Source organism: Carcharhinus amblyrhynchos, chromosome 29, assembly GCF_965287045.1.
Source record: "Carcharhinus amblyrhynchos chromosome 29, sCarAmb.v2.hapA, whole genome shotgun sequence".
NCBI lineage: Eukaryota > Metazoa > Chordata > Chondrichthyes > Carcharhiniformes > Carcharhinidae > Carcharhinus > Carcharhinus amblyrhynchos.
The window spans coordinates 29,735,168-29,967,667 of record NC_137352.1 but is presented as its reverse complement, the minus strand read 5'-3'; the positions used below and the strand labels follow the sequence as shown (position 1 = coordinate 29,967,667).

General features: G+C 46.4%; 3 protein-coding genes across 4 annotated transcripts in view; all 3 read right to left on the bottom strand.

Annotated features, from left to right (window-relative positions):
* Positions 1-5,820: 5,820 nt before the first annotated feature.
* LOC145359800 (CMP-N-acetylneuraminate-beta-galactosamide-alpha-2,3-sialyltransferase 4-like) lies at positions 5,821-132,286 on the bottom strand. Its single transcript, XM_080214576.1, has 14 exons — positions 132,122-132,286; positions 128,875-129,006; positions 125,841-125,972; positions 87,280-87,420; positions 85,196-85,344; positions 66,502-66,549; positions 60,853-60,912; positions 60,342-60,442; positions 51,521-51,581; positions 43,326-43,421; positions 41,408-41,597; positions 13,632-13,763; positions 10,778-10,927; positions 5,821-5,910 (listed from the first exon to the last, which is right to left on the bottom strand). The coding sequence occupies exons 1-14, from the start codon at positions 132,284-132,286 to the stop codon at positions 5,821-5,823; spliced, it is 1,647 nt and encodes a 548-aa protein (XP_080070702.1).
* Positions 132,287-143,461: 11,175 nt separating this feature from the next.
* On the bottom strand, positions 143,462-231,029 carry LOC145359969 (CMP-N-acetylneuraminate-beta-galactosamide-alpha-2,3-sialyltransferase 4-like). Of its 2 annotated transcripts, none has more exons than XM_080214873.1 (11): positions 230,955-231,029; positions 179,304-179,386; positions 175,106-175,199; positions 167,789-167,860; positions 167,589-167,689; positions 160,744-160,804; positions 158,167-158,262; positions 156,861-157,050; positions 152,218-152,361; positions 147,195-147,344; positions 143,462-144,695 (listed from the first exon to the last, which is right to left on the bottom strand). In XM_080214873.1, the coding sequence occupies exons 2-11, from the start codon at positions 179,311-179,313 to the stop codon at positions 144,606-144,608; spliced, it is 1,008 nt and encodes a 335-aa protein (XP_080070999.1). In that variant the 5' UTR covers positions 179,314-179,386; positions 230,955-231,029; the 3' UTR covers positions 143,462-144,605. The 2 variants fall into 2 exon arrangements, with proteins under 2 accessions (XP_080070999.1, XP_080071000.1); XM_080214874.1 differs by having other exon boundaries at positions 167,789-167,854.
* LOC145359799 (uncharacterized) overlaps positions 230,679-232,500 on the bottom strand; it is a 29,259-nt gene continuing 27,437 nt past the window's right edge. Inside the window, exons 6-7 of the mRNA XM_080214575.1 lie at positions 230,955-231,033; positions 230,679-230,741 (exon numbers count right to left, since the gene is read on the bottom strand). Coding sequence (XP_080070701.1) covers positions 230,679-230,741; positions 230,955-231,033 — 142 coding nt within the window. The remainder of the gene's footprint in view (positions 230,742-230,954; positions 231,034-232,500) is intronic.

The window sequence follows — 232,500 nt, the reverse complement described above, 5'->3', positions numbered from 1 at the left end:
GTGGATTGTAAGTAGTTTCTGATTAGAGGACCAATTTATACCTACTCTCTAGTTGGTTTACCCAATCCTCTATCCATCCAAATTCTCTCCCTGTGTCTAGTGATGCAGTAAGACAGGCTATCTTCCATTTCTATAGCTAGTTCTTGGGTTCTAGGGGCAGCATGGTGGCACAGCTGGTTAGCATTGCTGCCTCACAACACCAGGGACTCAGGTTCAATTTCGGCCTCAGGCCACTGTCTGTGCGGAGTTTGCCGTGTCTTCATGGGTTTCCTCCGGGTGCTCTGATTTCCTCCCACAATCCAAAGATGTGCGGGTTAGGTTGATTGGCCATGCTAAGTTGATCCTAGTGTTAGGGGGATTTTCAGGGTACATATGAGGGTTTATGGGGATACGGCCCGGGTGGGATTGTGGTCGGTGGGCCTCCTTCTGCACTGTAGGGGTTCTGTGGATCTTTAGTCTCTCACCAGGGTCTTATAGCTTGAGGAACATCACTTCACATCAAGCATGGCTGACTAGGAGTCTTTCCCACTCTTACTGCCAGCCATTGGCATGTTTGGAAGGGTTTTGCAGGTTGACAGTCAACCTGTTTGGCCGCATTATGGACACGGCTCCCTTGGCCATCAAGTCCTGAGGTGGAGTTCAAAACTGGAGCTTCCTGCTGCGTCACAAGGTCATCTTCCACCCATGAAAATACATTACGCCCTATACCATGAGCCCTTACTTTGTATGTCTTAACGTTGTGCTGAGGTTTAAATGACAGAAAGGAATAAACTCAGTAGTTACTGGCCAGTAAACCTAACCTCAGCAGTGGTAAATTATTGGATTAAAGTCTGAGCGACAGCATAAATCTTCAACTAGAAAGGAACCAATTAACCAAAAGTCAGTACGGATTCATTAAGAGAAGATCGTTTCTGCCAAATTGATAGAATTATTTGAGAAGATAATAAGACTCAGTGACTGGTGTATATATGTGTATGTACAAAGAACAACACAGCACGGGAAACAGGCCCTTCAGCCCAACGAACCCACGCCGCCATTTTAACATTAAGAGCACCCTCCTCTACCTATGACCTTTGTCTGCGCCTATTGGGGAAGATTGAGGGAAGACTAATTTAGGGACAATTTGTTAACACCGATCAGCCTAACAGCACGTTTTTTTGGGGTGTGGGAGGAAACCGGAGCACCCGGAGAAAACCCACGCAATCACAGGGAGAATGTGCAAACTCCCGCAGACACCGGCCCGAAGCCATGTGTTTGCACAGCAAACAGTGATAGTCACTGAGCTGTCACGTTGCCCTGTATGTGTATGTATGTATGTAATTAAATGTTTACACATTGAATATATAAATAAGAGGCAGAAGTATCCAACTCCCAGCCACATGTTTTCCGCCAGCGAGAGGTGGTGTGTGGTTTGCTAGCGGTGGGATTCTCCAGTCCCGCCGCTGTCAATGGAATTCTCATTTATTTCACCCCACGCCGATGGGATGTGCTGCCGGCGGGACTGGAGAATCCCACCAGCGTGAACGGCCAGGGAATTCCGGCCAAGATGCTTTTGTTAATTTATTACAAATAAATTTCCCATGCTCCAAATTACGAAATGGAAGTTCTAATTTCTTGACACAAGGCTAGCTTTTTGGAAGAGGCATTCACATCTGCAGCCTGGTTCAATTAGCATTCTATAGGACATAGAAACCTAGAACAGTACAGCACAGTACAGGCCCTTCAGCTCTTAATGTTGTGCCGAACTATGTCAAAACCCAAGATCAAGCTATCCCACTCCCTATCATTCTGGTGTGCTCCACGTGCCTATCCAATAACCGCTTGAAAGTTCCTAAAGTGTCCGACTCCACTATCACAGCAGGCAGTCTATTCCACACCCCAACCACTCTCTGAGTGAAGAATCTACCTCGGACGTCCCTCCTATATCTCCCACCGTGAACCTTATAGTCTTGCCAACAGTTTTGCTCTGCCATTTTCAGGTTTCGTCACATTGGAACGGTCCTGATTCCCAACGCAGCGGTTTCTTGGACGGACGTATAGCAATTGTAAGATCTGAACGATGTTAAGTGTTATTCAAAAGGAACCAAAGACTCAGAGCAAGTGTTTATTCATCGACATTTTAAGGCTACATTCAAGTTGTATTAAAGATCCCAGATTTAGCTCTTGTAGCAGATATGTGCTGTGGGCTCAAAAAGAATAAAACTTAAATCTATACAGTGTCCGTAATATAGATCATTCCAAGACCCTTCACAAATATTAGAACATGGAACATAGAACATTACAGCGCAGTACAGGCCCTTCGGCCCTCGATGTTGCACTGACCACTGGAACCAATCTAATGACCCTAACGAGTTATTGACTTATTGACAAGTAAGAAAACCTTATAATCAGCAGTTGAAAAGTTTGTCAAAGAGGTTAAGTTTTAAAGAGGGTCTTAATGAAAGAGAAGGCAGATTATTGAGGGAATTGGCCGGTTTAGGAGTGAGAAGGTTTGAGACATGGTCACCAATAGTGAGGAGAAGGGAGTGGGAGATTCCCACAATGGAGTGACGCAGAGTTCTCTCGGGGTTGTAGGGCTGGACAAGGTTACAGGTGGACCTTCCGACGCTTCTCCCAAATGTATTCCTCATCCTAATGTTAGAAGAATGCCCTCTAATGCACCATATTCCTCACTTCCCACATCTGTACCCTCTGCTCTGCCTGAGAAACTGGCAGTTGGTGTAAAGATGGGTGTGAACATCTCCACGTCATGACTACCATCGACACCGCAAGCTGCCGGATCCAAGTAGAGAGGATCTCCAAGAAGATTACGCATATCGACACAGACATCAAGTTTAGTCAGTGTAAAGGGCAGCTTTTGTGCTCTGACCATGTCACTGGACAGTGAGTAACATTCTAGAGAGCAGGTTGGGACTAGCTACATTCAATTCCTATTGCACTCCAGGGTCAGGAAACCCACTGCTCTGTCTGCCAACGCACCCACTTTAAAAAATACCTGAAGATATCACAATATATTACACTTAATATTTACATATCTTAATCCCTGAGTGACAGCCGTTAACCGAAACGTTAGTGCAATCTACGATACCCGTATAGTGTCACTGGCATAGTCAAGCTGTTTCTTCAAACTGTGCAAGTTCGATTCTCTCTAAATCCAGCTGCCCTCCCCGTGCCCATTTCAAACAGGGAATCAGAAAACAATGATCAACGTCCACTGGCTCCAGACAAAAGGGGGGCAGGTGGATGGGAACATTTTGGGGGCTGGGTGATAAGGTCTCTGGCAGTGAACGAGCTAGAGAAAGCCCCTCTGAAAAAGACTCCGAGACACCTCCTTGCAATCGGTCAGATTTATGAGTGGAGCAGTAATCCTAGCAATGGGGGCCACGTTGGAGAAATAAAATGGATAAAAGCAAAATGCTACAGATGCTGGAATCTGAAACAAAAACAGAGAATGCTGGAAAACCTCAGCAGGTCTGACAGTGTCTGTGGGGAGAGGACAGAGCCAACGTTTTGAGTCTGGGTGACCCTTCGTCAGAGCTCAAAATGGATCTCTCCCTTTCCACAAGTCACTCGGAGAACAGTCTCCTTGCAAAGAAAAAGTTCACATTTTTACCCCAAACACAAGTTATTTCTTTTGTTTGAGGCTGGGGAGATAAGCAGCAGTCTCGCATAAGACTGTCAATCTTCAGTTCCAGCAATTCCTTCACTTGTTAATCCATCAGCAACTGAATCTTCAGAGTAAAAATTGCACTGATACTGCACCAAATCTCAAATTACTGAGTTTAAAGAAATACCTGCATCTGAGAAGGAGACTTGGCGCAAAGCTTTGATCCACTGGAGTAAATTTATGTTCGTCTATGAGTTATAAAGTGCTTTTAATGTTAGTGTGGACCATTTAGCCAGTTCAGAACTCATGTATGTAGGCCAGTAATCCGGGGAGGCAGTGGTGTAATGGTATTATTACTGGACTAGTAACCCAAAGACCCAGGGTAATGTTCTGGTTCAAATCCGCCATGACAGATGGTAAAATTTGAATGCAACAAAAATCTGGAATTAAAAAGTCTAACCATGACCGTGAAACCATTGTCAGAAAAAACCCCTCTGGTTCACTAATGTCCTTGAGGGACAACATCCTGCCATCCTTACCCGGTTTGGCCTACATGGAACTCCAGAGCCACAGCAATGTGGTTGAAATGGAGGATGCTTAGGGATGGGCCCAAACAGTGATGCCAACATCCCATGAATGAATAAGAAAATGTCTGATCCAGGAGGAGGCGTCATCTGAGTATCGATCAGCTGAAGTTCCACTACCATTGTAGAAAACTACTTTGATAACCTATCACTTCATCCAAGGTCTGCACATCAAGGTGCTTTATTCCTGGGAATGTTTTTGAACACTGCTGGCCATTTATCAATATTCTGTTAATGAGCAATTTGACAAAACCATATCCCTACATATTTTACCCATTAATCCCTCTAACCTATGCATCCCAGGATACTAAGGGACAATTTTTTAGCATGGCCAATCAACCTAACCCACACATCTTTGGACTGTGGGAGGAAACCGGAGTACCTGGAGGAAACCGACGCAGACACGAGGAGAATGTGCAAACTCCACACAGACAGTGACCCGAGCCAGGAATCGAACCCAGGTCCCTGGAGCTGTGAAGCAGCAGTGCTAACCACTGTGCTACCGTGCCCCGTATCTGCATGGGTTTCCTCCGGGTGCTCCAGTTTCCTCCCACAGTTTGAAGGGCCTGCTGGTTAGGTACACTGGCCATGCTAAATTTTCGCTCAGTGTGCCCGAACAGGCGACAGAGAGTGGCAGCTAGAGGGTTTGCACAGTAACTTCATTGCAGCGTTAATGTAAGCCGACTTGTGACACTAATAAATTAACTTGAACTATTCTATGATTCTCTCACTGCTGGCTTGTTCAATGGCATTTGGATTCCGACCATTTTGTTTCGAATGCAAGTCACTAATTTTCCAATTTTAATGAACACATTTCTTTGGATACCTGAGAGACAGGAAACATTCCTTCATATCGCTTCCTTCTGAAAGTTAAAGAAACAATTGGATGGAATCCCCGGTATGATTTCATTTGTTTAACTCGTTAAGTTGCATTTTCCATGATTACCGTGTAACGTTATTATTAATCTGCACTTCAGCAGTGAGTGTGTTGTGTTCCTCCATGAATGATCTTTACCCTCCCTTCCAACACAGTCAGAACCTCACCATCTCCTCCTGTTGCAAAAAAAAAGTTTATTACTGCACATATGTTGCTACCACGTATTTACAGGGAGACGTTGCTTGTGGCAACATCGTAGGCCCGAAGCCTAAGCTAACGCTGAGGAGGCACGCGTTCAGATTCCACCAGACCAGCCGCTATATTTTAAATTTAATTAATAAATCTTGTAAATCATAAAGCTTGCCTCAGTGATATTGAGAGTTGGAACTCTTCAGTGAGATCCCTGAGGGAAGAAAATCCTTACCTGCTCTGGCCTACGTATGATTGGAGAACCAAATAGAAGTGGCGAATTTTGAACCGCCTACAAACCTCAGAATTCAGACACCCGCCACCAGAGTGAGACGTAAACAGCACCCGGAGGAAACCCACGCGCAGAGACGGGGAGAATGTGCAGACAGTCACCCAAGCAGGAAATCGAACCCAGGTCTCCAGCGCTGTGAGACAGCAGTGGGAATATTTCACTCAGAGTGGGGAGATTCTGAGTGTGTTGGAGGGGAGGGTATAGGTACAAGTAAATTCTAAATTCTCAGCAGGCCTGTTAAAAGAAAATCATCTCATTAATGTAAAGATGGTCACTGTACTACGGTGAGGTACTTGATAATGCCAACATTCCGGAGCTTCTTCAAGATCAACTCTTCATGGGTGACATTGTGCACAGTTTTCTGAAAAACAAAGGTGATCAGGATGACTATGTTGGTCACAACTACAAGTGACTAATAACAAATGTACAAAGGCTGAAGGGAAAGCAAGATCTTTGTCAGTTCAGTGAGAAGTCTCACAACGCTAGGTTAAAGTCCAACGGGTTAATTTGGCATCACAAGCTTTCAGAGTGCTGCTCAGGCGAGCCACCTGATGAAGGAGCAGTGCTTTGAAAGCTTGTGATACCAAATAAACCTGTTGGACTTTAACCTGCTGTTAGGAGACATCTTTCTGAGCCCACCCCAATCCAACGCTGGCATCTCCACACCTTCATCAGCTCTGATGAAGAGGCATCTAGCCTTGAAATGTTGGCTCTCCTCTCTCCCCACAGATCCTGTCAGACCTGCTGGGATTTTCCAGCATTTTTCTGTTTTGGCTTCACATTCCAGCATCTGCAATATTTTGCTAGGATCTACATACTTTAGGGAGTCAGAGCAATAAACTTTAATGTCTGTGGCTGAGAGAAAAAAAAGCTGTTGCGATGCTCTAAAACTTTACAATTATTCCCCACTGGCAATATTGTCATTTTAGCATCCACATTTTCAGATGTATGTGAAGGCCTTAAAGAGTCTGAAGAGGAGGTTAACCAGAGAAAGACGGTGAATGAGGAACTTCAGTCATGTGTGGAGAGACAAGCAGAATCGTAGAATCATAGAACCCTACAGTGCAGAAAGAAGCCCTTCGGCCCATCGAGTCTGCACTGAATACAATCCCACCCAGGCCCTACCCCCATATCGTACCCACTAATCCCTTTAAACTACGCATCCCTGGACACTAAGGGGCAATTTCTTAGCATGGCCAATCAACCTAACCCACACATCTTTGGACTATGGGAGGAAACTGGAGTACCCGGAGGAAACCCACGCAGACACGAGGAGAATGTGCAAACTCCACGCAGACAGTGACCCGAGCCGGGAATCGAACCCAGGACCCTGGAGCTGTGAAGCAGCAGTGCTAACCACTGTGCTACTGTGCCGGATGCCAGTGCTACCAGATGTTCTACGTTGGACCAGAGATCATCACTTCAAGGGTTGTGGTAATGAGATGGTGATGTGTCTCGTGATGTAACAGGGATACCCGCCGTCATGTGCCAGAGACTCTGTTCGAAAGACGGAGCATGGTGCACACAAGAGTGGTGTACTTACTGAATAGCTTATCATATCAAATAAAAGAAACCTACCTTGTCGCTCCTGAGTCAAGGGAAAAGCTTTCCAGTACAGATAAGGCCATGAGTTAAACTACACAACAAAGGGGACATTGAATAGAGATGTTCCAGTTTACCAGGGGTGTTAATAGTCGAGTTGGAGAAACTGTTCCCGGTATGCTGGCATGGTGGCACGATGGTTAACACGGCTGCCTCACGGCACCAGGAACCAAGGTTCGATTCCTTGAAGGGGTCACTGTCTGTGTGGAGTCTGCATGTTCTCCCCATGTCTGAGTGGGTTTCTCTGGGTGATCCAGTTTCCTTTTTTTTAATTTATTAGTGTCACAAGTAGGCTTACATTAACACTGCAATAGTTTCTGTGACTCGCCACACTCTGGCGCCTGTTTGGGTAACACTGAGGGAGAATTTAGCATGGCCAATGCACCCTAACCAGCACGTCTTTGAGACTGTGTGAGGAAACTGGGGCACCCACCCCCCTCCCACATTCTGAAAGCAGCGCTGGTTAGGTGCACTGGCCGTGCTAAATGCCCCCTCAATGTATCCAAACAGAGTGTAGCAACTGGGGGATTATCACAGAAACTTCAATGCAGTGTAAATATAAAATTGTGACACTAATAAATAAACTTTAATAACCAGACGGCACTGATTGTACTGAATTGCCAAAAATATTCAACGTAGAGATGAGGGGGATTTTTCTAACACGGGGAGTTATTCCGATCGGGATTGAACTGGTTGGAAATGTGTGGAAGCAAATTCAAAAGTGAACAATTCAACATTTCAAAGGAAATGGGACAGATAATAGAAATGGAAACCTTTACAGAGACACGGCAGACTCAGTTATTCCCATTGGGAAGCTCTTTAGCAGAGATGCTATAAGCACGATGGGCTGAATGGTCTCATCCAGTGCTAGAAGATTCGATAAAATTGAGTAGGAGTGAAGCCGCTCTCCTGTTAAGAGATTGTCCTGTTTACTGCCCGTCCCTGAGAACCTGACGCAAACCTCTATCTGCTTTTAATCAAACTGGACCCGACAACAGGACATTCTAGAACTGCTGTTAAATCGAGCACTGAGGACGTAGGCACTAAAATGAATAGTGTTATGTGGGACTGTACAGTGGGCAGATCAGGTCTCCTGCGATAGAAACAGTTAAATGGCAGCATTGGAAAGGCACCATCAAATCTAACAAACTATTTGTTCCAAAAATTAGTGTCGTTACAGTCAGGTGTACAGAGCAGACTGTGCACATAGAAAGATCCAAGATCAATATCTAAATGGATTTTAAAAGAGGAAGTAAATAAGACCTGGGAGATTAAAGTGAGTTAGGAATCACTATTTTCTTTTATGATGATGACTGCCAGAGTTTTACTGTTAAATGATTTATTTTTATTCTAGGCCAGCATTTGTTGCCCAATCCTGAATGCCCATGAGAAGGTGATGATGAGTCGCCTTCTGGAACACTGCAGTCAATGCTGAGTAAGTGAACACACACAGGGCTGCGAGAGTGAGATCCAGGATTTTGACCCAGCGACAGTGATGGACAGCGATATAAACGCAGCTCAGGATGGTACATGAACTAGAGAGCAACTTGTGGGTGGTGATGTTTCCGTGTATCTGCTGCCCTTGTCCTCCTGGACGGTAGAGGCTGCAAGTTTGTGAGGTGTTGTCGAATGATCTTGGTGAGTTGTTGCAGTGCATCTTGTATATGGAGCACACTGCTGCCACTGTCACTGTGTACTTTGCGGCAATGCTGCCAAGCTGGGAACAAACAGAAACAGTCGCTTCTTTTCAAACCCGCATCACTGTCTCTGAAGTGGAACCATCCTTGTTTGCTTTCCTTGATCTAAATCAATAGCTTCTGGCAACAGCATGAGTTCAGTTTCTCTATATCCCCTGATAGGCACCATCTCCCTTTCTGTGTTACAGTAGGCTATCCAATCTCTGGTTTTGGGTGAACAATGGACAGACCAACGTCACACTCTTCTGCCTCCGTCACTAAGACCACACAGCCCGTCACCAACTCCATCGCCCACTGTCTCAGGCTGGGATGGGGGATCGCAGCCTCAGCATTCTGCCTGACCCTGACCTGAGTTTTAGCCCCGGTACTCATTTCACCAGAAAAGTCAGCAACCTCCATTTCTGCTCTTAGCTCAGCCCAAGGGCCACAGAAACCCTCATCAAAGCTCTTCTTAGCTCCATAGCCAACCAAGACAGGGAGAGCCTTTCTCCTCAAATGGTGATGGCTAACACGAGGGGACATAGTTTTAAAATGAGGGGTGATAATTATAGGACGGATGTCAGAGGTAGGTTCTTTACTCAGAGGGTAGTAAGGGCGTGGAATGCCCTGCCTGCAGCAGCTGTGGACTCGCCAACTTTAAGGGCATTCAAATGGTCATTGGATAGGCATATGGATAATATTGGAATAGTTTAGGTTAGAGGGTCATTAGATTGGTTCCACTGGTCGGCGCAACATCGAGGGCCGAAGGGCCTGTACTGTGCTGTAATGTTCTATGTTCTATAACTATTACTGTCACATCTGCTGGCCAGCCACTCATTAGAAACCTGTAAAGCGTGTGCACTTTTGGGTTATTAGTATTGATTTTTTATGTCCTTGACTCTTTTAAAAAAAAGCCAAAGTCCAGAAATTTCAGGTGTGTCTGCGTGACTTTCCATGCAAGAAAGCTCCTTCATGCACACATTTCAGACTTATTACCCAGTTTACTTTATAATTGTAAACATTAAAATCCATTTTGGTGAAGTAGGTGCTGTATTTTTGCTCCATTCATTATGTTTAGATTGTATCTTTAATTAGTTCCAACACTGAGTTCACTTCATGTTCAATAGCTGCCCATTATACTATTTTACTGCCAATCAGAGCATCAGGAACTAATAAATGTATCTGAAAGCCGCTTTGAATAAAAAAGGTATAAGTAACACTCACTAAATTTCAATTTATAATCTTCTCTCCAGCTATAGCTAAAATATAGGATAAAACAGCAGGGTTGGATGGTCTTATCACCGGGCTAGCACAGACACAATGGGCCAAAAGGCTTCCTTGTTCTATGATGCTCTGTCAAGATTTTAGCCATTTGATTAGAGTTGAAAAGCTACAGAGATGTCTTCAGGAGGACAAATTGGAAGGCCACAGGAAAAGGGATCGAGCTTGGTATAGTTGGATGATGGACATGGGAACTTGCTAGGGTAAATGCATGGAGTTATGAGGATAGAACTTGGGTAGGATTGTGGTGGGTGCCGATCAGTTGGGCTGAATGGCCTCCTTCTGTACTGTAGGATTCTATCTCGATGATCATAGACAATCACCCACCCGACACATGGGAATGCAAGCAGACACACGGTCCCAAGGAAGAGATAAATATTGTCACAGACGTAGCAAAATTAGCGTCAACCTATAGGAAGAATCATTGTGGAAGGGAGCCTCAAGCTTTTGGCTTGAAAACGGGTGCGGGATCCTCGTTGATGTCTGGGCAGATAAAATTCATCGGATGTAAGACAGATGAGTGTGGTTGCCACGACAGCAGATGGCCTACTCCTGCTCCTATTTCTTATGTTCTTATGTTCTTATATCCCAGTTGGAACAGCTATAAACAACAACAGTAACATAGAACGTAAAACCATCGTGCCGGGATCTTTTCCATCTGGTACTTACAGACATGTGCCTCATGTACAGCCGCTCAAAGTAGTGAATCAGTCCATCTGTTTGATTCAGCGGGTAACCAAATCCAGCAACATGAACCTCATCGCAATAATTCAGACCCAGCGTGATGGCTAAAAACCCAGTGGTTGGATGGGATCTTCTCTGTGGGTGTAGAAAAAAAAGTTGTGTGGGAATATGTAGCAAAGCTAAAGGGATCAGCAATGTCTCCCAGTGCTGCTGGGATTTCAGCCAAGTATAAGAAAGGCAAAAAGGCTGATGGGAAATGTGACTGAGTTACAGGGACACAGCCATAGAGTCATGGAGGTTTACAGCATGGAAACTGACCCTTCGGCCCAACTTGTCCAAGCGTCATTTTATTTTAAATCCCTAAGCTAGTCCCAAATGCCCACATTTGGCCCATATCCCTCTACACTCACTGTCTAAACATTTAAAAGACAAAATTGTACCCGCCTTTACTACTACCTCTGGCAGCTTGTTCCAGACACTCACCACTCTCTGTGTGAAAAAGTTGCCCCTCTGGACACTTTTGTATCTCTCCCTTCTCACCTTAAACCTATGCCCTCTAGTTTTAGACTCCCCTACCTTTGGGAAAAGATATTGACTATCCAGCTGATCTGCGCCCCTCAGAAACTACAAGGAATCACAAATGAATGTTCTGCCGTAAGAAACGAGACAAGACGAGGTCTCTGGACTTCAAAAGGTGATCATTATCACTCTGAGTTGGGGTAGTCGGGCACAGCAGGGTGGCACAGCGGTTAGCACTGCTGCCTCACAGCGCCAGGGACCCGGGCTCAATTCCCAGCTTGGGTCACTGTTGGTGTGGAGTTTGCACACTCTCCCCGTGTCCGCGTGGGTTTCCTTTGGGTCATCGGCTTCCTTCCACAGTCCTAAAGATGTGCAGGTCGGGTAAGTATTTACTACTTTTATCTCTTGTTCAATTTTTTTCATTCATGGGACAGAACCATCACTAGCTGGCCAGCATTTATTGCCCATCCCTAATTGCCCTTGATTTATATCACTGAGTGGCTCCCTTGGCCATTTCAGAGGGCAGTTGAGAGTCAGCAACATTGCTGTGGCTCTGGAGTCATATGTAGGCCAGACCGGGTAAGGACAGCGGATTTCCTTCCCTAAAGGACATTAATGAACTCGGTGAGCTTTTCCACAATTGACAATGGTTTCATGGTCATCAGTAGATTCTTAATTCCAGATTTTTTTTATTGAATTCAAATGTCACCATCTGCCGTGTCGGGATTCGAACCCTGATCCCCCAGAACATTAGCTGAGTATCCAGATTAATAGTCTAACCAAAATACCACTAGGCCACCACGTCCCCTAATTATAGTTTGTAAGGTCTTTTTTGCAGTTTATAGTTGGCAAGGACTTCTTCATTGACTATTTGTTTATGAGTGTGATTGTCCACCCAAGAAACTCTGGTCGTGGGTTCTGTGTGGTCTGATCAGCCCAATCCCAGAACCACATATTCGACCGCACACGTGGCAGGTGTTTCTGGGAAGTTGGCCCTTGGTCTAAGGATCGCTGGGATTCCTTTCTCAGGTTTCTTTTCCAGACCTTCTCTGGATGTCTTTGAAGAATTGTAATCCTTCAGTCAGGAGGTTCCTCCAAAGTTGATCGAAGTCAAATGCTTTGTCCATGTCTGCACGCCTGATCACCTCTTCGAAAAATTCAATCAATTTGATTAGACATGACTTTCCCCTTAAAGCCATGTTATTGATGAATCCCTGCCTCTCCAAATGCAGATTAATTCTGTTTCTCAGAATTACTTCCAATAGTTTCCCCACCACTGAAGTTAGACTGATTGGCATAAGAACATAAGAAATAGGAGCAGGAGTAGGCCATCTAGCCCCTCGAGCCTGCCCCGCCATTCAATAATATCATAGCTGATCTGAAAGTGGTTCAGTTCCACTTACCCGCCTGCTCCCCATAACCCTTAATTCCCTTATCGATCAGAAATCTATCTACCCGTGACTTAAATATATTCAACAAGGTAGCCTCCACCACTTCAATGGGCAGAGAATTCCAGAGGCTCACTACCCTTTGAGAGAAGAAGTTCCTCCTCAACTTTGTTCTAAACTGACTCCCCCCTTATTTTGAGGCTGTGTCCTCTAGTTCTTGTTTCCTAAGTGGAAAGGATCTCTCTGCCTCTACCCTGTCTAGCCCCTTCATTATCTTATACGTCTCTGTAAGATCACCCTTCAGCCTTCTAAACTCCAACGAGTACAGGCCCAATCTACTCAATCTCTCCTCATGAACATTGGCCTGAAGCTTCCTGGTGTATTCCTTCCTCCCTTCTTGAATAAAGTATTAAAGTTTATTTATTAGTGTCCCAAGTAGGCTTACATTAACACTGCAATGAAGCTACTGTGAAAATCCCCTAAGCACCACAGTCCAGCGCCTGTTCGGGTACACCGAGGGAGAATTTAGCATGGCTACTGCACCTAACCACACTGCCTGTCCTCCAGTCCCTCTGCAGTGGCCAGAAAAGATTTGGCAGCACCCTGTGGTACATGTTATAAAGCGTTCCAATATTAAAGCAATGTATAATAAACAATTACTTTCACTGAAGTAAGATGTAAATGTGTTGGGTTCCTGGATCACTGGCAGTAAGAGGCTGCCTCAATACTTGGGCTCAGCCTTGCACCCAAGGATAATTCTCACCCTTACGTAGCAGCGCCATCCATTCCTCACATGACCACTCGGACTTTAGTGGGTTAAAAAATTTACAACCTTTCCTGTGTTGTTACTAACATTTCCAAACTTTTGGAGGTTCAGATTTCTCTGGCAATAAACACTACGGTTACAGATCAGGACAGAAACGCACCCTTACCTGTCTAATCATGTCCATTTTCTCCAGTAAGTTTGCCGCAGCTTGATACATATAATAGGGGTTCAGCATTCGCACATTAGCAGGATCCAAATTCTTCACAAAGGCTGGCTTCCTCCAGAATCCTGACGTTACCTAGTGTGAAAAATATTACTGCATCAGTCTTAAAAAAGAAACGCTAAAATGTGAATGCATGGGCAGACGGGTCCACCTCTCACCCAAATATGTGAAGAGAGGGTTCAACCAGAGCTCTGGACGGTCCTTGTCTCAGGCGCTCTCACACTGTCTATGTGCCAACATCTTACAAGAAGCTTCAGTCTTCTAACTGTAATGAAGTGTGCATCCCTCCGGATATTAATGTGTATTGAGACCAGGGCATCTGGACGAAGCCCGCTACAGTCGTACGCCCTGTGACTGAGACCCTATTTCACAGCACGCTGCAGAAATGGTCAAGCTGGTATATTAGCTTCAGATCATGCCAGGAACTGCCTCACTGGAATTGCTGAGCAGAGTTGCAAAGTCAGGCCGTTAATGGGATGGAAAAGAGGCGACTGTCGCAAGACAAGGTCACGTCTCACAACTAATAAAGCAAGAGATAATCACAAAATGAGATGATGGGTGCAAACTTACTGGTCATTCATGTCCCTCTCCCGCTGCGGCAAAGTGGGAGAAATCTCCATTCGCTGCAACGGATGGGAAGATCCAGCCATTGTGAACGGTGGTAACATTCCAGCCAATGTCCTATGAAGGAAGAACTGGTGCTTCAACTGGCTGCCGGCAATAACGGGACAGCAATGCTCGTGACGAGAGGGCCTCCAGAGAATACAACCAAGAGAAGAACCCTAATGCGGAAGTGACCTGGCCAGCTGCCTTAGTACAGATAATACCAGTTAACTCCGGATGACGAACCAGGGATTAATGTGAGCATTTCGACCACTGTAAATGGCATCCACTTTGGTACCTTTAATGCTTAATGTTTACAATAGTGCAGTAGAGTCAATGGACAGGACCTTACAGCCTCGCTCATCTTGAAACCATGAAATCCCATCAACGTCAACTGATATTATTTATGTTCCGCCCCTCGCCCACTCCGAACCCTGTGGTGGGCAAGCTGGAAAAGGTCTGGCCATTATTCGTGCGCTGTTGTATACTTGCCTACTTGGTGCTCATCTTGGGTGGCACGGTGGTTAGCACTACTGCCTCTCAGCGCCAGGGACCCAGGTTCAGTTCCCGGTTTGTGTTACTGTTGGTGTGAGTTTGCATGTTCTCCCCGTGTCTGCATGGGTTTCCTCTGGGTGTACCGGTTTCCTCCCACTATCCAAAGATGTTCTGGTCAGGTTGACTGGCCATGCTAAATTGACCCGAGTGTCAGGGAATAAGCGGGGTAAATACGTGCAGTAAACAGGATGGAGCCTGGGTGGGATTGTGGCCAGCGCAGACTCGATAGTCCTAGTGGCATCTTCTGTACTGGAGGATTCTATCTGTGATAGAAACAGTTGTAATTTAAGACCGAAATTAAATCAGGTCTTGGACTCATTTATCCGGTAAACAAGGAATGTTATGGCATCAGTGAGATAGAAAGGTCTGTCTGAGCTTGCGACGGAAATGCCTGTGTGAGATTATAATGGGAATGCTGCCTGACTTTCTAATGGAAACGGGCATGTATGAGTTTATGATGGAAATCTCTGAGTGAGTTTCAATGGAAATTCCTGTGTGAGGGTGTGAATGAAATGTCTGTGTGAGTTTATGATGGAAATGACTGTGTGAGTCTGTGGTGGAAATCTGTGTGTCTATGCCTGTGTGAAGGAAGTGTTTCTGTGAGTCTGTAGTGCAAGTGTGTGTATGTGTGTGCGTGTGTGTGATTGAAATGTCTGTGTGAGTTTACGATGGAAAATTCTGGGCGAGTTTATGATATAAATGTCTGTGCGTGTGTGCGACGCAAATGAGTGCGTGATTGAAATGTCTGTGTGAGTTTATGAGGGAAACGCCTGTGTGAATTGGTGAAGGAAATTTCTGTGTGAGTGTGTGATGAAATGTGTGTGAGTTTATGATGGAAGTGCCTGTGTGAGTGTGTGGTGGAAATGCTGCGTGAGTTTCAATTGAAATTTCTGCGTGGGAGTGAGATGGAGACGTCTCCATGAGGGCATGATGGAAATATCAGTAAGCGTTTGTGATGGAAATGTCTGTGTGAGGATGAGAATGAAATGTCTTTGTGAGTTTATGATGGAAATGTCTACAAGTTTCAAAGGAAATTTCTGTGTGAGGGTGAGAATGAATTGTCTGATTGAGTTCATGATGGAACTGTCTGTGTGAGTATATAATGGAATTGTTTGTGTGAGAGTGTGACTAGCTGTGTTGACTGGGGAGAGCCGGTGGATAAAGTTTATTTCACCTTTCAGAATGTTTCTGATATTGTATCACGTAGCAGATTACTATGAGAAGTTGATTGTAGGTAAGATGGATAGAAAGCTGGTTAGCAGGCCAGAAACAAAGTTTTGGGTCAAAAGGTCTTTTTTTCAATGGACAGACAATGAATAGAGGGGGTTCCCCAGAGATCTGTGCTATGACCACAACTATTCATGTTGTTTGTTAATGATTTGAACGAGGAAAGGAACTGTACTAACTCCAAATTGGCAGATGATACAAAGTTGGGTGGGAGGGTGAGCTGTGAGGAGGATGCAGAGTTGTTTCTGTGTGATACGGACAGGCTAAGTGTGTGGCAGATGCAGTATAATGTGGATAAATGTGAAGTTACCAACTTCAGTAGCAATAATAGGAAAACAAATCATAAATTGAATGTGTGTAAATTGAGAGAGATGGATACGTACCTTGGTGTCCTTGTGCATCAAATGCTTTATGCCCGTACGCAAGTACAGCAGGCAACAAAGTAGGCAAGTAGTCTTCATAGCGACAGAATTTGAGTGTCGGGATAGAAATGTTTTACTGCAATTGTAAAAGGCATTGGTGAGGCAGCACCTGGAGTATTGTGTGCAGCTTTGGTGTCCTTATCTGAGGACTGATGTCCTTGCTATCGAGAGATTACAGCGAGGCTGATTCTTGGGATGGCAGGTCTGTCATATGAGGAGAGACTAAGTCGGTTAGGATTATATTCACTGGAGTTTAGAAGAGTGAGGAGGGGATCTCATAGAAACTTATAAAATCCTAATAGAGTTAGACAGGGTAGATTTAGAAAGAGTGTTCCTGTTGGTGAGGGGGTCCAAAATGAGGGGTCACAGTTTGAAGACAAGAGGTAAACTGAGGTGAGGAGAAATTTCTTCATCCAGAGTTGAATGGGGGGGGGGGTTGCCCTGTAATCAAATAACCAACAGGAGAGTTTGGTGTCCAAGAAGCTGCTGGTTACCTGTTTAACCTCACTTTTGAAATCTGGACCGCTGTCTCTGCCAGGCAGTTCGATGGTGGATGGGAAGGTGCCATCCTGATATGTCAAATCCCATTCGACTTCTTGAATCAGGTGACCTCCTGGCTGGTGAATGCTGGTCCAATGACCATTTTCTCCTTCTTAAGCACACAACGGCTCTTGAAAAATAACTAAGGATTTCCTCCATATTTTCGAGGTGCTTTTGTTTTACCCTTAATGAGTACATCATCCAGGTAAATGGCCACCTGAGGTAAATCTTGTAACACTTCTCTCCATTGTTCTCTGGAACAGGGCGACAATACCCCAAAGGGAGTCATGTATATTGATAGAGGTCCTTTGATGTATTGACCACGGCATATAGCTGCAAATCTTCATCTAGCTGCAAATGTGCATGACACATATCTAATTACAAGAACAAGAATCCAACTGCCAATTTTGCATATAAAGCCTCGATCAGGGGAATTGGGTGTTTGTCCAGCTGTCAATAACAGTATATTGTTTGTTTAAAGTCCCCGCAAAGACGGACTGGACCATCTGGCTTCAAAATGGGCACCACCAATGCCACCCTTTCCGCAAACTGGACCTCCTCATTCCAGTCTTCGAACTTCTGCTTCCACTTTTTCCCTCAAAGCAAATGGTAGCAGGCAGGCCTTGCGAAATGACGGGACTGTGTCCTGCTTGACATGAAATGTCACTTTGGCTCCTTTTATGGTTCCTAGCCCTTCTCGGGAAACCTCCAGAAATTTAATTAGGACTTCAGTCAAGCGACCGTTTCCTAACTGGAAGATGCTTACTCATTCCAGGTGGCCTCGTGATATTATCGCTGGACCATTAATCCAGAAACTCAGCTAATGTTCTGGGACCTGGGCTCAAGTCTCAGTATGGCAGGTGATGGAATTTGACACCGATAAAAAAAAATCTGGATTTAAGAATCTACCGAGCAAGAAACCATTGTCGCTTGTCAGAAAAACCCATCCGGTTCACTGATGTCCTTTAGGAAAGGAAATCGGCCATCCTTACCCAGCCTGGTCTACATCTGATACAGCAATGTGGTTGACTCGATACTACAGATGGACAATAAATGCTGGCCAGCCAGTGACGCCCATCTCCCACAAATTAATTTTAAAAAAGTCGCTGTTTAATTCCCAATCAACAAGAACACAGACTCGCTCATAATGTGCTCTCTCCCACGGCTTGTGCGCAGAGCACACTGATTATGCACTTTCAGTAAGTGAGCTTTACACACAAGCAGTGGGACGGAGGACATTATGAGCGAGACGCAACCAAAGTTTTTTTTGAGATTTGGGAGCACGGTGGGAATTCAGAACTGAGGGGAAAGAGTTGCTATTTTGGCGTTTGAAATTTTTAGTTTTAGTTTAGCACTGCTGCAGGTTAGGGTTAGGGTTAGGATTAAAAGGGAAAGAGAGCTGATTGGCAAGTATTGGCCGGGTGAGTGGGCCAGGTAAGTTTTTTTGTGCTTTACAGTTTGTGCTTTTAAGTTTATAAAACTGAGGGACACAGATAGACCTTTCCCCTTAGCAGAGGAGTCAATAACCAGGGGGCATAGATTTGTGTTAAGGGGCAGGAGGAGATTTGAGGAAAGCATTTTCACCCAGGGAGTGGTGGAAATCTGGAACTCGCTGCCTGAAAGGGTGGTAGAGGCAGGAACCCTCACAACATTTAAGAAACATTTAGATGAGCATTTAAAATGCCACAGCATACAAGAATATGGATCAAGCGCTAAAAAATAGGATTAGAATAGATAGGTGCTTGATGGCCAGCACAGACACGATGGGCCGAAGGACCTCTCTCTATGCTGTAAATTTCTAACTCTATTACTCTAAGGGCTTTATTCGGTAGTAATGAGGACAAGGGAAGTATGATCCTAAAATAATAGATATTATTTGAATCTAAGCATCTTCCAACAGGTTTAATTGAAAGGAGTAATTCATAGCAGGGGAGCTCAAAGCCATGGTATGCTCCTCATGCTCCATGTGGGATAACTGCATCATTTCCAGTGTTCTGGGCTAGTACGTGTTCAGGGATTGTCTCCAACTGCAGCTCCTGGAAGCCTGAGTTTCGAAGCTGGAGCGGCACCTGGGGAGACTTTGGAGCATCTGCAAGATGGAGAGTATAGTGGGTAGCACATGTAGCAAAGTGGTTAAACCTCAGGCTCAAACTCTGCAAGTAGAAAGGAAATGGATGACCACCAGGCAGAGCAAGGGGACTATGCAGGCAGTGAAGGAATCCCCTACAGCTCTTCCCCTGCAAGACAGATATGCCTCTTTGGATACTGCTGAGGGGAATGGCCTCTCAGCAGAAAGCAGCAATGCCAAATGTGTCGCACTATGACTGACTCTGCTGCACAGTAGAGGAGCAAAAAGTGTGAGACGGTAATAGTTATAAGAGATTTGATTGTAAGGGGAATAGATAGGCATTTCTGAGGCAGCAAAGGAGCCTCCAGGATGGAATATTCGGCTACAGGACATTCTGGAGGGGAAGAGTGAACAGCCAGTTGTTGTGGTACACATTGGTATAAACAGCTTAGGTAAAATAAAAGGGACGAGATCCTCAAAGCAGAATATAAGGAGTTAAGAAGTAAATTGAAAAGTGGATCCTGATTTCAGGACTACTGCCAATGTCATCTACTAGTCAGAGTAGAAACAGTTAGATGTATCAGATGAATACATGCTGAAGCGATGGTGTGAGGGGAGGATTTCATATTTGGGGAACGTCAGGTCTGGCTCTGGGGGAGACAAGACCTTCTACAAACTGGACAGGTTACACCTGGGCAGGATTGGGACTGATGTCCGAGGGGGAGTATTGACTAGTATGGTTGGGGAGGGTTTAAAATAAAATGGTAAGGGGATGGGAACCTGTGCAAGGAGTCAGAGGAGGGGGGAATAAGGAGAAGAACAAAAAACAGAAAGGGAAATAGGAAAAGTGGTCAGCAGAGAAATCAACGGCCAGAATCAATCAGTAACACAGTTAAAAGCGGTAGGAATGGAACAATTAATGTTACAAGGGTAAGCCCGACGACTTAACACATGAAGTATCCGCAATAAAGTAGATGAAATAATCGTGCAAATGGGTGTAAACAGGAATGATACAGTCGGGATTACGGAATCATGGCTGCAAGTTGACCAGGGACGGGATCTGAACAACCCAAGGATATTCAATACTTAGGAAGGACAGCCAAAAAGGAAAAAGTGGAGTTGCATAGCTGGTTAAAGAGGTTGTTAATGCAATAATGAGGAAAGATATTAGCTCAGACAATGTGGAACCTGTGTGGTTAGAGCTGAGAAATGTTAAGGAGCACAAAACATTAGAATACGAACCACGAAACTGTAGTGATGAGTTGGGAATGGCATTAAACAGGAAATTAGAGGTGGATGTGATGAAGAAACATCTGTAATTATGGAAGAACTTAATCTGCTATAGGTTGAGCAAATCAAATTGGTAACAATACATAGAGGAGGAATTCCTGGAGTGTATCTGGGATGCTTTTCAAAACCAACATGTTGAGGAACTAACTAGTGAGCACGCCATTCTAGACTGGGTGTAGTGTAATGAGGAAAGAATAATTGGCAATCGAGTTGTGCGAGATTCCTTGAGGACTAGTGACCGTAGACATGATAGAATTCTTCATCGAGCTGGAGAGTGAAAGAGTTGATTTGGAAACAATTGGCCGTGAATCTAAATAAAGGAAATGATGACGGGATGAGGCTTGAGTTGGATGGATGATGAGCATGTTGGGTTGGGAAACATTACTCAAAGGAATGATAGTGAATGGGCAACAAACATTCAAAACAGCACAAAAGTAAAACAAGAAAGGTGACATGGATTGCAACGAAACTTAGAAATAGTAATAGATCCAGCTAAGAGACAAACAAATTGGCCAGAAAAGGACAGCAAAGCTGAGAATTGGGAGCTGTTAAAAATTCAACAAAGGAGGACCAAGGGATTGATTAAGAATTGGAAAGTAGAGAATGAGTAAGCTTGCTAGGGAACATAGAAAGTGGCCAGGATACTACCAGATCACCCCATCCATCGATGGGCAGAGCAAGCTGGTAAAGTTGTGCGAAAATCGAGGAATCAGAATCACGCCCGATTTCTCACCTCTCGCCATCTTACAAGAGCCAGATTTTTGGTGAGATCAGCCTCGCGTCAGAAATGGGCAAGGGGCTGAATAAATTATTCAAATTCATTATAATGTGCATTTCCAGGTGTTTAGTGAGTCTGGACTCGCTTGTCATTATGTTCTCTCCGGGAGATGTTCTCTCCGGTGAGGAAAACACCTGCTCCCAAGAATTGAGAGCAGTCATATTGACCTCTCCAATGAAATCAGAGGCTATTGAGGCTCCCCAGGAAGGCCGAGGGCAAGCGTGGTGTTGCTTGGGCAGCGCCAGCCTGGCAGTGCCAGCCTGATACTTTGGCACCTTCAGCCTGGCACCCCAGTAATGCCCACTGGGCAATGCGGGGGTGTGGCCTATTGTAGTGGGACCTATGAGGCAGGCATATAAGGACAGGATCCATGGGGGTAGGGTTTATAGGGGTGGGGCTTATAGGGGGCAGGGCTGGAAGGAGTGGCCCAATTAGCGGGGGGAAGGGGGCCGCTGCGCACTCTGCCTTTGATCGGATCAGGGAAGTGGAAGGGCCTGATCTGCATTGCGATCATTGCAGGGGGACATGATCAATCTGGGCAGCGGTGAAGCAGCAGGAGTTAAATTTCAGGCAGCGTGGGGCTCGCAATCAGCTGCAGGCCCACGCAATTGCAAGGGGTGAGTTTGTAGAGACTGTTATCAACAGCAGGGGCCTGATGGATCTCTCTCTGTCTGTAAGACCTCCGTTGTTACTTGCACATGCACAGAATCAGAGGTCTGCACATGCGCAATAGCTCCCTCTGCAGGCTGGCTGGTGAATTAAGCCCCAACCATTGGCTGCAGCAGCCAAAAACAGTCTAGACCATTTTTCCAAGTACTATGTGCACAAGATTGGGTGTGAAAAGTCACCAAAAAATGGTATATAAGTATGTGAGGAGAAAGAAATTGGTGAAGACATATATAGGCTCCTGTCAGTCAGAAACAGGGAAAGTTATAATGGCGTGCAAAAAAAAGGCTGTCCAATTTAATACATACTTCTTCACAAAGGAGGGATCAAATAACATATCAGAAATGTTGAGGTACACAGGGTTTAGAGAGGGACAAGAACGGAAGGACTAGTAGAGAAATGATGTTGGGATTGAAGGCTGATAAATCCCCAGTGCCTGATAATCTACATCCTAGAGCACTTAAGGAATTGGCCCTAGAAGTAATGCTTGCATTGTTGGTCATCTTCCAAGATTCTATATATGCTCTGATATGATTACAGATTGAAAGGTAGTCAATATAACCCCGCTATTCAAAAGAGGAGGTAGCAAGTAAAGGTAGAATTATCGACCAGTCAAACTGACAGTGGTCGCAAGGAAAATTCTAGAGTCCATTATCAAAGAGCACTTGGTAAACATTTGTAGGATCAGACAGGCAGGTCCAATTTTGTCTTTTCAAAAGCGTTTAGTTCCATGAGTCAGATGGCTATCGAGGGATATGGACCAAACACAGGCAATTGAGACGAGTTAGCCATTTAAAAAAAGGGTAGCACGGACAAGTTGGGCCGAAGGGTCTGTTTCCATGCTGCAAACCTCTATGAGAGTCAGCATGGATTTATGGAAGAGAAATCATGTTTGGCAAATCTACTGGAATTCTTTGAGGATGTAACTAGTTGAGTTGATAAGGGAGAGCCAGTGGATGTAGATTATTCAGAAGGCTTTTAACACGCGAGTCCCACATAAGAGATTAGCATGTAAAATCAAATCACATGGGATTGGGGTTAGTGTATTGTGATGGATAGAAAACTGGTTAGCAGACAGGAAATGAAGAGTGGTAATAAACCAGCCTTTTTCTGAATGGCAATCAGTGACTAGTGGGTTGAGACAGGGATCAGTGCTGGGACCCCAATTATTCACAATATGTATTAATGAGTTAGATGAGGGAACTAAATGTGATATCTCCAAATTGGCAGATGATACAAAGCTAGGTGGGAGGGTGAGCTGTGAGGACAATGCAGTGTGATTTGGACAAGTTCAGTGAGTGGGTTAATGCATGGAGGTGCAGTATTATGTGGATAAATGTGAGGTTATCCACTTTGGTAGCAAAAACAAGAAGGCAGATTACTATCTGTGCGGCTACAGATTGAGAGAGGGGAATATGCAATGAGACCTGGATGTCCTCGTACACCAGTCACTGTAGCTAAGCATGCAGTTGCAGTAGGCAGTAAAGAAGGCTAATGGCATGCTTGCATTCACAGTGAGAGGTCTTGAGTACAGGAGCAGAGCTTTGTTAAGGCCACGTCTGGAATATTGTGTGCAATTTTGGTACTCTTATCTGTGGAAGGATGTTCTTGCTATAGAGGGAGTGCAGAGAAGGATCACCAGACTGAATCCTGGGATGGCAAAACTGACGTATGAGGAGAGATTGAGTGGGTAAGGATTATATTTGCTGGGGTTTGGAAGAATGAGGGGAGGTTCTCACAGAAACCTTTAAAATTCTAACTGGATTAGACAGAGTAGATGCAGGAAGACTATTCGCTATGGTGGGAGGGGCCAGAACCAGGGTTTCGTAGATAAGGACACGGGCTAAACCATTTAGGACTGAGATGAGGAGAAACTTGCTCCCAGAGAATGGTAAGCCTCTGGAATTCATACCAAAAAATGCAACTGAGGCCAAGATAGTTTACATTTTCAAAAGCAGTTAGATATAATTCTTGGAGTGAAGGGGATCAAAGGATATGGGGGAAGCAGAATCAGGGCATTGAGTGATCAGCCATGACCAGAATGAGTGGCAAAGCAGGCTCAGAGAGCTGAGTGGCCTTTGCTGGCTCCAATTTTCTGGGTTTATGTGTGAATGGGTGATGGATTTTTTTTTAACTCTTTCACAGGATGTGGGCGTTTCAGGCGAGGCCAGCATTTATTGCCAATCCTCAATTGCCCTTGAGGGGGCATTTAAGGGTCAACTATATTACTGTTACTCCGGAGTCACATGTAGGCCAGACTAGGTAAGGATCGGAGATTTTCTTACCTAAAGGACAACAGTGAACCAGATGACTTTTTATGACAATCGATAATGATTTCACGGTCATCATTAATTTAATTGCAGATTTTTTGTTGAATTTGAATTTCATTACCTGCCATGGTGGGAATTGAACCTCGGTCCCCAGATCTTACTCTGGGTCTCTGGTTACTTGCCTAGTGACGATACCACTACACTGCCACCTCCCCATATGCAGGGTGGCATAGTAGCACACGGGGTTAGCACTGCTGCCTCACAGCACTAGGACCCGGGTCCGATTCCCGGCTTGGGTCACTGGCTGTGCAGAGTCTGCACCTTTCCCCCCATTGTTCGCATAGGTTTCCTCCGGGTGCTCCGGTTGCTTCACACTGTCCAAAAGGCGTGCTGTTTGGGTGCATTGGCCATGCTAAATTCTCCCTCAGTGTACTGGAACAGACACCAGACTGTGGCAACTAGGGGATTTCCATAGTAACTTCATTGCAGTGTTAATGTAAGCCTACTTGTGACACTAGTAAATAAACTTAAATGGTGTGTGTGCATGCACAATGTCTGCCTTGAAATTTTGTTTCCTTGTTGTGAATACAGAATCACAGAAAATCCAAACTCAACAAAACCAATTTGGGTGAAAGTTCACCAGATGGTCACTTGGGGCGGTGTGGATAAGTCCTATTGGGAGCTGGGCCTACTGCTTTCAGAAACCATACAGAGGGCTGTGCAGAAGATCAGCCCCCCAGGTCTCGTATTTCATCCCAGTTTATTGAGATTTAATTTTAAAAACACTATCAATAAAAACCCATTCAATACAGTTAAATCCCTTCAACTATTTAATCCCTTATCAAAACAAGCCTTCCATTCTATGCTTAATCCCTAATAAAACAAACATTTGTATTATTAGCCTCACATCCATGTTTTATAACTAGTCATCAGATTGAAATGACAGGTTTCCAAATGACAATGATAGGTTGTAAAATCAGTCATGCAGAACAAATCCTACAATGGCTCAGGCTTACGTCAACTGATGCAATAAAATAGCAAGTAAACACTTTTAAAATAAGGTACAGTACACTATTTTAAAATTAAAGGATAGATTTAAATGCCTTGACAGCTTCAAAGTTCCAACTGAGTTTATCCACAACGAATGCACATTCATGTCTATTTTAACAATCCTAAAGGTAAACCTAACCATCCCAAATGGCGATTTACCTCTTAGAACGAACACCTTACCTCTTCCAAAAGGGTCCTTGGACCTATCCAAATTAGATTTCAAATGACTAAGCTGAGTTCTATGCAGCCCACTAACACAAAAGTATGAAGGCAGCTATAACTTCCAATGTAAAGTTTATTTAATAGTCAAAAGTAAGGCTTATATTAACACTGCAATGAAGTTACTGTGCAATTCCCCTAGTCGCCACAATCCGGGTCAACGTACCTAACCAGCACATCTTTCAGAATGTGGGAAGAAACCCACGCAGCTACAGGGAGAACGTGAAAACTCCACACAGACAGTGACCCAAACCAGGAATCGAATCCAGGTCCCTGGCACTGTGAGGCAGCAGTGCTAACCACGGTGCCACTGTGCCACCCCAGCACGTTCCATGCTGGTTCAGCTGGTTCTGGGAAGCATACATGTACAAACTACACCCCTCCCGCCCCAATAAAAACGGTGCGTGCTGTATTCAATTAAAGAGCCTCTGAACAAGGGCTATGATGCCATTTAGGCAAAGCTGGAGACCATCTTTGTCCACACGAGAATTCCCGCATCTGAGTGAATGTACAATAGAAATGTGTGTACAATGGAAGTGTGTGTACAAATGTAATTCCTGGATTCTAACTCAGTCAGAAGAACTCAGCACCTTAACCAATATGATGCCAGAGTCCCAATTCCAGAAAACCTGCCCCCAAACCTGACACCCACCGATTCTGGTGGGGAGTGGGTGGCGAACTGGGGAGGGGGGGTTTTTTAAAAGTTTGCAGCACATTTAAAAGTACAGCTGCGTTGACCTGATTTCTGAAACATGACTCATTTCCTTTCAGCATTTGTGGGGAAAGATGATACCCTTTTGGGATTCTTAATAGTAGATACTAATTTTTGTAGAAGGTTGATGATCTCTGTGGAGCTGTGAAACCATTAAATCATTCAATTCCCATGTCCTTTAAATCTAGAGAAAGAAAGCCGGTTACTGTGTCTCTCAGTTGAAAGAATTTGGTGTTTGCAATTTTAATAGTTGATTGTTGACATAAACCTGATGGTTATCATTAAAGGATTAGTGCTGCTTGACCACCCCCCTCCCCCCAAATTGGGGGAGTGGTGGGGTGGCTATAAGTTCACAGTTTTATTGACAGCTCTAAGTGGTTATAAAGGGATTAGATGTGAATCTATGATTTGTTTTTATATGGAATTAAATATTTAAAGAAATTGAAACGTATTGAATCAGCTTTCATCAATCAGAGTTATGTACATGTAGTGAAGGTTGTAATTGATATTCAGTATTGTACTTTATTTCATTTCTGCATGGCTCCTGATGTCTGCCCATGGTAGGTGGATGAGTTGGCATGAAGAGCGTAAGGGAAAAGGATGGTGGGTGTGGGGGCAGCCGTTGGTAAGAGTCACCAAGAAGTTTTGTAATAGCTCTAAAAAGCCATGGGGATCAATGGTGAGGGCATGGGTTGCCACCCGTTGGTATTAAGTTGATTGGGTAATAAGTGGGTATAAGGATGAGTGTGAATCATAAATTTGGCATTAAGTTGGCATGGAAATTGTGAGGGATCATGGGGCATGATTAGAGGACATTGGCTGGCAAGAGGGAATGGGAGTTAGGTGGGAAGAATGAAGTACCATCAGTTGGTATGGATGGGCCATGGGGATTGTGTAGGTAATGAGGGAGTGTGAGGGGAGAGGGTTAGGGGGACGTTTTTTTGTTTCATAGTTCTTATTACCACTGAGTGCTAATGCGTCCCTTTTACACAGCCTGCCTCAGCACCCTGTAACTTCTCTGGCTGCCTTCACATTGTTCCCCAGGACCCAGAGACCATTCCACAACCCGCTGCCCTCCCCTCCCCTGTCCTCAACCCCACCTGAACAAGAGCCTGACCGGCTGTTTAACGGAGATTTCAGTGTGGCGTGGAGTGGAATTGGAAAAGCCCAATGCCTTCACTAACCTTCACCAATCGTTAAATGGTATTAAACCTCTTGCTGCACTGCATCCGCACCTTCGAGCTCCACCCCGCCGGTGTCATTGACTGCAACGGCCATCTGACCTCGCCGTGCCTTGAACCCTCGTCTGGCTGGTCACGCTGGGCCTCCTGAGGAAAGAGAATCCGTATCTCTCGTCCGGTCCACCTCCTGTAACTCCCGAGCAGCCCGGGGTGCGCTCTCTGTCCTGTTGCACAGCATCCGATCTTTCCTCAATGTTGCCCAAGTAGGTTCAGCTCCTTAGAATTCATCCCCACTTTGAGAGGGTGCAGACTGCTTGTCAATGATGCATATTAACACCAGTGCTGCTGATCAGTGTTGTTCCCCTGGCAAGGTTGCAGCTACTCAACAATGTGCCACAGTTATGAAAATCAGCAAACAGTGTGGGGTTTACATGGTGCCTGGATCACTTGCAAAGCACAATCCTAGTCCTGAGTTCAAGAGCCCAATTTAGCACTCATAAGAACATAAGAAATAGGAGCAGGAGTAGGCCATCTAGCCCCTCGAGCCTGCCCCGCCATTCAATAAGATCATGGCTGATCTGAAGTGGATCAGTTCCACTTTCCCGCTTTCTCCCCATAATCCTTAATTCCCTTGCCTACCAAAAACCAATCTACCCACGTCTTAAATATATTTAGCGAGGTAGCCTCCACCACTTCAACGGGCAGAGAATTCCAGAGATTCACCACCCTTTGAGTGAAAAAGTTCCCCCTCAACTCCGTTCTAAACTGCCCCCCCCCCCACCTTATCTTGAGGCTGTGCCCTCTAGTCATGCTGTCCTTTCTGAGCAGGAAGAACCTCTCCACCTCTACCCTATCCATCCCCTTCATCATCTTATACGTCTCAATAAGATCCCCCCTCATCCTTCTAAACTCTAACGAGTACAATCCCAGTCTATTCTATGAGTGGCTCAGGGATTGGTGTGGGAGGAATGGGTTTGAATTTACGGGGCATTGGCACCAGTATTGGGGTAGGTGGGACCTGTTCGGGCGGGATGGGGTTGGTCTGAACCGTGCTGGGACCAGAGTGCTGGCAAATCGAGTAAAGAGGACTGTAGACAGGGCTTTAAACTAATTAGGGGGGGGGGGAGGGTGCGAGGGTAGGTGATGGTACGAGGTCTAAAGTTAAGGAGAGTGTACATGTAAGGGAAGAGGCCGAGGATGTCCCAATAATAGAGGGAGTAGGGGGCGTGAGTATAGTTGGTGGCGTTGCGGCAAATAGGGTCCAGGTGAAGGCTGGGATGAAAGCACTTTATCTGAATGCACGAAGCATTCGCAATAAAGTGGATGAGCTGGTGGCGCAGATCGACACAAATGGATACGATCTGGTGGCCATTACAGAGACGTGGCTGCAGGGTGACAGGGACTGGGAGCTGAATGTACAGGGCTATCAAGTGTTTAGGAAGGATAGGCAGGAGGGAAAAGGGGGGGGGCGTAGCTCTGCTGATTAAGGATAGCATCACGGTGGTAGCAAGGGATGATATTGGAGCCAAGGAGCAGAGGGTGGAATCGTTGTGGGTGGAGATTAGGAACAGCAAAGGGAGGAAGACGCTGGTGGGTGTCGTCTATAGGCCTCCGAATAATGATCTGGAGGTGGGGCGGGCTGTTAACGCGCAAATAAGTGCGGCGTGCAGGAATGGGACGGCCGTAGTTATGGGGGATTTCAATCTGCATATTGATTGGTCGACCCATGTTGGACGTGGGGGGCTTGAGGAAGAGTTCTTGGAATGCTGCCGGGATAGTTTCCTCGAACAGTGTGTGTTGGAGCCGACGAGGGAGCGAGCTATCTTGGATCTGGTGCTATGTAATGAAGCGGGTAGAATTAGGGACCTTGTGGTGAAGGATCCTCTTGGGGAGAGTGATCATTGTATGGTGGAGTTTCTGGTGCAGATGGAGGAGGAGAAAGTGGGTTCCCGGACACGCGTCCTTTGTTTGAATAGAGGGGAGTACGGTAGGATGAGAGAAGAATTGGCGAATGTGGACTGGGGGAGCGTGTTGGAGGGAGGATATGTTGAGGAGCAGTGGAGGATCTTTAAGGAGATCTTTCTTGGTGCTCAGCAGAAATTTATTCCGATGGTCAAAAAGGATAGTAGGAGGAGAGGTAATAAGCCGTGGATAACGAAGGAGGTGAAGGAAAGTGTTAAACTAAAAGCGGAGGAATTTAGAGTAGCTAAGAGTAGTGGGCGAGAAGAGGATTGGGAGAGGTTTAAATGTCAACAAAGATTGACAAAGAAGTTGATAAAGAAGGGTAGGAGAAACTATGAAGCTGGGCTAGCGCTTAATATAAAAAAGGATAGCAAGAGTTTTTATAAATATATAAAAAGGAAGAGGCTGGCTAGGGTGAATGTTGGTCCTTTAGAGGATGAGAAAGGGGACCTAGTGGTAGGGGATGGGGATATGGCTAAGGTATTGAATAACTTTTTTGTTTCTGTCTTCACGGAGGAGGACGTGAATAATTTGCCGGGTGTTAGCGATGGAAAGGTGGTAGGACTGGAGGGTCTTAATGACATTACTGTTACTAGAAAGGCGGTGCTCGACAGACTGGAGGGGCTGATTGTGGACAAGTCCCCAGGACCGGATGGAATGCATCCGAGGGTTCTGAAAGAAATGGTGGAGGTGATAGTGGATGCCTTGGTGGTTATTTTCCAAACGTCGCTGGATTCCGGGGAAGTGCCGGATGATTGGAAAACGGCTAATGTTACGCCGTTGTTTAAGAAGGGTGCCAGGCAAAAGGCGGGGAATTATAGGCCGGTTAGTTTAACATCTGTGGTAGGTAAAATGTTAGAATCTGTCATTAAGGAGGAAATTGCGAGGCATCTTGAAGGGAATTGCTTGATAGAGCAGACGCAGCACGGTTTCATTAAAGGGAAGTCGTGTCTGACAAATTTACTGGAGTTCTATGAGGATGTGTCTAGGGCGGTGGATAGAGGAGAGCCGGTGGATGTGGTCTTTCTAGATTTTCAGAAGGCGTTTGACAAAGTGCCTCACAAGAGGTTATTGCAGAAGGTCGAGAGACATGGAGTTGGGGGTAGGGTGTTAGCGTGGATAGAGGATTGGTTGTCAAATAGGAGGCAGAGAGTGGGAGTCAACGGGTGCTATTCGGATTGGCGGATGGTGACTAGTGGAGTGCCCCAGGGGTCGGTGCTGGGGCCTCAGCTTTTTACCATTTATATAGATGATCTGGAGGAGGGAACCGAGTGTAGAGTGTCGAAATTTGCTGATGACACCAAGATTGGGGGAACGGCAAATTGTGCGGAGGGTGTGGAGAGTCTGCAGAAGGATCTAGATAGGCTGGGCGAATGGGCCACGAAATGGCAAATGGAATTTAATGTTGGCAAGTGTGAGGTGGTCCACTTTGGTAGGAAGAATGGTAGGAAGGACTATTACTTACGGGGCGAAAAACTGCAGCAGGCGACGGTGCAGAGGGACCTCGGGGTCCTTGTGCATGAGTCGCAAAAACCCAGCTTGCAGGTGCAGCAGGTGGTCAGGAAGGCGAATGGGATGCTGGCCTTCATAGCGAGGGGGATTGAATATAAAAGTAGGGAGGTCTTGCTGCAGCTGTATAGGGCATTGGTGAGGCCGCAACTGGAGTACTGTGTGCAGTTTTGGGCGCCGCACCTGCGCAAAGATATTTTGGCCTTGGAGGGAGTGCAGAGGAGGTTTACTAGGCTGATACTGGAGTTGAGGGGGTTGAGCTATGAGGAGAGGCTGAATAAACTGGGCTTGTACTCGTTAGAGTTTAGAAGAATGAGGGGAGATCTCATTGAGACTTATAAGATGATGAATGGGATGGATAGGATAGAGGTGGAAAGACTCTTCCCACTCAAAAAAGACAGTAGGACTAGGGGGCACAGCCTCAAGATAAAAGGGGGGCGGTTTAGAACGGAGTTGAGGAGGAACTTCTTCACTCAAAGGGTGGTGACTCTCTGGAATTCTCTGCCCGTTGAAGTGGTGGAGGCTGCCTCGCTAAATATTTTTAAGACGCGGGTTGATGGGTTTTTGATAGGAGAGGGGATTAAGGGTTATGGGGAGAGGGCGGGAAAGTGGAACTGAGCAGCGACAGATCAGCCATGATCTTATTGAATGGCGGGGCAGGCTCGAAGGGCTGGATGGCCTACTCCTGCTCCTATTTCTTATGTTCTTATGTTCTTATTCAGCCTCCCTTCATAGTTCAACCCCCTCAACTCCAGTAGCAGTTTCGTGAACCTCCTCTGCACTCCCTCCAAGGCCAAAATATCCTTGCGTAAGTGCGGCGACCAAAACTGCACACAGTACTCCAGCTGCGGCCTCACCAGTGCCCTGTACAGTCACAGCAAGACCTCCCTGCTTTTATATTCAATCCCCCTCGCTATGAAGGCCAGCATCCCATTTAATGATCCCACTCCTGTTTAATGATTATTCCTCATGTCGATTATGAGATAACAACCAGGTCTGAAAGGTGCACCATGTTGGTGATTGAATTCTAATGGGTAAAGTAAACCGCAGAACCATCAGGTGTACAAACACACACACACAGATCTGAGAGTAAGGGTCCACAGATGCTTCAAGGTGGCAGAACAGATGGTAAAGGTGGTGAAGAAAGCATATGGCATCAGCCAGGGCATCGAGCATAAAAGTTGGCATTGGCAAAGCCACATTTGGAATACTACGTCCAATTCTGGTCGCCACACTACCAGAAGGGCGGGGAAGCTTTGGAGGGAGTACAGAAAAGGTTTGCCAGGATGATCAGCAATGAGGAGAGATTGAATAAACTGGGATTGTTCTCTATGGAAAGATGAAAGCTGAGGGGGCGACCTGATAGAAGTTTATAGACTTATGACAGGCATAGATAACATAGATAATAGGTGAAGGGTTGGAAGCTTTTTCCCAGAACAGAAATGATCATTACAAGGGAGCACAAGTTCAAGGCAAAGGGGGAAATGTTCAGTGGAGATGTACAGGGGAAGTTTTTTATAGAGAGGGTGATGAGAGCCTGCAGTGCACTGTCACGTGAGGTGGTTAAGGTAGACAATTAGCGACATTTAAGACTTATCTGGATAGGCACATGAACAAGCAGGAGATGGAGGGATACAGGCGGGTGATCTGGATAGGACAATGTGATCGGCACAGGCTTGATGGGCCGAAGGACCTGTTCCTGTGCAATACTGTTCTTTGTTCATTCTTGTACATCAATACTGAGAAAGGGTGTCACAGTTTTCACTGGGGGTGGGCAGTTCTGTCCCGGCCTTTCACAGTGCTGTGATAAGGTTCCTTGACCAGAATTTCCCGGTCATTCACGCTCCCCCGCTGTTGCCGGCCAGGATGGAGAATTTGGCACTCCGATTACTGCAGCGGGATCGGAGAGAACCAGCGTGAACGGCTGGAGAATTCCAGTCTAGTGTTTGCAGATGCGAATGTAGGGGTGAAGCAAGGTGAAAGTTGCCCTTTAGTTCGGTGACGTTGTGAAGCAGGAAGCCATCAGCTCCTGGAACAATACCTTCCCCTAGTTTCTAAATATCGTGACGACCAGAGTGCACTGTTGGCTGGGGTTGAGCAAATGTTCACTGCAACATCCTGGGAATATTCCTGGGGGAACGTATTTGAAATGATACAGGGGAGAAACAGATCTGGGGCGCAGATGGTGACATGTGTCACCGTCATCTCTCTCTCTCCCAAACAGTTAGACATGCAAATAAAAGCAAAATACTGCAGACACTGGACATCATTGTCCAAAAACATTGGATAAATTCAGCAGGCCTGACAACGTCTCAAAGAATCCCTACAGTGCAGAAAGAGGCCATTTGGCCCACTGAGTGTATACTGACCACAATCCCACCCAAGCCCTATTCCCAGAACTCCACACACTTACCATGGAGACACAGGGGGAAAGTGCAAACTGGGACAACAAGCCAAGCCCGGAATTAGACCTGGGACCCTAGCACTGTGAGGCAGCAGTGCTAACTACTGCGCCACCCTCACACAGTGGAGAGAGAAACACAGTTATCATTTCAGATCTAAATCCGTGTGGGATTCCTCTGGGTGCTTTGGTTTCCTCCCACAGTCCAAAGGTGTGCTGCTTAGCTCGATTGGCCAAGTTAAATTGACCCTAGTGTCAGGGGGATTAGCAGGATAAATGTGTGGGGTTACGGGAATGGGATTGTGGTGGGTTTAATCCAGCATTTTCCATTTTCAGTAATTGGATAGCGAATTACAGGGGAGGGAAGATTACCGATCGGAACAGAAAATACTCACCGCCATTTTCCTCTCCAAATTTTGCACAGCTGATTCTGTACAACAAGACAATTAAAGAGATTTTCCCCAGAATTGGATACTCAAGTTACTGAGATTGGAGGAGGCCCTGAAGTAAACTCCTTAATGAAGAGAGATGAAAAATTGGAGACAAGGAGAAGGGGGGGGGTAAGGGGTAGAGATTCTCCAGTTCCCCCTTCCCCCACAGTACCCCCCCAACCCCGCCCCTCCCCGAGAATTGCAATGACACGGAGGATCAGGAGTTGTACAGGTCGCGACACTTTAGTCCTGCCCTGATGGTCCCGCCCACAGTGGGAGGCAACCTGTTAATTATGCAAGCCTGCTAACCATAATACAGTTAATGGGATTGACAGCCCATTTCCTGAAACCCCCACCCCCAACTGTCCCCCTGCCCAACATTCACCCAACCCCCCCAGCGGGAACTGCAGTGGCAGCAGGTTTTTGAAATATATTTCCATTGACAGGTCAATGGATTTCCATTCAGCTTCCAGTCAGTTGTGTTTATTTACATTTCACTTCACACTTGAATGCATCTCAAGTACTTCTGTTGTTCCTAACCACAATGTTTACACGCACTCTAAGCCTGATTGACAGCAACAGTGATTAGTCATCACCCAATGTGGTCATGGTGTGTTGGATCTCCAGGGACTGTCACCAACCCCTCATTAAAGAGGGGCAACCCCCCCCACCATTCAAATAATGGGTCACCCTCCCCCATGCCATACGGGCATGAGGGTGACCCGACCTAGGCCTCCCTCTACCCCCCAAACCCCTGGTCAGGCCCCCTATACTGTCAGACTCCCATTCAGGCACCCCTTTAGGCCACATACCTTGCCAGTGCTAATGGTGCACAGGTCCCTGATACCTTGGGCCCTGGCTGAGGGGTGGGGGGTTGGGTGGTCATGAAGGTAGTCCCAGTGGCCGTTTGCCGCTCTGCCACTGCCAGACTGCAAACACAGGGGCCCTCAAGTGTACAAGGGTTTGGGTGTGGCTCAGACTGGGGGGCAAAAGTTTGACCTCGCCCCTCTCCCCCAGGGTGGCTCGACTAGGTCCCTGCCCATAGTGGAAGCCAACATGCTAATTGTGGTAAACCTCCTAACTGCAACTTCACTGCCCATTCACCACCACCCAACATTCAGCTCATAGAAATCATAGAAACCCTACAGTACAGAAAGAGGCCATTCAGACCATCGAGTCTGTTCCGACCACAATCCCACCCAGGCCCTAACCCTTTATCCCTTCTCAATTTTATATATTTTGTATCTCTACATATTTCACACACTCATCCCTCTAACCTACACATCTCAGGACACGGCAAACTATCTCTCAGATGGCAAACTACCACATTCCTCTTCTAACTTCAGATAATTATCCGCCGTCAGGTTTTTGCTACCAAAGTGGATAACCTCACATTTATCCACATTGTACTGCATCTGCCATTCATTTTCCCACCCACTCAACTTGTCCAAATCATACTCAAGCATCTCCGCATCCTCCTCACAGCTCACCCTCCAATTGGTACAGACCCAGTGGACCAAATGGCCTCCTTTCATACTGTTGGGATTCCACTCTATGAAGTGCTCACAGGGGTAGAATGGACCAGGTGTCCTACCTCTTCTTTGATTCACGTGGCTGGACTCTCCCTTCTAGCCCTGGCAAGCATGAAGGTCACCCCCTGGCGTGGTGATTTCAGGCAATCAACATCTGCAATCCTGCTTGGCTACTGTGAAAATGTTGAGGACTTCAAAGGGGTCTGCTCACACCCGCAGCATCTGATAGGAAGAAAGGAAAATCCCTGCTCCAGGATGGAGTGCTGCAGTGATTTAAAATCCTGCCAGGTGACCAGAGGGGGGGTAGTAGTGCTGAAAGAGGGCATAAAGATTAAAGTGACCACTTTAGAATTTTCCGAGTTGACGGGGATGCAGGAATAAGAAATAGGAGCAGGAGTAGGCCATCCAGCCCTTCGAGCCTGCCCCGCCATTCAATAAGATCATGGCTGATCTGTCGCTGCTCAGTTCCACTTTCCCGCCCTCTCCCCATAACCCTTAATCCCCTCTCCTATCAAAAACCCATCAACCCGCGTCTTAAAAATATTTAGCGAGGTAGCCTCCACCACTTCAACGGGCAGAGAATTCCAGAGATTCACCACCCTTTGAGTGAAGAAGTTCCTCCTCAACTCCGTTCTAAACCGCCCCCCATTTATCTTGAGACTGTGCCCCCTAGTCCTATTGTCTTTTTCTGAGCGGGAAGAGTCTTTCCACCTCTATCCTATCCATCCCATTCATCATCTTATACGTCTCAATGAGATCTCCTCTCATTCTTCTAAACTCTAACGAGTACAAGCCCAGTTTATTCAGCCTCTCCTCATAGCTCAACCCCCTCAACTCCGGTATCAGCCTAGGAATGCAGATGTCCATCACAGGGATGCCCGAAACGACCATGCCAGGGGTGATCTGCAGGTCTATCAGGGCCAAAAGGGATAGTTCAGCCACGAGATCACCATCCAAGGGTCACTGGACCTAGATTCTTGACGATGCTCAGGGGGGCCAAAGTGCCAGCTCAGTGTATCAGTGCCAGGACACGCCAGGGAGGAGTGCACCATTGGCACTACCAAGCTGCGATAGGGGGTCTGGCTGGCGGCGGTGGGGTGCTGAATGTTGGTCTGAATGGGGATCTGAGTGGGGAGGGAACTGAGTAGGGAGGAATGATGAGTAGGAGGCCGAGGGGTGGTCAGACCAGCCTCATGCATGCATTGTTTGAGGGGAAAACTTATTATTTGTGGGTTGGAGGCGGGGGTTAGGGTTAAGGATGCCTCTTTGATGAGGTGCTGTAGTGCTCCCCTGATCAGGAGGGCTGGGGAGGGTGGTCACCATTTCATATCTAGGGGAGGGGACCTGTCTCTGAGCGCAGAGATTGGGGTTTGCCCTTTAAACAGGAGGCCTGATCTCTGACCAGCCCAGCTGAGTGGCAGCTTTGTCAGAGTGCGTGAATTTGCATTCATCAGGTGGGTGAATCCCATCCAGCGTTCACTGCCTGTGCCAGAAGCACACTAACATAGGAACTTAGTCCCAACCCAGGAGAATCATAGCCAGGACCTGCCACAACTGAGAAATCTTTTGAATAAGAATCTGTTCCTTACAAATCTACGTGACGAGAAAACCTGACAGGGTTAACCTGGTTAGAATACGATAAAGAGGGTTAGCTCCATGTCCCTGGATACTGTTACCTACCGAAAATCAATGGAATTCAGTTTTGGTTAGACCACATTTGGAATATTACGTCCAGTTCTGGTAGCCTCACTACCAGAAGGACGTGGAGGCTTTGGAGAGAGTGCAGAAAAGGTTTACCAGGATGTTGCCTGGTACGGAGGGTATTAGCCATGAGGAGAGATTGGGTAAACTAGGGTTCTTCTCCCTGGAAAGACGGAGGTTGAGGGGCGAAGTTTATAAGATTATGAAGGTCACAGATAGAGTGAACAGTTGGAAGCTTTTTCCCAGGTCAGAAATGACACACTCAAGGGGTCACAAGTTCAAGGTAAAGGGGGGCAAGGTTCAATAGATATGGGGGGGACATCTTTTACACGGAGGGTGGTGGGGGCCTGGAATGCACTACCAAACAAGGTGGTTGAGGCAGATACGTTAGGATCATTTAAGACTTTTTTAGATAGCCACATGAACAGACTGGGAATAGAGGGATACAAACGGGTGGTCTAGATAGGAACACATGATTGATGCAGGCTTGGAGGGCCGAAGGGCCTGTTCCTGTGCTGTATTGTTCTTTGAACATTTCAATCGATGCAGAATTCACAGTCCTCCAGGGAGAGAGGTCCCTTCTTGTGTGAAAGAACTCTTCCTGACGTCACACCTAAATGGTTTGCCTTTAATTTTAATATTGCTGTCCTTGTTCTGGGTTCCTCACCACAAGACATAATTCTTCCACATTTTCCCTACTGAATGATACAAAATTTCGCAAGATGTACGGAACAGAAATAGGACATTCAGTTCACTAGAATGCACTGGTGATTGTGTAGCCAGCAGAGAGGATGTGACAATAGGGTTGATGAGGGGGAGCCAGTTGTTGTGATTTATTGCAACTTTCAGAAGTCTTTCAACAAAGTCCTGCATAAGAGATTAGCGTGTAAAATTAAAGCGCGTGGGGTTGAGGTGGTGAATTGAGATGGATAGAAAACTGGTAGGCAAACAGGAAACAAGGAGTAATAATAAACAGGTCACTTTCCAAGTGGTAGGTAGTGACTAGTGGGGTATCGCAGTGATCTGTGCTGGGACCCCAGCTGTTCACTTTTTATACTAAGGATTTGGAAGAGGGAAATAAATGTATTGTCTTCAAATTTGCCAATGACACCGAGTAACGCCCAGAGGAAGTAGAAAGGGCAAATCAAAGAAGAGGTAGGACACCAGGACCCTACCCCTGTGAGCACTTCATAGAATGGAATCCCAACAGCATGAAAGGAGGCCATTTGGTCCATTGGGTCTGTACCAATTGGAGGGTGAGCTGTGAGGAGGATGCGGAGTGTGATTTGGACAAGTTGAGTGGGTGGGCAAATGAATGGCAGATGCAGTACAATGTGGATAAATGTGAGCTTATCCACTTTGGTAGCAAAAAACAGGAGGGCAGATAATCATCTGAAGTTAGAAGGGGAATGTGCATCGAGACCTGGGTGCCCTCGTATACCAGTCGCTGAAGGTAAGCGGGCAGTAAAGTGAAAAATGGTACATTGGCCTTCATAGCGAGAGGAGTACAGGAGCAGGGATGTCTTGATGCAGTTATACAGTGCCTGGTGAGGCAACACCTGGAATATTGTGTGCAGCTTTGGTCTCCTTATCTGAGGAAGGATGTTCTTGCTCCAGAGAGAGTGCAAAGAAGGTTTGCCAGACTGATTCCTGGGGTATCAGAACTTGTGTCTGAGGAGAGACTAAATTAGTTAGGATTATATTTGTTGGAGTTCAGAAGAATGAGTGAGGATCTCAAAGAAGCCCATAAAATTCTAACAGGACTAGACAGGATAAATGCAAGGAGGATGGTGGGGATGACCAGAACCAAGGGTCACAGTCTGAGGATACAAAATAGACCATTTAGGACAGAAATGAGATCATCCATGATCATAAAGAATGGCGGAGTAGGCTCGAAGGGCAAAATGGCTTCCTCCTGCTCCTATTTTCTATGTTCCTATGTGCTCTATGAGTTTCCACCCATTCCTTCCTGATGTCAAAGATTTGTATACAAACACTGGGTGCCCTCAGTTGCTGCACTCTTCTTAGAACTGTCCGACTTCCATGGTCTCTATCTGTTCCTTGAGTGCACTGTTCCTTCAGTATCTTACCCAGCCCCTCTCCCCCACCCTACTCCCTCTAGTCCCAGACAAATACCATGGCTAATCCCCCTATACTACACACCATGGGACAATTTAGCATGGCCAATCCACCTAGCCCGACCCCAGCCTTTCAGCAGATCTTTCTACTCCCCTTTCTTCCATATACTCTTCTTTCAAAAGCATCTAAGCTTTTTGACTCAACCACCACCTGTGATTGTGCTCCCCGTATTCTCACCACTCTTTGTATAAAGAAATTTCTCTGAATTCCTAGATGTGTTTATTGGTAACTTTCCTGTTTATCTTGCTTCTAGGTTTGGATGTTTCTATAAGCAGGGATGTCCCCTCAACATCTCCCCTGTCTAACCCATTCAGAATTGTGGAGACCTCCATTAGTCTTCTCTCCTCTAAAGAAAAATAATCAGTCAAAATTTGAGCCCACAATGGTGACACGCTGGAATTAAAGCTGAACCTAGCATTACAACAGAAGCTGAGGTGGGGACTGTCTGAGGAGAAGCTGTCACTGCAAGGATCTTGGCTCACTGGAATCATAGAACCCTACAGTGCAGAAAGAGGCCCTTCAGCCCATCGAGTCTGCACCGACCACAATCCCACCCAGGCCCTACCCCCATATCACTACATATTATACCCACTAATCCCTCTAACCTACACATCCCTGGACACTAAGGGGCAATTTCTTAGCATGGCCAATCAACCTAACCCACACATCTTTGGACTGTGGGAGGAAACCCACACAGACACGAGGAGAATGTGCAAACTCCACACAGACAGTGACCCGAGCCGGGAATCGAACCCAGGACCCTGGCGCTGTGAAGCAGCAGTGCTGACCCACTGTGCTACCGTGCCTACTGGGACCAACAGCTGAAGACAACCCAGAGTGCAGAGGGTCAAATGCAGAGCATGTGATTGGGTGGAGGTTTTAGCGGGAATTCTAGCTGTAAAAAGTGAACAGCTTTAGCTTTGATGTGACGTTAAACTTTTAAAATAAAATCTGAATCTGCGGCCCTAACCTGCCCACCTCCTGTATTGATGCGTAGATGCTGACGTTGGACTAGGGTAAACTCAATAAGAAATCTCACATTGCCAGGTTAAAGTCCAACCAGTTTACTTGATAATAAACTCACAAGCTTTCGGACACACTGTTCCTTTGTCAGAACTTTCCACACATCTGACGAAGGAACAACGTTTCCGAAAGCTTGTTGTTTTACTATAAACTGGTTGGATTTTAACCTGGTGTTGTGAGACTTCTTACTGTGTTCACCCCCAGCATTAACAGAGAATTTGAGTGATTAATTGGTAGAAAATGGTTACAACTGCTCAACGGTCCGTTCACAAGGTGCAAAGATTCAGGATGGGTCCTGATATCAGGTGGTGGAGGTTAGAAAGAAATTTTACTCTCAGGGCACTTGGGTCAATGAATTACCACACGTGGCTTTGTTGAAACACAAGTAGTCATGACATGTTGGAGGGAGTTAGAGAAGGACAGTAGAGAAGCAATGGAAGGGACAGATAGAGACATGGAACTAGGACAGTTCCAACAAGAGAGCAGCAACCGAGGGGTTCCAATGTTCGTATACAAATCTTTGACGTGGAAAGGAAAGTTGAGAATAAGTTTGGGAGACTCACGAGTGTCACATCCTTGATCAAAAGAACCAGACAAAGATAAGGTGAAAATATCTTACACTGCGTGCTGTTATAATCCAAAATACATTTACTAAAAGGGTGAGGGAAGAGGAATCAATATTCACAAGAGAATTGGATGAATATTTGAAGGTAACATATCGACAGGGCTATAGGGGAAGAGTAGGGGATTGGGGTTAAGTAGATCAAAGCACCTAAGCGGGGTGGCACGGTGGCACAGTGGTTAGCACTGCTGCCTCACAGTGCCATGGACCCAGGTTCAATTCTGCCCTCGGGTGACTGTCTGTGCTGGGTTTGCACATTCTCCTCATGTCTGCGTGGGTTTCCTCTGAGTGCTCCGGTTTCCTCCACACTCCAAAAGTGTGCAGGTTAGATTGATTGGCCATGCAAAATTGACCCTGGTGTCAGGGGGATTAGCAGGGTAAAGATGAGGGTTGCAGGAATAGGGCCTGGGTGGGATTGTGATCACTATGGACCAAATGGCCTCCTTTCATGCTGTTGGGATTCCATTCTATGAAGTGCTAACAGAGGTAGAATGGACCAAGTGTCCTACCTCTTCTTTGATTTGCCCTTCCTACTTCCTTTGGGCATTACTTCGTTTACCAGTGTGACTGGGTCACCATTTCACTGCATAACTGGGCGTAAATTCACCGCCTCCATGTCATGAGGCAGCAACTAAGGCACTTAGCCAATTTGGTGAGGGTTTTAGCACACCAATGGTTGGATGCAACTTTTAGTCACTCCATGAACAGGGCAGAATCTGGGCCCCTGGCGCTGTGGGGCAGCAGTGCTAACCACGGTGCCACCGTGCCACCACTGTGGCTGGCGGGACTCATTAGCGTTCCAGTCCCAGGATACCTACTTTTGTTTCATTGTACACGATCGCCTTTAACCAGTTGACGTCAGCTGTCTTAAACGGAACGAGCACAAAGAGGGTATCAGGATTGTTTTCAGCTCTGGGATCTGCAGCCACTGATTCCGGGTAAAATATCCTCAGAGTTGTTTTGTTGCCAACATCATTTTCATAGCCTCTCACTGGAGCATTGTTTAACCTGGCAACACAGAGCATTTTAGTCAAATTTAGGTGCCATTAGAATGAGTGTAGGAGGGAAGATCAGAATGACATTCTTTGCAGGAATTTTCTCACAAAATAGAAGGTACTTGTTTGAACCCCTATTATATCCATCCTGTGAGTGATGCTCCCTGCTGGAATTCAGAGTTGTAAAGCCACCCAAGTAAAGCCTAAATATCGCTGTGTTCTTAGTAAATAGCACGTATCATAAAATTGATTGGTTTATTGGACACAATGACTGAAACGTACTGAAAAAGAGGCAGTGGCGTAGTGGTATACTCATTGGAGTCTAAACCAAAGACTTAAGGCAATACTCTGTGACCTCAGTTTCCTGCTTCACCACAGCAGATGGTGATTGTGAATTCAATAAAAATCTGGAAGTAAAAGTCTATTGGTGACCATGAAACCATTGTGGATTGTCATAAAAACCCATCTGGTTCATTAATGTCTTTTATGGAAGGAAATCTGCTGTCCTCGCCTCGTCTGGCCTACATATGACTCCAGGCCCACAGCATTGTGGCTCACTCTCAACCGTTCTCTCAAATGGTCCAGCCAGCCAAGGAACGGACAACAAATGCCAATGATGCCCGCACCTCAGGAACAAAGGGAGAACATGATAAACTTCTGAGAGTCTAAATTCCTCACAAACTCAAAAGTGAAATTCCAAAAGGAAGTTAAGGTCAAAAAGAAACTGAAAGTTGGTCAGTATCGGAGAAGAGCAAAGTGAGTCAGGGTCATCGATTAAGATAAATCATTCAATGTCACAGTTCCGACCATTAAATAGAGTTGGTAGTCAAAGACAGGATTCACAAAGTCAGAAATCTTGGGTGAATTTTCCCATCCCACCCGCCATGGCAACTGTGGGAGGCGCGGACGGACCATACAGAGGTCCTTTGACCTAATCTTGAGACGAGAGTGGCCAGAAAATCCCGCCTGTTGAGAGAATGGCACTAAACTATGGGAATGAATAGAGATATCCAGACAGAAAGGGAAAGAAGTCAGGTCAGTCAATGGACAGAATGTAGATCGGCAGAAGAGAAAAGATATTCTTTTTCATTATTTTGTATCAGATTTTCTGATGTGGATATCCCAGTGTTGGTCTGGAGTGGGCACAGTAAGAAGTCTCACAATATCAGGTTGAAGTCCAACAGGTTTATTTGGAATCACGAGCTTTCGGAGCACTACTCCTCCATCAGTTGAAGCACTCCAAAAGCTCGTGATTCCAAATAAACCTGCTGGACTTTAACCTGGTGTTGTGAGACTTCTTACTATGATTTTTTTTTTGTTAAAGGCATACTGGTCTTCAGAAAAATAATTTTTAGCAAATGGTAAAGTAAATGACTGAGATATTCATCAGATATATTTTGGTTGCAATTACACACAGTCACAACACATTTGGAGCCCAATTTGTTCAGTTTGTTTTATTAATCATGGCTGGGTTGGTAGCAACCTTGCCCTTAAAGGTTCAAGTCCCACTGCAGTGCCTGGCTTATAAGTTCAGGTTTGAACTATTGTCCAGAACGGAGAGGATGCTGCACTGTGGGAGTTATTTCTTCACTACTGAACTGAAGCATCAGCTTAAATGATTACCCAACAGCAAATACGCAGCCACTGAGACACATAGAACATTACTGCGCAGTACAGGCCCTTTGGCCCTGTTCACACTGAAATGATACCGTTGTGATTAAAGCATCTGCACGTCACTCACCGAATAACAACGTCATATTTGTTGATTGTGTCTCCCAGGGAGCTGTTCGTCAGGGTGTTCCCGTTGCCAACAATCACACATCGTTTACAACTTAACCTGACAAAACAAACATCTTCATTGAAGAAGCACAAGTAAATGCTGTAGTATTCTTTTCATTTCGGAATAATGAAAAGAATACTTTAAAATGACAAAGCGACGTTCATGAGAAATTCAAACCCATTTAAGTGGCAAATTATCTCCATGGAATGTGCTCTGGCCAACAGAGAGTGTCAGGTAAATAATGGTACAGGACTTGGGATAGATTCCAACAGAACACGCCAACTATTTTAATCAATAATTTAAAATATTTCCACACCTCTCTCTGTGGTTGTTCCTACTAAATTGGTCTATACACTCCCAATTAATTCAAGTTCTCACGCAAGGTACATTAGGCACTAATCTCCTGTGATTAATTGGGATTTCAGATATGGGTAATTAGATTTTTAATGACAACATTAAAATGAGTAACAGTCATTGGGTAAGTATTCAAAAATGCACATCCAAACGTTTTGCCTGGTTCAAATTTGCAGCGTGTTCAAGTGAAAAGCAGGTTGAGCAAATGTTCTTTTGGTTGTGTGCGCGATTTACCTCCTTGGTTACTTCTTACGAGTTGTCTGCTGCAACAGTGCACAACACAACGATAACTACAACAACAATCTATTTCGATAGTGTTTTCAGCGTAACGAAACATTGCAAGGCACTTCACCGAAACATTTAAAACTAAATATGGCACTGAGCTGCATAAGAACGTTTTAGATCAGATGACGGGCGCTTGGTCAGAGAAGGTTTTAAGAGTGTCTTAAAGGAAGACGTGAGATAAAGAGGTGAGAGGTGTTGGGAGAGAATTTCAGAGCTTAAGGTCTTAGCAGCTGTGCCGTCAGTGAATGGTGAAGAAATTTCAACTGAGAAAGAATAAGAGGCTAGAATTAGAGGAGTGCAAGGGCAGCAGGGTGGCACAGTGGGTTAGCACTGCTACTTCACAGCACCAGGGGCCCTGGTTCGATTCCCAGCTTGGGTCACTGTCTGTGTGGCATCTGTACATTCTCCCCATGTCTCTGTGGGTTTCCTCCGGGTACTCCGGTTTCCTCCCACACTCTGAAAGATGTGCTGGTGAGACGCATTGACCCGAACAGGCATCGAGACTGTGGTGACTGGGGGAATTTCACAGTAACTTCAATGCAGTGTTTATGTAAGTCTTACTTGTGACTAATAAATAACTTTACCTCAGATTTCCGTGGAGACGGAGCAGTTTATGACGATGGGCAAGGATGGGATCACGGAGGGTTATGAAAACAAAGATGAGAATTTTAAAATCACCACTTTGTCCAGGCGCCAGTGTAGATCAGCAAAGACAGGGGTAATAGGACAGGGGTAATAGGAGAATCAATCCTGCTGCAAGTTAAGACGTGGGGAGCAGAGCACTGACCTCATTTATTGGAGGGTCAGGACTGATAATGTTCTGCAGTGTCGGAGGGTCAGCACTGAGGGAGCGCTGCACCTTTGGTGCTGTTGTCTTTAAGATTAAATCATATATGTTAGAGAAGAGCAGGAGGCTTTCTCTCCCAATGCAGTGGTAAATTCTCAACCACCTGCGTTAATAAATGCCCAGGTATCCATCCTGTTCTTTGTTCTCTTTGTTGTTGTTGTGTTGCTGGTGTTGGAAGCTTCCTGAACACTAATTGGGTGTTATGTTTCCAATACTGCAGCAGTGACAGTAAATTGAGCAAAGCATCACAAGCTATTTCACAGCACTGTGATCAGGCAGAAAACATCGATTCCAAATTATAGGCATGATGTGGAGATGCCGGCGTTGGACTGGGGTGGGCACAGTGAGAAGTCTCACAACACCAGGTTAAAGTCCAACAGGTTTAATTGGTAGAACAAGTGTGTCGCTCCTTCTTCAGGAGAGTCTCACTTGAAGAAGGAGTGAGACTCTGAAAGCTCGTGTTACCAGATAAACCTGTTGGACTTTAACCTGGTGTTGTGAGACTTCTCACTGCCCCAATTATAGAATCAGACGTTAGGACGGGCGGCCAGTAGCCTGGTGAAAGAGCAGGGGTTTAAGGAATGTCTTAAGTGGAGAGAGAGAATGGGGCATGAAGGGGCACTCTGAACCATAGAATCCCTACAGTGTAGAAGGAGGCCATTCAGCCCATTGAACCTGCACTGACTCTCATAAAGGGCATCTTACTCAGGCTCATCCCATGCCCTATTCATCTGTAACCTCACGCATTTACCCTGGCTAATCCCCTTAACCTAATTTAGTGTGGCCAATTTTCACCTAACTTGTAACTCGTAGTGAACCTTAGCAGACTGACCAGACCCAGAAGGCCACCTTGGTGAGACAAACCGGAGATCAGAACCAGTGCTAAAAGACAGTGAATGTCCAAATCAATGGCTGCAGACCCTGAAACATCAACCAACCCTCAAGGACTAAGGAACAGCCTATCCCAGCCTTACTGAATGGGTATTACCAGTCTTTTCAACAACAGCTCAAATATAATGACAAGGTGCGGATAGGGTGTGGGGAATCCTCATTGTGGGATTCTTTGTACAGTCTGCTTCAGTTCATGCAGAAGACTTCACTTTAAGATATTTCTGCCTATGTAACTAACTATGCTAAGCTTTAAAGCTAATTTGGCCACATTTTAACACGCAGCAGGCATGCTGGGATGAGCTTAGAGACTGACCGCATTTTTGAAAGGTAAACAGACTTTTCATAAGCTAAAACAAAGCTTTCCGTAGCACAGCTGCAAATTGTCTGGGAAAGTTAGAGACATAATTTGTACAAAAATTTCAATAACATAGATATGAATGAACTTAGATGGTAGAGACTGTTCTATATTTAGTCAGTTCAATACAGTAAGAAGTCTGACAACACCAGGTTTAAGTCCAACCGATTTATTTGATAGTAAACTCGCGAGCATTCGGGGTTTGTCCCTGTGTCAGGTGAATGGAGAGATCTGGCGTCAGACAGAGCATATAACAGCACACACAGTTTACAGATTACTGATTAGAATGTGAGTCTTTTCAACTAACCTGCTATTCAAGTCTTAAAGATGCTGACAGTGTGAGTGTATGTGTACTGTCTGGAGACAATACATATCTCTTTAACCTGTGCTTAATGCTCCTTCCACTCACACTGTCGGCATCTTTAAGACTTGAATAGCAGGTTAGTTGTAAAGACTCACATTCTAATCAGTAATCTATAAACCGTGTGTGCTTTATATGCTCTGTCCGAGGTCAGAACTCTCCATTCACCTGACACAGGGAGAAACCCCGAAAGCTTGTGAGTTTACAATCAAATAAATCCGTTGGACTTAAACCTGGTGTTGTCAGACTTCTTACTGTGTTTACCCCAGTCCAACGACGGCATCTCCACATCATGGTCAGTTCAATCCAGAGTATGCTTTGAGTTATTTGATCAGCACAATATTGGCTTTTGGAGGTCTCTCTCTCTTCTCTCTCACTCTCTCTTTCAAGTAAATCTTTTTCGCTTTCTGCAATGATGATATTAAGTTTTATTCAATAAACGAAGTTCAACTTTGTGTCAGTTCTGAGGAATGAATAGGTCCTGCACCCGTGTTAGTAGACAGCTAGTTTAGATTTGAGGCTATTAGAGATTTAAGACTGTTTTCTGAAGAATCCTGCAAAGAGATTGTCCTGCGTTGATAAAGTGATCAATAAAGTTGTGTTTGACCTTCACCTGACTGTTGTCCCCTTTGTCTATCTCACTGTGTAAGCACCTGAGTTAAAAATGGTTACTGCAAACCAGTCGAGGTTAAATCAGGGTTTACCCATATTTTCTCACTCTACAACACTTGAAAACAAACACTAGTTAAAGCTTGAAAACCAACAATATTCCGCATTTGTATAGCTCCCCTAATTGAGCAACGCATCACAAGCTATTTCACAGCAGTTGATCAGACAGAAAACATTGATTCCAAATTATAGACATGATGTGGAGATGCTGGCGTTGGACTGGGGTGGGCAGAGTAAGAAATCTCACAACACCAGGTTAAAGTCCAACAGGTTTAATTGGTAGAACAAGTGTGTCACTCCTTCTTCAGGAGAGTCTCACTTGAAGGAGTGAGACTCTGAAAGCTCGTGCTACCAAATAAACCTGTTGGACTTTAACATGGTGTTGCGAGACTTCTCACTGCCCAAATTATAGAATTAGACAATTGGGACAGGCAGTCAGAAGCCTTGTCAAAGAGCACAGGTTTAAGGAATGTGGAAGTGGAGAGAGAGAATGGGGCATGAAGAGGTTTTGGGAATGAGTCCCAGAGTTTAGAGCCCAGGCAGATTTTTACACAAAGCCCCCAGTGGTGGAGAATAAGAAGTGGGGGGAGAAAGCCAACCTGAAGGGAGGGAGGTTCTGGAATGTTCTAGGGCTGTTTCATTTATACTATGAAAGGCTGATGTTCTGCATGGATCTACTAAACAGTGCTCAGTGTCAAACAGGTGGTGAGGGAGTCTGGGCTTCATATGCTGGGGGATCTTACCGAAACATATACGATTATAAAGGGAATAGATAAGATAGAAGCAGGGAGGTTGTTTCCACAGGCGGGAGAAACCAGAACGAGGGGGCATGGCCTCGAAATAAGAGGAAGCAGACTTAGGACTAAGTTGAGGTGGAAGTTCTCCACCCAAAGAGTTGTGAATCTGTGGAATTCCCTGCCCAGTGAAGCAGTTGAGGCTACCTCATTGAACGTTTTTAAGGCAAGGACAGATAGATTTTTGAACAGTAAAGGGATTAAGGGTTATGGTGAGCCGGAGGGTAAGTGGAGCTGAGTCCACGAAAAGATTAGCCATGATCTTATTGAATGGCAGAGCAGGCTCGAGGAGCCAGACGGCCAACTCCTGCTCCTAGTTCTTGTGTTGGAGCTGGTGATGTGATTTTGAATGATGCCGTTGAATCCCGTCAGAGACCACAAACAAAAAATTGGAGCCACGCTTCCAACATTTGTTACAGACAATATAAAAGCTCCATTGTCCGAGGAGGTTAGTTGACCACAGAATTTGCCACGAGAATGAATTAAATTGAATTGAGTTATTATTGTTACACGTATCGGGATACAGGAAAAGTATTGTTTTTACGAGCTGAAAGATCAGTGTTTGAGCAAAGGATTAACAGCAGCAACAAGGTGCTGGGAACAGCAAGGAAACAGAACAACAAAGCCTGGACACAAGGTATGAACAATCCAGTTGTTAACCTGTGCAGGGGACGGTAATTTGGAAACTTCTGGAATATTGAGACACGTCTACTGCGTTGATAATGGCGACATTGGCCGCAGCTCAATATTCCTTCCCAGATGTGAGTTTGGAGGTGTGTGTGTGTATTGGGGTGGAGGGTTGTTGGGGGAAGAGGAGGGCGGGGATCCTGCTGCCTCCCCGTCTCTTCCCGATTGAGTCTGGGATGAGAAGCCTCATGGATTCAAAGAGAACAAAGGACAACACAGCACGGGAAACAGGCCCTTCGGCCCAACGAGCCCGTGCTGCCATTTTAACATGGTGCTTTTCCTGTGCAGATGCAAACTGACTTCCTTAATTGGGCAATTAGTGCCCACTTAAGGGCCTTATTTTGCCACCACTGGTATTTAACCAGTCAGCCAGGCGGTTACCCAGACAGCAGTACAGAGGGGAAGAACTACCGTTGGCCAAACCAGGATGTTTACATATGTTAATTAACTTAATTATGTTTATTACTTCATGATCTCAACCTAGTAACAACTCCTGTGACACAGCACATTGTTATCAGTCCAGTGCACACATCATATCTAAATAATTATAACCTTATGGACCAGAGATAAGATTTATTTATAATCAACTGAACCATGTTCATTATATTTCTCTAGAAATTACGAGGTAACAGCCTCATAAATGATCCATAACATAAATAAAGTTAAAGTTGACATTAAATATAGAGATTGCTGGCTAGATTTATCTTCAACAGATTTTATTCTCCTGTGGTCCACATCTCAGTGTTCTTTGGAATTAAATTGCGGGGGGTGCAATATCTTAGTGGTATTATCACTAGAATATTAATTCACTAACTCAGTTCATGTTCTGGGGACCTGGGTCCAAATCCCATCACAGCAGATGGTAGAATTTGAATTCAGTAAAAAATATATGGAGTTAAAAGTCCATCGAAGACAATGAAACCATCATCGCTTGTTAGAAAACCCCTATCTGTTTCACTGATGCCCTTTAGGGAAGGAAATCTGCCTCCTTACCCGGTCTGGCCTACATGTGACTCCAGAGCCACAGCAATGTGGTTGACTCTTAACTGCCCTCTGAAATGGCCGAGGATGCCATTCAGTTCAAGGGCAACTAAGGATGGGCAATAAATGCTGGCCAGCCAGCGATGACCTTATCCGTTAAATGAATTTTTAAAATTGCGTAATGAAGTAATATAGCATTTCATTCCTTTCAAAATACCTGGTCCATTTTTATTCTAATTTTTCTGAGAATTTTTTATGAATATGGTTTATTCCCTCATTCTCTCTCTCTCTCATTCATCCCATCATATTAGAGGCACTGTGATTACCTCCTGGATGTTTAGTTGTTCTGACCATTGAAAATTTCCCTGGGCCTGGGAAGGGAATGGACAACCCTGCTTTGTAACCACTCTGGAAAGTATTTTGCCCCAGAGTTTCTGCGGAACTCTTAGTGAAGTCTAGAAGCCATGGAGTGGCACAGTGGTTAGCACGACTGCTTCACAGCGCCAGGGAGCCAGGTTCAATTTTGGCTGCGGGTTACTGTCTGTGTGGAGTTTGCACGTTCTCCCCATGTCTGCGTGGGTTTCCCCTGGGTGCAACCTTCAATCCCAATTAAGGTCAGTAAATAGCCACTGGTTCTGAAGAAGTCATATGAATTTGGAATGTTTCTCTCATCACTGACGCCACCAGGTCTGGTGGTCAAAATTTTCCAGCCATTCCCACCAGCAGGCTGGCGAATAACAGGAAAACGCCAGTGACAGTGGAGGGACAGGAGGATCCCGCTCCTGCCACTGGCAGCCCAGCTCCACCACCACAAAACGTACCACCATGGGGGTAGTGGGGAGGGGCGGGGCGGGGAGGGGCAGAGGGGGCAGAGAGCCAATCCTGCCCACTGAGTTTTTACAGCATTTTTATCCCCGATTTCTAACATTTGCACTATTTTCACAGAATCCCGACAATGCAGAAAAAGGCCATTCTGCCCATTGAGCCTGCATCGACAACAATCCCACTCTAGGTCCTATCCCTGTAACCCCAGGTATTTACCCTAGCTAGTCCCCTTGACACTAAGGGGTAATTTAGCATGGCCAATCAACCTAATCCGCACATCTTTGGAGGAAACCGGAGCACCCGGAGGAAACCCACGTAGACACGGGGAGAACATGCAAACTCCACACAGACAGTGACCCGCGGCCAAAATTGAACCTGGCTCCCTGGCGCTGTGAAGCATTAGTGCTAACCACTGTGCCACCATGCCGCCCCATGGCTTCTAGACTTCACTAAGAGTTCCACAGAAACTCTGGGGCAAAATACTTTCCAGAGTGGTTACAAAGCAGGGTTGTCCATTCCCTTCCCAGGCCCAGGGAAATTTTCAATGGTCAGAACAACTAATCACCCAGGGGGTAACCACAGTGCCTCTAATATGATGGGATGAATGAGAAAGAGAAGCAGTTCGTAGAGCCTCTACCTCTCAGCCCTGACAATGGGGCAGCGGATCGATTCTGTGCGTATGCTGTCACTCCCAGTCAGCATGACAAAGCTGCAAGAGACCCAGGAACCTGACATCCACCTACCATTGCTGACTGCAAAAAGCAGAGATGAGCACAACACGAAACATTATTTTCGCCACAGGAACACTCTTCCTCTGCCACACAGGACATTGGGATGACCCACAGATCATAACACGAGTTGATAAGGCCAGACAGACTTTCCCAGGAGCCATTGTCCGGATTATTTCCTCCGTCACAGAACAAGAATAAATATGGACAACTGCCACTCTATCACACAATTAACCTCATTCACTGTCCAAAGATGCTACGTCAAGGTGGTCTCGTCTCCACACAGGGTCATGTTCACTGACAAGTTCAGCTCTGCATTGTGAGGCCCAAAGTAATAAAACGCATTGGGAACATTGCCCGTAAAGTAGGATTCTTTTACCTGTCTATCTCGTCTGGCATGTTGGATTGAGTTCGGATCAATATCTTTTTGACAACTGCTTCTGGAAGGTAAAGGAAAGGATTACCCTTATTAGCAATGAATGTTTCGGATGTGTGTTAACTCCTCTAATTGCTCCTTCTCATCTTGGTAGTTTTACACAAACCGCTGTTTACGTCATAGTTCTGAAAGTATCCACCACATTTCAAACACGGCGCAGGAGTCAATACCTTCAGGGTATCACACTCCAAACTTCACATCCCAGGTTTTGCACTGACAGCGATACTAACGTGATGTCCGGTTGGAGTTTACCCAAACCCCCGTTTGCTATTTCTCCAATCGGAGGGAATTTTGCCTTTGATCAAAAGAACGCTGCCTGGTACATCTGTCCCGATTTTCAATTCCACTGACTCCAGTCAGGCAGAGTGTCCGCCTCCACCACCCTACTTGGCAGTGCATTCCAGGCCCCCACCACCCTCTGCGTAAAAAAGTTCCTCTAATATCGGAGTTATACCTCACCCCTCTCACCCTCAGCCCGTGACCCCTCCTGATCGTCACCTCTGACCTGGGAAAAAGATTCCCACTGTTCACCCTATCTATACCCTTCATAATTCTATACACCTCTATTAGGTCTCCCCTCATTCTCCGTCTTTCCAGGGAGAACAGCCCCAGTCTGTCCAATCTCTCCTCATAGCTAAAACCCTCCATACCAGGAAACATCCTGATAAACCTTCTCTGCACTCTCTCTCTAAAGCCTCCACGTCCTTCTGGTAGTGCGGCAACCAGAATTGGACACAATTCTGAGTTGTATTAATTTCCAGATTTGCATGTAGAATTCAAAGCATATCCTTTATCTTTCTTACAGGTAGAACAGCCAGCTGATTCTGAGATACCAGAGGGAATGCGGAATGAGGCACACAGCCAAAGGATGAATTCAATATTAAGTCCTTGGCTGTTGGCAGCATGGATGACAGGAGGTCGGCTTAGAATCGACCTGTCACAGGTTCTGGAAGTTATCCAATTTTTAATTTCAAACTTAAACATTTCCTCTTATTTTACAGCGTGTCTCACCAGCCACCTGTTTGTGAATAGAGCTCCCACTCACCTGACGAAGGGGCAGTGCTGTGAAAGCTAGTGGCTTTTGCTACCAAATAAATGACTTTAACCTGATGTTGTGAGACTGCTTACTGTGCAACACCTCCAGAACCAAGGGCTGAATGAGAAGACTTTCAAGAAAGAACTGAGAAAACTGAACAATATCCATCATAATTCAAGATGTGATAGGGTCGTAAAGAGTACACTGGCCTTTATAAATCAAAGTATTGAGTATAAGAGTTGGAATGTTCTGGTGAGGTTGTATAAGACATTGGTGAGGCTGAATTTAGAGTATTGTGTGCAGTTTTGGTCACCTAATTACAGAAAGGATATTTATAAGATTGAAAGAGTACAGAGAAGGATGTTGCCGGGACTTGAGAAGCTGAGTTACAGAGAAAGGTTGAATAGGTTAGGACTTTATTCCCTGGAGCGTAGAAGAATGAGGGGAGATTTGATTGAGGTGTATAAGATTTTGATGGGTATAGATGGAGTGAATGCAAGCAGGCTTTTTCCACTGAGGCTAGGGGAGAAAAAAACCAGAGGACATGGGTTAAGGGTGAAAGGAGAAAAGCTTAAAGGGAATATTAGGGGGGCTTCTTCACACAGAGAGTGGTGGGAGTGTGGAATGAGCTGCCAGATGAAGTGGTGAATGCGGGCTCACTTTTAACATTTAAGAAAAACTTGGACGGGTACATGGATGAGAGGGGTGTGGAGGGATATGGTCCAAGTGCAGGTCACTGGGACTAGGCAGAAAAATGGTTCGGCACAGACAAGAAGGGCCAAAAGGCCTGTTTCTGTGCTGTAGTGTTCTATGGTTCAATGTGGAGATGCCGCTGTTGGACTAACACAGTAAAAAGTCTCACAACACCAGGTTAAAGTCCAACAGGTTTATTTGGTAGCACGAGCTTTTGGAGCACTGCTCCATCATCAAGTGAGTGTAGAGTTGGGTTCATAAACAAGATATATATACATAAGACTCAATCACAAGATAATGGTTGGAATGCAAGTCTCAATAGGTAATCAAGTAGTTGAGACTTCTTATTGTGCCTAGGATAATTCAGGACCTCAAAAATCAGACAAACCATCCGAGCTTGAGGGTAGAATTTTCCAGTCCCGTCCGCCACGGGACACGGACCATGCAAAGGTCCATTGACCTCAGGTAGGATTTTCCAGCCTTGGGGCGAACGTGCTCGGAAAATCCTGCTCAACATTTCTGGGTTTTAACTATGTTTTTTCTCTGCACTTTAACCGTGTCGTTTAAATGTTTCATTTTAGGTGTTCAACCATTTATTTCTTACACTGCAGGAGTGTTGGCACCTTAGATAAAATCGGGATGTCAAAAAGCAGGTGAACTATCCCGTATCAGCAACGTAACTAGTGTTCACGTTTCCTTTATGAGAGCTGGGATTTTTGCACTACAACAGTAAGTATTTTATTTTTATTTGGGTTTTATTTCATGTATTTTGTGTTTTATACCTCACACAGTATAGGCTTAAATCTTCCAGTCCCATCCACCGGGGCAAGTGTCACGGGTCGGACAGAGAATTTGATGGACAAGTAAATATCCGTTAACCTCAGGTGGAAATATCCGATCCTGGGGCAAGTGAGACTGGAAAATCCTGCCTTCGGATAATGTTTTATTACTGAGTGGCACTCTCGCAATCGATTGAAGAGGCATTCTCCCAAATGGCTTTGACAGTCGCTCAGGGAACTATACAACAGAATCTATCAACACTTTTCATGTGGGGCCTCTCCCCAGTAACGTCTGATCAAAGGGGTGTCTCTCTGCATAACTTTTCCTGCGAGGGATTGATGGCGTGGCACAGGACAGATGGCACGGCACAGCACGGCACACTGGTTACAAAAGCAGGTCAAAGGCTAGGAATCATGCAGTGAGCAACTCACCTCTAGACTCCCCCGATGCTGTCCACCATCTGTAAGGTACAAGTCAGGAATGTGATAGAATATCCTTCACTTGCCTGGATGGGTTCAGCTCCAACAATACTCAAGAAGCTTACAACATCCAGGACAAAGGAGCTCAGTTGGCACCACATCTACAAACATTCAATCTCTTCATCACTGACACACAGCAGTAGTAGTGTGTACCACCTACAAGATGCATCAGGTCACAATACATCTTCCTTATGCCTTTCTCAACTCCTGGTTCACCGTTAAATAACTATCTGGCACAATGAGCATAACTGATCAACCATGGACCTTTCCTCCCCATGTCACTCACACTGATTCTTCCCACAGATTGGCTGTTTCCTGCCTCCTGTCCAACCACAAAGACCCAAAGACAAAAAGAGAGAGCGTCTGCTACTGTTACTCCCAACCATGCTTTACCTAACGTCACACCAGACTATTAAATGCTCCTCTGCTGTACCTCCCATTATCCATCCTCAATGAAGCGGAACTCATTGAAAAGCCCACTGCTAAATCTTAACTCCACACCCACCAGCCTTGTACATAAGAACATAAGAAATAGGAGCAGGAGTAGGCCATCTAGCCCTTCGAGCCTGCCCCGCCATTCAATAAGATCATGGCTGATCTGTCGTGGCTCAGTTCCACTTTCCCGCCCTCTCCCCATAACCCTTAATCCCCTCGCTAATCAAAAACCCATCAACCCGCGTCTTAAAAATATTTAGCGAGGCAGCCTCCACCACTTCAACGGGCAGAGAATTCCAGAGATTCACCACCCTTTGAGTGAAGAAGTTCCTCCTCAACTCCGTTCTAAACTGCCCCCCTTTTATCTTGAGGCTGTGGCCTCTAGTCCTACTGTCTTTTCTGAGCGGGAAGAGTCTCTCCACCTCTATCCTATCCATCCCATTCATCATCTTATACGTCTCAATGAGATCTCCCCTCATTCTTCTAAACTCTAACGAGTACAAGCCTAGTTTATTCAGCCTCTCCTCATAGCTCAACCCCCTCAACTCCAGCATCAGCCTAGTAAACCTCCTCTGCACTCCCTCCAAAGCCAAAATATCCTTGCGTAAGTGCGGCGACCAAAACTGCACACAGTACTCCAGCTGCGGCCTCACCAATGCCCTATACAGCTGCAGCAAGACCTCCCTACTTTTATATTCAATCCCCCTCGCTATGAAGGCCAGCATCCCATTCGCCTTCCTGACCACCTGCTGCACCTGCAGGCTGGGTTTTTGCGACTCATGCACAAGGACCCCGAGGCCCCTCTGCACCGTCGCCTGCTGCAGTTTTTCGCCCCGTAAGTAATAGTCCTTCCTACCATTATTCCTACCAAAGTGGACCACCTCACACTTGCCAACATTAAATTCCATTTGCCATTTCCTGGCCCATTCGCCCAGCCTATCTAGATCCTTCTGCAGACTCTCCACACCCTCCGCACAATTTGCCGTTCCACCAATCTTGGTGTCATCAGCAAATTTCAACACCCTACACTCGGTTCCCTCCTCCAGATCATCTATATAAATGGTAAATAGCTGAGGCCCCAGCACTGACCCCTGGGGCACTCCACTAGAGATGGACCAAATATCTTTTAGATATTGGCTGCGGGATTACTATCAACCTGGACCAGGGAGGATTTCAGTGTTCTTCATGGAATAGTGCCTTTACATCCACCCGGGGGGGGGGGGGGGGGGTCTTCCTCTAACATCTAACATGTTGTCCAACAAGGGGCATACACACGGTGGGTCGTACGAGGGCTGCTGTTGGATGATTCGAGAGTAGCCTAGTGCTTCACGTCGTTAGTGTACACTTAAACTGGACCAGTAGATGGGCACCACGACAGCTCAGTGACTATCACTGTTTGCTGTGCAGACACATGGATTTGGGTCGGTGTCTGTGGGAGTTTGCGCATTCTCCCCGTGCTTGCCTGGGTTTTCTCCGGGTGCTCCGGTTTCCTCCCACACCCCAAAGATGTGCTCTTAGGTTGATTGGTGTAACAAATTGTTCCTAAATTAGTCTCCCCTCAATCTGGTTTCCAATGTGGAGTGCCATAAGCGTAGACAAGGGTCATGGGTGGATAGGAGACTCACAATGTTGAGATGGCGGCACGGGCTCGTTGGGCCGAAGGGCCTGTTTCCCGTGCTGTGTTGCTCTTTGTATCTCATATAGAAGAGGGTGCCTCTGACAGTTCAGCAGTCCCACAGGGCTGGAAATATACCGTCTGGATTTGTGCTAACACCTCTGGCAAACATCCACCTCTACAATTTATTGCTCTGAAAGCTTTTCCCTTGTAGCAAGATGGTGGAATCCTTTAATCTGTCAGATTATATCCACTGACCCAATGCCATTATCCCTTTAGAGCCAACTTGATTGTTTGAAAGAAGCTGTGGGGTGAGGGGCTGGGATGGGTGGGGTGGGGGTGGGGGACGGGTGGAGAGAGGAGGCGTAGTGTGGGGGGGGGGCGTTGCCGGTCTCGAATGCGTGTAGAGTTTTGTCCTGGATTGTCCAAAGCTTTTCACTGGCGAGAAATCCTTTTGCGACTTCCAACGTGTGAGATGAACGTAAAGTTTTTCTTTTTGACCTGTGTCTGTTTACTTTTTGTTAATGTCCACATTTCCTAATCTTCCCAATTGGAATGACAAAATTGTCATCCAATACTTTGATTGCAATGTGTGATTTGATAAAGCTATGTCAAACAAGTTCGGACAAGACAATGTTAACAGTGCTGCTTACAGGAAACCAACAGCAATAAAACTATTGTCTTTTTCTGCCTGTTTGCCTACACCTTGTCATGAGTCAGCATCACTCGTGATTGGGAGGTGGAGATGGTGAGTGAGGTCAGTACTGAGGAGCCTCAAAGCCTTTCTTTCACCTCCCTTTTCAGATTTTCAAAACTGAACTCAATTTTCAGCTAACATCCTGGAACACACTCCACGTTCTTCCTGCTAGACTGAGACAAGATGTGGAGATGCCGGCGTTGGACTGGGGTAAACACAGTAAGAAGTCTGACAACACCAGGTTTAAGCCCAACCGATTTATTTGATAGCAAACTCACAAGCTTTCAGTGTTTGCCCCTTCGTCAGGTGAATGGAGAGTTCAGGCCTCGAACAGAGCATATAACAGCACACACAGTTTACAGATTACTGATTAGAATGCGAGTCTTTACAACTAACCTGACTTTCAAGTCCTAAAGGTGCTAACAATGTGAGTGGAAAGAGCATAATGCATAGGTTAAAGAGATGTGAATTGTCTCCAGACAGACGTTATCTAATACGCTGCAGGAAAGGATGTCCTGAAGCATGGTACATTGGGGAGACCATGCAGACACTACAACAACGGATGAACGAACATCGCTCGACAATCACCAGGCAAGACTGTTCCCTTCCTGTTGAGAACTCTTCAGCGGTCACGGACATTCGGCCTCTGACCTTTGGGTAAGCGTTCTCCAAGGTGGCCTTCACGACACACGACAGCGCAGAGTCGCTGAGCAGAGACTGATAGCCAAGTTCCGCACACATGAGGACAGCCTCAACCAGGATCTTGGATTCATGTCACACTATCTGTAACCCCCATGACTTGCCTAGGTTTGCAAAACCTCACTTACAGTACTGTCCGGAGACAATACACATCTCTGTAACCTGTGCTTAATACTCTCTCTACTCACACTGTCAGCATCTTTAAGGTCTGGAGACAATACACATCTCCTAAACCTGGGTTTAATGCTCCTTCCACTCACATTGTCAGCATCTTTAAGACTTAAATAGCAGGTTAGTTGTAAAGACTCACATTCTAATCAGGAATCTGTAAACTGTGTGTGCTGTTATATGCTCTGTCTGAGGCCAGAACTCTCCATTCACCTGACGAAGGGCAAACCCTGAAAGCTTGTGAGTTTACTATCAAATAAATTGGTTGGACTTAAACCTGGGGTTGTCAGACTTCAGGCTGAGACAAAGCAGCATAGGTTTACCTGGTGTTAGCCGTACCCTACCCAGATCAGCTTATACTTTCTGTAACTGCATTGTCCCAATCTCTCTGTTCATCCAATTCTCAGCTGTAACCCTCGTCACCCTCCCTTTACTTGTAATTATTGATCTGTCTCTCTCGAATTCTGTTTCATAAATGCCAACCAGACCTCAATTGGGCGGCACAGTAGCACAGTGGTTAGCACTGCTGCTTCACAGCTCCAGGGTCCTGGGTTCGATTCCCAGCTCAGGTCACTGTCTGTGTGGAGTTTGCACATTCTCCTCGTGTCTGCGTGGGTTTCCTCCGGGTGCTCCGGTTTCCTCCCACAGTCCAAAGATGTGTGGGTTAGGTTGATTGGCCATGCTAAGAAATTGCCCCTTAGTGTCCAGGGATGCGTAGGTTAGAGGGATTAGTGGGTATAATATGTAGGGATATGGGGGGTAGGGCCTGGGTGGGATTGTGTTCGATGCAGACTCGATGGGCCGAAGGGCCTCTTTCTGCATTCTATTGATTCTACGATCATTCTAACTATTGGACTCCACATCTAGTCAAGCCCAGTCAATTTGTGTAGGAATCACTTTGATGATGGTCAGGTGCATTGGTTCTTCTTACCCCAGGGATCCTGAAGCCAAATGTACAACCTGTACCACCCACCCCACCCCTCAATCAACTATTTCAAACCATGAACTAAATCAGAGTTATCTGAATTCAACCCTTACAACGTGGGGGAGGCAGTGGCTTAGTAGTATTGTCACTGAGCTAATAATCCAGAGACCCAGGGTAATGCTCTGGGGACTTGGGATCAAATCCCACCACAGAAGTTAGTGAAGTCCAAACTCAATAGAAATCTGGAATTAAAAGTCTAAAAATGACCATGAAACCATTGTTAGTTGTTGTAAAAACCGATCTGGTTCACTAATATCCTACAGGGAAGGAAATCTGCCACCCTTACCTGGTCTGGCCTACGTGTGACTCCACAGCCATGTGATTAACTCTTAAATGCCCTCAGAGATGTGCAATGAATGCTGACCCAGCCAGCGATGCCCATATCCCAAGGACGAATATTTTAAATAAACTCAAAAGGAGTCCATTTAGGTAGTCACGTCTGTACTGGTTCTTTCCAAAACAGAACTAATCCCACTCTCATGACATTTCGTAGAATCATAGAACACTACAGTGCAGAAAGAGGCCTTTCGGCCCATCGAGTCTGCACCAAACACAACCCCACCCAGGCCCTACCCCCCCATATCCCTACATATTATACCCACTAATCCCTCTAACCTCTGCTACCCTGTACACTAAGGGGCAATTTCTTAGCATGGCCAATCAACCTAACCCGCACATCTTTGGACTGTGGAAGGAAACCAGAGTACCTGGAGGAAACCCACGCAGACACAAGGAGAATGTGCAAACTCCACACAGACAGTGACCCGAGCCGGGAATCGAACCCAGAACCCCGGAGCTATGAAGCAGCAGTGCTAACCCACTGTGCTACCGTTCACTCCAGTCCTGCATCCTGAATTCTGAACATTCTCAGGTTTTTCCTTTAAAAGATGAAAAGGTTTCTGTTTGGCCTTCCCTGTGACAAAGGCTCCAGTGTCTGTGCGGAAAAGCACCTTGGAGCCTCACTCCTCTTAGGGGTAATATTAAATTGAGAATGAGCTCCCATCCCACCCCCCGTCTCACTGAGATTCACCCTATCAAAACCCTGCCTTGTTTTTTTAAAGAAAGCCTTTATTATTTGATTGGTGAGGTTTGATTTATGATTCAGTCAGCAGAGGAATTCTATCATTCTTCCTTCCATCAGAAAGACTAAACAACAGGGCATCGAAAGGTTCCTCACCGTTTCCCTTAATCCCATACGGCAAAGTGAAAGACAGGTAGTTTGGTTTTTGCCACCAGTCACCACCAATGGATAAAAATAAATTGGTATTTCGAATAAATCTGAAAAAGAAAACACAAGATCAGGAGGTGAGAGATTAGAACTCCTACTGTGCAGAAGGAGGCCATTCAGCCCATCAAGTCTGCATCGACAACAATCCCTCCTCCCCAGGCCCTGTCCCCACACATTCATCCTGCTAATCTCTCTAACAAAGACGCTAGGAGGCAACTTAGCATGGCCAATCAACCTAACCTGCACATCTTTCAGAATGTGGGAAGAAACGGGAGCACCCAGAGGAAACCCACGCAGATACGGGGAGAATGTGCAAACTTCAACAGAGAGTGACCTAAGGGCTGGAATTGAACCCAGGTCCCTGGCTGTGTGAGGCAGTGGTGCTAACCCCTGTGCCACCGTTGGGCAAGCCAAAATGGAGAACAGATTTAAATCCCGAGGGAGTGAATAGGCAGCTTACTTTGGGAGGGTTTGTTCACTGCGATTGTTCAAGTCCCAGGATGGACATTGCGTGGCTTGGCTATAATGAAACAAAGACAGGTTAATGCATAAAGAGTATTTGCTTTCTATCTGCTATCATAAATTTGGATGTTTTAACCACATTCACTCATTGTAGAACAAATGGCCTCTCATTTATAAGCAGCAGGGTGATTATTCCACCCAGTTTTGTCCGGCTGAACTCGGAAATAAATGGGCAGAATCTTGCCATTTTTTGGCAAAGTGTCACCGTGGATGGGAAAAGCAGAGGGGTAGCCCACTTGAGGTGCCGCCGGCTTTTCCTGCTGACCTTCCGACTGTGCTCGCCCCAATGCCGGAAAATCCCACTCGAGGTCAACGGACTTTTGCACGGTCTGTGTCACGCTACGATTCCCGTGGTGTGTGGGAAAGGAAAATCCTTCCCCTTGTCAAAAAAAAAAGCGAAGGGGTGGATCTCACGCCAGCAAGAAGAGTGGGGGCATGGGGGGGTCTTTTAAAAAGATCAAAATGCTGCTTTTTTTTTAAAAGGGGTCCCTGTTTTAAAAAGGTAAAAAATAGAAACCACCCCCCACCACCATGTGGCCTTACGCCAATATGAGTGGACAATTTATGGTGGGGGTGTGGGGGTAACTATCAGACATAAAATCCTGATGGACATAGTTTAGTTTATGCAAATGGGAATCCCAACTTGTAAAGATGGAGGAGGGGCAATAAATCAGGGAAATCCCAACGGTGTGAAAGCTATTTTGGAACTCCCACTCAATTCACCGCCTCCTCCACCATCCCTGCCCCAAAACTACATCCCAACACATTTCAATTTCCACCCCGTACTCCATCATTCTCTCGCTGCTTCAGGGCGGTTACGGAAAGTAAAGAAAAGGGACCTCACTCTGACCTACGGACAAAGGAATCAGGAAAGAGGATTTCTAATTGTTAACAACCTTGTGATGACCCAGAGCATTCGCCTGAGAACGTCCATCCGACCCCAAGGTCGCACTGCGAACACTGCAACATTCGCAGCGGCGGCTGGTTTTGCATTTTAATGAATCGTAGAATGGTTCCAGCACAGAATGATGCCATCATGCCCTCGGGAGTAACAATTCACCCAGTGACCCTCCCCTGCTTTCTCCCCATAGCCCTGCAACTTTATCCCTTCCAGATAATGATCAGATTTCCTTGTGAAGGATTCAATGGAATCTGCCCCCACCACACCCCCAAACCGTACATGCCAGATCCTAACCATTCACTGCATGGAAAGATTTTGCCTCATTGCATCTTCTGACACTCACCTTAAATCTGTACCTTCTCAACCCTTCCATCAATGGGAATGATTCCTCCCAATATACCCTGACCCAGGCCCCTCTTGATTTTTGAACACCTCTATCAAATCTTCTCTCCGCCTTCTTTCCTCCAAGAAAAACAATTCCAACTTTTGTTTTACCTGTGTAGCAAGAGATCCTCATTTCTGGAGCCATTCACATGAAACCTTTCTGCGCTCTCTCTAACGCCTTCACATACATCCTGAAATGCAGTGCCCAGAACTGGATGTAGTACTCCAGCAGGGGTGGGGGGCGCGAGATGCTGAACCAGATTTAACATAACTTACTTTTGTTGGAAGGAATGGGGCAGAGGTCGTTAAAGAAATTATCGCTGGGCAGTTTGAAGAACTCAAGGTAATCAGGAAGAGTCAATATGGTTTTGTGAAAAGGAAATGATGTTTGACCAATGTATTGGAGTTCTTTGCAGGAGTGACATGGATTCACAGAGGCTATTTCCCCAGGGCTGAAATGGTCGCTACGAGAGGACACAGGTTTAAGGTGCTGGGGAGTAGGTACAGAGGAGATGTCAGGGGTAAGTTTTTCACTCAGAGGGTGGTGAGTGAGTGGAATCGGTGGCGGTGGAGGCGAACTCGTTGGGGTCTTTTAAGAGACTTCTGGATGAGTGCACGGGATTTGATAGGATTGGGAGTTATAGGTAGGCCTAGTAGGTAGGGATATGATCAGCGCAACTTGTGGGCTGAAGGGCCTGCTTGTGCTGTAGTTTTTCTATGTTCTATGTGTTGTAGATAAAGGGGAGCCTATAGATGTACTGTACTTGGATTTCCAGAAGGTATTTGATAAGATGCCGCATCAAAGTTCATTGCAGAAAATAAAAGCTCATGGCGTAGAGGGTAACACATTAGCCTCGTTCAATATTGGCTGGCTGGCAGAAAACAGAGAGTATGCACAAATGGGACTTTTTCTCATTGGCAGGATGTGAGGAGTGAATGCCCACGTGGGACTGTGCTGAGGAAGTGAAGCATGGCAACTCAATATACAGATAACACAAAGATAGTTAGCTTAATTATCTTGTGAAGAGGTCATAAGGGAGTTTCAGGTGGTTACAGATAGGCTGAGTCTGTGGGTAAAAATCTGGCAGTAATGTGGGAAAAAATGAAGTTATTCACTTTGACAGGAAGCAGAGTGTTACTTGAACAGGAAATGGCTGCAGAATGCTCAGACGTAGAGGGATTTACTGTTCTAGTGCTTGAGTCACAAAAAGTTAGTATGAAGGGTTATAACACGTTATCAAGAAGGCTAATGGAATGCTAATGTCATCCCGACTGTCTAAACTGCCTTACAGAGGCTGAGCACTGACTCTCAGATTCTTCTTCCTACCTCCTCCAGGGCCATATCCCCAAGCCACTTTTTCTAGGTCTCTCGAAACAAACTATCAAAATTCTCCCCTGATCCCCTTTTAGAATCCTATTTATTTTCTCCCATACTGTCCCCCCAACTATCATCTAACAACCTCTTTATAACCCAACAACCCCCCAACCCCCACAGCTCACCTCCACAGGGCCATCTATTTGTCTCTTGTTCTTAAGTTTTACTCTCATAAAATACTGACCCTTGAATATTAACACATTCTGTGACCTTACCCTTATTCAGCTATCAGCACCTTCTTTAGACTTTAAAACCATCATTAACACTCCCTTTCTCTTGTGCCTATGACAGCTTTGTCAAATCTCTCCTGGCTTCCTACCTATCATTGATCCTCTATTTTGTTTCACAGACTCTAGGCCAGACCCCCGCGATGTTGGCAGGATCTGGTCAGGGATCAATGAGGGAGACAGAGTTTGAAATTTAAGACACATGCTCAGTTAATAAAGATTCCAAGCAAAAATAAACTTCACTGTACAAGGTCAGAAAAGATAACACTATTTATAATGTAATCAATGATAGCACTGGAATCGCTTATAATGGTAAAATGATGTGCTGGTCAGCTGACCTGGTATAATTAGAACTTGTGGGGAACTTGTGTGGCCCAGGGCATGGTCTGAGTGTTGGTGTAGTGAAGTTTTTTTTATTACATCTTTTTCTTGGGTTTACTTTGTGAAGTTAGTTCTATTATTGCTTGCAACCAAAGTATCCTTGTTGTCAGATGAACATCTATCTTTGCTCTAATATTCAGGGTTAATATGAATTACACGTGAAATAGTAGGCAAACTGTGGTCAAATACATTGTTCTCCATATTATGTACCAAATGCAACCAAAATAGAGTCCGTGGATTTATCAACAATCCACCCAAATGTCAGTAAGACTGCGATTTAACCAATCTCACTGAAAGTCTCTCTCTCTCACAAGGTTTCCAATCTTTGCCTTCAAAGATCTCGCCTAAGAATTCTCTCCACAGGTCCTCCAAATTGGATACCTTCACCAGTGGCAGCATTTCATTCTTGTCTCCCACAACTTTTGTTGCAGTATTCTGATAAAATTGTAGCTGAATTGTTTCTTTTATGAGCATCGTGACAGCAAGAAGACACTCAGGGAGACTTCCTAAGGCTTAGTGTTGCCAGGACAGGATTTTCCAGCAGTTTCTGCCCGCAGTATCTTTCAGGCCCATGAATTGCGAACCTCGCCGTGGGTTCCCCCAACGGTGAAGAGTGCAACCAATAAGAAACCCCACTGACAGAAGCAAGAGGAAAAGGTCCCCCCCCCCCCACATCCCCCCCCCACCCACCATCAGTCAATGGCGGGCTGCCTCCACCATCACAAAACATGCCACAAGTGGGTAGAAAATAGTCAGTGAACAGGATTTTCCAGTCGTCGTCAAACACACCGCACTGCATAAGAAGTGCCAAATGCAACCAAAAGGGAGTCCATGGATTTTTTTCACAACACTGTGGCAGGCATTGTCGTGGGCAGAACTGAAAGATTTGCAGAGCGACCAGGCTTTTGGCACCCTCCAAAATCTTCACGTGCCATCCATGGTGATGCCCACTGCTGGCAGTTGGGCAGTGTGCCCTTCTTTGGGCATGAGAAATCAGGAGGTAAGTCTCTGATCTACCCTTGCAGCCACAATACTTGGAAGGCTGGTACAATTAACTTTCTGGTCAATAGTAGCACCAGCCTTACCCGACTCTGCCTTGCCACCCCAGGAGGTTAATGCTGATGAATTCAGCAACGGTAATGCCATTGTACGTCTCAGAGGAATGGTTAGATTCACTTATTGGAGATGGCTCTTGCCAAGCATTTACGTGACATGAATAATATCTCCCATTTATTGGCCCAAATCAGAATGTTTTCCAGATCTTGCTGCACCTGTATACGAACCAGTTCTGATTGGAAAAGTTACAAATGGTACTGAACATTGTGCCACTGTCAATGAATATCCAACCTTACAATTGAAGGAAGGTCATTGATGAAACAGATGAACATGTTCGAGCCTACGACACTACCCTGAGGAACTCCTGCATGTTGAGATAGTTAACTTCCAACAACAAAAACCTTCTCCCTTTGTGCTAGTTACAACTCCAACCAGTTTTACCCCCCGATTCCCACTGTCTTCAACTTTGCAAGGGTTTCTCGTTGCTACACTGCCTTGATGCGACTGTCTGTCCACACGTTTCCCAGGAGGCCAAATCTTGGCGGCTCATCCCCAGTAAATTACTTTGTGCAAAGGAAAAGTAATAAGATACAAACATGTCAAAATATCCTGAGTAAGTTTGACCAACTGTTTGAAGGAGTACAGAAACCTGCAAGCTTAATTTCCAAAGTATAAGGAAATACTCAGTCAGCTAGAAGTTTTACGAGATACGGGGGTTCATGGAAAAGCAATGTTTGGATACATGGGCCGGAATTTTACCGTCCTGCCCACCACAGGAATCGGAGTGGGCGATGGGCAGACAATGGAAAGGTCTGTTGACTTTGGGCAGGGATTTTGCAGTTTTGGGATGAGAGAGGCCGTAAAATTCCACTCATAATTCTTTAACGAGGAAGTGGGCTAGAGGTTAGGTAGAAAATCCTCTCGTTTCCTTCAATCTGAGGAGTAAACTTAGCCCAGGGGAAGAAGAGACTGCGAAATTCTATCCCCCAGCGTGTTTCTCGGCAGTGGGACGTGGCCTGCCGGTGGTCGGTGGCGAGATCTTCTAGTTCCACCATTATCGGTGGGATTTCCCATCGAATCTGCCCCCACCATCAGGAGGCCCACCCACCAGGCACATCACCAGCTGGAGCAGAAGCTCCTGCCAACATGAACAGCTGGAAGGTCTCACCCAAGGCATCTGCTGCACTGGATGGTTTAACTGTACAAAGTTTACAAACAGCAAAAGGGAAGCAACTGAGAATGACCAAACTTGTTTGTACTCACAATGGGAACCTGATCTTCATGTAGAATTTGTTCAACTGAAGAGGAGACCTAAAAGAATATCATCAGTCAGGCACAAGTTACAAAATTGAGGCAAGGGCAAATTTTTTATTTTGTATTAAATAAAGAGTCCAAAACACATCTCATTGGTACATCCAGAATTCCCCCTCAGAATTACAGATTCTTTTAACCACCCATCATACTGACCCAAAGAATTCTTCTAAATATTGTTTTTCAAACTAAGATGTGTCCCAGGGTCATTCTTATCCAACAGTGGAAAATTGAGACTAGGGCGGACCCTCCCCATATCCCCCGCATATTTACCCTGCTAATTCTCCCGAAACTAGGGTCAATTTATCATGGCCAATCAACCTAACTGACACAACTTTGGACTGTGGGAGGAAACTGGGGCACCCGGAGGAAACCCACGTGGCGAGAATGTGCAAACTCCACACAGAAAATGACCCGAGCCAGGAATTGAACGCGGGTCCCTGGTGCTGTGAGGCAGCAGTGCTAACCATTGTGTCACCGTGCCAGCTCAACCTTGAATCACCACTCACTGTCATTCAAAATAATTGCATCATTCCCAAGTCAACTTCCTGAAGAAGATCTTCCTAATTTGGAATCATCAATAAATAACAGAACTATTGCTTAAAGGTAGACTTAACCATCGCTGTATCTGCCCAGCACCAGAAAGGGAAGTGTTTACGGATGAAGAAACATTTGAAAGTTCTTACCCGAGGAAGTCGGTCTGATGTAAGGCCAAAATGAATAGGATCAGCATGACGTAGACAAAGCAAAAGAGACATTTATTCATTTTGCAATCTATAAACGAGAGAAAAAAAAACACTTTGTACTTTGGCACACACCCTTCCACATCATATTCACAACAACACACAAGGGATAGAAGCAGGGGTGGCCCACCATGCCCTTCAAGCCTGCCCTGCCATGGCTGATCTATGATGTGGAACATAGAACATTACAGCGCAGTACAGGCCCTTCGGCCCTCGATGTTGCGCCGACCAGTGGAACCAATCTAATGACCCTCGAACCTAACCTATTCCAATGTGATCCATATGCCTATCCACTGACCATTTGAACACCCTTAAAGTTGGCGAGTCCACAACTGCTGCAGGCAGGGCATTCCACGCCCTTACTACCCTCTGAGTAAAGAACCTACCTCTGACATCCGTCCTATAATTACCACCCCTTAATTTAAAGCTATGCCCCCTCGTGTTAGCCATGTGGAGATGTCGGTGTTGGACTGGGGTAAACACAGTAGGAAGTCTCACAACACCAGCTTAAAGTCCAACCGGTTTATTTGATAGTAAATGCCACAAGCTTTCGGAACGCTGTTCCTTCTTCAGGTGAGTGGAGAGTTCTCACCTGATGTAGGAACAGTGTTCCAAAAGCCTGTGGCATTTACTATCAAATAAACCGGTTGGAGTTTAACCTGGTGTTGTGAGACTTCTTACATGGCTGATCCATTCCAGCCTCAACCCCTTTTCTGTGCCATTTCCCCATAGCTCCATATAAAGGGCAAGATTCTCCAGTCTTTTGGCCGCGTGTTTCCCATCATTGGGAGGTGGCGCGTTGTTTCCCGCCACCTCAGTGGGAATTCCCACTGATATTCCCCCACACTGGCTGGAAGCCCACGGGAAGAAGTCCCACAACACCAGCTTAAAGTCCAACAGGTTTATTTGTAGCAAACACCACAAGAAGAGGCCATCCGTTCGTCTGGTGGGTGAGAGTTCGGATCACAAACAGAGCACAAAGACACAAACTCAATTTACACGAATAATGATTGGAATGTGAGTCTTTACAGCTAATCAAGTCTTAAAGGTACAAACAATGTGAATCTCACTTACTGTCTGGAAACAATACACATCTCTTTAACCTGTGCTGAATGCTCTCTCCACTCACATTGTCTGTACCTTTAAGACTTGATTAGCTGTAAAGACTCACATTCCAATCGTTATGCATGTAAATTGAGTTTATGTCTTTGTGCCCTGTTTGTGAACAGAACTCCCACCCACCTGATGAAGGGAGAGCCTGCTCTCAAAGCCTGTGGCTTTTGCTACAAATAAGCCTGTTGGACTTTAAGCTGGTGTTGTGAGACTTCTTTCTGTTTCTACCTCAGTCCAACGCTGGCATCTCCACATCAGGGAAACCCGCATTGCCGGTGGAACCAGAGAATCCCATCAGCATAGACGGCTGGAGAATTCCAATCAAAATGTTCCAGAGTACTTCACACAGTATAGAACAGAACTTGACAACAAAGCACACACAGAGATAATCGGCCAAATGAGCTGAAGTTTGGTCAAAGAGGTAGGCTTTAAAGAGAGAGGGAAGAGACTTAGAGAAGTGGAGAGGTTTCAGGAGGGAATTGAAAAGCTGACAGTTTCTGTAACTGAAGGTATGGATGCAAGTGTTGGAGTGATTCTGATAAAGAATACGCCCAAAACTGGCAAGATGCAGATTTCTCATAGGTTGTTGTGGGGCGAGTGGAGATTACTGAGAAATGAGGGTGACGTCAAGGAGAGTCTTGCAAACAAAAATTAGACTTTTAAATTTGAGGCATTGCTTCACTGGAAGTCAATGATGGTCAGTGAGTACACGCAAGGTAGATAAAAGGGGCTCACTGCAAGTTTTTTTTTTATTCATTCACAGGATGTGACAGTCGCTGGTTGGACCAGCATTTATTGCCCATCCCTAACTGCCCTCCATTTCAGAGCATTTGAGAGTCAACCACATTGCTGTAAATCACACTAGGCCAGACCAGGTAAGGATGGCAGATTTCCTTCCCTTAAGGACATTAGCGAGCCAGATGGGTTTTCACAACAATCATAGCATCGTAGAAACTCTACAGTGCAGAAGGAGGTCATTTGGCCCATCGAGTCTGCACCGACGACAATCCCACTAGTCCCTAAGCCCATAACTCCGTAGATTTATCCTGCTAATCCCTCTAACCTACGCATCCCGGGACAATTTAGCATGGCCAACACACCTAACCCACACTGTGGATTTGGACTGTGGGAGGAAACCGGAGTACACGGAGAAAACCAACGCAGACATGGAGAAAATGTGCAACTCCACACCGACGGTGATCCAAGGCAGGAATCGACAATGATTTCATGGTCACCATTAGACTTGTCATTCCAGATTTCTATTGAATTCAAATTTCACCATCTGCCATGGTGGGATTCGAACCCGGGTTCCCAGAGCATTACTCTGGATTTCTGGATTATCTAGTCCACTTCCCCGTGAGAAGTTAAGGTAGAGGCATTCTATGGGAGGTAGAAGGTGAGAGGCCAGTCAGGGTATGTAGTGGAATGCCCATGGAGGATTCAATAGCAGATGAACTGAAGCAGGGAGAGACTTGGGCAATGCTACAGAGGTAGTCTTAGATGTGTGGCTAAAAGCTCATCTCAGGATCCAATGTTTGCAGACAGCCTTGTTTAGACTGAGGCGATTGCCATGGAGAGGGATGGAGCTGATAGCCAGGGAATGAAATTTGTGGCTGAGACTACAATTATTTTTGAATCATAGAACCCTACAGTACAGAAGGAGGCCCTTTGGCCCATTGAGTCTGCACTGAACACAATCCCACCCAGGCCCTACCCCCCATATCCCTACATATTATACCCACTAATCCCTCTAACCTACACATCCCTGGACACTAAGGGGCAACTTCTTAGCATGGCCAATCAACCTAACCCGCACATCTTTGGACTGTGGGAGGAAACCGGAGCGCCCGGAGGAAACCCACGCAGACACGAGGAGAATGTGCAAACTCCACACAGACAGTGACCCGAGCTGGGAATCGAACCCAGGTCCCTGGAGCTGTGAAGCATCAGTGCTAACCACTGTGCTACCGTGCCGCCCAATTCCTGGTCTTCCCTATATTTAATTGGAGGAGATTTCTGCTCGCCCAGCATTGGGTGTGGGACGGGAAGTTTGATAATTTAGCAACAGTGTAGGAGTCGAGAGAGATAGTGATGGAATAGAGCTGGGTGTCTCCAGGTCAAAATGAAAATGGTTGAGTGGGGGTCTCTCCAATCCTCATGATAGTGGAGAGGCATTGGAACAAAATTTCATAATCAACCAGAGCAAAGGCTGTGGACAGATCAAAAAATAAAAGTCTTGCAATAACCATGGGCAATTTTAATGTTCAGATAGATTGGGCCCATCAAATTTGCAAAGATAATCTATGACCTCATCCTCCAGGTTATGTTCAGGTCAGAGACTGAGAGTAACACCTCATGAGGAAGTGTTGAATAGGTCAGGTCTATAGTCATTAGAATTCAGAAAAATTAGATGTGATCTCTAATGCAAAGCGATCTTTCACATTGCTAAGCAAATATATATATATATATATCACTGATAAGGAAGGACTGTAGAAAGAGAGATAATCAGCCACAGATATCTAAGGAAATAATAGGGGGTATCAAATTGAAAGAAAATGCATACAACGTGGCAAAGATTAGTGGGAACCGAGAGGATTGGGAAATCTTTAAAGGTCAGCAGAAAGCCACGAGAAAAGAGTAAACTAGATCAGAATATAAAAACAGACAGCCAAGGTTTCTACAAATATATAAAACAAGAAAGAGTGGTGAAAGTAAACATTGGCCCTTTAGAGGATGAGAAGGGGGATGTAATAACTGGAAATGAGAAAATGGCTGAGGCATTGAACAGGTATTTTGTATCGGTCTTCACAGTGGAAGACACAAATAATTGATGACAGGAAGGCTAAGGCAGGTGAGAACCTAGAAACTATCATTATCATGAAAGAGGTAGTGTTGGGCAAGTTAATGAGGCTAAAGGCAGACAAGTCTCCTGGTCCTGATGGAATGTATCCCAGGGTACTAAAAGAGATGGTGGGAGAAATAGCAAATGCATTAGTAGTAATTTCCCAAAATTCGCTGGACTCTGGGATAGTTCCCACAGACTGGAAAACAGCAAATGTGACACCACTGTTCAAAAAAGGCACAAGGCAGGTAAATATAGGACGGTTAGTTTAACTTCTGTAGTAGGGAAAATGCTTGAATCTATCATCAAGGAAGATATAGAGAGACATCTGGATATAAATTATCCCATTGGTAAGACGCAGAATGGGTTCATGAAGGGCAGGTCATGTTTGACTAATTTGATGGAATTCTTTGAGAACATTACATGTGCAGTGGACAATGGGGAACCTATGGATGTATCTGGATTTCCAGAAGGTATTTGACAAGGTGCCGCACCAAAGACTGCTACATAAGATAAAGGTGCACGATGTTACGGATAATGTATTAGCATGGATAGAGGATTGGTTAACGAACAGAAAGCGAAGAGTGGGGGTGAATGGGTATTTTTCTGGTTGGCAATCAGTGAGTAGTGGTGTGCCTCAGGGATCAGTGTTGGGATCGCAATTGTTTACGATTTACAGTGATGATTTGGAGTTGAGGACCAAGTGTAGTGTATCAAAATTCGCAGATGACACTAAGATGGGTGGAAGAGCAAAGTGTGCAGGGGGCGCTGAAAGTCTGCAAAGGGATATAGATAATCTAAGTGAGTGGGCGAGGGTCTGGGAGATGGAGTACAATGTTGGTAAATGCGAGGTCATCCATTTTGGTGGGAATAACAGCAAAATGGGCTATTATTTAAATAGTAAAAAATTACAGCATGCTGCTGTGCAGAGGGATCTGGGTGTCCTTGAGCAGGAATCTCAAGGAGTTGGTTTGCAGGTGGAGCAGGTAATTAAGAAGGCAGATGGAATTTTGTCCTTCATTGCTGGAGAGATGGAGTTTAAAAACAGCGAGGTTATGTTGCAGCTGTATAAGGTGCTGGTGAGGCCACACCTGGAGTACTGTGTACAGTTTTGGTCTCCTTGAGAAAGGATATACTGGCACTGGAGGGGGTGCAGAGGAGATTCACTAGGTTGATTCCAGAGTTGAGAGGGTTGGCTTATGAGGAGAAACTGAGTAGACTGGGACTATACTCGTTGGAATTCAGAAGAATGAGGGGAGATCTTATAGAAACACATAAGATTATGAAGGAAATAAATGAGATAGAAGCAGAAAAGATGTTTCCACTAGCAGGTGAAACTAGAACTAGGGGGCATAGCCTCAAAATAAGGGGAAGGAGATTTAGGACTGAGTTGAGGAGAACCTTCTTCACATAAAGAGTTCTGAATCTGTGGAATTCCCTGCCCAGTGAAGCAGTTGAGGCTACCTCATTGAATGTTTTTAATACAAGGATAGATAAATTTTTGAACAGTAAAGGAATTAAGGGTTACGGTGAGCGGACGGGTTAGTGGAGCTGAGTCCACAAAAAGATCAGCCGTGATCTTATTGAATGGTGGAGCAGGGGCCTGATGACCTACTCCTGCTCCTAGTTCTTATGTACTTATCTTATCAATCAAGATTCTGAGATATTTGAGAGCATTGCTGCTGAGAAGAATATAGAACAATGGTGCATTATTTAAAACGGGTTTGTCATGTTGATATAATAATATAAAAGTGTTAACCACCCATAAGGGATTGCGTAAGCAAGTCATTGATTCATTTACTTAACTAAGGCACGTTAGAACTCAACAGATACACACCCTCCAAATGCTATTTTCAGTTTAACAGTTATGCTTAATGTGTTGTGTAATTATCGAATAATGGAGTATTTCATGTACCATAGACACTAGATGCAACTTTGGACCAAGGATGGGCTGGAGCTTCATGTGGAATCAATGGTTCTTTGTGCTGATTTGGTGTGTACTCTTCTCATGCCTCACATTCCTGATGGCCATTTCAATGTCATTGTTCATACTCGGCTTCCACGCGAGGCTTCTTCTCTGATCTGCCCACGTGTCTTGTCAAAGAATGTCAGGTCACAAAGACCCTGAACTATTGCGTGCCGAATGTCTCGCAGCAGAAGGTTTCCAGCGGCCTTCCATGTCTTATAGAGACTGGCCAATATTTTACCACCACACCCATCCCAGAATAGGGATTCGCAGAATGGAATTCTCATTGGCCTCTGGGGAGGTTGTATGAGCCTCAACCAAGTGAGGTCATAAAATATTGGCCAATATGTTGATACTAACCCCTGTGTTAATCTTGGCCAATAATAAATAGTAACAACTTTCTTAGGACAAATAATGTTAATTGTGGCCAACACTTTGGATGGTGTGGCAGCATCTATGGTTCCCTCAAGATAGAAGGTATGAAACATGTGTTGCATTGCTCCTCAAAAACCTCATCATCAGTTTCTGGTTTGTCAATCACCTTTTGTACACATTTTTGACAGCCGGTTATTCTTGTTGTTTGAAGGTATCCATGGTGTTTGGTCTGTTTGGATCAGTGCACATCGCTTTGTATCTGCAACAGTCTTTGCTGTAGTGCACTGATCCTTTCCACACATGCCGTTAAGGATTGATGGGAAGCTGGGAGTGTCCTTGGTGCATGCAGAAGACACCGCCTTCCACATGTCTTGCTAGTGTCGTTGTGAATGCGTCAACAATTAGGATCGTACCAAGGATTGTAAGCTGTGTCGATCTGTGAGGATAGCTTCGTACTTACGTCCAACCTTAAGTGGCTTCGGTGCTGTTCGCTTTGGATGGGTATCACAGATCTTTCTAAAATGCTTCCCTGGGAGTGCATGCGATCACCAACTCGACAATTCTGTCTGCTCAGTTCTGCATTTAAAAAGTCATGATAGGTGTCCTTTACTCTGCCTCTGCTGATGAAGTGGTCTATGGATTCACATGAATTCGGGGTCAATGAATATAGAGATTAAACCTGATTCTGAATGCGCTTTCCAATTTCTTTTGGGAACCCTTCTGCTGTTAGTCCTCACATGTTCAGCTTGTGTAGGTCTTCATTGCTCCTTGGCGAATTTTATGGTTTGCTGCCTGGTTCAGACAGACTTGAATCAAGGGTTATAGCTCTGTACGCTGTTTAAACATTGCATAGTTAGTCAGCAGCATCCCAGTTCAAACTGGAGAACTTTGTGGACATTTTGACAACATCTCTTTGATCTTTCTTCTTCTGTAGTTCTGAGTGTCACTGTTTTTCTGTGCTCTGCCCATTATACACACAATCTTGTCTGGCCCAATTCTTACAGTGGTTTTGCATTGTTTGCCTTTCCATTGTTAGCTATCTAACTGGCCCACACCCGGTTTACTCAGTTTACCTGACTGAGCTAACCCAGTACTAGCCCTCTCAATGCACTGTCCCACTCACTGAACTGGGAGGCTACACACTGCAATCTCACCACAAGGGATCCTGCTTCCCACCTCCTTTCGTGAGTGCGATTTCACTGTGTCTTCAAAGCATTTCTGACCTGTTTTCTGCATTTGCAAAGCTCTCCAACAGTGTGACAATCTGACCAAAACATTGAGGATTGCCTCATGTTATGTGGCATGATCTCTAGACTGGAATTTTACCTCCACAGGAATGGGAGCAGGCAAGGGATGGACCATGGAATGGTCTGTTGACCTCAGGCAGGAATTTATGTTTGTGTGTGGGTCCGCACATTTGTGCATGTGTGTGTGTGTGTGTGCGTGCACACATGCTCTGCTGAAAAGCAAAGGTAAAACTGAGACTGGATCACACGACACACTTACCTTCTGGTGATGTTCCGCTGCTATCCCTTAAAGGTAAACTACAACCCAGTGCCTCTTTACTAACTGAAATGAACAGGAATTTCTTCTCCCAGAGGCTATTAATCTTTGAAATTCTCTTCCCAAAGGGGCAGTAGAGACTGGGTCAATGGAGGCTGATCTGGAGAGATTTTTGATCTACTAGGGAGTCAAATTTTGTGTGGGGGCGAGCATTAAATGGGGTTAAGGTCAAAATCAGATCAGCTATAATCTTACTGAATGGTTGAGCAGGCTTGAAATTGAGGGGCTAAATGGCCTATTTGCTACTCCTCTTCCTTATGAGTGTGAGGAGGGCAGCTGACAATAATGATGATGTTATTTAGGAATCACGGAATGGATTCAGCACAGAAGGAGGTCGTTCAGCCCATCTTGTCCAGGCTGACCCAAAGACACCCAGGTGTCCCTTCTAATCCCATCTTCCTGCACTCGGCCTGTAGCCCTGCAGTTTATAGTACTTGAGGTGAAGATTCAGGTGCATTTTAATGAGTTTGGAATCTCTGCCTCCACCACCAGCTCAGGCAGACAATTCCAAGCACCCTCCAGTCTCTACATAAAAAAGCTTTTCCTCATGTGCCCTCTAATACTGGGCCATTTCAGAGGGCAGTTAAGAGTCAATCACATTCTTGTGGCTCTGGAGCCACATGTTAGCCAGATCAGGTCAGGACAGCAGATTTCCTTCCCTAAAGGATATTAGTGAACATTAGTGAATTAGTGTATTATATAGCTTCATCATTCTAACCCTACTTCTATACCTCTGCCAATGAAGGAGAGCATTCCATATGCCTTCTTTACAACCTTATCTACCTGCTAACTTAACGAACCTGCACACTGACACACTTCATCTACCCTTCTCTTTATATTCTCATTTATTATGTATTTCCTTTCACTGTTTGATCTCCCTAATGCATTCCCACTCACTGATCAGAGTTGAACTCCATCTACCCCTTTCCTGCCCACTCCACCAAACCATCTATATCATTTTGGAGCTCACAGCTATCTTCTACACTACCCACTACATGACCAATTTTTGCGTCTCTGCAAATTTCCCAATCGTGTCCTCCAGGTTCAAGTTCAAATCATTGATTTGTGACTGGATATTAGATTTACTCACGTTTAAATGCATTCTTCATTCTTGAGCAGGCTACATGACCGTATTTTCCACAGCCCACGGAGAATGTTACTGGGTCGGTGCTGGGGCCTCAGCTATTTACCATTTATATAGATGATCTGGAGGAGGGAACCGAGTGTAGGGTGTCGAAATTTGCTGATGACACCAAGATTGGGGGAAAGGCAAATTGTGCGGAGGGTGTGGAGAGTCTGCAGAAGGATCTAGATAGGCTGGGCGAATGGGCCAGGAACTGGCAAATGGAATTTAATGTTGGCAAGTGCGAGGTGGTCCACTTTGGTAGGAATAATGGTAGGAAGGACTATTACTTATGTGGCAAAAAACTGCAGCAGGCGACGGTGCAGAGGGACCTCGGGGTCCTTGTGTATGAGTCGCAAAAACCCAGCCTGCAGGTGTAGCAGGTGGTCAGGAAGGCAAATGGGATGCTGGCCTTCATAGCGAGGGGGATAGAATATAAAAGTAGGGAGGTCTTGCTGCAACTGTATAGGGCACTGGTGAGGCCGCAGCTGGAGTACTGTGTGCTGTTTTGGTCACTGCACTTACGCAAGGATATTTTGGCCTTGGAGGGAGTGCAGAGGAGGTTTACTAGGCTGATGCTGGAGTTGAGGGGGTTGAGCTATGAGGAGAGGCTGAATAAACTAGGCTTGTACTCGTTAGAGTTTAGAAGAATGAGGGGAGATCTCATTGAGACGTATAAGATGATGAATGGGATGGATAGGATAGAGGTGGAGAGGTTCTTCCCGCTCAGAAAGAACAGTAGGACTAGGGGGCACAGCCTCAAGATAAAAGGGGGGCGGTTTAGAACAGAGTTGAGGAGGAACTTCTTCACTCAAAGGGTGGAGAGTCTCTGGAATTCTCTGCCCGTTGAAGTGGTGGAGGCTGCCTCGCTAAATATTTTTAAGACGCGGGTTGATGGGTTTTTGATTAGCGAGGGGATTAAGGGTTATGGGGAGAGGGCAGGAATGTGGAACTGAGCCACGACAGATCAGCCATGATCTTATTGAATGGCGGGGCAGGCTCGAAGGGCTAGATGGCCTACTCCTGCTCCTATTTCTTATGTTCTTATGACTCAGAAGCCAAGGACGTTAGTCAGGGAGACTTCTCAAGTTTAAACAAATAATCAATTCCAAGAATGCAAGAAATCGCATCAACAGTAGACCATATGGCCCATCGAGCCTGTTCTGTCTTCCAATACAATCATGGCTGATCTCGGGCTTCAACTCCTGTCTCTCCACGTATCTCTTGATGTCCCCAAGTGACCATACATCTTCAACTCAGCCTTAAATGTCTTCAACAATGGAACAAGCACAATTTCTCCTCAAGACAGTCCCAAACAATGGGCCTCTTACCTGGAAGCTGTGTCCTGCACCACACTACCCTTACCCTTCAACCATGTCCTGTGTTCTAGGTTAGTCATGATGTGGAGATGCCGGCGTTGGACTGGGGTGTTGGACAGCTATTAAATAGCCGGTTAGCTGTAAAGACTTGCATTCTAATCAGTATTCTGTAAACTGTGTGTATCTTTCTATGCCCTTCTCTGATCAGAAGTTTCCACACACCTGACAAAGGAACACCATTTCCAAAAGCTTGTGGGATTACTATCAAATAAATTGGTTGGACTTAAACCTGGTGTTGTGAGACTTCTTACTAGATTACTCAGCCAGTGGAAGCAACCTCTCAGTGTAAACCTTGATAGCCCCATCAGAATCTCATATGCTTCAATAAAATCTCATCGTTCTAAATTCCAAACACTATACAGCAGTTGGCCCAGGCTTTTAAGTTTATTTATTAATGTCACAAGTAGGCTGACATTAACATTGCAATGAAGTTACTGTGAAAATCCCCCAGTCGTCCAGCACTTGTTTGCGTCCACTGAGAGAGAATTTAGCATGTCCAATGCACCCAACCAGCACGCCTTTCAGACTGTGGGAGGAAACCAGAGCACCCGGAGGAAACCCACGCAGACACAGGGAGAACGTGCAAATGCAACACAGTCAGTGACCCGAGTCAGGAATCAAACCTCGGTCCCTGGTGCTGTGAGACAGTAGTGCCACAGTGCTGACCCTAGGAAAGCCCCTCAGCCCAGGGATCAATTTAATGAACTTTCATTGTGCTGCCTCAAATGCAAATATATCCTTCCTTAAATATCACAAAGCTGCACATATTAAATATAAAATTTTCTGACACTTAGTGAATGACAGGGGAGTAAATGATGAAACACGTTTCATCGACACATCTGAACATTGTTGTTGGGATCTACTCTGATGCTATTTTGACAATCAATACATATATTTATTTCCATTTTTGTGATACCTCCCTGGGACCCAGGAGCAATATAAAGATTATTGCCTCAAATATCTCCTCTTTTGTACTTTCTGAGACAATGATCACCTTCCTCTGGTTTTAATGGCTTTGAGTCGCTTTGGAATGTCCATCCCCTATATTGACATCAGTTCTATTTTGGTAAACATTAAATGGCAGTGATACCACTGAAGATGAACCTCCAGGTCACTGCCTGTAAACCTGGAGGAAAATAATGGGATCAAATAAACTCGAGTATGGGGTTTATCATTTTCCTTTTAACATCCATGTTAAATAGTTAAAAAAATATTGAAGTTGGGTCTTTATAACTGCTGCACTAATGATCATCATGACATCAATCTGGTCCATTTCCAGATGGTGTGGGGGAGAGGGGAAAGGTGGAAGGGGGTCATGGCAGAGGGGTGTGGGAAGGGGGTGAGGGAAGGGGGGGGAGGGGGAAAGAGGTCATGGCATGCGGCTGAGGCCATGGGCTGTGCGAAAGGGTTAAGGAAGGAGGTGAGGGGAGATGGTGAGAAGAGAGTGAGGGCAGGTTGCGTGGGGACAGGTTGTGAGGAAGGGGTGAGGTGAGGTGAGTCAGTGTGTGGATGGGTGTGTAAAAGCAGAAACAATTAATAATTTCCAATGGAAATTGAATGGGTACTTAGAGGAAAAAAAGATAACTTTCCAGGGTTGTGAAGATGCAGTGGCAGAGTGCGACTCACTGGATTCCTCTGTGGGGAGCTGGTATGGATTCAATAGGCCAAGTTGTCTTGTTCAGTGCTGTAAATAACAAGGGGAGTGTTGGATGGTCAAAGATGCTGCTTTTGGTGTGAGGTATTAGACTCTGTTTATTCTGTCAGCTTCAGCTAAAGGATTAGTCAGCAGTTAATTTGAACAAGCACAGCTGAGTTCACCATTGTGTCCTGGCCAACATTCACCCCTCAACCAAAATCAGTCAAATGGATTACCTGACCATTATCACATTGTTGTGTCGGAACTAGTGATCAAATAAACTATGGTATTTATATTTCAACAGTGGGTTTAATTCAGAAAGTACTTGATTGGCTGCGAAGCACTTTGGGAGGTCATGAGAGACACTTTATAACCGCAAGTTCTACCATTGGTTCTCCACGAGAATCCTGCATTGGTCACCCCGCACCATCTCATAGCTGTACGGTAGCAACAAGCTCCACGTGTCACCATGGTTATCCATTAAAGTACAAAGTTTCAATAACCAAACTAAAGAAAGACAAAATCAGAGGCTGTGTTACAAAAAAACTTCCTACTTCTTATGCACTTCATCTTGATTGGCTAGTCAAGCAACAGCAGAATTCTCACTCTCCGGGATTTACGGGAGATTTCACCTGGAATAGAGAAAAGGGATTTTTATTTTTAAAAAGTTGCCAAAGCAACACAACTTTAGGAAGCATTGTTATTGAGCAATAGAGTCATTAATAGCAAAGGAGGCCATTCAGCCCATTCACTGAATGCTGGCTCTTCACAGAGCAGTTCAGTCAGATCCACTCAATCCCCCCTGGTTTATTTCTTTCAAGTGTCCATTCAATTTCTTTCTGAAATCATTAATTACTTCTGCTTTCAGCATCCTTGTGGGCACTGAATTCCAGGTCATTACCATTCATTGTGTAAGAAAGTTCCTCCTCAAATTCCCATAAGACCATCAGATATAGGAGCAAAATTAAGCCACTTGGCCCATCGAGTCTGCTCCATCATTCGATCATGGCTGATACATTTCTCAAACCCATTCTCCTGCCTTTAACCTGTAACCTTTGATCCCCTTACCACTCAACAACATATCTATCTCCGTCTTAAATACCTTAAATCTGTGTCCCCTAGGCCATGTACTGTCAGATGATGGGATCAGTATTTCCTTGTCCATCTCATCCAAACCTGTCATAACCTTATACAGTTCCATCAAATCTCCCCTCAATCTCCTTTGCTCCAAGGAGGACAACCCCAGCTTCTCCAAGCTAAAGCTAATCTTGTTCCTAAATTCTGTCAACTTTTGAACCTTTCAGGTACATCCTTTTTGCGCACTCACATGCTTTTTAAAAATTTATGCATAGACCATGGTGTGGCTGGCTGGGCCAGCATTTCTTGCCCATCCCTAGTTGCCCTTGAGAAGGTGATGGTGAGTTGCTTTCTTGAATCGCTGCAGTCCATGTTCATTGACCATGAGGTAGGGAATTCCAGGATTTTGACCCAGCGACTGAAAAGTAACAGCGATATATTCCCAAATCAGGATGGTGAGTAGCTTGGAGGGGAAATTGCAGGTGCTGTTCCCATATATCTGCTGCCCTTGTCCTTTTACACAGCAATGGTCTTAGGTTTGGAAGGTGCTAAGGACCCTCAGCTAGTTTTTGCAGTACATCTTGGAGATAGTACAGGCTGCTGCTACTGAGCATCAGTGGTGGAGGGAATGGGTATTTGTGGATGTGGTGCCAATCGAGTGGGCTGCTTTGTCCTGGGGTGGTGTCAAGCTTCTTGAGTATTGTTGAAGCTGTACCCATCCAGGCAAGTGGGGGGCATTCCATCACACTCCTGACTCTTGTGCCTTGTAGATGGTGGGAAGTCAGGAGGTGAGTTACTCTCCACAGTATTCCTAGCCTCTGAACAGCTCTTGTGGTGAATCCAGTTGAGTTTCTGGTCAGTTGTAACTCCAAGGGTGTTAACAGTGGGGGATTCAGTGATGCTAACACCATTGAATGTTAAGGGGTGGTGGTTAGATTACCTCTTATCGGTGATGGTCATTGCCTGGCATTTGTGATACTTGCTACTTGTCAGCTGGATATTGTGTTGCATTTGAACGTGGATTGCTTCAGTGCCTGAGAAGTCAGGAACATTTGCTGAATATTACGCTATCATTGGGGAATATCTCCGCTTCTGATCTTATGATGGAAGGGAGGTCATTGATGAAGCAGCTGAAGATTGTTGGGCTTAGGACACTATCCTGAGGGACTCCTACAGAGACATCCAGGAGCTGAGATGACTGACTCTCCACAACCACAACCTTCTTCCAATGTACCAGGTATGACTCCAACTAGCAGAGAGTTTACTCCCTGATATCCATTGATTCCAGTTTCACAATCCCACCCAGGCCCTACCCCCATGTCTCTACATATTTTACCCGCTAATCCCTCTAACCTACGCATCCCAGGATACTAAGGGGCAATTTTAGCATGGCCAATCATCCTAACCCACACATCTTTGGACTTGGGAGGAAACCAGAGCAAACCCACGCAGACACGAGGAGAATGTGCAAACTCCACACAGGCAGTAACCCGAGCCGGGAATCGAACTCAGGTCCCTGGAGCTGCGAAGCAGCAGTGCTAACCACTGTGCTACTGTGCCACCCGTGGTGGGACTTTGTCTCCACAAGGACAGTGTGGTGGTCACTCATACTATCATGGGCAGTATGGCAACTGAAACCGGATGCAATATTCTAGTTACAGCCTAAGCAGGACTTTATAGAAGTTCGGTATAACTTTCTTGCTTTTGTATTCAGTACCTGGATGTGTGAATTGCAAGATGCTAACTGCTTTACTAATCACTCTCTTGATATGTACAGATAGCTTAAAAAAAGCATCAATGCACTTGAGCATTCTTTAGAAATGTGTTATCAAGTCTATTCTGCCTTTCCTATTCATTCTGCCAAGGTGCATCATCTCCCACGTACTGTATAAAATTCCATTTGCCACTCCTTTGCCCATTCTGCTAACCTATGTCACACTGCAGGTGATTCATATCCCTCCCCCACTCCTCCAAGTTTGGCATCATCAGGAGATTTTGAAACTTTGCTTCTGCAAAGACTTGAGTTATTTACATGGAGCAAAATAGAAAGCAGCTGTCCTCCCACTGAACCCTTGGGGAATTCCATTGTCTCCCATCCTCCATCCTCAAACAACCATTTACCTCCACCTTCTCTTTTCTGTCAAAGAATACAGCGCAGGAACGGGCCCACCAACCCTGCGCCGATATGTGCTTTCTATCCCTCTGTTCACCTCCCGTTCATGTATCAATTAAGATACACCTTGACTGTTGCTAATGTGTCTGTTTCCTCCACCTCCACTTGAAGTGTAATCCAGGCACCCACCACTTACCGTGTGAAAAACTTTCCCCACACGTCTCCCCAAAACCTTCCACCTCTCACCTTAAACGTGTGCCCTCTTCAACCCTGGAAAAAAAACCTCTGACTATCCACCTTGTCTCTGCCTCTCATAAATTTGTAGATTCCTATCAGGTCACCCCCTCAGCCTCTATCTCTTCTGTAAAAAGAATTTGTCTTTTACCCAACCTCGCCTCATACCACATACCCTCCAAAGACCTGTAAACCTTTGCACCCTCTCCAATGCATCCCCATCCTTCTGGTAGCGTGGCAACCATATAGCGTTAAGACCAAATGTAGTGTGTTAAAATTCGCAAGATGACACTAAGATGAGCGGCAAAATGTGCAGAGGATGCTGAAAGTTTACAAAGGGATATGGCTAGTCTAAGTGAGCGGGCGAGGGTCTGGCAGATGGAGTAGAATGTTGGTAAATGTGAGGTCATCCATTTTGATAGGAATAACAGCAAAATGAACTATTATTTAAATGATAAAAAATTGCAGCATGCTGCTGTGCAGAGGGACCTGGGTGTCCTTGTGCATGAGTCATAAAAAGTTGGTTTGCAGATGCAGCAGGTAATTAAGAGGCAAATGGAATTTTGTCCTTCATTGCTAGAGGGATGGAGTTCAAAAACAACAATGTTATGTTGCAGCTGTATAAGGTGCTGGTGAGGCCACACCTGGAGTATTGTGTACAGTTTTGATCTCCTTACTTGAGGAAGGATATACTGGCACTGGAGGGGGTGCAGAGAAGATTTGCTAGGTTGATTCTGGAATTGAAAGGGTTGGTTTATGAGGAGAGACTGAGTAGACTGGGGCTATAAACTTTGGAATTCAGAAGAATGAGGGGAAATCTGAAAGAAACAGATAATAGATAAGAATAGAAGCAGGGAGGTTGTTTCCACTAGCGGGTGAAACTAGAACTAAGGAGCATAGCCTCAAAACAAGGGGGAGCAAATTTAGGACTGAGTAGAGGAGGAACTTTTTCACCCAAAGGGTTGTGAATCTGTGGAATTCCCTGCCCAGTGAAGCAGTGGAGGCTACCTCATTGAATGTTTTTAAGGCATGTAAAGAATGTTTTTGAGCCTCAGCTTTTTTTAACCCAGCCTTTTACTGTCAAACATTTTCCGTAGAGATAATATTCATTTCATTGCCTTCATTAGCCTTCACAAATACTTCCTCAAAGAAATTTTGGATTAGTCAAGCATATTCTGCCTTTTACAAATCTGTGTTGGCTCTCCATAGATTGTTCAAAGCCCTCCAAGTATCTGTTGACATTTTCCCCCAACAATTGTTTAGGTGGCACGGTGGTTAGCTGTCTCACAGCGCTCGGGACCCGGATTCAATTCCCAGCTTAGGCCACTGTCTATGTGGAGTTTGCACATTCTCCCCGTGTCTGTGTGGGTTTCCCCTGGGTGCTCCGGTTTCATGCTACACACTAAAGTCGTGCTGGGTCGATGCATTGACCCGAACAGGCACTGGAGCGTGGCGACTAGGGGAATTTCACAATAACGTTTTTTAGACAAATTTTTGAACAGTAAAGGAATTAAGGGTTATGGTAAGCGAGCGGGTAAGTGGAGCTGAGTCCACAAAAAGATCAGCTATGATCTTATTGAATGGCGGAGCAGGCTCGAGGGGCCAGATGACCTATTCCTTAGTTTCTTATTGTTCTAGAATGTGGCTTAGCTAAAGTTTTACACAGCTAACATGACGTACTAACTTCTATACTCGATGCCCCAACCAATGAAGGCAAGCATGCTATATGCCTTCTTGACCACCTTACTCACCTGAGTTGACACTTTCAGGGGCCTGTGGATCTGTCGCCAACATCCCTCATGTCAATGCCCCAAGGGTTCTGCCATTTGCTATATAATTCGCACCTAAATTTGATCCTCCAAAACGCAGCACCTCGCACTTATCTGGATTAAACTTCATCTGCCATTTCTCTGCCCAAGTCCTCAATCAATCTATATCCTGCTGTACCAATGGACAATTCTTGTCAATATCTGCGACTATGCCAATTTTTTTTGCCATCCATAAACTTCAACTAATTCAATAGGACTGTAAGATGAAGTAAATCCACCTTTTGATGGACAATGCAATATGTGGAATATGGACAAAGCTGGCTGAAATACGAACGAACTTAAAATTCTGTGTTTCAAACAGATGGACTTAAACGAGACATCAACAGGCAAAGTGATACACACCTTTGTCAAATCCATCTGGAGTTGCTTGAGTTCACAAAAGACAATGAGTCATGGCAAAACTAACCGGCTAGTTATGCAAATATGGGCCCTGCTAAACCTGGCTTGAAATCAAAGAACAATGCTTCCTATAACAACACCTATGGTCAGTACACATGAAAGACTCCAAGTCGCCTATGGAATCCAACAAGTTTGGTTCCAGGCTGTGTCTTGCAAAACCATCTTGTTGGGAAAGCGACCAACCCCTCCTGGGAAGCTATCCAAACCATTTCGCACTCCACCAGCTCCAAGCACTTCCACCAAATCCCACTGACCATTGGGAGAAGCCCACCAGAATGTCATAGGCGGCATCTTTTAAAGATGGAGGACACTCGACTTTTAGACAGTTCACTTCATTTTCTTCACGACTACATCCAGGGCTCTTCTCCAGCCTACCACAGCCAAAAGTAGCTGGCAACAAGGCCTGAAGATCGGACACCGTGGAAGAACCAAAGAAAGAAATTCAATAAGTACTTACCGTGGAAGATCCAAGACACAAGAAACTGCCACCGGAAGGTGTGGATTGTGCTGCAAAACCTTTCACACCTACCCAGCCAAGGTGCGTTTCTCTTAAAGGCAAGATGGCCCTGACTTTTTCTTAAAGCAAGTACCGTTCCCTTTGACCAGCATGAGTATAATCTACAATCCCCAGAAATGCCCAATTAGCCAAGTACTGAGGAAGGGTGGTTGGGAATTGTGCAAAATTGGGTAAATCTAAAAATATCTGTTGTGCCGTTATGGGCTTTTCCTTCCACAGCACAGTAACTGGTTAATTTTGTTCCTCCTTAAATAAAATTTTGCCTTTTGAGTCACCCAATCGTCTCTCTCATTTCATTCTAGTCGAGTGCAAAGCTAGAACATAATTCCGTTGCCAAGAAACTACAGGAAATAACCTTCCAATGCATGAGCCTCAACTTTTTTTAACCCAGCCTTTTACTGTCAAACATTTTCCATAGAGATAATATTCATTTCATTGCCTTCATTAGCCTTCACAAATACTTCCTCAAAGAAATTTTGGATTAGTCAAGCATATTCTGCCTTTTACAAATCTGTGTTGGCTCTCCATAGATTGTTCAAAGCCCTCCAAGTATCTGTTGACATTTTCCCCCAACAATTGTTTAGGTGGCACGGTGGTTAGCTGTCTCACAGCGCTCGGGACCCGGATTCAATTCCCAGCTTAGGCCACTGTCTATGTGGAGTTTGCACATTCTCCCCGTGTCTGTGTGGGTTTCCTCTGGGTGCTCCGGTTTCATGCTACACACTAAAGTCGTGCTGGGTCGATGCATTGACCCGAACAGGCACCGGAGTGTGGCAACTAGGGGAATTTCACAATAACGTTTTTTAGACAAATTTTTGAACAGTAAAGGAATTAAGGGTTATGGTAAGCGAGCGGGTAAGTGGAGCTGAGTCCACAAAAAGATCAGCTATGATCTTATTGAATGGCGGAGCAGGCTCGAGGGGCCAGATGACCTATTCCTTAGTTTCTTATTGTTCTAGGATGTGGCTTAGATAAAGTTTTACGCAGCTAACATGACGTACTAACTTTTATACTCGATGCCCCAACCAATGAAGGCAAGCATGCTATACGCCTTCTTGACCACCTTATTCACCTGAGCTGACACTTTCAGGGATCTGTGGATCTGTCGCCCACATCCCTCATGTCAATGCCCCAAGGCTTCTGCCATTTGCTATATAATTCGCACCTAAATTTGATCCTCCAAAACGCAGCACCTCGCACTTATCTGGATTAAACTTCATCTGCCATTTCTCTGCCCAAGTCCTCAATCAATCTATATCCTGCTGTACCAATGGATAATTCTTGTCAATATCTGCAACTATGCCAATTTTTTTTTGCCATCCATAAACTTCAACTAATTCAATAGGACTGTAAGATGAGGTAAATCCACCTTTTGATGGACAATGCAATATGTGGAATATGGACAAAGCTGGCTGAAATACGAACGAACTTAAAATTCTGTGTTTCAAACAGATGGACTTAAACGAAACTTCAACAGGCAAAGCGATACACACCCTTATCAAATCCATCTGGAGTTACTTGAGTTCACAAAGGACAATGAGTCATGGCAAAACTAACCGGCTAGTTATGCAAATACGGGCCCTGCTAAACCTGGCTTGAAATCAAAGAACAATGCCTCCTATAACAACACCTATGGTCAGTACACGTGAAAGACTCCAAGTCGCCTATGGAATCCAACAAGTTTGGTTCCAGGCTGTGTCTTGCAAAACCATCTTGTTGGGAAAGCGACCAACCCCTCCTGGGGAGCTATCCAAACCATTTCGCACTCCATCAGCTCCAAGCACTTCCACCAAATCCCACTGACCGTTGGGAGAAGCCCACCAGAATGTCATAGGCGGCATCTTTTAAAATTGAGTAAGACGGAGGACACTCGACTTTTAGACAGTTCACTTCATTTTCTTCACGACTGCATCCAGGGCTCTTCTCCAGCCTACCACAGCCAAAAATAGCTGGCAACAAGGCCTGAAGATCGGACACCGTGGAAGAACCAAAGAAAGAAATTCAACAAGTACTTACCGTGGAAGATCCAAGACACAAGAAACTGCAGCCAGAAGGTGTGGATTGTGCTGCAAAAACTTTTACACCTACCCGACCAAGGTGCGTTTCTCTTAAAGGCAAGATGGCCCTGACTTTTTCTTAAAGCAAGTACCGTTCCCTTTGACCAGCATGAGTATAATCTACAGTCAGCCAAGTGCTGAGGAAGGGTGGTTGGGAATTGTGCAAAATTGGGTAAATCTAAAAATACCTGTTGTGCCGTTCCTTCCACAGCACAGTAACTGGTTAATTTTGTTCCTTCTTAAATAAAATTTTGCCTTTTGAGTCACCCAATCGTCTCTCTCGTTTCACTCTAGTCGAGTGCAAAGCTAGAACATAATTCTGTTGCCAAGAAACTACAGGAAATAACCTTCCAATGCATGAGCCTCAACTTTTTTTAACCCAGCCTTTTACTGTCAAACATCTTCCGTAGAGATAATATTCATTTCATTGCCTTCATTAACCTTCACAAATACTTCCTCAAAGAAATTTTGGATTAGTCAAGCATATTCCGCCTTTTACAAATCTGTGTTGGCTCTCCATAGATTGTTCAAAGCCCTCCAAGTACCTGTTGACATTTTCCCCCAACAGTTGTTTAGGAGAATTCCCTATCATTGATGTTAAAGTAGAAGTTGCTGGCACTGTCTTTGCATCCATTTTTCCCACTCCAATCTTCTGACAGCTCCCCTGTATCCAGCATTGGAAGTTTATGATGAACCCTTCCACTATCTCCATCCCCACTTCCTTCAGCCACCCGGGGTGCTGGAATAGATCTTGAAAGACGTGAAACTTTCAAATCTTAAAGTTCCGAGGGATTTGTGTTTACTCACACATAGAACATAACAATTAACATGCATGTACATCGAGGATTGAGACATTTTGGCCTCTATTGTAAGGGGACTGAAATACAGTAATAAAGAAGTTTTTTATTGCCCATCCCTAACTGCCCTCCATTTCAGAGAGCAGATGAGTGTCAATCATATTGCTGTGGCTCTGGAGACATGAATCGGCCAGAGTATGTAAGGACAGCACATTTCCTTCCCTAAAGGACATTATTGAATCAGATGAGTTATTACAACAAATGACAATGGTTTCATTGTCACCATTAGACCTTCAATTATACATTTTTGTTGAATTCAAATTTCACCATCTGCCATGGTGAGATTCGAACCTGGGTCCCTGGATCATTGCCCTGCATCTCTGAATTACTAGACAGTACTTGCATTAGAGCGGGAGTACAAAAGTTCACTGAACTGGAACCTGGGATGAGTCAAGACTGAGTAAATTGGGCTTGTGGTCTCTTGTTGGTGATCTCATTGAAACATACAAGATATTGAAGGGGCTGGACAGGGTAGACAATGAAGGGTGGGATTTTCCTGATCCTGCCAGCTGGCCAGATCATCCTTCCCAAAGCCAACAGACACCTGACTTTGGGCAGTTGAATCCCCTGTGGCAGCTCCCACCCACCACAACGGGGCAGGAAAATCCCAGCCTGACACCTCCCTTTGCAATGCCCACACCCCATGTTCATGTCTTTAGAAGTTACGCACGGGCATCTTCCACTTAACGTATTTCAAATCCCATTATACTACAGTGGAAGCAAATCATCCTCTATCCTCAGGGATTGTCTATAAGATGAGGAAGACTGTTCACTTGCTAATGGAGGTTTGGAGACTTTCTGAGGGACTTTGCACAGGGCAGTACGGTGGCACGATGGTTAGCGCTGCAACCTCACAGCGCCAGGGAATCGGGTTCGATTCCCAGCTTGAGTCACCGTCTTTGTGGTTTGCATGTTCTCCCCATGTCAGCATGGGTTTCCTTACTGTATCTCTTTCTTCCATTGGGGTTGGGGGTCGGTAGGGGAAGGCAGTGTTACAAACCTTCTGCCCGTGTATTTAAGTGTGTTTTCCATTCATTTATGGGACATGGGCATTGCTGGCTGGCCAGTATTTATTGCCCAACCCTTTGAACTCAATGGCTCACTCAGTCGCTTCAGAGGGCAGTTGAGAGTCAACCACATTGCTGTGGTGCTGGAGTCCCAAAGACATGCTGGTTAGGTGAATTGGCCGTGCTAAATTCTCCCTCAGTGTACCCAAACAGGTGCTGGATTGTAGTGACTGGGGGATTTTCACAGTAACTTCACTGCAGTGTCAACGTAAGCCTACTTGTGACGAATAAATTAACTTTTTTAACTTTAACAACACTCCACTATACTGGAACTTAGTTGACATTTACATTTAAACGCTGTTTATTTGAACAAGGGAAGCAAAATGGATACTCGTTTGAAAGTATCGGTTTATGTTCTTATGTCCCATGCCTTCCCAATGCTCTGGCTAAGTGATGAGGCTATTATGATTTAAACAACCTCCAGGTGCTGAAACCTACCTCTGCCTGGTTAGCACCCATGCACTGATAAGCAGTTTATCTGGAGCCGTGTATGCAGGGTTCTATATAACCACTTCCACCCCAGACGTAGGCCAGAGTTCTTCAACCTTGCCCACAGCTGGGAATCTCGTCCCCGGTCCCACTGCTGTGAATGGGGGTTTGGCCGACCGCTAAATTCTCCATTCTCGCTGGCAGCGGCCATGGGGCATGCGAGACTGGAGAATTCTGGATGCAGAGTCTGCAGACCGCGAGAGAAGGAAACAGGGAAGGGTAGCTCAGGAAGTCTGAGTGGGAAGGTTTTCGGACACAATTCTGGTGAAGGAGGCAAAGAGAAGGAGTGATGTTCTTGATGTGTATGGGGGGGTGGGGGAGGGTTTGCCCATTTGGGATAGAAATAAGGAGGAATTTCTTCTCTCATAGGGTAGTGAATCTGTGGAATTCATCCAGAGGGCTGTAGAGATTGAGTTATTAAGTATGTTCAAAGTTGAGATAGATAGATTTTTAATCGGCAAGGGAATCGAGGGTTATGGGGATAAGGCAGGAAAGTGGTGTTGAAAATGATCATTTCAGATCAGTCATAATCTCATTGAATGGTGGTGCAGACTCGATGGGCTGAATGGCCTACTTCTGTTCCTATCTTTTATGGTCTTATAGAGGTGAACAATGTGAGAGAAGATTGCCCAGGTGATCGCAGCCAAGAGCGCATCCTCCAAGACATGGCTCCAACGCTACAACAAATTAAACCACTTGAAACAAATAATCAAAGTAAGATCCCACCTCACAAATGCACTGCTTCATCAGTGCGTGGTCCCTGATGTCACCACCACAATGAATCGAATTCACGATCCAACTAAACCCCATGTTGTTGTACCCGAGACAGGTTCTACCGCAAATACGTCGCAAACTCTTCAACCATGTGAGGCATCACATGCAGAGAAAGATGCCAGACATTCACTTCATCGAGAAACGGGCTGATGGCACTGGAAACAGAAGAAAATCTATGGCCCTAACAACATGTAGCAGTGAAGTTGTGTATTGCAAAACTAGCCACAACCCTAACAAAGCTGTTCCTCGACAGCTAATACACTGGAATCTACGTAGCAATATGGAAAATTGTCCAAGTGTATCCATCATCGACTTTCGTTAAAAACCCATCAGGTTCACTAATGTCCTTTAGGGGAGGAAATCTGCTGTCCTTAGCTGGTCTGGCCTACATGTGACCCCAGAGCCACAGCAATGTGGTTGATTCTTAAATGCTGTCTGGCCTAGCAAACTACTCAGTTGTACTCAATGGCTACAAGTTTAAGTTTATTTATTAATGTTACAAGTAGGCTTACATTAACACTGCATTGAAGTTACTGTGAAAATCCCCTACTCGCCACACTCTGGTGCTTGTTTGGGTACACTGAGGGAGAATTTAGCACGGCCAATGCACCTAACCAGCACGTCTTTCAGACTGTGGGAGGAAACCAGAGCACCCAATGGAAACCCATGCAGACATGGGGAGAATACGCAGACTCCACACAGACGGTGGACAAAAAGGAATTAAAACAGGCATTGACTTAGGCACCAGAAACAATGGCAAACCCAGCCCTATTGACCCTGAAAAGTCCTCCTTAGTAAACATCTGGGGTTTTGTGCCAAAATTTGGAGAGCTGCCTCACAGCAACAGCCTGACATAGTCACACTCACAGAAATGTGTTTGACAGAATATGTGCCAGGCATCACTGTCACCATTCCTGGGTATATTCTGTCCAACTAGCAGGACAGACTCAGCAGAGGCCGTGGTACAGTCATATCCAGTCGGGAGGGAGTTAGAACATAAGAAATAGGAGCAGGAGTAGGCCACCTAGCCCTTCGAGCCTGCCCCGCCATTCAATAAGATCATGGCTGATCCGAAGTGAATCAGTTCCACTTTCCCGCTTTCTCCCCATAACCCTTAATTCCCCTGCCTATTAGAAATCTATCCACCCGTGACTTAAATATATTCGGCGAGGTAGCCTCCACCACTTCAACGGGCAGAGAATTCCAGAGATTCACCACCTTTTGAGTGAAGAAGTTCCTCCTCAACTCCGTTCTAAACTGCCCTCCCCTTATTTTCAGATGGCCCCGGGAGTCTTCAACGGCAACTCCAGATCCCAGGAAATCTCATGGTATCAGGTCAAACAGGAAACCTGCTCCCCCTCAGCTGATGAATCAGTTGTCCTCCATGTTGAACACAACTTGGAGGAATCGCTGATGGTGGCAAAGGACGCAGAATGTACTCTGGGTGGGAGATTCCCATGTCCAAGACCTGGCTTGATTGCGTCACCACTGTCCGAGCTGGCAGTCCGAAAGGGATTGTTACAGGTGGTGAGGGACCCAACAAGAGGGAAAAACATGCTTGATCTCATCCTCACCAATCTGCCTGCCATTGGTGCTTCTATCCGTGACAGGATTGTAATAGACCATCACACAGTCCTTGTGGAGACAAAATCCCATCTTCACTTTGAGGGTACCCTCCGACATGCTGTGTGGCACTGCCACTGTGCTACATGGACTTCAAACAGATCGCGCAACTCAAGACGGGGCAACCATGTGGCACCGTGGGACTTCGGCAGCAGCAGAATTGTAGTCAAGCGCAACCTGTAACCTCATAGCTCGGCATATCTCCCTCTCTTCCGTTACCACCAAGCCAGGACGGTGTGCCAGGGCCAACACCAGGCATACCTAAAATTGAGCTGTCCACCTGGTGAAGCTACACATGAATACTTGTGTGCCAAATAGCGGCATGGTGGCAGAGTGGTTAGTCCTGCTGCCTCACAGTTCCAGGGACCTGGGTTCGATTCCTGGCTTGGGTCACTATCTGCGTGAAGAGTCTGCACGTTCTCCTCATGTCTACATGGATTTCCTCCGGGTGCTCCGGTTTCCTCCCGCAGTCCAAAGATGTGTGGGTCAGGTTGGTTGGTCATGCTAACTTGCCCATAGTGGGCAGGGATGTATAGGTTAGAGGGATTAGCGGGGCAAATGTGTGGAGTTGTGGGGATTGGGCCTGGGGTGGGATTATGGTGGGCGCAGACTCGATGGGCCGAATGGCTTCCTGCTGCGCTGCAGGGATTCTATGGTTTCTACGATAAGCAGCAAGAAATAAACAGAGTGAACCGATTCCACAACCAACGGATCAGATCTAGGTTCTGCAGTCCTGCCATATCCAGCTGTGAATGTACTATTGAACAACTCACTGGAGGAGGAGGCTCCACAAATACCCCATCCTCAGTGACTGAAGAGCCCAGAACATCAACGCAACAGATGAGGTTGGAGCATTCACAATAATCTTGATGATCCAGCTCGGCTTCCTCCAGAGGGCTTCATGAAGAAATGGCTGACGGCATTGGATGCTGCAAAGGTTATGGACCCTGCCAATATTCCAGCAATATCATAGAATCCCTACAGTGCAGACAGAGGCCATTTGGTCCATCGAGTCTGCACCCACCACAATCCCACCCAGGCCCTACCCCCATATCCCTATATATTTTACCCAACAATGTCTCCAACCTACGCATCCCAGGACACTCAGGGGCAATTTTAACACGGCCAATCCACCTACCCCGCACATCTTTAGACGGTGGGAGGAAACCGGAGCACCCGGAGGAAACCCACTCAGACACGAGGAGAATGTGCAAACTCCAGACAGACAGTGACCCGAGCCGGGAATCGAACCCAGGTCCCTGGAGCTGTGAAGCAGCAGTGCTAACCCACTGTGCTACCGTGCCGCCCACAAGTTGTCAGCAATAGAACCTACCAGAACCTGCCATGCCCCGAGCTATGCTTTTCAGTACAGCTACAACACTGACATCTACCAAGAAAATTGTAGAGAATTGCTGATACATCCTGTACAAGTAGCAAGTAACATTCATGCTACACAATTGCCAGGCATTGACTATCTCCAACAAGAGTGGATCTAACCATCTTCCCTTGACATTCAATAGCATCACCAGCACTGAATCTTCCACCGTCAACATCCTGGGGTTTTCTTCTTTTCTAAAGGGCTGCTTTTTGATTTTCTAGAGCTAATTTTGAACATTCACTCACTCCATTATTGTAACATTACTTTGCGTTTTTACTTTTACTGGTGAGGCCGCAGCTGGAGTACTGTGTGCAGTTTTGGTCGCCGCACTTGCGCAAGGATGTTTTGGCCTTGGAGGGAGTGCAGAGGAGGTTTACTAGGCTGATACCGGAGTTGAGGGGGTTGAACTATGAGGAGAGGCTGAATAAACTAGGCTTGTACTCGTTAGAGTTTAGAAGAATGAGGGGAGATCTCATTGAGACGTATAAGATGATGAATGGGATGGATAGGATAGAGGTGGAGAGGCTCTTCCTGCTCAGAAAGGACAGTAGGACTAGAGGGCACAGCCTCAAGATAAAGGGGGGCGCAGTTTAGAACGGAGTTGAGGAGGAACTGCTTCACTCAAAGGGTGGTGAATCTCTGGAATTCTCTGCCCGTTGAAGTGGTGGAGGCTGCCTTGCTAAATATATTTAAGACGCAGGTTGATAGGTTTTTGATAGGCAAGGGGATTAAGGGTTATGGGGAGAGGGCGGGAAAATGGAACTGATCCACTTCAGATCAGCCATGACCTTATTGAATGGCGGGGCAGGCTCGAAGGGCTAGATGGCCTACTCCTGCTCCTATTTCTTATTTCTTATGTTCTTACTTGGCAGATGATGTATTTGAACTCACACAGAAGCAGAATTGGAAAAATAATCACGATCCTCAAAGATCATCCTTAAACTTAAAAACGCAACATAGAAGAAAAACATTAATTTACAAGACACAACCTCATTTAAATTGATCCAGACAACAAACAGAAGCTAGAGACAGAAGTTTTCAAAAAAAACCTACGCACATTCTCAGAAAAGGGTCAACGGCAGAGTTCTGAGGAATGTGGAGGAACAGAGAGATCTTGGGGTTCATATCCACAGACCTCTGAAGGTTGCCACTCAAGTGGATAGAGCTGTGAAGAAGGCTTATAGTGTGTTAGCGTTTATTAACAGGGGGTTTGACTTTACGAGCTGTGGGGTTATGCTGCAACTGTACTGGACCCTGGTGAGACCACATTTGGAACATTGTGTGCAGTTCTGGTCACCTCACTATAAGAAGGATGTGGAAGATTGGAGAGAGTGCAGAGGAAATTTGCCTGGTTTGGAGGGTAGATCTTATGAGGAAAGGTTGAGGGAGCTGGGGCTTTTCTCTTTAGAGTGGAGGAGGATGAGAGGCGACTTAATAGAGGTTTATAAGATGATGAGGGGGATAGATAGAGTGGACGTGCAGAGACTATTTCCTCGGGTTGATGTAGCTGTTACTAGGGGGCATAACTATAAGGTTTATGGTGGGTGATATAGGAGGGATATCCAAAGTAGACTCTTTACTCAGAGAGTGGTTGGGGTGTGGAATACACTGCCTGCTGTGATAGTGGGGTCAGACACTTTAGGAACTTTCAAGCCATTGTTGCAAGGGCACATGGAGTACACCAGAATGATAGGGAGTGGGACATCCTGATCTTGGTTTTGGACAAAGGTTAGCACAACATTGAGGGCCGAAGGGCCTGCACTGTGTGTACTGTTGGCCTTTATAGCGAGGGGGATAGAATATAAAAGCAAGGAGGTCTTGCTGCAACTGTACAGGGTACTGGTGAGGCCGCAGCTGGAGTACTGTGTGCAGTTTTGGTCGCCGCACTTGCGCAAGGATATTTTGGCCTTGGAGGGAGTGCAGAGGAGGTTCACTAGGCTGATACCGGAGATGAGAGGGTTGGACCACGAAGAGAGATTGAATAGACTGGGTCTGTACTCGTTAGAGTTTAGAAGGCTGAGGGGGGATCTTATAGAGACTTACAAGATAATGAAGGGGATGGATAGGGTAGAGGTAGAGATAGAGAGATTCTTCCTGCTTAGAAAGGATAGCAGAATTGGAGGGCACAGCCTCAAGATAAGAGGGGGGGGTAGCAGTTTAGATCAGAGTTGAGGAGGAACTTCTTCACTCAAAGGGTGGTGAATCTCTGGAATTCTCTGCCCGTTGAAGTGGTGGAGGCTACCTCGCTAAATATATTTAAGTCAGGGGTAGATAGATTTCTGATAGACAAGGGAATTAAGGGTTATGGGGAGAAAGCGGGAAAGTGGAACTGATCCACTTCAGATCAGCCATGATCTTACTGAAGGGCGGGGCAGGCTCGAAGGGCTAGATGGCCTACTCCTGCTCCTATTTCTTATGTTCTTATGTACTGTTCTATGTTTTATTTCTATGTTCTGCTCCTGAGCCTCCAACTGCTTGGAAAAGAAAAGAAAGCCTGGACAAATGTGGTGGGTTGGTGGCCAGTCATCCTGGACAGACGGACTCACTCAAATGTTGTGCGGGGAAATCTGTAACCTCGTGCATGTCAAGGGCATGTCAATTGGTAAGACATTTCAGCAATAATGAACTTTATGGTTTGAGTTGTAAGGAGAGGCTGGATCGACTGAGACTAAGGAGGCTTAGGGATGATCTTATAGAGGTCTATAAAATAATGAGGGGCATAGATCAGTAGATAGTCAATATCCTTTCCCAAAGATAGGGGAGTCTAAAATTAGAGGGCATAGGTTTAAGGTGCGAGGGGAGAAATACAGAAGGGTCCAGAGAGGCAATTTTTTCACACAGAGGATGGTGAGTGTCTGGAACAAGCTGCCAGAGGCAGCAGTGGGGGCAAGTAGAATTTTGTCTTTTAAAAAGCATTTAGACAGTTACATGGGTATGATGGGTATGGAGGGATATGGGCCAAATGCGGACAACTGGGTCTAGCTTAATGTTAAAAAAAAAGAGGGAGGCATGGACAAGTTGGGCCAAAGGGCCTGTTTCCCAGCTGTAAACCTTGACGACTCTATCTATAAATCGATGTCATTGCAGCTGATATTATTCAATTACAACTCAATTAATATTGGTTAAGGTTAATTGTTCACCTAACTACGCCCAGTAAATCACCAATAATGTGTGTTAGTGCCAATGATAACCCTTAGCATTTAACCCTTGGTGTGCTGACTTCCAAAACCAATGACAGAATCATAGAACCCTACAGTGCAGAAAGATGCCCTTCAGCCCATCGAGTCTGCACCGAACACAATCCCACCCAGGCCCTACCCCCATATCCCTCTAACCTACACATCCCCGGACACTAAGGGGCAATTTCTTAGCACGGCCAATCAACCTAACCACATATCTTTGGAACGTGGGAGGACACCGGAGTACCTGGAGGAAACCTGCACAGGCACGAGGAGAATGTGCAAACTCCACACAGACAGTGACCCGAGCCAGGAATTGAACCCAGGACCCTGGAGCTGTGAAGCAGCAGTGCTAACCACTGTGCTATCATGCCACCTGTTGTGTTTTCTGTAGGAAAAAAGAACTATAGATTCCATAAGTGCAGAAGGAGGTCAATTCAAGTCTGCGCTGACTCTCCAAAAGAGTCCCAAGCCCACCCTATCCCTGTCACCCCACACAAATACCATGGCTAATCCACCTAATATACACATCTTTGGACACTAAGGGGCAATTCATCATGGGCAATCCATCGACCCTGCGCATCTTTATCGACTATCTTGAGGGGAGGTGTCAGAGAACTTGGGAACAGTTTTCCTCACCGTTGGCCAAGGAAAAGTGGCTGGTGACTACAGGGGTGGCCTCTAAATGTAGTGCCCTCATTATTAGCATGCTGGTGGCACGGCAGGTGAATCAGAGGCTACCTGTCAACAATCCGATCTAAATCCTGTGCTCTCAAGTTCTTTTATCTCAGCACCTAACACTGCGGTGAAAAAAAAAACCATTGATGGACTCCTTCTCAGGTCATAATGGGACAGGGGAAAGAGAATGAGGGTGGCACGGTGACACAATGGTTAGTAGTGCTGCCTCACAACGCCAGGGACCCAGGTTCAATTCCAGCCCGGGGGTCACTGTCTGTGCAGAGTCTGCACGTTCTCCCCATGTCTGTGTGGGTTTCCTTTGGGTGCTCTGGTTTCCCCCAACAGTCCGATAGACATGCTGGTTAGACGCATTGGCAAATTCTCCCTCAGTGTACCCAAACAGGCGCCGGATTGTGGCAACGAGGGGATTTCCACAGTAACTTCATTGCAGTGTTAATGTAAGCCTACCTGTGACACTAATAAATAAACTTCAAGCAATAGCCGGAAAAGATCACCAACTGTCCTGAAGAAAGGTCTCAAAACGTTACAAAGAACAAAACAGCACAGGAAACAGGCCCTTCGGCCCAACGAGCCCGCACCACCATTTTAACACTGTGAGTGCCCTCTTCTACCTATGACCTTTGTCTACGCCTACTGGACTCCTCAATAATGGTGTGCAAGTTGAGAGAATTGTAACCAGATTGAGGGATGCCTAATTTAGGGACAATTTGTTAACACCAATCGGCCTAATTACCTCCCTTTCTCACTCCATAGATACCACCAGACCTGCTGAGTTTTCCAAACGATTTTTGTTTCTATTTCAGATCCCCCACATCTGCAGTATTTTCTTTTAAGACTTCATCAAAACCTCCACTTTTCACTACAATCCAACCTTAAACCGGGCCCCTCTGTTCTAACTCTCTGTCAAAGCTGACCCCCTCTGTATTCTAACTCTTTACGAAAGCCCATCTGTTAATATTCACCTCCTCAAACGCTACCCATCAAATAACTAAACTCCCATCCCTCTCATACTCAAAAGTTTTTTTTAAACAAAAGTTACCTTTTTTTCATTCTTAACTTTGAAGCACATCTTTCCTGTCCTCCAACTCTCACATTGAAACCTATCACTTCAGCGCACTAACTCTCCCATCAAAACTCCAACCCTCTCGGACACTAACCACTATAAAAACCCATCTCTTTAGTAGTCTAACTCTATCAAAATCCATCCTGCCAGTATCATCATCAAACCCATATTTGACATATCCGAACTCCATTAGAACACAACCCTGTGAGTAACCTACCAGTCACTTTGACCCCTTTCCCCCTAATATCTTCACTCTTCACCACAATCTATCCTTTTAGCTCCCTAATGAAAGCCTCCCTCTCATTTTCACAATCTTGAAACCTGATTTTTTTAACCAAAGCGTCTTCAGCTGGGATCAGTTTGATCCCTCTCCGCTACGTGGAGAATTGTAACTTTAGTGTGGGGACCACAATTGCAAACAGTCTCCCCAACTCTCTGTTTCACCACTTTCTGTAACAAGTCAATATCTATCCCTATTCCTCAATTGCAGCACTCTGTGCAAATCTCCAACAAGTAATTCCGTGATCAAAGACTAAAAGAATGTTACAATTGATTTTCAATGCGAAAGGGTAAATTTCATATTTAGCTGTTCCAAGCACAAACACTTTCTCACAACCGACTCTCTGAATCTGTTGCTGCACAGTTTGATTGTAGTTTTTCTTGGTCCTTGGGTATTTTGCCTGCAGCATCCACAGTAAAACTACACATTTACACCCTTACCCATTCCTCAATTACAATATTATCACGAATCGCTTTAAAGGACACACAATTATACCTTCCCGCTGAACACATTTCTTAACAACTTTACCGCTACACCCTGCAGGTGCTTTTGGAATTATGCGTAACTGTTATTTCCACAGCTTTGATGCTTCCTATTTTTCCTGCTGTTTTTTTTTCTCTCTCCCTAAGCAATCTTTTTTTTTAATTAACACAACGCTGTTCCTTACCTTATTTAATGAGCAGGGCTGCCAAATGGAAGGAGTGAAACTGTTTGCCTTTCAAAGTGGTTTTCGTCCCACTTTGTAGAAGATAACTTTGGGTCTACTCCCCCGACTGAACGCTGAGAGACACTAAAACAGCTTCCTCCCCCCCCACCACTCCAGACACACTGTCACTTGCACTCAGCTCCCTGTACTGAGTTTTATATTACACTGTTTGCACAGGTCCCATCGTTCCAGCTGTACTTCCTCACAGGAGCTGGTGAGGACCTTTCCAAAAACTGTTCACAAAATCTTGGGATATTACTTCACTTTACGACGCAGATGTAAAGGCTTCTTACTGAACTCAGTTGGCAACAAGACTGCAAATATACTTTCTCAGAAAATTGAATAAAATGTTGCCTGCTGTATCTCTGCAATATCCCTCAGAGTAAATTTTCTTAATGTCAGTATGTTCCCATGTAGCTGGAGTACAGCTTATTGCATTATTTCTTAATTTCTCACTGTTATATTTCTCGCGGGCTGAAAGTGTAAATTGAACTGAAGTCGCTGTTTTCTTTTTGCAATTAAAGTAAGTTTTTCACTCAGGGGGTGGTGAGTGAGTGGAATCGGCTGCCGTCGGTGGTGGTGGAGGCGAACTCGCTGGGGTCTTTTCAGATACTTCTGGATGAGTACATGGGATTTAATGGGATTGAGGGTTATAGATGGGCCTGGTGGGTGTGGATATGATCGGCGCAACTTGTGGGCCGAAGGGCCTGTTTGTGCTGTAGTGTTCTATGTTCTAAAAACCTCCATATCAACAAATTGAGTCTCTGGCAACAACAACATAGGGAGACAGGGGCGAGTTATTCAGCCCTTCGAGACTGCCTCACTGTTCAGTTAGATTGTGGCTGATCAGCCCCTCACCTTCAATTTGGAACAAATCCCTTGATAGCCTCATAAAAAAATCTTAGACTGGTCACAGCGCAAAGGGGGGGCATTCGGCCCATCGAACCTGTGTACCATTCTGTAAGAGCAACTTAGCTGGTCCCATCCCCCGTTCCTTGTCATGTCACCTGAAGAACCTTCCCCCTTCTGTGTGCTAATTTCAGGATTAGATCTGTATCCGCCACACCCTCAGACAGTTCATTTCAGATCCTGACAGATTCTTTTTTCAAAGTCTTGTTCTCATGTCAACTTTGGTTGTTCTGCCAATCACTTTGAATCACTGCCCTCTGGTTTTTAACCCTTCTGCCGATGGGAACAGTTTCTCTGTATTTACTCTCGTGCCTCCTGTGACTTTGAACACCTCGAGCAACTTTCCTCTCAAACCACCTTGCCTCCAAGAGGAGCAACTCCAGACTCACCAATCCTTGTCGCTGGAGTCCCCCATCCCTGGAGCCATTCTCCTGAAACTCTCTTGCACTTTCTCTAAAGCCTTCGCATCCTTTTAAACACCCTACTCTCAGAATCCAACACCAAAATCCAACCGAAGGCAAGCCAGCGGTTTACAGACGTTTATCGGGCCTTGTATTCTGCGATAGGTTCTCATCCTTTTGGCTAAGATGAAGCGTCAGATCAAACGCAAGATAGGGTGCAATGTCTTGTCAGCTTATGTCTTGTTTGCCCCTGTTGTGGGGACCATGAACTGGATTCAATTGGGTTTTGAATTTGGTTTTGGAGTAAGGAAGGAATGGACTTGCATTTGCCCGCTGCATTCTGAGCATTGGCTTTGTAACTTTAAGGATGGAGTAAAAATAATTTTAAAGCTATTCTATGCCTTACACAGGCTTGTGTTAAATTCATAAGGTTTGTTTTGTATGATGTTAATTGTATTGAAATTAAATATATTATGAACCTATTGATTTATTTTTAGTTTCTCTTTTATTACTGGCATTTTATCCTTCCACTCTGAAAATAAATATGAGTATTTGTTTCATAATAACTACCATAATTTTTTTTTATCATCATTGTAAGAGCAGCATTCCATTGAATCCATACAGTGCAGAAAGACGCCATTCAGCCCATCAAATCAGCACCGACCACAATCCCACCCAGGCTCTATCCCCATAGCCCCACATATTCACCCTATTAATTCCCCTGCCACTGAGGGACAATTCACCATAGCCAATCAACCTAACCCACACATCTGTGGAGAGAGAGAGGAAACCGGAGCACCCAGAGGAAACCCACGCTGACACGAGGAGAAAAAGCAAACTCCACACGGACAGTGACCGGAGCTGGGATTTTGAACCCGGGTCCCTCACACTGTGAGGCAGCAGTGCTAACCACTGTGCCAACACTGTTATTAGCCACCACCTTCCCCTTAGCGTAAGAAAAATGCTTTTTCTGTTCGCTTTTATGTTACTTGTAAGGGTTTCATGTTCCCTTGTGCAAATTCTGACTTTTCGCCCAGTGTGGAATTTCGACTGGAATGGCATTTTTGGCATCCGATAAACCCTAACAGTTTTCCTCGTAAAGCTGTACTACATAATCTTCCTTTTGTTCTGTAACACACCTTATTTCCTGCATTGAAAGGGCAATGGAGTATAAAGGAGGGAAATCTTGCTACAGCTGCAGAAGGCATTGATGAGATCACACATGGAGTATTGTGTGCAGATTTGGCATATTCACATTGGAACCAGTTCAGGAAGGATTTACTAAGCTGATTTCAGAGATAAAGGGATTGTCTTCGGAGGAAAGGTTGAGTTGGCTGTGCCTCTACTCATTGGCATTTCAAAGAATGAAAGTTCATATTGAAACATAAGATCCTAGGGGAACTTTACAGGGTAGATGCTAAGAGGATCTTTCAAATCGTGGGGGAATTGGGGGCACAGATTCAGAATAAAAAGCACTAGACTTTATTTCTACAAGGTTAAAATGGAAATACAGAGAAGTGATGCTAAACCTGCATCAAACTTGGTTAGACCACAGTTATTGTACGAAGTACAGTTCTGGTCACCATGTTATAAAAAGGATAGATGGAGAGAGTGGGTGCCACTGTGGCACACTTGTTAGCAGTGCTGCCTCACAGCACAGGGACCTGGGTTCAATTCCAGCCTCGAGTGACTGTCTGTGTGGACATTCTCCACATGGGGTTTCCTTCAGGTGATCCAATTTCCTCTAACAGTCCAAAGATGGGCAGGTTAGGTTGATTGACCATGTTAAATTGCCCCGGAGTATCAGGGGGATTAACATGGTAAATATTTGTGGTTACGGGGCTAGCACCAGGGTGGGATTGTTGCCAATGGAGCCTTGATGGGTTGAATGGCCTTCTTCTGCACTATAGGGATTCTATGATTCTCTGGTGCAGAGAAGATTTACAAGGATGGTAACAGAAATGTACAGTTAATCATTTCAAGAAAGGGTTGACAGGCTGGAGTTCGTCCTCTCATAAGGAAAGGCTGCAGGGTGATCAAGTTTAATTTTCTTTTTAAAAGTTAATTTACTGGATGTGGGTGACACTGGCTAGGCCAGCATTTATTGCCCGTCTCTCATTGTCCTTGAAGAATTAGCGATAAATGCTGGTCTAGCCGGCGATGCCTATGAATGATATTTTTAAATAAAAGATGGATGCAGAGTGTTTCTTCTTGTGGGGAAGAACATGTCTGGAGGCTATCAGGATGAGATAGTCAGATAGTCAACAAGAAATCCCATAGAGAATTCAATAGATTTCACCCAGAGAGTTGTGAGAATGTGGAACTCGCTACTGAAATAATTATCGAGTGTGAACACCACAAAGATTTTTAATAGCAAGTTACACAAGCAGAGAAACATTATCATACTTGTTGTAACTCATAGTGAGTCCTATAACAGTTGTAGTTCATACAAAGTGTACTGTAACAGCTATAGATCATACACTAAGTACTTTAACCCATATAACTTTCAGTAGACTTCAAAAGCAACATTATAGGTCGGTTACAGTCTAAAAAAACTAGTGAAATTCTCGGTTTAGTCATAAAAGATACAGAATAGAAATGCTATGAAGCAATTACGCTTTTATTTAAAATATATCAGTTCTTTCGTGGAATGCGGGCTTCTTGAACCGTTGCAGTCCATATCGTGTAGGTACACTCACAGTGCTGATAGAGGGGGAGTTTCAAGAATTTGATCCAGGAACAGTGAAGGAACGGCAATATGGTTAAAGTTAACGTTTATTTATTAGTCACAAGTAAGGCTTACATTAACACTGCAATGAAGTTACTGTGAAATTCCCCGAGTCGCCACACTCTGGCGCCCGTTTGGGTCAATACACCTAACTAGCATGTCTTTCACATTGTGGAAGGAAACCGCAGAACCCGGAAAAAACACACGCAGACATGGGGAGAACATGCAAACTCCACACAGACCGTGACCCAAGCCAGGAATCAAACCCAGGTCCCTGTCTCTGAGGGGCAGCAGTGTGCCACCATGCTGCCTGGGTTCCAAGCCTGGAGGTGAATGGCTTGGAGGGGAACTTGCTGGTGGTGATATTCCCAAGTATCTGCTGCCCTTGTACCTCAAGCCATAATGGTTGTGGGTTTACAAGAACCCTTGCTGAGTTGCTGCAGGGCAATGCAGGGCGGCACAGTAGCACAGCGGTTAGCGCTGCTGCTTCACAGCTCCAGGGTCCTGGGTTTGATTCTCGGCTCGGGTCACTGTCTGTGTGGAGTTTGCACATTCTTCTGTTGTCTGCGTGGGTTTCCTCCGGGTGCTCCGGTTTCTTCCCACAGTCCAAAGATGTGCGGGTTAGGTTAATTGGCCATGGTAAGAAAATGCCCCTTAGTGTCCAGGGATGCTTAGGTGAGAGGGATTAGTGGGTGTAATATGTAGGGATGTGGGGGTAGGGCCTGGGTGGGATTGTGTTTGGTGCAGACTCGATGGGCCGAAGGGCCTCTTTCTGCACTGTAGGGTTCTATGATTCTAAGATGGGGCACATGGCTGCCATTCTGCATTGGTGGTAGAGGGAATGAATGCTGAGGGTGATGATGGGATGCCAATCAAATGGGCTGCTTAACCCTGGATGTCATCAAGCTTCTTGAATGTTATTGCATTCATCCAGGTAACTGGAGAGTATTCCATCATGCTCTTGATGGTCACCTTGCACTTAGCGGACAGGCTTTAAGGAATCAGGTGGGTTACTCACTGCAAAATTCCCAGCTTCTGACCTACTTTTGTAACCACAACATTTATATGGCTGATCCAGTTGAGTTTCTGGTCAATGATAACCCCCAGGATGTTGAGAGCCAGGGATTCAGTGATAGTAGCGACTTCATACAAACATACAGAATGGGAGCTAGAGTAGGCCACTCAGCCCCTTGAGTCTGCTCCACATTTAATAAGATCATGGCTAATCTTTTTGTGTTTCAAGTTCTATGTTCCCATTGACCTGCCCCCCTCCCCGATAATGTTTGCTTCCCTTCCCTGAGAAAAATCTACCTCTCCCTTAAAAATATTCAATAACACGCTTCCACTGCCCTCTGAGCGAGCTCCAAACCTCAGGGAGAAAGAAATCTCCTCGTCTCTGTCCTATAAGGAAGGTGACTAATTTTGAAACAATGCCCCCTATTCGTGGACCCACCCGCAAGATGGAACATCCTTTCCATGCCCACCGTGTCAAGATCATTCAGGATTTTATGGACTTCAATCAGCTCACCCCCCATTCTTCCAAACTCCATTGGAAACAAGCCTAGCCCCATCCAGCTGTGAAAAACTCCAGTTTTGCTGGGACCCCTTCATGGCCACACTCAGTCAATTGATCTCAAACTCAGCTCACCGCTTAAGTTGATTCATTTTTCCATGCTTGGACCAAAGGCTGTAACGAGGTCAGGAGCTGTGTAGTCACACTAAGTGCCAATGAGCAGGTTATTAGTGTGTAAGTGCCACTTTCAGTCACACCATCCATCACTTTACTGATGACTGAGATGGGGCGGTCATTGGCCGGGTCAGATTTGTGCTGCTTTTTGTGGACAGTTCATACCTGGGCAACTTTTCACATTTCCAGTAGATGCCTGTATTGTAATTGTACAGGAACAGCTTAGCAAGAAGTGCAGCAAGTTCTGGAGCACAGATCTTCAATACTATTGCTGGAATGTTAGCCATTATCTTTACTAAAGAACAAAGAACAAAACAGCCCGGGAAACAGGCCCTTCGGCCCAACGAGCCCACGCCGCCATTTTAACATTATGAGTCCCCCCTCCACCCATGACCCTTATCTATACTTATGGCACTCCACATTGAGGGGAAACTAATTTAAGGACAATTTGTTACACCAATTAGCCTCAGAGCACATCTTTGGGGTGTGGGAGGAAACCGGAGCACCCGGAGAAAACCCACGCAAGCACGGGGAGAATGCGCAAACTCCCACAGACACTGGCCCAAATCCATGTGTCTGCACAGCAAACAGTGATAGTCACTGAGCTGTTGTGTTGCCCAGCATCTGGTCCAGTTTAAGCATTCACTAACGACATGAAGTACTAGGCTACTCTCGTAACATCCAAGAGCAGCCCTCGTACGACCCATCGCGTGTATGCCCCTCGTTGGACCACAAGGCTCCCTCTTACTCTCTCTGCATTCCTCCAATACTCTCTCCGTTCCCAGTTGCTTAGACCTAACATACGCCTCTGGTTTCTTCCTGACCAAATCTGTGTCCAATGCCTTCAGACCTTTCTTGCAATCACATAGATTGAATCAGGTTGGCTAAAGACTGGCATCTGTGACGCTGGGACCTCAGAGGGAAGCCAAGATGGGTCATTCACTTTCCACTGGTAGTGTCCAGAACTATATGAGATGAACTGTGCTAATTGGTTCAGTGGTGTAAGGTGCTGACTTTTGGATGCAATTTGTGGGGAAGCTGAGTTTGAATTTCATTGCATTCCAAATAATTTGTCATTTGGCGACGCAGTGGCACAGTGGATAACACCACTGCCTCCGCACTCTCTGTGTGGAGTCTGCACATTCTCCCCATGTCTGCGTGAGTTTCCTCTGGGTGCTCCCACACTCCAAAGATGTGCAGCTTAATTGCACTGGTCATGCTAAATTGTCCCTTAGTGTCCCATAATGTGCAGACTGGGAGAGGGAGAAGGGTTGTGGGGTAAATATATGGGTTTATGGAGATGGGAGCTGGGTGGGATGATCTGTCAGAGTGTTGGCGCACACTCAATAGGCTGAATGGTCTCCACTATTAAAAGAAACTGATGTCGTCGGGACCTTAGGAGATTTATCTAAGGATATGGAGAACAGCGGGGCTTTAAACTGAGGAGGTTCCAGCCATAATGTACCAATCTTCTTTAGATATAGAGGGTACGCCAGGAGACTGGAGAATTGGAAATTGTATGCTCTTCAAAAAGCATATAAGGGTAAAACCAGCAACTTCAGGCCAGTCAGGTTAACCTGAGTGGTGGGAATACTTTTTGGAACGGTAATTCGGGATATAATTAACAGTTATTCAGGCAAACATAGATGAATTAAGGAAAACCAGCACAGATTTGTTAAGTGTGAGTCATGATCAACCAACCTGTTTGAGTTTAATTGCTGAGGTAACCAGGAGGGTTCACAGGCAGTTGACAATTCCAAAAAGATTCTGATAAAGTGTCATATAACAGGCCAAGTCAAAGCAGGCAGAGAGGAGAACGAGGGTGGGGAAAGCCCCGATGTGGAAGACTGGAAAACAGACACAAAAAAGATGCATGGGAATCAAACCGGGTGAATGGGAGGGGATACATACTCCGGAACTGGAGGGGGTTTTTGTTAGTGTGGCACGGGGGGGATGGGTTATGGGTTGCACAAAGACTCATGTTGCAACTGTACACAACTCTGGTGCGGCCGCACTTGGAGTACTGTGTGCAGTTCTGGTCCCCACATTACAGGAAGGATGTGGAGGCTTTGGAGAGGGTGCAGAGGAGGTTTACTAGGATGTTGCCTGGTATGGAGGGGAGGTCCTATGAGGAGAGGCTGAGGGATTTGGGGTTGTTTTCGTTGGAAAGAAGGCGGCTAAGAGGGGATCTTATTGAAACATATAAGATGATTAGAGGTTTAGATAGGGTGGACAGTGATAGCCCTTTTCCTCTGATGGAGAAACCTAGCACGAGGGGGCATGGCTTTAAATTAAGAGGGGGTAGTTATAGGACGGATGTCAGGGGTAGGTTCTTTACCCAGAGGGTGGTGAGGGATTGGAATGCCCTGCCTGCTGCAGTTGTAAATGCGCCTAGTTTGGGGGCGTTTAAGAGATCCGTGGATAGGTTTATGGACGAGAAGGGATTGGTTTAGGTTAGTGGGTCATTGTTTTGTAACTGGTCGGCGCAACATCGTGGGCCGAAGGGCCTGTTCTGCGCTGTAATGTTCTATGTTCTATGTTCTATGTTCATGGAGGTGGGGATGGGGTGGAGATTTGTGTATGAAGGATGGGTTGCACAGAGACTCAAGGGGGTCGGGGTGGGGGCGAAAGTGTTGTGATCCGTCATGAAGGAATGGATGAGCTCAGTGATGGAGTCACAGGTCTTGATCAGAGGCCTAGGGGTGGGGTGAGGGATTAAAAGTAGCCCTTTAATCCTCTCTGCCTGTCATTTTCCCACCATTACCCCATTGGCTGCCATGTCTCTGTTATCCTTCCCCAGCCCCCACCGCCCCCCCGACCCTTCCCCATGCCTGGTGACAATGTTGGCCCAAGTGCAGCCATGCCTGAGGCTCACTGCATTAAGCGCTGAAGCTTGAAGTTTATTTATTTATTAGTGTCACAAGTAGCCTCACATTAACACTGCAATGAAGTCACTGTGAAAATCCACTAGTCACCACACTCTGGCACCTGTTCAGGTAACACTGAGGGAGAATTTAACACGGCCAATGCACCTAAACAGCAAGTCTTTCGGACTGTGGGAGGAAACCGGAGCACCCGGAGGAAACCCACGCAGACACAGGGAGAACATGCAGACTCCACACAGACAGTGACCCAAGCCGGGAATCGAATCTGGATCCTTGACATCTGATGGGCGTCATGACAGCTCAGTGACTATCACTGTTTGCTGTGCAGATACATGGATTTGGGCCAGTGTCTGTGGGAGTTTGCGCATTCTCCCCGTGATTGCGTGGGTTCTCTCCGGGTGCTCCGGTTTCCTCCCACACCCCAAAAATGTGCTCTTAGGCTGATTGGTGTAACAAATTACCCTTAAATTAGTCTTCCCTCAATCTCCCTCAATAGGCGTAGACAAAGGTCATAGGTAGAGGAGGGCGCTCGTAATGTTAAAATGGCGGCGCGGGCTCGTTGGGCCGAAGGGCCTGTTTCCCGTGCTGTGTTGTTCTTTGTTCTTTGAGGCAGCAGCGCTAACCACTGTGCCACCATGCTGCCCATACCATACACCACCAGCAGTGTGGCATGTCACTGGCATTCATCTCAAAGTCATGAGCAGAGTGAAGGTGGACAACTGCATTCCATTGAGAACCACTCAAGATTTACACTTGTCTAATTTCTGACTAACATGACACATAATTGGGAAGGAGGAGGGGTGGGGTGGGGGAGGGGGGGAGACGTGTTTCCACTGAGTATCTAATGTCACGCTAGTGTGTACAAATGAAGGTCCCAAAATGGACCTGCGAGAAACTTGGCTACCCACCATCACAATGATGAGGAGAAAATTCCAATTTGATTTTCCACCGGAATATTTTCCGATTTTTGTCCTCTTGAAATTTCCATTCCCGCCCACTGACAGGTCTGGAAGATGTCACCCTTTAGAATTGCCTACAGCAGCGAGTTGTGAATGCACCATTGCTGATGGTATCTCGGACTGAGAGCAATAGATTTCTGACCTGTTCGGGAATCAGGGGCCAGGGAGAATTGACAGCAAAGTATAGTTGAGGTAGGAGATAGAAGAAACGTAGAAAGCCTACAGTGCAGAAAGAGGCCCTTCGGCCTATCGAGTCTGCACCAAACACAATCCCACCCAGGCCCTACCCCCATATCCCTATGCATTATACCCGCTAATCCCACTAACCTACGCATCCTTGGACACTAAGGGGCAATTTCTTAGCATGGCCAATCAACCTAACCCGCACATCTTTGGACTGTAGAACATAGAACATTACAGCGCAGTACAGGCCCTTCAGCCCTCGATGTTGCGCCGGCCAGTGGAACCAATCTAATGACCCTCTAACCTAAACTATTCCAATGTTATCCATATGCCTATCCACTGACCATTTGAACGCCCTTAAAGTTGGCGAGTCCACAACTGCTGCAGGCAGGGCATTCCACGCCCTTACTACCCTCTGAGTAAAGAACCTACCTCTGACATCCGTCCTATAATTACCACCCCTTAATTTAAAGCTATGTCCCCTCGTGTTAGCCATCACCATCCGAGGAAAAAGGCTCTCACTGTCCACCCTATCTAACCCTCTGATCATCTTGTGTGCCTCAATTAGGTCACCTCTTAACCTTCTTCTCTCTAACAAAAATAACCTTAAGTCCCTCAGCCTTTCCTCATAAGACCTTCCCACCATACCAGGCAACATCCTGGTAAACCTCCTCTGCACCCTTTCCAATGCTTCCACATCTTTCTTATAATGCGGCAACCAGAACTGTACGCAATACTCCAAGTGCGGCCGCACCAGAGTTTTGTACAGTTGCAACATGACTTCACAGCTCCGAAATTCAATCCCTCTACCAATAAAAGCTATGGGAGGAAACCCACACAGACACAAGGGAATGTACAAACTCCACACAGACAGTGACCTGAGCCAGGAATGGAACCCAGGGCCCTGGAGCTGTGGAGCAGCAGTGCTAACCACTGTGCTACCGTGCCACCCATGTTCAGCCATCATTGTATTTAATGGCATAGCAGACTTGAGGGGCTAAATGATTTATCCTTCTCCTATCCCTCATGTTTTTATGTAACATTACTATACATTTGTTGACTGCTGTGTTTCTCCCATTTCCAAGTCAGAAGTGCTGTCAGTGTCATAGAAACCCTACAGTGCAGAAGGAAGCCATTAGGCCCATCGAATCTGTATCAACCACAATCCTACCCAGGCCTTATTCCCTTAACCCCACACATTTACGCTGCTAATCCCCCTGACACTAGGGTCAATTTAGTATGGCCCAATGCACCTAACCCCACACATCTTTGGACTGTGGGAAGAAACTGGAGCACCCGGAGGAAACCCACGCAGTCATGGGGAGAAAGTGTAAACTCCACACAGACAGTTACCCAAGGCCAGAATTGAACCTGGGTCCCTGGCGCTGTAAGATGGCAGTACTAACAGCTATTTGGCAATTTCTGGAAATCCAGGGGATTCTGAAGGACAATTCATTCTCACCAGATAGGATCTTTGACGGGATCTCGGATTACACCAAAATAGGGCTAATCCATGCCTTTATCTGTCCAAACCACTCCCGCAACTTGGTCGCAATTCGGAATAGACCCACCCTGAAATTCCTGTCTGGGATCAACAGACCTAAAATCCACAACACCTAATATAATTTGGACATTATACAAAGAAAATTGACGATGAGTCAGGATTTGGTTTCATCAAAAATATCAGGAAAAGGTCCTAAAGGAGAAAAAACCATGGTGGGTCCTTGCACTTTGAACATTAGAAGGCTGAGGAAAATTAACAAGAGGATTGAATTGTCAATGAGGAAAAGCCAGGTTAGGAAGAAAAGGAAAAATATACACTGTATTTCTTACCGGAAAAAAAAACCAGGTGGCCTCCTTTAAGGTGCAGGGTCCACGTACATGTCACAGTGTGTAGTGGTATAGCAGGAGACTCGCCACACAGTTGAAAAAGTGTGGAAACTCAATGTGTGCTTTTAAAAGAGAGGATTTTTCCAATCAGAGAAAGGTGAGATTCCAGATAGTGTCTGGCATATCTTAAAAGAAAGAATCCCTTGCTGTGTGGCTGGGTTCATCTGACAAAAAAAAATAAGTCAACCATTAACAAGCTGCAGCAAATCCATTATTTGGATGAACTCCATGGGGATACACAGACATTATATTAAACCTGATACAACATGGCCAATTTCAAGTGGAACAATGGACACCTTAAAGACAGTGTTATTTTAAAAGGTTACATTCAAGCAAAATGGCTGCAAACCAGACATCAGAATATACAACACCAATATCCAAGGAGTGAACAAAGGAGTCATGGAAAAGCTATCTGACAAGGTTAAGCAGAAGGTGCGTTCAGTTCCTGAACAGAACAGTTCAGTTCACAAACAGAGCTCCCACTTACCTGATGAAGGAGCAGTGCTCCGAAAGCTAGTGGCTCTTGCCACCAAATAAATCTATTGGAGAAATAATAGAAATGGTCATGAGTTTTACCATCACGGCACTCTGAAAGCTGGTGGCTTCAGCTACCAAATAAACCTGTTGGACTTTAACCTGGTGTCGTGAGACTTCTCACTGTGTTTACCCCAGTCCAACGCCAGCACCTCCACATCACAAGTTTTACCCGAACTATATAGATTTATGTTTCCACTGATGTGAAAACTTCTGGCAGTTCCAGGAAACAACATTGGGGCACTTTGTAGCCCATCCAATACTTCCTAAAACAGTTTTGGCTCTTTGTCATCGAAACTGATCAAATCAGTTTCATCCTGTAAGCACTTTGCACCGTATTGTTAATAAACTGACCGATGGGAGGAGTCAGACAATTTGATTAAGGAAACTGCCGTTTAAAATAATATCAAACTCTTGGCCAAGGAGGACACACAAGGAGGAGAGTTCACTGACCTTTCAGCCGCTAATTCGGAAAGGAGTTGTGTGAGGTTTTGGGGCAGGAGTGTTGTGAAGTCGGGTAGGAGTGGGTCCTGGTGTCCAGCCAGACAATTACTTTGTGGCAGAGAAAAGAACAAGATCCAGCAGCAAGACAAGACACCAACTATTTTGTCAGCAGCAGCAAGGAGCTTTACCTTTTAAAACAACCCAAGGAGTGATGAGTATATTCTCTCAGCCTTCAGAAATTCCCCAATTAGGTAAAGATTGAGGAGGGGTCTAGGATTCTTCTTGTTTTTGTGTAAATTGTGTAAATCGTGTAACGCTAAGAATTTACGTTGTATTGTTATTTCCATAGCATAGTGTTGTAGTGTCTGTGTTTTACTGACTGAGTTTGGTTGGAGTTATTCTGGAATAGATTATTTTTAAATAAACTTTGACTGGTCTCTCTCTCTTTCTCATCGTCCATCTTGGTGAGTCACTAAAAAGCCAGAACTTAATTCTGGGGTACAGAAGGGGCAGAGCACTTCACTCAAGGGGGTCCACTGGGTCAGGAATAAATAGTGGTCCCTCCCTCTCTCTCTCTCTTGTGACGTTGTCCCTGTCTGGCACTTCTGGTTTGTATTTTACTACCCACAAGAAAAAGAGAGACACAGTCGCAGGTGGGCGCGAGGGGTAACTCGTGTGGCGTAAGGGTGAGCTCACTGGTCAGGAATAAAGAGTGGGTCTTTCACCCTCTCTCTTGCGAAGCTGTCCTGGCCTGACACTTCCAGGTTGTGAGTTGAACCCCAGCAGGAGGGGAACACCCACAGTTATTTGTGGCACCCGAGACCAATCTGTGCGCGGAGTAAAAGGACCTTTACGGGGGGGGGGGGGGGATATTTTTTTAAAAACGCACTGAACAGTCTCGAGTGGCTGGTGCCTGCAAGAGGAATGGCGGGTCAATAGGAACCCGTGGGGCCTTTCGATGGAGAAAGTGAATCATGGAGTCCTGAGAGTTTTCAGCAATTTAGACAAGTGAATCAAATTGCAAACGAATTACAGCTTTTCTCAGTACAAAAGGAAGTAAAACCTTTAGTTTGCTCATCAGCTTGGTTAATCCAGCAAAGCCAGAAGACAAATCTTACACTGACTTAGACATAGCCCTTCAAAACCACCAATCATTGCCAAAATGGCTCCGATCCCACGGAAACAAAACAAGTGGAAGGCAAAGGCATTGCTCCATTTGTGGCAACTGAAAAAGGCTGCCTCTGACCAAGACTGCAGTAGGCTACAAAGTGCTGCGAACGTAGCTCAGTCCATCATGCAAACCAACCTGCCATCCCATTGACTCCATCTACATTTCTCACTGCCTCTGAAAAGCAGCCAGCAGAATTAAGGGCCCCCGCACACCCTGGACATTCTCCCTTGCGCCTTCTTCTGTTGGGGAAATAGATACAAAAGTCTGAGGTCACGTACCAACCGACTCAAGAACCGCTTCTCCCCTGCTGCTGTTAGACTGTTTGAGTGGATCTGCCTTATATTCTAGTTGATCTGTTTCTACACTCTAGCTAAGACTCTAACCCTACATTCTGCACTCCCGTGTTCCCTGCTCTATGAACGGTAAGCTTTGTCTGTATAGGGCGCAAGAAACAATACTTTTCACTGTATGCTAATACATGTGACAATAATAAATCAAATCAATGTTTCAGATATTATTTATTCTTTCTGCAACCTGTCTAGTTAAATTCATGATTCTCATCATTGTCTTCTCTGGTAACTGTTTGCATGATGAAGAGGCCCCGCAGACGCTGAGATGCGTGGAAACACAGGCCAAAGTGTCAAAATCCTGCAAAGGTCAAAATTGTCTCTGCCCTTGACACAGAACAGAGTGGAAACTCTGCTTCAGGTGGGGAAACAGACAGAATAGCGTCATATGTTTACCAGCTGGCCAATCTTCCGCGTTGGTGTCGGCAACTGTCAAGCTGTCCAGAATTTCCCCTAACAAAGATGTTTTCCTGTGCAAAGAATAATCGAGCAAAGAAAAATGAGCAACAATGCCAAACACAATCATTGCCACTCCTACAAACAACTCATAATTCTTACAAGCGTTAAGCAATCTGATGCGTTGCCAAGCGGTACAGACTGTACAATGTTTTGTAAATATTTGAACCAGTTTCACGTTGTTTTTCATCACCAAATGTATCCACCAATTGCACCAATATAACAAAATTGGCAGCACCCTTATCTCAATGAAAGCAAATTAAAGTTTGAAATCTATCAAAGAATTTTATTATTTTTCCATGGGATTAAAACATCACTGACGAAGCTGGCATTCATTGCCCATCCCTAATTGCCCTTGCTAGAACATTGCAGTTAAAAGTCAACCACATCGCTGTGGATCTGGAGACACATGTAGGCCAGACCAGGCAAGGACTGCAGATTTCCTTCCCTAAAGGGCATTCGCATAATGCGGGCCTCCCCTTTTCCATTTGGCTCGGAACAAAGATCCATGGCACTGTAACAAAGTCAGTTTTTAATCAGCATCTTGCAGGAAAGAACAGATAAAGGCGTTATGAAAGCGAGAGGTAAACTTACTTTATTAGCCCAAGCACAGAGCTTAAGAGCAGGGAGGTTACGCTGAAATTATGTGAAACATTTCTTTGGCCACAGCTAGGGTATAGTGTGCAGTTCCAGAATTCACATTATAGGAAGGTTGTGATCGCACTGGAAAGGGTGCAGAGGAGATTTAGCTGGCCTGCAGAGTTTCAATTGTGAAGAGAGATTGGATAGACTGAGTTTGTTTTACTTGGAAAAGAGGAGACTGAGGAGGGACGTGATTGAGTTTATAAAGTTATGAGGGGCATACAAAGAACAAAAAAGCCCGGGAAACAGGTCCTTTGGCCCAACGAGTCCGCGCCACCATTTTAACATTACCAGTCCCCCCCTCCACCCATGACCCTTATCTATTGTTTTATGGCAATCCACATTGAGGGAAACTAATTTAGGGACAATTTATTACCTCCAATCAGCCTAATAGCGCATCTTTGGGGTGTGGGAGGAAACCGGAGCACCCGGAGAAAACCCACGCAAGCACGGGGAGAATGTGCAAACTCCACACAGACAGTGACCCGAGCCGGGAATCAAACCCAAGACCCTGGAGCTGTGAAGCAGCAGTGCTAACCCACTGTGTTACCGTGCCGCCCTATTGTGTCATCGTCATCGGATTTTTTTCCGGGATTTGCACGTCTGCCGGGAACGCATGTGCGTCTCCCAGAGCCGGAGAACGGTTAGAGTCCAGACCACACTGGAAACCAATGGGAAGGCAGCTAAATCATTTGAAGCTTTGTTTAATGTAGTTTAAATATGTTTTGCACGTCATTATCGGGAACTTGCCATTCCCAACAGAATCTCCCACTCCACCTGGACTACTTCATTCCGGTGGGGTTTAGAGTAACCCCCCCATGTTCGAGGAACTAGCAGGAGACCCAGCGGGAATGAAGGGGGGCAAATTGGGACCCTCATTTTGGGTAGCAGGAGGTGGTGCCCCCTGGGCATTGGCACCCTGGCAGTGCCAGCCTGTGTCCCTGGCACTGCCCAAGGAGCAAAGTGTCAAGGGTCAGGGGACACCTATGCACTGCCCACTGGGCATTGAACAGTGCCAAGAGGGTGGGGCCTATTGTGGGCGGGGCCTGGAGTGATTGGTGGGAATGTGGGGGGGGGTGGGTGGTTCTGCTGCCATTCTGCATTGGGATTGGTCTGGGCAGGAAGGATGGCAACAATCGGAGTGGGCTCGGGGGGGGGGGGGGGGGGGGGCGTGTGGTCTGTGGGGATGCGCCTACCTCCTGGGGTGGGGGAGGGTCTGACCCCAGGGGAGGCGAGGGGCCTGTTGGTGTGGGATTGGGCTGGACAGCGGGGCGCTCGGGGGCACAAGGGGTCAGGGTTAGCCCAGGAATTGTTGTGGGAGCTGCGATCAGGCCATGGGGCCATGAGGGGTGGGGTGGGGTGGGGGGACAGCACTGCGGGGGTCCTGGGGTGGCCAGTGATCAAGCTGGCCAGCAAATGGGGAGTCTGGCAGATCAGGGCCACTGCGCGTGCAGAGAGTTGCAGAACTGTCAAACTCCGGCACGAATAGAGCCCACCCCCTGCGTTTTTGAATGCGATTCACGATCGGGACCTCTTCAGAGTGCAGAGATCCGAGTGTGAAGCTCCACTGAATAAACGATCATGATCTAGAACAGTTTACAGCACGCTCGGGAGAATCGGCCCCGTGGTTTCAGCTGACGTTCGAGCTTTGGAGGCCAGCGTCATTCGTAGAATCATTGAACTTCATAGAATCCTACAGTGCAGAAGGAGGCCATTCAGCCCATCGAGTCTGCACTGACCACAATCCCACACAGCACCAATCCCTGTAATCACATGCATTTACTCTGCTAGTCCCCTTGACACTAAGGGCCAATTTAACATGGGCAATCCACCGAACCCTCGCATCTTCGGATGCAGTTCTGGAATTCACATTGTAGGAGGGATGTGATTGCACTGGAAAGGGTGCAGAGGAGATTCACCAGAGTGTTGACTGGGCTGGTGAGTTCTAGTTTAAAGAGAGATTTTCCCTCTCCTACCAGGATCGCTCCCAGTCTGTTTGTAGGAGAGAATCTACTTACTGAGTGACAGGCTTTCTTTCTATTGTAATGTCTCCTGGTCTTTGAGTTTGTTGAAATTTCTCCTATGATAACTGGCATTAGAACATAGAAACCCTACAGTGCAGAAAGAGGCCCTTCGGCCCATCGAGTCTGCACTGAACACAATCCCACCCAGGCCCTACCCCCATATCCCTACTTATTATATCCACTAATCCCTCTAACCTACACATCCCTGGACACTAAGGGGCAATTTCATAGCATGGCCAAACAGCCTATCTTTGGACTGTAGGAGGAAACCGGAGAAAACCCACGCAGACATGAGGAGAATGTGCAAACTCCACACAGACAGTGACCCGAGCTGGGAATCGAACCCAGGACCCTGGAGCTGTGAAGCAGCAGTGCTAACCACTGTGCTACCATGCCACCCACGTCCCTACATATTATACCCACTAATCCCTCTAACCTGGACACTAAGGGGCAATTTCTTAGCATGGCCAATCAACCTAACCCGCACATCTTTGGACTGTGGGAGGAAACCGGAGCACCCGGAGGAAACCCACGCAGACACGAGGAGAATGTGCAAACTCTACACAGACAGTGACCCGAGCCAGGAATCGAACCCAGGGCCCTGGAGCTGTGAAGCAGCAGTGCTAACCCACTGTGCTACCATGCTGCATTCAATATCTTCATTCGTCAACTCTTGGAGGTTTGCTCTGTGTTCTGACATGAGGTAGGATGGAAGCCATTCACTGGATCAAACCAAAAAAAGAACTCCTGCTGTTTCTTGGAGCTTCCAGTGTTGATTGTAACTTTCTTGTGACTTGGCCTGGCTTCACCACAATTCCAAAGAAGTGGCATTCTGCCACTTGCACAATACTTGCATTTGTGTCTGGCATGATCCCAGCTCCCCTGACCTTTCCTGTGGCTTCATTTAGGGTGGTTTCACTGGCACATTACCCCCTGTACAGACCAGGCAATGTTCCAGAGAGAACTTAGTCAGATAAAAGGTGTTCAAGCCAAAATTTATTTAAAGCCCAGGTTCTGCCAAGCTTGCCCAGTGCCATCATCAGAAAGTAGATGTTGAAATGAAAAGGCTGGGAAGACCTGGGCATTGTAAAACACGCACAGTTTTCTGAATGGATCGCACCTAACATCCTGGTGCTGAAACCAGACCAACTCCGAGGATCTGTGGGGATTACATAAGAACATAAGAAATAGGAGCAGGAGTAGGCCATCTAGCCCCTCGAGCCTGCCCCGCCATTCAATAAGATCATGGCTGATCTGTCGTGGCTCAGTTCCACTTTCCCGCCCTCTCCCCATAACCCTTAATCCCCTCTCTTATCAAAAACCCATCAACCCGCGTCTTAAAAATATTGAGCGAGGCAGCCTCCACCACTTCAACGGGCAGAGAATTCCAGAGATTCACCACCCTTTGAATGAAGAAGTTCCTCCTCAACTCCGTTGTAAACCGCCCCCCCTTTATCCTGAGGCTGTGCCCCCTAGTCCTATTATCCTTTGAGCGGGAAGAGTCTCTCCACCTCTATCCTATCCATCCCATTCATCATCTTATATGTCTCAATGAGATCTCCCCTCATTCTCCTAAACTCTAACGAGTACAAGCCTAGTTTATTCAGCCTCTCCTCATAGTTCAACCCCCTCAACTCCGGTATCAGCCTAGTAAACCTCCTCTGCACTCCCTCCAAGGCCAAAATATCCTTGCGTAAGTACTTACAGTAAGTAATTACAGGCTAACAATAAACAGGGGAGCCCAGCTAAATCGTTAACCCATTCCAAGGAGAGAGGACCTTAATGCTAAGCTAGCAGGAGCCTCAAATATACTAAACTAGACCTAAGCCACACTTGTCGACGGTGAGAGAGGGAGGATAAGCAGGTGGTGGAGAGGGGGAGCGCTCAGACCGATACATAATTCCCTAAAAATGGCGTCACAGGTAAATAAGGTCGTAAAGAGTGCTTTTGGAACATTGGCCTTTATAAATCAAAGTATTGAGTGTAAGAGTTGGAATGTTAGGGTGAGGTTGTATAAGACATTGGTGAGGCTGAATTTAGAGTATTGTGTACAGTTTTGGTCACCTAATCACAGGAAGGATATTAATAAGGTTGAAAGAGTGCAGAGAAGGTTTACAAGGATGTTGCTGGGACTTGAGAAGCTGAGTTACAGAGAAAGGTTGAATGGGTGAGGACTTTATTCCCTGGAATGAGGGGAGATTTGATAGAGGTGTATAAAAGTATGATGGGTATAGATAGAGTGAATACAAGCAGGTTTTTTCCACTGAGGCTAGGGGAGAAAAAACCTAGAGGACATGGGTTAAGGGTGAAAAGTTTAAAGGGAATATTAGGGGAGGGGGCTTCTTCACACAGAGAGTGGTGGGAGTGTGGAATGAGCTGCCGGATAAAGTGGTGAATGCAGGCTCACTTTTAACATTTAAGGGAAACTTGGACAGGTACGTGGATGAGAGGGGTGTGGAGGGATATGGTCCAAGTGCAGGTCAGTGGGACTAGGCAGAAAAATGGTTCGGCACAGACAAGAAGGGCCAAAAGGCCTGTTTCTGTGCTGTAGTGTTCTATGGTTCTATGCTCCAGGAAACAAGCAAGTGGGCCCTGTATCCAGTTTGTATGTACAAGCCTCTGAACCAGAGATTACGAGGCTTGTGATGGGGCCAAGGCTGCCTCTGGCTTTGGTGACTAACACAGAGGAAGATGTTGTAAAATCCATCTGTTTTAACCCTTATACGGTGGACAAATAACTACGAGTAGATGTCTTATTAGTACAAACAATATTTATTTAAGTCACACCATCAATAATCACCCACCCGACCAACAATACAGAAAATACTAGAATTCAAGCACAATACAAGACTTTGACTTAACTTTGTGCGACTGACAAGTACCCAAACAGATATTGGCCTTTATCTGTGCGCTGGTTTTGGTAGTTGTCCGTGTAGTTTGGTCCTTTGGTCTGGTCTGGCATTCTGGCTCTGGTCTTCCTTCTCGGGTGTGGTGGCTCTCCTCTTGCTGGCGATGTTCACCATTGTTGTAGCTCGTCTGTGGGGTCAGAGAGAGAGAAGTTCCTGGTTGTGCTGCACCCTTTACACCCCGTTTGGTTTCACGCCCTTTTTTGGCCATTGCCAATCAACCAATCAGGATTTGATCACCCTGATGGATAAGAGTCCAATCAGGTGCTACCACACCGATCTCTGGGTGTGTCCCCGGCGGCCATGCCTGTAGGTGTTGGAGGCACATAGGTCACATACCTTCCTCCTAAATAAGGATTCACGGTGCCTTTACATCTGGCACACAACCCAGTGTGACCAGAAAGTCTCTTTCATCCTGGAGGTGAAACATATCCTGTGTATTCACTCAGCCTGTTTGTGTCTGTCTTTAAACTGCAGCCTATTGGTTTAGTTTCTTGCCCAATTGTCCCAGAGTGCTTTACGAAACGCCATTTTGGCTGGCCTGTTTGGCTACAAAGGTGCCGGCAAGGAAACGATTAGCACATCCGTTCCATTAGTGGATCCTGTGTCGTCAGTTACTGAAGAACACCTGACAGATTTGTGGCATTCTTAAGCATCCAGAAGTCCCCAGAACAGCTGACGTTATGAACTATATATCTTGGTTGCCCTCTCTGCAGTTTTGTTCTTTCTCTGCATATGTGTTAACTGATTTTCTTTTTGATTTATCATAGGTAATCCAAGAAGTTAGAGGAAAAGGTGTGTGGTAGTTTAGCCAGTTTAGTGACCATTCCTTTATGGGGCCACCTGACTGGGCCAGAACCAATGGAGTGTGAGCGCACGGACCTGGGCCTACCCGGGGCAGGAGACTGCAGTTGGAGTCAGGGTGTTGCCGGGAGTGGGACTGAATGGTTGTGCTGTTAAACCCTTTGTTATAGATAAAGTTTAAAGTTTATTTATTAGTCACTAGTAAGAACATAAGAACATAAGAAATAGGAGCAGGAGTAGGCCATCTAGCCCTTCGAGCCTGCCCCGCCATTCAATAAGATCATGGCTGATCTGTCGTGGCTCAGTTCCACATTCCCGCCCTCTCCCCATAACCCTTAATCCCCTTGCCTATCAAAAACCCATTAACCCACGTCTTAAAAATATTGAGCGAGGCAGCCTCCACCACTTCAACGGGCAGAGAATTCCAGAGATTCACCACCCTTTGAGTGAAGAAGTTCCTCCTCAACTCCGTTCTAAACTGCCCCCCCTTTATCTTGAGGCTGTGCCCCCTAGTCCTACTGTCCTTTCTGAGAGGGAAGAGCCTCTCCACCTCTATCCTATCCATCCCATTCATCATCTTATATGTCTCAATAAGATCTCCCCTCATTCTTCTAAACTCTAACGAGTACAAGCCTAGTTTATTCAGCCTCTCCTCATAGTTCAACCCCCTCAACTCCGGTATCAGCCTAGTAAACCTCCTCTGCACTCCCTCCAAGGCCAAAATATCCTTGCATAAGTGCAGCGTCCAAAACTGCACACAGTACTCCAGCTGCGGCCTCACCCGTGCCCTATACAGCTGCAGCAAGACCTCCCTACTTTTATATTCAATCCCCCTCGCTATGAAGGCCAGCATCCCATTTGCCTTCCTGACCACCTGCTGCACCTGCAGCCTGGGTTTTTGCGACTCATGCACAAGGACCCCCAGGTCCCTCTGCACCATCGCATGCTGCAGTTTTTCGCCATGTTAGTAATAGTCCTTCCTACCATTATCCTACCAAAGTGGACAACTTCACACTTGCCAACATTCCTACCAAAGTGGACAACTTCACACTTGCCAACATTAAATTCCATTTGCCAGTTCATGGCCCATTCGCCCAGCCTATCTAGATCCTTCTGCAAGCTTTCCACACCCTCCGCACAATTTGCCGTTCCACCAATCTTGGTGTCATCAGCAAATTTCGACACCATACACTCGGTTCCCTCCTCCAGATCATCTATATAAATGGTGAATAGCTGAGGCCCCAGCACCGACCCCTGGGGCACTCCACTAGTCACCAACCGCCAATCCGAATAGCACCCATTAACCCCCACTCTCTGCCTCCTATTTGACAGCCAATCCCCTATCCACGTTAACACCCTACCCCGAACTCCATGCCCCCTGACCTCCTGTAATAACCTCTTGTGAGGCACCTTATCAAACGCCTTCTGAAAATCAAGAAACAAGAAAATCTAGTAAGGCTTACATTTACATTGCAATGAGGTTACAGTGAAATTCCACACGCCACACTCTGGCGCCTGTTCGGGTCTTTCAGAATGTGGGAGGAAACCGGAGCACCCGGAAGAAACCCACGCAAACACGGGGAGAATGTGCAGACTCAGCACAGACAGTGGCACCAGCTGGAAATCAAACCCGGGTCCCTGACGCTGTGAGGCAGCAGTGCTAACAACTGTGCCACCGTACCACCTGTTCTGCTCGGTTAATAAATCCTTTAGCTTGTTACTTGCCGCAGTGAGTCACCTTGAGTTGTTGCAGCCTGGATATCATTAGCGATGTGAATGCTCCTTCACAACTTTGGTATTTTTTGTTGGAGGACATTGTGGTTCACTTTAAGGTGAAAAAGTAGACGCAGGAATTTTTACCATCCAAAGGGTGTGTTCAATATTGTCAACAGTGAAGATAACCCATCAATCTTTACATTCCAGTAACAATTTCTGGCATCAAGCTTGATAAAAAATCTTACCCATGCCAGTGTAAGTGTGATCACTCCCAGTTTGCAATGAGGCAGTGTCTCCTCTTTATGACTTAATTAAAATCTGTTGGGATGTGAACAAATTCTTAGCCCTTCATTTGGCTGCACTCTCCCAACAATGGAATTGGCCTAATCTAGAGCTGGTGAGCCTGGCAATCATTTTTATTCTCATTCCCTTGAGTCTCATTTTGTGTTCTATTGACATATTTTGCTGGAGTTTCTTCTCTAGATCAATGTGATACTCAAATTATTCAAATAATCTAACCGCTCATCAAAAAGCACCGGGCATATTAGGGTCAGTTCTTTCTTGCTCCTGACTGTAGGACACTTTTCAATGGATGTACGACCTTCAACCCTGATTGTCACCACCTCATCTGAAGGTTTAATTGAGATTAGTTACAACTCTTTATAATTGAGCAGATTCCTTTTCGATTTAATTCCACATTTATTTTGTTTCTAATGCTTGATTTTAACTCCCAGACACCTGCTGACACCAAGTAATGTCTTGCTGTTCCCTGAAATTTGAAGTGTTCACACTTTCATAGAAACATTGAATTCTCATTGTGCAGAAGGCAACAATAGCGCCTTCAAGTCCACATTAACTCACCGACAGAGCTTCCTATCCATCCGTATCTCCTTGACCCATGTATTTACTCTGCTAATCCTACGACACTAAGGGCCAACTTGGCATGGCCAATCCACCTAACCCGCACATCTTTGAACTGATGCGGAGACGCCGCTGTTGGATTGGGGTGACCACAGTGAGAAGTCTCACAACACCAGGTTAAAATTGGGTTCCCAACTCTCCACTCACCTGACAAAGGAGCCACAGGCCTTCCCATTGTCCGCCCCTCGCCTGCTCCAATCCTATGTGGGCGGGACAGTAAAATTCCGGCCAGAGAGTCGGGAAGGCACGCAAGTTATCGGTCAGTTAAGAGGGGTTTGGCGAGATTGGCTGGAGTTTATTTTAATGCAAGGAGTCTGATGAATGAGGCAGGTGAGTTGAGGCACAAATTAAAACAGACGAGGGGCATACACACGGTGAGTCGTGCGTGGGCTGCTCTTGGACATTTCGAGAGTAGCCTAGTACTTTGCATCATTTGTGTACGCTTAAACTGGACCAGCAGATGGGCACCACGACAGCTCAGTGACTAGCACTGCTAGCTGTGCAGATACATGGATTTGGGCCGGTGTCTGTGGGAGTTTGCGCATTCTCCCTGTGGTTGCGTGGGTTTCCTCCGGGTGCTCCGGTTTCCTCCCACACCCCAAAGATGTGCTCTTAGGCTGATTGGTGTTAACAAATTGTCCCTAAATTATTCCCCCCTTAATCTGGTTTCCATTGGGGGTACCATAAGCGTAGACATGGGTCAAGGGTGGAGGAGGAAAAACACATTGTTAAGATGGCGGCGTGGGCTCGTTGGGCCGAAGGGCCTGTTTCCCGTGCTGTGTTGGTCTTTATTCTTTGAAGGCACACAAGTTATTGGTCAGTTAAGAGGAGTTTGGCGAGATTGGCTGGAATTTATTTTAATGCAAGGAGTCTGATGAACGAGGCAGGTGAGTTGAGGGACAAATTAAAACATAGGGGTTTGATGTCATTGCTGTCACTGAGATATGGTTGACAGGGGGTAAGGATTGGCAGCTCAATGGTCCCAGAGAGATAGGGAAGGAGATAAAAAAGGAGGGGGTGTCACAATTTTGATCAGGTAATCAATTAAAGCAGGAAGGGGGGATGATACTTAGAAGGGTCTTCAAATCAAGCCATATGGGGAGAACTTAAAACCCATAAAGGAGCAATCACATTGTTGGGAGTGTTCTATTATCTCCCTAACAGTCCGAGAAACATAGAAGAGCAGATATGTAGGCAAATTTCAGAGAGGTATAAAAGTAATAAGATAGTGATAGTGGGGATTGCAATTTGCCCTACATTAACCAATGGACTCATAGTGTGAAAGGTTTAGAGGGAGTGAAGAACTTTTAAAGCCAGTACATAGAAGGTCTAGAAGAGAAGGGGTACTCCAAGACTTAATTTAAGTTAACAAAGAAGGGGGAGCATTTTGCAGAAAGCGATCATAATTCGCTGGATTCAAGATTATTCTGGACAAGGACAAGAATGGGCCTGAAATCAATGCTCTAAACTAGGCAAAGGCTGATTTTAATAAAATCAGATATGATTTGGCCAAAGTGAACTGTAGCAGGTGCTTTTTGGGTAAATCTGTATCAGAACAGCGGGGTGCACTTAAGAAGGAAAGCAGGAGGGTACAAGGCCAACATGTTCCAATAAAGAAGAAGGGCGGGACCAGCAAATGCTGTGAGCCCTGGATATCGAGGGTTACACAGCACTGGATAAAGAGAGAAAGAAAGGGAGGCTTATGGCAGACATCGAGGGCTCAATACAGTAGAAACCCTGGAGAGTTTCCTTCCAAGAGCGGTCAAAGTAAAGCTGGAAGAGCAAAAAGGTACATGAAAGGATACTGTCAGGTCAAATAAAGAAAAATCCTAAGCTGTTTCACATTAAGGGTGAAAGGATACCTAGTGAAAGAGTAGGGCCCATTAAGGTAATTTGTGTGTGGAGTCAGAGGTGGTAGATAGGGTTCCAAATGAAATTAAAGGGTGGTGAGGGATTGGAATGCCCTGCCTGCTGCGGTTGTAGATGCACCTAGTTTGAGAGATTCGTGGATAGGTTTATGGATGGAAAGGTTTAGGTTAGAGGGTCATTGCTTTTTTCAGTGGTCGGCACAACATCGTGGGCCGAAGGGCCTGTTCTGCGCTGTAATGTTCTACGTTCTATGTCTGGGCTGAAGAGGTTCAGTTATGAAGAGAGATTGGATAGACTGGTGTTGTTTTCCTTGGAGCAGAGGAGGCTGGAGGGTTCGGTGGGGGTGAGGGGAGTGTGGGGGGGGGGGCCATAATTGTGATATATAAAATTATGAGGGGCATTGATAGAATAGACAGGAAGATACTTTCCCCCTTGGTGGAGGGATCAATGACTCGTGGGTAAAGATTAAGGGAAGGGGTGGGATGTTTAGAGGGATGTGAGGAAATGCTTTTTCAGCCAGTGGGAATCTGGAACTCACTGAAAGGGTGGTGGAGACAGAGACCCTCATAATGTGGAAGAATTATTTAGATGTGTACTTGCAATGCCAAGGCATACAAGTACTGGAAATGGGATTAGAATAGTTAGCTGGTTGGTTTTGACCAATGCAGATGTAATGGGCTGAAGAGCCATTTCCTGTGGTCTATATCACAATGACTCTAGGGGCAGAATTTTACAGCCTCGCTCGTCCCAAAAACGTAAAATCCTGTAAAAAGCGTAACGGCGATCATGGACCGTTCCATTGCCAGCCTCTCGCCCGCTCCGATTCCTGAGGTGGGCAAGGCGATAACGTTCTGGTGGGCAATTCTCTGCACCCATTTCAGGCCTAGATTTCAGAGTGCTTGAGAGTTAGCAACAAGGGTTTCCTTCTCTCCCGTGGAATATCGTTTCTGATGCTTACTGAGCTTTTTAAAGAAGTGCCCGATTGGCCGCTTTATTCCGGGTTTGTCGTCCGATAGGAGAAGAGCGCTCGCAACAATGGCTGCTTTTAATATTTGGTTGAAATTCGGGGTTGTAAGCATTGTCTTGTCTATTAAAATGGCTTTGGGGTTTGTAAAGGCTGTCTGACATTTTTCAGACCACACTGCCTTTGCTCTTTCTGTAGCCTGTCAGCACGGTGGTAAATGTGTTGAGGTTCAGGATGGACTTATAGTAAAACCTGCACATCACCTCATGATTTCCTGTTTTGTGGTAGCCATGACTTGTACATTGACAGCCCTGCACGGTATCTGAAACTGACCCACTGCACGTCCTCCACAACCTTAAGCAACCTCACTCTTTGTGAACCTGACCATGAAGTCAACTGACTGCGTTCTCTGGAAGAGGACTTGCAGTTGTTCTACTTGGGTGTTTCCGGGCTGTAGCAGTACACTAGGAGGTCATTGCATTCTGCAGTTGGACAAGTCAGCTGCTACCTGGTTTATCAGCACTCAGAGGGTAGCCAGGGCATTTTGGTGTTCAAGGGGCAGAAAGGCGGGGGGTTGGGGAGGGAGTCCCTTTGCCTGTATTCCTTGTAGCAAATCCTAAAGAAAAATCCTAAGCTGTTTTACATTAAGGGTGAAAGGATACCTAGTGAAAGAGTAGGGCCCATTAAGGTAATTTGTGTGTGGAGTCAGAGGTGGTAGATAGGGTTCCAAATGAATCCTTTGTGTCAGTGTCCATTGCTGAGAGAGACAATGTGGATATAGAGTCAGAACTGTGATACAATTAAAGAAATTAACATTGACAGTGAAGAGGTTCTCAGAGGTCTGGCAGACTTTAAAGTGGATAAATCCCCAGGGTCAGATGGAATGTATCCCGGACTGCTGAGTGAGGCAAGGGAGGAAATAGCTGACAATAATTTTCAATTCCTCTCTGGCCACAGGAGCGCTGCTGGAGGACAGCCAATGTGGAACCATTATTCAAGAAGGAAGGAAGGAATGAACCAGGAATCTACAGGCCAGTCAGTCTAACCTCAGTGATGTGGAAACTATTGGAAGCAATTCTGAGAAACAAAATTAATCTGCATTTGGAGAGGCAGGGATTAATCGAGACAATCAGTATGGTTTTGTTAAGGGGAGGTCATGACTGAACAACTTGGCAACACGTTGACACAATGGTTAGCACTGCTGCCTCACAGCGCCAGGGACCTGGGTTCACTTCTGGCCTCAGCTCATTGTCTGTACAGAGTTTGCACTTTCTCCCCTTGTCAGCATGCATTTCCACCAAATGTTCCAGTTCCCTCCCACAGTCCAAAGACGTGTGGGTTAAGTGGGTTGGCCATGCTAAATTGACCCTAGTGTCAGGGGAATTAGCAGGGTAAATGTGTGGGGTTAAGGGAATAGGGCCTGGGTGAGATTGTGGTCGGTACAGGCTCGATGGGCTGAATGGCCTCCTTCTGTACAGTAGGGATTCTATGATTCCTACTCTTGCCCCCCCCGTTGTCAGACAAATTAGAATTTTTCGAAGAGGTGACCGGGTGTCTGGATGAAGGCAATGCATTTGACGTATGCATTTGATAGCAAAAGTGAGAGCCCATTGGATCCAATGACGTTTGGCAGATTGAATCCAGAATTGACTGAGTGGCGGGAAGCAGAGGGCAATGGCGAAGGGGAGATTCTCTGACTGGAAGATTGTGTCCGGTGGGGTCCTTCAGGGAGTAGTGTTGGGGTCCTTGCTATTTGCGGTTTATATCAACGGTTTAGACTTGAATGTAGGAGGGTTGATCCGTAAGTTCACAATAATATGAAAATTGGTAGGGTGGTAAATAGTCAGGATGATAAGCTTCGATTCCAGGAAGGTAGAGACAAGTTGGCCAGATGGGTTGATCTGTGGCAAATGGAATTCAATCTGGAAAAGTGTGAGATTGTGCACTTGGGCAGGACAAACAAAGCAGGAGAATACATGATGAACAGCAGGACCCTGGGAAGCACCGAGGATCAGAGGGACCACGGTACGCATGTACACCGGTCCCTTGAGGTAGCAAGACAGGAAGATAAAATAGTTAAGCAGGCATTTGATATAGTTGTCTTTATTAACTGAGGCGTAGGTTATAAGAACAGGGAGTTTATGCTGGAACTATATCAAACATTGTTTAAGCCACAGCGATAGTGTGCAGTTCTGGAATCCACATTATAGGAGGGATGTGATAGCACTGGAGCGGGTGCAGAGGAGGTTCACCTTCTTTAAAAAGCTCAGTAAGCATCGGAAACAATATTCCACGGGGGAGGAGGAAATCCTTGTTGTCTGGGCTGAAGTGGTTCAGTTATGAAGAGAGATTGGATAGACTGGTGTTGTTTTCCTTGGAGCAGAGGAGGCTGGAGGGTTCGGTGGGGGTGAGGGGAATGTGGGGGGGGGGGGGGGGGCCATAATTGTGATATATAAAATTATGAGGGGCATTGATAGAATAGACAGGAAGATACTTTCCCCCTTGGTGGAGGGATCAATGACTCGTGGGTAAAGATTAAGGGAAGGGGTGGGATGTTTAGAGGGATGTGAGAAAATGCTTTTTCAGCCAGTGGGAATCTGGAACTCACTGAAAGGGTGGTGGAGACAGAGACCCTCATAATGTGGAAGAATTATTTAGATGTGTACTTGCAATGCCAAGGCATACAAGTACAGGAAATGGGATTAGAATAGTTAGCTGGTTGGTTTTGACCAATGCAGATGTAATGGGCTGAAGAGCCATTTCCTGTGGTCTATATCACAATGACTCTAGGGGCAGAATTTTACAGCCTCGCTCATCCCAAAAACGTAAAATCCTGTAAAAAGCGTAACGGCGATCATGGACCGTTCCATTGCCAGCCTCTCGCCCGCTCCGATTCCTGAGGTGGGCAAGGCGATAACGTTCTGGTGGGCGATTCTCTGCACCCATTTCAGGCCTAGATTTCAGAGTGCTTGAGAGTTAGCAACAAGGGTTTCCTTCTCTCCCGTGGAATATCGTTTCTGATGCTTACTGAGCTTTTTAAAGAAGTGCCCGATTGGCCACTTTATTCCGGATTTGTCGTCCTAAAGGAGAAGAGCACTCGCAACAATGGCTGCTTTTAATATTTGGTTGAAATTCGGGGTTGTAAGCATTGTCTTGTCTATTAAAATGGCTTTGGGGTTTGTAAAGGCTGTCTGACATTTTTCAGACCACACTGCCTTTGCTCTTTCTGTAGCCTGTCAGCACGATGGCAAATGTGTTGAGGTTCAGGATGGACTTACAGTAAAACCTGCACATCACCTCATGATTTCCTGTTTTGTGGTAGCCATGGCTTGTACATTGATAGCCCTGCGCGGTATCTGAAACTGACCCACTGCACGTCCTCCACAACCTTAAGCAACCTCACTCTTTGTGAACCTGACCATGAAGTCAACTGACTGCGCTCTCTGGAAGAGGGCTTGCAGTTGTTCTACTTGGGTGTTTCCGGGCTGTAGCAGTACACTAGGAGGTCATTGCATTCTGCAGTTGGACAAGTCAGCTGCTACCTGGTTTATCAGCACTTAGAGGGTAGCCAGGGCATTTTGGTGTTCAAGGGGCAGAAAGGCAGGGGGGTGGGGAGGGAGTCCCTTTGCCTGTATTCCTTGTAGCAAATCTACCTTTGTTTACTCATGAGTCTTCAACAAGGAATCCCACATTCCTTCCCTTAAAAAAGCAAAATAAGTCATTGTAATTCACTCTAGTGCCAAGAGTACAAGGACCAGAACCCAGATTTACATGGCTGTTCTGTTCAAAGCTTAACAGAATGATGAAGGATGTATCTACAGAGCGAGTTCAGATCTCTTTACCCCCCTCCACAATCACCCTGCCCACACACACACACACACACACACACACACACACACACACACACACACACACACACACACACACACACACACACACACACACACACACACACACGGCGTTTCCCAACTTCTGTGGGCACATTTGGATTTGATTCTTCGAGACAAAGTGCATTGTAAAGCTTATTTCACAGCAGCTGGAAAGATTGGAGAGCTGCAAAAGGCAGAGAGAATATTCAGGTGCACCCTGGTTTGTCTCTGAATAAGCCTTTAAAAGTTGTGAGCCGCCTTGTCAGATCTGCTCGCTGTTCTGCATTCAACTGGGAGAACAAGGAATCTAAGGTGGCTGATATTTCTGTCTGGGCCTCACCCACAGCTGTGTCAATTTCATCCCACGGCTACCCGCTTCCTCCTAGCTTTGACCACCCCCCCCACCAAATCTTGGATCTCGATTAGATATTTCACTTCCAGAAGTTTCTTTGCTACTTTGTACAGCCCACTGAGATTACTCACTTGTCACATGAGTTTATAAAAGCCATTTATGGATGAGGCTTGTTTGTCTTCTAATCATGCTGTTGATTTATACTTAACATATCCATCTATAACATGGGTAGAATTTCATAACAAGAAGATCAACTGTAGTCACAAAGTGAACCAAAGTGTATTCTGCTATGTATTATTTTATCCATTCATGGGACATGGCTTCTGTTAGCTGGTTGCCCACCCCTAGTTGCCCTTGGAAGGCGGTTGAGAGTCAACCACATTGCTGTGGCTCTGGAGTCACATGTAGGCCACACAGAGTAAAGATGGCAGATTTCCTTCCCTAAAGGGCATTAGTGAACCTGATTTTTTTTGTTCTGATAATGGTTTCACGGTCATCAGTAGATTCTTAATTCCAGGTATTTTTTGTTTAATTCAAATTCCACCATCTGCCGAGACGGGATTCGAACCTGTGTCCCTGGAACATTAGCTGAGTTTCTGGATTAATAATCTACTGACAATATCACTAGACCCTTGCCTCCCAGTTGCCAGTTCATTTGTACAGTGGCAATTATCTGGCCCATTGGCTTTGCGCAGTGCTGGTAAATTTGGTGCCCATAAAATTATTCAAACAGAGGAAAACCTTTGGACTCACTGGGTAAGACCCTGGTTGCAAACAGAAGGAAATCTACTCCTTTATCCCAGTCATGGGGGGGTTCTCGTGACAATATGCCCTGATCTTTGTTTTAAGAGTTTGGCAGTATCATTCGAGCTGTGACTGCAGGTGATACACTGAAGATTTCTTCAGCTGGGTCATGCCCAGGTTATTTATGACTTCCTGGAATGCCTTGGACATAGAATGTGATCCAACTGGATCTCAGTGGGCAGACCATTCCAGGTAAAGAATTGGATGAGTTCCCTCGCCATTGTTTTGGCAGACATGGTCCTCAGAGGAACAGCTTCTTGGAATTGGGTTGTCGTCTCCATAATGGTCAGGATATACCTGTGATCAGAATCCTGCCCATGCCAGGGGTCCCATAAGTCTATCAGTATTGGTTCCCCAGCATGGGAATTCTAGGTGTGGGTTATATTCAGGTTGAGTACAGGAATTCTAGGTGTGGGTTATATTCAGGTTGAGTACAGGAATTCTAGGTGTGGGTTATATTCAGGTTGAGTACAGGAATTCTAGGTGTGGGTTATATTCAGGTTGAGTACAGGAATTCTAGGTGTGGGTTATATTCAGGTTGAGTACAGGAATTCTAGGTGTGGGTTATATTGCAGGTTGAGGTACAGGAATGTTTGGTGTGTGGGTTATATTGCAGGTTGAGTACAGGAATTCTAGGTGTGGGTTATATTCAGGTTGAGTACAGGAATTCTAGGTGTGGGTTATATTCAGGTTGAGTACAGGAATTCTAGGTGTGGGTTATATTCAGGTTGAGTACAGGAATTCTAGGTGTGGGTTATATTCAGGTTGAGTACAGGAATTCTAGGTGTGGGTTATATTCAGGTTGAGTACAGGAATTCTAGGTGTGGGTTATATTCAGGTTGAGTACAGGAATTCTAGGTGTGGGTTATATTGCAGGTTGAGGTACAGGAATGTTTGGTGTGTGGGTTATATTGCAGGTTGGGTACAGGAATTATAGATATGGGTTATATTCAGGTTGGAGTATGGAACTATGGAAGGTTGGCCAGTAGAAATGCTGGCTGATGCAGAATTGGGTTGTGCATTTACTGACACCCGGATGTTGTGGGCTAGCCGCAGGATTTCCCATTCTTCCTCAGTAGCACTGTGGATCACTGTCCACTCCTCATGTCCAGTTCTGTGAAGGAGTCTCTGTTTCCTCATCAACAACTCATTGACCACAATGGGCTTCTCCAAGCCCACCAGAGATGCCATTATCCTTGATCCACCAGGACATTGCCGAGGAGAAAGTCAACACCATTCAATCTGGGGGTGACTCCCACAGTCTTCCGCTACACAGATGCACCTGGTATTGGGGGATGGGCATGTAATCTCCTACAATCCCCTTCACTAACAAACCTAGCACTTAGTGCACTCTCTGGTGGTTTTCTTTCCCAGCAGTGGGATCACTGGTCCCTGTATCCCGCAGCATTACCATATCATCCCAGGGAAATGTGGCCACCTGTCCTTGGAATACAAAATCCAACTCTCAGGGATTTAACCCCATCCACATTCTCCGACTGTCCCTACAGGGATTCACGGCCACAATCAGAACCTATGTTCTCCGGCTCGGAATTCTCCAACAAGTTGTATGTGTCCCAATAAATCCCATTGGTTTTTCCAGTAGCCCTAGCAGTCGGCCTAGACATGCCTTAACTTTCAACTGTTAAAGCGCACAACCTTCTTGGCTTCACTTTTTATTTCAGCATCACCCTTTCTGTCCTGTGGGGGGGATCCCCAGGGTGTTGCTCTCTCCTGTGGGTGCTCAGTATCCTATCACTAGCTGGGGAGGGTCCCTCCTGGAATAAGGGTCTGTGAATCAACTCTTATTCACCAGCCAGGGTGGCTACCTGTCTGGCTATAGGAACCCTCATCTCCTCTTGGTGTGGTTTATTGGGAGGGTATGGAGTTTTTAAACTCCTCAGGCGAATTATTTCATAGAAACAGAAATACCGAAAATAGGAGCAGAATAGCCCTTCGAGCCTACTCCACCATTCATTATGATCATGGCCGACCATCCAACTCAATAGCCCGACTCACTTCCCCCATCTCCTTTGCCCCAAGAGTTATATCTAACTCCTTCCTGAAGACATACAATGTTTTAGCCTCAGCTGCTTTCTGTAGTAGGGAATGGATTAGGCTGAAGTTTCTCCTCTGAAAATTCAATCCTAAAAGATTTCCTTGAACTATGACCTCTGGACACCCTCACCGTAGTGAAAACCTTTCCTGCAGCTAGTCTGTCTAGTCCTGTTAGAATTTTACATGTGAGATTCCTCCCCCTCATTCTTCTGAACTTTAGCAAAATAACCCAAACTGACTCAACTCTCCTTGTACGACCGTCCCACCATCCCAGGAATGAACTAGGCAAGTCTTCTCTGCACTCCCTCCAATACAAGAACATCTTTCCTCAGATAAGGAGGCCTAAACTGCACACAATATTCCAGGTGTGGCCTCGCAAGGCCCTGTATAATTGTAGCAAGGCAGCCCTACTCCTATACTCGAATCCTCTCGCTATAAAGGTTGGCATGCCATTTGCCTTCTTCACTGTTTGCTGCACCTGCATCCTTCACGGATGTTTTGGTAAGTGTCTTCTGTTTTAAGTTTGGGAGCAAGTGGCTTAAGCCTTTCAAATTCCAATTGTGTCTGACCAGACCGTTCCCTGGAAGTACAACATTTCTGACGATACCTCTCTAGCTTGACTTGGGGAGGGTCGCCCCTGGAATAAGGGTCTGTGGATCAACTCTTATTCGGCAGCCCACTAGTGTGGACTTAAAATAGTCCCTCTCACTGCCACATACTGAGTGACACGGTCCTTGGGAAAGAAGGAGTAAACCTCAGGGAGTTTCCCTGTAAGCTTTCGCTGCAGTTACAGGGGCCACTGTAAAGCTGGCCAGTTTGCAATTAAATAAGAACATAAGAAATAGGAGTAGGAGTCGGCCATCTAGCCCTTCGAGCCTGCCCCACCATTCAATAAGATCATGGCTGATCTGAAGTGGATCAGCTCCACTTTCTCCCCATAACCCTTAATTCCCTTGTCTATCAGAAACCTATCTGCCCATGACTTAAATATATTCAACGAGGCAGCCTCCACCACGTCAATGGGCAGAGAATTCCAGAGATTCACCACCCTTTGAGTGAAGAAGTTCCTCCTCAACTCCGATCTAACCTGTTCCCCCCTCCTTATTTTGAGGCTGTGCCCTTTAGTTCTGTTTTGCTTTCTAAGCAGAAAGAATCTCTCTACCTCTACCCTATCCAGCCCCTTCATTATCTTGTAAGATTCTATAAGATCCCCCCTCAGCCTTCTAAACTCCAACAGTCCCAGTCTATTCCATCTCTCCTCATAAGCTAACCCCCCTCATCTCCGGTATCAGCCTGGTGAACCCTCTCTGTACTCCCTCCAATATATCCTTACACGAATAAGGGGACCAAAACTGCACACATAGTTACTAGGGTGACTATGCTAAGCGCATGGGTGCCGGAGACCCGGTCTATCTGGCTGCTGCGCTCGAGTATCTGAAATCCTTGAGCTGGCCAGCAACACAGCCCGGGAAAACAAGACCCAGCTATCCATTTCGGAGGAGCAGGGATTAATCCTCAGAAGATGTAGCAACTGTTGGGGGCCAAGCACATACTGAGGCCCAGTCTTTTTTTAACTCCTGCCTTTAACACTTTTGTTGGCATCCTCTCTCCTTTCAGTGAAAACTTGCATTCCCGTGAACGACCGTTTCATGTCGACTGGCCTCATTCCCCAAGATTGTGAGACCTCAACTGGAAGCCAATACCTTCTCAATCATTAGGCATCTGAGTCCCTGTCACTGTTTATTGAATTTGGAGATCCGCGTTTAACCTCGCGCAAAGGGATGTTAATTTAGGCTAATGACCTTTTTGACGATCTCGCTGACCTTCCTGCTGCTCACTTAATAACGAATATGGCAACTTTTCCCACATCGTGAAGAAAGAGTACATCAAAAGTTCGTGAAATTACTTGAGCAACAAAAGCCGACATGATAAGCAGGATCTCAGGACAATGATGCAGAGAATAACACTCTCATTCACTGTTGCATAAACAGGATTTCGACACATCGTGCTGTGTATTATTCTGCAGGTCGCAAGTTTCACCCACAAGGTCTGCATTTATTGCCCATCTCTAATTGCTCGAGCAGGTGGTAGGGAGCCACCTTCTTAAACAGTGGCAGTCCATCTGTTGCAAATACACCCACAGTCCTGTTAGGAAGAGCCTTGGGAGTTTTTTTTTTAACCTGAAGGGTTATCGTTTCACGTAAGCATGACGTGTAGCTTGGCAGGGAAGCTTGCAGGTGGTGACGTTCCCATATGCCGGGTGTCTTTATCGATTATGGTGGTAGACTTTGTGGGTTTGGAAGGTGCTGTCAAAGGTTCCTGAGTGAATTGTTGCTGTGCACCTTGTAAACTGTGCACACACGGAGTAACCCATTCACTGCTGAACAAAGAGAAGCTCCGTTTATATCACGGGGGATTCAGTATTTTAAGGGAACTCCAGCTCTCCCGATGATCCCTACATGCACAGTCAACTATGGGGGTCTGGGGGTCTTCTCTCTGGAAGAGAAGGGGGGTGCAGGCAGTGATATTCTCACCTGATAATCCAGAGACCCAGGGTAATATTTTGGAGAGCCGGGGTTCAAATCCCACCACAGCAGATGGTGAAATTTGAATTCAATAAAAACCTGGAATTAAAATTGTAATGAATGTCTGTATAAGTCCTGCATGTTTATTGATGTCTTTTCTTTTAATCCACAGGCGATTCGGTCCGCCTTGTTGGCCAACAAGGGGCATACGCATGGTGGGTCGTGCGAGGGCTGCTCTTGGATGTTGCTTCGAGAGTAGCCTAGTGCTTCACGTCCGTTAGTGTACGCTTAAACTGGACCAACTGACGGGCAACACAACAGCTCAGTGACTATCACTGTTTGCTGTGCAGATGCATGGATTTGGGTCGGTATCTGTGGGAGTTTGCACATTCTCCCCGTGATTGCGTGGGTTTTCTCCGGGTTCTCCGGTTTCCTCCCACACCCCAAAAACGTGCTCTTAGGCTCATTGGTGTTAACAAATTGTCCCTAAATTAGGCGTCCCTCAATCTACTTATCATTCCTTTATTGTGGAGTCCAATAGGTGTAGACAAAGGTAGAGGGGGGCGCTCACAATGTTAAAATGGCGGCGCGGGCTCGTTGGGCCGAAGGGCCTGCTTCCCATGCTGTGTTGTTCTTTGATGACCATGGAACCATTGCCGGTTGTCATAAAAACCCACCTAGTTTGCTGATGTCCTTTAGGGAAAGAAATCTGCTGTCCTTGAGAATGTGAGGGACCCACACAGCGGAGACGCTGTTGAAAGGGTAAAAATTAAAGCCTGGACCTATTGTTGCCATCATGGTGGTGGGGTAAGCCTCTCCACAAGGCTGGATTTGGCTGCTGCTGTGCTTGTTTGGGCCTGGAAGGTCCATGGCAACAGAATCGCTCTGACCTTGCTCCATGAGGCCATATCCAGCGACACAGTGCACAGACCTGCAGCCTCTGCTGGATTCCTAATGAAGGGATATTTCCCTGTTTTGACTGCCTGCCAAGTGCTTTTGCACCCTACCTCTAACACTCCCACTTGGTGCCACCCATGGTTAATGGCCTGCCAAAGAAAAATAAACCAATAGCCATCAGGCTGAGCTGTCAGTCCTGACAAAGTCACCTTAGAAAGTATTGTTTTGGTTCTGCACAGTTTGCGGGGTGAACAGCTCATTGAGTAAGGCTGTTGTAGCTGCAGGCTGCTTCCAACGCAAAGGACTGGGGTGAAAATGTTCAGCACCAAACACTCTGTGTATAGAAGTAGGAGCTGTTTAAAATGTCAAGAATGCAGAGGAAGAATTTTGTGGGATAACATGGGACGCATTTCACACAACCTGCACAGAGATGGACAAAAACATTTCAGATCTGTTCTCAAAGAGAATTATGTCTTAAACAAGTGGACGGCACGGTAGCACAATGGTTAGCATTGTTGCTTCACAGCTCCAGGGTCCTGGGTTTGATTCCCGGCTCGGGTCACTGTCCGTGTAGAGTTTGCACATTTTCCTCATGTCTGCATGGGTTTCCTCTGGGTGCTCCAGTTTCCTCCCACAGTCCAAAGATATGCAGGTTAGGTTGATTGGCCATGCTTAAATTGCCCCTTTGTGTCCTGAGATGTGTAGGTTAGAGGGATCAGTGGGTAAATATGTAGGGATATGGGGATAGGGCCTGGGTGGCATTGTGTTCGGTGTAGACTCAATGGGCCGAAGGGCCTCTCCCTACACTGTAGGGTTCTATGGTGTGGAGTTTCTATGGTTCTAAATATTGCACCTTGTTTCTGTTCAATTGGAGTAGACTGAAGAATGGATTGCAAAGTCGACAGGACTGAATAACTATAGCTAGGATTGCTCAGTGGTGGTGGGACCCATTCTGGGGGATACTGTGGCCCAAAATCCATTGACTTTCAACCAGTTCCGAAATGCAAAATAACCACTTGAGTAATTAAACTCATAACGATCACATGGTGCAGATTAATGACTCATGCTATACTTCAACCTAGGAATATTAATGCAAAGTATTGAATAGTATTGGCAATAAGCAATACACCAAGTATTCCTGCTGAATTAATTAGGCTTCATATTTGGGTTGGCTTTTGTGATTCATTGAGGTAATGGGCGGATATAGTAATACAAATGTAAGAAGTTCACCAAAAGCCTACTTCTATCTAATAAACCGAATTGTCCTTCTCCAAGTGTTGGCAACCTTTGACGTGGGTGTTTTTATACCTTTCTAGGCCAAGGCTTTATCATCCAGACGATCATGTCTTTCTTATTCATCCAGTTTACTTTTTCTCCCAAAAAGCAGATCTGTGCCCCCTAGTAATTGACATTTTTGTGAGGGGCAATAAGACATTTCTGTATACTCCATCTCCAGACCTCGTAATTTTGTACACCTCAATTAGATCACCCCTCAACCTCCTCTGATCTAATGAAAACAACTTTGGCCAATCCAATCTTCCTTCATAGCTGCAATTTTCCAGCCCTGGCGACATCCTTGTAAATCTCCTCTGCACTGTCTCCAGAGCAGTTGCATCTTTCCTGTGATGTGGTAACCAGAACTGGGCACAAAATTCCAGCTGTGGCCTAACCAACATTTTGTACAGTTCCATCATCCCGATTTTGTATTTAACACCTCACCCAATAAAGGAAAGCATTCCATGTGCTTTCTTTACCAACTTGTCCGCCTAGAGGAACATGCACTCCAAGGTCTCTCACTTTCTCAACCCCTGTCAATATCTTATGAATATTCCCTTGCTTTGTTTGCCCACCCCAGATACATTACCGGATTGAATTCCGTCTGCCACTTCCCCATCCATTTAGCCAAGCCTTCAACATCACTCTGGAGTCAACATTTACTCTCTTCACTATCAACTACGTGGCCAATTTTTATGTCACCTGCAAATTTCCCAATCATACTGCCACATTTAAATCCGGATCATTAATATATACAAAAACAACAATAGCCACAACCTGTTTCCATTTGCAAAAACATCCCATCAGCTGTTAACCTTTGTTCCCTGTCATTAATTATGGAACAAACTTGATACATTCCCTCTGTATCCCATCAATTTTGGCTTTTCTGGGGTCTTGACAAATGCCTTACAGAAATCCAGATAGACAACATCTACCGCACTACCCTCATCAATCTTCCCTGTTACTGCCGCAACAAAAAAAATTACATTAGAACATAGAACATTACAGCGCAGAACAGGCCCTTCGGCCCACGATGTTGCGCCGACCAGTTAAAAAACAATGACCCTCTAACCTAAACCAATCCCTTTCCATCCATAAACCTATCCACGGATCTCTTAAACGCCCCCAAACTAGGCGCATCTACAACTGCAGCAGGCAGGGCATTCCAATCCCTCACCACCCTTACCTTAGTAAGACACAACCTTCCCCTAATAAAACCATGTTGACTATCACTAATTAATCCATTTCTTTCTAAATGACAGCTTAACCTATCTCCCAACCTCACCTTTTTTGTCCCGAGTTGGTCCAACTCCTCCTTTCACCGTCCTTTCTAATTTATAGAAGGCAAAAGAACAAAGAACAACACAGCACAGGAAACAGGCCTTTTGGCCTAAAAGCCCGCTCCGCCCATTTTAACACTCATTCCAATCGTTCTTCTACCTACGACTTTTGTCTACACCTCTTGGACTCCACAGTAAAGGGGGACAGTTGAATTTCCTCTTAAGTTAACCATCAGACAAAGAAAGAACAAAGGAAAATACAGCACTGGAACAGGCCCTTTGGCCTTCAAGCCAATCATGGTTCCCTAACTAAACCAAAGAAAAACCTTCTGCCCTGGCTCAGACCAAACCCCTCTATTCTTTCCCTATTCACATACCCACCCAGATGTTGCTAATGTGCCTGCTTCCATCTCCTCTTCTGGCCCACGGCCATCCCACGGCTGATTGGATAATAGCTACTCTCTGCTCCTGTTTTCTTGAGGCCAAAGCTTCAAACAAGAGAAGTTGCGCCTTCGGGTGATAATTCCCGTGCAGGTTCTCTGACACATTTTTCATAGCTTCAGGCTACGGCAGGAGTTTGAAAAGCTGCCATACACTGTGCAATTTCCGCTGGTCAAACAGGTTTCTTCAGCGCGATCATCAGTGACGCCCATGCTGCAGAATTTATATACAGCGTAAATCAACCTTTCACCAAATTTCACTCCAATCTGAAACCACGTTACGCAAGAAACGAGTCCTGCCTACAAATAAAAAGTTTGGTAAAGCTGCTCTTGAGAAATGGAACCCGGGGCAAGGGCCTTCGTTCCAGTCATAAAAGGGATCCTTCCTTTAACTTGAAGTAAATAATTCTCATCTGGCCAGATGAGATTTGTCTGCCTTTCCTCCTGCAATCAACTGTCCAAACAATTGTTAGGCCCCCGTTGTGCTGTGAGGAAGATGCCAGGAGGCTGCAGACTGTCTTGGACAGGCTGGCAGATTGGGCAAATAGAACCATAGGAAATTACAGCTCAGAAACAGGCCTTTTGGCCCTTCTTGTCTGTGCCGAACCATTTTTTGCCTAGTCCCACTGACCTGCACTTGGACCATATCCCTCCACACCCCTCTCATCCATGAACCCGTCCAAGTTTTTCTCAAATGTTAAAAGTGAGCCCGCATTTACCACTTTATCCGGCAGCTCATTCCACACTCCCACCACTCTCTGTGTGAAGAAGCCCCCCCTAATATTCCCTTTAAACTTTTCTCCTTTCACTCTTAACCCTCTGTTTTTTTTCTCCCCTAGCCTCAGTGGAAAAAGCCTGCTTGCATTCACTCTATCGATACCCATCAAAATCTCATACACCTCTATCAAATCTCCCCTCATTCTTCTACGCTCCAGGGAATAAAGTCCTAACCTATTCAATCTCTCTCTGTAACTCAGCTTCTCAAGTCCCGGCAACATCCTTGTGAACCTTCTCTGCACACTTTCAACCTTATTTACATCCTTCCTGTAACTAGGTGACCAAAACTGAACACAATACTCTAAATTCAGCCTCAACAATGCTTTATACCTTACCATAACACTCCAACTTTTATACTCGATACTCCGATTTATAAACTTGGCAAACACAATATAACGTGGATAAATGTGAGGTTATCCACTTTGGTGCCAAGAACAGGAAGGAAAATTATTATTTGAATGGTGGCAGAAGGAAGGGGGAAATTCAATGTAACCTGGGTAGCATGGTGGAACGGTCGCTGTTTGAAGATTGGCATGCTGGTAGAGCAGAGAGTGAGGAAAGCCTTCATAACAAGAGGATTTGAATATAGGAGTAAGGACATCATCTTGCAGTTATACCGGGCCTTGTCGAGGCCACACCTTGAGTATTATGTGGAGCTTTGGTCTCCTAGTCTGAGGAAGGACATTCTTGCTATTGAGGGAGTCCAGTGAAGGTTCCCCAGCCTGATTCCTGGAACGGCAGGGCTGACATATGAAGAGAGACTGAATCAACTGGACTTGCACTCACTGGAATTTTGAAAAATGAGAGGGGATTTCAGAGAAACGGATAAAATCCTGATGGGACTGGACAGGCTAGATGTGGGAAGAATGCTCCCAATGTTGGGGAAGTCCAGAACTAGGGCTCACAGTCTAAGAATAAGGGGTAAGGCATTCAGGACTGAGATTAGGAAGAGCTTCTTCATTCAGAGAGTTGTGAACCTGTGGAATTCTCTACCACAGAAAGCTGTTGAGACCACTTTCTCAGATACGTTCAAGAGGGAGTTCGATGTGGCAAAAGGAATCAAGGGATATGGAGAGAAAGCAGGATGGGGTGTTGCTTTATGATCATAAACCATGATCATATTGAATGGTGGTACAGGCTCAATGGCCTACTCCTGTCTCTATTTTCTACGTTTCTATGGTCATCTGTGCAATGGGTGCTGGGATAGCACTAACTCCATTGATCCCCTCCCCCCCCCCTCGTCTTTGCTCAACGTGTAAGAACAATACGATGGACAATTATCACAGTGGAGTGGGCTGCGAAAGAGACGGAGAGTGAGAAGTCAAGACAGAAAGAAAGATATCACTTCAACTCCCCACCCCCCCCAAGGCTGAGGGCCCATTTGTTTTCAAAGCAATGGAATTAATTGCAGTTGGCACAAGTGTACGCCCTAATTTTGCATTCATTGCCTAAGTTAAAGAACTTTTTATTTGTCCATTCCTGTAGAGTTTTGTTATTTGAAATTTCAGCTCCATAAACTTTTCTCAAATGGACATAAGTTCCTTGTGGCTATTTTGCTCTTGCATTTTCTTAAATAAAATAGAAATATTATTACACTAACGACTGTCACAGCACAGCCAACCCCCCAGCCCAGATCAGGACAGGATGAATCCTAAATCAGAGCATCACCAGAGACAGGGGTCATGGGTAGAGAGGTGGACTGGTGGTGTTGAGATGGCGGCGTGGGCTCGTTGGGCTGAAGGGCCTGTTTCCCAGGCTGATTTTGTTCTTTGTTCTTTGAGATGGACAGAAATTAATGGGAGCATGAACGTCTGACCTCTGGGGCTCCATGATGTGTTTCTAAGCAGCCCACAATAGCTTGGATAACTTCCAAACAAGAAGAACAGCACCACAGGTGGCAGTGTGTCACAGCGATCAGCACTGCTGCCTCACAGCACCAGGGACCCGGGTTCAATTCCCGGCTTGAATGACTGCCTGTGTGGAGTTTGAACGTTCTCCCCGTGTCTGCATGGGTTTCCACCGGTTGGGTGTTCCGGTTTACCTCCCCCACTCCAAAGATGTGCAGGTTAGGTGCATTGGCTATGCCAGAAAATCGCCCCTTAGTGTTAGCGGTGATTAGTAGGGTAAATTAACAAGGATAGGGCCTGAGTAGGATTGTTGCTCTCCTTCTGCACTGTAGGAATTCTATGATTTTAGAATAGGCTGTCCCCTATGGTCAGCGGATCAGAAATATATTTACTAAAAGGGGTTGCGTTGTTGAATACGGGCGTGAGAAGAGTTTTGTCTGAGCAGATTTGCAACTAGGGATGCAGGTAAGAGCTTATAGGCGAAGAGGTTGGGGCACAGTGACCCGTAGAAATCTTCACTCCTGGAAGTGTAACTTGGTGTGTGAACCATGATGGGACCCGGCAACAGGAAAGGCGGATAGACAGGGGGATTGTCCATGAGGGCAAAGGAGCCTAAGGATCAGTGAAAGCTAGGGAGTAACTGGCTGGGTGGAGGTCAGAGATGACAGGACAGCGATTGAACTCATGGCAGAGTATGGTGTGGTGATATTGTCACTGGAGCAGCAATCCAGAGACCCGGGTTCAAATCCCACCGCAGCAGATGGTGGAATTTGTATTCAATATAAAATTAGAATTATAGGTCTAACCATTGTTGATTGTTGATCTTGTCTTTGGGGGAAGGTCCTTACCTGGGCTGGCCCACAAGTGACTCCAGATCCACAGCAATGTGGTTTTCTCTCAACTGCCCTCTGAAATTACTTGGCAAGCCACTCAATTCAAAGTTAATTAGGGATGGGTGCCAGCGACGCCCAGGAATGAATAGAAATATGTATATATATATATATATATAACTCCAGCCAGCTCTTCAAGTTGCAGAATGGAATTTTCACCCACCACCAAAAGATTAATTTTCCAATACCCTCATCACAGGAGCTCACGCATGAAAGATAGAGTCGAAAACTTTGCCATCCCCCATTTCACTGAGTGTGTCATCTACATTCGGAGAACAGAAATCAAACTCAAAAGTTGAGACGGAACACAACATTGGTCGCTGAAAGGAAATCTGGATCTGAATTATTTTTGTCTCCACTTGAATTCCACTTTGGAAAACTTCAGACGAACATTCAGAATCATTTTATTTTTTTTGTGTCTCAAACTGAAAGTCTCCAAATACATTGAGAGGTAGAAATTGGAGTGTTGATTCCATTGAAAATGTTAAATCGACAGTAATGCTGTACAATACACTCAGCACATACAATGCTTGCCCATTTGGTGTGATTTTGTAGAAACAATTTGCGCTGTTGAAGACCTGGTAAGAATTCATCTACCCAGTGATACCAGCGGACCACATTCAGTTTGTAATCGAAAAATTGCATCAGCAAAGAATCACCAGTTCTGGCTGTCTCGACAGTAGAAAACACCACCACCACGTCTTAAGATTTAACTCTTGAAAGCAGATCCCCTCCACCTTTGATCAGACTACCTCTAAATAATGACAACATGGCACCAATAGATACGAAGTACGGTTTCCCAACACCAAGGCAAGGTTAACTAATCACGAGGGATTTCCAGTTCTTCCGATCCAAATCTCTGGTGCAAATCGTTACGGAGCAACTCAAGCCCTGGCTCGACGGGGGAATTCAAAATGGTCGCCATGCACAGAGCCACTGGCCAACTGGAATGGCGGTGGACGTGGGGACATCACAAAGGAGTTGGGGTACGTCGACTCGCTGCTGCTCCGATTCCCTCACTGGAGAAGACTAAGCAAATCTCACGCGGGAGACAGACAAAATCGTTTAGCATGGGGAGATGCACCAAAAATAAAACATGGAGGAGCTCCGGAAGGTTCTTGTGAAGTCCATGCATTCCTTTTCTCCAATTACAATTCGCGCAAGGCTTTTGGGTCCAAATATCCGAAACAAGAATTCTCTTTGTTTTTCTGCATGGTCGAGAAAGCACACCTTCCGAATCAGAGCTTCGAACGTTGCCTGCAGTTACTCTGGTCAATGCCTAATAACGTAGCTCCTGGAGTTTGGCAACAACGTCAGTGCAAAGTGGAATCTCCTGCACTGGTTATGATGATCCCAGCGATGCCAGGGAGCTGCCCGTGCCGAGGGCAATGATTATTCAATCCCAGCACGTAAGGGGACAAGAGTGCGCACGCACGGCCTGTCCCCCGTCAATAACCGGGGCAACGCAGCAATCAGTCCGCTCAAAAGAATATAAATAAAACTTGCCGCTCGTTGAAACAAAAATTACATCAAAACAGTGAGGTATTTAATTGCTCCGACATCCACCAGCTTCTTCAGAAAGAGCTGCTCGTGCGTGACATTGTGCTCTGAGTTCTGAAAAGGAAAGAGAAGTTATTATAACAGGACCGGAACGCCACGCTTATCCGCCCCAGTAACAACAAGCTCAACACACAAAGATTAGAACCACGTAAACTCCCACTTCATCCCATCTGCCAGTGTTTGGCTCTGAACGTTATATGTCAGGTGCTCATCCAGATACTTTTTAAAGGATGTGAGGCAACCATTCTCCCAGGCAGCACCTTCCAGACCATCACCACCCTCTGGGTACGAAAATTTTTCCTCACATCCCCCCGACATCTCCTGCCCCTCACCTCGAATCTTGTGACTGATCCTTCAACTAAAGGGTTATCCACTCTGTCCATGTCCCTCATCTTGTGCCCCTCGATCAGGTCGCTCCCCCTCAATCTTCTCTGCTCCGCTGAAAACAATCCAAGCTTACCCAACCTCTTTTCATAGTTTAAATGTTCCATTCCAGGCAGCATCCTGGTGAATCTCCTCTGCAGCCCCTCCAGTGCAATCACATCCTTACTGCCATAAGAACATAAGAAATAGGAGCAGGAGTAGGCCATCTAGCCCTTCGAGCCTGCCCCGCCATTCAATAAGATCATGGCTGATCTGAAGTGGATCAGTTCCACTTTCCCGCTTTCTCCCCATAACCCTTAATTCCCTTGTCTATCAGAAACCTATCTACCCGTGACTTAAATATATTTAGCGATGTAGCCTCCACCACTTCAACGGGCAGAGAATTCCAGAGATTCACCACCCTTTGAGTGAAGAAGTTCCTCCTCAACTCTGATCTAAACTGCCCCCCGCCCTTATCTTGAGGCTGTGTCCTCTAGTCCTGCTGTCCTTTCTAGGCAGGAAGAATCTCTCTACCTCTACCCTATCCATCCCCTTCATTATCTTATACGTCTCTATAAGATCCCCCCTCATCCTTCTAAACTCCAACGAGTACAGACCCAGTCTATTTAGTCTCTCTTCATAGTCCACAGGACATTGATAGTGAGGGATTCAATGATGGTAATGCCATTGAATGTCAGGGGGGGTGATGGTTAGATTCTCTTTTCTTGGAGATAGTCATTGCCTGGCATTTGTGTGGAGCAAATGTCATTTGCCACTTACGAGCCCGCACCTGGATATTGTCCAAAACGTGCTGCATTTGGATATAAACTGCTTCAGTATCTGAGGAGTTGCAAATGGTGCTGAACGTAATGCAGTCATGGTGAACATCCCCACTCACAATGGAGCGAAGACCATTGATGAAACAGCAGATAATGACGGAGTCTCTGACCACAGGAACTCCAGTGGTGATTATTTAGTAAGTAAAAGGGCAGCTCCCAGTTTAATTCTAACTCAAAACAGCAAGAGTTAAAGCACGGACCTGTTTAGGTTTGATAAGAATAACAAGCTGACTTTTTATTACACCTTGACATAGTTGCATGACCAGGGATATGACAGACCTGACCCCAAGCTAAGGATAGTTATGAGTGCGTGGGGTGAGTTGGGCAGTTGGACCCGTGTATAGGGTTTAGCTGCTCCAAATCTCATAGAATCATATTCCTACAGTGCTGAAGGAGGCCATTTGGCCCATCAAGCCTCCACCAACAAGAATCTCACCCAGCTCCTATCCCCATAACCCCAGGTATTTACCCTGCTCGTCACTAAAGGGTAATTTAGTTCGGCCAATCAACTTAACACGTCCATGTTTGGAGTGTTAGAGGAAACTCATGCAGACACGGGGAGAACATGCAAACTCCACACAGTCACCCAGAATTGAACCTGGGTCCCTGGTGCTATGAGGCAGCAGTGCTAACCACTGTGTTACTGTGCAACTCCCTTCACTATTTCCTGTTCAAGCGGCCCTTATTGCCATTTTAACAATCTGACTGGACACAACCAAGTATCTGACTAATAATAACAATATTACTAAAAAAAGCTTGCGGTTAACATAGTGCCTTGCAAAATTTCGAGGCATCTCAAATCACTTCATAATCAACAATCAAGTACTTTGGAAATGCCGCCACTATTGTTACACCAAAAAACAGCCGTTAATTCATGTATCGCGGTTCCACAAACAGCAATGCAGTAATGACCGAGTAATCTGTTGGTTGAAGGATAGATATTAGCCAGGCCACCAGAGAGAACTCCCCTGCTCCCCTCTGAATTAATGCCACAGGATCGTCTGCATCCACTGGAGAGGGAGTAGTCGGTAAGCTGGAGGGAGGGGTGATGGAGGAGTAAGGAGAGGGTGAGAGGTGAAGGAATGTGGGAGGGAGGGAGGTGGGAGGGACGGTGAGGGGGAGGAAGGGGCAAGGGAGGCAGAAAGGGGAGGGAGGGAGAGGGGAAGGGATGGAGTAGAGAGTGGGAAGGTGGGAGCGAGCGGGGGGAGGAAGGCTAGCTTTAACATCCGACAGCAGATTCCTCTGACAATGCAGCACTCCCTCGGTACTGCAGGGGTGCTTTGGCCTAGATTTCCTGCCCGAGGCCTGGAGTGGAGTTTGAATCCACTGACTCTTTAAATCGAATACTTACAGACATTTCTTTCATGGTTGTTTTGCCGTAGTAATGAATGGGAGTATTTTGTTGACTTATTGGGTAACCAAACCCCGCAACATGGACCTCATCGCAGTAGTTCAGAGCCACAGTGATGGCGAGAAAGCCGGTGGTGGGGTGCACAGGTTTCTGTCAATGTAAAACACAAAGACATTGAGATGGAGATGGTGTGTCTGGGCGACAGCTATGCTGCCACTACCCCCAGCTCAACAATAATGAAAGCGAATACTGTGGATGCTGCAGACATGAACTAAAAACAGGAACACAGGAACATAGCAATTGGGAGCAGAAGTAGGCAAATTCAGCACTTAGAGCCTGCTCCGCCATTCAACTGGATCATGGCTGATCTCTGGATTAAAGCAAATTACTGCGGATGCTGGAATCTGAAGCCAAAAGAGAAAATGCTGGAAAATCTCAGCAAGTCTGGCAGCATCTGCAAGGAGAGAAAAGAGCTGACGTTTCGAGTCCAGGCGACCTTTTGTCAAAGGCGTAGAAAGTGGGAGATATTTATACTGCAGGCTGGGGGAATGAAAGATGAGTCATCGCCACAAAGACCAGGGAAACCAGTTAATAGCTGTCCCGAGAGAATAAAGGGCGTGAATGGCCAAACGGGGGGTGGGGGGGGGATGGAATGGATGGGACAAAGAAAAGATTTAGAAAAGGGGGAGATAAGATAAGGGGTGCAAAGTGGGGAGAAAGGAGTGAGAAGGAGAAAAACTCATCTTTCACCTCCTCCCCCTGCAGTATAAATATCTCTCGCTTTCTACAGCTTTTAACATTGACAAAGGGTCATCTGGACTCGAAACATCAGCTCTTCTCTCTCCTTACAGATGCTGCCGGACCTGCTGAGATTTTCCAGCCTTTTCTCTTTTGATTTCATGGCTGATCTCTCCCTGGTCTCAAATCCACTTCCCCACCATGTTCCCCATATCCCTTTAACCAATCTTTTATTAGAAATATATCTATCTTCTTCTTGAAACCATTTAATGATTCAGGCTTCACCGCGCTATAACGCAGCACAAATTCACTGCCCTCTGTGAGCAGTAGCTCCTCCTCATCTCAGTGTTAAATCTACCGTCTCTCAGCCTATACCTGTGACCTCTTGTTTGAGATTGTCCCGTAAGAGGAAATATTTGGTCTACCTTTACACTATCAATCACGTTTAGAATTTTATATACCTCAATCAGATCCCCTCTCGTACTTCTAAACTCCAGTGGGTACAAGCCCCAAGCTGTTTAATATCTCCTCATACGGCAACCCCTTCATCCCCGGAATCAGGCTGGTGAACCTCATTTGAACTGTCGCCAAGGCTTCCACATCCTTCCTCAAATGAGGAGACCGAAACTGGGACAATACTCCAGATGTGGAATTTTACCAGCACGCCCACCCGAGGCTCGTAAGATCTCACCCGACGCCAACAGAGAATGCCAAGTCTCGCCCCCCCCGATTCCGGGGGAGACATGCTGGTAAAATTCTGGCCATGATCTCACATGCGCCCTTTACAATTACAGCAACAGTTGTCTACTTTTAAAACAGGAAGTGCTGGGAAAACTCAGCAGGTCTGGCAACGTCTGTGGGAAGGGAAACAGAGTTAATGTTTGAATCTAATTTTTCTCTTCATCTCACTCAGCCCCAGATACTACAGGCGCTAATAAGGGCACAATTTTTAATATATATCCCCAACAATGATCAGTGGATCAGAGGTAAGTAGTAAAATATTTTGCTGAGTTAACTGGAAGAATAAAGTTACACAGCGAGCAATCCTGATCCTGCTGAATGAACGGCTGGTGATCTGAACACTGTCTTTAAGATCACTAAGGGATATTATCCGGTTGACACAGGGACAATTTCTCCCCTGCAGATTTCAGGCAGATTCGTGAACTTCAAGATGTGTGGGAACTGGATGGGGCCATCCATATATCCGATAGGAGAAGTTACTCAGGCAACGGCGAGGATGTGAAACCTGTTCTCACAAGGAGTTGCTGGGGCAAAGAGCATTTAAGGGAAAGTTAGAAGTGTACATGGGGGAAAGGGATGGAAGGATGGGTTGGAGGAGGCTGTCGTGCCGCACCAAGATCAGACAGGTCAGTCTGGGGATATTTCTGCTCTGTTTCTAAGTGATTCTATATAAATAGTAATTCTGTATACTAACACTTGAGCCTGGCCTTGCCATATAAACAGCTACTCCATTCTGATCACATGATCAAAGTTGACACCGTTGCCTTAATATTTGCCTTGCAAAGCAAACATGGACTCACACTATCAGAAAGGCTCAGTATTAGACTATCGGACACTTCCTGCAATGTTTCCAATGTTCCCCATGATAGTGGAGTCCAGGACCAGGGATCATAGCCTGAGGACAAGGGAGAAACCTTTCAGAACTGAGGTGAGGAGAAATTTCTTCACCCAGAGGGCGGGGAATGTGTGGAATTCACTCCCACAGAAAGTAGCTGAGGCCAAAACGTTGTGTGATTTCAAGAAGAAATTAGATCTCGCTCTTGGTGCTAAAGGGATGAAGGGAAATGGGAGAAGATGGGAATCAGGATATCGAATTTGATGATCAGCCATGATCAAAATGAATGGCAGAGCAGGTTCGAAGGGTCGAATGGCCTACTGTGTGGAGTTTGTACATTATCCCCGTGTCTGCGTGGGTTTCCTCCGGGTGCTCCAGTTTCCTCCCACAGTCCAAAGATGTGCGGGTCAGATGAACGGGCTATGCTAAATTCTGCCTCAGTGTACCCGAACAGGTGCCAGAGTATGACAGCTAGGGGATTTTCACAGTAACTTCATTGCAGTGTTAAGCCTACTTGTGACAATAAATAAACTTGTAGAATATAATGTGGTTTTAGGAATTAATGGCTTACCTATCGAAAACGGGGAAGAAACCAAATAAGAATGCACCTCTAACAAGCCAGAGCTGATAAGGGCGGCACGGTGGCACAGTGGTTAGTACTGCTGCCTCACAGCGCCAAGGTTGCAGGTTCAATTCCAGTCTTGGGTCACTGTCTGTGCGATGTTTGCACATTCTCCTCATGTCTGCATGGGTTTCCTCCGGGTGCCCCGGTTTCCTCCCACAGTCCAGAGATGTATGGATCAGATTGATTGGCCGTGCTAAATTGTTTCTTAGAGCAAAGGGGATTAGCAGGATAAATGTGGGGTTACAGGAATAGGGCCTGGGTGTGATTGTGGTTGGTACTGTAGGGATTCTATGATTACAGTTCAAAAAAAAGTGTGATGTCTAATGAAAGGATGGGTCACTTTGACTTAAAACAAGTCAGAACAGAAGGGTAAGGGCCATAAAAAATGGGTAGAGAAACTTAAACCATAGATGATTGCTAGCTGCTTTGGGCTGATCTTATAGAGGCCTATAAAATAATGAGGGGCACAGATCAACTGGATAGTTAATATCTTTTCCCAAAGATAGAGCGGCACGGTAGCGCAGTGGTTAGCACTGCTGCTTCACAGCTCCAGAGTCCTGGGTTCGATTCCCGGCTCGGGTCACTGTCTGTGTGGAGTTTGCACATTCTCCTTGTGTCTGTGTGGGTTTCCTCCGGGTGCTCTGGTTTCCTCCCACAGTCCAAAGATGTGCGGGTTAGGTTGATTGGTCACACTAAGAAATTGCCCCTTAGTATCTAGGGATGCGTAGGTTAGAGGGAGTAGTGGGTGTAATATGTAGGGATATGGGGGTAGGGCCTGGGTGGGATTGTGTTCAGTGCAGACTCGATGGGCCGAAGGGCCTATTTCTGCACTGTAGGGTTCTATGTTCTAAAGGTAGGGGAGTCTAAAACTAGAGGACATAAGTTTAAGATGAGAGGGGAGAGATGCAAAGGGGCAATTTTTTCACACAGAGGATGGTGAGTGTCTGGAACAAGCTGCCAGAGGTGGTAGTAGAGGCGGGTACAATTTTGACTTTTAAACAGCATTTAGACAGTTGCATGGGTAAGATGGGTATAGAGGGATATGGGCCAAAGGCGGGCAATTGGGACTAGCAGTGGTTAAAAAAGGAGCAGCATGGACAAGTTGGGCCGAAGGGCCTGTTTCCATGCTGTAGACCTCTGTGACTCTATGATCTATCTGTGAGCCTTTTGGTGAAGATATGGAGTGGAATTTTCCATTCCCGTCTGCCACGGGAATCATAGCAGGCGGGACAGGACCATGAAAAAGTCTATTGACCTTGGAGGGGACTTTCCAGTCTTCGGGCAAGCGCAGCTGGAGAATCACCCATGGTGCAACCTTTGCAGTAGGAGCAGTCCAGGGAGTTAAAGCTAAATTCATTAGAAAGTTTGGTAAACCCTGAATCCATTTATTTCTTAGGATCAAAGGAGGAATTTTAAATGAGGGATACTTAATCTAAAGGGCTGTTTGAGGACATCCCAGAGCATGTCAAGTTGTCATGGAGAAGGGTGGAGCTGAAGGATGTTCAATGAGTCAGTGTAGACTTGATGGGCCGAATGACCTCCTTCTGCACTGTAGAGATTCTATGATTCTATGGTGATAGTAGCAAACTAAACAGGCTGTTCCTGTGCAAATTCTTTGCACAAATCCAGGTTCTTGAAGCTAAAGGGCAATGAGAGTTTCACCGACTCCACGAAGAGCACTTCAAACTCACAAATCATAAATCGTAACTCCACCACCTTCAACATTCACTCCCTCCACCATTGACACACAGTGGTAGCAGCATGCACCATCTACAAGATGCACTGCAGCAACTCACCAAGGCTCCTTCAATGGGTGCCTTTCTAACCTGTGACCACCACCTGGAATTTTCCTCTCCAATCCACTCACCCCTGACTTGGAAATGTATCGCCGTTCCCTCACGGAACAAGGTCCTGAAACTCCCTCCCTGACAGCACTGTGGGTGTACCTACACCACAGAGACAGCAGCAGCTCCAGAAGTTAGCTCGACACCACCTTCTCCAGGGCAATCAGGGTTGGGCAATAAATGGTATCCGAGACAGCGACACCCAGAACCCGTGAAAAAATTTTTAAAAAATATCCTTACCTTCTTGGATTTGGGAGGCACCCTCAGTGGGATCTTCAATAATTTGGTAGCAGCTTGATGGATGTAATAAGGGTTGAGGATCCGGATATTCGAAGGATTTGCTTCCCAGATTAAGGGTGGAGGTTTCCAGAAACCCTTCCTCACCTGGAACAGAAACAAAGAGTGCAGGTTTAGGGCAAAGAGTAGACGGGGCCTTCTCTAATACTGCTCAGGGGGATCTCTGTGGCCTGTGTGGCCCAGACCTTCCCTTCTCAAATGAGGAGTGCAGAGAAATGTCGAGTGTTTGTCGGACATGCAGGGCACTCCGAGCAACAGCCAATGGTGTACTGTTTACAGAACACCTATGGTAAAGTGACAGTAACTCAATAATGCTTGTGAGGAAAGATTAACTAGACTGGGCCTGTACTTGTTGGAGTTTAGAAGGCTGAGGGGGGGATCTTATAGAGACTTACAAGATAATGAAGGGGCTAGATAGGGTAGAGGTAGAGAGACTCTTTCTGCTTAGAAAGGAAAGCGGGGGGGTGGCAGTTTAGAACGGAGTTGAGGAGGAACTTCTTCACTCAAAGGGTGGTGAATCTCTGGAATTCTCTGCCCGTTGAAATGGTGGAGGCTACCTCGTTGAATATATTTAAGTCACAGGTAGACAGATTTCTGATAGACAGGGGAATTAAGGGTTATGAGGAGCAGGAGAGAAAGTGGAACTGATCCACTTCAGATCATCCATGATCTTATTGAATGGCGGGGCAGGCTCGAAGGGCTAGATGGCCTACTCCTGCCCCTATTTCTTATCTTCTTATAACGGGCAGTAAATGAGAGGGTACAATAAATGAGGGTACAAATTTCAGATGACCAGCAAAAAAGCCAAAGGGAGCATGAAGAAAATACTTTAAACAATAGGGGCAGAATTCTGTGTCCGTGCTGATCTAAAAGCCAGAAATTCCCCCTCGACTGTCAATGGAGTTTCACACTGTCTGCAACCCACGTAAAATTCCAGTAGCAGGCAGGATGGGAGAATTCCGGCCTCGGTGTTTGGAGTTTGCAGTTAACTGCCTGATAAATGGTGGATACAGATTCAACAATAGACTCACAAGAGGCTGAATAACTACTTGGGGTAGATATTGTGTGGACGGGTGCAGGGCAGTGGGACTGAATGGATAGCCCTTCAAGAGCTAGGGGCAGGCTCAATTCTAACTCGAGCAATTCAATATCTCTTTGGGGAATGGAATATTCTGACCCCCATGCCCCTCCCTCCTGGGATCAGGATCAATCCAGATTATCTCAATGACGGTTGATTGACTCCACTTGAGTTGTAGCCCAGTGCAACTCATCAATGTGCATGGGCAAGAGCCCTGGCACCATCTGCTGGCCATCCAGTGCTTCCTTGGTACCTCGGCGGCTCTATATTTTTACTTGTGGGTTGTGGCTGGACCAGCATTAATTGCCCTTTCAGCTGAGTGGTTTGCTGGGCCATTTCATTGGGCATGTAAGAGTCAACCGCATTGCTGTGGATCGCATGTAGGTCACACATGGGTGGGACAGCAGGTTCCCTTCCCTAAAGGATATTAATCAACCAGATGTCTATTTATGAAATCAACATTTAATTCTAGATTGTTATTGAATTCAAATTTCACCATCTGCTACGGTGGGATTCGAACCCCAGTTCCTGGTGGATTACCCTGGGTCTCTGCATTACTAGTCCAGTGACAACACCACTACCCTCCCCAAAAACGGCACGGTAGCACAATGGTTAGCAATGCTGCTTCACAGCTCCAGGGACCTGGGTTCGATTCCCGGCTCACTGTCTGTGTGGAGTTTGCACATTCTCCTCGTGTCTGCGTGGGTTTCCTCCAGGCGCTCCGGTTTCCTCCCATGGTCCAAAGAAGTGCAGGTTAGGTTGATTGCTGAAATTGCCCCTTAGTGTCCTGGGATGCATAGGTTAGAGGGATTAGTGGGTAAATGTATGGGGGTAGGGCCTGGGTGGGATTGTGGTCGGTGCAGACTCGATGGGCCAAAGGGCCTCTCCCTGTACTGTCAGGTTCTATGATGATCTATGAAAAACAGAGTCTGCAATACTACAGGACTGGGGTCCACTGATGGTGAAAGGATTGCAACTGAACATAGCATGTGATATGCATGGTCTTGGACACACTAATCTCATTGGCAAGTTCAGGGATCGAACCAGAGACCTTAGTATGAGTATCACCACACTCTGTATGAGCTAAACAGCCAGCTGCTAATGCAGTGACCACAGGGGGTGCTGCATGGACACTGACAGCGCTGAACAGTAATCCCTAGCATCTCATTGGCTGACAGTGGAATAGCGGGGAATAACAAGCACCATCCAAACCCACGCCCATCATTGCATCGTCACTGACCCCACGGACAATCAAACTGTCAGTGAATTTCTCTCCCAAATCCCTGGGAATCATGTTTCCCATCTTGGGAGCTGAAAAACCAGGACAAGAATGGCAGGAGCGCCATGATGTGGGGAAGTCAAGTGAAAAGCCACATTACTGAGGCAAACCAATGCAATGTCTGAAAGTATTACGTCAGGAAGCCACTTTGAACCTTGCCGCAAACTATGCCAACACAAACCCTGGGGTAAAGATACTCTACCACTTACTTATGTCTGGCACATTTCCACTGGTGTGGCGTTGCTGGCATTGGACTGGGGTAAACACAGTAAGAGGTCTCACAACACCAGGTTAAAGTTCAACAGGTTTATTTGATAGCAAACCCACAAGCTCTCGGCAGTTTCGGAACAGCGTTTCCGAAAGCTTGTGGGTTTACTATCAAATAAACTGGTTGGGCTTTAACCTGGTGTTGTGAGACTTCTCACTGTACATTTCCACTGGTCCATTAGACTCATTGAGTCATAGCTTCCGAGGAGTGCCAATCAGCCAATTGCTCCTCTATTCCTTTTCACTTACACTAAAATGGATCTGCATCTTTCCTGCCTGACCTTGGGAAGTCTGAACAACGCAGTGTAATAGCTTCCTGGTGCCTTCAATTGAATCCATTAGATCCGTTAAGGGGAACACACACTCCATTTTTACAGCACTAGCTGCCGTAAAGCAGATCAAGTTAAAAGCCTCTTTGAGGTGTCAGGGTGAAGGTAAGTGCGTGAGCTAAGTGGGTAGGATGGGGGGGCATGGAGGTAGGCTGCGAGGAGCGTGGAGGGGGTTGGGTGGTCGGCAGCGGGGGTGGTTGGATAGTATCACTAATAAGAGACACTCTAACCCTGGCACTCAATGATGTAACCATCACTGAATCCCTCACTGTTATCATCCTTGGGATGATCTGAAACTCAACTAGACTCACCACATAAACACACTGGCTACAAGAGCAGGTCAGAAACTAGAAACACTGCAGCGAATAACTCACCGCCTGACACTCCACACAGACTAATCACCATCTACAAGGCACAAGTCAGGAGTGTGATGGAATACTCCCCAGTTGCCTGGATGGGTGCAGCTCCAACAACACTCAAGAAGCTCGACACCATCCAGGACAAAGTAGCCTGTTTGTTTGGCACCACAAATATCTACTCCCTCCACCATCAACACTCAGGAGCAGCAGGGTGTACTGTCTACAAGATGCACTGCAGCAATTCACCAAAGATCCTTAGACAGAACCTTCAAACACTTTCATCTTGAAGGACAAGGACAGCTGACATGGGAACACCAGCACCTGCAGGTCCCCTCCAAACCACTCACCATCCTGACTTGGAAATATATCACAGCTCCTTCGCAATCGCTGGCTCAAAATCCCGGAATTCCCTACCTAGCAGTATTGTGGGTCAACCCACAGTACATGGACTGCAGAGATTTGAGAAGATACCTCACCAACAGCTTCTCAAGGGCAACTAGGGGTGGCGGTAAATGATGGCCAGCCAATGATGCCCGTGTCCCACAAATGAATTAATAATAGTGGAAGGAGCAGCAGACGGTCAGTGAGCAGGGGGGTGGAATTGAGTGGTCAGTGGGGATGTGGTCAATGAGGTGGGGCTGTAATTAGGGGATCACCAAGGGTGTTTGGGTGTGGGTTTGGGGTAATGGAGGGCCAGTCAGGGAGATTAGGAGCATAATCAATGCGTCGGGAATGTAGTCAAGGAAATAGGATGGCTGGTTGGGGTCAGTTGGACGATCAGGAAGATAGCCAAAGTTTTGGGGCAGTAGTAGAGTAGTTGGGAGAAGGGGTTTTGGGGGAAACTTATGTAGCATGTTAGGAGAGTGGTCAGGGTTTGGGGGGCACTGTGGGGGTGGTTTCTTGTAGGGATAGCGGGGTAGCCAGGAGATCTGGATGTGGTGGAGTAGGATCTGGAATGGGGCAGTCTACAGTCACTCAGGACTTAGAAGTAATTTTAACTCTTCTCCTCTTCCCCCAGTAATGATTCCTTTAAAATCGATGATTCCCAATGTACGGTCATGGGAAGATTGAACTTCCAGGGCAATTTGCGTGCGATCCTTACATGGGGACCTCTGAGAGTTCAGCGCATCTTTGGCATACACCCCTCCCCACCCCTGGCATGGAGATCGGGAAGTATGAGGCATTATACATTGAGCTCAGTGGAAATTCCCCATTGGCAGTTAACTAGCAGCACTAGTGGGCACAAGGCTCAATAACAATAATCCACACTCAACTCTTTTCTCGTTATACAGGATCTCCCTCAGCCACTGGGCATCCACCGGCTTAAAAGGTAAGAACACAAGTAGCGTGCTGGGGTCGTTTTCGATATTCGGTTCCTTGGCTGCAGACTCAGGATAAAAGAATCGCAGAGTGGTCTTGCTGCCAACATCTTTCTCGTAGCCTCGGACAGGTGCATCATTTATTCTGTGGCAATAAATCAGAGAACAATTTACAAGCCCACATCCTAACCTCTGCCATCAGTTATCAGAAGGATGCTGTCCGTAAGTTACCTTTCTCCCTGTACCTCGCCTTGAAGGTTCTTGGTACGTGATTTTCCTTCTCTCTCTCTCTGCCTGAGTGTCCTCCTTCAGCTAATGATACTTAACCGCAACTCAAGCAGTGCAGTCTCCAGCCCTCGCATCCCGCAGCTGTATACCAAGCCTCTTCTCATTCTCTGCATTGTTCGAAGATTGGAAACCCACAGCTCGTTAAGCTTACACTCCTTAACCCTGGGGTCGAACATAAGGTGCTGCAGTGCCAGGATTGCACTGCATGCACAGGTTAACATGTTGGTGGCCACACTATGGATTGGCGGTGAAACAGATCATGCTCGTTATTCTTCAACATGATCCCGGCTGCTGAAACATCAGCCTCTGTTCACTCACCGACACTGAGTCCCAGTCTAGCACCGCGTACCCAACAGGTTAAAACTCTCATCTTAATGTTAACAAACACCCTTATAACCTCATCCCTCCCAATCTCCCAAATACCTCCAACCAGATAACTCTTTGCCCTCAGTTTCTCTGTAAGTCTGCCTTCTGGAACGTTCTCCATTAGCTTTGCTCCACTGTTGGTGATGTGGAGATGCCGGCGTTGGACTGGGGTAAACACAGTAAGAAGCCTGACAACACCAGGTTTAAGTCCAACCGGTTTATTTGATAGTAAACTCACAAGCTCCACTGTTGGTGCACATGCTTTCAGTTGCCTCAGCCCCAGGCTCTGGAATTGCCTCCCCCTTATCCTTTAAGCCCTCCTCTATCCAATCTCCAAACCTGCCTCAGTGTCGAATAATGTCTGATTGCCCTCCTGGGAAGGAGCTTGGGATATTTTACTTTGTTAGGGATGCTACGTAAATGCAAGTTGGTGCATGCACCAAGGAAAGGCATTGGGGATTCCTTCAGAGGAGGACAAAAGGAGACTGGGACAGTAACCGCTCACGTCGCAGTTAGGTAGCCGATCTACCCACTCACACAGAGACAGAGAGAAGAAAACATATCCAGGAAAAGCAGAGAAAAATTAAAGAAATGACACACCACTCACCGAATCACAACATGGTATTCATTGATTGTTTCTCCAAGAGAGCTGTTTCTCAGAGTGTATCCATTGCCAATGATGACACATTTCTTACAAGCCAGCCTGATAAAAGACAAGACCTTCAATAAACAGGAGTACTTCACTACAATAACCAAGCAAGTAAAACTACTCAGAGAAAGAATGGAACAGGAACACAGTGGTCAGCACAGCTGCCTCACAGCACCAGGGACCCGGGTTCAATTCCAGCCTCGAGTGACTGTCTGTGTGGAGTTTACACATTCTCCTCGTGTCTGCATGGGTTTCTTCTGGGTGCTCCAGTTTCCTCCCATGATCCATGGATGTGCAGGTTAGGTGGATTGGCCATTCTAAATTACCCCTTAGTGTCCAAAGATGCATAGGTTAGAGGGATTAGCGGGTAAATGTGTGGGCTTGAGGGGATAGGTAAAATATTGTCTTAGAGTCAATGTGGACTCAATAAGCCAAATGGCCTCCTTCTGCACTGTAGGGATTCTATTCCATTCTACGGTAACAGTGCACTTGGCTCATTAATTCTTTGCTAAAACAATCGAAAATTAATCCCACTGCTTTGTTCTTTCCCCTTTGACCTGGATCTCTGCTACAATTTATCTACCTTTAAAAGTACAATAGTCTAAGCTATTTCCTGTCGTAAATCTTATATCTCTAAAATGGACAATTTGATCTAACATCACTAATGGCTGCCTGCTGATCTGGCATTGGCAAACGGTTACTCCTCGATGTCGGATTATCTGTTTCTAGTCAAGCGGGCTGACGACAGAGTCACATTCAGTTGAAATTGGAGATGACCGTAGTTAAAGGCAAGCTTCAATTATGCAAGACATTCCCAGCTGGGGTGTTATGTTCCTTCCTGAGCTTCACACTCAACGATTATCTGAAAGAATTTGGCAACAGCACGGAAATATTTCCTCCACTGGTTTCACGAGTGAGCGACTACAGTTACGTGGAGAGACTGGAGAAAGCCACTTTGCTTTCCTCAGAGTAGAGCAGGCTTAGAGCAGATTTGCAAGAGGTGTCAAAGATCCCCCAGGCTTTCAATCTAACTCATCAATATATATTGCGGATAGCTGGGGTCCCAGCACTGATCCCTGCAGTACTGCACTAGTCACTGTCTGCCACTTGGAAAAAGACCCAAGTATTTCTACTCTTTGTTTCCTGAGTGCCAACCAGTTTTTTTATCCATCTCAATACACTATCCCAATCCCATGCCCTTTAATTTTCCATGCACTAATTTCTTACGTGAGATTTTGTCAAAAGCTTTCTGAAAGTCCAAATAAACTACATTCACCGGCTCCCCCTCATCAACTCAACTAGTTACATTCCCTAAGAATTCAGTAGATTTTTCATAAATCCATGCTTACTCTGTCTAATTCTGCCACTGCTTTCCAAATGTTTTGCTATAAAATCTTTGATAACAGGTATTAGAATTTTCCCCACTAATGGTGTCAGGCTTCCTCAACCTCCTTCTTAAGTAGTGCAGTTACATTAACTACCATCCAATCTGTAGGAACTGTTCCAGAGTCTATAGAACCTTGGAAGATGACCTCCAATGCATCCACTATTTCTCAGGCCACTTCCTTAAGTAGTCTGGGATGTAAATTATCAGGCTCTAAGGATTTATCCCATTAGTTTCTCCAACACCATTTCTCTACTGATACTAATCTCCTTCAAAGAACAAAGAACAAAACAGCCCGAGAAACAGGCCCTTCAGCCCAACGAGCCCACGCCGCCATTTTAACATTATGAGTCCCCCCTCCACCCACGACCCTTCTCTATGCTTATGGCATTCCACATTGAGGGAAGACTAATTTAGGGACAATTTGTTACACCAATCAGCCTAAGAGCACATCTTTGGGGTATGGGAGGAAACCAGAGCACCCGGAGAAAACCCACGCAAGCACAGGGAGAATGCGCAAACTCCCACAGACACCGGCCCAAATCCATGTATCTGCACAGCAAACAGCGATAGTCACTGAGCTATCGTGTTGTCCAGCATCTGGTCCAGTTTAAGCGTACACTAACGACGTGAAGTACTAGGCTATTCTCGAAACAACCAAGAGCAGCCCTTATACGACCCATCGCGTGTATGCCCCTTGTTGGACAACAAGGCGGACCAAAGCACCTGTGGATTAAAAGAGAAAAACATCAGTATCATCCACATCCTTATACATTCCCAGGGACGTCCCAAGGCTCCTGAACCTTATTTAAAACAGTCCCCTATATCCCTCCATCTCCCACTGCTCTTCAGTTCCTCCCTCTCACTAAACCCTGTGTTCCCCAACATTTCTTGTATCTTACTTGTGTCCTTCTTTGTGAAGACAGAGCCAAAGTTTGCATTCAGTTGGTCAGCCATTGCTTTGTTCCCCATTATAAATTTCCCCGTTTCTAACTTGTCAGGGACCCACATTTGTCTTCACCAATCTTTTCCTAGTCACATATCCATACCTATGAGCTTGATGGGATGAATGGTCTCCTTTGTGCTGCACTGTGAGCTACATAAACGATTAGGTACAACATATCAACACGTCTCATTGATGAAGGCCTTACCTGCTTATATTTTCAGGCATGTCATACTGTATTTTGGCCAATATCTTGTTAATAGTTTGTTCTGGAAAGAAAATGAAAGGTTCACAATGATATAATCACCTGGAGGGATTTGTTAGTCGCTACCCCACTGTCTCCTCCCACCTGGACTCATGTACACGCTTTTTATTTTCACAGGAGTGTGGCGACTAGGGGATTTTCACAGAAACTTCATTGCAGTGTTAAGGTAAGCCTACTTGTGACACTAATAGATAAACCTAAACCTAAAACTTAGTAAGTGGGCGGCATGAATGATCCTCCTTAATCTCAGTGGGCTGCAAGATTGAAATCGGGTTTATTCACTAACCATAATCACGTGAATAAGATCAAATACATTTAATGCATGCTGAATATTTCATAACAAGTTGTGGAAAATGCTCAATCATTTATATATTAATAGAACTGTCATCAACTTCAAGTGTTAAAAGCAGAAGTAATATTGACACAGAGGGAGCTCACGGCTCTCACAGTCAATGTTGTGAGCAATCAGCACAGGTCCTTTTATGAATGAAACCTCTCTGGCTCACCCAGACACAGAACTGACAGCACAGAAAGAGGCCACTCAGCCCATCATGACGGCACTAGCCAAAAGTGAGTTGGCCCATTTAGTCCCACTTTCCAGCTGTTGGCAGTCTAAGTTACAGCACTTCAGGTGCAAATCCAACAATTTTTAAAATGTGGTGGGAGTCCCAGACCCCACCACCCCACTGAGTGAAAAACCCTTTCCTCAGGTTTGAAGGAATTGGTAGAAGGATTAGAAGGGAACGCATGTCCTTTTGGTTATTGGCCTCTCCGCTGGGGGAGAATAGATTGTTCCTGCCCACTCTGCCAAGACATCTCCTAAAACATGAATTCCACCCATCTCCCACGTGAGGAGATTTTTCCAGGTCAGTAAAAGTTGCCTTCAACACATTGGTCCCTGGAACAAATTGTTGGCTTTTCAAGGCCAATAACATGGGCAGAATGTTACCCACACCTGGGACGGGATGGGGTTGTAGGAGGGGGAGGGTGTAGGAGTGGGCCACTAAAATCGTGGGGAGTCATGGACAAATCGCCTCCCAAGCCATATCCTGCCAACAGGGAGTTTTACTGAGACCATGACCAGGAGAAATCAGGCAGAATGCCCCAACCCAGGGAAGCAGGCAGTCAGTTGAAGGAGGTAAAATTCCTGTGAAAGGACCACTTCACCGTGCAGATCCACCCTCCCTCCACCAGGGGAGGCTATCAGCTAAGGCAGCATCCTTAGGAAGCATTTTAAAGCAAAAAGGAGATGATCTGTGGCCGCAACAATACCTACCCTCCCTCACTCCTTCAACAGAGGGGTTTTCACTCTACAACTTGGTCTCAGAAGTGATTTGAAAGAGGTATTTTCTCGCTATCCTACTGTGCCTTGCAGGTCCCCTGCCTACCCCCTCCGGTGGGCACCATTCCTGGTGGCACTGCAGACACAGCCTGCCCTCTGACTGGGTTGATGGTTCCGGGGGGGCAGCCGGCCATCCTGAAGAGCCCCAGTGGCAATCACTTGACACCGGTAAAACGCAGAGGGATGGACGGCTGTGCGTGCCAGCGACACACAGTTCCTGCTGACGTTGGGAGTATCCGCCCAACAGGCAAAACCAACGCCACAGAAATCCCCCAGGACAGGAGGTGAAGGGGAAAGGGAGACTTTCTGTTCAAATGGGAGGTCACTGGCCACAGGAGTTGAAATGTTCTCCTAAATTCCCCACGTGACCTCCCGAAGGAGAAACCTCGACACGCAAAGTGCAATTTTGTAAGAATTTAGTTAGTGCCGAGAAAACCCAATCATCCCAGCGATCTCCAGCAGGAGGAAGGTGGAAGAACTTTAACATTGAAGAAAGCAGCAATGATACTTCAAGGGGAAACAACAGAATGTGATGAATTCTTGCCAAGAGGCTGATGACTTGATAATCCCACAAAGAGGTGTTGATGGATGAAATAAGGAGATGATATTTCCACAGGCAGAAATTATTGGCAAAATAATCAAAGGGCAGATGGAGAGATTTATTTGTTAGGCTCTTATGATCTGGAATGCAGGGCTGGGTTTAGTCAAGGTTGGAAAGGTTACTGCCAAGAGCACAGGCAGAACGCTTAATAAATGATCTCAGTATCAGAGGCCAGGTTTGGTCAATGGCCATTGTCCCCCAGAGTGATTTAAAACTAGGCAGCCATTGAGATACACTCAGAGGCAGATGGTGATCTTCCCCATTTAACCTGTAGATAACCGGTCTCGTTCATTATCCTTTGTTGAGCTTAGGAACCCACTGACAGGTTGGACGGGACTTTCCAGCCCCACTCGCCTCAAAACCGGAGAATCCCGCCCGATGTCAATGGACCTTTGCATGAGTTCCCGTGGTGGGATAGGGGAATTCTGGCCAGTGTTTTGAACAATGGCAGGGGTGAACCCCACATGCTTATTCAATTCAGAACTTCCCAGAAGGTTGTTGCTAAGCAAAGTGCAGCCTGCGGCCTAGCAGCCACCTTTCGTTTTATCCATTCTCGGGACATAAGTGTCGTTGGCTGGGCCAGCATTGATTGCCCCATCCCTAATTTCCCATGGCTGTGCCGGGGGTGGGGGTGTAACCACGTTGCTGAGGCTCTGGAGTCACGTGTAGGCCGGACATACAGTAAGGATGGCAGGTTTCCTTCCCTAAGGGACATTAGTGAACCAGATAGGGTTTTATGATAATCAACAATGGTTTCATGGTCAGCATTTTAATTCCAGATTTTGTTTTGTTGAATTCAAATTTCACCATCTGCCATGGTGGGATTCGAACTCAGGTCCCTGCAGCATTGCCCTCGGTTTCTGGATTACTGGTCCAGTGACAATACTACTACGCCAATGCCTTAATAGTTCATCAGTGCCCATTTTAGATTTCCATATGAACATAGAGCCCATATTTAAAATTATGAATAAGACATCCCTCCAATGGACAGAAGTCCCACACAGGTGAGAAATGGTCCCTATTGGGTGCCGAGCTGGCCTCTCTGCAAAAGGCTGATCTGGCAGCATTCCCACTGCTAGCAAGAATAGTTTGACCATTGGAAGACATCGGGAGGACGTCACTATTCCCCGGCACCATTTTGCCAGCCTTCCTACCCCTCAGCCCATCCGCAAAAAGCCCGGAAAATTCCAGCTGAACGGGTGGCAGCGGCTGATACAACGACAGCTTTCAAGGGCAAAATGGAAACCCTTGCGTGGCTAAGAGGAAAGAACTGGGCAGTGGGTAATTCTTCCAAAGAGCCAAAAGAGGCATGATGGGCCAAATGGCCTCCGTCGGTACGGGATCGGTTCATAACTAAAGAGAGAGCAGCCCGATGGGGGCATAGAATTAGAGTGAGGGGCAGGAGAATCTGTAAGGAGTGAAGGAAAACAAAAATCATTGGGAGGGTGATGGGAATCCGGAATACACTGCCTGGGAAGGGAGTGAGGCCGGAAACCTTACAACCTTTAAAATGTATTTGGATGAGCACTTGACATCATAACATGGGACACATGCAGGAAAATGGGATTAGCACACCTTTAGTCTGTGCTAACAACTACCACTAAAGGTGTGCTAATCCCATTTTCCTCTTTTGCTTTGATAATTTCATAGAATCCTCCAGTTCAGGAAGAGGCCCTTCGGCCCATCGAGCCTGCACCGAACACAATCCCACCCAGGCCCTACCCCCATATCCCTACATATTATACCCACTAATCCCTCTAACCTACACATCCCTGGACACTCAGGGGCAATTTCTTTAGCACGGCCAATCAACCTAACCCGCACATCTTTGGACTGTGGGAGGAAACCGGAGCACCCGGAAGAAACCCACGCAGACACGAGGAGAATGTGCAAACTCCACACAGACAGTGGCCCGAGCCGGGAATCGAACCCAGGACCCTCGAGCTAATGGATCTGATCTGTTAAAGCCAATCATTTAGCAACAGTACAGATGGGCCTTTTTTGTACGTAAGACCCTGTAACTATAACAATAAACTGACGGTACTGTTGCTAAATGATTGGCTTTAACAGATCAGATCCATTATCAAGGCGTAAGCTTTTAAACTCTTCATAGATGCTCGACAGGTATTTAATTTGTGGGAATTTTTTGGGGGCTGATCAGTCTATTAAAGCTTGGCAGCATCAGCAATGTTTTACAGGTGTTCTGCAGCCTGTTCCATATTAAATCTGAATGGTTTTCAAAGCTGGACAATTGAATTTCTAGTTGCTTTCATTTGCATTTTGCAATGAAGATCAGACACAGTAATATTGCAAGGGCCAGAACGCTTCCTTATTTTAGATAGGTATTTATTATGTACTCTCACAGCCCCAACCAAAATAAAACTCCCTCTCCTAATAACCTCCTTCAATTAATGGCAGCTCCCCGAACATAACAGCGAGGCATTCTACCCTAGTCCAGATCCCTCACATAGCACTTGGGGCGAATGGGATCAAAGGTTATGGGGAGAAAGCAGGGTTAGGCTATTGAGTTGTACGATCATAGAACATAGAACATAGCGTGGTACAGGCCCTTCGGCCCTCGATGTTGCGCCGACCTGTGAAACAACCTTAAAGTCCATCTAACCTACATATTCCAATATCATCCATATGCTTATCCAATGACTCTTTATCCAACCCTTTAAATCATGGGCGCGCACGGTAGCACAGTGGTTAGCACTGCTGCTTCACAGCTCTAGGGTCCTGGGTTCAATTCCCTGCTTGGGTCACTGTCGGTGTAGTGTTTGCACATTCTCCTCGTGTCTGCGTGGGTTTCCTCCAGTTTCCTCCCACAGTCCAAAGATGTGTGGGTTAGGTTGATTGGCCATGTTAAGAAATTGCCCCTTAGTGTCCAGGGATGTGTAGGTTAGAGGGATTAGTGGGTATAATATGTAGGGATATGGAGGTAGCGCCTGGGTGGGATTGTGTTCAGTGAGGACTGCACTGTAGGGTTCTATGATTCTATGTAATGAATGGCAGAGCAGGTTTAAAGGGCGAAAAGGCCTCCTCCTGCTCCTAACTTGTATGTTTCTATTCTGATTTCAATTCTAGCACAAACTTGTGATAAAATCAGAAAGTGTTGGAGAATCTCAGAACAGTTCTGACAACATCTGTGGAGAGTAAACAGGGCCAACTCTAATCAACTGGCTTTTAAAAGATTCCCACAAGATAGAGATGGATTTACCCTCAAACAGCCGCTCCCAATCTACATTCCCCAGTTCCTGCCTAATATTGTCGTAGTTTGTCTTCCCCAGTTCAGCACTTTCAACCAAGGGCTATCCTTACCCCCTTATCCATATCCACAAGTAACTTATACCTTAAGAAATTATGGTCACTGTTCCAGAAGTGCTTCCCCACTGACACTTTGATCACTGGGCCAGGTTCGTTCCCCAATACCAGGCCCCATTCCTAACAAAAAGAGAAAATGCCGGAAAATTTCAGCAGGTCTGATCTGTGGAGAGAGAATAGAGTCAACATTTCGAGTCACGATGATCCCCGACTCGGAATGTTGGCTCGGTTCTCTCTGCACAGATGCTGTCAGATCTGCTAGGCAGGATTTTATGGCTTCACTCAAACGAGGAAATTCCCGCCTGAGATCAATGGACATTTCCATTCTCCGCTCCAATTCCATGAAGGGCAGAGCGATAGAATTCCGACGGCTGAGATTTTCCAGCATTTTCTGTTGTTATTTCGGATTCCAGAGTCAGCCTTGTCTTCATAGAATCCCTACAGAGCAGAACGAGACCATTTGGCCCATCGAGTCTGCACTGACCACAATCACACCCAGCCTCTATCCCCACCTCCACTGCACTACTGTGATGCCAAGATCCTGGGTGGCACAGCGGGTAGCACTGCTGCCTCACAGCGCCAGGGTCCCCGGGTTCAATTCTGGCCTTGGGCCACTGTCTGCATGGAGTTTGCACGTTCTCCCTGCGTCCGTGTGGGTTTCCTCCGGATGCTCCTGTTTCCTCCCACAGTCCAAAGATGTGCAGGTTAGATTGTTGGCCATGCTAAATTGGCCTCAGTGTCAGGGGGATTAGCAGGGATGCAGGAATAGGGCCTGACTGGGATTGTGGTCTGTGCAGACTCAAAAAACTAATGTTTTTTCTCTTTAAATTCACAGGTTTTAAGTCGGTCCGCCTTGTTGTCCAACGAGGGGCATACACGCGATGGGTCGTACTAGGGCTGCTCTTGGATGTTCGAGAATAGCCGAGTGCTTCATGTCGTTAGTGTGTGCTTAAACTGGACCAGATACTGGGCAACACGACAGCTCAGTGACTATCACTGTTTGCTGGGCAGACACAAGGATTTGGGCCGGTGTCTGTGGGAGTTTGCGCATTCTCCCCGTGCTTGCGTGGGTTTTCTCCGGGTGCTCCGATTTCCTCCCACACCCCAAAGATGTGCTCTTAGGCTGATTGGAGGTAATAAATTGTCCCTAAATTAGTTTTCCCTCAATGTGGAATGCCATAAGCATAGATAAGGGTCATGGGTGGAGGGGGGGGACTGGTAATGTTAAAATGGTGGCGCGGGCTCGTTGGGCCGAAGGGCCTGTTTCTCGGGCTGTTTTTGTTCTTTGTTCTTTGATGGGCCAAGTGGCCTCCTTCTGCACTGCAGGGACTCTATGACTCTATGATTCACTGACCGTAACCCCCCCCAACTCCCCACCGACTCTGCATCTCGAGCAGATGATGACTCTGCCAAGGAGAAAGCAATGTCTGAGGAGGCATCTTCAAGCCTGGTCCCTCGGCAAGACTTGCCTCACTCTCCCTCTTGGAAATGAGTGGAAGGAAATGGTTGAAGTTTGCTCACCGCTGCCTTTAATTCCGTACGGTAACTCATTGCTGGCGGGGTCTTTCTGCATCCACCATAAATTCTTTAAGTTCAAGAATAAGTCGGTGTTTTGGGTGAAACTGAAAGAAAAATAAAAGGAGGATGGTTAAATCTGGCAGAGACACAAATTTGGAGAGTGGGGTCTCAGTGTGGGGTAAAGGTGTCAAAAGGTGACTTACTTCGATATTACCTGCTTGCTGCATGTGCTTGAATACCCAGCTTGACAATTCAGTTTATCTTCCACGCTGTAACTAAACAGAGTTCAATTTTAAACACACAAAAGGAAGGCTGTCGCGCCCGGGAGAGGTGGGAACCAGATGGCACCCTGACCTTTCAGCTCTGACCTTCAACCCAGACCATCCTGACGGCGTTCCGGCTCCCTCCCGCTGAGCCCTGTATAAAATGGTCCTGTGCAGCCTCAGTCCACATCATCGCCGAACCTCAACATCCACTCCCTCCACCAGCGAAGCTCAGTGCCCTCAGCGTTCACCATCTACAGGATGCCCTGCAACAGTTTGCCAAGGCTCCTTCCGCAGCACCTTCCAAACCTGGCACCTCGAAGAACAAGGGCTGCAGACACCAGCGCTGGCGAATCATAGAATCATAGGAACCTTACAGTACAGAGAGAGGCCATCCGGCCCATCGAGTCTGTACCAGCCACAATCCCAGCCAGACCCTACCCCCACATCCCTACACACTTACCCACCAATCCCTCTAACCTACACATCTCAGACACTAAGGGGCAACTTTTTTAAATATGGCCAATCAACCCAACCACATTAAATGCTCCTCCAAAGTACACGCCACCCTGACAGGGAGCTACATCGGCTGTCCCTTCACCATCACCGGGTCAAACCCTAGAACTGCCCTGCTAACAGCACTGTGGATGTACCTACACCATTTGGGCTTCAATAGTTCCATAGAATCCCTGCAATGCAGAAGCAACCTATCGAGTCTGCACCAACCACAATCACACCCAGGCTCTATCCCCGTAACCCCACATATTTAATCCCCCTGACACCAGGATCGATTTAGCATGGCCAATCAATCTAACCAGCGCATCTTTGGACTGTGGGAGGAAACCGGGGCACCCGGAGGAAACCCGCACAGACATGGGGAGAATGTGCAAACTCCACACAGACAAGGTCGGAATTGAACCCGGGTCCCTGGTGCTGTGAGGCAGCAGTGCTAGCCACCTTGCCACCCTAGGAAACACACAGATAATAAAGAAAGCAAGTGGAATGTTGGCATTTATAGCTAAAGGAATGGAATATAAAGATAAGGCATTATACAAGGCACTTACGCAAGGATATTTTGGCCTTGGAGGGAGTGCAGAGGAGGTTTACTAGGCTGATAGCGGAGCTGAAGGAGTTGAACTATGAGGAGAGGCTGAATAAACTAGGCTTGTACTCGTTAGAGTTTAGAAGAATGAGGGGAGATCTCATTGAGACGTATAAGATGATGAATGGGATGGATAGAATAGAGGTGGAGAGACTCTTCCCGCTCAGAAAGGACAGTAGGACTAGAGGGCACAGCCTCAGAATAAAGGGGGGGCGGTTTAGAACGGAGTTGAGGAGGAACTTCTTCACTCAAAGGGTGGTGAATCTCTGGAATTCTCTGCCCGTTGAGGTGGTGGAGGCTGCCTCGCTAAATATTTTTAAGACGCGGGTTGATGGGTTTTTGATAAGAGAGGGGATTAAGGGTTATGGGGAGAGGGCGGGAAGGTGGAACTGAGACACGACAGATCAGCCATGATCTTATTGAATGGCGGGGCAGGCTCGAGGGGCTAGATGGCCTACTCCTGCTCCTATTTCTTATGTTCTTATGTTTTTAAGGCATTGGTGAGGCCGCACCTGGAGTATTGTACACACTTTGGGTCCCCTTATTTGAGGACAGATGTAGTGGCATTGGAGGCAGCTCAGAGGGGGTTCACTAGATTGATTCCAGAGATGAGGGGTTTGTTGTATGAAGAAAGATTGAACAGTTTAGGCCGATATTCTCTGGAGTTTTAGAAGAATGAGGGCAGATCAAATTGAGGTATAGAAGATGATAAAAGGTCTGGATAAAGTAGACGTGGAGCAGATGCTTCCTCTTGTGGGGCATTCTAGAATGAGAGGCCTTAGGATACGGGGTAGTAAATTTAAAACAGAGCTGAGGAGAAACTACTTCGCCCAAAGGGTGGCAAATCTGTGGAATTGTGTACCCCAAAGTGTGGTGGATACTGGGACAGTTTAAGGAGGAGTTAGACAGGTTTTAGTTGGTAATGGATCGAAGGGCTATGGGGACAAGGCAGGGAAATGGGGATGAGGAGCATACCAGCCATAATCGAAAGGCAGCACAGACTTGACGGGCCGAATGGCCTAATTCTGCTCCCATACCTTATGACTTACACCAAGCAGAAAGCAATCTATAATCTCAACGCTACAGCAAACATGTTGTGCACAGTCATCGGACAGGGGATGTGAAAAGCTAACAAATGTACAGTAGGCGGTGCTGCTGAGCTTATGACAGCAGCACTCGGAGCAGAGAGGGATTTATTGTGTTGCTAACCAGCCAACCCTGGGCACGTCTTGACAGGAAAGCAGCTGCCCATTTGTCACCTTGGCGAGAGTTTTAAATAGTCCTGTCACAGCACAGTGGCAGGGCGTGCCAACGGAAGCAGCTCCAGCACAGAAATAGCTAACGGAATCACTCGGGGTGGACTCACAGAGCCCATGCGGCTGGCTAACTGCTCCCAAAGCTCAGGGCAGGCTCCGAAAGTGTGAAGTTTATTTATTAGTGTAGCAAGTAAGCTAACGCTTAAACTGGACCAGCTGACGGGCGACACGGCAGCTCAGTGACTATCACTGTTTGCTGTGCAGATACATGGATTTGGGCCGGTGTCTGCGGGAGTTTGCGCATTCTCCCCGTGCTTGCGTGGGTTTTCTCCGGGTGCTCCGGTTTCCTCCGACACCCCAAAGATGTGCTCTTAGGCTGATTGGTGTAACAAATTGTCCCTAAATTAGCCTCCCCTCAATCTGGTTTCCAATGTGGAATGCCATAAGCGTAGATAAGGGTCATGGGTGGAAAAGGGAACTCACAATGGCGGCGTGGGCTCGTTGGGCCGAAGGGCCTGTTTCCCGTGCTGTGTTGTTCTTTGTTCTTTATTAACACTGCAATGAAGTTAGTGTGAAAATCCCCCAGTCTGAGCATCATTTCAGATCAGAGTCATGGGGTCACACCAAGAGGTGTCATTTATACCGGATACAGAAAGCAAAATCTTATCACTGGAATAGTCAGAAATGTAAAGTGACAAGAAAACAGTGCAACAAGTGAAACAGTGTTAACTCAATTCAAATAGCAGCCATTAGGAGGGAGAAAATGTGTAAAAGAAAGGTTTCAGTTTATTTTATCAATGGCTTACATTAACACTGCAATGAAGTTACTGTGAAAATCCCCTAGTCGCCACACTCCGGCACCTGTTCAGGTACACTGAGGGACAATTTTAGCATGGCCAATGCACCTAATTTGCACATTTTCCGAACAGAGAGAGGAAACCAGAGCGCCCGGAGGAAACCCACACAGACATGGGGAGAATGTGCAGACTCCCCACAGACAGTGACCCAAGCTGGGACTCGAACCCAGGTCGCTGGCGCTGTGAGGCAGCAGTGCTAACCCACTGCCCTTTAATATAATGTTCCCACAGCCACGCAGCAACAAAGATCAAAACGGAAATATACCCTTTTGTAAAAAAGGGCAAAGTGGCGAGTTAGGAAGTTTAATTTTTAATGAAGGGGAGGGTTGCAGGGTCCCCAATCAGAAGCAGAGAGCAAAACAGAAGCTAGGCCGTTGGCACAGACCTAGAAATACAGAATGGTTACAGAAATCAAGGAGACCATTTGGCCCATTGTGCTAATGCTGGCCCACCAACTCTCCTCCCGTTTCCCCCGATCCCAGCACAAAACACATGGACCAGAAGGGCCATTTCCCACCCGGTGTCAAGCTTTAGTCTAGTGGGTGCCGGTTGGAGGGGTGGGTGCCAAATAAAAAGAGTTGGACATCTCCAATCTCGGCTGGGAAGTGAACGGAGGGCAAAGGTCACCTGAACCTGAAGGCCCCTTCAGATTTGTGGCATCTTCCTCTCAGGGACCTGGAAACACTGGGCTTCCCCCACTCTCCTGCCAGTCTATATCCCAACGCCATGACCTCTCCTTCCCAAACCTCCACCCCTCGTCCCCCCCCGGTATGAGGCATCCCAGGACCCCAATCTGAATGGCCAATAGCTCTCCAAGATGGGACTTCAATTTAAGGGCATGTTGAAGTCCCACTTATTGCCAATCAATGCTTGAGTGAGTGTAAAATGTCAACGGACCTGTCAAAGTGTTTACACTCCTGAGAATTCAGGCCATGAGCTTTGCAGTTATCAAAAACTGATAGCCAACTTCTGCACACATGAGGACGCTCTCAACCAGGATCTTGGGTTCATGTCACACTATCTTGCCTGCGGTTGCAAAATCTCACTAACTGTCCTGGCTTGAAAAAATTTACATCTATTTAACCTGTGTTTAACCCTCCATCCACTCGCATTATCTGTACCTGTAAAGGTCTGATTAGTTGTAAAGGCTCACATTCCAGCCACTATCTTGTAAATTGAGTCGATGCCTATGTGTCCCCTGTTTGTGAACTCAACTCCTCACTCACCTGATGAAGGAGCAGCGCTCCGTAAGCTAGTGCTGACAAGTAAACCTTATTTCTACAACAGACTCGATCAGCATCTGCCCCTATCCAAATCTACTCAGTGCTTCTCCAGCCTCTCCTTAATGGGAACAGAGTTACACAGTGCGGCACGGTGGCACGATGGTTAGGAATTCTGCCTCACAGCGCCAGGGGCCCGGGTTCGATTCCCGGCTTGGGTCACAGTCTGTGTGGAGTTTATACATTCTCTCTGTGTCTGTGCGGGTTTCCTCCGGGTGCTCCGGTTTCCTCCTGCAGTCCAAAGAGGTTAGATTGATTGACGAAACTAAATTGACCGTTAGTGTCAGAGGGGCTAGCTAGGGTAAATGCATGGGATTATGGGGATGGCATCTGGGTGGGATTGTGGTCAGTGCACACTCAATGGGCCTCCTTCTGCACTGTGGGGATTTTATGATAAATCCTGTCCCTGAGCTACAGCTGGTACAGTAAGATGATCAGGAGTTAAAAGTTTGCTCCCCCTCTCTACTTGCTTCTGATTCCTTATAACGATAACTACTTTTTAAAACAGCCTTGTTGTTTTTACATTATAAATTATTTCACAGTCGCAGCACTAAAGGAGACGGGGCAAATTTTTAAGAGCAAACGTTTACAGTTTCTCCCTTCCAACAAATAAATAAATCCAATCCATCCATCGTACAGCGTCGGACACCCGACAAACTGAACAAACTCCCAGTATGTTACTTAATTTACAGCCGCCAAATGCACCCGGAGGAAACCCGCACAGATAGGGAGAGAATGTGTAAACCCCACTCAGACTGTAACCCAAACCGGGAATCGAACTCAGGTCCCTGGCGCTGTGAGGCCGGATTCCTAACCACCGTGCTGCACCGTGTAACACTCCTCCCCTTAAGGAGAGGCTGGAGAAGGACTGAGTGGATTTGGATAGAGGCAGATTGAGTCTGTTGTAGAAATAAGGTTTATTTGGCAACAACAGCGGATCTGCTGTGCATTACAATGTTGTCATGATCACAAAAACAGCAGTGGAAGTATTGGTTTTGATTGACGTGCAGTGCACACTGTGGGTGTAGGGCTTTACAGAGTTAACGCGGGTACTCAATGCAGTTTAGTAGGGATAGTTCCCTTGCCCTTGCAGTCGCTGGTGGTCGAACGCAGCCGTCAATAGTTCCGCAAGGCCAGTTCCAATGGTTCAGTAGTCAGCACAGGCTGTCCCATAACACACAATCCTGCTCACAAGCTCTACGTCCCCAATCGTTCCTCCAACACAGAATGAGGCATCATTTTCATTTCGTCTCTGTGATCCAAACTCATCTCAGGGAGTGATTAGAAACATAGAACAGTACAGTACAGTACAGGCCCTTCGACCCTTGATGTTGTGCCGAGCTATGTCCAAACCCAAGATCAAGCTATCCCACTCCCTATCATTCTGGTGTGCCTCATTTGCCTATCCAATAACCGCTTGAAAGTTCCTAAAGTGAGATTAGTTGGAGAAATCTAACCATGGCTGCAACCCCCACATTGACTCACTCAGAAACCAGTCATTCACAAACATCATGCAGAGAAGAAACAGTCCATTCAGCCCGTTGGACCTGTGCCAGCCCTTTGAAAGAGTTATCCGGCTCCCCTCCCCTTTCTCCATCATCCTAGAATGTTATTCCTCTTCAAATATCACCACACTTTCAGGCACTGGTCGCACTCTTTCTAAGAAATAAATAATGTTCTTTTACCTATTGAAAATCTGCATCTGATGCTTCCGCAAGCTTCCCTTCACTGTGTCTTTGCTGTACTGCGCCACCCCCTTAAGATTGCTGCATAGTCACTCGCGTGCGGTTCTTAAAGGGCGGCACAGTGGTTACCGCTGCTGTCTCACAGTGCCAGGGTCCTGGGTTTGATTCTAGACTTGGGTCACTGTGTGGCGTTTGCACATTCTCCCCGTGTCTGTGTGGGTTTCCTCCGGGCGCTTCAGTTTCATCTCACACTCCAAAGATGTGCAGGTTAGGTGGATTGGCCATGCTAAATTGCCCCTTAGTGTCCAAAGATGTGCCGGTTAGGTGGATTGGCCATGCTAAATTACCCCTTAGTGTCCAAAGATGTGCTGGTTAAGTGGATTGGCCATGCTAAATTACCCCTTAATGTCCAAAGATGTGCAGGTTAGTGGATTGCCCATGCTAAATTGCCCCTTAGTGTCCAAAGATGTGCAGGTTAGGTGGATTGGCCATGCTAAATTGCCCCTTAGTGTCCAAAGATGTGCAGGTTAGGTGGATTGGCCATGCTAAATTACCCCTTAATGTCCAAAGATGTGCAGGTTAGTGGATTGCCCATGCTAAATTGCCCCTTAATGTCCAAAGATGTGCAGGTTAAGTGGAGTAGCCATGGTAAATGCACGGGATTATGGGAATCAGGTGGAAGGGAAGACCTGGGTGGGACGCTCTTTTGGAGAGTTGGTGCAGACTCAATGGGCTGAATGGCCTCTTTCTGCACTGTAGGGATTCCTATGAACGACTGCCTGCAAGCCTGTTCATTCCTGCATGACTGATTCCCCTGTACGCACCCGTGTAGTTAATAGAGAACGTTATCTGGTTATCAACCTTCCTGCCAATGGAACACATTTCCAGTCTTTTAGTTACCCCACCAAAACCTTTCATAATTTCAAACACCATCATCAAATCTCCTCCTAACCTCTGCTGCTTTGAGGAAATCAATCCTAGATACTATCGTTTGGTCCCTGGTTCATTTAATCTGGTAAACACAAGCAGCATTCAGCAAAGCTGGGAGAGCAACAAGGCAGCTCCAGAGAGACTTACCGAACGCTTGCCTTCATTGTCAGATGGGAGGAAAGGATCACCATCACAATAGCAACTGTAAGAACCAAGAGAAGCTGAAAGATCTTAGAACAATCTAGAAAAAAAAAGACACGAGGAAAAATTAGTTTCTGCTGTTCCAATCATGCGTGTTCCAATGAGGTGTTTAAACATTAAATATCGGGAACCGTATACACGTTACAAAGAGCCGCACACATTAACACCCCGATAGTGACCGCACTTCCAATCCTGAAGGTGTTGAATCCCTTTATTCTTTTCGACATATTTTCATTCCATTGCTTGGTGTCAAACATTATCGAAGAGGAACGTCCCAATTCTGTTTGCTCTGGCTCAGCTAAAGCTCAGAGTTTGTCAGTGTCTGCACCTTCACACAGACAAGGCCTGTTGACACTCACCAAGTGGCTCACAGTCTTTTACTGTGTTAAAAGCCAACTGCCAGCTCCCACTCTACAAGCTCCCAGCGGACATGCCAGCTCAGCTGCTTAAAGTAAAGGGTTAATAAACACAGATGCCCACTTTGCACAGAACATTGACATTTGTTTATGATTCATTCGTGGGCCATGGACGTTGCTGGCCAGGCCTGCATTTATTGCCCATCCTTAATTTTTCTAAGGGCGGCGCAGTGGTTAGCACTGCTGTCTCACAGGACGTGCACATTGGATAGGGGGCAGAGGCAAGGCTAGTTGCCTCCCAGCAGCAGGTAATCAAATGAGGGAGTACATGACCACTTAAGGCCTGTTGTCAAAGGCCTCCCCAGAAAGTGTCAGGGACTAAGCCAGTGGTGCCAATGGCAGACCAGAGGCCAGGAGGAGCGCACGGTGGTCCAGGCATCTTTAGGTACCTTCCTTGCCTGCCTGGTCACAGCTGTAGCCACAGCCCAACCCCATGAAGAGGTTTCTCCCTCCATACTGCTGGAGGCATCTTTAAATTGAGGGATTTAAAACATTGGAGAGATCTCTCTTTCTCTCTCTCTCTCTTACCTGAAACACAGGCCTCATCTCTTGCTGAGTTGGGGTTAGGTGTCCACTCCAGTGTCAAGCCCACCCTTTTGGTCGACTATTGACCAACTTGGCGAAAAATATCACTGCCAAACGGCCATTTCCCCCTGGGGGGGGGATATGACCCCCATTTGACCCCAACTTTGTGTTCCTGTCTCAATCCCCAAAATCCTGTCTCCATTTTATCACCTCGGATTTCAGGAAGGGTGTTGACTTTGGAATCTTCACCACAGGCTCAGTCATCGTAGGGAAACAACAGGTGGTGCGGACAACCTTGAAACCGATAGATATGAAGGCCTAACTCAGGCTCAAGGTCTCGTTAGGATCAACATTAGATTAACATGGGCGAGGCTGAGCTTGTTGGAAAGACTCGCCGAGCAAAACTGGGCAAGCTCACGGTTTGAGCAAGGCTGTTTGAGTTTGGTGGTTCCACGTTTTGCCAGATTTTCAACATCATATTTAATAGCTACAAGGGGCAGTTAGCGCGGCCAATCCACCGAACCTGCACATCTTTGGAGTATGGGAGGAAACTGGAGCACCTGGAGGAAAACCCATAACCCCACGTATTTACCCTGTTAATCCTCCTTTTTACCAGGGGGATTAGCAGAGTAAATACGTGGGGTTATGGGGGTTAGGGCCAGGGTGGGAATACTGTCAGTACAGACTCGATGGGCTGAATGGCCTGCTCCTATACAGTCGGAATTCTATGATTCTCTGATATTAGGGAAAGTGGGACTTGGTGATGATGCAAATATGTGGTCAGAATCAAAAATCAGACCAAAAGTCCGCTTCGATCTCAGACAATTGGCAGCAGGTTGAAGTTTGGTGTCTCTAGAAACTTGTCAGAGTGACCAAAAATAATGAGTGCGGTTTTCCTAATGTTTAGTTGGAGGGAAGATAAGAACATAAGAAATAGGAGCAGGAAGTAGGCCATCCAGCCCTTCGAGCCTGCCCCGCCATTCAATAAGATCATGGCTGATCTGTCGCGGCTCAGTTCCACTTTCCCGCCCTCTCCCCATAACCCTTAATCCCCTCTCCTATCAAAAACCCATCAACCCGCGTCTTAAAAATATTTAGCGAGGCAGCCTCCACCACTTCAACGGGCAGAGAATTCCAGAGATAAGATGTGCGGGTTAGGTGGATTGGACGTGCTAAATTGCTCCTTAGAGACAGGGGGACTAGCAGGGTAAATCTGGGTGGCTACAGGGATAGGGACTGGGTGGGATTGTTGTTGGTGAAAGCTCGATGGACCGAATGATTCTGTTTGATGATTCTACGCCATTTGTGATTTTGAGAAAGGCGTTTGATCAACCCTTTGACAAAGAAGTTCAAAAACACAAAAGGTGGACACAGATTTGAGAGGTTACAACATGACTAAGGAATTAGAGAGAAGAGGGAGATTAGAAATGGGATGGTAGCTTGAAAGAACAGAGAGGTGAAGGGTGCGTTACTTAAGATGGGCAGATTTGAACGGAAGCAGGATAGGAGCTGGAGAGGGAACCGTGAACAATATCAGCTGGCTTGGGAGCGGAAGTTCGGTGGTCAGCAGTTTGAAGGAATCGGGTTGAGGGAGCAGGACGGGCTTTCCTCACTGCTGCCTCACAGCGCCAGGACCCAGGTTCAATTCCGCCCTCGGGTCACTGTCAGCGTAGAGTTTGCACATTCTCCCCGTGTCTGCGTGGGTTTCCTCCGGGTGCTCCAGTTTCCTCCCACGGTCCAAAGATGTGTGGGTTAGGTTGATTAGCCACACCAAATGGATCCCTGTGTCAGGGGAATTGGCAGGGTAAATGTGTGGGGTTGCGGGAATAGGACCTGGGTGGGATTGTTGTCAGTACAGACTCGATGGTCTGAATGGCCTCCTTCTGTACTGTAGGGATTCTATGATTCCTGGACAAGATGAAGTGGGAGAGAGAATGGGGTGGGGGGGGGGGAATGGGAAAGAACATAGAGAAAGTAATCCAAAAAGAAACAATCTCAAAATGTTGAGAAAGCATTCAAAATGCAACAAACAAATGTGGGTGAGTGAGAATGAGAGCAGACAGCAACAGAGAGAGATCGAGGGGCAGAGAGAGGAGAGAGTGTGAGCACGAGAGAGAGAGAGGCAGAGAAACAGAGTGAGAGAGAGAAAGAGAGAAAAACCGGCAGAGAGAGAGAGAGAGGGACAGAGAGATAGAGAGATGGGCATGGAGACAGAGTGAGAGGGGCAGAGTGAAAGAGAGAGAGAGAGAGACAGAGAAGCAGAGTGAGAGAGAGAGTGAAAGGGGCGGAGAGAGAGACAGGGTGGAGTGAAAGAGACAGGGAAAAAGACAGAGTGTGAGAGAGAGAGGGGGGCAGAGAGACAGTGAGACAGAGAGAGGGGAGGGGGAGAGACAGGGACAGAGGGGGAGAGACAGGGACAGAGGGGGAGAGACAGGGACAGAGGGGGAGAGACAGGGACAGAGCGGCTGCCTGACATTGGTTAGGTTTCCAATCCTCTCATTCCTGACTGTGAGGCATGTCCTGGCCTCCCACTGTTCCCGTGTTCAGTGGCTGAGGAAGGTGCTGGTGCTGCAGGGTCAGGCTTACTTCCCCCTGTGTGTTCAAGCTCCAGTTCCCCCTTCGCAGCCACATTCCCAGAGGATTGAAGGCTGGAGGAGTTGCTGCAGGCCCCAGGAGCACCACCACTGAGAGAACCCAGAGAGTGCCTGATAGGAAGGATCACAAAGAGCCAGCGACATGATCTGACCCCACCCTCAGTGGGCAGGACCCTCCCCCATCCCCAATATGTAGGACCACCATTACCCTCAGCATGCAGGAACCACCACCGCCCCCCCGACCGCCAACATGCAGGAACTACCCCCCCCACAAACCCTCAGCATTCAGGAACCCCCCCCCCCAACCTTCAGTATGTAGGATCCCTGCCCCACCCCTAGTCTGTAGCACCCTCCCCTCACCCCCAGTGTGTAGCACCCGCCCCGGCTCCCAGTACGTAGCACCTTACGGTCCCACCCCAGTGTGTAGCAACCCTCACCCCCCCAGTGTGTAGCACAGTCCCTCACCCCCAGCGTTAGCACCCTCCCCTCACCCCCAGAGTGTAACACGCCCCCACTCCCCCTGCCACCCCCACCCCCAGCATGTAGCACCACCCGCCACCCCCAGTGTGTAGAAGACCCCACCCCCAGCGAGTAGCACCCTCCTCGTACCTGCTTTCATCTTTCTCACTCAGTGAAGTGTTCACAGGATTCGCGCAGTCATTTTTTCACATCTGCTTCATGGCAGTTTGACTCTGGAAAGTTCAAAGGATGTTTTTATTTATCAAATACTGACGCTTTCTAAAACCGTTCAAAATATCAGGATAATCTGTAATGATGCAAGCTCACAGGCTTTATCCGGAACACAATTAACAAGGGAAAAGTTGTACAGAGGCTGGCAGCTACCCTGAAATCGTCCACTGCTGCCCCAGTTCCTACCTGTCTTCAAACCGTCTTCTACCCAAGATAGGACTCCACCCTCTGGGGTGATTACCCATTCTCAGTCCCAATTAGTTCCCCAAGCCCACCAGCCTTCTCCTGCTTAGAGGAACAGCCACCACGTCGCTCCCTCTTTAACTCCTTTACACAATCTTCAACGACCAGGTTACTCAGTCCTGAACTCGAACCAAACATTGGACACGCGAATTAGACAATTAGAGATCAAGGTTGGAATTCCCCAGTGTTGTATTCCACGGCATCACTGCCAGCGAAAATGGTGAATCAGCCAAATCTCTATTCACTGCAGCGGGACTGGAGAATCCCAGCCACAGGCGAGGTCAGAGAATTCCAGCCCAAGTCTTTGAGGAGTGTTTTTGTTCCTTGTAGAGAGCTGTAATTCGAGCTACTTCCACAAGATTGACATTAACAAGAACTGCGATAGTGAGCAGTTCTCATCTAGCCCAGGCAGTTCATTACCACTAACTTCCATTGTTACATGTAGGTGGCTCGGTGACACAGTTGGTTAATGCTGATGCAGCACAGGGACCCGGGTTCGATTCCCGGCTTGGGTCACAGTCTGTGTGGAGTTTGCACGTTCTCCCAGTGTCTATGTGGGTTTGCTCCAGTGCTCTGGTTTCCTCCCACACTCCACAGACGTGCGGGTTAGGTGGATTGACCACGCTAAATTGCCTCTTTGTGTCAGGGGGACTAGGTAGGGTAAATGCATGGGGTTATGGGGATAGAGCCTGGCTGGGATTGTGCAGACTCGATGGGCCAAAAGGCCTCCTTCTGCACTGTAGGGTTTCTATGACTCTATAACAGTGTGATCAGATTCAGCGTTGACAGGTTCGAAAACATTCTGTGAGGGCAACACTGACTGCCGGAGCATCTCTCTACTCCTCACGTGGGTCCACATGCTTACAAATACTCCACCCCTCCTTGTCAACTGGGACGTCCGAGGTTCAGTCTCAGAGACAATTAAAAAAAATTCAGATTGGGGAAAGACCTGATTTTAGTAAAATATGACAGGATCTGGACAAGGCAGAGTGGAAACACGAATGGGAAAATCTACAGAAGAGCAGTGGGGGGGGGCATTAAAAAAGAAAATGAGGAGGGGGCAAGTCCAAGATGTTCCCGCGAGGGTGATAGGTAGGAATAACAAGCCCAGAGAACCATGGATGACCAGAGATATTCAGGATCCGATGAGAAGGAAAGGAAAGGCTTTTAAAAAGTGCAAGGGGAACAAATCAGTGGAGGCGTTGGTGAGGTATAGAAAATGCAGGGTGGAGCTTAAGAAAGCAATTAGGAATGCAAAGAGGGGATATGCGAAAGCTATGGATGGTAAAAGTAGGGAAAATCCCAAGATATTCTATAGTTATATCAATGGGAAAAGGTTAACCAGGGAAAGAGTAGGGTCAATTAGGGACCAAGGGAGCAATCTGTGGGTGGAGCCAGAGGTCATTGTAGAGTGTTGAACATAGAACACTACAGCACAAACAGGCCCACAAGTTGAGCCAATCATATCTATACCTACCAAGCCATAGAACTATCTGTAACTTCCAATCCCATTAAATCCCATATACTCATCCAGAAATCTCTTAAAAGACCCCAGCGAGTTCGCCTCTACCACCACCGACGGCAGCCGATTCCAATCACTCACCACCCTCTGAGTGAAAAACTTACCCCTAACATCTCCTCTGTACCTCCTCCCCAGCACCTTAAACCTGTGCCCTCTCGTAGCAACCGTTTCAGCCCTGGGAAATAGCCTCCGAGAATCCACCCTATCTATTCCTCTCAACATTTTATAAACCTCTATCAGGTCGCCTCTCAACCTTCGTCTCTCCAGGGAGAAGAGTCCCAGCTCCCTCAACCTATCTTCATAAGGCATGCCTCCCAATCCAGGCAACATCCTTGTAAATCTCCTCTGCACTCTCTCAATAGCTTCCACATCCTTCCTGTAGAGAGGCGACCAGAACTGCGCACAGTACTCCAAGTGTTGAATGAATACTTCACGTCCATCTTCACCCCAGAGAATGAGGACGATGGTCTGGAATTCAGGGAGAGAGACTGTGAGGTTCTTGAGCATATTGACATAGGGAAGGGCAAGATATTGGAGGCATTGGCAGCCTTAAGAGAGGGTAAACAGCCAGGTCCAGATGCACTGTGCCCTAAGCTGCTGTGGGAGGCAAGGGAGGGGATTGCAGAGGCTCTGACCCAAATTTTCAATTCCTCTCTGGCCAGGGGAAGGTGCCAGATGACTGGAGAACAGCTGATACGGTTCTGCTATTTAAGAAGAATTGTAGAGATAAGTTAGGGAACTACAGACCAGTTCCCTATCACATGTCAGTGGTAGGGAAATGATTATAAAAATGTCTGAAGAAGAGCGTCTAGCTCCACTTCGAGAGGTAACACTTGATCACGAATAGTCAGCATGGCTTTGTCAGAGGGCGGTCATGCCTAACAAATTTGATCGAATGTTTTGAGGAGGTGACCAGGTGTGTAGACGAGGGTGGTGCAGTTGATGTAGTTTATATGGATTTCAGCGAATCCTCTGACAAGGTTCAACATGGGAGATTTGTAAAGAAGGTAAACTCGCATGGGATACAGGGAATATGATAAAGTGGATTCAAAATTGACTCAGTTCTGGGAGATAGGGGACGATGACAGAAGGCTGCTTTAGTGACTGGAAGCCAGTGTCCTGTGGCGAACCACAGGGAGCTGTGTTGGGGCCCCCTATTATTCATTATTTATATAAATGACATTGATAGCTATGTAGGGGGTAGGGGGTAGTAAGTTTGCGGATGACACAAAGATTGGACAGGTGGTTAATAGTGAGGTGGAGTGTCTTGGGCTGCAAGAAGACATGGATGGTATGGTCAATTGGGGAGATAAATGGCAGATGGGATTTAGTCGTGAAAAGTGCGAGGAGATACACTTTGGAAAGAGACAAGGAAGTATTCAATGAATGGTAGGACACTAGGAAGTTCTGTATAAATAACTAGGAAGTTCCGTGGAATAAAGGGACCTTGGCGTGTTGGTCCACAGATCTGTGAAGGCGGAAGGGCATGTTAGGGTGATGAAAAAGGGAAAAGGGACACTTGCCTTCGTCAATTGAGGCATAGATTACAAAAACAGGGAAGTCACGTTGGAGTTGTATAGGACTTTGGTGAGGCCACAATTTGAGTACTGTGCGCAGTTCTGGCCACCACGTTATCGGAAGGAGGTGCAAAGGACATTCACCAGGATGCTGCCTGGGATGGAACGTGTAGGCTTGAGTTGTCTTCTCTAGAGCGGAGAAGAATGAGGGGCGACCTGATCGAAGTGTGCAAGATTATGCGGCTAAATGGGGCCATCTAAAATGGCGGTTTGCAAAGCACTCTGGGACAATTGGGCAAGAACTAAACTGACAGGCTGCCGTTTAGAGACAGAGATAAACAACCCTGACCAGTGAATACACAGGGTATGTGTCATCTTCAGACTTTTTGGTCATCCTGGGCTGTTCACCATACATGTGGGTTCCGTGGCCCCTTGTATGGGGGGGGAAGGTGTGAACTCTATGTGCCCCCAGCACCTACAGGCATGGCCATTGAGCACACACCCAGAGATCGGTGTGGCAGCACCTGATTGGACTCTTATCGATCAGGGTGATCAAGCCCTGATCGATTGATTGACAGGAATCAGGAGACCGCCCAAAAAGGACACAAAACCAAGAAGGGATAAAAAGCTGCTGCACAACAGAGGTTCTCTCTCTCTGACCCCACGAACGGGCTATAACAACGGTGACCATCGCCAGCGACAACCAGCACCAGGAGAGCCGCCACACCCGAGAAGGAAGGAAGGTCAGAGCCAGAGTGCCAGACCAGACCACAGGACCAGGCTACACAGAGGACGATCAAGGACAATGCACGGATAAAGTCCAATATCTGTTTGGGTACTTGCCAGTCAGGCAAAGTTAAGTCAAGGTCTTGTATTGGACTTGAATTCTAGTATTTCCTGTAAGATAACATATCGTTGGTTGGGTGGGTGATTATTGATTGTGTGGGTTTAAATAAATATTGGTTGTACTAACAAGACGTCGACTCGCAGTTATTTGTCCATCACATAAGGATTAAAACAGGCTGTGCAGCAGGCACAACAATAGGCAACCCTGGGTGGGCGATAAGTTACGATAAGACGTAACTTTGTTGCTCCGATATCGAATCCCACAGAATCTACACTGAACAGTTATTTAAACTCAGAGCCAACAGGGCTCATTGGACAAATAACTGCTTTCGGGAATTTGTTTATTGTGCATGCATTGTTACCGACAAGGAGGATTGGGTAAACTCCGTAGGTTTGCAATAGCGTCCGAAGGGATCAGGACCGGAACATAACCCAAAGCTGTACCCACAGTCCGGTCAACTCCGTACCCTTTGTCGTTGAATATAGAATGGCAGGAAACAGCACAGAGATAGAGAAGTGTCCCATATGGGAAATAAAAATCAGGGAATTTATTAAGAAGAAAGGGTGGCGCCTATGGGCAGAATTTTGTGCCAACACTGAGACCAGGATCCCTAGAACTGAAGTGTTGGAATGATCTAAGGAAAGTTCAGGGGAAAGGGGCAGACAAACTTGAGAAAGAAATTGCCATTGTGAGCTGCTTAGGACAGCTGTTAGGAACAGAAAAGGAGTTAAACACAGTTCGTAAGGAATCGAAGCAGGCACAGGGGAAAAAGGAGGAGATTAAGAAACTAAAGGAACAACAGCAGGAGAGGATAGAGCAGGTAAGAGCCGAAAAGGACAGAGAGGTAGATGAATTAAAGAGAATCAACCAGACAAATTTATTACATCTGGACAATTTTCAAACCCAGTATGAGAGACCCTACCAAGACGTCCAGCGCGCTGTCTTGGCCAAAGGTGAAACTGAGCGGGCAGTAGCACGATTGCAAGTGCACTGATCTGCAGGTGGCAATAAAGACGCTACAACAAGCCAATAAAGAACAGAGACAGGCACCCGCTGACCGCTCCAAATACCAGCGAGGAATCCTTATTATCGGTTTCGAAACAGATTTATGTGTACCTTCGGGACAGTAGAGGAAGAGGAGATAGAGAATGTGGATTGGGGAGAGTTAAAGGAGAACGCTAGACTTTACATTACGCAAATCAAGGATTGGGGTCCACCACCATCACCAGGGGAAGTCATACCCACTGCGCCCCCAGGATTCACCTCCAGTACCAATGCACCCAGTGACGGCTGCACGTCAGACAGGAGAGGCTCAGGGCCCAGCTGTTACATCCACGACCCCATTTACAGTGGCACAATTGGCTGGATCGCAAATAATACCACAACCTTTGAGCCATCGGCTCACCCACACAGTTTATCCCCCACACGGATAAAGGGCCAGACACATAGATTAATTTGACTGGGACATGAGGATGAAGGACCCCTGAACCCTGATTCAAACGTAGACTCCACAGTGCAGTCCAACGAACAGACTGGGGTATAGAAACCAGGTGAGGAAATAATGATGGAGCCCAACGAGGCAAATGATTCAGAAGATGAGTCTCTGTTGGGCCATTGGTTAACGAACATGCTGAATGAAGGGATCTAAGGTGCTCCAAGTGATGGCACCTTAGGTCCCTTACAACACAGTAAGCACTACTGTGCTACAACACAGACCAATGCAAGGTACAAGAATCTCTAATGGAAGCAGCCACTCTCAATTAGTCCTATACTAATATATAGTATTAGGGGGCAGCACGGTAGCACAGTGGTTAGCACCGCTGCTTCATAGCGCCAGGGTCCTGGGTTTGATTCCCAGCTTGGGTCACTGTCTGCGTGGAGTTTGCACATTCTCCTCATGTCTGCTTGGGTTTCCTCCAGGTACTCTGGTTTCCTCCTACAGTCCAAAGATGTTAGGTTGATTGACCATGCTAAGAAATTGACCCTTAGTGTCCAGGGATGTGTAGGTTAGATGGATTAGTGGGTATGATATGGGGGTAGGACCTGGGTGGGATTGTGTTCGGTGCAGACTCGAAGGGCCTCTTTCTGCACTGCAGGATTCTATGATCTTATACTGCTAATACAATTAACCAGGTTAATTATATAAGTCAATGCCAGCTCTTTTTGTCACCTTTCTTTAGTGAAGACAACAATTAAGCCACTTGTACAAATCATTGAGGCAGCAATGCTAAATTTTAAAATCATTGAGGCAGCAATGCTAAATTTTAAAATCATTGAGACAGCAATGCTAAATTTTAAAATCATTGAGGCAGCAATGCTAAATTTTAAAATCATTGAGGCAGCAATGCTAAATTTTAAAATCATTGAGGCAGCAATGCTAAATTTTAAAATCATTGAGACAGCAATGCTATATTTTAAAATCATTGAGGCAGCAATGCTAAATTTTAAAATCATTGAGACAGCAATGCTAAATTTTAAAATCATTGAGACAGCAATGCTAAATTTTAAAATCATTGAGGCAGCAATGCTAAATTTTAAAATCATTGAGGCAGCAATGCTAAATTTTAAAATCATTGAGACAGCAATGCTATATTTTAAAATCATTGAGGCAGCAATGCTAAATTTTAAAATCATTGAGGCAGCAATGCTAAATTTTAAAATCATTGAGACAGCAATGCTAAATTTTAAAATCATTGAGACAGCAATGCTAAATTTTAAAATCATTGAGACAGCAATGCTAAATTTTAAAATCATTGAGGCAGCAATGCTAAATTTTAAAATCTTCAAGGCGACTGAGCTGCATCTTCAACAGGAAATGAAACAAACAAAACTCTTACAGTGTGAAAGCCAGGGACAATATGCAGCTGTTCTTATCCTATCTCCTTAGCGTTCCAAGTGACACTAAGAATTTACTTCCGGTATTCCGATGATAAGAAGGGTCATCTCTTTACCACTGAGGTTAAACAGACACATTTCCTACTCTCAGAGGCATTTTACGTGCGGCTCCCCTTCAAATCCAACACGACAGACACCTCTTCAGGTCATTACAGACCTTCTCCAGTGCTGTTCGAACCGCTATGGTGACTGTTGATAGACTGAAACCAGCCGCTTTCATTCAGCTGGCCAGTTAAATAAGCTCTTTTCTGACAACCCCACGACTCGTCTATTCATCAATCTGAACAAAATTGCTCCACAATTAGAATAGAAAAAACTACAACACTTATACCTGGGTCTTCCTGACCACACCACTGCCAAATAAGTGTCCAAGAAAAGAAAAAGTTGTGGGGGGGGGTGGTGCATGGATAGTTTAAATATGTGTATATACATCAAATATTAGACGTGATAACAGCAGAAATTACATTGATCTCCTCAGGATGATGACAAAAATGCAACCTAGGATCCACCTCATCGGACTCATTGTCAGGATAAGCATGCAGGATATTCCAAGCAAGATGAACTTTTATCGCAGCTAATTGTGGTTTGACGCAACGACCAGACGTGGGGTCCCCTCTAATTCATTAGCAGAATGTTTACAGAGAACCGTCCGGATTGCTATTTGCACTAATGGACAATAATAGAATCATAGAGAAACTACAGCACAAACAGACCCTTCGGCCCACAAGTTGCACCGATCTTATCTCTACCTACTAGCCTTACCTATAACCCTCAATCCTGTAAGTGCCATGTACTCATCCAGAAGTCTCGTAAAAGACCCTAATGAATTTGCCTCCACCACCACCGACGGCAGCCGATTCCACTCACCCACCACCCTCTGAGTGAAAAACTTACCCCTGACATCTCCTCTGTACCTGCTCCCCAGCACCTTAAACCTGTGTCCTCTTGTGGCAGCCATTTCAGCCCTGGGAAAAAGCCTCTGAGAATCCACCCGATCAATACCTCTCATCATCTCATACACCTCTATCAGGTCCCCTCTCATCCTTCGTCTCCCTGAGGAGAAAAGACCGAGCTGGACAGTTGAAAATCCTACTGCCAAAATGTGCCTCAGGTCTGCAAATACTTCATCCTAATATTTGTTTGAATGTTGGTTTATAATTAGTTTATTATAATAATGGTGTTTGGAATATCTGATTGTCTGTATTTGTGGGTAACTAGTTTATTGTAATAATGAGGCTTAGAATATGTGGTTGTTTGTATTTGTAGAATGCTGTTGTCTGTAGCTTCTGGAATATGTTGTAGGAACATATTATCATTGTATATGGGCCTTGCTTAATTGTTGAGTGACTGGGGAATTCCTGACAGATACTGGTCCTGAGTTTGTGATCCATCACGCTTCGCGTTCAGGATCATAGGGGGGACTGTGGCCAAACAGGCCATCTAAAATAGCAATTTGCAAAGCACCCTGGGACAATTGGGCAAAACTAAAATGACAAGGCTGCAAGCTAAGGACAGAGACAAACAGGCTACAACACTGATGAGTGAATAAACAGAATATGGGTCATCTCCAGGATGAAAGAAACAGATTGTGTGGCAGGCACAACAATTATTAGAGACATGGACAGAGTGGATAAGGGGCAGCTGTTCCACTTAGTTGAAGGGTCAGTCATGAGGAGACATAGGTTTGAAGTGAAGTGCAGGAGGTTTGGAGGGGATGTAAGGATGGTGACACTCTGGGATCGCTCCCTGTGAGTGGTAGAGGCGGGTTGCCTCACGTCCTTGGATGAGCACCTGACAGATCATAACGTTCAAGACTATGAGCCAAGTGCTGGGAGATGGAATTAGGTGGCAGTTCAGGCGTTTCTAATATGTCGGTGTGGGCTCGATGGGCTGAAGGGCCTATTCTATGCTATATGATTCTATGAATAATTCCAGGGATCTAAATTCATCCACTACCAAAATTGCATATGATGACACAGCACGCTAGCACAGTGGTTAGCACTGCCGCTTCACAGCTCCAGGGACCCAGGTTCGAATGCCGGCTTGGGTCACTGTCTATATGGAATTTGCACATTCTCCTCGTGTCTGTGTGGGTTTCCTCCCACAATCCAAAGCTGTGCGGGCTAGGTTGATTGGCCATGCTAAATTGCCCCTTGGTGTCCTGGGATGCTTAGGTTAGAGGGATTAGTGGGTAAATATGTGGGGATATGGGGAAAGGGCCTGGGTGGGATTGTGGTTGGTACAGACTCGATGGGCCAAATGGCCTCTTTCTGCACTGTGCAATTGTATGACACCATGACACGTTATGTACTTAATATGGATATGCTAATGTTGCAGTGGTGATGGCTTATTAATGAGACCTTGAGGCTAGTGTGCTTATACACCTATATCGATAGACTTTAACTATGTACAGTTTCAGGTTTGGTTTGCATGGAGCTGTTCCGTACAGGCTTGCTGCATTTCCATTCGCAGGACCGTTTTAGCAATTTGGTTCTGGCATTTAATCTTTAGCTTCTAACTCTGTCTGAATTGCTGATTCTGCTGTCAATTTCACTGTTTCTCCAGTTAATTTCTCATTGCTAAGCTCCCCTCCTTCAAGCTCTTGTTCCCCTGGTTCAGCTCTTGTTCTTATATTCTGGTTGCTTTTACATGGAATTCAGCTTATTCCGTATTGTCTCAGCAAGTTCTCCTTCTTCTTAACTTCATTTTGTAATATTTTCCAACTTTTTATTCTCCAAGTTTGCTGCCAGTCATTTCACCTTGTTGTTTTAACGTCTTCTCTAGAACTGTCATTCTTTTTTACTGCCTCGGCCAATCTTACAATCACCACACCTTCATTTGATTTATAGCCTGCTAACAGCCTCCAATACCCTGCGAGTGTTGCTGTCTTCTTTAACCAATTTCCCTCGAAAGGCTAAATTCTCTCCCAATCACTCTCCTTACCTCTCCCGTATAATAATATTTCTAAATTTTTCCCTTTTCCAGGCATCTTCCAATTGGAATAAAAAGTCTTTCCCTCGTCATCTGACCAAATACATTCCTCATTTTAATAACTGGTATTAAATTGGGACAGGTGGTGGCATAGTGGTATTGCTGCTGGAAAAATAATCCAGAAAAACTCTGGGGACCCAGGTTCGAATCCCAACAAGGCAGATGGTGAAATTTGAATTCAATAAAAATCTGGAATTAAAAGTGACCAGGAAACTACTGTTGATTGTCGTAAAAACCCATCTGGTTCATTAATGTCCTTTAGGGAAGGAAATCTGCTGTCCTGACCTGGTCTGGCCTACATGTGACTCCAGACGCACAGCAATGTGGTTGATTTTTCAATGTTCTCAGGGATGGGCAATAAATGCTGGCCAGCCCACACCCATGGACAAGTAAAACAAAACTCCTTCTAGTTGTGAAAATATTCCCAGTGGTCGGGATTTTACGGCCTCTCTCTCGAGTGAGACTGGAAAATCCCGCCCGAGGTTAATGGACATTTCTGTTGTCCGTCCCTCACCTGCTCCATTTCCGTGGCGGGCAGGGTGGCGGAATTCCAGTGAAAATCTCAAAACCGTTCCGACTCTTGTCCCGATGAAGCCTGTGCCGTAGGGTTCTCTACGCCTCTATAATCATGCACTCCAGGCTGTTCTCTATGATGTGGGCGAGTGTGATGTTCCCTTGGCTTCTACACATCTCTAGCCCTCTCCCTGTGCAATCTCTGCTCTAGTTTATAGATAAACTAACCAGGATTTTTATTTCTTGAGACACCCGAGGCCAGAGTGAGCTGAGAGGCAGCGCATTGGCCCTTGAGCTATTTAAAGTAACAAATCTGCAAAAATGCTTTCCAAAAGGCATCAGTTGGCATTTGTTTAACATCAATATTTCACCAAGGCAGGGCACTAACTCAGAAAACACATCGCATTCCATTTAGTTGAGGTATCCAAGTCTACTTTAGTTCTTTTGACAGTTTCCATTACACCACAATTTCAGCATACAACAACACAAAGTCCACCTCTCTGTTACAAGCTTACTCATGTTTTGCTCAGTTTTCCTGAGAGGAGGCAATGGCCTAATGGTATTATAGGTAGACTACCAATCCAGAAATTAAGCTAATGTTCTGGGGACCCCAGGTCCAGACCGCCACGGCAGATTCATAGAAGAACCCTATAGTGCAGAAAAAGGCCCTTCAGCCCATCGAGTCTGCACCGAACACAATCCACCAAGGCCCTACCCCCATATCCCTACATATTACACCCACTAATCCCTCTAACCTACGCATCCCTGGACACTAAGGGTCAATTTCTTAACATGGCTAACCTGCACATCTTTGGACTGTGGGAGGAAACCGAAGCACCCGGAGGAAACCAACACAGACACAAGGAGAATGGGCAAACTCCGCACAGACAGTGACCCGAGCCAGGAATTGAACCCAGGACCCTGGAGCTGTGAAGCAGCAGTGCTAACCACTGTGCTACCGTGCCACAGATGGTGGAATTTAGAACATAAAACATAAAAAAACTACAGCACAAACAGGCCCTTCAACCCACAAGTTGCGCCAATATCTTTCTACCTACTAGGCTGACCTATAACCCTCAATCTTACTAAGTCCCATGTACTCATCTAGAAGAATCTTAAAAGACCCTATCGCATCTGCAATCTGAATTTGAATTCAAGAAAAAAAACCTGGAATTAAGAATCTACTGATGAACATGAAACCATTGTCGATTGTCAGAAAAACCCATCTGGTTCGCTAATGTCTTTTAAGGAAGGAAATTTAATTGCATTTTTTGTGGAGGTGACCAGGTATGTAGACGAGGGTGGTGCAGTCGATGTAGTTTATATGGATTTCAGCAAATCCTTTGAAAAGGTTCCACATGGGAGACTTGTAAAGAAGGTAAATTCACAGGGTAATCTGATAAAGTGGATTCAAATTTGACTCAGTTGTAGGAGACAGAGAGTGATAACAGAAGGGTGCTGTAGTAACTGGAAGCCAGTGGCCAGTGGTGTAGCATAGGGATCTGTGTTGGGCCCCTTGTTATTCATTATTTATATAAATGACATTGATGACTATGTGGGAGTAGGATTAGTAAGTTTGTGGATAACATAAAGATTGGACAAGTGATTGACAGTGAGACAGAGTGCCTTGGGCTACAACGAGATGTAGATGGAATGGTCAATTGGGCAGATAAGTGGCACATGGAATTTAACCCTGAAAAGTGTGAGGTGATACAATAAAAGCTTTGTTCTTACCCAGTCTGGCCTACATGTGACTCTCAACTGCCTGGTTGAGCAAGCCTTTCAGTTTAAGGGTGACTAGAGATGGGCAATAAATCCTGGCCAGCCAGCGGCACCCAAGTACCACAAATTAATTTTTAAAAATCCACAACCTTGGCACTCGGTTAGAAGCTCTTTCAAGTGGTGTTGGACGAGGCAATAATACAAAGGTTCCTCCACCTGTATAAGCAGAGAAAAACCCTTCGGTCCTGTGACAATTATGGAGGAATCTTATATCCCTCCTTTGCTGAAAAATCTCTGCCAGAATCCTTCTGAACTATTCAGCACAACATCACGACTGGGACCCTTCTGCCAGAGATTCAGCGAGGTTTCGGATGAAGGTTTCAGAAAAAGGAGCCATTGACATGGTGTTTGGAGTTAGACTGTTCCAGCAGAAACGCCAAGGACAGAACGTGTTTGTTGACCTGGCCCAGGCCTCCGATACAGTCAGACCCCCGATACAGTCAGGCCTCCGATACAGTCAGACCCCCGATACAGTCAGACCCCCGATACAGTCAGACCCCCGATACAGTCAGACCCCCGACAGTCAGACCCCCGATACAGTCAGACCCCCGATACAGTCAGGCCTCCGACAGTCAGACCCCCGATACAGTCAGACCCCCGATACAGTCAGACCCCCGATACAATCAGACCCCCGATATAGTCAGGCCTCCGATACAGTCAGACCCCCGATACAGTCAGGCCTCCGATACAGTCAGACCCCCGATACAGTCAGGCCTCCGATACAGTCAGACCCCCGATACAGTCAGACCCCCGATACAGTCAGACCCCCGATACAGTCAGGCGTCCGATACAGTCAGGCGTCCGATACAGTCAGACCCCCGATACAGTCAGGCCCCCGATACAGTCAGGCCCCTGATACAGTCAGACCCCCGATACAGCCAGGCGTCCGATACAGCCAGGCCTCCGATACAGTCAGGCCTCCGATACAGTCAGACCCCCGATACAGACAGACCCCCGATACAGACAGACCCCCGATACAGTCAGACCCCCGATACAGTCAGGCCTCCGACACAGTCAGGCCTCCGACACAGTCAGACCTCCGACACAGTCACACCTCCGATACAGTCACACCTCCGATACAGTCGATACGGGCATGTGGAAGGTAATGGGGAAAATCAGCTGCCTGAGAAACTCATCACAATGATTTAATGGTTCCAAAAACAGTGTGATGTTGCAGCATCTTCTCAGCCATCTCCATTCACTAACGGGATTAAGCCAGGGCTGTGTGCTAACACAAACTCTCTGATGCGAGTCTCCGCAGGTCTGAATGTAACCCAATCATTTGCGTCGTGTCTGCAAGGGGAGACATCTACGAGAACACAAAATACTGGGAAAACTCAACGGGTCTGGCAGCAAGTGTAAGGAGAGAAAGTCAAGTTACCGTTTCGACTTCAATATGAGTCTTCATCAGAACTGAACAGCGGGAGAACGTGGTAGATTTTAAAGTGTAGTTGTGAGAGATCACAACAAAATGCAGCAACTTTAAGAACAAAAGACGGATGTGGGAAAGATAGTCGGGGGAGGGAGGTTTGCGGTGACATGTTTGGGATATGTTAAAAAAGGATGAGGGATAAAGATCACAGTGTAAAGTTGTTGAACTCAGTGTTGTGTCCCAAGACTGTATCATGTCTAATCATTCAGCAACTTTAGACTGTGATCTTTCTCCTCCATCATAAACCCCTTTTCTATAACATCCCATACATGGATTGCCTCAGTGCAACCCCCACACTAGGCCGTCTGTCTTATGGTGGCTATCCTTTGTTGCAATCTCACATCTACACATGAAAACCTAACACATTCTCCCTCTCTTTAATTCTGATGAAGAATCATATGGACTCAAAATGTAAACTGTATTTCTCTCTCCTGCTGCCAAACCAGCTGAGTTTTCCCATCATCTTCTGTTTTTGTTTCACATTCCAGTGTCCGCAGTATTTTGCTTACTTGAGATATTTATTAAGCTGCCCAAGGCCGTGGGCTTGGAAATCTTTGGTGTTGAAGGTTTGCTGATCCTAGGATAAGGATTTAACAGCACAAACATCGCAAGCTGGATCAGGAACACTAACACAAAAGCTACTCACCAGAGCCACGTTGACTAAACCCCACTACAGCCATGATATCCCAACCCCACTCTCACAACTCCCCAGTAAACAACCAAGATTCTCTGAGCTGCAGTAGTGCAGCTCTGCACAATGCAACCAACTCAATGCAGAAATCGGGTACAAGTAAAAGTGGACACAACACAAAACTCTGGAAGAGTTACACGCTTCAAAAGAAAAGCGGCGAGATTCTCCGGCCTCCCAGCTGCGTGCTTCCCGCAGGCAGGAGGTGGCGTGTTGTTTGCTAGCGGCGAGATTCTCCAGTCCCGCTGCGGTCAATGGAAAATTCCCACTGATGCAAGCCGCACCGGCGGGAATCCCACAGGTAGGGGTACCCACCCCGGCATGAATGGGAAAATTCCAGCCAAGGTGTTTGATTACACTTCCAGAGCTTTACTGGCTACAGAATTTTGAAAGTTTCAGAATCGTAACACATAGAAATAAATCTGAATTTAGCACGGCCAATGCGCCTAATCAGCAGGTCTTTCGGACAGGAAACCGGAGCACCCGGAGGAAACCCACGCAGACACGGGGAGAATGTGCAGAGTCCGCACAGACAGTGACCCAAATTGGAAATTGAACCTGGGTCCCTGGCACGGTAAGGCACTAACCAAATATAGAGGGAAATGGTGGGAAATAGACAGCGCAGCAGGAGACAAAGAAAGGCTTAGAAAAATCACATCTACAGCTATTGTTAGGGCTTTTACAGAACTTTAAGGGCATTCAAATGGTCAGTGGATAGGCATATGGATAACTTTGGAATAGTTTAGGTTAGAGGGTCATTAGAATTGGTTCCACTGGTCGGCGCAACATCGAGAGCCGAAGGGCCTGTACTGTGCTGTAATGTTCTATGTTTTGATTGTGCTAAATAATTGACTTTTTTCCTGTAGCTGTGTCCCTGTGTCTGAGATTCCCAAACTCTCTCAGTATCTACCCTGTCATAACCTTCAGAATCTTGGTATAATGGTTCTCATTCTCCTAAACTCCAGAGAGGATGGACGCAACGTTCTCAGCTACTCATCTTACTGCAACCCTTAAATTTAGTGACTGCCCCTAAGGTAAACATCTGGCTTCTTTCGATATGACAGTGTTGGGGCCCGCAGTCAGAGATTGCTGCCGAGTGCATATTTGCTCGCCTGCAGAAATGTTGATAAGCTGGCAAAATGCTCAGAGGCCTCACCAATGTTCCGTTAAAATGTTACGCTGTGGGAAAAATATTGCCTGGAGTTTTCTAGCAATCGACCCACCCCCCGCTCCCTCCCGCCACCCCCACCCCGCCTCCGCCCCACCACCCCCACACCAACGCAGTGTGTTTTCCAGCAGCAGTTGCTCATCTTTGACCACCAGCGGGATCTTCCTATCCCGAAGAAGTCTACGATATTTAGCATGGCTCACCCACCCCATCACCAGGGAACACGCCACCGGGAGGGGGTGGGATCACCTTTGGGAAGACTGGAAGACCCCACCAGCAAGAAGATCTGGAAAATCCCATCTATTGAATCAAAGGGTTATAGCACAGGAAGAGGCCACTTGTGCAGATTTTTTTTAAAAGTTCATTTATTAATGTTACAAGTACGCTGACATTAACACTGCAATTAAGTTGCTGTGAAAATTGAAATACTGTGAAATCGCCACACTCTGGCACCTGGTCAGGTACACGGAAGGAGAATTTAGCATGGCCAATGCACCTAATCAGCACGTCTTTTGGACTGTGGGAAGAAACCAGAGCACTTGGAGGAAACCCATGCTGATATATTGTGAGCAATTTTGGGCCCCATATCGAAGGAAGGATGTGCTGGCCTTGGCGAGGTAACAGTTGAGGTTCACGAGAATGATCCTGGGGAATGAAAGGCTTGAGTATGAGGAGCATCTGAGGACTCTGGGTCTGCACTCGATGGCGTTTAGAAGGATGAGGAGGATCTCATTGAAACGTACAGAATACTGAAAGGTCTGGATAGAGTGGACGTGGAAAAGATGTTTCCACTAGTAGGAGAGACTAGGATGAAATGGCACAGTCTCAGAGTAATGGGGTGATTCTTTAGAACCGAAATGAAGAGGAATTTCACCCAGAGAGTGGTGAATCTGTGGAATTCATTGCCACTGAAGGCTGTGGAGGCCAGGTCATTGAGTGTCTTTAAGACAGAGATAGAGAGGTTCTTGATAGGTGAGGGGATCAAAGGTTACGGGGAAAAGGCTGGAGAATGGGGTTGAGAAACATCAGAAATGATTGAATGGTGGATCAGACCCGATGAGCCAATTGGCTTAATTCTGTTCCGATATCTTAAGGTCATATGTTAATAGCCCCTCCTCATTAGCTCACTCCTCAGCCAGAGGAAATAATGCTGTCATTTTTCACTCTTTTAAAATTCTTTATGATTTCTAAAACTGGAGTGTGTTAGCTCAGTTGGCTGCACGGTTGGTCAGTGATGCACACCAACAGCACAGGTTCAAATCCCATAGCGGCTGAGGTTATTCTCAACCTTGTCCCTCGCCTCAGGGGTGATGATCCTCGGGTTAAAATCACCACCAGGCAGCTCTCCCCCTCTCAGAGAGGAGGTCAACTTATGGACACCTGGGACTCTGGCAACCTTACCCTTACCTAACACAATATCTCCAGCTTCTTCTCCTGAATGTAACAAAAGCAAAATACTGCGCAAGTCTGAAATAAAGCTCCTCTGAAGAAGAGTCCCCTTCGACTCAAAACCTCAACTCTGTTTCTCTCTCCTCAGAAGCCGCCAGACCTGCTGAGCTTTTCCACCACATTCATTTCCAATTTATTCCCTCATGAGAGTTCAACACCTCAAATGCATAATTTAAACAAACAGGAGCTATAAATAAACAGCACACAAAAGGGCATTTAGCTGAGCGACAAATAAAAGGTACGATCTACACCGGCTTGGATCAGAGCTAAACAATCAACTGCAAAATAACAGCCAGGCCCCAGTAGAAATAAGCAGGCCCAAAACACATCAATACAAATACATTCTCATCACTCCTTTTCCCTCTTGACAAAACAACGCTCACCTTCATGGCTTGTGTTCAGGAGGTGCAACGTACTTTATTAATGAGGCCACAATTCATAGTGTTAATGAACTGCAGAGAAAGCCAGCTTGTTGACGTTCCATTTCTTCAGCACCTTCCCTTGGAGGATGCTATGACGTCACGGAGGGATGAGCAGGGATTAACAGTCTGATAGGCCAGCAGCTGAATGGCCCTTCCCTAGCCCAGCCTATGAGAGGGGCAGGTCTGACATGTTGGGAGGATTCCATATTGTCAAATATGGCGCTGGAGCGAGATGACTTCTTGCGAGCTGTCCCCAGCACACCCTCTAATTCTATCCTTCACTCTCATTCTGTTTTCAAAACTGTACTTTCAAACTCTCTAATAATGTATGGACCTGCCTTATATTAAATTGTCCTTTCGCTACACCCTAGCTATGTCTGTAACATTTATTATATTCTGCTTTCCTTCTCGGTATGCTTTGCCTGTAAAAAGTTTTAAAGTTTATTTATTAGTGCCACAAGTAGGCTTACATTAACACTGCAATGAAGTTATTGTGAAAATCCACTAGTCACCATACTCTTGGGGTATTCTGAGGCAGAATTTTGTATGGCCAATGCACCTAACTAGCACGTCTTTCAGCCTGTAGGGGGGGACCGGAGCACGCGGAGGAAACCCACACAGACACCGGTAGAATCTGCAGACTCCACACAGACACCGGTAGAATCTGCAGACTCCATGCAGACAGTGACCCAAGCTGGGAATCGAACACGGGTTCCCTGGTGTTGTGAGGCAGCAGCGCGCAAGAAACAATACTTTTCACTGCATACCAATACATGTGAGAATAATAAATCAAATCAAATTAAACGTACTGAGGGACAACTACGCAGGACAGGCCGAACTGGACATCAACTGAGCTACAGTCTCAGATTGTCCCCACTCGTCAAAGCTATCTGGAACCAGGGGTCAGCAGGAGGTCAGACTTCAGACCTCCTGCATGTGTTGGGAAAGTTAATGAGCAAGTTGAGGGCGGGTTGCCAACCAACCTGGATTAGTACAAGGTTATTCTTACGTAATGCTAGCACTGAACTTTCCTTGAGACTTCTTCCAATGGAAAAACTCAAAATTGTTTACGCTGGCTTAATTTGTCGAGGCCGTTTGTGGTAACGATGGAAAGAACGAACGGCAGTTCAGATCGAGGTGTTGAGTTCCCACTGAGGCAAAATACTGCTGGAGGCTGGAAATAAAAGGTTGCTGGGAAGGTGCAGGCTACACCTGGGGGAGGGAGAAACTGACCTGATCTTTCAGGCTGGTGAAGAAAGTTAAGAGATGCAAAGGGTTTTATAGTACGTACAGGTGGAGGAAGGTGTCGGGTGGGTGCGTGCGGGTGGGGGAAGGATCGGAAAAAGAAAAAGATAGAGGGTCTGGGAAAGGGTGGAAGATAACAAGGCTTGAACGACAGAAGAGATGATGGCTCAAGGCAACAAGAGGTGGTAATAGGATCATTAAAGAAACAAATCTGGGTCTCCAGTGGGTTTAAACATTCGCGGAGAATCATCACTAATGGCTACCATAAAAATAGGAACAGTGACTTGAGTCTGAAATTGTTGAATTTCATGTTCCAAGCTTCAAATCGGAGAGGATTGCCTAGAGCAAACAGGTCCAACACAGACAAGAATACATGCGCAAACACCAACTCCAAACACTGCTGCCTCATAGCACCAAGCACCTGCATTCCATTCCCAGGTTGGGCCGCTGTCTGTGTGGAGTTTGCACATTCTCCTCGTGTCTGCGTGGGTTTCCTGCGGGTGCTCCGGTTTTCCTCCCACAGTCCGAAAGACGTGCTGGTTAAGTGCATTGGCCGTGCTAAATTCTCCCTCAGTGTACCCCAACAGGCACTAGAGTGTGGCCGCTAAGGATTTTCACAGTAACTTCGTTGCAATGTAGGCTGACTTGTGGCACTCATAAATAAATAAAAAGGATCTTAAAAAGGGATAGGATCGCACTCAGGGCAGGGGCAGAATCTCACACTCAGTGGAGTGTTCCAAGGCCAAGGGAAGGCTGTATCACAAATGGTGTCAGAGTGCTTTGCCTGCTCATTGAGGTGAGCACTCCCTGCAGTCACTGGAATACTAGCTGCTCAGCTGAGACGCTCTGCTCAGCCGCTGCTTTTAAGCCTGTCCTGACTCAATGGGACAACTGGCCTGTCGGGATCCTGTGGTTCTGTGACAAGCTAATTCCATTAATAACCAGATTCCGCACATGATAAGGACATAAGATGTGATGTGATGTGATTCTAACTCAAAACCCATATTATTGCCATTAGAGTGTATTATGTCAGTCAACTGGATATTAATGACCCTCATTACACCTTTGATTGAGATTAACATGCCGTGAGTAGGGTTCTGAATGTTGAACCCACTCACACTGTGTGAAGCCAATAGCAGGAACACTGCACTACATCATCACGCTCAATGATATGTCGCCCAGTATGGAAATTGCTCCCATTTTGGGAGTGTTTTCTTCAGCCCAGTGACCGAGCGGGTCACTGCAGAACCTGATAATGTCACGCGCTGTGGAAGAAACACGATCATTGCAACACCAAGCAAACCAATAACGCATCTAATTAGAGTGAGCTTGAACAATGTGACTGGACACAGCCCTCGGAGGGGAGCACCAGAGGTGGCATCAGGGAAGGACCAAGACTGTGAGTGATAAAGCTTGAATGGCTTATTCACAATGTACGGTGATGCCTTTTCATTGAAGACATTTCTCCAGCTGACCCCCAGTGGGAGAACAGAGAACCCTCTTTTTATTCTTAAATACACCAGGTGTCCTAATGTATTCAGTGCTGGGTTAACAGCTGGATCGGCTTGGGTCACTGTCAGTGTGGAGTTTACACATTCTCCCCGTGTCTACATGGGTTTTCCTCCATCTCCTCCCACAGTCCAAAGATGTGTGGATTAGGTGGATTGGCCATGCTAAATTGCCCCAAGTGTCAGGGGGACTAGCGGGGTAAATGCATGGGGTTATAGGGATGGGAATGTGGTTGGTGCAGACTCGATGGGCTGAATGGCCTCCTTCTGCACTGTAGGATTCTATGATTCTTCAGACCATGATCTAGACAAATAAACTGCCAGACAGATTTATGAACCAGTAAATCAATTGTCTGGGACTACAACCAGTGTCGTAGTTCTAGATGATCGAAACTCATCGCTGCCTTCCAAGCAGTAGACACGGGTTCAATTCCCAGCCAAGGCATTGGAAACTTATTAAGAACCTTATCTACGGACACTTGTCTTTCAAAGCGAGTGAACAAAAACAGTTCTAACACAACATTTGATGGTCATTACAAGCAAATGGACAACCAAAGGGGGGATAGAATATAAAAGCAGGGAGGTCTTGCTGCAACTGTACAGGGCACTGGTGAGGCTGCAGCTGGAGTACTGTGTGCAGTTTTGGTCGCCGCACTTGCGGAAGGATATATTGGCCTTGGAGGGAGTGCAGAGGAGGTTCACCAGGCTGATACCGGAGATGAGGGGGTTAGCTTATGAAGAGAGATTAAATAGACTGGGTCTGTACTCGTTAGAGTTTAGAAGGCTGGGGGGGGGATCTTATAGAGACTTATAAGATAATGAAGGGGATGGATAGGGTAAAGGTAGAGAGATTCTTCCCACTTAGAAAGGACAGCAGAACTAGAGGGCACAGCCTTAAAATAAGGGGGGGCAGTTTAGAACAGAGTTGAGGAGGAATTTCTTCACTCAAAGGGTGGTGAATCTCTGGAATTCTCTGCCCGTTGAAGTGGTGGAGGCTGCCTCGCTAAATATATTTAAGTCATGGGTAGATAGGTTTCTGATAGACAAGGGAATTAAGGGTTATGGGGAGAAAGCAGGAAAGTGGAACTGATCCACTTCAGATCAGCCATGATCTTATTGAATGGCGGGGCAGGCTCGAAGGGCTAGATGGCCTACTCCTGCTCCTATTTCTTATGTTCTTATCTTCAAAGCTTGATTGGCTAAAATCCAGATTTGGGTCAGGTTTGGAATATGGGACAAAGATGACGACATGTTCACAGATTAACTTCCATTTCCCACCCAGTCCCTGGTTATCAGGGGGGCTAACTGCAATTGCAGCTCAGAGGGATAGGTACTGGGGTGGGGGAGGTCGGGGGGGTGTGTGATCACTAGCCTGGCGGGGGGGGGATGGGGGAATGGAGGTGAGTGTTTGTGGAAGATGGGGAGACAGAGAGAGGTGGCTTGCTGGAATCAACAGTGTTGTGTTTTGCAACCCTCTCCCTTCCCTTGTTTGGTGTTGGAGGAGTTCCAACTGGGGGGTCCCGGTTTGTATTCTGGAGCCGTGCACCAGTGGAACATTTTCTTGCTGAACCCGACTTCAGCAACAATAGGAAAAAGCAAACCAATGTTGTGTATATCAGACTGACGGTTTCATTTTGGTCGCTTGGCAAAACAACTTTATAATTCGCCAATTTGCGTTGAACCTTTCACCCTTAGTTAACAACAGCAGCTTGTATTAAAGTTTATTTATTAGTGTCACGAGTAGGCTTACATGAACACTGCAATGAAGTCACTGTGAAAATCCCCTAATCGCCACACTCCCGCGCCTGTTCGGATATGGAGCACCCGGAGGAAACCCACACAGACATGGGGAGAATGTGCAAACTCCACACAGACAGTGACCCAAGCCGGGAATCGAACCCGGGTCCCTGGCTCTGTGAGATTCATAGAAGCCCTACAGTGCAGAAGGAGACCATTCAGCCCATCGAGTCTGTACCGACCACAATCCCTCCCATGCCCTATTTCCGTAACGCCACACATTTACTCTACTAATCCCCCTGACTCTAGAGTCAATTTTAACATGGCCAATCCACCTAACCTGTACATCTTTGGTCTGTGAGAGGGAACCGGAGCACCCAGAGGAAACCCCCAGAGACACGGGGAGAATATGCAAACTCCACACAGACAATGACCCAAGCTGGGAATTGAACCTGGGTCCCTGGTGCTGTGAGGCAGCAGTGCTAACCACTGTGTCACCATGCCACCCCTTATTAACATAGTAACAGGTATTAATATAGTAACACTAATGTAATTACAATATCTCAAGGTGCTTTGCAGAAATATAATTGGAGAGAATTTGACACCAAGGCACACAGAAGTGACATTAAGGCAGGGTCAAAAAGCTTAGCAAAACAGAGACTGAAAGGAGAAGAGAGGGCAACAAAAAGACAGAGGTTTAACAAGAGTGATTCCAGGGTCTAGGGCTGAAGACGTGGCTGCCATTGGTGGTGCGGTAAAAATGGAACACAGTCAAGAGGTCAACGTTGGAGGAACACAACTATTTTAGGGAGTTATAGGGCTGCTGACAGAGATGGAGAGAATGAGCCCTTGATGGGTTTTGAAAGCACGAATGCGAGTGATCAATGTCAACAATGGACCTCTGGGATTAGGAGTCTTGAGTAAGTCCAGGCAAACAGTCACATTCAATTCATAAATTAAGAGGTGAGCCAAAGGAAAAAATGCTGGTGCGTGGCAGAGTGTTTGTCACCATTCAAGAACCGAAGACCTCACAAAACGATAACTGAATTCCAAACCACAGCCACTGTACTGCAGTAGCACTAGGCGACTGAAACCAGACATCTCCAAACCCCCATATCCAACAGATTAGTCAAAGTTTCTCCATTTTGACCCTTCAAAACTGAAATTATTCAGAATGGTTTGGGTTGAATGGAGGTAACAGGGGTCTCGACCCCACCTCCTGGAGAGCCAGCAGGAGCATCACTTGTCCTCCTTCTGGGAAGTTCCATCATGTTAAGTGCCACTCAGGGTAGCAGTGGGCCACCCAGGGATCTACTGGATGGCAGTGCCACCAGGGAGGTGGTGTCCGCTGTTGGTTCAACATCCGCCCAAGACCTAAATTTGTTGATGGGCCCAGATGCAGGTGAGGTGGAACGGAGTGGGGGGGAATCATGAGGTGGGGAAACAGGGGTGTCAGCGGCAAGGACGGGGGAGTAGTCTCTAGGGGCACACCCCCTTCCCAGTGCCCAGTCCCTCGAGCAGACGCCAAGTGTCTTTGAACAAGGGAGCCTTTTCTTTTATTCATTCGTGGGACGTGGGCATCGCAGGCTAGGCCAGCATTGATTGCCAATCTCTAGCTGCCTTGAGAAGGTGGTGGTGAGCCACCTTCTTGATTCACTGTAGTCCCTGTGTGATTCAGGAAGGCAGTTCACCACCACCTTCTCAGGGCAGCTACAGATGGGCACTAAATGCCAGCCTAGCCAGCGACGCCCATGTCCCACAAATGAATTGAAAAAAACAGCCCACTGGCAACCCCACACAGGTTTGCCCGACATGGTCCCCACATGACAAGTCTCCCCCCCTCCTCTCCCCCCGCCCCGTCCTCTGGGTTAATGACAGCAGCAGCAGGAGGAGCTCACTAACTGGGCTTTAACTTCAGTGTCGACCTCAGGGCCCCAACTGGTGGCAGAACAGAAAGGCCATCCAATGGGGTCTTCCCAACGTGGGCTTCTTTGGGGTGGAGGCCAGAAACCGGCAGTCCCCTCCACCGCCCGATTATCCCCTCACCCCAACTACCCTCCCATCTAATTTCATATATCCTCCCTGCCACCAAACACATCACAGGGAAGGGCATTAATCTCCAACCCTGGAGACTGGATGGACTTTTTACATTCTTTAATCCTAACAAGGCACCTCGTCCCATTAGCAAGTTTATTCCGCTCTCTCTTTGCAAGTATCAATGACCTTTCAGCCATGTGTTCCTGGCATTGTGATGTTGCCGGTCGATGGATTATTCTCTAAAGCTCGGTGAGCAGTCCCGTAAACAATGTCTCTTAAAACCTCCCTCACCAACCGCGTACCGCTGCCTCGCTTCAACGTCCGCTCCCATCCCGCTGCCTCCCTTCCCCGAGCCCCAGCTTCCTTTGCACAAACACTCGAGAAAGCCTGGGAATCTAATCATTCTGATTTAATGCACAAGCCTCCTGCCCGGGTGGACAAACATCTCCACGGGTCACACCCCAATCTCAATCCTCCAATTTCGGATTTCCTGAAAGCCGAATATAAATATCTAACTTATTAAAAACATGCTTCAAAAGGCAACCCTCACTACTACACTCAGACAAGTCACTGATTTATGTGTGATTGTTACCATTTGGCAGGGTCATACTGCCGCTTTGGATTGGGTGCAGGAGTTGGCAATGTCAGCACGGGCTTGCTGGGATTGGTAAATGTCATCAGAACAGTTCCTGTCCCCCCCTCCACCTCCCCCCACCCCACCCCTCCCCAATTTTTCAATGTCTTTAATCAAGGGCTTTTCTGTCTTTGCAAATCTGTCCTGGACTCTGTTGAAAGAAGAATGAGTTTCTCCCACGCATGGGCAAGATAAGAGAGCAAGCGTCCAGTACAGACATCTGGTGACCAAACGCAACCAAATTAATAGCCCCCCTCGACCGCTCACCCCTCTCAGGTTGAACCACTGGTGACACCTCACCGCCCACGGCCTCCCCCAACACAACCCAGTGGGAATCTGTAACCGCGTGATAGGGCAATGCCCGCTCCTCGGGGCTGTTCACACAGCAGGCCCACGCAAAACCAGTTTAGACAGAACATTGTGATCAGCACGTGGAGGATTAGACAAAGTTCAGCGCAGAAGCTCATAATAAATCCCTTTTTGCCTGAAGTCAACATCATTTAGAAAAGTTAACACTCTTCAGGCCTTGTGATTATCATCGATTTTTTTTGTTCAAATTTGCAAGAACACAAGACAAGAAGCAATTCATTAATTTTCTTGCTCAAATGTCATGAGGGCCTACAACTCTAGCTTAAAATTTATTTATTCATAGCACATATAGGCTGACATTAACACCGTATTGAAGTTACGGTGAAAATCCCCTACTCGTCACACTCCGGCGTATGTTCGGGTACACTGAAGGAGAATTTAGCACGGCCAATACACCGAACCAGCACGCCTTTCAGACTGTGGAAGGAAACTAGAGCACCCAGAGGAAACCCACGCAGACATGGGGAGAATGTGCAGATTCTGCACCTAACCAGTACGTCTTTTGGACTGTGGAAGGAAACTGGAGCACCCGGAGGAAACCCATGCAGACACGGGGAGAATGTGCAGGTTCTGCACCTAACCAGTACGTCTTTTGGACTGTGGAAGGAAACTGGAGCACCCAGAGGAAACCCACGCAGACACGGGGAGAATGTGCAGATTCTGCACCTAACCAGTACGTCTTTCGGACAGTGGAAGGAAACTAGAGCACCCGGCGGAAACCCACGCAGAAACGGGGAGAATGTGCAGATCCTGCACCTAACCAGTACGTCTTTTGGACTGTGGAAGGAAACCAGAGCACCCGGAAGAAACCCACGCAGACATGGGGAGAATGTGCAGCCTCCGCACAGGCAGTGACCCAAGCCAGGAATCGAACCCCAGCCCCTGGCGCTGTGAGGCGTCAGTGCGAGCCAAATATAGAGGGAAATTGTGGGAAATAGTGCAACAGGAAGACAAGGAAAGTCTCGAAAAATCACATCAACAGCTACTGTGAACTCAGAACATTTCCAGAGGAAGTAGGGGTGACCGGAGATTGGGAGGAAATATTTGTGGCGATACCGCACCTTTTTTTTCTGCAAATTGAGGATGCAAGTGGGGAGGATTGGAATAATCGTCAGAGAAAACTGGAAAAGGAATTGATTCTGAGAAAAGAATAGGAGAACTCAGCGTGGATCAATCACTGGGAACTCGATAGGGCATCTTTAGTTGTTAGAAGAGGGCAGAGCAGAGTCTCTGGGTTTAACAAATTAATCCTTTTTCAATGCAATGCAACCAATAAGAAGCAACACAGCTCACGATGGGACAGAAAAATGTGATGAATGATTATGAACCAGTTAGTCAGATGTCATCTGTGGACAGGAACCATTGATTCCCAATGATGTCACAAAGTAAGGATCCGATGGGAATCGTAAAGGAGAATCGGCAAAATAAATAGATTTTTATGAATGGGTGGCTGATTGGGTGGATGAAATGTGCGAGTATGTTTGATACACGGGGCACGAGTTTCCTACAAAATTTCCCTAACCTAAGTGCCCCTAATGGATGGGAATCCGGGAGGTTTTTCCGTCCTTTGTTTTGGCGAACTTGGTGAAATGATTTACAGCTCTATGCCTCCCATTCCCCTCAATCCCCAATGGCCAGCCTCCGATTCCCCCTCCCCCGATGGCCAGTCTCCAAGCGCCAACCCACCAGCAGCCCCCAACACAGAGTCCCCCCCCGCATTTCCTATCTCCCCCGAACCCCAATTTGCTACTACCCCCATAATTCCCTGCCCACCTCAGGCCCTACCCCTTTGGCATTACCCAATTCCCATTGGGCAGTGCCAGTGTGTCAAGCTGAAAGTGCCAGGGTGGCCAGTGGGCAGTGCCAGGGTGCCAGACTGGCAGTGCCAGGGTGTCCGGTGGGCGGTGCCAGACTGGCAGTGCCAGGGTGCCCAGTAGGCAGTGCCAGGGTGCTAGACTGACAGTGTCAGGGAGCCCTGTGGGCAGTGCCAGGGTGCCAGGCTGGCAGTGCTAGTGTGCCCAGTGGGCAGTGCCATTCATTCCATCTTTCATTCCCTCATCCTGCAGTATAAATATCTCTCACTTTCTACGCCTTTTGGCTTTGACAAAGGCTCATCTGGACTCGAAATGTCAGCTCTTTTCTCTACTTACAGATGCGGCCTGACCTGCGGAGATTTTCCAGCATTTTCTCTTTTGGTTTCAGATTCCAGCATCCGCGGTAATTTGCTTTCAGTCAGGTTGCCAGGCCAGTACTGCCCAGGGAGCAACCCCCCCACCCCTGACATCCTGGGAGGCCTCAATGACCTCTGGTCCCACCAGCGAGGCAATCAAACCTGATCTTCTTTAATGGGGACCTTACATGATCCCTGCTGGGGTGGACCTCCACCTGGCAGTCAGAAGCTTTACTGATCCTGGACAATTGAATCCCAGCTAAAGAGATGCAGAGCAGCTTCTGCACATTGGAATCAGCCTGAGGCTGATTACACTGTAAAAAATGAACCGGGAAGATCGCAATCAGCCGGACTCTGATCACGGATCTCATCCCACGCCCTCCCATTTAAATTTCCTGGCCCACTGCACCACTTGAGCAGGAAAATCACACCCATTGCTTTTTAGGAGGCACTCAGTAAGATGTTTATGATGAAAGGAACTGTGTCAGTATGGATAGAAGGGGGGTGGAAAAGACAGTCAGAGATAGGTTGGCCAGTGCTCCATTTGGGGAAGAGTTGGACATGGAAGAACCAACGAGTTAGGGATGGAGCTACTTCCGCATCCCCTTTTTCCCAATGATCCGCACTTGGGCTTTGGCAACAAAATCTCCCAACGTCATGGCAAGCACAGACTGTTAAAAGAATTCAGGAAGAGATACGAAGGGTGGGTCATTGAGCAAATGGAGTTTAATTTGGAGAAGCACAAAAGGATAGACAAGGAATGTGAGAATCTACTTAACAGGAAGACAATGAAAGGTCTGGATGAACAAGAGACACCTAGGGGCCCAAAGTGCAACTGCAGTTCAATAATCAGCAGTAAACATTGTGTGGAGCTCATTAAAATGGACACAGAGCCCAACAGCAAATAATAGAACATTACAGCACAGTACAGGCCCTTCGGCCCTTGATGTTGCGCCGACCAGTGGAACCAATCTAATGACCCTCTAACCTAAACTATTCCAATGTTATCCATATGCCTATCCACTGACCATTTGAACGCCCTTAAAGTTGGCGAGTCCACAACTGCTGCAGGCAGGGCATTCCACGCACTTACTACCCTCTGAGTAAAGAACCTACCTCTGACATCCGTCCTATAATTACCACCCCTTAATTTAAAGCTATGTCCCCTTGTGTTAGCCATCACCATCCGAGGTAAAAGGCTCTCACTGTCCACCCTATCCAATCCTTTGATCATCTTGTATGCCTCAATCAGGTCACCTCATAACCTCCTCTCCAATGAAAATAACCTCAAGTCCCTCAGCCTTTCCTCATAAGACCTTCCCACCATACCAGGCAACATCCTGGTAAACCTCCTCTGCACCCTTTCCAATGCCTCCACATCTTTCTTATAATGCGGCGACCAGAACTGTACGCAATACTCCAAGTGCGGCCGCACCAGAGTTTTGTACAGTTGTAACATGACCTCACGGCTCCGAAATTCAATCCCTCTACCAATAACAGCTAACACACCGTACGCCTTCTTAACAACCTTATCAAGCTGGGTGCCAACTTTCAGGGAGCTATGCACATGTACCCCGAGATCTCTCTGCTCGTCAACACTACTGAGAGTCCTTCCATTAGCCCTATATTCTGGACTCCTGTTACTCTTACCAAAGTGAATCACCTCACACTTTTCCGTAAAATAATAATAATATTCAAGAAGCTTGACACTTTTCAGGATAAAACTCGATTAGCACCCCATCCACAACCATTCACTCCCTTCACCACCAACACAGAGTGGCAGCTGTGTGTACCATCTATAAGACGCACTGCAGTAACTCGCCAAGGCTGTTCAGACAGCACCTCCCAAACCTGTGTCCATGCATTCTAGAAGAACAAAGGCAGCAGAGACTTGGGGACCCCAGGAAGCTGCCCTCCAAGTCACTCAGCACCTTGACTTGGAAATATATCGGCCGTTCCTTCACTGTCGCTGGGTCAAAATCCCTCTCCAACAGCACTGTGGGTGTACCTACACCACATGGGACTGCAGCGGTTCAAGAAGGCAGTTCACCATCACCTTCTCAAGGTTAATTTGTACTTTCCTATCCAGGGAAGCCCACACCCTTTGAATGTATTAAAAAAATTAATTCCCTTTGATTCCCAGTTTAGATGAGTTAGATCACAGGGTAATACGGCAGTGGAAATAATATCATTAATTGACCCAGATTAATGTGGTTGGGAAATAAAAAATAACAGACAGAAATTGGGTTAAATATTCTAAACACAACACAATTGATCTGGAAGAATTACATTATCCAGCTGACAGTCAGGTGGACCCTAACACCCCCTTCAAGTACTCTTTTTTATTCATTTGTGCGCATCACTGTCTGGCCAGCACTTATTGCCCATTACTAACTGCCCAAGAGGGGCAGTTAAGAATCAATTGTTGGGGCTCTGGAGTCACATCTAGGCCAAACCAGGTGAGGACGACAGATTTCCTTCCCTAAAGGACATTAGTGAACCGGGTTGGGGGAGGACTCCTCCAGCCCCTCCCTCAGCACCATGTCATGTCTAAGGGCTGCCAGTCAATCTGATTGGCCAACAGTGCCAGGAGCTGCAGTAGATAGGATTGGCAGTCCAAATCCCAGCGTCCAAGGCTGGGTAAGCGTGGGGGAATCTCAGGGTGGGGAGCGGTGATGATGCCTAGGAATTTGGACAGAGGATGTGTGAGATGTTGGTAGAGAAGCCAAAGGGTGGAGGGGGAGCACATAGAGAACAGACACTGTAGGGGAAGGGTGGGGCGGGAGCTGCCCAGTGTTGAAAGAGGGCCATTGATGAAGGAACCCCCGCCCTCCCCTCTTCTCACCCGAGGCCTGGGTGGGGTCATTTTTCAGGCTGAACCCTCCCCCCACCACCCATTTCCTCCCATCAGCCTGAGGTTGAGACTGGGAAAGAAGCAAGTTTATCAAGCTTATTCACTTATTAGTCACAAGTAGGCTTACATTAACACTGCAATGAAGTTACTGTGCAAATCCCCTAGTCGCCACACTCTGGTGCCTGGTTGGGTACACTGAGGGAGAATTTAACACGGCCAATGCACCTTTCAGACTGTGAGAGGAAACCGGAGCACTCGGAGGAAACCCAGGCAGACATGGGGAGAACATGCAAACTCCACACAGACAGTGACCCAAGCCAGGAATCGAACCTGGGTCCCTAGCGCCATGAGGCAGCAATGCTAACCACTGTGCCACTGTGCCGCCCAGACCACTGTGCCACCGTGCCCCTTAAGTGATCTTTAATGGTCTCAATTTAGACCAGGCCTCACCTCACCCAACAGGAAAATTGCAGACAGGTCGGTATCTGTGAGAGGCCAGAGGGAATCAAGATTGTTCCAAAATTTCTAGGACGCCCCCCCCCCCAACTGCCCCACTCAAACCCCCAACAAAGCTGCCAGCAGGGAAACAGATAAATTCTGCTCATCATTGTCCCGTGAATCTCAAAAAACAGTGTTTCTACCTCAAAATCAAATTTATTGAGATGAGAATAACAAAATGATTGGCCGCGTTTACTGTGTCAAATATAACAAAAGCCCAGAGCTGGCAACAATGAACGTAGACAAGTACAAAGGCATTTGCTCCGTGGCAATGTTTCACCTAAATAAAATGGTGCTTATCTGGAATCCGTGAATGTGCCAGACACTCAGAAACAATGAGCTGAAAGATTCACAGATACCTGTTCTGCTTCCTTGCCAATAAATCTGGGCAAGTACAAGTTAATTTGCCAACCTCAAGGCATATGCACGCGTGCGTGTGTGTGTGCGTGCGTGCTATCCGTCTCTCGCGCACTGAATTATCCAGACATTTTTCCATTCCCTTCTCCCAGTGAATCAGACAGAGATCTTCACGGAGACAGGCTGTTGCCAAGGCAACCGCACGAGGCGAGCCAAATGGCTGTGAAAATAACGGAGTGAGGAGCGTAGCTGGAGCAAAATAATCTGTCTGGCACTCGCACAATAACAGGGATAATGGAACAGTGGGTGGTGGCGCGGGGAGGAGGCGTGGGGGGGGGGCAGGTGAGTTTCATTGGCTCGACCCGGACGGTGGCACCCAGTTGAATTTCTTTTTTAATCAAAGTTTTATTAGTGGAACAGAAAACACCAGGCAGAACAGATGTGAAACTGTTCAAGGAACATTAAACACTGGAGGAAAAATTAACATCCGTGGCCGTAACAGGCACCGTGGAACTTTCAAAGTGGTCGGCTCAGACTGGAGATTCAAGTCGGGAGGCACGGTGGCACAGTGGTTAGAGCTACCGCCTCACAGCGCCGGAGGCCCGGGTTCGATTCCAGCCTCGGGCCTGTCTCCCCGTGGCTGCATGGTGCTCTGGCTTTCTCCCCAAAGATGTGTGGGTTGGGTGGATAGTCCACGCCAAAAAACGCCCCTTAGTAACAGGGGGACTAGTGGGGTAAATACATGGGATTACGGGGATAGGGCCTGGGTGGGATCCTTGTTGGTGCAGGCTCGATGGACCAAATGGCCTCCTTCTGCACTGTAGGAATTCTATGAATAATGACATTGGGGAGGCAGTGGCGCAGTGATGTTGTCACTGGATTCGTAATCCAGACACCCAGGGTCATGCTCTGGGGACCTGGATTCGAATCCCACCACGGTAGATGATGAAATTTGAATTGAATAAAAATCGGGAATTAAAAGTCTAACGATGACCATGATTATGGTAAAAACCCATCTGGTCCACTGATGTCATTAAGGAAGGAAATCAGACGTCCTTACGTGGGCTACATGTGACTCCAGACACACAGCAATGTGGCTGACTCTTAAATTCCCTCTGAAATGTTTTGGTTTCAGAGGCAACCCTGCAACACCACTGTCCCCCTCACACACTCCACCCTCTCCTGAACCCCAATCCCTCCCACATCCCACACACCATCCCCCTCCCATACCCCCAGCCCCTCCTACACCCCTATCCCAGTCTCATACCCCCTCAGCCCTCCTACAACGCCACCCATTTCCCACACCCCCAGCCCCTCCCACACTGCCATTCTCCTCTTGTGCCACAGGGAAAATGACGCCCCAACAGAGAGAAACTCAGACACCATGAAAACCAAAGTAAACCTTTGAGGGCCCATTAACACCACGGCGATTCACCCAGTGCAGCTACAGAGGGAGACTCACTGGACAGAATGCAACCAGGCTTATTTTGAGGAATATCTCACGTTTTGAGGAGATTGTTCTGCAAGATGTCAGATTTTTAAATCAGGTATTATAAAACTTTGTGGTAATATTCCATTAAACCAACATTCTGACTTTAATCACACCTTCTGTCTCCTGTATCCCAGGTGCACCGGGCTCCACACAACAAACCCATCCAGGTGAGCCCACGCAGACACACACCGAGGAACATTACTGTGGATAAGTACAGACTGGCACTGGTTTACTGCCAAGTAAAATTACTCTACACCCTCTAACGCTGTTCTTTAATCTTTCCACAATGCCACAAGAAAGCGAGCAGTAAATTGCGTTGAAGGTTTTTAGTCTGGTAGCTGTGCCTTCTGCTTTTCACACCAGGCTTTCAAATTCACTACCTCGAACCTCCGAATTTCACTCTCCTGAAAACGTACCACTTTGACCAAGCCTTCACCTAGTGGGCGGGATTTTCCGGCCACATTCGCCCCAAGACCCAAGGTCAACGGATCTGTGCATGGCCCATCCCCGCCTGCTAGGATCCCCATGGTGGGCGGGACAGGAAAATTCCGCCCAATACCTCAGGCTGCTTATTGTCAAATTCTTTTCGAAAATAATTCCTGTGAACTGCATCGGGCTGCGGAAGGGGCTATATAAATACAGGTTGCTGTTGTTGCTGTTTTGATATCTATTTGTACAGCGCCTCGGTGTACTCTGAGGCAATTCAATTGGCTACTGGGAAAAGAAGCGATTGGGGGATAAGGGGAGGCGGTGGCCTAGTGGTACCATCGCTAGACTATTAATCCAGAAACTCAGCTAATGTTCTGGGGACCTGGGTTCGAATCCCGCCATGGCAATTGGTAGAATTTCAATTCAACAAAATATATCTGGAATTAAGAATCTATTGAATCTACGTGGATAAGTGTGTAGTGGTCCAATGGGATGAAGGAGTACAATATCAAGGGTAGGACCCTTAGCAGTGTAGAGGATCAGAAGGACCTTGGGGTCCGGATCCATAGGACTCTTAAATCGGCCTCGCAGGTGGAGGATGTGGTCAAGAAGGCGTATGGTGTACTGGCCTTCATTAATCAAGGGATTGAGTTTAGGAGTCGGGAGATAATGCTGCAACTTTATAAGACCCTTGTCAGACCCCACTTGGAGTACTGTGCGCAGTTCTGGCCACCTCACTACAAGAAGGATGTGGAAGCTATTGAGAGGGTGCAGAGGAGATTTACAAGGATGTTGCCTGGATTGGGTGGCATGCCTTGTGAGGATAGGTTGAGGGAGCTCGGTCTTTTCTCCCTGGAGAGATGAAGGTTGAGAGGTGACCTGATAGAGGTTTATAAAATGTTGAGAGGAATAGATAGGGTGGATTCTCGGAGGCTATTTCCCAGGGCTGAAATGGTCGCTACGAGAGGACACAGGTTTAAGGTGCTGGGGAGCAAGTACAGAGGAGATGTCAGGGGTAAGTTTTTCACTCAGAGGGTGGTGAGTGAGTGGAATCAGCTGCCATCGGTGGTGGTAGAGGCGAACTCACTGGGGTCTTTTAAAAGACTTCTGGATGAGTACATGGGATTTAATGGGATTGAGGGTTATAGATGGGCCTGGTAGGTAGGGATAGGATTGGTGCAACTTGTGGGCCGAAGGGCCTGTTTGTGCTGTAGTGTTCTATGTTCTATGTACATTAAACCGTTGTTGATTGTTGGAAAAACTCATCTGGTTCGCTAATGTCCTTCAGGGAAGGAAATCTGCCGTCCTTACCAGGTCTGGACTACATGTGACTCCAGAGCAACAGCAATGTGGTTGACTCTCAGCTGCCCTCTGAAATGGCCTAGCAAGACATCAAGGACAGCTAAGGATGGGCAATAAATACGAATTATTGAAAGAGTAAGGAGGCTGGCTTAGTTGGTATGGGGATGATGTATCTGCGTGTACACTATAATGTAATGATGCACCGCAGAGCAAGGGTTGACGTGGCACTACAGATTGGCACTGTGCACAGTAGGAAGCATCTCATCATATGGCCAGAGAAGAAGAACGCTCTGTACGCAGCTAGCCTGCTTGGTGGTGGAAGCACTGTGCAGGCCTATACTTGGAACTGTAAATAGTTAAAGCTGGCTCATGAAGGCGTTTATGTTTAAATACACAAACCTCAAGATCACCATCAGAAATCACCGCTGCAACAAAAGGAGCCCCGATTATGACAAGGATTAGCCGACCATAAAGGGTAAATAAACTCAGAGATAAAGTGGCTATTTCCCATTGCTAATGATTGTTGTGTTAATGAACACGCAGCAACTCCTGTCACTGATAGCTCACTGGCAACTGATTTGTTGTGCCTCCTCAATATTTCTCTTAACAACCTTCCGACTTACTCAAGCGCTGAAAATTCAATACAATGGAACTGTTTATAACCAGAATCCAATCAGTCAAAATAACTGGGAAAGACTGACAGGGGAATTAAGGGTTTGTGGGAAGACTGTTAAAGAACATCAGAATATTACAGCACCTGGGGCACAACGTGATGCTCTGATCTCACTGAGTACAAAACCCAGAATCATCAGTGCATTCCGACACGCACTCAGCTGCTGCGATCTGGCAGAACCCACTGTATCTGTCAGAGTAACTTCAGTGCCATAAAATTCTGGAACATAAAATTAAGATGCAGCTGGCATAAAGAGAGAGGGAGCGAGAGAGAGAACCAGAGAGAGAATGAGGGGGAGAATGACAGAGAGAATGAGGGTGAGAACAAAAGAGAGAATAAGGGAAAGCACGAGAGAGAGTGTGAGGGAGAGAATGAGGGAGTCTATGAGTGAGGGAGTGAATATGTAAGTGAGTCCAATTGAGTGAGACTGTGTGAGAGAGTCTGTGTGAGGGAATCTGTGTGAGGGAATCTGTGTGAGTAAGTGTGTGTGAGGGAGTCTGTACGAATGAGTCTATGTAAGTGAGTGCGTGTGAGGGAGTCTGTCTGAGAGGGTCTGAGTGAGTGAGTCGGTGTGAGAGAGAATGTGTGAGAGTGTCTGTGTGAGGGAATCTCTGTAAGGGAGTCTGTGTGGGGGAGTCTGTGTGTGTGACAGAGTCTGTATCGGGGAGTCTGTGTGAGGGAGTCTGTGTGACGGAGTCTGCGTGGGTTTCCTCTGGCTGCTCCAGTTTCCTCTCACAGTCTGAAAGACAGGCTGGTTAAGTGCGTTGGGCATGTTAAATGTGCAGGGTGACAGAGACAAAGTGTGGAGTTGGCCTGGGTAAGATGCTCTTTCAGAGACTCAGTACAGGCTCAATGGGCCAAATGGTCACCTTCTGTACTGTATGGACATCATGGAAATGAGTGAGTGAGTGGGTGAGTGAGTGAGTGAGAGAGTAAGTGGGTGAGTGAGTGAGTGAGTGAGAGAGTGAGAGAGTGAGTGAGTGAGTGAGTGAGTGAGTAAGTGAGTGAGTGAGTGAGTGAGTGAGTGAGTGAGTGAGTGAGTGAGTGAGTGAGAGAGAGTGAGTGAATGAGTGAGTGAGTGAGTGAGTGAGTGAGTGAGTGAGTGAGTGAGTGAGAGAGAGTGAGTGAATGAGTGAGTGAGTGAGTGAGTGAGTGAGTGAGTGAGTGAGAGTGAGTGAGAGAGTGAGAGTGAGTGAGAGTGAGTGAGTGAGAGAGTGAGAGTGAGTGAGTGAAAGTGAGTGAGTGAGTGAGTGAGTGAGTGAGAGAGAGTGAGTGAGTGAGTGAGTGAGTGAGTGAGAGAGTGAGTGAGTGAGTGAGTGAATGACCCTGACATATACATACCCTGCCAGCTGGTAATTTGGTAGGTGTTTCCCGCATGTTGGTGCAGACTTGTTGGGCATCACCACCCCCCCCTGCTTACCCCTCAACCTCCTGGGGAGAACCAATGGCCTCTCTTCCCTGTAGCAGGGTTGGGCCGCCTGTTCCTCACGAGTGGGGAGCAATAGTAAACCCCGCTAGAGGCAATGTCTCCCAACCGGGGTGGGGAGGGCAGTGAGGCGGGGGGAGAGGTGTGGTGGGGGTGGGTGGGATGGGACACTAGCGGGCTCTGAGATTTCAGTCCCGGGCCCGCTAATGAAATGTGAATGCTGGTTTCCGTATTGCAATCAGCTCGATGCCGATTTCCGGTGCAGAGCTGATGGTGCTGGAAATCCTCGCTGTGGAGACATGCAGAGACCATGATCCCCAACGGGAAGCCTGAAAAACAGCTCCTGCTGGACTGCTCTAGTAGAGCAGTGGGCTGGGAGAATCGCCCCCTGCATATCACACCCTCTCCTTTCCTTCTCAATGAACGGTATGCTTTGATGGCGTAGGGCACAAGAAACAATACTTTTCACCGTGACAACAATAAATCAAAGCAAATCAAATCAAATATCTATCTTTGCACCAGCGGCAGATTTGGCTACAATAAGGCCTGTCTATCAATCTAAGCCATTAATATAAATCCTAAATAGTTACAGCCCCACACACTCCCTCCGCAAGTTACAATTTACCAACCTGAAAGTGAGATGTTTATCCAGTCTCTCTGTTTCTACTTAGTCAATCCTTTATCCGTGCAAATATATCACCACTAACCGCACGAGATCTTATCTTAAGCTGGAACCTTTCGTGTGAAGTCACACGACACCAGGTTATAGTCCAACAGATTTATGTAAACTCAAACATTCGGAGTGCTGCTCCTTAAGGAGAAATAAACCTGTTGGAATATAGCCCGCTGCGAAATGACCTCTCATCCCAGACCGACACCCGCATGTCCACGTCATAACCATTTGTGTGACACCTTATCAAATGGGATTTGGAAATCCAAGAGTGGGGGAGGTAGCAAAGAACAAAGAACAACACAGCACGGGAAACAGGCCCTTCGGCCCAACGAGCCCGCGCCGCCATTTTAACATTGTGAGTGCCCTCTTCTACCTATGACCTTTGTCTACGCCTATTGGACTCCATAATAACGGAACCATAACCAGATTGAGGGGAGACTAATTTAGGGACAATTTTTAGCACCAATCAGCCTAAGAGCACATTTTTGGGGGTGCAGGAGGAAACCGGAGCACCCGGAGAAACCCCACGCAATCACGGGGAGAATGTGCAAACTCCCACAGACACTGGCCCAAATCCATGTATCTGCACAGCAAACAGTGATAGTCACTGAGCTGTCACATTGCCCATCAGCTGGTCCAGTTTAAGCGCACACTAACCACATGAAGCACTAGGCAACTCTCGAAACAACATCCAAGAGCAGCCCTCGCACAACCCACTGTGTGTATGCCCCTTGTTGGACAACAAGGTGGACCGAATCGCCTGTGGATCAAAAGAAAAGACATCAATAAACATGCACAACTTATACAGGCATTCACGGAATCCACAGAAGCTCAGAAGTAAGACAATTGAGCCATAAAAATATGTTGGAAGATCCATAGGAATCAATTGATTCCCAGGAACGTCCCAAGGCTCTGTAGCATTTACAGAGCTTGGAAGAGTGGGAAATGTGGATTGGAGGTAGAATGCAAAGTTTTGAATTCCCAATGTTGGGTCTAGCAGAAGCGTGTCTGTAGCGTGTCGAGCCACGTGCCAGCATGAGGTAAGTTCAGGCTTGTAACAACGGTCATGTATCACAAATAGAAACATTTAAAAAAGTCCTATCTTCAAAATGAAGTCAGCAGCACAAGAGAATCCCATGGCATTCAGTTCATGTTTGATTAGAGGTGGTGTGTCGCAGTGCTGCGGTTGTGTAGGAAATCAGTGACTTTTCCCTTCTGAACTCTCTGGCAGAAAGGAGCAGAGAATGGCAGCTTACACGGAGGTTCGATACTCGCAAGGCTTAGTCAGTGCTGAGGAGGATGTGGGGGGGTGTTAGGGATGAAATCAAGATCCAAGGGATGGCAAGGATAGAGGGAAAGGGGCTGGCATACTGGGTGCAGTGGGGACACAGTAAGAAGTCTGACAACACCAGGTTTAAGTCCAACCAAATTATTTGATAGTAAACTCGCAAGCTTTCGGGGTTTGTCCCTTCGTCAGGTGAATGGAGAGTTCTGGCCTCAGACAGAGCATATAACAGCACACACAGTTTACAGATTACTGATTAGAATGCGAGTCTTTACAAGTCTTAAAGATGCCGACAATGTGAGTGGAAAGAGCATTAAGCACAGGTTAAAGAGATGTGTATTGTCTCCAGACAGTACAGTAAGCAAACCCAGGCAAGACACGGGGGTTACAGATCGTGCGACATTCAGTTGGTGTTGTCAGACTTCTTACCGTGTTTACCCCAGTCCATCGCCAGCATCTCCACATCATGACTACTATCGACACAGCAGTGGGGACAGTCAGTCAGGCCAGGAAAATGAGAGGCCTGAAGGGCAGGGCCATTCCTGCCCAAATGTGTCAACTGGCAGAGTCCTTACAGGGCTTTGAGTTCACCTACAACATTCCAGCTATCCTCACTGGAAGAGATTTTCTTTACAACGCAGAGATCAGGAATGCCAGCTGACCTGCAAGTTCAGCCATGTCCCACAACGGGTGAGTACAAAGTTGGACCCAAGAATGAACACTCACTAAAGAGTGAAAACAAAACAAAACATACATCCTTTCTTCCAAAATAGAGAAATGTAACCATCAATAAGTTGCCACTCGTGGGGTGGCCAGTGCATTTAGCTCTCTGACTAGTCTAGCTAGTCTCAAAAAAAATTGATGCTTGATGACAGAAGACAGAGGGTGGTCGTAGAGGATTGTTTTTCAAACTGGAGGCCTGTGACCAGCGATGTGTCTCAGGGATCGGTGCTGGGTCCACTGTTATTTGTCATTTATATTAATGATTAGGTGCGAATTTAGAAGGCATGGTTAGTAAGTTTGCAGATGACACCAAGATTGATGGCATAATGGACAGAGAAGAAGGTTACCTAGGATTGCAACAGGATCTTGATCAATTGGGCCAGTGGGCCGATGAATGGCAGATGGAGTTTAATTTAGATAAATGTGAGCTGATGTATTTTGGTAGATCATGTCAGGGCAGGACCTAATCAGTTAATGATAGGGTGTTGGGGAGAGTTATAGAACAAAGAGATTAAGGGGTATAGATTCATAACTCCTCGGAAGTGGAGTCAAGAGTGGTGAAGGAGGCATTCAGCATGCTTGGTTTCATTGGTCAGAACATTGAATACAGGAGTTGGAACGTCTTGTTGAAGTTGTACAAGACATTGGTAAGGTCACACTTGGAATACTGTGCACAGTTCTGGTCACCCTATTAAAGAAAGGATATTATTAAACTAGAAAGGGAGCAGAAAAGATTTACTAGGATGCTACTGAGACTTGATGGTTTGAGTTATAAAGGGAGGCTGGGTAGATTGGAACTTTTTTCCCTGGAGCACAGGAGGCTAAGGGGTGATCTTATACAGGTCTATAAAATAATGAAGGGCATTGATAAGGTAGATAGTCAACATCTTTTCCCAAAGCTCGGGGAATCTAGAACTGGAGGCCGTAGGTTTAAAGCAAGAGGAAAGAGAGAGACAAAAAGTTCCAATGGGCAATTTTTTCACTCCAAGGGTGGTGAGTGAAATAGAAATGGTTACAGTTTTGTCTTTTAAAAAGCATTTAGACAGTCACACGGGTAAAATGGGTATAGAGGGATATGGGCCAAATGTGGGCAATTGGGACTAACTTAGTGGTAAAAACTGGCTAGCATGGACAAGTTGGGCCGAAGGGCCTGTTTCCTTGTTGTAAATGATACCTGAATAGACAGGGAATGGAGAAATATGAACTGCATAGAGGCAAAACATCTTTAGTTTAGAAAGGTGTCATAAGTTGATGCAGGATTGGTGCGCTGAAGGGCCTGTTTCTGCGCTGTAATGTTCTTTGTTCTTTATTCTTTTATCCCCATCATAAAATCTGCCCCTGGCAGATTTGGAACATTACAAACAACACATTCTTTACCTCTGTAGCCACTCATAGAAATTCTACAGCACAGAAAGAGGCCATTCAGCCCATCAAGTCTGCACCAACCACAATCCCACACAGGCCCTACCACCATATCCACCCACTAAACCCTCTAACCTATGCATCTCAGGACACGAAGGGCAAGTTTAGCATGGCCAATCAACCTAACCCGCACATCTTTGGACTGTGGGAAGAAACCAGAGCACGCAGAGGAAACCCATGAAGACACGAGGAGAATGTGCAAACTCCACGCAGACAGTGACCCGAGCCGGGGATCGAACCCAGGACCCTGGAGCTGTGAAGCAGCAGTGCTAACCACTGTGCTACTCTTAAAAAGCTATGATGTAGGCTATAAGATCCAGATGTCCTTGCATTCTATGTAAAATAGCTGGATTGAGCCATTCTATAAGTTCAGGTGTAGTCTCTATTGAGATCCCTCTGCTATGTATAAAATCTTCTATGCAAAATGCAGAAATAAACTTGACATGGAGCACAATAGTTGTTTTCGGAAAGCTAATTTGATCTTCTGTTACACAATCAGGAATTCCCCAACAAACACTGGTGTTTCTCATCAGGCTGCCAGACAAGTATTAACAGCATTGAGTTACAGGAATTGGACAGAGAAAAAACATGGTTGCCTCAATGTCACGTGGACAATGTGCTCACTCTTCTAATCAAAAGGTTAAACATCCTTCTAAAGGAAGTCAGTGTTGTTGATCAAGAGTGAACAAGAGATTAGTGAGAAATGTGAAACCTATAAAAAAGTATCAGAGGACATCATAATCTGCATTAAAAACCTTCTTCTGTCACATGAACTTAACAAGGATCTAAAGGCATGCGGAAGACATGGAAATATATTCAATCTACTGTTTATAGACCTGGTGACCAGATTTAGAGTTCCTGCAATAATACAAGGCAAGGACAGAAAGATTATTGTAGACACAATTATGGTGAAATTGGTAAGGGACAAGAAGGTGCAAGATTAGGTTTCTGATAGACAAGGGAATTAAGGGTTATGGAGAGAAAGCAGGAAATTGGAACTGATCCACGACAGATCAGCCATGATCTTATTGAATGGCGGGGCAGGCTCGAAGGGCTAGATGGCCTACTCCTGCTCCTATTTCTTATGTCCTTATGTTCTTAAGACTTGGGGCACCTGCAAAGTGATTGACTGCTTTATAAAACTTTGATTCGGCCGCACTTGCGTTCAATTCTGGTTGCCACGTTACAGGAAAGATGTTGAGGCTTTGGAGAGGGTTCAGAAGAGCTTTACCAAGATGCTGCCTGGAGTAGAGGGTATGAATTATAAGGCGAGATTGGGAAAACTAGGGTTGTTTACTCTGCAGCGGCGGAGGGGAGGCCTGATAGAAGTCTATAACATTATGAAAGGCATAGGTAGGTTTGACAGTCAGGAACTTTTTCCCAGAGTTGAAATGTGTAATACTAGGGGCTTTGCACTTAAGGTGAGAGGATGAAAGCAAAGATGAGGGGCAAGAGTTTTTTTGCAGAGAGTGGTACGTTTAAGCCATGTCCCCTTCCACCGAAGCTTCAATGGCCTCCGAGCCCTCCCATATTGGCCTTCACGCCTGATCTTCATCCCTGAAGACCAGCAGTGATTTTTGCCCGCTGCGCTCTCGGGTCGGAAAATCCCAGGAGCAGGGAAGATCCAGCCTGGAGTAGACTTGACGTATTTAAATACTCATTTATATATGCTGATCTGGTTCCCGCCTGGTTATGTCTGGGAGCGGTGGGTGGGAGGATACCGACGAGGTTTGTCACCGTCACAGAAAATGCTAAACCACCCACCCGCGACTGTCCGGCCCTGCCCCAGGCTGGAAAACCATGGCCTTTATGTAAATATGTATGTCTAACACTATATAGATACATTCTATATATATAGGTTGAGAGAGCTCGGCCTTTTCTCCATGGAGAGACGAAGGATGAGAGGCGACCTGATGGAGGTTTATAGGATGTTGAGAGGAATAGATAGGGTGGATTCTCGGAGGCTATTTCCCAGGGCTGAAATGGTCGCTACGAGAGGACACAGGTTTAAGGTGCTGGGGAGCAGGTCCAGAGGAGATGTCGGGGGTAAGTTTTTCACTCAGAGGGTGGTGAGTGAGTGAAATCGGCTGCTGTTGGTGGTGGTGGAGGCGAACTCGTTGGGGTCTTTTAAGAGACTTCTGGATGAGTACACGGGACTTAATGGGATTGAGGGTTATAGATAGGCCTGGTAGATAGGGATAGGATCGGCACAACTTGTGGACCGAAAGGCCTGTTTGTGCAGTGGTTTTTCTATGTTCTGTACATATATAATGTGTATATGCATATATATTATACATTTTTTGTTGTAAATTATAAACAAATTTCACATTTCCCCATTCCCAATATGAAAATTCTAACTGCTTGGCACAATGAGTCTGAGATCTGCAGCTTCTGTTAAAAGTCCATTGGAACTCGCCAACATTCTTTGGAATTGTCATGCCAATATAAAGGTCATTCTCCTCAGTTCCCTCTCTCTTATTTCTGAAGAATTGACCAGGGGGTATTTGGGATTTTGAACAGTGCCAAGAAAGCTATCAGTCAAATATAAAACAGACTGTATCCATTTGAAAAGGCGGTAAGATTTCTTCAGGCCTGTTGCCACAGGCACCAAGGTAACAAACTTCACAACATTGTAATCTTTGTTCTCTGGCTAGCAAATCACCTAGTGCAGATAGGTTCCAAGGATAATCTATAAACACTAAAGCTTCAGATTGATGGAATTGTTTTTGCCTGATGATTTACAATGAGGGATTGCGGTCATGTTTCTGTACTCAAGTTTTAAAACCAATATTAGCTCAGTGAGTAAGGTTCATGTTTATCACAAAGGATGAGGCCATTCAGCCCACTGTGACTCCCTTCACAGAAGCAATGCACCTACTTCACTGCCCCACCATTTCCCAAAAGCCCTGCGAACCACACGAGCTTTGAACAAAGAACAAAAGAACAAAGAACAACACAGCACGGGAAACAGGCCCTTCGGCCCAACCAGCCCGTGCCGCCATTTTAATCTTGTGAGTCCCCTCTTCCACCCATGACTCTTGTCTACGATTATGGCACTCCACATTGGAAACCAGATTGAGGGGAGACTAATTTAGGGACAATTAGTGACACCAATCAGCCTAAGAGCACATCTTTGGGGTGTGGGAGGAAACCGGAGCACCCGGAGAAAACCCACGCAAGCACGGGGAGAATGCGCAAACTCCCACAGATACCGGCCCAAATCCATGTATCTGCACAGCAATCAGTGATAGTCACTGAGCTGTCGTGTCGCCCGTCAGCTGGTCCAGTTTAAGCGTACACTAACGATGTGAAGCACTAGGCTACTCTCGAAACATCCAAGAGCAGCCCTCGTACGACCCACTGCGTGTATGCCCCTTGTTGGACAACAAGGTGGACCGAATAGGAGCATATGCAGCACAGGAGACAGGCAGTTCGGCCCATTCACATTGTGCCAGCTCATAGCCATATCTAGCTATGAAAATATTATAAATGTTTCCACAAGAGGTAGCCCAAAGCTGGGAACTATAAAGTGACATAGATGATTGCTTAGAAAACATCCATTCAGCCCAGCCTGCCCATGCTAGCATGTCCACTCCGCTTGAGCCTTATTTCCACAGCAAACTTGACCAACATCTCCCTCTCTCCCAATCCCCTCAACGCTCCTCCAGCTTCTCCTTAATGGGAAAAGGGTTACACCCTGTTCCTGAGCTACACAGTAAGAAGCCTGACAACACCAGGTTTAAGTCCAACCGACTTATTTGATAGCAAACTCACAAGCTTTCAGGGTTTCCCTCTTCGTCAAGTGGCTGGAACTTCACCTGACGAAGAGGGAAACCTCGAAAGCTTGTGAGTTTGCTACAAATAACCCTGTTGGACTTAAACCTGGTGTTGTCAGGCTTCTTACTGTGTTTACCCCAGTCCAACGCTGGCATCTCCACATCCAATACAGTAAGATGAGCAGTAGAGAAAAGTTTGGCACTCAGTGTTGATGAAGTTGGTTAACAGGATTAAACACGCTCCCCGCCTTTACTTGTTTCTGATTCCCTCTTACGATAACTACTTTTTTAAAACAGCCTTTTTTTAAACATTATAAATTACTTCACGGTTGGAGCATTAAAAGGAGACGGGTTAAAAGTTTAGGAACAAAACAAATTCTGGAATGTACCGAGCTTACTAAGTGTCTCTGGCTGCTCCCATCCGACAAATAAATAAATCCAATCCACCCATCATCCAGTGTCGCAGAGATTCCAGAAGGCAGCTCACCACCAAGGGTGATTAGAGGTAGGCAATAAATGTTGGCCTGACCAGCGACACCCACATCCCTGAATGGATAAAGAAATACTTCACTTCCAGGAGGACGCAAGGCTCCTTGAGAGAGTGCAGAAGACTTTTACCAGCACGGTTCCAGACTGGAAAGGTTTTGGTCACAAGGTGAGTCTGGAGAAGCTGGGACTGTTCTCCATCCAGCAGAGGGGATTGTGTAGAGGTGTACAAGATAATGGCAGGTTTAGATAGTCAACAAAGAAATACCATTTCCAGCAGCTGGTGACACAAGAACTGACAGAGAGTTTGAATAGCAGCACCCCTCCCCCCTCCCATGTAGAGCTCCCTCCCTTGCAGAGCTCCCCATTGCATAGCACCCCCTCAACCTTGCAGAGCTCCCCCTGCATGAGCCCCTCCCCATCCCCGTCATTGTGCATACCCCACCTCACCATCATAGCCCCACTCACACTCAGGCCTTACCCCTACTCAGGTCACACTCCCTTGGCATTGACCCTGGCACACTTATGGTGCCCAACTAGGCACTGCTAGGGTGTCAGGTGGACACTGCCAGGCTGGAGCTGAGCTACCCAATGGATATTACCTGGCCCTGCCCAAGACCCCTAGGGGGTTCAATGGCCTCCATTCCCCACCCCTAGCAAGGCCATGGTGCCTGGTTTCCGCTGGTGGAGACCAGTAGTGATTCTTGCCAGCATGACTGCATGCCAGAGAGGAGGAAGATTCCAGGAGGCCGGAAGATGCCTTGCGGGATCCAGGTAAGTCCTATCAACTCTTGTCAGTTGCTTCACACCCTTCATCAGCAGAAGGGTGAGAATCAGATTCTTACCCTTGTCTGCTATCTTCCTGGCTCAGCATGCTAATCGACTGGCGTGGTGAGCCAGTGAGATCGAACCCAAGGTTTTGGATAATAGACGCAGGGGATTAACTAAAGGAGAATTTTCTCATGCAACAAGTGGTAATAATCTGGAAGCCGTTAGCCATAAGTGAGGTGGAAGCAAAAACATCAAATGATTTTAAAGGGAAATTGGATGGATGTTTGTAGGAAATAAACTGATAAATCTGAGGGATAGAGTGGGGAAATGGGAATACGCAGATTGCTCCATGGAGAGTCAGCACTGACTGGATGGACCAAATAGCCTCCTCCTGTGCTATAAATGACTTTATTCTACACTATACTGGGCCGGCACATTGGCGAGCACTGCTGCCTCACAACGCCAGGGACCTGGGTTCGATTCCGGGCTCGGGTCACTGTCTGTGTGGAGTTTGCACATTCTCCTCGTGCCTGCGTGGGTTTCCCCTGGGTACTCCGGTTTCCTCCCACAGTCCAAAAATGGATTAGGCGGAGTGGCCATGCTAAATTGGCCGTAAGTGTCAGGGGGATGAGCTGGAGTAAATGCAAATCCCAAAATTCACACTTAGAATCATTATTCCCTCAAGCTGACCCTTGGACACAGGAGTTCATACAAACCTGTTGAGCTCTTCACATTTCAATGATTTCTCCCACTAGGGCCTGGTAAACCCACAAGCTTTCAGGGTTTGCCACTCACCTGACGAAGGGACACCGTTTCCGAAAGCTTGTGGTGTTTACTATCAAATAAACTTGTTGGACTTTAACCTGGTGTTGTGAGACTTCTTACTGTGGTTGTGGTCAAGCAGACTCGATGTATCGAATGGTCTCTTTCTTCACTGTAGATTCTATGATTCTTGCCAACCCACTTTGCGCCAACAACAGGAGCCACCAACACAACAAGAAAATTGCAGCAGAGATCAACTTAGTTTCAGTGGAACACACCAGCCAATAAAAATGCCCAAAGTCTCCTCTACTCCCTTAGTTGTTAAAGGAAAACAGTACGGACAATGGAAGACAACTTGGGTTTGATTCAACCGAATAAACAATGTGTACAATGGCCAAATCACCCTGTCACCAACCCACTTGTTACAAGCAGCAGGAATTGGAACAGCTTGTAATGTTAACACTAAATAATTTGTCAATTACCTTCCTGTTATGGTCGAGAATTAGTTACTGTGTTTACTTGCACACGTACAGGATCGACCATCGAGCGTTTTGTTCAAGATAGAATAGAAACGTTTAGGCTGGAATGTTACGGCTGTTCTTGCTGGTGGGATTTTCCCATCCCGGAGATTTGTCTGGATGCTGAATTCTCTGGTGTTGTTGGAGCGGGAGCGTAGCAGGAACACCCATGAAGATCGAGCCCTTTGCCTATTTATTGATGCTTGTGATTATACAGGTTAGAATTAATTGGATTATACAGGTTAGGAGTACAGACTCCCTACGGTGCAGAAGGAGGCCATTCAGCCCATCGAGTGCACCAATTCTCCAAAAGAACATCCTACCCAGGCCCTACTCCCTAACCACCCCCAAACTCCACAATGAGAGCATCGACAACATTAAAAATGTTGATATAAAATCAGGACAGGCATAGATACCTGCCCAGGTTCCCAGATGACTCTCACTCGCAGAGATGCGTTACATCTTTTATGCTGATGTAGACTTTCTCTATTCAATATCAACTTACAACTAGAAAGGTTGAATAGATTAGGACTTTATTCCCTGGCGGGTAGAAGAATGAGGGGAGATTTGATAGAGGTGTTTAAAATTATGATGGGTATAGATAGGCTTTTTCCACTGAGGCTAGGGGAGAAAGAGGACATGGGTTAAGGGTGAAGGGGGAAAAGTTTAAAGGGAATATTGGGGCCCGGGGGGGGGTAGGGTGTCTTCACACAGTGGGAGCGTGGAATGAGCTGTCAAGATGAAGTGGTGAATGCGGGCTCACTTTTAACATTTGAGAAAATCTTGGACGGGTACATGGATGAGAGGGGTGTGGAGGGATATGGTCCAGGTGCAGGTCACTGGGACTAGGCAGAAAAATGGTTCGGCACAGACAAGAAGGGCCAAAAGGCCTGTTTCTGTGGTGTAACGTTCTATGGTTCTACACAACAGGATCTAATATAATCTCACTTGACATGGAGTACTTAGAATCATAGAACCCTACAGTGCAGAAAGATGCCCTTCAGCCCATCGAGTCTGCACCGAACACAATCCCACCCAGGCCCTACCCCCACACATTATACCCACTAATCCCTCTAACCTACACATCCCTGGACACTAAGGGGTAATTCCTTAGCATGGCCAATCAACCTAACTCCTGCACATCTTTGGGCTGTGGGAGGAAACCAGAGTACCCGGAGGAAACCCACGCAGACACAAGGAGAATGTGCAAACTCCACACAGACAGTGACCCAAGCCCAGAATTGAACCCAGGACGCTGGAGCTGTGAAGCAGCAGTGCTAACCACTGTGCTACCGAGCCGCCCATACTCATGGTGTGTTTCTTCAATCTTTATTTCGCAACGTACAGAGCAATAATGTTACTCTATGGCTATAAGGGTTAGAAGTATGAGGTCAAATGAAGGTAAATGTGTCATGTGATCCGGTCTCTGTTTCACTTTGGCCTGTGAGCAGAACACAGCACACACAGCTCAGCTGCTGACATCTTTAAACTTTCTACCCACGTAAGTGTGTTCTCATATGCCTAGTTTAAATAAACAAACCCACAATCCCTAATAAGTGACTTTATAAAAACATGTGAGTAATTATCAATCAGTCTTTATTGTCTTTGAATAATAATACAAAATTATCAAGATGCAATACTGCTCCAATCACTAGGGCATCTCACTTGATTGGACAAGAACTATTTCTAACTGCCCTCTCCCATGTCAAATGCTTTACAGCTTCCTGGCTGTCTTGCCCTCTGGGTTTATTTAGAGTAGAAAAAAAGCATTGGTTACTGTCCCACTGCCAAGGGAATCGGAGCGGGCAAGAGGTAGACTTTGACCTTGCGAGGGATGTTATGGTTTCCAGACCAGTGAGGTGGTAAAATCCCTGCTGAACACTGAGGGCTGGTGTCATTTCAGCAAAATGGCTTGTTCATCAATTGTTGCAAGCCAATGAAGGGCTAATTTTTAACTCCTCAGGAAAGCTTTGCTCAGCAAAATTTTGACCATTAGTGCCTTTTTCAAAATCTTCAGAGAATACACTTTGCCTTGAAACTCTATTTAAAATTAACTATTTCTTCTAAATTAGTAGAAAAATAGTTAAAGAATAAACAGAAGTCTGGCAGAACTAAGGCCAATAAAAACCATTTGCATATCAGGTTTTCTCTACGCATTTCACATAGTAAATGATGCTGTCACTGTTGCAGTGTTGGCAATTCATAGAAACCCTACGGTGCAGAAGGAGGCCATTTGGCCCATCAAGTCTGCACTGACAACAATCCCACTCAGGTCCTATCCCCATCACCCCACATATTTACCCTGCTAAACTACCTGACAATAAGAGGCAATTATAGCATGGCCAATCAACCTAGTCCGCACATCTCTGGACTGTGGGAGGAAACCCACGCAGACACGGGGAGAATGTGCAAACTCCCACACACTCAGTCACCCAAGCCGGGAATCGAACCCAGGTCCCTGAAGCTGTGAGGCAGCAGTGCTAACCACTGTGCCACCGTGCCCCACCCAGGAACAGCCAATATACAAACAGCAGAATCACATAAACAGCAATGTTGTGGAATCTTCAAAATCCAACTGACCCACTTAAGCAAGTAAATAGATGCTCTCTTTAATATCTTATTCAAAGGGCAACACTTCCAACAATGCAGTATTCCCGCATTGAAGGTTCTGTACTCCAGTCCTGAAATGCAGCTGGAAGTCTTAAACTTCCAGCTCCGATAGACAACAGCGTGACCAAGTGAGACACTTTTTAAGATGATGAATCAAACATTAAGATGTGTACAGCATAGGAAACATTGGTGGTCTGTAAAGACAATTGTATTCTTCCCAAGTTAGTCCCTCAGAATTCTTCAATAACACTGGCACCCCCGCGCTACCTCTTCTGAATGCTACAACCAGAGATATCCTCTGCAAACCCAAGCCATATCTCCATTATCACTACTATAATTTGCACATTGATAAGAGAGACCTGTTTCGAAAGCTCATCGTCTTACACTCAGCAGGACAAACACAGGAGTGCCAAATTTCAAACAATCACAATAATTTATACTATAGGTGCTGATCGGTTGGCAAGTCAACTACGATTGGCCATCAAGAAAGCAATGGGGAACTAACAGCTCCACATGTTTCCGGATAATTCAAAAAAATGTGTGGAGCTTAAACATATTTCTTCCATTTGCAAAGAATGAGTTCCTGTATATGAATGTTCATCACTTCTAACAAGAGCAAATAAACCATGTTATGAGCTCAGCTGATTATGTTGAAGTAGTGTAGCTGTTCACACACTCAGGGTTGTTCAGCAAGTGCTGCCCCATCGTGGAATCACATCTAACAGTAGACATTTTGTTGTCAGTGTGGGCTAGTTGTGTATGCTCGAGAAAGACGCAAAGGTTTATTTATTAGTGTCACAAGTAGGCTTGGTTTAACATTGAAATGAAGTTACTGTGAAAACCCCCTAGTTGCCACACACCGGCGCACTGAGGGAGAGTTTAGCATGGCCAATGTACCTAATCAGCATGTTTTTTGGAGGAAACCGGAGCTCCCGGAGGAAATTCACGCAGACTCAGGGAGAACATGCAGGCTCCGCACTGACAGTGACCTGAGGGTTCAATCAGTTAACCTTTGTGCTATGCAACTGACATCACAACACCACTGAAATTCATAAACATTTATTTATTAGTGTCTCAAGTAAGCTTACACAAAACACAGTAATTAAGTTACTGTGAAAATCCCCTAGTCGCCACATTCTGGCACATGTTCAGGTACACTCAGGGAGAATTTAGCACCTAACCAGCACAACTTCCAGATTACATGAGCAAACCGGAGGAAACACGGAGACATCATGTAGACTCCGCACAAGTAGTGATCTGAGGCCGGAATTGAACCTGGGGTCAGTGGCGCTGTGAGGCAATAGTGCTAACCACTGTGCCACTGTGCCCCGCCAATTGCTCAGTTGTGCTAGTGAGCAGAACATCTTTTTTCAGGACTGCGTCCTGTTAGGGAAAAATACCACACGCACAGACTGAAACCACTTGTCCAGCCTCTGGATTACATTTCTGAGAAACTTTGACTTTCCGGGGAAGTTTTGAATTGCGGGCACATTTCAGCTCCGAAAGCAGCATGCCCGAGAGCCATTTACACAGCAAACAATGGCCAGAACAGGACAGTCACTGTCCCACAGCACAGCTTCGACACACCCCATTCCTGCATCGAGCTTGCAAAGTGAGCAAATGGCTAGGGTTCTATTTACCAGATTGCTGATGAGGTCAATCTGTCATTGTTGTCGATATTTAACTTCTGGGGTTGGACAGATCACAAATATGTTAAATATAAACATCATTAGTGTAGCTGCTTCTTGCTGGATCCAATCTGAGGAGGAAAGATTTGTGAACCAACTGTTCTCCATTACCCATAGAATCCCGACAGTGCAGAAGGAGGCCACTCAGCCCGCACTGACTACAATCCCACCCAGATCCTATCCCCCGTAACCCCGTATATTTACCCTGCTAATCCTTCTGATATTTAGCATGGCCAATCAACCTAAACTGTATGGGGGGAAGCCAGAGCACCCGGAGGAAACCCACACAGACACGGGTAGAACATGCAGTCACCCGAGGCTGGAATTGAACCCGGCTCCTTGGCGCTGTGAGGCAGCAGCGCCGCCCAGTTAACTACTTTTTAAGACTCGAATATCTTCTTCAAGGAACGCATTCCCAGCCCAGAGGCTGAGCTGCTGCGAAACTGTCATAAAATTCAAACATAGTCGAAACAAGTAAGATTAGACACGGAATCGGGGGATCTGACAATCACACAATTACAAAAATGTACAAATTCACCAGTTCTGGGAGGATGTGATGGGAGAGACAGTTACTGAAGCCTCCGTTCCCCTGTTAAGTAGAACGCGGCTTTCACAACCTGGCACCGAAGGAAAGGTTTTGCCTGCTCGCCACTTACCCGATGTTTGGCGCTGACAGCCTGCAGCATCTGTTTACGATCTGCTGTCACCGAATGGGCATGAATCAGGCTGCGGTGGCTGAAACACAGGGAAAAAGAGCCTATTTAGTAAAACACCGGGGCGTCAGCCTTTCTATCATTCCTTGTCGGTGTAATAAATGTGCTAACAGGAGCAAAACACCTCTGGAAAAAAAAAAACAGAAATGCAGAGCGCGCTAATGTAGGTATTTTATCGAGTCATTACTCACAGGAGTAGTAATTCGGCCCATTGGGTCCATGGGGACTTTTGTTAATATCTAACAGGTTCTGTTAGCTGGATGTTAAATAGCCAGTAGCTGAAGCAAATAAGGTGAAGAGGTGTTGGAGCATCGGTTCGTTCATTCCACTCGAATGAGTATATAAAGGAAAAGCATCGGGGGGGGGAGGAGGAGGAGTGGGGGAGGGAGTGAAGGAGGAGGAGTGGAGGAGGAGGAGTGGGGGGGAGTGGAGGAGGAGGAGTTGGGGAGGAGTGGAGGAGGGGGAGTGGGGGAGGAGTGGAGGAGGAGGAGGAGTAGGATAGGGAGTGGAGGAGAAGGAGTGGGGGGAGTGGAGGAGGAGGAGTTGGGGAGGAGTGGAGGAGGGGGAGTGGGGGAGGAGTGGAGAAGGGGGAGTGGGGGAGGAGGAGGAGTAGGATAGGGAGTGGAGGAAGAGGAGTGGGGGGAGTGGGAGTGGGGGGAGGAGTGGGGGAATAGAGGAGGAGGAGTGGGGGGGGCAGTGGGGGAGCGGGTGTAGGGGGAGGAGTGGGGGGAGTGGAGGAGGAGGAGTGGGGGGGGAGTGGAGTGGGGGGAGGAGTGGAGGAGGAGGAGTGGGGGGGAGTGGAGGAGGAGGAGTGGGGGGAGGGAGTGGAGGAGGAGGAGTGGGGGGAGGGAGTGGAGGAGGAGGAGTGGGGGGGAGTGGGAGTGGGGGGAGGAGTGGGGGGATTGGAGAGGAGGAGGAGTGGGGGAGGAGTGGAGGAGGAGGAGTGGGGGAGGAGGAGTGGGAGTGGGGAGAGGAGTGGGGGGATAGAGGAGGAATGGGGGGGAGTGGGAGTGGGGGGAGGAGTGGGGGGATTGGGGAGGAGGAGGAGTGGAGGAGGAGGAGTGGGGGGAGGAGTGGGGGAGGAGGAGTGAGGGGGAGTGGGAGTGGGGGGAGGAGTGGGGGGGATAGAGGAGAAGGAGTGGGGGGCAGTGGGGGGGAGTGGGAGTGGGGGGAGGAGTGAGGGGGGATTGGGGAGGAGGGGGTGGGGGCATAGAGGAAGGGGGCAGGGGGGAAGGGAAGGGGAGGGGAGGGGAGGGGAGGGGAGGGGAGGGGAGGGGAGGGGGGTTCTGGCCTGGCCTTAGAGTGGAGAAGTAAACTCTGTTGGTGCTTGTTTCCACCAAATGCATCCCAGTCTCAGCGTCCCCTTCGCAACCAGACTTGACAGAATTCGGTGGAGCAATCACATCGTTCCATTCCCCCCGCCTGATCCCCTTGCTGTGTGTGAGCTTATTCCCTTCAAGATCCGTCCAAGTTATTTATGAAATCATTG

Bases quoted from the DNA above. Each gene is read 5' to 3' on its own strand.
- LOC145359969 (XM_080214873.1), bottom strand. The intron at 158,263-160,743 runs GTAAGGCCTTCA...GTCTTTTATCAG, and splicing joins ATGCCTGAAAATATAAGCAG to GCTGGCTTGTAAGAAATGTG. The intron at 152,362-156,860 runs GTTGAGTGTGGA...TTTCTGTTCCAG, and splicing joins TCCTGTATAACGAGAAAAGA to GTGAGGAAGGGTTTCTGGAA.
- LOC145359800 (XM_080214576.1), bottom strand. From the start codon at position 132,286: ATGGCATCTCTGGTGGGCTTGGAGAAGCCCATTGTGGTCAATGAGTTG. The intron at 129,007-132,121 runs GTAAATGCACAA...AAATGGGTGCAG, and splicing joins CCCACAACATCCGGGTGTCA to AGAATCGCCCACCAGAACGT. The intron at 10,928-13,631 runs GTAAGGGTGCGT...CTACACCCACAG, and splicing joins AAATGGACATGATTAGACAG to AGAAGATCCCATCCAACCAC.